Genomic DNA, 288,358 nt, shown 5'->3' on the forward strand with positions numbered 1-288,358 from the left:
TTATAAATTAGCTGGAATTTTTTTTTCCCTGTGATCATTTGATGCTTGCATGTTCACTGACTCAGATGATTCTGTAAAAGCTACACTCAGCTGAACCTTAGCCATGAACGTGATAACTATAAAACTGAACTTAAAAGAAGTCCTTCTCAAGCATTTTATATAGAGGCCCTACTTTAACTATGGCAACATTCAAATTGTTACAGAAATATGAATGTCTACTTCATTTCTTTAAAACTTTATCATTTGTTTTCAATAGCTACTGAATAAAGAGGTTTTTGCAGATACATAGGTGGTATACTAATCCCAGTACCCTGCTGGTACACTAGGAGTGCTTTTGTTCATGAGCTTTTCCTGGCTCTCTAGGACTATGACTTGATTTGAAACTTCACATCTATCCTTCAAAGCACAAGACAAAACAAGAATCTGTGCTTTAGTCGCTCTTGGGAATGGTTTGGGTTTCATTCCCACCCCGGGCTCTCCTCGTGCTGGGCAACACCGATTCAGATGGTCGCCATGTATGTTTCTCTCCAGTGGTCTCAGGTGATAGATCATTCATTCATGAAAAAAAAAAGTAAGAAAAGAAAAATATTTGAGTACCTACTGTGTTCACTGTGTTTGAGGCACTGTGAACAAGACAAGGCCTCTATTAACAGTAGAGTATATCGTCCACTTAGTTGGAACAGACACAAAAATAAAGTTAATGTATCAGGGGGTGAAAATTCCGTGAAGGAAAGTAAATCAGTGTAAGGGGATAAGGAATGCCAGATGGAAGGTGAAGTGACCAGGGGTGACTGTGTTAGGAAGATGCTGTTTGATCATGGACCTGAAGGGAATGAGAGAGTGAGCAAAAGTGAGTATCTGGGGGAGGGGTGTTCCAGGCAGAGGGCAAAGACCTTGACCTCACATTTTCCCTTGGTTATTCAAGAAACATAATGAAGAGGTTAGAGTGGCAGCACAGGTATGGTTATGCGCACCAACAACATGGTTCAAATTTTAGTTACCAAGTTAGAGTAATTGTTGGTAATTGCATAAAGTACAGACTTTGCTCCTACTTCTTCATTCCACAAATCACTACATCAATAACAGTTGCTTCTTATAATCACATCACTTCTTTCAAAGGCTGTCTGCAGTTGGACGCCATAAATATGTGACTTAGTTCACGTCCAGACAACAAGGTGTGTGGTTGTGCTGTTGTGCTGTTGTCTTGTTCCCCGGTGGTAAAACCACACACGTATTACCATAAAAATCTCATGAAATTACAGGAAGACACACAAATACTCAATAGCATTGGAAGTCAAGGGTATTAATCTTCAACACAGATAGGTGGCTTTGGGAAATGGTTGGGCTGGTTCATGTCTAGAAACAAAACAGCTCCAGCAGCCAGAAAGGAATTAGAAATTTCTCTCCCACCTCAGTTATACACCTCAGACGTGGAGACAGTCTCAGACTGGAGAATCTCACAGTCATTCCCAAGTTTGGAGGGAGTGGCCTTTTGGCGCAGCCGCAGTTACAGCCCATTACCTCCCCAGTTGACCAGTGAGGAAATTCCTGTATTTGGTCAACCGTCCTTAATCTAAGCTACAACCACAATCCTGAGATAAATGTTATTAGTCTTTTACATTTGAAGAGTTTAGGAAACAACATAGTAAGGGATGGTACACTTTTATCTTTTCATTTCTTTGTTCATTTTTAAGTCTTTAACCCCTTAAAAGAAAAGTAATAGGAGTATGTTAGGAAGGCAAGAGTGTTAGTGTATTATTTTTCCTCAATATTTTAATGAAAAATGTTATATAAAAAGTTGAAACAACAATATAATAAAGGCCCATATATTCTTAGATTCATCAATTGCTAACATGCCATTCTGTTTATTCTTCCTCTCTCTTGCTCCATAAAATTTTCTGTCCCATTTGAAAGTACACCATGACACTTTTCACCTCTAAATACTTGGAAATGGACATCTAAAAAGATGAACAGTTTCCTACATAATCATAATGCTATTATGAGTCATAAGAAAATTAGCAATAATTTCATAATATCATCTAATATCCAGTCCAGATTTAAATTTTCCCAATTGTATCAAAAACATTTTTTGGAACTTTTGAAACTGTTTTTGGAAACAGAAACCTATCTAGGGTCCCACATTGCTTTCAGTTGTTATTTCTCTTAGACCCTTTTAAGATGGAATCACACTCCATACCCTACCTCCCATACTGGTTTTTTTTGTTGTTGTTTGTTTGCTTGTTTGTTTGTTTGTTTTTCCCCCCATGACGTTTTACATTATGGTGAGCCCAGGCTAGCTGTCTCACAGGATGTACTGCATTCTGAATTTCTCTGATTATTTTCACTTGGTGTCATTTAACTCATCTCTCTATCCCTTTTATTTCCTGTTAAATTGGAAATTATGTCTAGAGGCTTAATTAGATCCAGGGAAAACATTTTTGGCCAGAACACATCATAGGTAATGTTGCATAGTTCATATTGCGTTATATCAGGGGGCACAAAATACCAGGTTGTCCCACTACGAGTGGTTAATTTTAATTAATTGATTAGGTTGGTCACTACCAGATCAGACCAACACTGAAGCTGAAAATATAGTACAAAGAATTCTTATGCCCTTCACTTGGATTCTCCAAATGTGGATATTTTTAAATATTTGCTTTATCGTTTCATCTCTCTTTATATCTGTCTACCTATCTATATGTAGTATTTTTTTTTCCAAGCCATTTGAGCTAAGTTACAGCAATGTTCAATTATTGCTGTATGCTTCAATGGGCATTTCCTAAATTCAAGGGCATTCTTTTATAAAACCACAGTATAATGGCCACAGTTAGAAAATTACCTGATACAGTATTATTATCTAGCCTACAAACCTTGTAATTTTACCAATTGTCCTACTAATATCCATTAAGAGCAAAAGCATGTATTTTTCTGGTCTAGGATCCAGTCTTGAATCATACACTAAACTTGATTGTCATGCCTCTTTAGTCTCCTTTAATTGGAAACAGTTATATAGTATTTCTTTGTAAGCATGGCCTTCACGTTTTTGAAGCGTACTAGTCAGTTGTTTTGTACAATGCCCCTCAATTTGGGTTTCCCTAATATTCTTCATTATGAGATTCAGGTTTTGCATTTTTGGTAGCAATACCACGGAAGCTATTTTTGTACCCTTCTCAAGAAATGCATCATATCAGGAGGCATATAATATCTACTTTTCCAATTACCAGAAGTGTTGTCCTTGATCCCTTCATTAATGAAAGTGGGTTTTGTGAGCCTTCTTCAAGAAAACCCTGTGGCCAGACTACTGGAATGCACTGATTGGCTAAGGACTAGGATACATTCTCTTTCCCAAAAGTGGGTGTTAATTCAGTTCTTTCCAATTCATTATTTTAGATTAATATGCATATTTTGGGAAAGTACTTGAGAGTACTGTATAAATATCCCATTTTTTCTTCAAACTGTCACCTACTAGTATTAGCATATTTCAGTGATTTTTGTATAAACAGTTATTACTTTGGTGGTCGTGCAGTACTGATTTTTTAATTAGCTTTTTCCTTTTCAAGTTTTATTTCATCATGCACTTTATGTAAAAAACTTTTTTGCTGTTACTGTAGTGTGAAAAATGCCTAAAATGTTATTTTTATAAGAGGTAAACCACTAGAATGATGTCACATATGCTTTACTAACTTATTTTAATATAGTTTCCCTATACTGTGAGCTCTGTGAGGGTCAAGATTTTTGTCTTATTTACTGATGGATTCTCAGGGAGTCAAACAAGCAGTAGGTGCTCAATAAATATTTTTAAATTGTATTCTGTAGTTAAGGAAATGGAGACTTAAGGGGATAAAGTACTGTAAAAAATGTCAGAGCCAGGACTCCAGCCAAGCTGGCAACCTGTCATTGACCTCATTACTACAGTAAGTGGTTGATGTTTATTTTGCACACGTTTCCTGAGTTTGAAGAGGCCACTACATTGTGTTTTGTTTATTTATTTATATTTATTTTTATTTGAGAGAGAGAAAGTGTGAGAAAGTGGGGAGACGGGTAGTGAAAGAGAAACTCAGGCAGACTTCCCACTGAGCAGGGAGCCTGTCGCAAGGCTCCATCTCATGACCCTGAGATCATGACCTAAACTGAAATAAAAGATCAGACACTTAACCCACTGAGCCACCCAGGTGGCCCCATTATGTTTTGTTTTAAATGACATTCTGATGCTTACGGACTACATCAGGGATAAAAATTAATGAGACAGAATCAGTGTTGGAACTGTATGACCAACTCTGTTCAATCATGTCGATTAAAAAAAAAGCAAGACTGTCTTACGTAAGCCACTGGTGGATTATCCCCATTGTATTTCATGATGCCGGTAAAAGCAGCTGAGACAGGAGGCTTCTCCATCATGGGAAGCTTTTGTGCCTAATAGCGAGATTTCAGAGCTGGGTGTGCTTTCTGAGCACTAGATGTGGCTTAATGTAGAACAAACTCATGAGTGCAACACATTCCTGATTTCTTTCTCACCAGAGTTAATGCATTGCTGTGAAGTAAGGCAAAAGAGACAAGATCTGAAGAAGCTGTAGAGCATATCCATTGTAGTTACCGGTGGTGTACATGGAGTTGAAATGGTTGAGGCTTAGATAATGTAACCTCAGAGAAAAGTCCTTGCTTATATTTGCTTAAATCTATGTAGAGAAGGGTACAGAACTCCAGTCTGTCTTCTCCATGTGACCAAGTTCTGGGGCAAGACACAGTAGCTGGCTGGAGAATGGATCTCAGGTGCTATAACAGTCTGTCCCTTCTCTTGGACGTCTTGGTTCTTTACCTCCCATTGGTCTTGACAAAAGTGAAAATTAAGTTTGGGACAGAAGAGGAGTCTTTAAATTCAGAATCTTTAGGCCATAATAAAATACTCTGGGAATGGTAATATTCAGAAGCTGGTTAAATTTACACATTTTTATGCCTCCTGCCATGGAGCAATGGTTTGCTAGATTATAACCCATTTTTACTGCTTCCAAAAGAGTGAAAAAAATCATCATAGAAGAATTTTTTTGTGTGCATCAGTTGATTTTTCAGATCACTCTTGCTCTAAATGATAAAACATTTCTGATTTTAATATTCTTGATGGAAATTTTTTTCTAAAATTTGTTATATTAAATCATTCAGGGATATACAGAATTATTTTGGCCAGTAAAATGAGGATAAACATAATTTATCATCTTTTTTTTTTTTTAACACAACCAACTTTTGCTCTCTCAAGCCTTGTTAATTAAGATAGATACTCTGGAAATACATGGGCTTCAAGTCAAACTTGTGGTTAGCCTCCTTACTAGGTATTTGCTTGCTCTGCAAGGAATTTGAGATAGATTTTGAATCTGTGTGGGACACATCAAGCAAAGGATTTATATCAGTTAGGACTTTTTAGTGAATGATAGAAAAATTTCATGAAACTGGCCAAAGCAAAAACGATTTATTTACTTACACAGTAGAGAAGACAAAGGGTAAATGTGGTCTTAGGACTAGATATAGGGACTTAAGGGTATTAAAAATCAGCCTTTCCCCATTTCTTCTCTGTACTTCTCCTTTGTGTTGATTTCATTCCCAGTCTCTCCCTCATAGTGACAAAATGGCTGCCAAGATCTCACAGCTCCTTTCTATATAATTCTGAATCTTGAGAACCTGTTCTACAAATAGTTTGAAGAAAAAGTTCTGGGGCCCATTTTTACTGGCTCGTATTTGGTAACTTTTTTATCCTTGAACCAGTTTCTGTGTCTGGAGTAATGTAACGCACTGATTGGCAAAGGCCTCTGATACCTCCTCTTTCCTGAAAATGGGTACTGATTCAGCTCTTTCCAAATCACAGAGTATAAGAATGGGAGAGGAGCCGATTCTCCCCCATAAAACAAGGTCAACAAAAGAAAGAGGGATAGATGAGGGATGGCCAGTGAACATTAATTAACCTTTTATATCATGTTGAATGCAAATCATAACACAAGTTTACTTGGTGTAAAATTTTACATTTTTTAGAAATATTTTTCCAGATGTTATTTAACCTAACCTTCAGGACAATTTCATAAGGGAAATAGAAGGGATTGTTAGTCCCATTTTATAGGTAAGTGGTTCGTTTGGGAGACGCAAGGGTCCCTTCCTGTCTGTAGCAGCCCGGTTGAGCCATATTAAGATCTTCTCTGACCAAATCCTTTTCTGTCTGCCAAAAAGGCAGTGAGTGCTGTTTAGAGCGAAGTTTCTGCTTTGGTTCTATTTTGGTAACAGGGCATTTGCAATCTTTGGCCTCCTTACTGAGCCTGAACTTCTGGTTTCAGTTTTTGTAACAACCACAATACCTCAAAGAGGAATTTTTACTGGAATACGGGAAAGGGAAGAAATCCTCATTTGTGTTGTTTTATTGTTCCTGCATGGATTAAGAGCAACAAAACTGTCTTTACTAAATTAAGTAAATATGATGAATGCCATAGAGCCATTGAAGGCTGCAGCAGAAGGAATCGTTAACAATCATTTAGCCCTTACATTCCCATTTTGCAGATGTGGAGACTGAGGACTTCAGGGAGGTTCTGGGGACATCACTGGGGACAAAAGTGCCCTAATTCCACAGATGTCATTAGAAGTAGAGCTGGGGGGGGGGGCGCCTGGGTGGCTCAGTGGGTTAAGCCTCTGCCTTCGGCTCGGGTCATGATCTCAGGGTCCCGGGATCGAGCTCTGCATCGGGCTCTCTGCTCAGCGGGGAGCCTGCTTCCCTCTCTCTCTGCCTGCTTGTGACCTCTCTCTGTGTCAAATAAATAAATAAAATCTTAAAAAAAAAAAAAAGTAGAGCTGGGACTAAAATCAGACTTTCTGGACTCCTAGCCATTGTTTCTCTCCTACTTGACACAGTTTTTCTTTTGCTTTTTTTAAAATTAACATATAATGTATTATTTGCTTCAGGGGTACAGGTCTGCAAATCATCAGTCTTACACAATTCTCAGCACTCACCATAACACATACCCTCCCCCATGTCCCATCACCCAGCCACCCTATCCTTCCCTTCTACCCCCAAGCAACCCTCAGTTTGTTTCCCGAGATTAAGAGTCTTTTATGGTTTGTCTCCCTCCCGATCCCATCTTGTTTCATTTTTTTCCCTCCCTACCCCTCATGACCCCCATCCTGCTTCTCAAATTCCTCATATCAGAAAGAGCAAATGATAATTGTTTTTCTCTGATTTGACCCTGTTTTTCTTACCAGGTATATACCATGAGGAAGAATTGCAGTTCACTTATAGAACTAAACTGCTTTATTCCATTTACAATGGTATGCCCCCTAAAAAGAAAAACAAAACAAAATAAAAGAATGTGAAATGTTTTACCTCCTGAATTTTTTCCCCATCCTGCTGTCCTCCAAAGTGTGCCACAGGAACACTCCAGAGACCAAACTTTCCAGTCATTGCTTTCTCACTTTAGGGTAGGATTGTCAAATTAAGCACCTGAAAACATAGAGGGCCCAGTTCAATTTGAACTTCAGATAAACAGTGAATAATTTTTTGTGTAAGCATGTTACCTGCTATATTATAACATGCCTACGCTAAACAGTTATTTGCTGTTTACCTGAAACTCAAATTAAACTGGGTATCCTACCTTCTATCTGGCAAGATACTTTGGGGACTCACCAGATGAACCTGACTTTGTTGGGAGAGGAGAGGAGTTCATCAACGTTGACTGATGAAAGTGTTCAGTCTCAAGGAAAGAGAAGACGGACTGGCTCAGAAAGACTTGCCTCTGGTCTCAAGCTTAAAGCCTTGAGGAAGAAGAGTTCAGACTGCTAGAGGACCGGAAGTGGGGTTAAGGCAGGATCTCCCAAAAAGAAGTGGAAATCACAACCTGCGTCAAGATGAACTGACTCAGGCAGTGAGCACTCATGGTCACTCCCATGTTTGGGAGAGCGCGGAAGGAGGCTGGCGGCTCTCCCTGCTCTGCCATGATGAATGTATTCTAGAGTGCAGCTGGGGGCTACGCAAGGTTGACCAGTACACCCAGCCTCTGCGCACCCACAAGCTCACCTTGTCTTAAAGTCAATGGTGCCACCGTTTATTAATTTATTTCTTTAACACTTTTCTGGTGAAGAAAATCCTTCAAAATTAGAGACTCAGGACAAAGAAGTAAGAGGGTAGGCCACGAATCTGCCATCTAAGGGATCCTGACTGTGTGCCAGATGGCCGTGCCAGCTGTGGGAATGTTAAACGTCTTCTTTCTTTCTTCCTTTTCTCCTTGAGCCTCTCACCTTTCTCTCCCTCTCTCACTTCTTTCCTTTTCCACTCTCCTTTTCCTCCTCCCTCATAGGAATCCATCCAAATGTGCCTTCTCTGGATCCTTGCATTTGTCTGTGTTCCTGCAAAATAGCCACTGTATTTTCTTTTTTTTAAGGAGGGAGGAGGGAGGAAGGGCAGAAGGAGAGGGAAAGAGAGAATCTTTTTATTTTAAATATTTATTTATTTGAGAGAGAGAAGTTGGGGGGGAGGGGCAAAGGAAGAGGGGGAGAGAAACTCCAGCAGAATCCCCTCTGAGCTTGGAGCCCAGCATCTGAAGCCCAAAGCGGGGTGGTCTCATGATGCTGAGATCACAACCTGAGCCAAAACCAAGAGTTAGATACTCAGCTGACTGAGCCACCCAGGCACCCCAAGACAGAGAATCTTAAGAAGGCTCCACACTCTGCATGGAGCCCGAGGCAGGGCTGGATCCCACAACCCTGAGATCTTGACCTGAGCTGAAACCAAGAGCCAGCTGCTTAACCAACTGAGACTCTCAGGTGCCCCTTCATTGTATTTTTGTATAGATGCTTTAAAAATTTACATAAATATCACGGTATTATACATCTCATTCTTTTTTTAATTAGCTCCCTAACATCTATTTTAAGATCTGTTTATATTGCTGTGCCTATATTTTTGAGGCAATTTGTAGGTTACTTTTAACTGCTTGTTTTATGTGTGTGTGTGTGTGTGTGTGTGTGTGTGTGTGTGTGTGTGTGTTTCCTTTATTTACAGTATGTACCTTGAAGGCCAAGGCTGTTTTATTAATATTAGAATCTCCAGGGCCAAGTTTAGAGGCTCGTACTTAAAAAAGTGCTGAAGCAAATTTGGGTTGGGCTTAAAATAAGATATGAATGGTAGCGCTCAATTAAAATTTGCTGAATTGAGATGAATGAAAAGCTAATGAAGAAAGTGGCCACTTGTTACAGATATTAAGGATTCTCTCAGGAAGAATTTCCATGTTGTCAGAATCTTTGACGATCATTAGTTAGCATTTCTAACTTCAGCTTAATACCAATGAGCCGCAGTCATAAGTATGATTACGTTGGGACTTCTGAGTATAGTTGAGAAGGTTTTAACATAGTCTTATTTAAAGTACAGCTTTAAGGAAACCAAAGCATACACCCAGCATGTCAATTCCAACTTAACTCACAACTGGGGCAGGACTAGCCTTTAATGGAAACCGGTTAATAGCATTGCTCAAGTCCTATCAGTTCTCATGAAATGCAGATCCCTATTTTGAAGCAAATGAAATGTGGAAAATTCCACCTGCGTTTTCCTCAAGTAGGGTACCTGAATGTTTGTGCAAGAAAGAGACAATGACCCTGGCAGTAACCACACAGCAATCATGGACCTAATTAAAGAAAAAAAAATTAAGGTGAAAAATACCAACAATATTCGTGGATCTGTGTCTTGTTCCTTTGCAGTCAAATGCTGTTTACTGAGGAAGCCCCAACATCCATTTGGCTGGGGAGCCTGTGGAGGTGTCAACACAGCTGTATGAGCTATGTGTTGTGGAAGGAAAACCAGGACATGACTGCATGTGGGGCAAGGGGCCTTTGGGAAGCAGGGTACTTCCTAGTCGCTCTCCTATTCTCCCCTGCCTGCACCTCAAGAAGAGAGGAAAGACTCACAGGACACTTAGCTTGCGCTCTGGGACTCAGACACTGGCGGGGGGCTGTGGAGGGGGACACACAGCCATTGGTAGGTATGAAGGGACACCAGGGCAAGTTCCTGTGCTTTCAGAAAGAAGCCATTTTCCAAGAAAAGAATTATTATGTATTTCTTCTCAACATTACAGTAGAGTGTAATCACTCAAGTCATGGCCTTTGGAGTCAGACCACCCTGGTTTTGCAGACCTGGTCTGCCATGGAACAGCCAAAGGACCTTGGCCAAGTGGCAGAGCCTCTGTGAGCCTCCGTTTTGTCATCATTCAGTTATCCAAACCACAAGGCTAAACAGGTTTCCTTACAGCAGAACTTCTTAGGGTCTTTAATGTGGTAATGCTCACTGTGAATCCCCCAGAGATTGTTAGAGTTGTGTAGGACTTCCAGAAGCATTCACCACAGAGTATTTTTTTCTCAGAGCATCTCAGAGGACTAACTTTCTGAGCCACACATTTGGCAAATGCTGCTATATGAGGATGTTCTAGATATTTCATTCATGACTAGACAATAATTATTTACTGAAAGATTGAGTACTTACTACAGTTCAGGCACTGTTCTGAGCTCTTTGCACACAGTGTATTTATTGGTATATATCACCTGTATAAGACAGGTACTATTATTATCCTCTTTTGCAAATGAGAACACGGAGGCACGTGGAGGTAATTCACTAGGCCATGGTCATGTAACTCCCTTAACTAATTTGCTATTCAACCTAGATCTCGACTCTTCAGTTTCAATGGCCATATTTTTCATTTCTACAAGTTCTATTTGATTCCTTTCTTTCACTTAACATCTGTTCTCCTTTCAGCGTCCTGTATTTTCATTATAATGTCCATTCCTTCTTCTATCTCTTTAATCATTTATTTTTTTAAATAAATTTTAAATAAATTATTTTTATTTATTGTTTTTTTAAAAGATGTATTTATTTGAGGCAGGGAAGGGGGGAGAATATGGGGGAAGGGGACAAGGGAGAGAATCTCAAGCAGATTCCCCACTGAGCACAGAGCCAGACATGGGGCTTGATCTCACGACCCTGAGAACATGACCTGAATTGAAACCAAGCGTCAGAAGCTTAACCACTGAGCCATCCAGGCACCCCAATCTCTTTAATAATTTAAAGCATTTACTTTGTAGTGCCCAAGTTTGCCTTATAATTTCTGGTTCCTGGAGTGCAAATTATTCCGTTTGCTTCATCTACTAAATATCGCAGGGGCTCATTTCCTTGTTGTAATTTACACATTTCTGCTCGTGAGTTCATCTCCAGGATACATGGTTGTTGCGCTAATTGCTGTTGTTTATCTCTGGGGCTTCAGGGTTGCTGAATTTAGCAAATAAAGATACAGAATACCCAGTTAAATTTGAATTTCAGAAAAAATGACAACTATATTTTTAGTGTGAATATACCCCCACATTGCCACTTAAAAATAGTTGTGACCTGATTTCAACTTTAACTGGATGAACTGCATTTTATCAGACAACTCTGTCTGGGGGATTCCTACATACCATGCTTTGTGAAGTTCGTGTTGCAGAGTGGTTGTTGAGTCCAGTTGAATCCACAGGAATTCCCAAGAGTCAGATCAGTTTTTGCACACTTTCTTGGCTTGAGATTCCCATAAAATGTAGGTTGGGTAAATTTGGTTGCCCGGTGGTCATACTTTTAGGTTGGCCTGGGACAGAGGGATTGTCTGAGACACAGGATGTTTGGTGCTAAAACCAAGAAAGTCCTAGCAAGTGGGGGTAAGTTGGTTATTCTAATACCCACCCATGTGAAACTACCCCTCCTCCCTTTTTTCTTTTTCTATTTTCTGGGCCAATAGTGAGTTCCTTGATCTGTCTAATCTCCATAATTTCTGAACTAGATGTTATTATCTCCATTTTCTAAACTGAGTCTCAGTTTTCTGAGAATCCCAGGCTTCCTGAATCCAAAGCTCATTCTCAGAACCACCAAACTAGGAACAATCATTTTAAATTTTGGAGTAAAAGTCAAAAGGAAGTTAAGTAAAATATTAATGGTGATTGCCTTCAGGGGGTGAGTAGAAGTTCTGCTTTCTTCTTTCATTTTCCACAGTTTCAACATTTTCTTCATTAGCATGTTCTTAGTATCAGAAAATAAGTTCTAAATTTAATAAAGATTTATTTTAATTCCGTTCTTTTTCTTTTTTAGAGAAGTTCCAACTAATGACAGGGTTTTCCTCTTATATTTGTTTGGCTTGAGTTTTAAAAAATATAAACAGTATTTAAAAAGATAACCCGTACATAAAGAATCTTCATAACTTGAAACCTTGAAACTTTTTTTAAAGGTAAGATTTACCTTTTTTTTTAGTGTACAGTTCTACTAGGGTATATAGTATATAATCAAAATTTGGTAAGGTTTGGGGTACTTGGGTGGCTTAGTTGGTTAAGCATCTGACTCTTGGTTTTGGCTCAGGTCATGATATCAGGGTCTTGGGATTGAGCCCTGTGTTGGGCTGCCTGCTCAGTGGGGAGTCTTCCTGAGATTCTCTCTCCCTCTGCCCCTCTTCTGCCTGTGGGCATGCGCGCTCGCTCTCTCTCTCAAAATAAGTGAATGAATTTTTTTTAAAAAGTGTGGTAAGGCTCCATCACTGTACCTAAATTCCCTCATGTCCTTTTGTGGTCAGCTCCTCCTCTGACCTCCAGCCTCTGGTTACCACTGATCTGTTTTGTGTCCCTATAAGTTTTCTCTTTTCCTGAGTGTCATATAAATGGAGTCATAAATAATTCATTGCTTTTTTCCCCCCCAATATTGCCTTATGAGTCTGGTTTCTTTCACTTAGAATAATGCATTTGTGATTCGTCCATATTGTTGCATATATCAGTAACCTTTCTTTCTGAGAAATACTCCATTTATGGATGTGCCATTTATCTAGTCATTGGTTTAAAGACTTTAAAGTTGTTTACAGTTTTTGAATGATTATAAATAAATAGACCATAAACAATCAGGCTCAGGTTTTTGTGTGAACATAGTTTTCATTAGTCTTGGATAAATACCAAGGAGTGGGATTACTGAATCATACAACAATTATGTATTTAACTTTGTAAGGAATTGCCAAATTGTTTTTCAAAGTAACTGTTAAAAATTTGCATTTCCCACCAGCAATGTATGAGGATTCCAACTGTTTGCATTTGTACCAGCACTTCTAGCAGTTGGTATTGTCAGGGTGGGATTTTTCTTTCCTTCCTTCCTCCCCCCTCCCTCCCTCCTGGTCACCCCCCCTTCTTCATTCAGATAGCTGTATAATGGTTATCTCACTATGATTTTAACTTTAATTTTCTTTCTTTCTTTTTTTTTTTTAGATTTATTTATTTGACAGAGAGAGAGATCACAAGTAGGCAGAGAGGCAGGCAGAGAGAGGGGGAAGCAGGCTCCCCACTGAGCAAAGAGCCCCATGCGGGGGCTCAATCCCAGGACCCTGAGATCATGACCTTGAGAAGTACCCTTTCATGGTACTGACCTTGAGCCCTAAGCAGAGGCTTAACTCACTGAGCCACCCAGGGGCCCCAACTTTAATTTTCTTACTGACATTTAATGTCTTCCTATTTTTGCCATTTGTACTTCTTGTTTGACAAAGTATCTTCACATTTTAGCTTATTTTTTAAATATTGGATTGCCTATTTGTTATTGTTAAAGTTTGAAATTTCTTTATTTATTCTGGAAATAAGCCCTTTATCAGCTGTGTGTTTCACAACTATTCTATCTCAGTGTGTGGTTTGTCATTTCATTTTCCTTAAGGATGTCTTTTGAAGAACAGAAATTTTAAATTTCATGGGATTCAATTTATTGATCTTTTCTTTTGTGGATTATGTTTTGTTAATGTATGTAAGATATCTTTGCCTAACAAAGGGTCACAAAGATTTTGTCCTGTGTTTCTTTTAGGACTTTTAGTTTTAGGCTTTACTTTTAGTTCTATGATTCATTTTGAGTTAACTTTTGTGTGTTATGGGTGGTATGTGTTCTGGTTTACTTTTTGCATATGAATGTCTGATTTTTTTCTCTTTCTTTCTTTCTTTCTTTCTTTCTTTCTTTCTTTCCTTCTTTCTTCTTTCTTCTTCTTCTTCTTCTTCTTCTTCTTCTTCTTCTTCTTCTTCTTATTCTTCTTTTTTTTGAGTGAGAGAGAGAGAGAAAGAGGAAGCTAGCTGGGGTAGAGGCGGAGGGAGAGAGAGAATCCCAAGCAGAATCCATATTCAGTGCAGAGCCAGACAGGGGGCTCCATCTCACCACCCTGAGATCATGATCTGAGCCAAAATCAAGTGTCAGATGCTTAACCTACTAAGCCACCCAGGAGCCCCTGAGTGCCCATTTTTTCCCTATATTATTTGTTGAAAAGGTACTTTCATGTTTGCTAAAAATCGAATGTATGAGTCTCCTTTTGAACTCTATTTTGTTCCACTGATCTGTGTGTCTGTTCTTTTGCTATTGCTACACTGTCATCGTTGCTACAACTTTATATCTTTTAAGTCTACAAATCCGATAATGTGTGACCTCCAACACTGTTCTTTTCCAAGTGGTTTTGGTTGTTCTTGTTCCTTTATTTTCTATTGCATTAAATCTATAGATCAATTTGAGTGGACTTATTATCCTAACTATATAGAGTTTTCTAACACATGAGCATAGTATTTCCATTTACTTAGTCTTCTTTGATTTTTTTTGTCTGCATTTTGTTTTAATATATAGATCTTACACATATTTTATCAGATTTATTTCTAATATTTTATTTTTCTGGTGCTACTTTAAGTGATTTTTTTTCCAGTTTCAATTTGTAGTTGTCCATTGCTAGTGTATAAAAACACAACTGATTTTCATGATGTTAACCTTGTATTTTATAATCTTACTAAACTCACTTATTCTAGTAATTTCTCAAAAGTTTCCTTGGGAGTTTTTATATAGAAAGTCATGTCATCTTTGATGAGAGACAGTTTTATTTCTTTTTCTATAATTTGTATTCCTTTTATTTCTTTTTCTTTCTTCATTGCACTGGCTGGGACCTCCAGTACAACAGTGCATAGGAGTGGGAACAGTGAACTATAAGGTGGGTTTTACATAGTTATAGCTATAGCAGTTTAAAGCAATTGAAATTAGAATAGAATTCGTGTGTGTGTGAGGGTGACTAATTGATTTTTGGTTTTCTCAAGACATTTGTAGTTTTATTAGCGAAAGACTTGTGTCCTGAGAATCCTGTCTGCCCCAGGCAAGTGCTTAGTCACCCTAGTGGGTGTGCTGTTTGTGCCACTGCACGTGTGTGGGAGCGTGTGTGGGGTGCCCAGTGTGAAGGTGAAGAGTAGGGGATAAAATGACTAACTCTGTCTCTACACCTACCTTTAAATGATGTGGTCACCTGTATTAATTAATACTTTCTTTTATTTTATGAATATTTATATAAGAAGAGAAGGAAGCTGGGGACAAAAAGAAGAGAAGAATTTATCACTCATTTTGGGCACTAGCAAGTAATTATAATTAAACAGTAATAAATATCATCTCTGAGTTTGTGTACTAAAATGGGCACTGCTTCATTGAGAGTCAGATTAGTACAGACGATTTAAGAAAAAAAAAATCCTCTTTGGCTGCACCTTATATTTCATAAATAAACAGTCTCTGCTTTTCCTATTTGGTTAAACTGTTTTTTTATCTTTATGTTTTCTGAGCAAGTAGTCATAAGAGGAGAATTCACGTTGCCGTGTATGGCTCATGCCAAAGAGAAAAAACAACTAATCCTGTAAACTTTTCCAATTTAGAGTCTTGTACGAATCTGTCATATGTCCCAATGAATAAAATTTATAATTATTTGTCCTAATATATGTTTTGTACCCGTCACATGCCAAAAAAAAAAAAAAAAAAAGTAGTTTTGGCATAATCTTCCATAGTAATCCTTGGGACACTCATGAAAAATATACTCAAAAGTATCGTCTGAGTCATTTAGGTTTTCAATATGATTTGTGGAGTGATGTTAAAATAAATCTGAAATAAAGAAGCCCTTAGTTTTATTGACTACAAATATTATCATAGTAATTCATCTTTTGGGGCTTTCTTTTTTTTTTTTTTTTTTTTTGCCTTTGCATGAATCAGTCAAGGAGAGCAGACACAAACGCAACTGAGCAAGAGTACTTTAATCCACCCTGTTTTACTGAGTCTAAAAACCAGACTCACATCTATTTTCCAGCGTCTGTAACAGAGCCTCAGTCCTCTTGGCCACACCATTAGGCCGGTTATTTCCTGCCTCGTCCTCCAGATGCCAGGGGCCCGCGCTCCACCGTCAACTGTACCGTGTTCTTCCCACCCTCTTTTAATGGTGTGTCCATGCTAGATATGGCAGTCCGGCTGGGATCGTTGTCTTTTTAAGGACACACCTACATCGCACATGTAATCTATAATTATGATTGGTGGGAGTAATGAAATTGAGAGTTGTCCTCTTATGCCTGTTCTTCTGAAATATTCAGCTTTACGCTTTGGCTTCTGGACTATGATTCAGCAGTGGCTACTCTGAGACAGACATTGTTTTTCAAACTATGCCACACTACCTCATAATTTGCAGGGATTTAAAGAACGTTCTCGTCCTTCCTTTACATCCTTTCCTATCTCCTTCCCTTCGCTGCCCTTGCCTGCTCTGACTTTACCTGTCCCTCCTCCCCCCGCCTCTCTCCCTCTCTTCTTCCTAGCCGGTCTCTTCCTTCTTTCTTTCTTCCATTTAATCTAATGCACAGCGAGGAAGCCTAGTAGCCTATCTATCTGCTTTTTAATGCAGAGCTTAAAGAACAATAAACTACACTAATTTCATTTTTAAAGTAGGACTTCCTCCTTCCTCATCAGCTCTTCCTCCTATATTCTCAGTCTCAGTTAATGACCCAGATAGAAACCACAAAGCCGTCTTTGATGTTCTCATCTTATTTCCTCCTCAGTCACCCAGATATTCTGATCATTTGCACTTCATTTCTTCAGTCTGGCCACTCCTCTCTGTCCATGTACCTACACCCTAATTCAGAAGGTATTTTCTCTCCTAGACCAGAGTAGGAACCATTTGATGAATCTCCCTGCATGTTTCTTTGGGTCGCCATACCAAAATCTATGACAAACATGGTGGCTTAAAACAACAGAATTTTTTAATCTCACAGTTCAGGAGCCAGAAGTTTGAAATCAAGGTGTCATCAGGGTCAGTTCTTTCTGGAGGCTCCGAGGGAGAAACCATTCCATGCCTCTGTCCTAGCTTTTGGTGTTGCCAGCAATTATTGGCTTTACTTGTCTTATTGCTCCAATGTCTGCCTCCATCTTCATGTTACCTTGTTCTCTCTGTCCTTTTCTGTCTCAGATAGGAGTTTCTCATTAGGTTAAGAGACCTCCCTAATCCACTATGATCTCATCTCAGTCCTGACCTTAATCACGTCTGCCAAGATCTTATTTCCAAATAAGGTCCCATTCTGAGGTTGCAAGTGGATATTAATTTTTGGCAGATAATGTTCAACCCATTTATACACCTTGATCTCATGTTTCTTCCCTCCATACTTTTATAATTTTTTTTAAACACAGATTTTATCATGCTCTAATCCCTGCTTGAAACTCTTCTCTAACTGCCTACCAGCCAAAGAGTAATCTTTTAACTTGGAAATCAAGGATCTTTATGATCCAGATACAAACTTCCTTTAAAGTTTTGTTACTTTCTACTCCCTTCCATCTTGAAGCATCAGAAACTTTTGTCCCGTGGAGACACTTTCTTTATGTCCCGTGGCTCCTGGTAATCTGTCTGCTTGACTCTCTCCAGAATTCCCCTTCTTGCACAAAATTACCCGAGCCATGTTCCAGGCATAGCTCAAATGCCACCTTCTAGATGAAATCCTCCAAGCTTTCCTTTCTGTTCCACCTCCTTTCCCAGAATTTTGTGCCTCTCCACTATAGTATGTGTCACACTAGACATTGTAAAGAGATTACTAGTTAATTATATGATGAGGTTTTAAAGGAGAAGGTTGTGTCCTTATGCTTCTCTGCAGTTCCACAGAGGAAGATCACAGTTGACATGTAGGAGTTGCTCTACCATAGCCATTGATTGCTTGAGCTGGAGGCCGGTCATCTGGGTCTGAGTTTCTGCCCCACAGCTAGCTGTCTGACTTTGACAAGTTACTTCTTTAAGTTTCAGTTTTCTCATCTATAAAGTGGGTGAAATCATAGTGCACACCTAACTGGATTGTTACGAGGATTTAATGAGTTACTCCATCAAATGTGTGTAGCGCCATCTTCTACATATAAATATTCAATAAATGCTATCTCGTTATAGGAGTTGCTCAGTTTGTTTTCATTAAGGGAGGATAAGGTAAGTGGAAGGATGGATTGGGGGGACACTAAATAAATGAATGAATACACACAGGATGATTTCTCCTTTTCTGGCTATATTTCTGTTAGTAGTTAGTAGTTCTGTTAGCTTTCTCCATTTTTGCCAGGCTTCAAACCTAAGGCATCTCCTCCTTCCCTTCACACGCATATTCATCTATCTGTGCGCGAATGCATCCAAACATGTCTTCATCTATTCATTCCACAAGGATTAGTGACTGACTAAAAGTCCTTGGAAACATCTTCTCCCTCAGTTGGAAATTAAGGGGTCAATTCTTATCTCTCAGCTTTTTGATCTCATAGAAGGGGTACCTTGATCAAAATAGAAGGCATACAAGTGAGATAAGTACAAATAAAATGTGATCATCATCTGGGACAGAAGGTAGATGTAGAGTCTCTTCACATGGGAATATCTAGAAATGGGAGTAGAAAAAGGTAATCTCTGAGATTTATTTCTTCATCTCATAAAGTTCAAAACGGGTGTTCCTGATCAGCAAATGGCTCTCTGATGGCAGAATGTCAGGGACTTAGTCCCTTCCATCTTGTGACTCTACCACCTTCATTGCATGACTCCCAAGGTCGCCATGCTTGTTTGCTTCAAATGGGCAGAGGGGGAAGCGCATAGAGGATTGATGACATGTGAGAGATTTTGATGACTCATATTTGAAAGTGGCATCCATCACTTCTACTTAAATTGCATTTTCTCAAACCCAGTCTCTCATCCAAATCTAACTGTAAGGGAGGCTAGGAATGTTAATATCACTGTGTGCCAGAACAAGGAGGAAATGAGTATGGTGAATAGCTAGCCAGTCTCTGTCTCAATGCATGAAGAATACAGAATGGCCTGTATGTGCCATTCATATTCTATGGGAGAGTATGTACATAATAGTTTAAAGTAGTCAGCCTCTTGCCAACCAGGAACTGTGCTCATTGGGAAAATGCTTCTATAGGAGCACACATGAGGAGCAGAAAACATGAGGTTTTCTCAGAGGCAAGCACCAATGTTAAAGAGCTAATACATTTTGGGTGCTAATTCTAGGCAAGTATATTTTCAGAAAGAGAGAGCAAGTTCCTTTTTTATTTTCATGAAGCTCTTGTACAAATCTTTCTTCTGAGAAACCAGTTCATTCAACTAATGCCTATTAGATACCATTATATTAGCATTTCAAAAACATCTCAAACTCATAGTATCAAAAATGGAACTCATTCTTCTTTCCCTCTGTTTTTCCAACGACAAAAAATTCATTTCATTTTTCAAAATAAAGGTGGGAAAAATCCAGCTATAAAACTCAGCTATAGGTTTTTTTAAAAAACTTTTTTTGAATCTTAATATACACATCTTGTCAGTGCATAGCTCAATGACTTCACAAAATAAACACACCCATGTAACCAGCACTCAGGTCAAAAAGGGGAACCTGAGAAGCATTCTGGAAATTACCCTGGGTTTGACTTCCTATCTCTATTTATCAACTCCTTCCTAGTCCCCCTGTTATTATCCCTACTTTTTTTTTTTTAATTTTTTCAGAAAATAGAGCAAAAGTTAACATTTCTTAACTGGTGCTGTGATGTTATGAATCAAAGACAAAATGAGAAAAGTACAGACTAGTTTACCTTACAAATACCAAGGGAGAAAATCCTTAACAACATAGTATTAAGTCAAATCCAGAAATATTAATCAGATACTTTTAATATACAAGTTTGTTTTGACAATCAAAAAATAATAAGTGTAAATCACAGTCTTACCAGTAAAAAGAAGGAAAATCATATGATTAACTCAATAGGTGCACAAAAATGATTTGACCATATTTGCCAAGCATAGATTATAAAAACTATCAAAACTCAGAATAGGAAGGAGCTCTCTCAAAATAATCGTAAACATCTATGAAAAACATTCAACTAATATCACATTTAATAGTAAAAGACTAAATGCTTTTCCTCAGGAAAATGCAAAAATGATCATTCTCACCATATCTCTTCACTAGCCTGAGGTCCTAGCCAATGCAATAAAGTAAGAAAAAGAAATTAAAAGTGTAAAGATGGGAGACAAAGAAATAAAACCATATTTATTTGCAGGTGATTATAATTATGGGCATAGGAAATCCTAAGGAATCTGCAAAAAAATGCTACAAAGTAAATAATTTTGTGAGATTGTTTGACACAAGGTCAATATGCAGAAGTCTGTTGTTTTTCTGTGTACTAGCAAGAATGATTTGCAACATGAAACAGGAATAATTTAAAAGTAATACTGATTGAAGACTACAAAACACTTCTGAAAGAGACCTAAATATATAGAGAAATAAATGGAGAGATATAACATATGTATATTATATTAATATAATATGTATATGTATATTATGTGTATTATGTATATTATATTAATATAATATACATATAAGTATATGGAGACTATATGGAGATATATATGACATAAGACATATATAATATATTATATAATAAATATATAAATATATTATTATCCCTACTTTTAACAGCTTATATTTTTAACTTTAAAGATTAGATTGACTTGTTTTTATGCTTCATTAAATGGAATTATGTAGGAAGGACTCTTTAGTGTCAGATTTCTTTTGTTTCACATTATGATTGTGAGACTTATCCATATTGCTTTGGGTTATTGCAGGTCTTTAATTGATTTATCCATTATATTTCTGATGGATATTTGGGTAATTTCCTGCTTTTGGCTTTACTATTAATACTGCTATGAACACTCTGATTTTCTCTAGTGCCTTCTGGTGACCACCTGTGTGCTTTTCTTTTAGGGATCTACCTGAGAATAAAATTGCTGGTCATAAAGTATTAGGAAAACTTTCTGATCTCTGGAACCAGCTTCAGATAATTTTATGTATCCGGTTTTGTTCTCTGCATCATCTGACCTCCCAAAATCTAATGTTCCTGCTTGAAACAGGCTAAAGAGGATTTTCCCGCCCACTGTCTTACATTCCTTCTATCCTTCTTAGGATGGGAGAAACTAGTTGTTTCTTAGCCTCCATGGCTTGGAGTGATAGCCCTGATATTTCTGGATGTCTTCTCACTCAGTCAGGAACAAGAATTGGGAAGGAGAAGGTACTGACTAGCTGATGATAGTGAAATCCCAGTGAGGAATGGGGCCTAATAAACTCTTTTAAAGGAATAACCCCTTTTCAAAAGTATCCATCCATTGGTTTCCCATTGTTGTGTCATCTACAGAAGTAAAATCCGTATGTCTTCCCCTCAAATGCCCTCGGAAGGTGTGAATATGTTGTGAAGTAGTCAAAGAGCGAAGTGGCAGGAACCACAGCAGGAGACGGTGCCAGAAAGACTGAAGTGCTGCCCTCTATCCTCTAGCTGCTCTTCCAGGCATCTGGTCACCCGGGCCAGGGATCTGGGAGACAGTCTTCTCTTTGCTTTACTTTCACATCTTATCAGTCATTAAATTTCATCCATTCTGCCACTGTTGTCTCTCAGACCCGTTCTTTCTCATTCATCCTGCCACAGTTCGGTCCCACATCATCTTTCTCCTTCTGTCATCATTGTCTTAACTGCCCTTCTTCCTCCATTCCTCGACTCCTCTCATACGCCTTTCCTCTATCCATCACTTCTTTTTATCAGCCAGGAAGGAATGATTCTAAAATAGAAATCTGATTGAGACATTACTTTTCTCCCCAACAAAAACTCTTCATTGATCCCCATGGCCATAAGTATAAAGCAAAAATCCTTGTTTGGGTATATATGACAAGGTAAGGACAAAGGATGGATACAACTGGATTCCTATTTCTTCAGCCCCCTGTCTTGCCACTTATCTCTCTTCCATAGAACCCTTTGCTCCAATTGCACTGAACATCTTATAATTCTGGGGAATGCCATACTACCTCGCATTTTGCATACATCACTCTCTCAACCCTCCCTCTGTACGCCCTGCTTTCCCATTTATCTCCTTTCTTCTTCAGGCAAAACTTACAATACCAAGTGACTTCCAGCCAGTCTCTGACTCCCTCAAAGTCAGGGTGGAGTCTTCCTCTAGACTCTAATAGATTTTCTACTCTCCTCAATAATAATACATGGCGGTCATCTTTCTACCCCTTTCCGAGTGGTTCTCAAGTTTGGTTCTACTTTGGACTTCACCCCTATGATTATAACTTAAATAATTATCAATAGGGCCCATAAGTACTTTTTTTTAAAAGCCCTAGATAGTTTCAATGTGCATTCAGGGTTGACAAACACTTTCATAAGACTGTAAGTTCCTCTCATCTTAGAATCCTTTTTAATTAACTCTATCTTCTTAAATAGAGTTAGTTAAAAAGTTAGATAGAGTTAGTTAAAAAGTTAGTTAGATAGAGTTAGTTAAAAAGCCTGCTTAGAGTGGGTTCTCCAGGTCCTCAGTCAATATTTATTGAATAAATGAGTATAGATCATGAAAGAGGAAGTTGTTGGGGGGCATATTTAGAGGTTCAGGCAGGGGACAGGTTATTCCAGTCTCTGCTCAAGAGCAAGCATCTGTCCTTGAATACTCATCCCAGCAAAGCCTAGCCAAGCTAAAGATGCTGGAAAGGTGCCAATCCCCTATGAGGAGGATGTTTAATCCTAGGATGTTCCATCTCCTTTTGCACCTTTCAACCTCACTGGTCCATCAATCACAAACTTTCTATGCATGAGTGAATCTGTGGAAAGAGTGGGAGTTTCCTAGCTCTACAGCTTATGGTGTAATACAATAATTAATAGAATAAACAGAGTTTTTTTTTTAAGTGGGAAGGCAGGGGATCGTGGCTGTTAAAATTATTTTTTATGGCTCTCCTCTAATCTTTCAGAGTTGCATTTAATAGAAGACATTCCTGTTATTCAAAGAGAAGCTATTAAAGTGGCTTATATCCCCCACCTTATGTACACTACAAATAAGAGAAAAAATTAAACTGGTCATCTTAGCTGTGCTCATATTGAAAGCTTGAGTTCTAAACTCATATTTGTCTCCATTATGTCTTTAAGACACAGAGTCTAGCAGCTCATTTTTGCGACTTCATACACAGCAAATACTTAAACTCTTTCTGAATTCAGGGAAGAAAGAAAAGAAGAGGCATATATTTTCAGTGGATGCCAGCCTGCAGTCTTTTATTTTCCCTTTCTCTCTCTCTCTCTCTCTGCCTGCATGATGAATGCATCCTATTTTGTAATTTAAAACTTTTATTTTTAATGTTTTCATGATGAGAGTAAAAACCTTCACTAAGTCTGAAAAACAGCTTGAAGTGAAATGCAGACCATCCAATGAAGACAGCCTTGTTTACAGTTCCAGTCTCCCTCTTGGCCTGGTAGCCTTTTGCGGATCCTGAGGCAGATTAGTGGTACTGTACTGAGGCAGATTAGTGGTACTGTATGAAACCAGGAACTTCAACAGGACACAGGTTGTCATTTCACGAAAAAGTGGAATGAGGGTAGAGATTTACACTCTCTTTGACTTGAAGTAGATGTTTCCTGAAATACTACACAAATAAAAATAGGGCAGTGATGTGATGGATGGGTTCCTGAACCTTTCATGTACTGAGCTTGCTTGCTTGCTTGCTTGCTTGCTTGCTTTCTTTCTTTCTTTTTTTAAGATTTTACTTATTTATTTGAGAGAAAGCACGAGAGGAGAAAGGTCAGTGGGAGAAGCAGACTCCCTGCAGATCAGGGAGCCTGATGTGGGACTCGATCCCGGGACTCCAGGATCATGACCTGAGCCAAAGGCAGTCGCTTAACCAGCTAAGCCACCCAGGAATCTGACCATAGGCTTTCATTCCTAACACAACTTGCTGAGAATGGACTCCTGTGCCTGAATATCATGTGTGGTTGCCTCTTGTCTTGGGCCCTCTACTTTATACTCCACATCGCTTCCAGAATATTCCACAGAAAAGATTATTTTCCCGTATTCTTGAGTTTAAATACCTCTGAGACTCACTGACCACCCACAGGATAGCTACTCAACCTCTTCCTCTGGCATTGAAGACTCCCAAATGTCAGGCCCCAGTAGTCCTCTCCTGGAAGTATAAACATGCTTACTTGATTTTGGAGTTGAGTTTGAGGCCTGAGAAGTGAGTGACTTTCTCAGGATCACAGAGATAGCAATGGAGTTGAGATTGAGCTGTCTGACTCCTGACCAAGTTCTCTTTCCAGCACATTGTGTTGTCTTCACATTTAACTTCTGCTACCTCATCTGTAAAATGGGGTTAATGACACATCCCCTGAAATGAGGGGGTTAGCCGGTGAGCCTCTGTAATGACCCACATTAGCTTCACCTCCTGGCTGTTTTGCTCTATGTAGTGTCTTCCTACACTGGGTAGGGCTGGCCTGGGTAAGCCAATAGAATACTGTGGAGATGATAGTATGTCACTTTCAAAGCTAGGAAAACTTTCTCTGAAGGAAGTCAGCTTCCCTGTGTTGCGACCACTCAAGGAGCCTCATGAAGAGGCCACATGGAACTGAGGCCTCCTTCCAATAGCCAGAAAGGAACTTAGACATGGAACTGATAGCCATGCTAGTACACCATCTTGGATGGGGGTCCATCAGCTCCAGGCAAACTTCAAATGGCTTTAGCATGGATGACATCATGACTGCAACTTTCTAAGCTCAAACCACCCAGCTAAGCCACTTCAAAGTACCCGACCCATAGCAACTGTGAGATAATAAATACTTGTTTTAAGCCAATATGTGTTAGGGTAATTGGTTATGCAGCAAAAGATAATTAATATAGAAGTTAGAAGAACAACCTCTTGAGATCCTTTTTAACCATTAGGTGTGCGATTTTAGGAGAAAATGATGATTTGCTTTTCTAACACAGATAGGAGTCTATCTACAGCTAAATAAGAAGGCTGCTCAGTGGCTAATGATTGATTTTCAATTCCAGTGACTATAATTAATTTATCAAATTATCCCCACTTAAATATAGAGGTACTCTTAGGCAAAAAGAGTCTACCCAAATTCCTCCTTTCACTCATACTCCTCCCACTGGTATGGATACCAATGGATTCTGTCCCCTAGAGTACTCTTCTCTGTTCCTTCCCCTTCATCTCACAGCCAGAGCCACAGTTGAGGCTCTTCTTGTGCCCTAACATCCTGCCTGAACTATTCCAATGACTTTCAAAGTTGTTGCCACTCATTCATCTTCTATGCTGCTGCCATGGCATTCCCAAACCTGGATCTGGTGATTTAACTGCCCTGTTAGAGAAAACTCTCTATCATCCTTAGGTCCCTCAGCCAGTAGCATGGTGGCACAAAGTCCACCATGACCTAGCTCTTGACGGCTTCTCCTTTTTCCCTTCTCTGGCTCTAGGCTTTAGTTTCACTATGTTATTACCTACATTACTTTAGTTCCCACATACTTCTTCATCCTTGCTCATGCTGTTTCTTCTATGTGGACTGTCCTTCTCTAATGCCTAAATGCTTTTCTCCCTTTCCTGCCTGAAAGTAGGTATGTAGCCCCTTCTCATCTTTAAGGCTTAGATCCTAGGAAAGTTTTCTTTGGTGAACCACCAGGTGGTTTATGTTCTCTCTTGGGCCTGTAGCTACCTTATGTCCCCTTCTTTTGAAGCACTTAACACTAATACACTAGGTAGGAATGCTTTGTTCACAGATCTACCTCTCCACACCAGACTGGGAATTCCAAGGGGTAGTTACTATGTTTTATTCTTCATCTCAGTGTCCCCATTTTGGGGCTGGTATGGAACAGATGCAAGGTAAATTTCTTTTGAGTGGAAGGATGGATGGAAGAATTAAAAATAGTTTCCTCCAGGGATATATCATATCCTTAGTTGTTTAGTGACATCTGGACTGTTGAATTGTTTTTAGAAGTTGGTCTACCTCTTTTATTCCCTGAAGCCTTTTGGACACATTAAATTTAGCTTTACTCTGTGAAAGCTGCAAAGACCCTAAGTCCTGAAGAATTATTCAGGACAAGACTGGGCAGGTTTTACGTCTTAGTTGGGTTTGGCTCAGGGTCTGGTTTGATGAGGAATCTGGGATGTGCCCTAGATTGGCCAAGTGAGGTGAGGCAGGAGCTAGGGATGGTTCTCAGGGATGCCACATTGGCCAGGAGAATGAGATATGGAAAGAAAAAGGTAAAAATGCAAAGAGAGCCCTGGAGCAGTTAAAGCCTAGAGATATGGAGGTCCAGATCAGTGGATGGTCAGAGTGATATAGGATGAGAATCCAGGTCAAGTGATATCTGGAAATGCAGCTAGACAGGGAGAACTATTTGAAGGGAGCCAATGTGGCCAAATCATCTAACTTCTCCATACCTTGCTTTCTTTATCTATAAAAAAGGAGCAATATGATATTTAGCTAGTAGGATTGTTGTGAGAATTAAGTGCATAAATAGCTCTTAGAAGAAGGCCTGCTACAGAGTGAACATTCATGGTCACATCTTCATGGTCACATTACTGTGTATTAGTATTAATGCAAGGTCCTAAGGATGCCAGTTCCTGGGGGACAAGTCAAGAGGTCTAACAGGTTAAAGTGAGATAGAAGCCTACCCCTCAGGACCCAGTTCAGGCACAAGAGAGAAGACAGAGGCCTGATACTGGACCTGAGGCACAAAGTTAAGATTGGGTCTGGGAAATATGGCAAAAGGGCTGTTCTATTGAAAAAAGCAAAGCAAAACAAAACAAAAGAAGAGAACACAAGAGACCTTTTATTGAAGTCTGCTTCAATCTCCAAATCCCCTTAAATCTCCAAATCCCCTTAAAAAGGTATTGGTAAAAGCATATAAAATTACTATTTGTATGAATCAATGATAGTGAAATATTGCTGATTTCATATAGTTGAACCTCATACATCACACGGTATACCTGAATAGTTTGGAGTATGATTTCTAGAGTCTCCTATTTCCTAGCTGTGTGACTTGAGGCGAGTTATTTACCCTTAATGCCTCAGTTTCCCCATTTGTAAAAATGAGGAAAATAATACATATTACGCCTTCATTGGGTTATTGTGAGGATTAAGGAGAGTCAGAGGAGTACTGTGAAGATTCAATCTGCTTAGAAATGTGAACTGTTGTAAAATAACTTGTTATACAACAAACACAAGGAAACTTTTGGAGTTTACCCCCTGGATTGTTGTAGTGATAATGTGAGTGTACACATATGTCCAAACTCACCAAATTGTAGGCATTAGTTATGTGCAGTTTTTTGTGTGTTTTTATAACAATTACAGCCTAACAAATCTGGAAAAATCAAAAATAACTTGTTTAGAAATGTGCATGGCACATAGTAAGTGTTCAATAATATTATTAGTCTAGATTCCAGAAAACAGTGCCATGTATATGATAGGTAGTCAATAAAAATGCATCAATGAGTGAATGAATAAATCCATGTAGGGAGCTGTGCAGAGAGCCTGGCTCACTTTACACCCTGTTAGCTACTATAATTATGTTTTCCCATTAAATCTCACAATGGTTCTATGAGATAGCTATTGTTGTCTTCGTTTTACTAGGCGAGATAAACTAAGTTATAAAGAGGTGAGGTAACTTTTCACAGGACAATGTGGTAAGAACAGGCAAAACCAGCACTAAAACCATGTTCGTCTGACTCTAACATCACAATGGGCTCAAAGTCAAGGTTTGGAGTGGCCAGAGGGTATTTAATGTTTCCTATTTTTGGCCCTGATTCTGGGGGGTGGGGCCTGAGCCTGGGGATGGAACTGCATGCCCAGTGGTACATACAGGAAGTCAGGCCAAAGCCTTAGACTGCAGTTGGAGTCACCATTTATTGTCTAAGTTTACCTCTGGAAAAGCATTTTTCTTTGAAAATCATTGGAATGAAAATAAAGGGAGGTCATTATGAGACTGTTGCTTCTGGAAGTCCTGAACAGCAGCTGAGGAAGGTTGGAAGGTTCCAGAGTGTACCCTGCCACCAGTCAGCATCTTGGTGGAGGACTGGTGTTGAGGGGGAAGCACATGAGGCCCAAGCCAGTCTCCGACCAGCTCTGACTCCTGGAGACTCAAGATATGAGCTGATGTCGCCGGTGTTCAGGCACAAGGCTCATTTCACCTCCCAGGCTCCCGAGATTGCTCCTAAGGATATGCTTTGTGTTCTGCCCTCTAGCATCCCTTCTCCACACGAGCCACACAGGTACCTCTGCAGTGATCCTCTCACCCCCTTTGCTGAAACTGCAGCGCCGATCCTCTGTACCTGTTTACAAGCCTGAGCCCACTGACAGCTGCTTGGTTCAGTTATAATGAATGTTCTTTTTACTCTGAACTCTGAACCTGGAGCCATGTCTGTAGAAGCTTCTACTCACTGAGTGTGTGCTGTATGCCAGGTATGGAGCATTTAGGAACAAGAGAACTGAGGCTCCGATCAGTTCTTCTCGAACTTTCTGGCACATGTGACTTACCTCGGGATCTTGTTAAAATGCAGATTCTGGTTAAGTGGGTCTGGGATAGAGTCTGGGATTCTGCATTTCTTACCAGCTCCCAGGGGAACCTCATGGACTACACCGTGAGCACTCTCGTTGATCAGAGTTTTTGTGTTTTTGCAAGATCCCCAAATGAGTCACATTTAGAGGTTGTCTGCCCCCTGACACCAAATATGGGGTGTCTTTTCCAGCACCAGTTCTGCAATTCTGCTGACACAATTGGTTGTTCAGCGGTTCAGTTCTGTTAAGGCACTACGTACCTGGAGTTAGCATTGGATCCCACAGGTTAAAGGGCTCGGTCCCCCAAGAGTGTCCTTACTTCTGAAGACAATTGAAAATGAGGTGGGTGCCTACCACCCTCCTTCAGTTTCCGTGGTTTGCTGGAATGAGTCACAGAACCCCAGGAAAGCACTTTACTTATTGTTACTGAATTAGTATAAAGGATACAACTCAGGCACAGTCAAACGGTAGAGATGTGTGGAGTAAGGTGTGTGGGAAGAGGTGCAGACATTCCCTGCCATCCCCCCTCCCTGCACCCCAATGTGCTCCCCAACCCCCTCCCTGCACCCCGATGTGCTCCCCAACCCAAGTTCTCTGAACCTATCTTTCAGTGGGTTTTATAGAAGCTTCATTACGTAGGCCATGATTGATGCAGTCACTGGCCCCTGGTGACTAAACTCAGTCTCCCACCCCCTCTTCCCTCCTGGTAGGTGAGGTTGGGCTGAGAGTTCCAATCTGCTAATCATGGCTTAGTCTTTCCAGGGACCATCCTCCATCCTGAAGATATCTGGGGGCCTCTAGAGAATCACCTCATTAGCATAACCTCAGGTTTCATCTAAAGTACCTTGTTATAGGGGCACCTGGGTGACTCAGTGGGTTAAGTCTCCCGCTTTTGATTTTGGCTGAAGTCATGATCTCAGAGTTGTGAGATCGAGCCCCATGGCAGGCTCCATGCAGGGCATGGAGCCTCCTTAAGATTCTCTCTCTCTCTCCCCCTCTTCCTCTGCCCCCACCCCATGGCTCGTGTGTACTCACTGTCTCTCTTTAAAAAAAAAAAAAAGAAGGGAGCCTGGGTGGCTCAGTGGGTTAAGACCACTGCCTTCAGATTGGGTCATGATCTCAGGGTCCTGGGATCGAGCTCCATTTCGGGGTCTCTGCTCAGCTCTCTGCCTGCTGCGCTGCCTACTTGTGATTGCTGTCTGTCAAATAAATAAATAAAATCTTTTTAAAAAAAGAATAAATAAAAATAAAGTAGCTTGTTATAATAAGAAAAGACACTCCTATCCGTTTTATCCTCAAGAAATTCCTAGTGTTTTAGGGACTCTGTGTCAGGAAGCAGCAACCAAGATGAAATATATAAATTTTCTATTATATGACACATGTAAAGATAAATTTAAGGGTGCTGCATACTCACTAAACTCTCTGCCTGTTTCTGTGCTCTCTAGAAAGTGCTTTCTCATATTTTATCTTCTTTGCTCCTCACCAAGCCCCATGCGATGTGTGTGGGGTAGCATTGGCTCCATGGGCATGTCAGTCACATCCCTAGTGTTCAGATAACTTGCTAGGTTGCCATAGCTGTGGATTTTAAAAAGAGCACCCCAAACAACTGAGGTTCATACGCACCCCATTCATTATAAGGAATGGCATTTCTTTAGAAAGAAAGGAGAGTGGAGAGAAAGTAATGAAGTGTGAAGTTGACTGGGATTGGCTTGGTCAAATCTTATAATGCTGGTCAGCACCCTTCCCTTGCCTGCGCTGGGGCAGGGAGTACAAGAATGGAAACAGAGCCAAGAGGACCTCAGGAGCTCAGAGAAGTCATATCTTAGACTGATGAGCGGAGAGCTGGCAAAGCTTTTCACCAAGGACTCATCCAGAGCTGCGGATTGCTGGTTTCGGTCAAAAGCCAAAAAATGTCCTTACCTTTATCTCACAAATCTCAATTCAGGATATTTATTTTAAGGAAAAACTATACTCACATGTTACTGCGGCCTTTTTTTTTTTTTTTTGAAATAACATAGAATCGGGAACAAATCAAATGTCTAAATTACTAGAGGACTGAGTAAGTTATGGTATTTGATGAACGCTGCAGCCAGAAAAATTGCAGATTTTGTACCAAAAAATGAAATAAAAACATAACAATTTTATATCAACATGGAAAATATTTGCAATTGAGGGTGAAGCAGAACAGCAGATTATAAAAATTTATGTGTTCTGTGATTGCAATTATGTAAACTGAAGATAGGAATGGGGATATAGTAAAAATAAATTTTTTTTGATGAAGTGTTGGGATTAGGGATGATTTTTCTTCTTTAAAATGTCCTTTAGCATTGTCATTGCTTTTGCACGAAAAATATAAATAGTCCTGGGACTCCAAATTCCCTGTATCCCTGAGGACCATAGTGTGTCCCCACAATTTACAGTGAGGGGGACGAAAGCTATAACTTTATTCACCTAATATCTTCTGTGTGAACAAAATCAATTTTCTGGGCTCTTTTTTCCCCTCGAAATGGGTCCTGTGAAAATGACTGGATAAATAGTTGTCAAATTCAAAACTCTATCTGGGTAGCTCTGACTCAAAATGTCGGCCATGTGGCCTCCATGGCCTTCCCTTGGAGAAGTCCTCATGTGGCAGCTCAGAGAAGTAGGCAGTTACAGCCCAGAGGGGGCTAGGCTGGGGACAGAGAAGACAAATCATCTCAGAGAGCCTTGGTCAAGTCTCACTTGACAGATACTTCAGACTTCAGGCCTTGATTAAACTGGGACTTCGGGTGCAATTCTGTGTGTAAAACTGACAATAAATTTGAGCAAGTACTTAGGAATTTAATGACAGAAAAAGAGTGGTGCCAGCGACACCCAGGATGCTGGCTAGTTACCTAATAATCTAAAATATCTTTCATACCAAAGAAATGTTTCAATATCACAATTGAAAGTAAAAATCCAAAAAATGCTTCCATGCCCTAAAATAGGGGCAGTTAGGAAGAAATACACTTTTTTTGTGTTACTCGTTTTAAGTAATCATTAGTTAATAATTAATCATTTGCTGAGGCGATGCTGTTGGAAGGGGTGTCAGCCTCAGTATTTCTCTACTGCCCCATCCTACCCACCCAAGCCGAGAGTATCAGCTGGTATTTTTACTAAAGGTGCCAACACAGACCCAGCAGAATATACTAGCTTTCTAGAGGCTCCCATCACAAGCAGGAGCCTAGCCAATGCCACTGCCATCAAGCAGAGACTTGAGGACTGGATCCTGCCTGCCAGGGGCCTCCCAGTAGATCTCAACGACCTTCTGCCCAATGTTACTTGCCCCTTGCCCCCAACCTACCATGTGACTCCATTCCCAAAGCTCTGCCTTTGATTCCTTCCCTCTGCAGCCTCTCTCATGACTGTTACTAATTGTGGACCAGGCAGTTTGCTGAGCCTATAAGACCTACGAACCACCGTTCAGAAAATGAGATGATGTGTCACACCAAGGAAGGCCTTTGCATTTCCTTTTCCTTTCTTTCTTCCTGCGGCGAGTGACAGTGATTCTCAAAGTATAGAAAAATGAATATGATTAAACTGTAGCTCTCTGCCCATACATTACTGGTGGAAGAAAGTCTCTGGAAAAGAGACCCTAGCGTTTAACTAGAGATGCCTACAACACTCAAAACTCCCTTCGAGATGCTGCGCAAGTTGGGGCATCTGGACATGATTTTTAAAGGATCATTTAACCTCACGGTCAACATCTAGCTCTGGAAAACCTCTAAACAAACAGCTGAGATGAGGTCACAGCAACATGTCTACCAGCGAAGGAACTGGGTCAGCTGGAAATAGCGGTGGATGCGTTGTGACGAGCAGGAGTGGGGTTCTTCCCACACCACTTAGAGGTGTTCCCACAGGGACAGGCACACTGTCTTCACACACACTATCTCTTCATCTTCGTGGTCCTGTCTTTTGCCGGTTTTGATTATCTGGCTGACACCCCCACTTGACTTGAATCCACACAGCTCGACTCTGGTTGGAGAACACTCGGATTCCTGTTTTCTTTCCCAAGGTCACACAGCGAGGAAGCAGCTGTGTTCTCTCTGATTCCAGAACCCGTGGTTTTAAGCTCTGTGCTTTACCACCTTTTCCTTCAACTATAAATGCTGTGGATTTCTGTGGAACTCCTGTCATTTCTGTTCTCTGGGAAATGGTAAACTAGCCCAGGCTCCTTGGGGGATCAGAGTCGTCTGTCGGGGTGATTCATCTCTCTCTCTCTCTCTCTGCTACTAATGAAAATGAAAATACAAGTGGAAAAAATTGGACTGGGGGTCACTAAATGGGACATTAAAACTAACAGCTCTCAAGCAGTTTCTTAGAATTCTCACTTGGAGTTTCCCTTCCTGGAAAACAGTTCCAGGGGTGGAGTCTCAGTTCAAAATCTCTTGGGACTTCTGCCTGCTCCCGACTCATTCTATGCAGGTTCCTCCCAGACAATAGCAGAACTTGATTGAGAAAGTTTGGGTTGGTGCTTAATATTGTTGTCTTTAACATCCTCCAAGACTTGGCTTTGAATCCCTGCTTCCCAGGTATGTTACATCCGGTGACTTACATAACCTCTCTGAAACCTGGTTTCCTTGTCTGTAAAATGAGGGCAACACCCTTCATAGGGAATTGAACTCCAGTGAGACAATACACCATAAGAGTTACAGAGCGCTTGTGTACTTGACTCACCTGATCTAGGCCTGAAAGCCTGTAAGTGATGGACCCAGCATCTGCACCCAAGCCATCTGGCTCCAGAGGCTCCCTTACTTATAACCACCTTGCTACGCTATGTGATGAGGGATCTAATGGCTCAGTGTATGGTCCCGTGGAAGAACATGGGAAAGACCTTTAGCCCAGGTCAGGAGGAAAGGGTTCAGGGAAACTTTCCAAGGCTGATGATATCCAAGCCAGAGGTAGGAGTTAACCAATGAAAGGGAGGTGGGCTGGTGGTGGGGAGGTGGGATGTTGGGCAGCATGGATGGAGTGAAAGATAATGTTTATTTATTTTTTTTTAAAGATTTTATTTATTTATTTGGCAGAGAGAGATCACAAGGAGGCAGAGAGGCAGGCAGAGAGAGAGGAGGAAGCAGGCTCCGTGCTGAGCAGAGAGCCAGATGCGGGTCTCGATCCCAGGACCCTGGGATCATGACCTGAGCTGAAGGCAGGGGCTTTAACCCACTGAGCCACCCAGTCGCCCCAAAAGATGATAATGTTTAAATAGAAGGAACAGTAGGTACAAAGGCCAGATGACAAGAGAGAAGACAGCACATTGGATTGCTAATCAGCGGTGGCCAATCCGCACCATAGAAACACTGTTAAGCAGGGGCCTTCTGTGCCAGGGTCCCTGCATAGAACCATCCTTTCTTGTACAAAGAAGATCCTGGGCTCTCTGGCGCTTGGCCTGGTGGCTGCCTGTGGCTGCCTTATGCTCTGTGATTTCAACGTGATTACAAGCTCCTCGAGGGCAGGACCCAGTTCCTTCTGTTCCTTCCCTCTCCAGAACAAAGCATCTGCCAGGATCTCCAAACATGCTGGGCGAGATCTGCTGCTACAAATTTATCTGTGAATGACTTAGTGAAGTTGCCCCGTTGTTAACAGAAAACATCAATTAGTAGGTTCTTCAAGGATCCAAGGATGTGGAGTGGTGGCCAGAATTTGCTTTTATTCTCGGGGCACTCCACAGCCACATAGCTTGTGTGGATAGGCAGTATCGGCATGGACTCATGGGGCAGGCAACAGATAGGCACTGTTCAGAGTTGGTTGGCAAACTCAGAGGAGAGGTCTTGCTTTTCAGAGGAATGGGCAGGCATTGCTATTCTGGGCCAGGGTCAGTAAGGCCTCCATCACCGTAGCTCTGTCATGAAGCCCATTGTTCGAGCCACCAGGGAAATGGTGATTGTCTTTCTTCATCAGAGCCAGGACCCTTAACATGGCCTGATGGGACTGACCATGTTCGTGTTCATATCCAGAAATGAAACCTTTTGCTTTTTTGCCTTTTTCAAGGAAAAAGGTGTAAGTTAATGATTTTGCTGTGTTTGATAGGTATTAATTTTCTCATTGCAAATTTTAGGATAATAGGACATTTCTTTTCATGACAAAAGATCACAGCAAAACCGGTGGATGGCAGCATTCCTAGAAGGGATAGTGCCAGCCCCACATCAAGATACAGACACCAAGCTGGGGGGCCTTCTGAGGTGACCCCGCTCATTGCTTTCATTATCGGGATTTTGGTTTTGTAGTAAATATGCATGAAGGATGTCATGACTGTATTTTTGTGGATGTTCTTAAAATGCTCTCTTTTGCTCTTGAACAGAGAGTGGCTATAATTTTGTGGTGCTGGTGGTCATCACTTGCATAGCTTAATATTTTTTTTCTTTTTATTTGGAAGAATTTCCAACTTAACCAAAATAGAGCAGAGAACACTCCTACAGCCTATACCCAGGTACATCTATCACTCACATTTTGCCCTATTTGTTTTATCTGTCTATATAAACTTTAAGTTTTTTATGAACAAATTAAGAGTAAGTTGCATGTCTTGTTCATTTATCCTTAAATACTTTGCTGTCCATTTCCTAGGAAGAAAGATATTCTCCTCTATGAGCACAGTGCAGTGATCAACCTCAGTAAGTTGAATAGTGACACAGTATGTTTGTCTAGTGTATGGTCTATATTTGGATTATCAGTGGACACCAGAATGTTCCTTCCAGCATCGTCTCCGTTAGTACAGGTGTATCGGGTAGTACATTTCACTGTCACGTCTCTAGTTTCCTCTCATCAGAAACAGTACCTCATCCTTTGTCTTTTACCACCCTGATATTTTTGGAGAATTTGATGTGTTGGTTCATTTTAAATAAATAATTTTCTCACCTGAGATACATTTCCTATTTCCTCCCTGTTGGATTCCTGGGATTCATCTTCCACTGGCTACACGACTTTTAAAAGAGACTCTGTCACATACAGAGTAATCTAATGGGTCATCTGGTCTCTAACTGAAAGTCTTTGTGAACTGTGTGTCTCCAGTCTGGAGCCTGAGCTCTGCCATTGATTTGTTGTGCCATCCTGGGCTCGTTACCCTTCTGGGCCTTAGTTTCCTCATTTATAAAAGGAAGAGATTGACTTAGATGACCTCTAGTAGCCCTCTGGATTAGACGATTCATGATTTTTTAGGAACCCATGATAGCAAATGCTTGTGTTCAGAGGCAGTTAACGCCCCCCCCTTTTTTTGTTAATGCCCTTTTTTCAAAAAATTTTTTAACTTTAAACAATTTAATTTGATTTTTTTTTCAGTGTTCCAAAATTCATTGTTTATGCACCACACCCAGTGCTCCATGCAATATGTGCCCTCCTTAATACCCACCACCAGGCTCACCCAGCCCCCCACCCCCGCCCCTCCAAAACCCTCAGTTTGTTTCTCAGAGTCCACAGTCTCTCATGGTTTGTCTCCCTCTTGTATTTCCCCCAACTTACTTCTCCTCTGCATCTCCCAGTGTCCTTTGTGTTATTCCTTATGCTCCACAAGTAAGTGAAACCATATGATAATTGAGTCTCTCTGCTTGACTTATTTCACTCAGCATAATCTCTTCCAGTCCCGTCCATGTTGATACAAAAGTTGGGTATTCATCCTTTCTAATGGAGGCGTAAGACTCCATTGTATATATGGACCTTATCTTCTTTATCCATTTGTCTTTTGAAGGGTATCTTGGTTCTTTCCACAGTTTGGTGACTGTGGCCATTGCTGCTATGAACACTGGGGTACAGGTGGCCCTTCTTTTCACTACATCTTGTATCTTTGGGGTTAATACCGGTAGTGCAATTGCGGGGTCATAGGGAAGCTCTTATTTTTAATTTCTTAAGGAATCTCCACACTGTTTTCCAAAGTGGCTGCCCCAACTTGCATTTCCACCAACAGTGTAAGAGGGTTCCCCTTTCTCCAAATCCTCTCCAACACTTGTTGTTTACTGTCTTGTTAATTTTGGCCATTCTAACTGGTGTAAGGTGGTATCTCAATGTGGTTTTGATTTGAATTTCCCTGATGACTAACGATGATGAATATTTTTCCATGTGTCTGTTAGCCATTTGTATGTCTTCTTTGCAGAAGTGTCTGTTCATGTCTTCTGCCCATTTTTTGGCGTGATTATTTGTTTTGTATGTGTTGAGTTTGAGGAATTCTTTATAGATCTTGGATATCAGCCCTTTGTCTGTAGTGTCATTTGTGAATATCTTCTCCCATTCCATGGGTTGCCTTTTGTTTTGTTGACTGTTTCCTTTGCTGTGCAGAAACTTTTTGATCTTGATGAAGTCCCAAATGTTCATTTTTGCTTTTATTTCCTTTGCCTTTGGGGACATGTCTTGAAAGAACTTTCTGTGGCCGTTGTTGAAGAGGTTACTGCCTATGTTCTCCAGGATTTTGATGGATTCCTGCCTCACAGTGAGGTCTTTTATCCATTTCGAGTTTATCTTTGCATATGTTGTAAGAGAATGGCCGAGTTTCATTCTTCTATACATAGCTGCCCAATTTTCCTAGCACCACTTATTGAAGAGACTGTCTTTTTTTCCACTGTATATTTTTTCCTACTTTATCGAAGATTATTTGACCATAGAGTTGAGGGTCCATATCTGGGCTCTCTCCTCTGTTCTACTGGTCTATGTGTCTGTTTTAATGCCCTTTTTAAATGTGAATATAGGGATGCCTGGGTGGCCCAGTTGGTTAAGCGGCTGCCTTTGGATCAGGTCATGATTCCAGTATCCTGGGATCGAGTCCCACATCGGGCTCCTTGCTCTGCAGGGAGTCTGATTCTCCCTCTGCCTCTACCTGCCACTCTACCTCTCTATACTCTCTCTATCTCTCTGACAAATAAATAAATAAAATCTTTAAAAAAAATAAATGTGAAAATAATAAGAGCAGCTCACTTAGTTGCCTAGAATTTTGAGAACTTGGTCTGGATTTGCAAGCAAAGCTGAAACTTAAAACTAGAAAAGTCCATTGTATCTTGATTAGTGAGGGGGAAGATTATGTCTTGGCCTGGGCACAAAATATAGCTTATCTCATGCAGATAAACTGACACATTAACACTGAGGTTCCAAGATGCTCGCATATTTCAAAACATATACCTAGGAACGAAAGCCTTCATTCTGGCTGATAACAAGATTCCTGTAATAACATGCATTTAGGGTATTTTCCAAATACCCAAAGGCACGCATGACTTTAAAGAACACATGTGCATTTCATTGCAGTAACCCACTTTTGTGCTTAATTAAATTCTGTTTGGCAGAAGTGGCAATTTGAATTCGATACACTATTATCGCATCACATTACCAATATGCCGTTCAGGCTCCAGCCCTGGACACCCCTGATATGAAGCACTCTGCAGGAGAAAGAAGGAGTCTGTGAAGCTGCCAAAAGGCAGGCTGCGCATTCCCCAGGGCAGCCCCGAAGATCAAGAAGAGGAACCTGAGAGCTCATAGGAGGCACAGGCTCATGGTGCCTTGGAAGGCTGCTCAAGTATTCCTTGCCCCATTGGGGAGCTCTTTATTCAGTATTAGCAAATGGTGAAAGACCATTCCAGCATTTGTGCTTGGGCACTCAGTTAGCTCTGAGACATTTGTGTTGGAACTTTGTTCAGGCAAGGACACAGAACTGTGTGGCGGTTTAGAAAACATCTTCACGGAAGGCAACCTGGAAAAAGGAAGACAGTGGAGAACAACTTAGGGAGCAGAGACCCCGTGTTCAGAGTCCAGCCTTAATACCTCTTACTAATATGATCTTAGGCAAGTTACGTAGTCTCTTTGAACTCTTGAGTCTTCAAAATGGGCTTTATAGGGTATGCTCTTGTTGTAAAGATTAAAGATATAGATATGCAAGTTGTCAGCCTGGCACGGACTTGGCACTTAAAATGTACTTCTTTCTCCTTTCCCTCTTTATTTAGAAGGAGGTAGGCAGGACAAGTATTGTTAATTCTGTTTTATATGGTGGAAAATGGAGGATCATGGAGTTTTTAAGGTCATTCGACTGCTAAGGTTCTAAGAGGGATTTGAGCTTGTGATTTTCTGCTAGCCCATTAAGGTTTATCTCCCTTGCAGATCTTTCTGTTGGAAGATGATTATACCACTGAGCTGGTTTCAAAAGGCTGGCAGCAATTTGTTTTTTAATAAACTTATTTTAAAAATTAGAATAGCCTTAAATTTATAGAAAAGTTATGAAAATGGCACAGAAAATTTTATGTACTCCTCGTGCAGTTTCCCTGATCATTGATGTCACTGTGGTACACTTGTCACAACTGAGAAACCAGCACTGGTACCTCACTACTTACCATTAATTTCTGTGTTATTATAAATGCCATGTTTATTTTCATAAATCATTTTGCATATGATTTCACTAGGTTTTCCCTAATATCCTTTTTCTGTTCCAGGATCCCATCCAGGATCCCATGTCACATTTCATTGTCGTGTCTCTTCTGCCTCCTCTGGTATGTGATAATTTCTCAGACTTTCATGGTTTTTCATCAGACAGTTTCGAGGAGTACTACAGTTAGGTAGAGTTCCCCTCATTTGTCTGAAGTTTCCCTCATAGTTAGACTGGGGTGATGGGTTTAGGAGAGGAAATGTTTTCTGCTCCCCCAACATTTTTATTGTTCGTGGCTGTCGCCCTCCACTGGGATCAGTCTTGTGATTTTTATCTTACCAAGCACAGAGTGCAACTCTAAGGTAAAAGCTTGTGACCAGTCCTGGACCACTCAAAAGATTCCCTCACATGCTATTTGACTGTATCTTTGGGTTGACTTTCCTTTTGTTTTGCATGCCTTCCGTCACCAGATTGCTCTGGCTGAAAATGTCTGTGATAGTTACCTTTCTTACTGAAATGCCAAAAATTGACTCAGATAAAATTTCTAAATTATTTACAGGGTTTAAAAGTAAGTTCCATTTTTGCATTAGATTCAGACATTCCCTTTTCTGTTCAGCCTTCCTTGAGCCTCCTCTTTGTTTTTTCTCTATATTTTAGACCTTTCACATCTTGTTTATAGTGTCTGCAGGATGTATCACAAGTTAAAACTCTACATATGTGATAGCTACCTGAATAGGTCAGAATTGCTCATTTGGCGTGTCTTGTCACCCAGATGCACCATTAACCCATCTCAGATATTATGTCAGATTTTGATCAATGTGTACATTCAATTTTGTTTCAACTGCAAATATATACTGTTTCAGAAAAGTGGTCCAGAGAAAAATCAAGCAGGATCAAAATGTGACTTTGTGTGGGTTGGAACACACATAGTGCTTTGCCTCATGAGTATATGAGAGAGGGCAATCAGAATGGTAAAAGTTCTCAACGGATCCTGAAGAGTGATCAGGTGAAAGAGGCAATCACCGTAGGTATAGCTGAATTCTGGCAGGTGCCGTCGAAATTTGTCACCAAAAGGTATTCGCGCACATTGTCTACAAGTTAATGTGGGTAGTAGCTGTTCTAAAGAAGAGCAGGTTTCTTTTCTTTTTTCTTTCTTTTTTTTTTCTGAAGGTTTATTTATTTTAGAGAGAGAGAAAGAGAGAGAGAGAAGGAGAGAGAGCTCGAACAGGAGGTGGGGCAGAGGGACAGGGAAAGAAACAGCTGAGCTCGGAGCCCGCCTCCAGGCTTGGATCTCAGAACCCTGAGATGATGGCCTGAGTTGAAATCAAGAGTCAGATGCTTAACTGATAGAGACACCCAGGCGCCCCCTGAAGAGCAGGTTTCTTAAGGATAGACTTTGAAGAACCATCTTTGCCCTCCTTGTGGCAGTTAGCCCAGCGCTTTGAACACAGTAAATGTCCACTTGATGAGTATTTTTTTTTTTTGACTCCTACTCTTTTGCAGGTACTCTGCTAATTACTGGCATGATACATAGATAGAAGACATAGTCTCCTGCTTTGAAGAGCTCACAGTCCACTGGGGTAGAGGAATAAGGAATCAGATAACTAGGTTTCAGTGGGATCAGCATTCTAGTGAAAGAAAGACATGACTAGTTCTTCCTGGAAAGGTCTTGATGCTTCCCAGGGGATAGAACTTCTGCACTGCGTCTTGAAGTCTAAGAGATCTTGAGAAAAGGCACAAGCGTAATCCTTGTGAAGCAAAAGTCTGTCTCCTTGAGAAATGAGTCAGGTATTGTGGAAGGAGAGACAATGTGGTGTCAAATGGAGAACATCCAGCTGGTAGATTGGGGCCAGGTTTCACCACGCTGATCAGTTTGGTACTTCTTTCTGTAACATTCAAGGGTTATCAGCAAGGGGTGGGGAATGATGTGATGTGATTTGCATTTTAGAAAGCACTTTGAGGTGATGTTTTGGAGGCAGCAGGAAGCAGAGAAACTGGTCAAGAGACTCTTGGCAACAGTCTACTTGAGAGATGATGTGGGTGTGAATTCACCATGAACCGGCATCTGTTGCACCTACTTGCTGGGCCGTTTGCTTGGTGAAACACCTAGTTCATGTTACACATCCTAAAGACAAATCATATACTTCTGAATGACAAATATCTCATTTTCTTAGAACCATCTAAGTGAGGGCAGTAAGCAAGTGTTTCCTTGTGACACAAAGTGGGGGAGTGCCCAGAAATGAGGTAGACAGTGTGTGAAGCCAGCCTCTGGAACCCAGAATGTGGCCATCTAGAGCACAGCCGGTGCCCCTCAGAATTACAAGTTCCTATTTGCATTTCCCCTTCCGTTGCTTCCTGATCCCCATTCCTCTTGTTAATTCTGCCATCTGCAACATGCATGGGTGCAAAGAACTAACCTGAGGAATTCTCTAATAACATAGTCATGCTTTTGGTGATCTGTGTTAGCCTTATTTGACAAACCATCAGGGTACAGAGACAAAGAGAGATCTTTATATTACAGGTTTAAATGTTAAACCCTGTCATAAACTGTTCGGTTATACTTCATAGAAAGAAAAATATATCTGAGGAACAATGGACTCACGTTAGAATAAGAAAAAGAGCACGTTCTGTTCTTTGGTAAAATTTCCCCTGCCAAGTAGAGAAGTTCCACAGTTTTCAGGTCCATATGCAAGGCTGGGGCTTAAGGGGCCAAGAGCCACACTCAGGGCCACCCTGGTAGACAAATAAAATTCATGGAGTTGGTGACAGTCGGAAGGTGACATGGTGGGTGATTGAGGAACATGAGTCAAAGAACACTTACAATTAGCTCTCTTTGGGGTTGAACACGGTATGCCTGGACATGTGGCAGTCCTGGACACGTGGCTGTGATAGGAACATTAAGAGGCATCAGAGCAGAACAGGGAGGTCCTCCACTGAGGTGAGGGATCTGAGTTCGGGTTCAGCCTCCCACCCTAACCCCTGTGAGACCCTGACAAAGTCACTTCAGCAATCTGGGTGTCATGTCCTCCACCAGTGAAATGAGGCTATTGGCTTAGATCATCGCTGACCTCCCTTTCGCTCTGACAAGTCTTTTATTCCATGATGACTAATCCATGAAATGTTACCAACAGCTTGTATGTGGTAGTGAGGGCTCAGCATCCTTCTCTGTAAAACAGGGGTAAGATGACCTACCTCACAAAGGTGGTTTGAGGATTACATTTGAAGTGGTATTTTGGGTCAAAATTGTTGGGTCAAAGTCATTAGCACTGAACCTATCAAACAGTAGATTCTCGGTAAGTCCAAGTATCCTTTATCAGGTCTCTCCAATCCACTAAAAATGTTTAATGAGCATTTACTATGTGTAAGGCAGTGTTCTAGAAGCTGGACCCATAGTAGTGAGTAAGACAAATGAGTTCACGGCCTCTAGGGAGCTTTCAATAAACAAACTGATGCACGCACACTAGCACAGCATTTCTCCCCTTGCTTCCTCCCTGGCGCCCTTTTCCTGCCTCCTCTTCAACCCATTTCCCCTCAGCTCCTGTTGCAGATCCTGGCTGACTGGAATCTCATGCCAGGAATGATAGATCAAAGGCCGGAGGACTGGTGTATGAGACTTTGAATATTTTTACTTAATGGCCAGGGTTTAGGAAGGGTTGTGGAGAACTGAGCATGAATGGTGACAAGAGTAGGAACAGAGATGGGGCGCCTGGGTGGCTCAGTGGGTTAAGCTGCTGCCTTTGGCTCAGGTCCTGATCTCAGGGTCCTGGGATCGAGCCCCACATCGGACTCTGCTCAGCAGGGAGCCTGCTTCCTCCTCTCTCTCTCTCTGCCTGCCTCTATGCCTACTTGTGATCTCTCTCTGTCAAATAAATAAATAAAATCTTAAAAAAAAAAAAAAGAGTAGGAACAGAGATAATCAAAGTAGCTGGATACAAGGGCTGTGCTTCAGGACTCCCCAAATCTATAAATATTGATAACACTAAGCTGGTTACTTCATTAGATGAAACACCTGGAAAGTCATACATACAGAAGAGGATACAAAGATGTAATAATAATAATAATGTTAAAAAACCGTAAGAGTCTATAAACAACCAACATTCACTCAACACCATCTGGGGCAGGCTGGGCAAGGCGTTGACCTCCTAGAGGTCAATAATATTTAATTTCCGCCCTTAAGGAGCTTGTGTTTTCCTACGGGAGGCAGACATGAATCTCAATGTACTGTGCTCAGTGCTTATATAGATGCGTAAATACAAGAAGCTGTCCTATGGAGAACAAAATATTTTGACTTCATTGCTTCAACATGGCCATTTTTATCCTACTCAGGTAAAATGAAAAGTTCTCCTGAAGTTAAAGAATTTAAAAAATATTAATTTTATTTTTAAGTAATGAAATGACAACTAAGTGTCATATGTAGAGATAGTCAACATAAAGTAATATTGATAATAGCAAATATGACGTATAACTGCAGCTTATGACAGGGTTTAACATTTAAACCTGTAATATAAAGACGAGTGACGCTGAGCATCTTTTCATGTGTTTGTTGGCCATCTGGATGTCTTCTGTGAAGAAATGTCTGTTTAGGTCTTCTGCCCATTTTTTAATTAGATTATTTGAGGGTGTGTGTGTGTGTGTGTGTGTGTGTGTGTGTGTGTGTGTGTGTTGAGTTATATAGGTTCTTTGTATATTTTGGATATGAACCATCATTTACAAATATCTCTCCCAGGTAGCTCAGTGGGTTAAGCCTCTGCCTTCAGCTCAGGTCATGATCCCAGGGTCCTGGGATTGAGCCCTGCCTCGGGTTCTCTGCTGAGCAGGGAGCCTGCTTCCCCCTCTCTCTCAGCCTGCCTCTCTGCCTACTTGTGATTTCTGTCTGTCAAATAAATAAATAAAATCTTTAAAAATAAAACAAACAAACAAACAAACAAATATCTCTCCCATTCAGTAGGCTGTCTTTTGGTTTTGTTGGTTACTTCCTTTGCTGAACAAAAATTTTTTTATTTGGATGGAATGTTAATAATTTATTTTTGCTTTTGTTTCCCTTGCTGCAGGAGATAATCTAGAAAAATGTTGCCATGACCAGTATCAGAGAAATGACTGCCTGTGCTTTCTTCTAGAATTTTTATAGTTTTAGGTCTCACATTGAGGTCCTTAACCCATCTTATTTATTTTTGTGTGTGGCATAGGAAAGCGGTCCACATTCATTCTTTTGCATGTTGTTATCCAGTCTCCCCCACACCAGTGTAGAAGAGACTATGCGATTCATTTTGTGGACCCCAGAGTAATGAATAGAACACAGCATTCTCTGATTACTTGGTAAGGGCTTTGCTGAGTGAATGAAGAATGAATAAACAAATGAGAATAGAAAGATAATATAGCACTGACTTTCGAAGCATCACTAATCCACCTTTCAACAATAATACCTCCTATCCCTTTGTACCGTAATAATCTGTTCTTATGGTTACCACTCCCCTTAGAGAGTGACTTTCTGAAGGGCAGCAACAATGTTTTCCACACATGTTTATATCCAGGGCTTGTAACTTAGCAGGCATTCAGAGAATGTTTGCTAAATAAATGAACGACAAAATTTTATAATAAGGATCAGGATTCTTGAGGTGTTTTCTTCTTATTTCATCTTTGTCACAACCAAAGCCAGGGGTACATAGTCTGGGGGCTTCTAATCCATGTAGAATCAGAATCTGATTAGGAAATGTACTTTGCAAAGGTAATACCTATACCATTTAGAGGAAAATATAAAATAAGACAATGTCTGCTGAGGGCTTTCCCCAGAGCTGAATTTTACTCTGCTATTTCCCTGAGGACCCCTGGCTCAGCTTTGCTCTGTTCCTAGCACAGCTTTGGCCGCAGCCTTGACAGCAGCTTGGAGACAGATAGGAACATTATTTCATGAAGTAATTCAGACACGATTAAAAAAAAACAAAAACTCATCTTGGCACTAACCCTGCACAAGCTTGAGTTTAACCTGTTATTATGACATTACAGGGAATAATAAGTAAGCTGCACACTGGAAAACTGCAGAAGCTTGGGAAGGAAGATCTCAAATTTGCATACAAGCCACTCAGTAGGAAATAAAAGGATGCCCAAACAATGAAATGTGCTAGTTAGTATAGAGTGCTTTTATCCACATGTAATCACAGAGAAAGCACTTGAAGAATTCCCTCTTTGCTCTAACTTCCAGAAAGGGTAGGTACTTGGAACTTCACAGTGATAAAGTCTGTAGCCTGGGATGAAGGTTTGATATTAGGCCAGAGGTTTGAGTGTCTGGACTTGGTTGATTATTATAAGGCCCCTTTAGAGCTTCCATGTCTAGTTAATGGATCTCAGAAATCCACTTCATTCCCTAGCCCTGGAAGGGTACTGGGGGGATGTGGAGGGTTTGCTGATCTGACCCTGGAAAAACTAGAACTTCAGGAGATGGGAGCTAGAGAATCCAGATTTGTTGTAATACAGATGAGATGCAAATTATCATACTTCTCAGAGCCTGGTCTCTTCATCTGTAAATGGCCAAATGAGGAAAAGCATGTAGAGCCTCTGGAACACTAGGTCAGGTACCCTGAAAAGGCCCTGAGGCTGTAGTTCCAAGCACTGAGGCTCAGAGCGGGCAAGTCACCAACTCCAGGTCTCAAGCACATTCAGTCTGCCTCGTGATCCTAATCCAACATGGTTTTTATGTTTGTTTTTAAATGATTTATTGAGATGAAATTCAGATAACATGGTATTAACCATGTTGACTGAACAAATCAGTGGCTTTTAGTAACATTTACAATGTTGTATAATCACCACCTCTGTCTAGTTTCAAAATGTTTCTATCACTCCAAAGTAAACCCCTGTACCCATTATGCAGAATCTCCTGTTCTCTTCTTTCCCCAGCTCCAGGCAATCGTGAGTCTGCCTGGTCACTATATAGTTAACTCTTCTGCACATTTTATGCAAATATAGTTATTCATGATGTGACATTGTGTATCTGGCTTCTTTTACTCAGTATACTGTCTTAGAGATTTCTTTCCAAAAAAATCCAGCAATCTTGTTTTTTTTTTTTTAATTTTTTATTTCTTTTCAGCATAACAGTATTCATTATTTTTGCACCACACCCAGTGCTCCATGCATTTGTGCCCTCCCTAATACCCACCACCTGGTTCCCCCAACCTCCCACCCCCCAACCCTTCAAAACCCTCAGGTTGTTTTTCAGAGTCCATAGTCTCTCATGGTTCACCTCCCCTTCCAATTTCCCTCAACTCCCTTCTCCTCTCCATCTCCCCTTGTCCTTGTTTTTAAAAAATTTTTTTAAAGGTAAAATTACATAAAATAAAATGTGCAGATTTTAAGTATAGAGCTTAAAAATTTTAACAAATGCAAATACTTGCTTACAAAATCAAAATGTAGAATATTTCTTTCACACCCCCCAAATGTCTTTCTAAAATGAATTTAATTCTGAGAATATTGTTTTTGATGCTTTTGAAAATTTCTACTTGCTTGTTGTCATTATATAGAAATATCATCACTTAGGAGTACCTTGGTGGCTCATCGGTTAAGCATCTGTTGTGGGCTCAGACCATGATCCCAGAGTCCTGGGATGGAGCTGCACATTGGGCTCCCGATGCTCTGCGGGGAGCCTGCTTCTTTCTCTCTCCCTCTGCCTGCCACATCCCCTGCTTGTGCTCTCTCTCTGTGTCAATTAAATGAATAAAATCTTTAAAGAAAGAAAAATAATTAAGTATAATTATTTTTATATATCAATCTGATATCCGGTCACCACGGTAAATTCATTTCTTTGTTCTAGTAGTTGTTTTTTGTTGTTGTTGTTGTTGTTTGATAGCATCCTTAAAATTCTCTAGATAAACAATCATGGTTTCTATAAATAAAATGGGACTTCTTTTTGCAATCCCTAGAACTTTGCCTTCTTTTTCTTGCCTTATTGCTCTGGCTAGGACCTTCAGTGCATGAAACTGGAGGAACGAGCACGGCCAGCTGCCAAAATAAGTATGGGAATGAAGCCCACGGTGTTGCCATGATAGTGGCGTAAGAGAAGCAAAAGGAAGCAGGAAAGGAGAGAGAGGTGGAGGGCTACAGAGTCAGAAATGCCCCCTGATGCCTCTCATCAGCATAGCCAGAAGACAAACCATTGCAGTGAAGGATCCTTCCACCCCTGCTCTTGTCTACCCAGACGAAGGGAGGACCTGGATGACTGGATTCCCGAAAGGTTTTTTGAGCAACTGTTAGGTACTTAGTCTCTGCTTCCCACACATGTTGTTCCTAATTATAAAATCATCATGGACACCATTTAGGAACATTTGCTGCCCAGGAACTGTGATTTATACCCTGTGGTATGTGTTGCAGCTGCATTTCATAAACTGATTTACCAATGTGACAGAATCAAATCTAAACAGAGGCTGGCAATTTTTACTGCGCTGGAGATCATCCAGTTTTTTCACTCCTAGGATTTTATTTTCCTTGGGCTTTAAGACATCCTCAAGAAGCTGGGAGTTTACCTGGCCTTTTCATGTGCATAATTCGTTTTTATTCCTCATGGAGACCCAAGTTAGCAAATCCAATGGCAGTTACTTTTCTAGTTAAGCACCTGAAGCTCAGAAAGACAAATGACTCCCCGCGATCACTCACAGGACAAATAGCCGTGCTGGGACTGGATCCTAACTTCACTCTCCAAACCTAGATGTTTTCGTCAACCCGCCATCTCACAGAGATGAAGCAGAGACCTGGCCACTGCCTCCAGCTTCACCAAACACTAGGAGCTGGGGATTGTATAGGCTCTCAAACAAAATACAGGGGACTGTTATTCTAACGAGGGGTGTGTTGATATCATACAACATAAACTATACTTTTCAATTGATGAGTACAAATGGGTAAGACTTAGTCAGATTTTCACCCCCAACAAAAGAGGAGGGGGATGGTGTTTATGAATTTTGCTGCTTTGGCTGTTTCCAAAGTATGAAAGGAGAGATTAGGGGAAGTATCCAGTCAGAAGAGAGATAAGACTTTAAGTAATGGGTGGTATGAAAAATGACCTTGAGAAAAGGAATGGCTGATTGGGTGACAGGAGTCTGATCAAGTCTTCATATACTGAAGTTCTAAGATCTCTTCTTGGGGATGGAAACTATACCAAATGGTCAGCATATGAAATCATGTGCAGTTTCTTAAATATAACCTGCTTTGCTGACCTTACAACTTTTCTTCATGTTTTCTCTCTTGCTAGATTTCCCTTTCTCCTATGAACCAGTGATAATCACCTACACATCCATCAAGACCCAGGAAAGACAGGTAAGCCCCAGAGAGTTCTCTTAGGCTCCATGAGTCTTCCCTCTGTCTTGTCCGTATTTCTAAGAACCGAAGTATAATCATATCCAAATGTATTTAAGCTATTTGTATGTATCTAACCACTTAACTCTACAGTGCTTGAGGCAGAAGACTGTCTTCTTATTCATTTCTTTACCCCAGGACCTATATAAATGCTAGCACACGGTGTATGGTCAAAGCTCTTTGCAGCAAACAGTGAAAAAACTTGCAACACTGAAAAATTCTTTTACTAAACATACCTTATATAGCTAGGAAAAAACTCATACACATTTGCGTATTGTCTCTAAGTCTACTAATAAGAAATAAATGTCAGCATTTAATGAGATTTCTCTGCTTACAGTCATGCTGTGGAAGAGAACATTGCCACTGCTTGTAGAATTTATTGACATCCAAGATTATGTGGTGCTTTTGGAATGCACACCACGAATGAGAAAAAAAAAATGGCTAGGAAAATGTGAAAATGTGAACATGTTGGTAGAAAAAAATTAATCTCTAAAATTATATTTGAATGTATTTTTATTTAAATTAACAATCATAAATCATATAACTAAGTTACACATTCATCTAGATGACAACTTAGATTCAGATATAAATCTTGACTCTAGCACCTGTTTCCTCTGTGAGCTCCTGAGCATTTTTGAGCCTTTTTTCTGTTAAATGGAGGCAATGTATATTTTTGGAAAATGGAAGCAACTTGTCATTAAAATTTTTTGATGTAAAGAGGTTAATTACCACTAAATCAATCTATAACTTCAACTCATTTTCAATTAAAATTCCAATGGAATTATTTTTAGAATGTGGTGAGATATTTTTAAGTTCATCTAGAAAAGTGTAAGAGATATTAAGAGATAGAGATGAGATTTCAAATTAGGAATAAGAGCAGAGATTATTTACTGCATGGATTGGCACCGTTGGCTAGTCATTTGGAAAGTATGGTAGCTACTCCTATGTGTCAGGCATAGCTCTACATATTTTATACCAATTAACATTTTAAATTTTCACAGGCATTCCATAAGTAGATACTATTATTATCACTATTTTACAGAGGAGGAAATTAGACACAGACAAGCTAAGTAATTCATCCAAGATCATACAAGCAGTCAGTAGAGCTGGCACTGGAACCCAAGCAGTCTAGACTCTGGGTTCATGCTACAAACTATTATGTTTTAGTGTCTCACAGCCTCATGCCTTGCACCAAAATACATTTCAAATGGATTGAAGTTTAAAAAGTATATTTAAACCCAAAATATTAAAAAAAAATCTTTCTATAATTTTAGGATAAGGAAGGCATTTTTAAATGACATTAAAATCAGAAATGAGAAAAAAAGGATAGATTTGACTACATAAACATTAAAAATATTTTAGCAAAACCAACCAAACCAACAATAAAAAATATTAAAAATTAAATCAACCAAACAATAGACAAAAATCCACAGAAAATTAACACCATCAGATAACAAATTGGGACACATGTCAGCAATGCGGTTAAGTATTAATAGATCAACGAATACAGAGAGAGTTCAGTGGAGGACTGACTAACTCCTGGTACGTTCATGTGCTGGGGACAATCACTTTTTTAAAGACAACAGTATAGACTGTCCTTTATTGGTGTGGAAATATGCCTGTACTACGTTAGTTAATGAATAGAAAGTTATACATTTGTACTATGACTCTGTTTTGTGGGGAAAAAAGCATGTGGGTGAATGCATGAGTGTGTTAATGAATGTAGATATAGGAAAGAGCCTGAAGCGGTTAAACCAAAAATATCTCTGCATAATGTGCTTATATGTGATTTTATGTGATTTTCTTCTTCTTCTTCTTCTTCTTTTTTACTTTTATTGATTGTCCGAGTTTCTTACAATATACGTGTATTTCTTCAATTCTGAAGTGGATTAATCTTTGAATTACCTTTTTCCATAAAGTCAGAAGTGGAATATTCCTAGAGCATAATAAATTTACATATTCCTAGATCACAGTAGTTTCTATGATATTTTGTGGAAAGCTTTAGGTTTAGAGAGACTGGCTTACGGTAAAAAGCCAGTGAGACCATATAAGTTACTAATTTCTACATCTAAATTGCAGTGCAGCGTGCTCTGAGAACATGACCTATATAATTTCTGCTTTGGGGAATTTATCTTGGCTTTATTTTTGCAGCTAAATATATGATCTATAGATGCAAATGTTCCATAAGGTCTTGGAATGAAGACATATTCTCTCTTTCTTCCCCTGAAATCACTATGTATATATTCACTTGCTAACCTTATTATTCATATTGTCTATATCCTTGAATAGTGTTTATCTACTTGAACGGCCAAGGCTGGGGTGGTATTTTAGTCTCTGATAGTTGTGTTTCTGACATTTTGCCTGGTATTTCTAATGTACAACCATTTTTATTCTTGGAAATCTCAGTGCTTTTTGTCAGTATGCAGAGATATTCCCTGTCCTACTTAATTCTGTCTCCTGCATATTCTCTTTTGTCTGAAATTTGTATTGTGAGTCCTAATGCCTTTTTGTTGGGACTTGCTAAATCATAAGTATGCTTTTCCCTGTCTTTGCATGTTTAATCTTTTAAAATAATTTAATACTTTGGGTTTAGAGGTGACTCTTCCTGTTAGGTTTGCATTTCTGACCATTTATTGCCCCAGTTGATATGTTTGGTCTCATTTCTATGATCTTCTTTCCATCATGCTTCCACACTTTTTATTTCATCAGAGTTTTATTCTCCAAAGTGGGATACGTAAACCCCATCTGGTGTACAAGATCATTCATTGGAAACTCAGAAGAAAATATTATTTTTTAAATTTAAAAACAAGAAGATATGAAGCTTTACTAATATTTAATACTCATTGATACTGGTATTTTGCCCAGGTCCACATGTAAGGCAGACCGACTCTGTATTCCTAGTGTATGAGGTAGAAGAGAATGATTTCTAGAGGTCAGAGTAAATGATGGTGACACTTTTACATATTTTGCTCACTTTTGTTGACTCACTGGAGTTTAAGCGTACTCAAACAGATTTAAAGGATATTCTTTCACTTTTATCTAAGGTAATTCATAAAATTGATAAGAACTTTAAAATGATTCCTCAAAAAAGGGGGGGGCAGGTTAAAAGTAATGTCCATTATGCAAACACAAACCAAGAGAACAATAATAACAACTCTCTCCCCTCAATCTTCCCTTCCTCCCCACTGCAAAAAAAAAAAAAAAAGACTAGGTAATACTTTCCCTTTTCCTGGCAGGAATTCACCATCGGCCACATTATGAGGTAACAGAGAGCATTTTTAAAACGGATGTTTGGAAATGTTTCCTGGTGTTTCCATTGCTATCTGATACATTGCTGAAATTGATATAAAGGTTACATGTATAAAAAATAATCTCTCATATCAACACACTTTAAAAACTTGAAATAGAATTTTTATCCTGTTCAAAAGTTTTAGAGGATTCTAAACCCATTTGTCAAAGCATAAAAATGTAACACATACTGATACCTTTTCAAGAACAATTGAAAGTGGAAATTTACTACCACTTTTCAACAATAACAATTACATAATTGGTGGAGGGGATATAATTATTCAGTGTAGCCAATGACATACTTCTCTGCTTTGAATTTGTCTAATCTCTGTGAAGGATCTTAATCAGTTATTAGTCACGCAAACCAAGTTTGAAATAAAAATGGACCCAGAATTGCACCTTTAAATTGCTATAGGCAAGATGTGGAACCAAGATTTTCAGAGACATTGGAAGCAGGATTAATCATTCTGCTCTCAATAAAAGTTACTACGTTAAGGAAAGAAAAAAATATATTATTAAGAAATATAATAAAGTTTGTTTTAAATTAGTGTTAGTTTCAGGTTTATTTTACCTTCTCCATGATTTAGATACTGTATTTTCTATAATATTTGTGCATATACATGTACATACTATGGTACATGCATTTGTATATAATTAATTAAGAAATCACTGGAGTGGAGATATTGCTCAAAGTTTCACTGATAAAACTAATAATGCAGTTTTTTATTTGGCCTATATTTTTGCCTTTAGTTTAAAAAATTTGAATATATTTTCTCTCATATTTGATGCTGAGAATTAAGCTGTATTTATTTTCATTACAAAAGAAATTTAACATACTTGTGTGTATTTTCTCCCTCATATCCTAATTTTTATTGGTAATAATTTTTTACTTTGACCAAATTATTATCATTTTCATCATGTAGCTTCTCTTTTAAGGATTAATTTTAATACCTATGTTAGGTTTTAAAACCGTATTTATAATTATTTAAACAACTGTGACTTCATTTGTATCACTGAAGCTTTTCTACTACAACTTCCACATTCTTGAATTTTAAAATTTTGGTTTATATCTTGATTAAATCTTTAAGTAACTTTTATCCATATATGATTTTCTGGAGGCATATATGAATGATATAATGCCATGTCTTATATACCTCAGTATAAGTTTTTTAGCTTAGTATACATAATTCAATTACTTAATTATAGACTTCTTTGTCACAATCTTTTTCCCCCCTTAAAATACTCTAGACATCATTCTATTGTTTCTGGAAGTTTGTAACACAAAGATGTCTGTTTTATCTCTACTGTATTTTTTAATGTTATTTTTTTCCTATATTTTGCCTTCTGTGGCTCTTCTGCTGGTTTCTCCTGGCCTCACTCCCATGGCTATTGTCTTCATCTGCTCAACAGGTTGCTAGAGGGTCTAGGAGAATCTCAGATGGCTTCATGCAGCTTGGGACCTTGGTACTAGCTGATATAGGGTCTTTCTCCATCCTGTCTCTGCTGAGCCTGGCCACATTACGTGGTGATGAAGATGTTCCAGTTACTGAGGACAAGAGCTCAAGGCCTAGAGCCTAGGCTCTAGAACTTCTCCCATGTTACTTCTGCCACTTTCTTTTGGTCTAAACAAGTCACAAGGCCAGCCAGATTCTATCCGCCTCTGAACAGAAAGTGTGATATTGTGATTTATAAGAAATATATCTTTGCTCTTCATCTGTGTTCCAAAGCTCAACCCCCCTGGAATCTCCAAAGTGATGGTCATGAGAAGGTGGTGGCTGGGTGGGGAGGTGGGGAGCAGTGTCTCCTGAATTGCCTCAGAGTAGGGGCTGGTTACCACCATGTGATTAGGAGTGTTGGAACTTTCAGGTCCATCCTCCTGTCCCTGGGAAGGGGAGGGGGGCTGGTGACTGACTTAGTCACTAATGGCCAAAGACTTAATCATACATGCCTATGTAATGAAGTCTCCATAAAAGTCCTAACCTAAGGGGTTTGGACAACTTCAGGTTGCAAAATGCATGGATGTTGGGGACAGTGGTGTGTCAGAGAGAGCATGGAAGCTTCTGTCTTCCCCAGAGCTCGCCCTGTGCATCTCTTACCTGGCTCTTCCTATATTGTATCCTTTTATAGTAAACTGATAACTAGTTCGTAAATTGTTTCTCCTGAGTTCTGTGAGCCATTCTAACACATTGCTGAACCAAAGGAGGGGGTCATGGGAGCTCCCAGTCAGTCCAATGCACAGGTGACAGCCTTCACTTGTGACTGGCATCTGAAGTGGAGGTGGCCTTGTGGGACCTAGCCCTTAACCTGAACTCCAGGTAGCTAGACCGCCCAGTTGTCCACAGAGAATTGGAGAATTGATTGATGTGGGGGAAAAAACCTACACATCCGGCGTCAGAAGTGAAGTAGTGGTGTGAGTACAGGTATGGAAAAACAGAGTTCTCCTCTTGTTGGTAAAGAAAGCAGAGAGAGGAAATAGAGCTTTTTCCTTTCCCAATGAGGCAGGCTGGCTGGGCCCAAGGACCCAACGATGCAGACTGGCTGGGCCCAGAGGACCCAGGTCCCCGCAGGATCAACCAAGAGGGTCCTGGGCTTTGTGCAGGAGAGAAATCGAATGCAAGTGGGAAGGAAGTGAGAGCAGAGTTTACTTTTTTTTTTTTAACTTTTTATTTTTTATAAACATATATTTTTATCCCCAGGGGTACAGGTCTGTGAATCACCAGGTTTACACACTTCACAGCACTCACCAAAGGAGAGCAGAGTTTACTGAAGAAAGACATGGAGTGCCGACTGAGACAGAGTGTCTGGGAGACTCAGAAAGGATAGAGGAGTGAGTCTCGTCTTTGCTTGGGGTCTGGGGTTTTTATTGAGAGTTGTGGTGTGGTGTTCCTGTCTCCTCAGGCACCCAGGAACAAAGACGAGTGTTTAGGTGTCCCCTGTAAAGCCACTCGTGCCCTAGGGCCTTGGGGAGTCAGTGGTCTGGAAAATGTACATGACAGCCCTCATTCGTTAGATGTTACCTATTGTGCTGGAAGACTTCAAGCCAATCATTAACTCTTCCCCTGCAAGGAGAATACACGTGATCTCCACTCTGAGAAGTGCGTCAGGCGGGGATGCGGGTCCCAGCACGAACAGAAGCAGGAAAAGGAACTAAAAAAAGCCATCCTTCAGGGGATCCCTTAACTTTAGTCCCTATCTCACCAAGGCACTGCCAAGTCACACTGTAACAGGGCTTGGATCCTGGGAGGGAAGGAATTTGCAGCCATCGAACAATTTGCACCAACAAACTCCAACATTCTTCTTAGCGACAGAAGTTCATCTTCCCCCTCCCACACCCCTTGACCATTCAGAGTCCCAGTTTTTTTTTCCGTTCTTGAGGAGCTTTCTGCTGAAGTAGACAGGCTTGATAGAGAAGACACGCTGGCTGCTCAAAGGCCTTGGTCTAAGAGAGACAGACTCTTCACTTTTACTCCTATTCCTTCGGTAAGAACTGTTCATAGGGCTCTACCCTAATGTGAAGCGGAAGACATTTCCCAAGAATAGTAATGACAGGGGACCATGAATCTTTGGTGAACAATCAGTCATCTATGCCACATCAAATACTGCTTTTTTTTTTTTTTAAACTTTCACTGCTGCTTCTGTTATCAGACTCACTCAGAAGCCCTCTAGAATCTTTCTGAGACACAAATTAGCATATTGGCGTTCTTATATCTTAGAGGAAATGTTTCCGAAGAAGCATTTCATGTCTTCAAGGTGACTTTCTTATTCATACTTACAGCTTCTTTTCAGGACGGAGGACCGACCCCCGTTTGGTATGGCCTCCCACTTGAAGTGGCCTTCTACTTCTGTCTTGAGCACTTTCTTCTTTTTTTTTTTTTTTTTTTTTTTAAAGATTATTTATTTATTTATTTGAGAGAGAGAGAGAGCATGAGAGGGGAGAAGGTCAGAGGGAGAAGCAGACTCCTCATGGAGCTGAGAGCCCGATGTGGGACTCAATCCCAGGACTCCGGGATCATGACCCGAGCCGAAGGCAGTCGCCCAACCAACTGAGCCACCCAGGCGTCCCTTGAGCACTTTCTTCTTGAGATGGGTCCTGGCTTAAGGAGAAAGCCTCCCAGCAGGACTAACATTTTGATTGTTGGGTTTTTCCCACCCCAAGATCTCTTTTCTCCCCTGCACATTAGTTGGTCCTGTAGGAATTGTCTTGGTCCCTCTGCTTCTTTGCCATTCCTTCTCTGTCACTGGGCAATCATGAACTGAGCCAAAATTGTGCCTTGGGTTCATTACCATTAGCCTGAATGAAACATACATCCCTTAACGTGTTGGACATATGTATGGCATCCTTCCTATTTTCCAAGGCTGATGCTGGTTTTTCCCTAATTTTATATCCATCGGTCATCCCATTGGACTGAGGGTGGAGGGCTGAGTGTTGGACGCCTGCACTTACGTCACCATCAGATGCAGAGGGATTACACAGCCTTACATTGAAATGCTTGTGGAAATTATATGGCCTGTGATATCAGTTTCTTTAAAACACCTTGTAAACTTTTACTTTTGCAGAACTATCATAAATCTGCTTAATTCAACAGTTTACACTAAGTACTCCAGTATTCCACTTAGAAGTGAAGCGTTTTTCTGCTCCATTGAAACTGTGCACTGTTAAGAATACCGCTTGTTGCCGTCCAGTTTCTCCATCTCAGATAATGAAAAATCGTGATAGGCCACTGTGCACCCATGTAGCGGGTAGCTCCCGAAGCTGCTCGGCCATTCTAGAAGAGGAGGCTGCTCGGCTGTTCTAGAAGAGGGGCCAAGCATTGGGGCTCAGGTGTCAGGAGTGGTGCTTCTGACCTCACACAGCTCGTGGGTGTAGAGGAGCAGACGGTAATTGAATTAGGCCCCACTAAGCAGTCTGACACCTGAAACCCATGTGGTTTCAGGTGAGGCCAGCGACAGGGTGTCTAATAACACGGGTAGACTGGCGGTGGTCGTGGGGTTTTCGTAATACAGATTTTGAAATCAGTGTGAAGACACCATCCAGTAAGACTCCCGCTTGTATTTATATGGAAAGCTTTTTTCAAGGAGTATGAACCACATCATGTACAACCACATGTTCAATAAAAACCACCCTTAGTTAAAAAAATAATTACATAAAATCATGATCATCCTGGAAAACCCTAATCCCCAAGCACGGACTAGGGAAAAGATGATGAACATCCTAAAATTAAGCATGAAATATTCATCACATATGTGACATGTAAACATATTTATCCTTATAGGAAACTTATCATAGTTTGTGGGATCATGGGAGGGTTTTCTTTCTCATCTTTCAAGTTTCAAATAATGAATGTGTATTTTATAATTAGAAAAAAATGTGATAATTATTCTTTTGAAAATAGGAAATTATTAAGGATATGTTCTGATGAACAAAATTTTTTCTCTACAAATTATCTTGGTTTATCTATCAAAATAAAAACTAAGATGAATGCTTGAAATTAAGAATGCTTTAAAAATTATTTTGCTGTTTTGTTTTGAGGGGGAGATTATTTTGTTTTGTCCAGCACATTTTGAAACTATAACTCTGCCTTAAAAATTGGGCATTTTCATCATGACTAATGGCTTCTAAATACTACTGCTTTGAAAAAAGAAAAAAAAAAGTGGTTCTTTGTTCTTGAAACTAAAGACAAAGTATCATATGGCTCCGTTTCCTCTAACTTACTTCATTCAGTTTGACTTATTTTGACATCTATTCCATGTCCTGTTTCCGTAATCTGCTTGACATTGATCTCAACATTTCATTAGGAATTCATGGTGGAAAGAAATTACTCTGAACATTTGTACCTTGTTCTTACAGTAAATGAAGTGTCATTTACATTTTATATCTTTTCTTGCTAAACTGTAACCCTTGGAAGACTTTGGTGCTTTTCCATTATTAGCTCAAAAATATTTATTATCATTTTCCCTCTTGATTTATGCTGAGACCTCAATGATGGGGCCATGATTCTCAGGATCATTATATAAAATTGCATAAGTGATCCCTGAACAACAACAACAAAAATTCTTTAAATTTCTTGACAACAAACTGAAGAAGGAGTTGGATTCTTAACATTTCCTTTCGTGAAAGGGCTCTCTTACTAGAATGGCACAGTTTTGTCTACTGTGGTTTGATCTTCTGGGTGTGAAAACATACAAATTTACATTCTAGAAATGACATTTTAGTACAGAAAGAACACCAGCTTTAGAAACAACAGACCTGAGTTCTCATTCAGCACAAAGATAATTACTTGCTGTGCATTCTCAGGCAAGTTATCTCTCTTCTCTGAGCCTCTATTTTCTCATCTTCAAGTGAGATTAAAATGACAGCAGCAACAACAGAAGCTGTCTTTCCATATTGTTCTGAGGATGAGAAATATACCCTGTACCTTAGATGCAGTAAATGCTCTGTAAATGATGGCAACCGTGTGTTCAGGTCTCTGCTTTCTGCTCTGTCCATTTCCGTGTTGGTGGAATGGCTGGCACATACCGAATGAATTACCAACTGTGACTCTGAGTTTTGGAACTGAGGAATGCACAGTTTGGAAAGTAGGAGCTCTTATCTTTAACAGTAGCTTTTGAAAATTTAGTTGAGAGTGCTCAGTCCTCCATTTGTGGAGATGAAGTCTAACAGCAACCCTAAGTGACATCGGAACTACTTGGAAGTACAACCCAAATCAGGAGGCTGGCTAATCATGTTAACTGTGAGATTCATTGTTCTTATTTATTCATTCATTCATTCATTCATTTTATGTTCAATCACCGTACTTACCAAGTATCTGGATACAGAGTAAAAAGGACAGGCAAGGCCCCTTGTTGCAAGCAAATGGTTTTTCAGTGGGGAGAGAGTTAAGGAAAAAAAAAGAGAGAGAGAAGTACACAAATTAAAATAATTGGAGCTTGTTGGAAATGTTGGGGACTCAGTTGGATAGTAACAGAAGACGTATTGAGAAAGAGGGGTCCTACTCCTGGAAGGCCTGGGGCTAGGGCTGACATTTAAGCTTCAATGAGAAGTGGCAACTTTTGCAGAGAATGGGGGCAAGACTGGTCCAGGAAGCCAGAAAAGCCTGCGCAAAGCCCTCAGTCTAGAAACATGGGACATCTGATAAATATCCAGGTTGTTGTCAGGGCCATGGCAAGTCTTTCTTCTCTCATCCCACTTGCTGAATACGAACGGATGTGTGGGACTTGTGATACTTTGAGACCCTTGTTAGCTGTGTATTAAAATATCCTGGAATAGGAGAGTCCGGAAGATTTTATACAGGCAGGCGTAATTTCTAGTAAGATAGGTTTACAGGTCACTAAATAAAAGCTATCCAGCTGTCTTGTTTGTTATCACAAATAATAATAATAATAATAATAATACCTCCATTTCTGTTTGGTGCACTTGTAGTTCACAAAGAGCCGACTAAATATTAGAACGTTGCTATTTCTTGGCTTTGCAAAAACTATTTTGAGTTCTAATATGGGTTTTCCACTATAGGAGCTGAGGATTTACCCCTGTCGGCATTGCTCATCTCCCCATTCTCTCCATTTAATTATGTGACCCTGTATAGATGATTTACAGCTGGGCATTCAGTATCGTATGATTCCTTTTCTCACACAATATTTCATTGCCCTTGGAGTTAATCTTGTTTTTGTCCCTTACTTAGGTTTCTACGCCTTAATCCATTCATCCCTACATTTACTCCCAGTGTGTAAATTTAAAACATATTAGATATTTTATGAATTTCATCTCCTTGAAGAACTTTCTTCTGTATTCTTTTCACCTGCTCCAACCTGGAACAGTGTGCAGGACATGGAGATGTGTGGCCCAGGAGCCCTTTCCAAGGGGAGAACTATTTTGTTCCAGTTGCTGTCAGCCCCTCACCTTCTACTTCACCTGCAGAGAGCTGTCCCTCCCAAGGGCATGGCCTTCCCAAGGTGGCGTGTATCCCATGGTTGATGATGGAGAGGGTAGAAGGGTCACTTCTGCCCACTGGAGGACAACTCAAAAGCACTGTGGTGTTGCAAGATCTCCCTGGGGAGGTGTTACTTTAGCCGAATCACAATGCAATTTTTCCACCTGCTCAATCTTGTCTCTTCCCTCTCTTTTCTTCCCATATTCTGAGAATTACTATTCTCTAAAAAAGACTCTGCATGCCAAGCTCCTCAGCATCTGCTTCTGGAGAACCAACTAAAACATGTTACTCTCTAGGGTTTCTGCATAGGAGTTTTCTTGTGTTGTCCTCTCACTATCATCCTGGAGATTCCCTTTGATACTCTGTTACACCATAGTCTATATTTTCCAGATCTTAAGTCTTCTTCTCTTTGCTTCCCTCCCTTGTTTTGTTGGAGCACATCCACTAGTAGTTTCTCAAGAAGAGATATAGGAGAAAATGATTTTTTTAAACCCGTCAGTTTGAAAATGTCTTTATTCCTATCACATTTAATTAAGAGCTTAGTTGGGCACAGCCTTCTGGGTAGGAAGTAATTTCCCTTGGAATTTGGAAGGCATTGCTCATGCCTTTTTGGTTCCATGATTTGTGTTAGGAACTATGATGCCAGTATAATTTTTAAGCCTTTATATTAAAGCAAGCTGTATTTCTTCTCTGTAAATCTGTAGGATCCTGTTTACTCTCATTGTTTTGAAATTATATCTTTCTCCAAATTAGGAGAAATGTATTACTAGTCGTCCAGTTACTCTTCACCTTCCCACAGTTTCTTGCTTTTAGCTCCTCTGTCTTCTTTATCCTTGTGTATTTATGCTTTAAAGCAAACAAACAGGCGGACAGGCAAACAAACAATAATAATGCATTATAGTGCCTGATGGCACTGAAGTAGACCTTTGGGGACGAGGGAAGAGTTGGTTGAAGATGTGTGTTCAGTCTCACATTTTTAAGCAGAGGTTGGATTTAGTTTTTCTTTCTGTTTTTGTTTTTCAAGGAAAAGTTTGTCTGGTAAAACTGCTATATCTTTTTCCCTTTCCTCTTCCCTTTTTAATGTGTTTCTTTGGGTTCTTTCCCACTAACACTAATTGCATATCTGTACTCTGTGACAATTTGTACCTATAAAGTCATTATTTTGGTGCCTTTGACTCTACCTGTCCATGGCCAGGATAGAGATCGCTCTGCTCTCTTCTGATTCCAGTCCTGCGTAGACGATGCTAAGAGTGAACAAGTGGCTGTTTATACGGAGGAGGACTCATATTTGTGCATTATAGTTAAGTTAGGTCACCTGTGGATTTCCTTAGGCCTCGACCTCAGGAATGTCTCTTTTTAGTAAGTGTAGAGAGCTGCAGGTTTCTTTAAGAATTAGAGTTAGTGTAATAGGTCCTTAAGTATACTATTGAAACTTCTTTAATTGTGGAATTACTTTTTTGCTGGGAGTGACTGACATGGTGCAAACAGCACCCCTTGGCTGAAACTAACGAATAACTAGTCCTGAGACAGGAGAGAGAAAGTGGATCCCAATGAATCAGTTCCCGAGTTCTTTACATCTTTTGGAACTAGATATGATCTAAATATGCAATACATTATGTGCTATTATGTGCTAAATAATGTTAATTCATAGACCATAATTCTTATCAGCATTAATTAGTTGGGAAAGTGAGAAATGAAATTAAAGGCTCTCACCTTCTTGTTCTATGTGTTCTAGTGATAAGAGCCCTAGCAGAACAACTTTTCTTTCTGTTTTTGTTTTTCAAGGAAAAGTTTGTCTGGTAAAACTGCTATATCTTTTTCCCTTTCCTCTTCCCTTTTTAATGTGTTTCTTTGGGTTCTTTCCCACTAACACTAATTGCTGATAGAAAGCTTACTCTGTTAACTATACTTTCTTAACAGCTAAAAGATAAATATCTTTTCTAAGTTTATATTTCCTAAGAAAATGCATTTCCCCATTTATTAAAAGTACTCTTCTATTCTGTTAAATAATAAATTTTGTTGCATAGAAGACTGTATTTTCTGATACTACATATCCTGTATCTGGCATGTCTTTACAGAAAGTGCACATAGGTGATATGGTTATTGACTAATCAGGTATTTCCCATTTGTGCATTATCCCAAGGGTCAAAGGGGAGGTGGGATGATTGTTGTGGAAGGCAGGGAAGGTTTACCTGTGGACTTAGGACAAGATTTGAGAAACTGATGCAAGTCCCCAACCCCATGTTTTAAAAAATTTCAGCCACTGTGCTTAAATAGCTTTATGACTTTGGGTAAGTTACTTTATCTCTCTAAGATATATGACCTTATTTGTAATTTGGAGAAGACATTGATTTCTTCATAAGGTTGTTGTTAATGAATTCATGTACACAAAGCTGTGAGCACACACGTGTTTATATATGGTAGATATTCTCTTTTTTTTTTTTTACATGTAACTTACATTTTATTTTATTTTATTTTTTATTTTATATAAACATATATTTTTATCCCCAGGGGTACAGGTCTGTGAATCACCAGGTTTACACACTTCACAGCAGGTAGATATTCTCTTAATGGTAGTTTTCTTCCCTTGGGTCATCTGAGTTTGACCAAGAACATGGTCATTTTTTATGTGTGATAAAATTTGGAGGCCAAACTATTACTCCTCTTTTGAAGAATTGACAAGATAAGGAGATGTCATCTATATTAACCAAACTGTGAATTCAGATGGGCCTTAAACCCCTCCATACACCTTCGATCCTCAAATTAAGGCCAGTCAATTTAAGGTGGCATGAGTGCCTCAGAATCAAGGAAGATTTCATAGCTGGAGTTAACTGCAGCGAAGAAAGTGGGGGTCTGTAAATAAGAACTGACAGAAAAAGCAAAGATTAATCTTAATGGCATGCATTAACAATATGCAATTTGAGATTGGCAGTGGAGAATTCTCCCTGAGAACTGGCATTCAGCAGTATGGGTCTTGACATGGGAATTCACATGGGCAAGCACATTCATTCAATATACCTTTTCTGTCCTTAAGACATTAGCATACCCAGAGACCCACAAGATCAGGGAAAGTGGCCTATTTATTCACATCAAATCATCATATGTACAGACTGTTTCCATTTAATATAATTGTCATTCAGCAGTAAAGACTCACTTGGTATAACTTAGAAGTGACAAGGAAATTGGACGGAGCTTCACATGGTTGACTCTAGAAAAACGATGAAGCAGTGACTAGAAACCTTGAAATTAAACCCTGATGTCTATGAAGATTTTGGTGGGGGGTGTCCACATAAAAAAGTGATGGCAGAATAGAGCCCACTAAGGTTATTGGGGGCTTTCACTGGACTTGTTTCATAGGATCCTTGTCTTGGGTCAGATTCTAGACTGAAGGATGATGTCACTGTGACCACCAGTTCCTCTTCATGATTGTGGTTGGTGAAGGGCCAAAGGGCAGAGGAACCGTGAAGTGCCTGCTTCAGGGTGTTCCAACTATTGTTGACTTCTGGACTAGTCAGGCAAACATAACTTTTTTTTTTTAAATGCTTCATTTGAGTAGATCCGGTTATAACTGCTCTTATCTCTCCTGATGAGAAAATTATAAAAATTAGTGGAAATTATCTGAAAACCTTAGGGAAAGGGAATATATAAAAATAGTACTATTTTTACATTTCAAAGATACACTTAAGTTATAAACTGATAAAAAGCTTACTCTGTTAACTATACTTTCTTAACAGCTAAAAGATAAATATCTTTTCTAAGTTTATATTTCCTAAGAAAATGCATTTCCCCATTTATTAAAAGTACTCTTCTATTCTGTTAAATAATAGATTTTGTTGCATAGAAGACTGTATTTTCTGATACTACATATCCTGTATCTGGCATGTCTTTACAGAAAGTGCACATAGGTGATATGGTTATTGACTAATCAGGTATTTCCCATTTGTGCATTATCCCAAGGGTCAAAGGGGAGGTGGGATGATTGTTGTGGAAGGCAGGGAAGGTTTACCTGTGGACTTAGGACAAGATTTGAGAAACTGATGCAAGTCCCAAGAGGTAATTGTACATTGAATCATTATTATATATTGCAAGTGTGTACCTGGGGTATTGCAATAGCACAGGAACGTTTTTCACTTTAAAATGCCTTCACATTTGCGAGCTTTTGTAACCACTTTCGTGTTCTGAATTTTCAAACACAATCTGTCTGCTATCTTGCCTGGCACAGACTGTCACGAACAGGAAAGAGGGCTACGGACCATCTCCATGGTCTAGATCCCTCAAGCTCATCGAGGCTCTGTCATGTGGTCAAGATCGTGCAGCTGATTAGAGATGGAGCCTGGTTAAAAAACCAAACTGGTCTGATTTCAAAGCCCAAACTCTTTTTACTGAGAAAAGCAACTGCCACATTGCTTTTCTTTCTTTCTTTCTCTCTTTCTTTCTTTCAAAATATTTTATTTGTTTAAAAATTTGACAGACAGAGATCACAAGTAGGCAGAGAGGCAGGCAGAGAGAGAGGAGGAAGCAGGCTCCCTGCTGAGCAGAGAGCCCGATGCGGGGCTCGATTCCAAGACCCCGAGATCATGACCTGAGCTAAAGGCAGAGGCTTAACCTCCTGAGCCACCTAGGCGCCCCCACCCACGTTCCTTTTCAATGGAGCAGCTTTGCTTTCTCATTCCAGACTTTCAAAGATCCAGTTCCCATGTGGACATGGCAAGTATCTGTGTGCACAGGGACGTCGGACTATGTTTACATATGTTGCTCTGATCCTCAGGAATCAGCCACTTAATACAATGCAAGAGACAGGGTTACATGGCTTCCTGCAGGGAACAGGAAAAGTGAATGGTCCCAAGCTAGCAAGGAGGCTTTGGAACAGCACACGCGTTCTGCCTGGGGAGTCAGGAGCTCTCACTTCTCACAGCAGGCCAACCGTCAACCTTTCCTGTGTCCTGGGGGGAAGTCCCTGCCCTCAGTTCTTTCATTTGTAGAATGAAAAGGAGAAAGGTAGCCCTCCAAACACACGGGGTTTCTGCACTGGCTTCCTGATCCAGATGCGGAAAACGCCAGACTGCGGAACAAAATCGGACTCGAGACTTCATTGTTATCACTGGCTGCATTTCTTGAGCAACTAATTTAACTTAATCTGTTTTAAACGAATCCACTTTCCACTGAAATTATATCGATGAAGAAGTCACAATAAATATTCTTTCACTTACTTTGCCTAGAGGCAATGCTGCTGGAAACCTTATTTTCTGAGTCCTTAACATCGTATTGATTTTATTGTCGAAAAAGAACAATGGGAATATGTACACAGAAAAATCACTGCAACTTTCTTCACAAATCAAAAATATTATGAAATAGCCACAGGAGAAACCATGTTAAGTCAAATGGGCCCCAAGGACAAACCATTAATTTTATATACAACATTCACCGTAGAATTATTTTTTTTTTCCACCATAGAATTCTTAATGAGACTTTAAAGGCGACTTACTGAGGAATGTACTGTATTTTACAGGCAAAACCAGCTCAGAAGTAGCATATTAAACAAATTGAGACACAACAGGCCAGATATCACTAGAGCTCATTGGTACTACCACTGAGGGCGCTGCTAAGGAAGTTTCCGTAGGTTTCTGACTCTCGGGGGATGTGCCAAGATTGAGGAGCCTACCCTGGGACAACCCTCAACTTCCGGGGCCATGGTGATGAAGGGGCAGGGGAGCTTGCTGGAGCCCACTCTATGGCCCCTCCAGCCATGGGGGACTCTTAGGGACCCTGTACAGCTGTCTTCATGTTGAATTGTAGAGAAAAAGGAGTAATGTAGAGATATGGTTTTTTTTTTTAGAAGATATTATTTATCTATTTGACACAGAGAGAGCGAGGGAGAGAGACCAAGAGCAAGCACAAGCAGGGGGAATGGCAAGCAGGAGAGAAGCAGGCTCCCTGCTGAGCAGGAAGCCTTATGGGGGGCTGGATCCCAGGATCCTGGGATCATGACCTGAGCCGAAGACAGATGCTTCACACACTGAGCCACCCAGGCACCCCCATACATATGATTTTTGTCCTAAAATATCTGAGATTAAAAAGGTTGCTCAACACTGACAGAGAGGAACAGAAAATGTTGAATCCAAGCATTTGATAGAGTTAGAAAGAGGTTCTAGAGCCATGAAGTTTTACAACCATAGGAAATGGATAAAGGATGCACGTGTGTGACTTTCTGACTTCCATAGTGGGGGAAAACTCAGGGAGGGGATGGAGGCAGAGCGGGGCCAAGTAGATAGTCAATTTCTTGTCATTATTAGGTCTTGGTAAAGAAGCCAGGAAAATGAAAGCTTCAGTTAGAGAAAGGAGAGATTGAGAGGGAGCCCAAGAGAACGACCACCACCATCAGTCAATCAATCATTCAGTCGGAAGAATGATAACAAAAATAGCAATAATGGCAATGCCTCTTTGGATCTTTTTAGACACACAGCATTGCCCTAAGATGGACAAAAAAAAAAAAAAAAAAAAAAAAAAAAAAGCGTGCAGGAAGATGGTCTTGACTTGCATCCTATTCTCATTATGCCCGCATACCAAGGGGACTTTTCATCTGATAAATCAAATCTAAATTTGATGGAGTTCTTCTGCATTATGCAACTGTTGCCCTACCGCACTCTGCAAGGGGAGACTTGCAAGTCCAGGAGTCCCTGGACTTATGACCGCTGCGTGGAAGTGTGCGGTAGCGAGAACCGGGGCCCTGCGGTTTGATCCCCAGGATGTTCAGGGAGAAAACTGCTCGGGTTCGTCAGGCAGTCTCTCCCTCCTAGTTCGGAAAAAGCCGGTCTCTTCAGAGTCCTTAGGTGTCAGAGGAGAGGTCACTGGTATTATCTGCCTCATCTGTCCTAAAGGGATTTTAGGGGGGTAAAGGGAGACCAAGGGTGAAGGCAGCCCACAGAACGCCTGCTTTTCAGTGCTTAAGCCAAAGAATCAGTTCTGTCGAAATATGACGGAGGCGAGAATTGCTAAACTTGGGCAGCCCATTTCAAGGAAATAGAAAAAGAAGTGAGATTGCATCCCATCTGATAAAACAGATAGATTGAGGCCGACCTGCCGGGAAGAGCAACGGGCCATCCCCCATGACCCATCACATCTTTCCCTGGGCTGCTTCCTCCCTTCTTGGAAGTCTAACGCTCCAGACAGATTGAGTTTTTGTCCACACAATGGAATTTCTTCATATCATGAGCCAGCCTGGCAGCTCCTTCTCCCACATGGAATCCGGGGAGATAGCTCTTGCTCCAGTGGCCATGGCTGTGCCCAACAGCCACGTTGTTGTTGGCCTTTGTCGGTCAGTCTCACCGGGTGCTCAGTGTTGGTGAACCTGCAAACCGCCAAGCCATTGGAACATGGAAGTCACCATCCCTTTTGGAGAATGTGGGCTTGAGACGAAGACTCCCCAGGTTTATTGGTTAACTCCTCCCGACTATGCGGAAGCACAGGGAGTCCACCCCAGCATGGAAACGTACCGAAGAACTTCGGGCCAGTGGGAGTAGTTCATTCCTCCCAGAGCAGCCATCCCTCTCGTCTGTCAGAGGGAGATGTGAGAAACACGGTCGAGCCGGTTGGTGATGGTGAGATGGTTCCCTTTGGAAGATACAGCTTCTCTGTATCTTAAGGCAAAGCTCTGTGAAGGCCTCGTGGTTTTTATGTGGACACTGTTGACCCATTTGGGATGTTTCGGGTCTAAGCTCCCACACAAGTGTATCAGTGTTGAAGTTCCAAACAATGGGAGGGAGCAAAGCTGTTTTGGAAGCCTGAACATCTTTACTGGAAAATGTGCCACCCTTGGTAACTGTGCAGTTGACTGCGTGTTTACTTTTTCTCCAGCTACCATTGGTTCCTCTAGTTTCCATCAGCTTTAAGAAAGCATAATCATGGGGCGCCTGGGTGATTCAGGCGTTGGGTGTCTGCCTTCAGCTCAGGTCATGATCCCAGAGTCCTGGGATCGAGCCCCGCATTGGGCTCCCTGCTCAACAGGAAGCCTGCTTCTCCCTTTTCCACTTCCTCTGCTTGTGTTCCCTGTCTTGCTGTGTTTCTCTCTGGGAAAAAAATAAAATAAAAAAAAATACATATATATATATATATATATATATATATATCTCATAATCATAAAAGCCCCTGGTGTGGGCAGATGAGTGGAAGAAAATGCATGTGGTAAGGACAGCTTGTTTGGGTTTCCAACCAGCCCTCAGAAGAGCTCTTCCATGTCTCCCAGTCCATTGGGCAGGCACAGGTCAAGTGTTTCCCAACCTCAGTCCCTCGTGTGTAAAACGGGGGTGATACAAATAACTTGTGGGAAAGCAGGTGCATGCTGGCCTGTTCTGAGAGTCAAACAGGGGGTGATGTGTTTAACTTCCCAGAGCAACATCTGGTTAATTCCATTCTCTCCTCTATTTTTGAATTAGAACCAATCTGGATACACTGTAGAATCGACCTCGAGATCTACAGTCTTCTAATCCTCTCTTCTCTTGGGGAAAACAAGAAAAGTGTAGACTTTTTTCTCCCATAAAATGGCAGCTCTTTATGATGAGGTCTGACTGATCTCTCCAACCTTATCCCCATGTCACTGTCCCCTCTGACCTACTGCTCTTGCCCTGAACACCACTGTATTAATCGTACCTTCTCCTGGGCCACCCCTGACTGCTGCCCTGTATACCGTGTGAGTCACCGTGTACTCTGATGAGTCATGTCTACGTCCCTCCCAGGCTGTGAACGTCTTAAGGGGAGAGACCACATCTTATCTGTATTTGATAGCTAGTACCCAGTAGGTAACCAATAGACTTTTAGTTAATAAAGCATTAAGCCAGACTCCGGGGCTTTGTAAAGATGGCCTGAATATTTTGGAGGGATCCTTTTGGTTTCTTTGAAGATTTCCCACCAAATAAATACATATGATTTCATTTTAGAAGAAGGATAATTGATTTTTCTCTGTGAGCAAGGAAGACACTTCCTCTTTCTTTCTTTCTTTTTTTTTTTTTTTTTCCTTGTTCTCCCCTTACTGATGTGTGGGGAAGGACATAAAGTACACAGGAAACAGGACACAAAGACATAAACCTGCTTAATCCAATTATATGTTTCAATACCAGACAGTCCCAAGAGAGGAAAGGCTGAAGCACAGGATGGAGACCACTGCAGGGGAGCTAGGCAACTGTGCTCTTCACTTTTTATTTTTCTTGCAAAGAGAAGCCAGGAGAAAGAAGGAAATCTAGCAGTTGCCATAGGAAGTAAGAATCAGTGTTTAGTCTTTAGAATGTTAAACAGTGGATACATAGATGATTTTCTGAAGACAAATGAAAAGAAGCAAAGAAAAAAAAAGACACACATAAACAAAACAAAACAAAACAAAGAAACCGAAATGAGGAATACAAGAACCAGGCCCTTGAGAGGAAAGGCAGCGTAATTACAGCCACTGGAGAAAAGTCGGGTTTGTTGCCTTGTTGCAGATGGTGCACAACTTCTCGTTCTCAGGAGCGGAGGCCTAAAGAAGGCCCCTGGGGCAGAGGAGACAGATCCTGGAGACACCGAGAGTTAATGAACCAAGCACTTGAACTTCACATACTGCACCTTATTTAGCCCTGACTACAACTCTATAAAGCAAGTTTGTTGCTTCCATTTGCAGATAAACTGACATTCAAATATGAACTATTTCCAAGTCAAGGTTTTTTGTTTAGCTGGTTAATGGTACAGGTGAGGTTTGAACCCATGTCTGCCTGAGCCACCTTCAGCATCTCCTGTGCTCCGTGCTCCTTCCACAATGGGATGCCATTCGTAAGACCCCTCTTCCCTTGGTTCCGGGCTCTAGGCTACTTGCAGTGTTGGATTTGAACTCCAGGGCAGGGCCTCACAGTTCCCTTTATTGTGTTATACCTAATGAAATGTCCACTACTTACACTTGTAGTAAAACCTCTCTCGTGCAAACAGCCTGTCCTCTCTTTCCTGCGCTAAACTCTTTTAGTGTTTATCTGGGACCCAGAGTAATAGGATAGTCATCACCTGAGACCTTGCCAGTTACCATGGGAGGGGACAGAGAGTGGCCTGGAAAGTCTCAGACGAGCAATTAACATCCTCCAGCTGGAAGTGACACTACTTACTACTGATTCACAAGAGCCAGACAAGTGGAAGGCTGATCATAGGAGATATCCAGTGAGTGTATCAGTGACTCCTGCCATCTTTGTTGTCTTTAACATATAAGATGTTCTATATCCTTACCATGTTTATGATCTGTCCCCCGTCTAGAGTGCTTGGCAAGTCTCAACACACTTCCTGAAAGAGTGAAGAATATTGTTAATTCTTCCTTCATTGGCTCAGTGGTCTTGGGCAAGTGTTTTATATTCTCTGAGCCTCTACCTTTCCTTTTAGATAAGGAGGAAAGAGGGATAATCTCTTACAGGATCATGGTGGGAATTAATGAGATGAGCAGGTGAAGGGACTCTTTTGAGGCCTCGCTCATGGAAAGCTCTGGATAGATATTGGTTTCTTTTCACCTCCAGAGGCCAAACTAGCCCTCTGACTTTTTTTTTTTTTTTTAAAGATGTTATTTATTTATTTGACACAGAGAGAGAGATCACAAGTAGGCAGGGAGGCAGGCAGAGAGAGATAGGGGGGAAGCAGGCTCCCTGCCAAGCAGAGAGCGGATGCGGGGCTCGATCCCAGGACCCTGAGATCATGACTCAAGCCGTAGGCAGAGGCTTAACCCACTGAGCCACCCATGCACCCCACCCCTCTGACTTAATGCAATTCTCAAGCAAGTCTAAATGGAAAGACTAGAGCGACTGCACAGTTTTAAATACATTCTCTAACTCTTGTGTTCCTTTCCCGGCATGCAGAATCAGACCGATGTTCCTCTTGAAAATGTTTTCCCTGCTATAGTTGGAAAACTCTTAAATGGAGCCTGCTCTGTAACTTAGAGTGGGAGTAGAGCAGAGTACCGCCACTGGCCAAGCCTTTCAAACAGCGTAACAAATGATGTGTGCGCGCGACTGGGGAAAATGCACACATTCTCCCTGGGTCTGGCGAACTCATGTTTGGCCCCCAGGTGCACTTGATCTGTTAACAACATTTAGACAGATTTATCAGCTGTAAACTTTGCACCATGCAAAAAAAAAAAAAAAAAAAAAAATGCAGAAAGATTTGCCGGCAACAGAGCAAATCAAACAAATTAAGTAAAAGGGTTGATTCTCTCTGCCCCTCAGTGGCCTGATTGAGGTACATGGACTCCAGGCGTCAAATTCACAGAAAACTGGGGAGTTCCTGGGGGACAGTGTGGGTATGTGGTGAGAACTTCAGTTAGGGCTGACAAACTCTAGTTTTAAGAGCCTGAGCTGAGTACAAAACGGAAAGTGCGTCCTTAATTAACACCATAAGAAGGGGAAAAAAAGAAAGAAGGCACATACCAAAAATTAAAAAGAAAAGAAAAAAAAAGGCATATAAAACTTCCCAGAACTTTGTGTGGTTCTCTATGTATTTTATGAGATCATCTGCTTGGAAATGTGTTGTTTGAAAAACTAGATGGAATTAGTTTTAAAAAGACCCAGATCAAACTGATTGCAACAAGTCAGACTACCATAATCCTGATATTACGAAACATCTTTCGTGATACGGGGGAACGAGAATGGGATTTGGTTTCAAGAACTGAGTCCACACTCCGCAGCCTCCTGGCTGTGTGACTCTGGGTAAACCACCAACTCTCTAGACCTCAGTTTCTTCATGAGCAACGTGGGGGTGATAAAGCCCAAATCTGGGAACCGTTGTGTGAACTTCGTGAGCTCATGTGTTCGTGAAATTGTGTTACTGATTTTAAAGTGTAATGGTGGCATTCATAATCTTTCTGGAGGATTATAAATAATTCAAAAGAAGTTTTCGTATTTGTCCTTGGAGGGGAGTGAAGACTCATCACTCCTTTCTCTCTTAGCCTGCCTCTATTTTCCAATTAGTGTATGTGTGTGTATATTATGTATATCTCAATGTATAATTGCATATAGTGTATACTCTCTATACACTAGGGTTAGTATGTATTAGTATATAATGAGTAAATATGTATCTCTATACAGAGTATATATAGAGAGATGTATAAACCCTCTATATAATATAGGTTTATATCTGTATCTAGAGAACATCCCTTCTTTAGCATTTCTGCTATCATGTATAAGCCCTTTCTGAGATGGTTGCAATAGCCAGGTTGGTTGTCTTTGTACTCTTTCTAATCTGAAACAATCAAAATTAAATTTTCATTTGGCCATGTCACCTTACTGTAGGAGCCTCTAATCCACCACATAAAGTCCAAAGCCCTTAATTAGTCCACTGGCTCTCAACCAAGAGATTTTGCCTCTCAAGAGTCAGTTGACAATGTCTAGAGACATTGTTGGTCCTCACGGCAGGGCAGGGGATGTATATATACTACTGGGCCCCAGAAGGTAGAGTCCGGGGATGCTGTTAACTATCCTTCAGTGCACAGGGAGGCCCCCACAACAGACAACTATCCTGCTCAATATAGAGGGAGTGGTGAGGTTGAGAAACCCTAATTCAGCCCAGGGGATCTCCCTGAGACCTTTTCTACTTACATCAACCTACGGCTTCCTCGCTGCCCTCATGCTCTGGCCTCTAGCCGAGGTGAATTACTCTCATATCTCCGGCTCATTCCAGCAGTTCCCAAAGTACATGACATCTCTGGGCCCCCGTCTGGGCTGGCCTTCCTGGTTTGAACGTGCATCCCTTGCCTTCTTTGGCTGGTGAACTCAGCCCTCTGCATCTCTCTTTGCCCTTTAAAAAACCTTCCACACACCCTCGGCCCCCCGCTCTGTGTATCCACAGCAACCCTTACTCCCTCTTCCCACTGTAATGAGATGTAATGAGATGGATCTTATGTGCCATGACATCTGTTTGGATCTGCCTCTCTCCCATGCGTCAGTGAGTTTAAGAACAGTGGATGAAGGAAGCACCATTCCTGCTTCATCTTTGTAGTCTCAGAGCTGAGCACTAGGTGGGCACATAATCTTGGTAGATGTATGTTGATTGACCCAGAGAACAAATCCAAATCAGTGACTGTCCTATAGTTGAAGCTACAGAGTTCTTTTGAGGTGTGGTGAGGTGAGCTGCTTGAGCAAAGACTGTGTTCTGGTCAGTCCCGTGGCTACTCTGCTCCCTAGACCATCAAGAAGAGTCCCAGTTCACTAATGGTGATTGAAACTCACTGATTCTACTGTGTACCAAGAGTTCGCAAGGGTTCTCTATTAAGTTCTGATTCTACTCTGTCTTTGCTCTTACACAGCCTCTCATTATTTCCTGTTTACAGATGTGCAAAGTGAGGCTTGCAGTCACACAAGTGATACAGCCCAGGTTGAATCCAAGCATTCAGACCCCAGAGACCACCCTGTCTGGTGCTGTGTCTTATCAGTCCAATATCAGCTCCACTGTCGATCAATGGTCGCCCGGAAATTGTTTCAATGAGCCTGCATTTTTGAGATGAAGAAATAGACCTTATAGGAGATAGTTAGGACACATCCATATAATGCCCAGGCCGGAAATGGGTTAGCAGTCTTCCTATACAACTGTAGCTCAAGGATCCTGTAGTACTCTCTCAACCCAATGTATGTTTGTTCACATTTGCCCATCTACTGGGGCAAAGAAGCCTGCATCTGCTGATCTCCTATGAGAGCAGACCCCAGGAGTCTTAGTATCCACCTTGGGGACCTGCTCAAATAGATCTTTCCTAATTACTTAAGCCCCTAGAAATCTTTACCAGATCAGGGACAGCTTTGATTCCTGTCTGGGTCGAGTTCTACATCCTGGGAGGTCTTTGTGCTGAATCCCATTTGCTAAAGATCTCTAAAAGCTTCCAGGCTGCTTAACTCTTCCCAAACTTTTTGGTTTCAAAATGCATTCCTAATCAATGGGTCTGGGTGCATTCTTTGTGCCTAGAGAATGCTGTGCTCTTCAACTTTGGAGGCCAGTGCAGAGCACAGACCAAAAAATATGTGACACTCCATTTCCAGACTGAGTGGGCTGAGAGCACAATGTGGGTGGAAGGGGTTCCCACGCAATTCTGAGTAGAAGGTTTTGCCTTCCCAGGGTGGTCCAGTGGTCTTGGATTGCAGTCAGCCCCATTTGCTGGGATTCTTGGGGAAATCTCATAGGAAATGTATTGCCGAAATTCTCATTTTTATTTCCTTTCCTTTAAGGGAGATATTTCCCAGGCCCTACAGCCTCCTTTAAATGTATGTAGTTATCACTCATCATTCCTGACTGCTGTCATTCTTTTCATGTATTCATTCCCCAAGTGCTCACAGAGTGACCCTTACATGCCAGGCACCCTGGCAGGTGCCAGAAATACAGGAGTGCAAATGCAGACCCACTCTCAAAGTACTCACAGTCTAGTGGGAAAGATAAAAATGAGACCAACTAATGATAAACAAGCCTAGGATAAAAGCTTACAGATCTGGGGTTACAGACAAGATAGATCCTGAATACCCCCCGGGGATCAGAGATAATTTTCCAAGTAAGAGCTAACCTGACTCAGAAAGAAGAGAAGAGATGAGTCTTGAAGGCCCTGGAGGAAATGGGAGACAAGAATTCCAGGAAAAAGAAAGAGGATATACAAAGTCCCCGGGGCAAGAGGGACTGCAGGACATTGGGACATGCAGGTGGGTCCGTCTGGCTGGAAGGTAAAGTACACAGGTAGGGACTAGTTGTGGCAGGTGGAGAGCAGATTGGAGAGAGAGGAAATTAGAGAGGTTGCTATCACCTGTGTCCTGGGGGAGTTGGCAGGTCATGCTAGGGATTTGGGACCTTACCTTGAGGTCCAACGAAGATTCTAATCAAGAGCATGACGTGGTTGGGTTTGCCTTTTTTGAAGTCCAGTTAGGAGGGGATTCAGCAGACAGGCCCCTGGCCTTTGTTTCTGAGTTTTTCTTGGAACAGATACTTGTTCCTGCCTCTCTCATCCCAGCCAGCTGCAGGGAGCACAGGCAGGCTGATGACAGAAAGTTGAGGCAAAGCCTGGGTGGACCCTGCAGATCCAAGCAGAAGCAAACCGTGGATAGTATCAAGCCCGGGGTGCAGGAGGAGTGCAAGACCCAGGAAAAGAGAGAGGGAGGGAGCCGGGAAAAGTCCTCCTCTCCGAACAAAGATCATAATGCCTGCTTCCCTGGACTGTTTTGAGGGTTGCTTGACCAGAGTTTGCCACAACTTCTGGCACATAACAGAACCTTGTAAATAAATGATAAATCAAGGTAGCCATGACTATTATGAAGACCCCCTCCCTGAAAATCGAGGTGATGCTCTTTCTTAAGCAGCTTTTATAACTTGTGTGAGTGGGGGCGTGGAGTGCTCCTCTCATTCCTCCAAGATATGTTGGGATAAATCCTATGCTCAGGGGAGAGGCTATAGCTCATGAACAGACTATATAATTTGTAACTTTTTTTTTTACAAGCAAAGCTTGTAGCATGCTTATTTCACAAGGTGGTGTTAAGGATTAAGAAGATTGGGGCGCTTGGGTGGCTCAGTGGGTTAAGCCTCTGCCTTCAGCTCAGGTTATGATCCCAGGATCCTGGGATCGAGCCCTGCATCGGGCTCTCTGCTCAGCAGGGAGATTGCTTCCCCCTCTCTCTCTGGCTACCTCTCTGCCTACTTGTGATCTCTCTCTCTCTCTGCCAAATAAATAAATAAAGTCTTTAAAATAAAATAAAACAATAATAAAAAAAGGTCAACCTAACAATGAAATGCCTTTGTAAACTGTGCTGTGCATGTTTCTGTTTATTTTACGATTTTTATTTTTTTAATCAGATTTCTTCTAGAATAGTTGACATACAGTTCTTACATTTCAAGTGGATGCTTTGATGAGTTTTGATAAATGTATACACAAGAATAACCACCACTTCAGTATGATATGAACATTTCCATCACTCCACAAACTTCTCTTGTGGCCCTTTGCATTTGATCCCCCCCACCTCCACCCCGCCATAATCTTTGCCTTAGACAAACACTTATCTCATTTCTATCACTGTTAGCTAATTTTGCATGATCAAGGACTTCATATAATTGTAATTCTATTGGATCTGCTCTTTCATGTTTGGCTTCTTGCACTTAATGTAATGTTTTAGATTCATTCATGTTGTTGCATGTAACTGCAGCTAATTCCTTATTATTGCTGAGTAGTATTCCATTGTTTGACTATGCAACAGTTCAGCTGTCTCCTCACCAGCTGGTGAACATTTGGATTCTTTCCAGTTTGGAGCTATAACGAATAAAGCTAGTTTGAATATTCACACAAAATCTTTTTGTGAATATATATTTTCATTTCTTTTAGGCAAATGCCTATGATTTAAGTCACTTAGCGTATGATTAACTTTAGGGGAAGCCACAAAGTGGTTTTCTAACGTGGTTGCACCATTTTCTCATCCATAACAATATATAAGTTGCCCACCACTCATCCTTCCTTGTCAACACTTGGTGTTATCGGTCTTTTAATTCTAGCCATTCTTGTGTTTGCATGATGATGAATAATGTTTACTACCTTTTTATGTACTTTTGGGCCATTTGAATATCTTCTTTTATCAAGTATCTATTTAAACTTTGGGTGTATTTTTGGTTTATTTTTATTTTTTCTTTTCTTACTGAGTTGGAAGAATCTTTATATTCTAGTCCCTTTTCATATGTCTGTATTGTGAATACTTTCTTCTGGTCAGTGACTTACATTTTCAGTTTCTTAACTGTCTTTTGAAGGGCAGAATGTTCTAGTTTTGATGAAGATAGATTTATCCCCTTTTTTTCCCCTTTGTAGTACATGCTTATTATGTCTTAAGACATTTTTGCCTCCACAAAGATTATAAAGATTTTGTCCTATGTGTTTCTCTAGAATTTTTATAATTTTACTTTTTATGTTTATGTTTGTGATTTGTTTTAAATTAAATTTATGTGTGGCCTGAAACAGGAGCTGAGATTCTTCTGTGATGTTTTGTGTATGTGTGTGTGTTTTGGATGTGAAGGTCCAGTTGTTTCAGAAACCTATGTTGAAAAGATTCTCCTTTCCCATTAAACTATGTCAGTACATTTTTCAAAAATCAGTTGGCCATATATGTATGAGTTTATATCTGGACTCTGTAGTCCTTCTTATTGATTTACAACTCTATTTTTTGCCAATAGAATAATCTCTTGCTTAATGAAGTTTGTGGTAAATGTTTGCATTAAATGGTGTAACTCACCAATCTTTGTCCTTTTTTAATGCTGTTTTTTGCTATTCCTAGCCCTTTGCATTTACATATAAGTTTTAGAATCATTTTGTCTTCTAGAAATTTGGTTGAGATTGCACGAAATCAATGGATTAATTTGTGTAGGAAGGACCTGTTAACAATATTGAGTTTTCTGATCCGTAACATACATTTATTTGGTTTTTAATATGGAGGCCTTATACATCTTTCATTAATTCATTTCTTAGAATTATGTGTTTGTGATGTTATTACAAATGCTATTTTCAGATTTAATTTTCTAATTTTCTTAATTTAATTTCCAGTTTTAAGGTATAGACTAGGAGAACTGGTCTGGTACCAGAGAGTTGGTCATAGTCCAGACCAGAAACAAGATTTGGTTTTTAATAATAACCATGAGAAAGTTGAAGGATCTCCTTATGAGCTCATATATTTCTTCTTTTTAAAATGTTTCTGGGGCTCTATATAAAATAGACGGTTTAGGGGCCTCACATTCCAAAGTATTAAACAGATGGGAAGACTGTGCATGTGTGTGTGTGCGCGCGCGTGTGTGCTTGCATGTGCTGCTGTTACTTGTATTTCACAAATGTTCTAGAGAAATTTACCATATCATGTTAAAAAAAAAATTGGCACTAGTAAACTAAACTCAGTATTTGTGAGCATAGCAGGTATAATACTATGTTTGGTCCCTTCACAGGCCTGGGAAGCATCTCAGGCTTCCCTATGACCAGTTTCGAGGCCCTGCTAAAATATTAGCTGAATGACAAAGCTGAAATTAGAAAGCACATAAAAGGGTAAATATTGACTGGCTCAACAAAGTGGTCATGTTTGCACTCAAGGCACTCTTAGAGGCTTGAGGAACTCCATTTACCAGAAAAATGAAATCAGGCTGAAAATAGCCTATTTGCATAAATTCTTAGGAAGATTACAAGTTATTAATAATGATATATTTTTGTATCCTACTTTCTGCTTTTTAAATAAAGCCTTTTCAGATTCCACATTGAACAGATGTTCCTCTGCGCACATGCTAGTTCTGCTCCTTCTGCCTAGAACACTGGCTCCTTTCCTTCTCTGAACTTGGTGTCATTCCTCAATCATAATCTCAGTTTGTTCCCAATCTCCCCACCTCCACCTCCATACCCAGTGTGACTCCCATGACTAAGTCCCTCCTGCTGACCGAGTCTACACCCTTCCACTGGCCCTTCCACTGGCCCTTTTACCTTCGCTTCCATTGTGCCCGTGCTGCTCAAGGGAGAGTGTGGTTGAAACGTGTAAGGCATAGGAGTGAATCCATAGGATAATTGTCTTTCTCTGACTGACTTATTTTGCTCAGTGTAATCCTCTCCAGTTCCAACCGTGTTGATGTACATGGTAGGTATTCATCCTTTCTGATGACTGAGTAATGTAAGAAACAGTGCAGAGGATCATAGGGGAAGGGAATGGGAAGTCATCAGAGAGGGAGACAAACCATGAATGACTCTTAACTTTAGGAAACAAACTGAGGATTGCTGGAGGGGGTGTAGGTGGGGTGATAGCGTAACTGGGCAACAGGCATTAAGGAAATTATATGATGTGATGAGCACTGGGTGTTATATGCAACTGATGAATTATTGAACTCTCCATCTGAAACTAATGATGTACTATATGTTGGCTAATTGAATTTAACTAAAAACACAAATGAAAATTAAAAAAGAAAGGAAGGAAGAAAGAAAAGAAAAGAAAAGAAAAGGAAGAAAAAAAAAAACTAGTCATTCTCAAACATCTGAAGGAGCATTTGTAGACATTTTCCTTCCTTTCTGTAAGTGTAATCCTGTGAGCATTTAGGGATTTGTTTTCTGTATCTCCTCTTACCACATTTAAGGAAGGAGAATCAACCCTAAGTACACGCCGGCAGAGGTAGCAAGATATGCCTGAGATCACATGGTGATTTCTGAAACAAAAGTAGTTCAGGGGCAGCCCTGGGGTAGGAGTGGAAGGAGTTCAAGGTCCAAGGTCCTGGCTCCCACTCTTGACTTGGCCAACAACCAACTCTGTGAGTAGCCCAAAGCTCGCGGCACGGCAGGTATTCACTGATGAGTGAATGAACTTGAAGATGTCACTTAACCTCTGCTGGCCTCAGTTTCTACATCTTAGCCTAAAGGAGTTGGGAGTGGGTGGTCTCTAACTTCATTTCAGTTTTTATTCAGGAACTTTTATGATCCTCCATCACCAATGTCAATCACTGTAGTGAAGCTTCCTATTTACACTAATTTGGAAAGGAGACTAGAAATGACAGTTATGGAATACCTACTATGTATTAGGTACTTCTATGGCTTTTGGAGGCGCTTAAGTGTAATGAATCATATTGATCCTGTCCTCCTATGCCCGTAGGTTGTTAGACTTTCATTCATCTTTCTAATTTTTCCAGATCGACCTTCAAAGTGAGCACAAGGGTTAAGAACCACTCTGCGGGGTATGACAGAGAGGGAGGGAGCTGCTCTGTGACAGGAGAGGAACACCTCAGACTTTGGTCCAATCGTTATTTACACACAGACACGCATTTCTAAAGTCCTTGAAGCCAATCTAAGTAAACATGCCATTTCCTTGAGGTTGATTGACTGGCTTCTTCATGATCTCATTTATACTTCGTATAAAAAAAAACTTTAGCATGAATCTCTCACAAAATTCAAATAAGTGGGAGGTTTGGATGAATGAACTCTCACTACATATGCCGGGCCTATAAGGTAGAGACTAAGGATATTTGATAGGACAGACATTTTCTTGGGCAAGATCGTCTTTGGAGAGGGGTTGCTCCATGAAACACGACTCTGTCCAACGGCTGCCAGAACGAAATCCAGCGTGCTACGAGGCCACCGTTCTTCCTTTCCGTTGCTTGTGAGGCTGATTACCTTGGCTTGGGCTTCTTCCGCAGGGAGACTGGTCAGATTCGATCATGTCAAGTGACATAAAGCACAAAGCTGCTTGCACCCTTTGGGTGCTGGGTTTTATGATCAAGGTCATGGTCCACAATTGCTTTCTGGATCACCCTGGGTATGAGTTTTCTAGGGCTACCATAACTGAATGCCACAGACAGGATGGTTTAAACAACAGAAATTGATTTTCTCCCAGTTCTGGATGCTGGAGGTCTAAGGTCAAAGTCTGGCAAGTTTGGATTCCCCTGGGGCCCCTCTCCTTGGCTTGTAGGTGGCTGCATTCTCTCTGTTCCCTGTATGGCTCCTCTGTGTGTACGCATGCCTGGTGTCCTTCCCTCTTCCTATAGAGATGCCGTACGTATTGGATTAAGACCCTACCCTTACAGCCTCATTCAGCTTTAATTATCTCTTTGAAGACCCTACCTGGGCACCTGGGGGGCTCAGTTGTTAAGTGGCTGCCTTCAGCTTGGGTCATGATTCCAGGGTCCTGCGATCGAGGCCCACATTGGGCTCCCTGCTTGGCAGGAAGCCTGCATCTCTCTCTCCCACTCCCCCTGCTTGTGTTCCCTCTCTCTCTCTGTGTCCCTCTTTGTCTAATAAATAAATAAAATCTTTTAAAAAAAATTAAAAACTAAAAAAAAAATAAGGACCCTATCTCTAAATATAGTCACATTCTTATGTACTGGGGATTAGGACTTCAACTTATGAATTTGGGGTTGGGGGCACAGTTCAGTCCCTAACACCCTATGAGTATCTGAGCTGATCTAATAACACATCAATTCTCTCATGTCTCCCTCAGCAGAGGAAAGTTTCAGGCAGATCATGTGTGGTTTAGAACCTCTAGGTCACTGAGAATAAGAGAGATTCCTGTCTCCTGTGAGAGGAAACAGAAAAAAAAAAAAAAAGCCATTCCCCTGTCTTTATACCATACCGTGTCATATGGGTGACATCCAGAGACCCTCCTGAAAGAGTGGCTTGGCTTAGGAAAAGAAAGCAGCCTGGTTACCATGTTTAGAGACAGCTCTGGAATTCTGGAGTGTGCACGACAACCTGTAAGACAGAACTAACATGAAGGGAGATGATCCAGGGTCAACAGGGAGGGGTGTTGGTAATAATTCACACCCATCCTGCTGTATTCACAAGCACATGCCTTTGTCACCAGCTGGAATCTCCTTTCATTACTCTGCGGTGCATGTGTGTTTAAGCATAAATCCATTATACATGCACCAGAGAGGTGGTCGGAGTCATCCCAGGTCTGCTACTGTCAGACACAGCCCTGGCAAGGAGACCCGCTGGAGGTTGATGGTCTGTACACAGAAAGCCACAGTGGGGAGGGTGAGAAAAGGTTTATAAAACCCATATCCCCAAAGGTGAAGCTTGAGTAACTTTGTTCAGCTGTGATGCCTACCTTTGATCCGAGGCAGGAGATCTGATGGATCCGGGAGCCTCCCTGCCCTGGGTGGAGCAGAAGCTCTGGTTTCGTGCAAGCTGGTACCAGAGGGGGCTTCAGAGCTAGAGGACCAGAGGCCTATGTGATGCTGATGGCAAGGTTGCTGGATAGGCATATGGCTGGCCTGTGTGACTAATTGTTAATTGCCTAAAATGTTTTAGGCAATTTATTTGGCTTCCTGTAGGTCTCTATTTACTCCTCCATAAAATAGAATAAAAGATCTCAAGGGCCCCTGGTAACTGCAGAATGCCCATTGTTCAGGCAGTAATTCTCATAAAGCACCTGCAAATTGTGGAACAAATGGATTCATCTGCAAGTTGTTCAGGACCCCAGAATCCCATGAACATTACTAGACGGGAGTTTGTGTTTAAAGTACACTGATGTTGAGAAATCCCTCCCCAAATTAATTCTTTGGTTATAGCATCATATTCAAATGGAATGATAGGGAAGTCAAGCATTCCTTTTCTGAAAAAGCTGATTTTTCAATAGGGTAGATTATTGGCACTTAGTTTCTCACTAGAGTACTTACTCATACAATGACATTTGGAAATTGTTTATGTAGTGGACATTCTCTGGGTCTGGAAAGACGAGTAAGTCAGGAGACGACACATAAGTGCATGTAAGCTACTTACTTCCGTACCCTTTGTGCTGGTCCGGAATACATGAAAAGGACAAAACCTCTGTCACCTTTAGGGAAAGATCAGCTCAGCTTCCTTCTTCTTCTTTTTTTTTTTTTTTTTTTTTTTTTTTTTAAAGTAGGCTCTATGCCCAGCATGGAACTCAAACTGGGGCTTGAACTCATGACTGTGAGATCATGACCTGAGCTGAGAAGAGGAGTCGGACTTAACCAGCTGAGCCACCCAGCATCCCGAGCTTCCTTCTTTTTATCATCACTAAAAACTGATTATTTCATTTGGGCACTTAAAACAAAGATCATGAAAACGTTTTTTTTTTTTTTAAATTCTACCTATAACACTAATAAAAACAAGTTAATAGTACAGTTATTGTTCATGAAAATGTCATATGCTTCTGAATTTGTCACTAACAAAATGACAGTATTAAAAATTACTATGCATTAATTGAATCAAGGTGCTTGCTTTTTTATCAACATAAGTGTTCTAAATATTTCCTCTGTCCAACAAATCGGTTTGTCGATGGGTGAGAATGCCTTTTAAAATAAATTTCCCTCAAGGGGGTGCAGGGCTGGCTCAGTCAATAGAGTGTGTGCCTCTAGAGTTGTGAGTTCAAGCCCTACTGTGGAGGTAGAGTTTACAAAAAAAAAAAAAAAAAATTCTCCCAGAGATATCTCTACCATGAGTTTCAAGCCCACATTTTTCAAATAAGTGCTTTTCTATCATGTCAGTGCAGATCAAGCTCACCTCTGCAGTTTCCTCTTGGTTACTGGGTTGGCCACTCAGTCACTCAGGCTCATTTCCCAGACGCCCCTAACACTTCCCTTTCCTTTTGCCAAATTATTTTTTTTTTTAAGATTTATTTATTTATTTTAGAGAGAGAGGGAAATGGAGAGTGCTTGTGAGTTAAGGGAGGGGCAGAAGGAGAGAATCCCCAAGCTGACTGCCCACTGAGCCTGACCTTGGGCTTATTCTCACGGTGCATGAGATGGTGAACCGAGCCAAAACCGAGAGTTGGGTGCTTAACTGACTGAGCCGGCCAGGGGCCCCTCCTTTTTCCAAATCAAACTGGCTCTGCTCAAATGTACCTTCTCTTTGCTGTTTGCACTGTAACTGCCCTGCCCTGGGCTCTCCCTAACATTGTTTAGTTGAATCACCTGTCATTTATAGCTCGAACTTCCTAAAGAATGAGTCTGGTCACTTCACTGTGCTCATCACCTTCAACAACTCTTCAGTCATGTGGAATAAAACCCATAGCCCTCAGTTTGTGAACTAAGGGCCTCTGTGATCTGATTCTCTCTAGATTGCTGATTGTATTCTCCAGGACATTCCCCAGTGACTTGCAAAACATGGTTCCATTGCCCTAGTCACTCTTCTCCACTTGGGACTGTGCCCATGCTGTCTTCTCTACCTAGAATGGTTTTTTTTGTTTTGTTTTGTTTTGTTTTGTTTACTTTGTCTATTGAGAAATTTATGGTTCTTCAACTCCTTCTGAGCATCCAATCTATAAGACAGAGACCACAGTAGTTGAATGTAGGATATTTAACCTGGGGAACTAGTCAGGAACCAGTTGGAAGAGCTGAAAAGGCCAACAGAGGATGGTGAGGCAATTATGATTTGAACACCCAGAGGAAACTACTAGCACTGCTGTGGCCAGGGCTGGAGGGACAGCAGAAGGAGGTGGTAGTCCTGGAGACTCCATCCAGTGGGAGCTGAGGCTTGATGGAGATTCAGCCACAGCCAGAGATGCCACCTATAGCATAGAGAGAGAGAAAAATACCTGGCCTCCTCCCTTCTCCAACATCCTGCCTGAGTCTCCCATTGACTGAATCTAGCTAGTTGGCAAAGGAGCTTGGGAAATGAGTTTTCAGGGATCAACCCTCCCATGATCAAATGCAGAGCACAGAGAAGGGTTAGTAATGGGTCTCAGAGCAAAGAGGCAAATAAATACTAGGCGTCCCCTTCATGAAATCATTCCTTTTCTGTTGGAATTACACTCAATCCTAATCTTTCTGTGCTGCTTGAACCTCTCATGCTCTCTAATATCTTTTTTTAAAGATTTATTTATTTATTTGACAGACAGAAATCTCAAGTAGGCAGAGAGGCAGGCAGAGAGAGAGGAAGGGAAGCAGGCTCCCTGCTGAGCAGAGAGCCTGATGCAGGGCTGGATCCCAGGACCCTGGGATCATGACCTGAGCCGAAAGCAGAAGCTTTAACCCCCTGAGCCACCCAGGTGCCCTGACAGTCTCTAATATTCACCTCCCCTATATGAGATTTACTTCTTTTGCGTGTGCTTATCTGTGTCAACAGATCGGAAATGAGTTGAAGGCAGGGAACTGTTTTGTTAATTTTTGCAACTCCAGAACTCTGTACACTCTGGAATTTGGTAGAAACTCAGGACTATTCCAGACTGAATGAGATAGGACACAACAAGAAGGTTAACAGTAAGAAAGATCTGGGGATAATTGATTAAGGAATATCCCCTGCTCTGAGGAGAGAGAGATGAGATGAAAGAACTCGTAAGAGCAAAAAACAAAACAAAACAAAAAAACAATAAACAAACAAAAACAAAAACAAAACAAACTCGTAAGAGCAGAGTAGAAATGAATAGTAAAGGACAGACAAGCCCTGGAAATCTCATGGCTTGTGAGAATGTTCCAGTGGTCTAGAATATCAGAGTCTCTTTACATTTCAGTTTTTGCCTGAGTGCAATCCCCTTTACATCGCATTTGCACTGGAAGATTCTGTTGCAAGGCTGCAAGATGTCACACGTAATTATGCTCTCCAGCATTCTTTGTGACTTGTCTAAGGGAAGAAGCGCTTATTAACTCTTCCTAATTACCAAAGCGTGGTCTGTAGAGGAGAACTGAAGGCAGAGAAGGAAGCATGGGTCATTTCTATGAGCCTTCATAGGGATGATTCAAATTGGGCTTCTGATGCCTTTTATAAGTTAAGGATAAGCTTCCAAAATCTGTGTTGAGAACATTGGTCTAGCTCTCCCTTCCCTGAGTCAGCATTCCCTCTGCTTTACATAGACGTTTCCTGTTCTGTGGAAATGAAAGAATCAGGGAATAATTGATTCGTGTTTCTAAAAAAAGAATCACTTTTTCTGATTATAAAATGAACACATTCACTACATCATATTTGGGGAACACAGAAAAGTACATAGAAGAACATAGAAAAATTCCACCATCAGTGATCATCACTGTAAAGAACTTGGAATATATACTTCCAGTCTAATTTTCTTTTCTCTTTCAAAATGGCGTCATAGTCTATATGTGATAGGATAAACTGCCTTTTTAAATTTTAAATTATAATATATACATTTTCCAATTTCAATAGATATGAATCAATACTTTTAAAAAAGTCTGCATTGTGTTCTTTAACTTAGTTCTTTAATCCCTGGTTATTGGATACTTTGATTGTCAATGTTTTTGATACGGTATGTGACATGTTGTATTAGTTTCTTGTTGCTGCTGTAACAAATCATCACAAAGGAGAACTCAGGACAACACAAATGTATTTTTCTGATGGCTCCAGAAGCCTTAAGCTCAAAATCAGTTTCACTGGGCTAATGTCAAGGTGTCAGTGGGACTGGTTCCTTTTGGAGGATCTAGAGAAGAATCTGCTTGCCTTTTCCAGTTTCGAGAAACTGTGCGTGTCCCTTGGCTTGTGGCCTCTTCCTCCATCCTCTGCGGGCATCAGTCCATTCACCATCTTCACACCACATCGCCTTCCCTTCATCCTTGACTCCTCTTGCTTTCCTACAATAAGGGCTGTGGTGATTATAGCAGACCCAGTTGGAGGATTCCGAATAATCTCCCCACCTCCAGATCCTTAACGTCATCACATATGCAAAGTCCTCCCCCGACTTTTTAAAATCTAAGATAACATTCACTGGTTCCAGGGATAAGGCATCTTTGGGGGCCCTCTAAACAGCAGTGGAGGAACTTTGCAGACAGCAGCCAGCTCTGTCACTTTACAGTGAGTCCTTTAGAGGGACAACTGAAATTATTGTAACCTCAGAAAGATGTATGAGATCAGATGGAATAGTAGACAGGAAAAACTGAGCACTGGGATGCTGGGGTCGCCCTCGATCTAGTACCGGCTTACTGTCTGTATTGGGGATCATCTGGGCTTTTTTTCTGCCATCACATCATCAGTGCCTTCATCTGTAAGGTGAGGGAATTGGAGATGCCTTTCAAACTGCGTTTTCCATGATTCTTTGAATGAAAGCACTGCAAATTATATAAATTAAAAACAACAAAGGTGTGTTAATAAAAAGATTGATGGAAGCGATGTATGTACACTATCCTCGGGCTAGACATACCCTTTTCATAAAGCATGTAAGCATGTTTTAATAATTATAAGTGTTGGAAGAAAGCATCACTTCAGCCTTAATTCATTAACCATTTATTAAACATGCACTGTGTACGAGATGTTTTATATACATCATCAATAAAAAACCTCATAAATTAAGGATACTCTGCTTACTTTCCAGACAGTTGAAGTAATCTGTTCAAGGCTCCACAGTCAGTAACAGAATGGTCATATCCTTTCGGATCCCAGCACAGGCTCTTTCTCTTAGATCCTGCTTCTTGTGCAACTGGCACAGTGTATAGAATTAATTGCAACAATCACATTAAAACGTTCACTTGATATTTTTAGAATAACTGGTAATATCATTAGGTTTGGGCTTTTTTTTTTTCTTAAAGATTTTATTTATCCATTTGACAGACAGAGATCACAAGCAGGCAGAGAGGAAGGCAGAGAGAGAGGAGGAAGCAGGCTCCCTGCTGAGCAGAGAGCCAGATATGGGGATCCTGGGACCCAGGACCCTGGGACCACGACCCCAGCCGAAAGCAGAGCCTTTAACCCATTGAGCCACTCAAGCGCCCCAAGGTTTGGACATTTTTGATTCAGTGAAGTGGTGAGTTCTCTGTGAACCTGCCCAGCACGGGGGAAGAGCACACTCTTTCTCTCAAAAGCCACTTCTCCTGCGTGAGACTGTGCAGAGGGACTGGGGGAAATTTCTTCATCCTCTTTGGCTCCTTTTACTGGTGCTCGTGGTCAGAGTGTGCACGTGCTGCTGTTACGTGGCCAGCCATTCGCCAAGTTCCCTTGCATTATGGAAACCAGATGGAAGCTGGAGTCGAAGTTCTCAGCCACAGAAGTGAGGCTGGGCTGCTCTCTGGATGGAATCTCCAAGAATTTAGGAGGCATAATCCTCTCTCCTCTCCCTCCCCCTGCCCCACTTCTCCTTCCAAAAACCAAGAGTCAATTTCAGAGATATAGCCTTTCTCTGTGTGTTGCCCAGATACTTTTTTTTTCTAATTTATAATTGCAAGTTTGTTTGTAGCAAAAGCTCTGTTTGGTTGTCATAAATTGTAACCAAGAGGAATAATATCCACAAAATAGTCAGTCCTAGCATATGCTTTGAATAGCCTAGATTGATAATGTGAGGTCTTGCGCAACATCGCTAACCTCTACTGGCATTTTGGGAGAATTAAACAAATGCACGGTACAACAAACAAATAAAAACAAAAACAAAAACAAAACAAAAGCTGGGACAGTAGGGAGGGGAAATTTCAAAAATGTTGGTCACCGGCAAAACTCAGCAAGATTGATTCTGAGCCTTACTTGGGAGTTTCCAGGGAATCAGCCTTTCAAGAGGAGGAGAGGTCTTAAAGCTTACCCAGTTACTTGCGTTAACTGTATTGGAAGGGCCTAGAAAAGCCCAGTTGTCGTTCTGTTGTGAAATATGATTGTCGTAAAAATTCCCACTTGCTAGTTATTAATTTTTATAGTAGCAGAAGGAGTAGAGATAATTATAAAAGTAGAGGAATTGGTGGAATGTAAGATATGAAGGGTTGAGAATTTCACAGTTAAATAGGCACACTCCAGTTACATGCTTTCGGGAAAAGTCCAGTGCTGTGGTAAGAATATAGACTATGAGTCAGAAAGACCCTGCACTCTCTTACTGGCTGTGTGGCCTTGGGTAAAGTTTTTAATAACCTCTCTGAGTTTCCATTTTGACATCAGGAACACAGAATGAGTTTAAAAGGTGAGGTAGCCCAGGGCCAGGAATGCGGTATGTGCTTAGGGAGTGGTAGCTTCTGTGTTTATTCCTCTTTCCCTAAACTCCCCACCTGTGTATGGAGGTCTACCCTTGAGGTAAGCTTGCAGCAGATGACTATAGGGGAATCGATCTGTGGACCTAAATCCTGCTTTCCCCCTGAAGGCCCTGCCTCTTCCAGAAGGTCATGGTCTTCTCTGAAGGAGTCTCAATATGGCGGAAGTTAGATTCAGAAAGGCTTGAGCTCAGTCTCTGAGCTGTCCATCCTGAGCCAAGTCACTTAAAGGAAAGCCAGGCGCACTGTAGATGCTAAATAAATCTTAGCTGAATCAATGAAGGAGAAAATGAATGGCACTTTTCTACCCCCTTTCTACCTGAAATTAATCTATCTTCCTTCCTTCCTTCCTTCTTTCTTTTCTTTTCCTTCCTTCTTCCTTTCCTTTCTTCTTTCTTTCTCTCATTGTTCAAGGCTCCATTTGCATTACTTCCTCTGGAGACTTCCCCCCAAACAGGGACAGACCCGTCTCACAGCACTGGTCCCAGACTGTCCCTGTCCACCTCACTGACACATACATGAGGTTCTCAATGGCAGGGCTGTGACTTTGTGTTCTCTGACTGTAGCATGGCTTCAGGAAATCAATTGTCAAAGAAATAAATTAAATGAAAACGAAATGGGTAATGAAAAAAAAAAAGTAAATGAAAAACAGTTCCTAAAGAGAGCATACCAACATCTCTCCTTCTCCCCTCCCTTCCGGGCTTCCTTCTGGGGTTCCCGTACTCGTGTCCTTTCAGAGAATTAGCTGTGTGTGCTTACTTCCTGCTCACCGTGCAGTCACAGTCACTTACTGCCAATTCTTGTGCTTGTCTTGTCAGGGTGACCCAGAATATTTCCTGAGTAGAAGCAGAAAGCCATTGCCAAGGTGTGTCTCAGAGCTTTGTAGTTTCCAACGCAGATTGACTGATTAGGCCAACATGATTTGGGCTGAGCATATTTAAGACATTGGCCCATGAAGGAATAGTCCCTCCACGGATTCAGAGCGTGATACACTCCAACCCCGATAGTTCTTTCCTCATAATTTCCCAATTTCTTTTCGAGGAAGTAGCTATCTTTTGGTCAACTCAAGAGCCTGTCCCTTCTCTCTTTCTTCCTCCACACATTAGATCGGTTATCAGACACCACTATTTCTAGTTTGTTAACCGATAGGGATTTGCAGTCCTGTACTTAGGAACTATTTGATTGAGGGTGAGTCATTTGTATTCTTTGAGTTTCTTCATGACTAAAATGGGAGAGTGGCCGAGACAGTCTTCTGCCCACAGGTGTTGTCAGAGTAAGACGTGATCAAGGAGGGTAAGGAGCTTGGGCACCTGTAAGACACTGATGCTGCTAGTGGCCACTGCCTCCATGATCTGACCCCCGAGAGGGACCAACCATCCGAATTCGCCCCGGACTACCCTGCTTGAGCACTGCAAGTGCCACATTCTGGGAAAACACTCAGCTCTGTGAAACCCACAACATTATCCCTCTTTCTGCCACCTCTTTCCTGGTTCATTTCCTTCCTACTGTGCTTGTGTGCCTTTCTAAGACCTCTCAGGTCTGTCTCCATCCAACCCCACCCACCCGTCACCATGGGCCTGATTTGTCTGCAGCGCTGTGTAGATGGAGAGAGTGACTTCTGTGCAGTAAAGCCAAGGTTCTGCCCTAAGGGGGAGAAACGGAAGGAGGGGGACAGTACAGGCATGACCAAAGCTGCCACTTGAGCCGGAAGAATGGGGGGTGTTGTCCCCGGCAGCTGGTGGGGAGTCCCAGAGGTGTGCAAGGCTGCGAGGCTGCCAAGTTCCTGTCTGGACTTCTGGCATGTGGCTGGCTGAAGCCCTCTGACCTCACACTCACGCTTTGCTTCACATGATCCCCAACCTTGTGGGACATCATAGGAAATGAAGGCTTTGAGGTCATTCTGGTCTGGATTCCTGGCAGAGAACGTAGTTGGCAGAGCCCATGGAAAGAGAAAACACGCTGCCCCAGCTGGGAAAGTCAGTCTCCCCTCCGCAAAGGACTGTGGTGCCGATGGCTGACGGGCAACCTCCGTAAAGGGACACTCTGCTAAGTGGGTGGGGTAAGTAAGGGGGCCCCAGTGAGTTGCCTGCTGGATGTGATATGGTGCTGCCAGCCCAGGGCAAGGACAGCTTTGCCCCATAAATAGTTGCTACAGGTGCGTGCCTGACATTACCCGTGCCCATGCCCCCAGGCCTGACCTGGCGTAGAGGGCAAAAGCAGAAGGCGGGCTTCTTTCTGCCAGTAGGACCCTGCGGCTGTCCTGGGTGGGAGGCCCAGTGTAGTGGGTGGGGAGCAGATGACTGGGCAGCTGAGAGCCGGTGTTGGGGAGCAGGAGGGAGAACCCAACCGGGCAAGCAGGGAGGCAGTGGGAAGGAGAGCGTCCATTGATCTGGGGGCTCTCAGTTCCCAGAATGTGCATGATTGTCCTATCAGGCTTCACTTAGGAACTCAAATTCAGAGATAAAATTATTAAAAGATGAATTTTTCATGAAAATGATAACAAAATATCATTTACCATGATCATTTCACAAGATGGTGACCACTGGGGACTTTCTAAGCAGCAGACCTTCTGTGACTGCAACCTAAAGCCAGCTGGTTCCAGGTATAGTTCACCTACCCTGGTGCTTAGAGCAAATCACACCTCCTTTCTGCCCTCAGTCTCCTCACCTGTGCAATGGGCTACCCACACCCACCTCTCATGGCTGCCAGGAGAGGTAAACGGGATTTTACTATGCTGTGCAGGGCAGAAGCTCCACATACACTGGTTTCCTTTCTTTTCGCATTTGCGTACAGTTTAATAAGAATTTCTAGCTGCCTTTGGTCACATTAATCTCACTGAAAGGGCATTTCTTCTTGGGACAAAAACAAGGTCTCACGCAGCTTCAGGATCCTCGGAGCCAAGCACAACAGCACCCAATAATGACACAGAAATTGGGTTAATGAACAAGCAACTTCTTTTCATGCTTTTTTAATATAAATCTCTTCCTCTTTTGCATCTTTTCCTTTAAAAAAAAAAGCTTACTTTATTTGTAATTTATTATTTTATCTTATCCTGTTATCCTTGAGTTGTAAAAGGAAGTTTAGAAAGCCCTAGCTGAGGGTACTCTAATCGAGTACAAGTTAAAACAGTGTCTACATTTGAGAATAGAGGAAGCCTTCCAAAATAAGAAAGCAATAGAAAAATTGTAAAGGAAATAACTACTTTATTTGACTCTAAAATATAGGAAACTTGGGGCACCTGGGTGGCTTGGCCTTCGGCTCAGGCCGTGTTCCCAGGGTCCTGGGATCGAGCCTCGCATCGGGCTCTCTGCTCAGTGAGGAGCCTGCTTCCCTTCCTCTCTCTGACTGCCTGTCTGCCTACTTGTGATCTCTATCTGTCCAATAAATAAATAAAATCTTTAAAAATATATATATAGGAAACTTGACTACATAATTTATTTGTTACATGTAATAATATATGAAAAGAAAGAAGACCAGACAGAGGTTTACCAAAACTACCACAGTATTCATCTCTAGAAATGGGAATTGGAGTTTATTTGCCTTTTTAAATAATTACTATATTTTCTAAATTTTGTGTAGCTAACATGCATAATAACTTAATAGTACATCATTTCCATTATTTTGCTAATACAGAAAGCATCCTCTCAGCCCTAGGTTACATGACATTTCTTCCATTTGACAATAACACATTATCTTCCAATCTCTGCTAACTTTATGTATGCCACAACCCTATGAGGTGAATATTCTTATAATCCTCAATTTTCAGGTGAAAATGCTAATGTTAAATGATAGTGAAAACCTGACCAGGGTCACATAGCTAGAGATGACAAACCTGGGATTTCAATTTTTCACAGCCAGGGACCTTACCTACTACGTTCTCTTCCAAACTCCTTTAGTGCCTTGTACCTCCTTTAGTATACTCCCCTCCACCGTTCATTTCTCTGGGTTCTTATCTATCCCTCCTTTTATTTTATTTAATTTTTTAAAATATTTCATTTATTTATTTGACAGACAGAGATCACAAGTAGGCAGAGAGGCAGGCGGTGGGTGGGGGTTGGGGAGCAGGCCCCCTCCTGAGCAAAGAGCCAGATCTGAGGCTGGATGCAGGGCTCTATCCCAGGACCCTGGGATCATAACCCGAGCCGAAGGCAGAGGCTTTAACTCACTGAGCCACCCAGATACGCCTCTACTCCTCCTTTTAGAATGAAAGTGTTGTGTGTTTAGACAGCTGTGCTTGGACTCAGAGGCAGGACTCCATAGGAACCCCATGCTGGTGTAAATGAACGCTTGGAAGTGAACATAGGGTAGACTCCCCCACTATGCCAGGGAAGAGAGTGGCCAACACCAGCCCTGCTCTTCATTGCAGCCTCCTCCTGGGAAGACTTGGATTTTCTACCTGCACGTCTAACTGTGGGTGCCTGCTTCTCAAAGCAAAAACAGTTGTATATTAAAAAAAAAAAAAATTTTTTTTTTAATACCAAAGTAGCAGATACTGAACTAGAGGCCATGTGCCCAAAACTCAATGTTGTTCTCTTCTGTTTTGACCCGGTCTGTTCCAGGATGAATTAACAAGTGCTTTTAATTCTTTTAATTTCCAGAAGTACTGTGACAGATCTTAGGTGTTATTGGACCACAACGCAAGAGACTTTTAAAAAATAAATAATAATTTAGGAGTTTGGGTCGATGGCCTTGAAAAGCCCTTATAGCTTTCGGGAGGTGTTTGTGGAGGCGGAACAAGGGCTTGTCTGAATCTAGAAATTACAGGAGTAAGATTCCAGTACATTCTAACGCAGACAATTCTTTTTGTGGCCTTCTGCCTACTGGGAGTAAGCTGTCCTCATTGGATGCACCACAGTCTTGGCATCTCTGGCCTAAAAACTGAACATAGTACAAAACAGTGTTCCATCAAATATGATTTAGGAATTTTGGTGCATTGCGTTTTTTAGGATAAAATGGTTTCTTTCCTCTCTCCCCTCCTTATTTATTTCTCTTTTAAAAGTTTAGAACTGACACCCAGTGATTCTTTGTAGCCCCCCAAAAAATGTGAGAATTCCAGCCGATTGCATTAAAGATAGCTATAGACTTTTAAAGCCTTATTGCAGAGAGAAGCAACACCGAGTAGGAAAATAATGTTTGTCCCTCTTGAGAGAAAATTCGAGATTGCACGTGTTGAGTTTCAGAATATCTCTCTGCAGTCGCGCGGAATGACAGCCACCTACTGCCTGTGGCATACAGTTGGGCACGCGGCCTCAGCTGATCAGACCTGGGAGGGATGCCTGACCCAGCCAGACTCTCTGCCCTGAAACTGTGACTAAGAGATTCATTTCAGTCTGGGATATCTGTTTGCATTTGGATAATGAAATATTAGGAGCTTGAGTGAAGCAGAGAAAGGCAGTCAGTGGGAAGGGAAGAATAAAGGAGACACAAGGAGTGAGAGCCTGAGAGAGGTTGTGTCCCAGGTCTTCCCAGCCCATCCCAGGGGGCTGCTTGCTTCCAAAAATGTGACTTTGAATTTAACACAATATTTCCCTCTGCCTACAAATTCTCCGTCTTTTTCATGCTGCTTCAGATTGGTTTCCGTCACTTGCAAACCAAAGAACCTTGTGTATATGTCTGTCACCATTTTTACCACTTCGTCTTAAACTGGTCCCTGGGTCACTTTACCCCCTTAAACTGAGACTTTCCAAATTCACAGACCCGTTTCTTCCTGTCCTCCACACTTAGCATATGTCTGGCTCAGAAAGAAGTTCAGGGACTTCTTCAGTGAATGGATGAGGGAATAAAGATGGTACCCTGTCAGCTTCATTCACTGAGGAGAGCTTCATATTACAACAGTATACATAGTATACGTAGGTGCCAGTAATTTTTAGAAGGTAGATTATGTATATAATACTATATATAATGTAATATATTTATATAATTTATATATTATATAACTTATATAATATATAACATATGTGATTTATTATATAGACAACTTTTATCACATATTATGTTATAGTTAATATATTACATATTATATATTATATTTTACATATGCACACACATATATGTATACATTTATATGTGTATGTATGTGTATGTATGTGTATATATATTATATAGCCAACTTTTATTACATATTATGCTATAAATAATATATTACATATTATATATTTTACATATGCACACACACACATATATATGTATACATTTATATGATATATTCCCAGGGATCCTAGGAAACCACTGTGGCAAATAAAAAGAAGAAATCATTTTTCAAATGCAAAGTAGATTTTAGAGAGATAAACTCAGTAAATTGAGATGCATATCTAGAGGGACTGATTCTTAAGAGATCATCAAATAGGGAAATCGGCCTGGGGCTAGCTGAAAGAGGGATGACCTTAGGCCTACACTGAGAAGCCTTATTTCCCAGAACTAGCTCCAAGAGGACCCCTGCGTCCTCAGCATTTGTTGCGTGACATTGTGAAGTCCTCCAACACCCAAGGGGGTGCTCTCCTCACAAGGAGAACTCCTTCTGGCTGTTGGTGTGGTTCCCTTGGGAGATGGAGGGTAGTCAGGAGCTGATTACCATGCCCAGGCACACTCCTGTGAGTCTGCCAAACTTAATAGCTAAAGAGGCCTTGACATGTTTCCATTTCTGATTCTGCCCTTATAAAATGTGTTGCTAATTAAAATAACTGCCAGCTCAGACTCCTGCAAGGAAACCCATCCACGTGCTCAGAGTCAAGTTGTTTTCCATGTTTCTAGCTCTGGTTAAATAAATAAAAACTACAAAACCAGCAACAGAACCCAGCTATCTGGGACAGCTTAAGGGGGGCCTGGCCTGTATGTAAGCAATCAGTCAATGCGTTAATTCAAACCCCCCCTGCTCTAGAGAAGAAAAGGGTTAAGTAGCAGATTATGCTCCTTCTACACAGTGCTATAGGCATGTTTGATTTGGCAAGTAGAAAAAGAAGCACAAAAACACATGTCCTGACAAAGTCAAGAATTATCAAATCCAACTCAGTACACTTAACCAAATTGAATTTGGATTGTGTGTCTTTCTTCTTCCTTTGAGCCACAGTTTGCGCAATCGCTTAAGAATTCATTTCTACTCATTTCACTACTTGCTGTATCTCCTTCATTGGCGTTCCATTATATCTTGCCTAAAGTTTAAACTCCTTTATATGGCTAGAAGACCTTTTGTGAGTCACACCTCACTTACCTCCCTCGCTTCTGGTCTTACTGCTCACTCTTTAGCCACACCAAGCTCCTTGGAGTCCACTGAAAGGGCCACATTCTCTCCTTTCTCTGTGCCCTTGCGTATGCTGTTCCATGAGCCTAGAATGCACCCCCCGCCATCCCCGCCAATCCCTATTCCTCTGGCCAACTCCTAAACAGTTCTGTAACCTAGGTCAGGAGTCAGCTTATTTAGGAAGTCTCTTCTATTATCTCCACACCCCCTCCACCAAACCTGGAGAGTTATTGCCTTTGGGTTTTCCTGGTTCTGTCCTTCTCTACGGCACCTTCCACCTTGTAGTTGACATGAATGAAGGAGGAATGCTCTTCTCCATAGCTATATTTAGAGCCCAAATCTCAGGGCACTCAAGACCCTAATGTTGCAGAATCCTGATTGATAAAAGAGGGTTTGCGAAGCTGAAACTGCATGAAGGACCAAAACCCACTAACCTGTCTTAGAAATGATGTGTGACTAGAACTAGGAAATGATAAATTCACTCTCTCATTCACTCACTCACTGGCCTGCTCATTCATTCTTTCAATTATTTTTTTTATTAAGCACTTACTTTGTGCTAGATCTACCTGGAATGCTGGGTTTATACATGGTTCCTTATAGCTGGAACTTAACAGCTTAGTTAGAGATATAGACAGACATACAATTGCATTAACAGTAATTTAATCACAAACTTGATTAGACCTACCAATTAAAAGCAAGACATTAAGTGAGGACTCTAATAGGGAGATCGAGCCCGATCTGAGAATCCAAGAAAGCACCCTTGAGAAAGTGCTATTCAAGGTGAAAATAGTTAGGAGATCTATGCTATAAAGCAGAGTAGGAGGAAGAGGATTCCAGACGGAAGGAACAGCATATGGAAAGGCTCAGAAGCAGGAGAGCGAGGGACACATTCAAGGAGGAAGGGAAGACAAATTAGAGTTAGAGCTGTGTAACAGAAAGGCACAGAGGAAGAGATGAGCCTGGAGAAGTTGATGGACTGCAGATTATGCAGAGCCTTGTCAAATAAGACAGCAAACTGGGATCTTATCCTAAGTGTAAGCAACTGAGAGTGTTTAAGCCTAATTTTAAATCTGACTCGCAGTCTTTAAATTATTTTGGCAGCACTGTGGAGAATGGATGGGAAAGGGGTAAGAGTGGAAGAGAGTAGACCAGTCGGGAGGCCATTACAGTATTTTCTGGTGAGATGGTGGCTTGCCCCAGTAGAGCTGGGGTAATGATGCGCAAGAGCACATGGAATCACGAGATCCTGGGCAACTAGCATCAGTGGCTCTCGGGACTGGTCAGCTGTCAGGGATGAGGCTGAATGCGTTACCAGCACTGGACACAAATAGCCTCATTCAATGGACAAACGGCTGTGAACTGCCTGTTACGTGCCAGGTAAGCTCACTGAGGATGGTGCCTTACAACGGGTCTCTGACTGCCTTCTCTCCAACTTCGTAACACGAATCTGTTTGTAAGAAAGCATTAAAAAGTTTGCTTTATTTCTCATGCCTAATTGACTGTAATACAAGCTTTTAAAAGAAAGTCTCCCACTAAGCTTTTTTCAGCTCCTATGTTGAGCTGGTCACAACCCATAGCCCTATTCCCACCCACTGCCATTGAAGACAGTTCTCTTTCCATGAGCTTTTCTTATCGTCGAGCTTCTGTGCCCCATCATATACTTCTGATTGGCCTCTTAGGGTATTCTGAGACTCCGCCCACCAGCCCCTCCCCCTCGCTGAGCTGCAGGGGCAGGCAACCCATTGAATTCCACCTCCTCTCTTACTAACTGCATGATGTTGGGCATGTTACCAAACTCCCTAACTTTAGAGTTCTCCTCTCTAAATAGGGTCAATTTAATTGATCTTGGTACCACTAATATCTTCTATGGTAAATCAGGTAAAATGTGCTTCCTACCGTGATCTAATACGAAGGAAAGCAACTCACCCATGACATATTCTTGCCACATACTTTTAACTAGAATATAACTAAACCTGCAGATACAACTTCCGGCTTACTGGAAATACAAAGAATAGACAGCATGAGGAAATAGCACAGTAAGAAAACAAGTCCAGAAGGTGGACATTCCACATAACGACTAGCCTGGCACCTTCAATGGGCTCGGGGAATGGGGAGTGTTTTAGACTTTTAAAAGACTTAAGAGGAGGGACGGTATAACTAAGTGCAATGCATGGTCCTTGATTGGTACTAGCTTGAAGGTAGGACTGGGAAAGTTTGGAAGGCAGTTGGGAAAATTTGCATATGAAAACTGTAGTAGATGACGTTAGGGAGTTACTGTGGTCTTTTTCAGCTGTTAATTTTATTAAGTATTATTATTTGAAGGAAATTGCTCTTACCATTTAGAAATGCACAACAAAGTGTTTAAGGCAGAAATATCCTGATATCTGTGTTTTAGTTGGAAAACCATGTGTGTGTATGCACGTATGCATGTGTATACACATATGAACTAAAATGTGGTGATATGTTTTTGCCATTTAAATCAAAGTGATGGGCCACCTGGGTGGCTCAGTAGGTTAAGCATCGTCTGCCTTTTGCTCAGGTCATGGTCCCAGGGTCCTGAGATTGAGCCCTGCTTCAGGCTCCCTGCTCACTGGGGACCCTGCTTCTCCCTCTGCCCCTCCCCCTGTTCATGCTTTCTTTCTGTCTCTGTTAAATAAATAAATAAAATATTTTAAAAAAATAAAAATAAAATCCAGGTACTATACATAGAGGTGTTTATTATCCTTTTTTCTCTCTACTTTTCTGTATTTAATAATAAAAAGTAAACTAGACAGAAATCTTATGTATATCACAATGCTATGTGGGTGAGGGATAACATGTCGCCAAAGACCTAATTTGTATTAAACATCATTAAATAAATGAGTATTCTCTTTCAAAACCATTTTCTTCCAGTCAGTGCATCAGAACCTCACTGGAATCTGGAATCTCACTGCATTCAGCAGCCATACATCAGCAGAGCTGGTTCAGGAATCTCCGGGACCCCTTAGAGGGTAATAGGGATGTGAGCTGGCAGACCGGCACCATGCTTGGTGGGATAAACTTTGAAAATTTCTGGCCTCTTCACTACCACACACAGAAATACTATAATCCTTTTCCCACTTGAGAATCAGAGCTCAAATAACATAGTCATGTTTGCGAGTGCAGATTTGTTAAAAAATGGAAAAGATCTTTGCCAAGCTGGCCACATGGTCCTTACATACAAGGTGGGATCCCGTCCTCAACATCGTTCTAAAACTCACATCTAGAAGAAGTTTTACTGGACTCCCAGTCACAAGCCTGTTTCTCTGACTTCCTCGCTTTCTCCCAGCTCTGCCCTAGACACAAAAGAGGAGTGACATGTGTCCAACACGTCAGGGAGTGGGGAAAGCAGCGTTTGGGGACACAGTCAAGAGGCATCAGCTTGCCGTGGAACGTGGATGCACAGTACACAGACATGTCCCACTTCGACTTTGCTGCTCTGACAAGTATAGATGTCACCTCCTTTCACCCTCAAAAGTGTCCTGCTTCAATAATACGCTATTCAGTCCTAAACATACAGCCTCTTCCTCTCCTGAGTTCTGTGAACTGGCCCTTGATTCATTCCCAGTCCCTGTCCTGCCACCCCTCCCCCACAACCGTCTCCCCACTGCAGGAATCTAACTGCATTGGGCTACTCGAAGGTGTACCCATGAACTATGCTCTCTCTCCCCACTACAGTTGTGCATTTGCTGACTATTTGCAGAGGATGCTCTCAAATCCTTCTCCATCTTTCCCTCCCAGGCTAATTCCTTCCCTTATCAGAGGCTTCAGTTCAAGGTCATCTGCTCCAGGAAACTTCTTGGACTCCATAGAGAGGAATTGCATCTTTCTCCTCTGTGTTTTCCTCAGGGCCAGAACAAAGGTGCAAATGAGGTGCCTTGGGCACAAAATTTAAGCAAGCATTCATTCTCTGTGGTGGTACAAATGCTGACTCTGCAAATCCCATGACCTTGACAGTGAGCGATTTCTTCAAGGTGGCCTCACCCTGTCCTGGCCCTGCTTTCGACATCTCCTATATCCTGTCATCGTGATCACACTGTAGAATGTATTCATTGCTCTATCTTCCTGGTCGGAATGGGAGTGCCTTTCGCTGAGGGGCGGTGTCTACTCATTCCTATGATCTCAGTCCCTAGCACTGGACCCCGCACAGTGAAAGTGTTTCTTTTCTTTTCTTTTCTTTTAATTTTATTTATTTGACAGAGAGAGATCACAAGTATGCAGAGAGGCAGGCAGAGAGAGAGGAGGAAGCAGAGAGCCCCGCTGAGCAGAGAGCCGGATGCGGGGCTCGATCCCAGAGATCACAACCTGAGCTGAAGGCAGAGGCTTTATTTAACCCATGAGCCACCCGGGTGCCCTTGAAAGTGTTTCTAAATGGTGACTGAAATAGAATGATAGATAAGTCAGATGTTGGAAATGCACATAGAATTAGAGATTATCAAACTATGAGCGACCAAGCAGCATCTGCTAGGGAGCTAGAAGAAGATTCAGAGATGGAAATGCAGGATAGAGTATAAAATTTGTCATTTGAAATATTTGTTGCAACCAGATATTGGCAAGCTGCTTAATAATATTATCTGCCTTCTAGGGAAGCCTGAAGCAAGTTTCCTTGGCACAAGGTCTAAAACATGAGCAAAACTTTGAGTAGGGTACAGTTAGATGGTCCACTAAATCCACGTTTCCTCCGTATTGGGAATCTCCCCTAATCCCCTCCGTCCTTGGCACTATTTACATGATGTGTCCCCAGGGTCAGTTCAGAAGAATGGCATGGGTTGGACTTTAGGAAGCCTCTTTCACAAGCCCATCACTGGGCTACGCCCCCCACAAAGACTGTAGCATTTGATCGCCACAACAATCAGTGAAACAAGAGTTCATGTCCCTGGTCTGTGGGAGGGAAAAGCCAGCCAGAGCTGTTGGGTTAACTTGCCTGAAGCCACACAACAAGAAAATGGATGAAAAAAATACCTCCAATGTTCAGGGCAATTAAAACTTCCTCGTGCTTATTGTAGCCCTATTTCCTACCCCACAGAAAAGTGGTCACCGACTAAAAATATCAATAGATTAATGAAGTGCTTATATTTTTTCATGTAAATGTTTGAGCGCCTACCACGTCCTTTACTGTGGGTGTGAAGTCCTAGCAAGAAGACTTTGTGAGGTTGGAATGAGGGGAAGAGAGGGAAGACAGATACTGAATGATCCACAGGTAGATTTAGAAGAGCAAACACATTCTCCTATAAAATATTCTTCAGGACAGTAGGTACCAAATTCAAAGTGCCATGATTACAAAATGCCAAACGCTGCAAGACCAAAGAACTCCAGACAACAAACTATCCCCTCGGACTTTCCCAAAGACAAACACCAACTGGGTATCATGCATGTAACTACCCACAACGTAGATCTCTGGGTGTGGGTTAAGGCAGAGAAAGAGATGTTGGTGCAGTAAGTTCTAGGAGAAGTGCCTGGCAATTGTTTTTTAGTGTGTGGGTTTTTTTTTTTTTTTTTTTTTTTTTTTGGTTGGGGAAGGAGCACACTTTGAGGGAAAAGGAGCTAAAGTCTCAACTTCATTTTCATAGTGTAAACAGAGCCTGAGCCTTCATCTAGCAGACCCACTGAGGCATGACTTCAAGCCCCCCATCTGGCCTGTTTGATTTATGTGTTTCCTGGACACACTACTGTTGTGTAGGAGCCTGTGAAAACTTCAAAAAGGTCATTAAGGCTGAAACGTTTCTCAGTTCATTTTCAAATTACTCAGTCATCATTTCTGAAAGCCAGTGACAGGAGAGCTCAAGTGATTTCAGTCACGTTTTCCCAACTGAAGCTCCACTTTCTATGACAGAGTTACAAATACTTTTTTAGTTCCATTTTGCATACATTCTAGAGAACTTCTTGGCAGGATCTGTCATATGTGTTTTCATATTTTTTGGATTTCATCTTTGTAGCATGGCCTCATGAAAAAAACATCACATTCCAAGTGTGACTGGGAAGCTTCATTCACCACAGAGTTTGCCAATAACATGTGGGGAGTCTACTGTCCCTCCACAGTTCATCATGTCCAAACAAAATGTGTTCCCTTCAATTCAATCAGTGGATTCATTTCTATAAGATGCAAGTTGATGCTATTTGCTAGATACCCAAAGGCCAATTTAAGAAACTAAACTATGGTGGAATTAAATATCTAATAGTTTTTTAACTCAATATGTATCATTAGAATCTTAGCAGGAAACTAATGGCACACTCAAAAAGGCTTGGCTGAATATAATTTTGTGAAGAGAGTATTTACAAGGCATGGGCACCGTTAAGGGAATCCACAAGGAAAGGTGAAGCACCCAGGAGTTGTCAACATTAGGAAGCTCTTACTGCCCCAGGTAGAAGGGGCAACAGGTAGGACTTGGACTCTGGATCCCTAGAAGGGGGGTGGCCTCACAGGCCCCATGGCTCTAGGAATGCAGCACGGCTCAGTAAAGCAAGACTGGGTGGAAATAGAAGAATGAAGGTCCCTACTGCTCTCTTCTTGGACCCTTCAGTCTCCGGCTAGTGCTGCCCATTTGCCAAACCCAACCAGATGCCACAGGGTAAGGAGATTGGGAATATTCATCCTTGAGGTCAGCCTGCTGGGGGTCCATGACGGGCAGAGAAGAGCAGAGACTTGTCTTGGGATAGCCTCTAACAACCCATTTCAGATTTTACTCTGAGAGATGGGGTGGCATAACTTAATGAACAGAGGTTTTGGTGTAAGAAAGATCTAGACTCAAAATTCCACCCACTAATGGTCATATCTTGGGGTCTTTTCTGGAGAAGACCTGTTGGACAGCTCCAGGAGAGTTCTTACTCCCTCTGTGTTGCAGTTTTTTCACCCAGCAAAATGGAAATAATAGCTACCGACTTCCCCACCTGATAGAGTTATTGTGAATATTCAACAGGTTGCCCAAGGAAAAGAGCTTGAAATAATGTTTGACACATGGAATGTGTTTGGTATTTGTTGGTTTCCTCCAATTAGCCCTGCATTAGTTAGCCCTTATATGGTGAGATACCTGCCCTGTGGAGGTGGGGGAACCAGTCTGACCACTTTGGCTGGGAGTCCCTTGTTGACTCATAGCTGGAATGGTGGGTGGGACTGTGTTGTTCCTAAAAATTTGTTCACTGGGGTCCCCTTGTCAGCAAAGAAGCATCTGTTCCCCCGGTGTCACTTTTTGAAGAAAACTTGTTGGGACAGGTTCAGGAAAACTCCAATTTTCTCTCTCTCCAGGGACACTGGTTCTCAGGGAGCTGGGCCCTGCTCTGCTCTATGAGTCTTTGCCTTTTCTTTAGCAAGTTTCATTCCACATCCAGAGGCTGATGCTCAAAAAGCTTGTCCTTCCCCGCTGGTGTGCATTAGTTGGTGACAAGGCATTGGCTGCTTTTGCAAGATCTCAGTCAACTCTATTCCTGTTGGCAGGGCCATTTCCTTCCTACTTGATGTCATTAAGGAGAGTTTTGTTTGTTTGTTGCTTTTTTAAAAATTCAGTTAGCCAACATATAGTACCTAATTAGTGTTTGGTGTAGTGTTCAAGGTTTTTGTTTGCAGCTGTTTGCTAGTTTGGGAGCAGGTGGGGATATTTGGTTCATTGTGAATTTTCACTGGACCCTTGGAAAGCTTCTTGGTCATTGAAAAATACAAGGCCACAGTAGTGTTTCATTTACTATTATTGGCTCAAACTAGGATTTATGCATTGCGCACGATTCCTAATTCTCATAATCCCCATGGAAGGGAGTGTCTGTCTCCTTTTCAGTCGAGGAAACTGAGACTCAGATAGTGGGATGCCATGTCCAGCTTCTAAGAGGTAGAGCTAGAGACCACGGCTCTGTCCGAATCAAAGCACTGTTTATCTTTCAGAGGGTTACAAAGAATCAATGGCAATTGTTTCATCCAGCTGTGGCCATTTGAAAATAAAAATTGCAAGGCTATGAGTTCCCTCATAATGAGGCATAAGTCTTATTCATCTCTCTCTTCTTGCTGCTGACCACTATCCTTGCCATAAACAGGGTGCCAGATTAATGTTTGTTGAACGAAAAAATGATTGGCTGAATGAATCTTTGATACAAAGATATTTTTGTCTCTGTGTAGCATTTTCTAATGCATATTTATATTTCATTTGACAGTGTTTGCAAATTGCATAATATTCCCCTTCAGTATAACTTGCAGTGTGGAAATGCTTCCATATGCTGGATATTTCCCCTCATTTGACTGAGGGAAAAAAAAGTCTAAGAAAAACATCACGTAGTGGCTAAACATCCATATAAACATGGGTTTTACAACACAGTGTTCATGAATGGTATATTTTGGAAGGGTGATTTTACAAAAAGATTGAAGTAGACGTTCAATTTGGATTGATAAGGATTATAAAATGTTCTTGTGCTGCTAAACATACCTTTATATTAATTCACTATGTTGTAGGAGGTATAGAGCAGGGGAGAGGTGCGTGGGTCCTGGGGCAACTGACTATATTCAAATCCAGGCTCCACTCATTAATCACTGTATGACTTGGGCAGCTTAATAAATCTATCTGTGTCTTAAATCTATCTGTGTCTCCTTTGCAAAATGGGGATAAGGATACAGTTTCCTTCATGAGATGGTTGAGAAGGTTAAATGAGTTAATACAGGGGGTATTTTTAAATCTGTGCCTGATAAATGGCAAGGGCTTAGTAAGTATTATTAATAGCCCCAATGCCATGGAGTATAGTTCAGAAAAGTCCCATCTTTTTCATCTCCATCCCCATTATTCCTGCCCTTTTTTCAGGAGGTCATCAAGTTTTGTCTGACTGACTTTACTCTCCACTTCACTCTTCACATGGTCAGTGAAGTCAATCTTTGAAGACTCACATTAAACCAGGCCCCTTCCCTTCTTCGAGTGATGCCATTATTCCTAATCAACTTCAGGACTAAGTACAACCCCCGAGCCTTACATTCAAGGTCCTTCGTAAATTCACTCCTTTTTCCTATTCTGGCCTCATCTCCCATCACTCCCCCACACACTATACTACAAATGGCAACAAAGGCCCAAAGTGGAAAAGTGACACCGGCTTGTTGGGTGAGTGATACTTGCGTAAGAAGAGTGAGAGGCTAATTTTGCTGATGGCTCATGAAAGGCTTCAAGGAAAAGATATTTTAAGTTGTAGCTTGAAGACTAAGTTGACATTGGCCAAGCAAGGGAGGGCAGAATGTCATTAGGTGGACCACCTGGATTGAGGGAAGGACTTGGGTACTAGAATAGAACAGAAAAACAAGGTATATTCATGGAATGAAAACTTGTCTAACGCTGAGAGGAATGAACTAGGCGATGCTTCAGTGTGGAGTCAAGAGGGAGAGGAGCATGAAAAAGAGTCCTTCAGTCTGGCACGAATGCCTGGATGGAATGGTGCGTTGCTAATGGAGATGAGAAACAGACAGGAGAAGAAGTGTGTGTGTGTGTGTGTGTGTGTGTGTGTGTGTGTGTTTTCAACTGGAAATAATAGATATCTGTTTTGTACACATGTATACAAAAGCCACCTGAGAATATTTAACACTAAGCTCCTGATCTTGTCCCCAGTCCCACCTCCAGGCCTGTTTCCTGGCAAATTTCCCCTTAGCAAACAGCAACTCTGTTATTTAGAGTCCTCCATGGTTCCTCTCTCTTAAATCCTATTTCTGATCCTTTAACAAATGCAATTTGCTTTTTCTTTAAAATGTATCCAACCTTTGATCATTTCTTCCCATCTTCATGGCTACCATTCTTAGCAAAGCCATGGTCGTCTTCTACGGGATTATTGAAGTAGTCCCCTAAATTGCCGCCATTCTTTCCACCTTGACGTCCTTCAGACTGTTCCCAACACAGCTGCCAGAGTGGTCTTCTTAAGAACAACTCAGGTCATGACTCCATTGTTCAAAGCTTCCATATTCTTCCCATCTTGCTCAGAGCAAAATCTCAAAGGATTTACAGTGGCGATTTGCAAGACCCAAGCCTCACAGCCCTTGGTCCTATTTCTGCTTAGACTCCCCCTTCTACTCTAGCCCTCTCTGGCATCTCTCTGCCATACTGGACTTATTAGTGTTCCTCAGACATGTCCGTCATACTTCTGCCTGTGAGAATTTCTGGTGAGTGTTCCCCTGCCTGAATGGCCTTTCCTCAGATGCCCAGCTAATCATCTCCCTCACTCCCTGAGGTCTTCACTCTAATATCATCTGCTCAGTGATGCCTCCTCCAATTGCCTTACTCATACTGGTGGCTCCCTCTTACCTATGATTTCCCAGTGCATTCCCATCTTTTCTACATTTTTTTCTTTAGCCCATAATCTCCATCTATCTTTATTTTACAATTAGATTTTATTATTTGTCTTCCCTCACCCTCTTTCATCCTAATACACATATCATGTGGGCAGTGATTCCTGTTTTGTTGCGCTTTTCTGTTCCCTATACCTGAAGCAGTGCCTGACTACAAGTTGCTCAATGGTTTTTTGCTGAATGAGAGAAAGACTCCAAGTGGGGACATAGCAGTTGCTGCAAGGATCTGGGACTCAGGAGGCAGATGTGGGGTAACGATAGATTTGGGAATCCTTAGCAATGAATCACAGATGTGTGGGAGTAGCTAAGGCAGACCAAGGAAAAGATGTTTTGTGAGATTTGGAAAAAAAACCAACATAAAACTTGGGGAAAATGTAATAATGAAAGATTATGCAGATGAGGTGGCAGAGTTGAGAGCAATGGCTCTGGGGTTATGACTTGAGTTAAAATTTTTGCTCCGCCATTTACCAACTTTATGACCATGGAGAAGTGACTGGATGATTCATGGCCTCCATATTCTCAAGGGTAATTGAAAAAAAGATCTCCATGTCAGAGGGCTGTTAAGAGAATTAACCAGTAAAATGCACAGATCAGTTAGCAGCCTGTAACAAAGAGTATAGATGATGGTGGTGACTGATGCTAGCATCACTATTATCATTAAAATCCAGTAAGGAGGGGCTCCTGGGTGGCTCAGTCGGTTAAGTGTCTGTCTTCAGCTCGGGTCATGGTTCCAGGGTCTTGCATCGAGCCCTGCATTAGACTCCCTGCTCAGTGAGGAGCCTGCTTCTCCCTCTCCCTCTGCCCCTTCCAACCCCTGCTTGTGCTCTCTTTCTCTCTCAAATAAATAAATAAAATCTTTTTTAAAAAATCCAAAAAGGAATCTTGAAAAATAGAAAAAGTAGGGGAGTTATGGAAGAAAAGTGGGGAAAGGTCTTCAAGAAAGAGAAATAACTCTGTAGACGTTGCTCTGTGGTCAGGACTAACTATCCTAAGGAGTATGTAAGGCCTCAGGGGAGAGCAATATGAGAACATAGTTTCAATTGCATCAAAAAGTCATAATCCCATATTTTAAAATGAGCGATTGTTTTGTGGAAAATAACAATAATTGTCCTAGGAAGAAAAAATCAAATAAAAACAAAATAAAACAACACTGGGCCCTCAATTGTATCCAGCTGAGAAATGTAGGAACATGGTGACCCAAAAATTTCCTTCTCTCTGGTCTTTGGGAGATTTACTTGCTCACCAGTCAGAACTAGTTTGCTGGTTTTATGAGGTTAAGCTATTGTGCAATACTATTCAGCTGGCTCTGTGGGTGTTTATTTACAGATGGCTGCCATCTTGATTTATTGTCTGTCAAATTATAATTATTAACGATGGACTTAATTGTCATTTCAACCACCTGGTAATTACCCACTGTGCTTTCATGTGGTGACAAATCTGTCCTTAAGATCAAAATTGGTAGGTTCGTAAGACATTTCACTTCCAAGTTCATCTCCATTCATGGATTGTTCAAAATAAATGATTAGGGAAAATTATTGATTCTTTTTGATGTAATTTGTGGGCCTTCAGGTAAAAGAATTGCCAATTGTTATAAACTTTTTTGAGTAGTAGGGCTGGTATAACAAGAATCCAGTGATGTGAGTTATAATTGAAATTAAAATAACAAGGCATGCTCTTTCAAAGACTGATGTAATAAAAAATTTAACAATGCGCTCAGTATATTCTATGGTGCATCACCTAGAATGATGGTTTATAACCCTCATTATTTGTTTGCCCCATTGTTTACTAAAGCCACTTTGTCCTTATGGCCTTCTGAACTTTTAGGATAGAATTTAGCACAGTGAGGTTACCTTAGTCTTATAAGGCCTCAATCACTTTGATTCAGAGCTATGAATGGGATTGTCTGCTTGGTCACTCTTGAAGGAGACACCTGGTAGAACCAATGGGATTAAAGAGGAGGGCATCTAGACATGTCATAGGAGCTACACTCCTTCTCCCATTTTTGGTGTCTGGAACCTTTATTTGTGTACTTTCCCTTTTTCAGTTTTTCCCAGTGGTTGCATTTTCACAAAGGCACACATAATTTGCTACATTAGTCAGCAGAGGATCAGGTGGAAGCTTTCCCACCAAAGCAGAGACTTGGAATGTCACAGTGGCCTCAACATCTCTTTCCTCTCCGGAAACCCATCAAGCAAGCATTCTGTGTCCAGCTTCCTCTAGCTTTTAGACTAGGGACATAGCAGGAAGAAGGCTATGTTCCTGGCTTCTCAGGATTTCCTTGGGGAGTCACCTCCTAATTGACAGTTGCCATATTACAGTCCTTGTTAGCCACAAGGTCTCACCTTGGCACTTGTTCTGCAGTGAGACTCAGCCAAGGCTGATTTCTGCTAATACACCTTCCAAGTCAGAGAGCTGGGCATCCAATGGATCCAGAGAAAACTTACGGGCAATATCTGCTTTCTTTCACTCAAAAGACTGAATCAGTTTGTTAAGAAAGGAAAATTCAGGGGCTAGCGATTGATGTCTAGGACCTCCCTCTGGTTTGTTACCAGGCTTGGGCATTCCTGATCCCGCCTAAGAAATGCTGACCTGCTGGATAGGATTTCTACTTCCTGAGCAATTATCTGTGGTCAAGTGCCCTGACTTAGTTTCCCATGCTCTCCCTTTTTCCTTTCTACTCTATAAGACCATGGCAAAGACCTCTTCTTCCCTATAAGATCCTTTTTCTTCCCCCCTTACCTATAAGATCTTAACTCTAATGCCTTCCACTTACCCTTTGTATTGATGCCTGAGAGAGTCCTCAGATTCCTTTTGGTGCCTCTTCTTAGAGTCTGAAATTGTTCACCATGACATTCAGTGGTCTTTATCATTTGTCCTTTACCTATACCTCCATTCTAATGTCCCCTCTGTTGGATGACAGTTTAAGGCCTTTGTATTGAAAGGTCCAACTGGCTTCCATGTCCTTTCTTTTTCCAGGTCATTCATCTGAAGCATTCCTAATTATTCTTCAAAACTTATAGTCAGGGATGCCTGGATGGCTCAGTTGGTTAAGCAGCTGCCTTTGGCTCAGGTCATGATCCCAGCGTCCTGGGATCAAGTCCCACATCGGGCTCCTTGCTCAGCGGGGAGCCTGCTTCTCCCTCTGCCTCTGCCTGCCATTCTGTCTGCCTGTGCTTGCTCTCTCCCCCTCTCTCTCTTTGATAAATAAATAAAATCTTTAAACAAAACAAAACAAAACAAAACTTACAGTCAGCAGTCACCTCCTGAGTGGAATCCTCTATGATCACCCCTACTCCCTTCACAATTCTTTCTCTCTTTGCATTATTTTTGTAATTTACAATACTTTCTACTATTGCTATGTCACATCATTTTAATTTTTTCCCCTTACCTGTCCATTTCCCTTCTGGGATCCTCAAAAGCAGGATCTAAGATGGAAATAGGTCTGTCATCATACACCAGGAACTAAGTTATAGTTGAATAGATTTTTGTTCAATGATTCGTACATCTCCCATTCCCTAGCACAGTGCTGAGTATTCAGTAGATACTAAACACATAGTTGCTGATGGATCCTTATTAAACATAACTAAAATCTTGGCTATTATTCTTGGTACCAATGTTAGTATAGTAGATAAGTGTCTTTATGGAAAAATAAGAATTAGCTCCATGGAGAAGAAGCTGACCCTTTATCCAAGACATACAGGACAGCTGCTGATTGGAATAAAAGTTAATCATATCCAAATGGAAAGAAAAGAACTCTTTGGTTTTGGTTAAGGGAAAATATTTTTTACTAAATAATAAGGAAGTGGAATATGAATTTCTGTTTTTATGGCCCGTGTATATTTTCCTTTTGTATGAGAGATTTATGTAGAACTCAAAGGTTGTCCTTTCTTTCCTTCTCTTCCTTCTTTTGCCTTGCCTTACAAAATCTTGGGCAAAGACATGGGGCTGCCAGCTTCTATAGAGAAAAAGTGGAAAGTCTGTTATTGTGTCAGTGCAATTCTCCTGATGACAGATAAGCCCATTTCATCCTCAACCCAAGATGGTAACTGAGGCACACGTTTCTGTGAAATTCTTCTCTTACTTAGCGTCAAGCTCATCATGGGCTTTATTGGCCCATGAATGTCTGCGGAATTTTTTCTTAGTTGCAATTGAACAAGAACTGTATTTTCTAAAATCAAAAAAAGCTCTGTATGAATCTCGAACTGTTCCCATTCTGCTTTGTTCTATTCTGAGATTACGGGGAACTTTTGGAGGCCAAGTAGACACCTAGGTTTTAGAGTGGTTTGAACATTGTATTAATAGAATGCAAGACTCCTCGAGGTCCTGTCATTCTCTAGGAACTATTAATTACTATCATGATGGCATATCCATATATATAATCTTCATATCAGAAAAGTGCTGTCCACTTCACAGTCTCATGAGGGAAGTTACAGTCTATACAGGGAACAGTTCAGTGAGAAGAGTTTCCATGACAGGTGAAGGGACAGAGCCGTGCTGGTCGGCTTTAGATTCTCCCTGGGTCTTCCCAATATTGAACCATGTTTCTGGGCACAGAGCCTCTTTTTTTTTATTCTCCTTGCCACTGTACCAACACAGAAGTTAAAAGAAGAAGAAATGAACAGAATAGCACATTTAAATTTCTCAGTAGGAAACCAACTGTATCTATCCCATTTTCTTTCCTCAAGCACCAGGTCCTAAAGCTTGAGGAAACAGCATTACTGCACCTGACAGCAACACTTTAGTTTTCATTATGGCCAAATGATGGTGGGAAGAAGACTGATCTAGAGTCTATGGACCTTGGGTCCAGTCCTCATCTGGCACCGACTGGTCATATCACCTTGGACAACTCACTTATTTTCTTTAACCTCAGTTTCCCTCTTGATATGATGAGGTGGTTGCTTCTCCCAGGTCTGGATTCTCTGAGAAATTGGAAGCTTCAGGAGAACGGGTGAATCACTCCGTGAACCTCTTTAAGTCCTGTGCACACATACCCAGTGGCGTGTCTGCCAATAAGTCTCCTCTTATCACCACTGCTTACTTTCTGGGAACTTAGGAACTTACTTTCAGGGCTGTGCTTTAGTTTGAACCCATTGAATTAGTAATTCTACTGCCAGGAGTTTGTTGTAAAGAAATAAATTTCTTAAGAAAAAGGAAAAGGTACATGAACAAAAAAATGTCGTTCTCCGCATAATTCCAAATTTGATGTAAGCTCCATGTCCAGCAGTAAGAGAAGGGATCAGGACGGTTGACAGGCTGTTTTCAAAATCCTGAGAACTACATAGATAAATGCTTCTGATAATGCAAAAAGCAAACCGTGTTGGCCCTGTGGATTGCAAATATGTTTACGAGCAAGAGAAGGTGAGAGGAGTGAGTGATTATGGTCCACCCTCAATGGGCTGAGTGCTACGCTAGGCATTTGGTTACATGATCACCTAACTTATTCTTTTGAACCTCTATGAGGATAGGCACTATTATTACCAACTGACAGTTAGGTATCTAGGGCTCAGAGAATGATAGTCATCCCCTCAGCTGCTGCTTTTAGTGGCTTAGGACTCAAGATTCAAGCCCAGGTACACGTGATTTTCAGTATTCATGGTAGCCGTAAAGTGTCTGTGAAGGCTAGATTAGAGACTATGAGCCAGTGCTCCTAGGGAAGATGCAGGGTTAGGTTCCTGTGAGTCTCTTCGTCAGCCAATCAGTACAGAACCTCGTTTTATGTATGTTTCTGTTTAAGGACAGCTTACTTAATACCTATTTTTGGCTCATCAACATTGAACTCATGGTCTACTCATGCCTGGCTCGCGCTTATCTACACATATTCTCTCTGTAAGGCATGTCGCAGCCTTCCGGCATGGGGGATCATTAGCATCTCAACACAATGCTTGGGACCATTTTAAATGGTGCAGACACCAACAGAAAGCACAAAGGTATGAAAAACATTCCACCAAATAGACGCCCAACAAAAGAGAGCTGAAGCAAGAAGGCAGACCATCACTTTGCTCAACCTCTGCCGGGAACAGGTGCCTTGGGCGAATCGGACTTTTCACCACTCCACACCAGTCTGTGAATGACCATGAAATTGTCATAAATATTGATTGTGGGGGGTTACGGGCAAATTCTGGGGAGGATTGACTGTCTATTAACTCGTTCGGCAAGTGTTGACAGTGCCAGACACTATTCCAGGAACTGCAGATTTAGAAGTGAGCCAGACAGAGCCACCCCTGCTCATAGATCTAGGATTTGGGAAAGGGATGAATGCAGATATATCTATCAGTCAGATGGTCGGGCAGACTAAACTTGAGGGTGGGGGTGTGAGGAGGGTTGTATGGAGGGTTTGCCATTCATCATACGGACCTGTCAGAGGGAAGCCTGGGATATAACACTGGAACAAACACTCAAAGGGATCAAGTCCCAAGGATGTGCGTGGGATGAGTGATCTGGAAAGTGGGGGCAAGCAGTATGCAGATGCTGAGCAGGAGGCTGGAGCGGTGATGCGAGAGGAGATCCAAGTGCACTGGCAAGTGATGTTGAACTCCTTAACTTCAAAACCTGGGCCCTTGGAAGGAAGGCAGCTTGGGGATGCAGAGTGCTTCCTGAGTTGTCATAATGTTGGCAAAAGAAAACACCCCTATGCATCTTCTCTTGTGAAAGGCTCAGGTAAGAGCCAAAGAGAAGATCTCTGCAGAGGGATGGGGGCTTTGCCAAGCTCCCCCAGATCTCTGGGGCATCTGAGGCTTGGTGGCTGCGTTTAAGGAAATGACGGGAAGTTAGCTTGGACACAGGCGAGAGTCCCTGGGAGAGAGAATGTGGCCTAGGGCTGCAGTATCAAGGACGGATTGTAGTGCATCTGAGGAGAGCCACAACAAACAAACCATCCCCAGGACAACAGGAGGAGTGGAGGCGAGAGACAAGTCCACACAGTGAGGATTACTGGGTGGAAAAACGCTCCTCCCCCAATGCCGAGCTCAGCTTGCGGTGTCCGTGAGAATGTCGGTGTTGTGGCCCATACTGGAGCCAGCTGCCAAAGTCATCGGGAGTCAGAGGTCCTCAGAGTCAACCCTCACTGGTGACAGATAGGGAAACTGAGGCCCAGAAGGGACAGGCTTTGGCTCCCAATCAAACACTGAGGGAGCAGCCGAGCCAGGACTGGAATTTAGCCTTGTCACCAAACTGTCATTCTAGACAGTTATGACTAGAATTTAGGAGGGGAAGAAATGTGACAGAATTCCCAAGATTGCAGAAAAGCTGTTGACCGTACCAGCTGCTGCGTCTGTGGCCCTGCCAGGAGCAGCCGCCGCTGCTACAAGTCGGTTCAGGGGACTATGTTTCCCACCCCCTCAGCCTGGTCATTCAGCATCTGGCTCTAGGAGTGCCCCGTGGAAATTTCTGTGGCTCTGATGCAAATCGGTCCCCAGAGAAATGGTCTCAGTCAGCAAAGATGATCACTGTATAGATGGAAGAAAGTCAAGGGGAATTAAAATCCTGCTTCATATTCTTTAGATCTGACGGGCGCAGTTCCTTCTTCTGTAGCTTTTAAGTGGAGGCCAGTGGCCTGTAGGGGTCCCTGGCTACAAGATTCTGTCAATCCCCTGTAAACCACCGATTTCCAAAAGAGGTCAAGTGTGATTGACCAGGAACAGCAGTATGCTGGTAGATCAGCCGTCTGGAGGGTGGGGGCGGGAAGCCCTGATGTGTTGTGTTTGCCGATGACTGTGGTGTAAATACTGTCATCACGGCAGATTTCAGGCTCCCAGAGACTTAAAAACCAGCTCGCCAAATTGCTGGAAATCTCTCCGTCAGCTCTCCTGAGACAGCTCTAGCCCTGGTCATCCCACCTCTATGGCTCTCCAAAGGGAGGACCCCGAAGGTGGGGCCAAGGTCCATCCTGCTTGCTTCTGTGAGGTCAGACCTCATCTGAAGGCGTGTCTAGTTTCAGAGCCCGGGTTATAAGGGGAACATTGACAAAGCGAAAATAGTTCAGAGGGTTGAGGAAGGAAGAACTTGATTTAAAGCCGAAACAAAATCATATTGGGGGGAGGACTGCAGATGGGTTGAGAATACAGCAGAAAAACACAGGGTAGCCCAGTCCTTGTTTCCCAGTCTGTGTGGGGCTGTGAATCATTTTTCCTGGGCAGGAAGGGAAGCTGATTTCAGCTCAACATAAAAGCTTTCGGATAAAGCTGCCTAAGGAAAGACCAGGTTGCCAGGCACTGTAGGGAGCATTTTGGTCATGAGACTTGGGAAAAAGGTTGTGGGGGCAACCACTAGGTGGGGCTGTGGCGGTGGGACGCTGGGGCCCCTGCTAACCTCTGGGGTCTAATACTGCTGTGGAGTCGTCCTCTTTTTCTCTCATTTACCCAGTTTAATCTTCTCACCTTTTTCTCTTTCTCCTCTCTTCCCGAGGCTCACTTTCTCACCTGGTTCACCTCCCTTCTGGTGCAATTTCCATCTTCCTGAAAAGATAAGACCAAGCCTCTAAACTTTCTCCCGGCGGCTTGCATCCCAGGAGCAAAACACAAGCCCTCTTTTTCCCATCTTCCTTTGCCTTCTTTCCTCTCTTCCAATATTTTCAGCTCCACGTTCGTGACTGAAGAAGGGCAAATAAACAAATTGAAACTGAAACTGAGTGTTGGCCATGAAGTGAGGACATCTGGGAGGCTTGCTAGGAAATTAACATGCTTGTCGGGTTTCAGGTTACATATTTTGTGTTGCCTGGTAACTAGCCCTACAGTTTCCTTTCATGCTTTATTCTCCCCCATCCCTTGTTTATAGTGTAATTACCACTGTGACATCATAATCCCCCATTGAACAGCTGTCAGGGGGGCCCAACTGCTGAGTAAACAGGGCTTTACAATCTCTCCTCCCACAGGCTGGTTTACTAAATAGATCAATATTTGGTTTGTAGGCACAGGGATTAGGAGGTGGAAGTGTCTTTTGAAAAAGTCCTCTCTCTTCCCGGGGCCTCCAGTGCACCTGAGAATGCTGGAAAGAAAAGCCAGGTTCGTGGACAAAAAAAAAAAAAAAAGAAAAAGAAAAAAGAAAAAAAGAATCATCCAAACCGCTTTTCAACTGCCTGTGATCACCCAAGGAGCAGCTTGTCTTTAAGAAGTGAGACCTATTTGAGAATTAGTAATGTCTTAGGCTCTTTATTTTTAATGCATTGTGAATTCCACTTTCTTCTCTCCCTGCCTCTCTGCTTAGCTCCCCTTTCTCTGTCCCCAATCCTGTTTGATTTAATCTTTCTAAATGGATATTATAGCCCCAGGGACTGAAAGAATGACACATGGATAAACAGGAACTAAGCTCCTGAAGATCTCCCTCTCCCCGCCACCATCCTCCCCACCTCACTCCAGGATTAGCCGCAGCACAAAGAGAACCAACCACCTCTGAGAATTCTTTGTCAAACCCGAGAGGGCTCTGCGAGAGTTTGGGAAAGGACAACTTAGATCTTGCCTCTCCTGCGTCCAGAGAGTGTGGCTGAAACACACATAGGAACAGAGATCTCGGAGCTTGAGTGCTGGGAGCCGTGAGGGTAACCCTGGTGCATACTATAATTTGTTATGTGACCTTGGACAAGTCCCTGGTGGCTGCAGCATTGGAATTGGGGCACAGGGGTCTCCAAGGCCTCTCTCAGGGAGACAAAGTGGGGCCTCAGACCGAGACAGGTGTAGAAGCTGTTCCTGACTGCAAAGCCCCCTATACCACAGGTAACTCCTTGGAGTTGCATTTGCTTAACTGACCAATAAATAAATAAATAAATAAAATGGGGAGAGACTTAGCCCATCATTGTGCAGATTAAATGGGATAGTGTATGGTACCGAAGTAGCTCTGGGCATGAGGCTCAGTGGGTGTCTTTTTTTAAAGCTAATATGTGCAGTTCCTGTGAAAACTAAAACTATGGTAAAGAAAAGCTTGGAGGTGAAAATTAAAAGGGAAAAGAAGTAGAATAGAAACAGCCAACACTCGCGTGACCTGTCCCCAGCATGCTAAGTGCCCTTCCCATTTATGCACATCTCAGGTAGTCTTCCAGTGGTCCCAGAGAAGGAAAAGGCACCACATGTAATGATCTCCTCCAGTGGACCAGTTTTTCTCCTGGCTTTGTGTAAACATCCTCTCTCTTAATCTGCACAGAAGCAGCAGGTTCTTATTTCCCTTATTTCCCAGATAACTGGGGTTCAGAGAAGTGAAATGACCTATCCAAGGTCACTCAGCCGGTGAGCACTGAACCCACACAGGTCTGGCGGGTTCTAAACCTCTTGTGCTTGCCTCCACCACCCCCCATGCCACAGATGTGGCCAGATCACCGTGGAAAGGGAGGCCGCCAAACAATGAGGTGCTAAAAGTTAATGACCTGGGAGAAGGAAAAGAATATTTACACAACATCCAGTGCTTGCTTTAGAGTCGTCAAGCAACACCACAGTGCATTGCTGATTCAATCGTTTCGCAGGGTAATTACGGTCTGCCTCTGAAAAAGCAGAACACCGCAGCTGGCTGCTGTCTCTTGGACTTTGTGTTACTTACTTTCGACAGGTGATTGCAGAAGGCCTCTACGTCTAGCATGTCCCCTGAAGGCTGTATTCACCCAGACTGGAGGGGAAAGGAGGCTGTGGGCTATGTGGGGGAGAGGTCAACCTCAGACAGTCCACAAAAACTCAGTTCCTGATTTTTCTCTGCAGGGTATAGCAGGGGCGTCCTGGCGCTCCTCTGCTCTCTCTGGCTGGTGGCTTCCCCTTAAAAGACTGTACAGTTTCAGTTCAGTTTCGTAGAGATCTGTGTGTAGATCTGTAGAGTGATAACATTCCTCCCTGCTAAGTCTGTCCAAGATAACTAACCTGTTTCCAAGATCTAATTTTGTACGTGGGAATCTTGTCTTGTCCTGATTTCCAGACCCATAGGCAGGCTTGGCACGCGGTGGCCGAAGGAGGTCCCAGGTTTGTCCTGGTGCCCCAAGCATGGCTTCCTCCTTCTCACTGTTAAGCAAAAGCACCCGTTTTGCAACAGGAGGGTACTGTTTTTTGTGGGCAGAGATCAAGTGTCCCTGAGGGGGATGTGGCTTAAGACTTAAGGCCCCTTGCATATATCAAACCCTGTGTTGATTTGCTAATAAATAGGCGTTCCTGGAATGTCCAGTTGGTTAAGTGTCTGCCTTCTGTTCAGGTCATGATCCAGGGGGTCCTGGGACCCAGTCCTGCATCAGACTCCCTGCTCAGCGGGGAGTCTGTTTCTCCCTCTCCCCGTGCCCCTCCCCCAGCTGTGCTCACTCACGCTCTCTCTCAAATAAATAAATAAAACATTTTTTAAAGAAACTTATTTACCAATAAGTAAAATAAATTTTATTGCCAATAAATAAATAAAATGGCTATTTTCAAGAACTTCTTTTTATCAACCTCTGTGCATGATATCCTGGGAGGGAAAAAGCTGTAACCCTCTGGACACCCCCTAAACCAGTAGTAGATCTGATGAGGCGTGCATCAAATCCCCGGGAGGGTCTGTTCGAGCACAGGTGATTGGGCTGCACACCCAGAGTTTCTGCGTTAGTGCTTCTGGAGGAGGAGATCTGCATGTCTAACCAGTTCCCTGGTGATGCTGCTGCTGCTGACTGGGAGATCATGCTTGGGGAACCCCTGGTCTAAACCACCCACTCTAGCCGCTGAAGTCCAGGGAGCTGCTGGTAGCTGATTTTTTTTTTTTTTTTTTTTTTTTTTTTACCATTTTTCACATTCTTTCAGTTGGCCATTGTTCTGATCTTTCCTTCCATCAAAGAATTTGGGGAGCGGGCTTTCTCCTCTTAAGCAAGAACGCAAGTCAGGTTGCCCTCGCCGGCATTGCTCTCCATATCATCTTGTAGCGTACATCGTTTCGGCTTTTAGATAAGTCCCCAGTCTGCCTTCCCTCCCACAGCCCTCATCTGTGGGCACGCTGGTAGTTCTCTGGGCTGGAAGACCTCCCTTGCCCTGGTGAACACTGAACTGCATGTCAAGACGGAACTCATGACGTGGCCCCTGCAGGGTCCTCCCTGAACAGTCTACCCAGTCGCAGCTACACTTTTTCTTTTTCTGGAAAGACCAGAAGAAGGGTTGGGGTGCCCTGCCGCTCGGCTCCAAGCCTTTCTGTTTGCAGCTGCAAAGGCTCATGTTACATCACTTTTTCCTTTATTGAAAAGCGTATTTTTAAGTGGTGGTTGGGGGGGCACTTTTGTTTTACATAATGCATAGTTGATACCAATTAACTTGGCCTTGAAGCATTGCTACCAACAAGAGCCTGTGGCTATCCAAGGGGGAAGCAGTTCATGCTCGTTTGGGCTAAAGCACAATCCACTAAGCTTTCTGTTGTGGGACTGCCTCTCTGTTTTTTTGGCAGTGTATTCCACGAAGACAAATTGATTCAAGAAGTAAAAGCAGTGGAAGGCTGTGCACATCATGGTCTTTCAGAAACAACGAAAAATTGATTAAAGTACTAGAAGTTTCAGTAAAACAGGGACAGCGGAGACAGGCCTGCTATATGAATTATAACCGTTGCCATTGCTTAAACACTTCTTAGGTGTGTGATGAATGTATCATGTGTTCTACTTATCTCGGGGGCCGTTCCCACAAAAACACTGATTTTAGAGAAGAGACTGAAGTTCAGAGAAGTTAAGTAACTACTCCCAGGTCACACAGCTAGTACATGGGATTCAGATCCACCTCATTCTGAAGCTCGTGATATTTTCCAACATTCTAATCACTTGGGTCCTCTGCACCTCTGTTTTCTCATCTCTAAAATGGGTAATGAGATAGCCCTTTATACAACTTGCGGGGATGGTGGGACAATAACTGTTCAGAGCAATAAAAACACCTTCAGTTTATGTAGTACTTCGGTTTTTCTATCCTTTGTCCCATCATGCCCATATTCCAGATGAGGAAGCTGAGGCTCAGAAAAATAAGAGCATTTGCCCAAGGTCACAGCTCGAAGAATGCGAGCCCCGGAAAATGGGTCCCAAAGTCAGTGCTTGGTTTAACTAACATCAGCTCTCTCTTTAATTAGCAAGATCATTGTAATAGACTCAAGGTTCCCCATGAAAAGGAAGGATTCATGGTATAATATTATAGAGGGGCTATTATCACAGTTGCCAAAATTGTTATTAGTTGCCGAAGGACAATTGTCACATGTCTGGTCCACGCTACCCTCAACAGATCACCTTCCCTCTCCTGTTAGTCAAACCCTTCCCTCCTTTATCTCTCGGTCCGTGGGACCACAGCGCTCATAACCGGAATTGCTCATGGGCTCCCATGGCTCTCAGAACACGGTCAGGTGCTTGGTGGCTATTCGGGAGCTCTTTTCTCCTGTGAGTGAATGGGAGGAAGTTGAGGTTTTCAGCAATTTAATTAACATCTTTGATATGTGAATGGCAGCTATGCTCATTAAAGTGGCGTCTCGTGTAAATTGGCATGAGAACAAGCCCTTGGGAAAGCTGGGTTGTAATTAGGAATGTTCTTGACCCTCGGGGTGGGCCAAATGGGTAGGTGAAGGCCATTGAAGGAAGTACAGTACAGTCGCTCAGGAGAGAGGAATAAACTGTTTACTGAATAAGAAAAAAGTACTCAGGGGCACCCGGGTGGCTCAGTCCGTTAAGCCTCTGACTCTTGATTTTAGCTCAGATCAGGACCTCAGGGTCATGAGATCAAGCCTTGTGTGGGGCTCTGTGTTCAGCGGGGAATCTGCTTGAGATTTTCTCTCTCCTTTCTCTGCCTTTCCCCCTACTCTCTCTGTCTCTCTCTCAAATAAATAAGTCTTAAAAAAAAAAAAAAAAAGGAAAGAAAGAAAGAAAGAAGGAAGGAAAGAAGTGCTCAGAGTTACAATAGGTCATAAGTTACACATCAGACAGTGTGGAGAAAATTTCTCCATTGTTGGAAAATCTATTCTCATATAGTTAATCTTAGCCACCACAGTTATCTGTGAGGATCCTTTGGCTTAAAAAGTATGGAATTTAGAGAAAATCTAGGGATAAGAGGACAAAAATCATCACTGGTTCTAAAAAAGAGAACATGAGGAAGAATTAAAGAATTAAAGAAACCTGGTAAAGGGTGATAAGGATTGGCTTAGAAGGAGGTCCTCTGCTTGGTTATACTCTGAAGGAGAAATTCATGACAGGCCTTTCTTAATAGGTTCAGAACTCGAATGGGAGACGAGTGATTACTGGTTCCCTAAGCACCCCCCACCCACCACTACCACCACCAAAAAAGAAACAAACAAACAAACAAACAAAGGGTCCCCCTTTGGAGGCCTGGGTGGCTCAGTTGGTTGGGCAGCTGCCTTCAGCTCAGGTCATGATCCCAGCGTCCTGGGATCGAGTCCTACATCGGGCTCCTTGCTCAGCGGGGAGCCTGCTTCTCCCTCTGCCTCTGCCTGCCATTCTGTCTGCCTGTGCTCGCTCTCTCCCTCTCTCTCTGATAAATAAATAAAATCTTAAAAAAAAACAAAAACAAAAACCCAACCCACTACAAGCAGAATTATTGTTTACTTTTGGAGAAACTTCCCTCATGATTATGAGATACAGGTACACAGAGATCATGCAGGAGAAGAAGAATCTTCTTTGAGACAAAAAATTTGAAGAATTAAATGAATGTTGAAAGGATTTTTAAGTGCTGCACTGAAGGGTGTGTGGGTGGTTCAGTCAGTTGAGCGACTGCCTTTGGCTCAGGTCCTGATCCTGGAGTCCTGGAATCGAGTCCAGCGTGGGCTCCTTGCTCGGCAGGGAGTCTGCTTCTCCCTCTGACCCTCCCCTGTCTCGCGTTCTCCCCCTCTCTCTCATTCTCTTTCTCTCAAATAAGTAAATAAAATATTTAGAAAAAACAAAAAAAATCCTTCTTTTTAAATAAATCAATAAATGCTACACTGAGGATAGACCCTCCCAAGGCCCCTTAAGAGTCTGTTGTTTGACAGATAATTAAACTTAAAGTCCCCTGCAGAAATTTGTGCACGTGCCTTGCTTCCAGGGAGGCTGGGAGGACCAGGCTTTCCTCACAGGATCATAGAAATATCTGTAGTGTCTGTGCACTTCCGGGTTGAAGGGGCCCTCGGTGCTAAAGGAATATGGAGGAACTCTCACTGGCCCAAGAATTGCATCTGTTGTCGCCAACGCCCAAGTGACAAAATTCCCCTATAGTGAAAGCCATCAGAGAGACAGATGGGTAATCAGCTTCTCCGTTCCCATGAGCTCGCTCCTCCCCAGAGCTGTAATCTAACCAGATTGGTTATCACATTCTGAGGATACGCAGCCATTTTGCATCCCACAGAAGGAAAGGAACTGGCATGCCAGGGACTTACCTACATTATATTACTTAATCCTAGGAGCAGGTGGTCTATCCCTGGCTTACAGAAGGGAACACCAAAGCTTAGGATATGTGAGGTGCTCAAGACTAGAGAATCTGTAAGTGGTGACAATGGTTTCTACTCTAAATCTAACTGATTGTAAATTCCATTTTCAAACACTCTGCTTCTGCTTTTCCTTTTCTCTTTACGTGGAAGGTCTTCATTCATTCATCCATTCAGTAAGTATTTGTAGAATGCTTAGATGTGCCTGGGAATTAACTCAGCTCTGGGAAAAGAGATGAACAAGAACATGCTGCTATCTTCTAGAAGCATAACATCTAGGGAGAGACATGTAGGGACAAGAAGAAATAGATGTGTTAAATTTTGTGGGTGAAAAGCAGACAACACTTTGAAATCATCATGACCTGGAGATGGGGGTGGGGGTGGTAATAAGCAAATCCTTGAGAGGGCGTTTGTGAGATTAGATCCATGCAGATGTTTACCGTGGTATCTGACAAATAGAAAATAGTAAACAATTCACGTGCTAGCTTTTTAAAAAATTAATCCAGCAGATATTTATTAAGAGGAGACTTGGGGTGCCTGCGTGACTCAGTGGGTTAAGCCTCTGCCTTCAGCTCAAGTCATGATCCCAGGGTCCTGGGATCGAGTCCCGCATCGGGCTCTCTGCTCAGCAGGGAGCCTGCTTCCTCTTCTCTCTCTCTCTGCCTGCCTACTTGTGATTTCTCTCTGTCAAATGAATAAATAAAATCTTAAAAAAAACCAATACTCCTAATCTCTGGTTGATAGTGGTTTTAGAGCCACTCATAGGTGGGATGTTGATCATCGGAAGCATAGGAAAATTGTCTTTAAAAAGAAAATTTTGAGTGGGGGAAATAGGCCACAAAAATTTCAGACAAGCCAGGGGAAAACTACCAAAGGATCAAGACCAGAAACCATGTTCATCCAGTTTTTAGTTTGGTTCCTTTTCCAGGTGCACTCAGTGAAACCTATGGCATTTTCACAGATATCCTGGCCTTGAGATTGGCTGAGGAAGCCTGGGACTGAGGGAAAAGCCAGAAACCAAAGGCCTCAGGGTCTCTGGTTCAGTTTCTCAAGGGCCTCAGCTCTAGCTGAGCCTCCTCCTCTTGTTTCGGAGCGTTCACGGAGTGTTCACAGCCGGGCTTCCCCGTGTGAACACAGACCATGGAGGTAGCTGTGGGGCCCCTTGCAGAGCCAGAGAGCCTGATTTAGGGCTCCCGCAGATGGGGTGGGCATCGAAGGCTGCCACCCACCATGAGAACTTTGCATTGTTCCCCAGTCCTGGCTCTGCTCCCTAGCAATCCTGGGGCCGCAGACATCAAGAAGATCCTTGACTCCCTGCTGTTCCCGAGGAGACTGAGCCAAGAGGGAGGAGTGGGAGAGGCTGAGGCAGCCACTGGAGACTTATTAAAGCAAACATTCGTAGAGTAGGAATCAGGGGGGATGGAGGGAAACCCCTATCACCTTCCCACTGTACTTCCTCCCCTAAGGAGCTGCTATGTAATGCTCATTTCCCCAAACTCATGCTTGTGCTGACAACTGCCATTCTTCCAACTAGGTTTGCATGGATGTCTCTTCCTGATTCTGGAAGACTTCGAGTTGGTTCTCCTGTTGCTGTGACTGGGGCTCTGGAGGGAGGAAGCCAGAGCTCAGCAAGTGAGAGTGAGGGGTTTGGGGCCTGAGGGTGGGTCCAGTCCTTCACTGGTCTGCATTGCTCACTGTGAACCTGCCCAGGTCCCTCATGTGTCTCAGGTGTGTCAGTCCTTTCCTCCGGTTGGGGTCGTCTCTCTTCTTTGCCCAGGAACATGACTCCTGCTGATTTCGGGACACCTGCGTTCACCTCCAGTCTTCTCCTGTTCTCCCAGGGCTGGGAATTGCTCCCAATTTCATTAATACTCACGTGAAGCAGTGCCACATCCTTCACAACATGACAATTGAGAAAATTGAGGCCAGAAGCAGGAAATGGCTTGTTTTAAGTCCCAGACCTATTGCTCTCCTCCCTTCGATTTTGGAGGAGCGATTGTGTGGAGGAAGGTTACAATCCCAAACCCTCCCATAGTCGCTTTCCCATCAACGCTTTGAGGGACCTGCAACACAGTGGCTTCCTCTTATTTGCTCTTGGAAAAAACACCCAAGCCAGGTGGCTTCCTGGCCCCAACATTGCCTTTCCTCAAGGGACCTCATATTCCCTCATTCTCCCTTCCCAGGGGAAGAAGCCCTTGAGCAACCTCTGTGGAAATGAGCATTTGGAGGTCTAGAAACAGGTGTTGAAATATGCCAACTACAAAGGCAGCTTTGGGAAGTGGATTTTGTTAGATTTACTTAATTCTGGATTTCCATTAGACTTTTTAGGATAATTCTGGCTGTATAATCTTGGTAACTATTTTAAATGTCTTCTGACTCATTTTCTTAAAATTAGACAAATACAGGGACACCTGGATGGCTCAGTTGGTTAAGTGTCTGCCTTGGGCTCAGGTCATGATCCCAGGATCTAGCCCAGCATGGGGCTCTCTGCTCAGCAGGAAGTCTGCTTCTCCCTCTTCCCCAACCCACCCCAGGTTGTGCTCTCTCTTTCACACTCTATCTCAAATAAATAAATAATAAATAAATAAATAAAATTTTTTAAAAAATTAGACAAATACACATCTCTCTCTCTCTCTCACACACACACACACACATACACACACCCCCCTCAGATACCACACATCTCTCATTCCACATGCTAGATGCAATTTTATTTTTCAGTGCGTGACCTTGTAATTGAAAAGTAAATTCTTTTTTTTGGAAGAGACAGTTACAGTTACAGATGGCAGGGAGCAGGAAACTCAAAGAGCAGTCCCTGGTATTAATCAGAGACCATTTGCATGACCACGTGGAAATCCTGCTGAAGTTTCAAAATAATAAAGGGAGAATGCTTATGAAATTGCCAAGAACAATTCTCTGCTTGGAGCCGTCACTATCAAAGAATTGGTTTGTCCCCGCAAGGACTCAGGATGGATCCCCTCTCCCCTGCGTCAACCTCCACCTAGGGTTGATGGAATTTTAGGGCACCTGAGCTACAACTCCATGTGTACAAATTTATTTAAGTTCCTCATTGTACAAATAGGGCAGTTAAGTACTCAAGAAGGAAAATGACCTGACCAGGGTTGCACAGGGAACTAGATATGGAGTCTGACCAGGGCCCCATGGCTCCTGGATCTCAACCTAGATTGTTCCATTAGGGGCTGCTCCGATTGAACCTGAGTTTGGAGGTCGTTTTTCAAAAACATGCTTCCTAAGCCTGATGAATCTAAATAGGGGAAAGCTAGGCAGTGGGAGAAGCAGGTGCAGGCAATGCTAGGGGTGCCTGGAGGCCAGGAGACTCCAGTCTATTATGTTGAGGCCATGGCTGAAGGAACAGGGGACCTTCAGAAGAGCAGGTCTGCCCCTCGGAGGCAGAGCCCATGCTGTTTTTATTTCCGTAAATATTGTATTCTGATGAGGGCCAAAATAAAGAAACTAGTGTTTAATGTGTCCCTATGATACAACTGTTACCCCTGTCTCGTAAATGAGGAAACCGAGGCTCAGAAAAAATTGTGCCTTGCAGAACATCCCTTAGCTGGGCACCAGTGGGGCTACAGGTCAAATAACACAGGCCTCGACTGCTCCCAAGCTTATGTGCCTTCCCTCTGACTCTGATGCATTTGCCAAACCAGGGCAGTGGATGGAAACAATGAAGGTAGATTTCAGGTAGGTTAGCTCAAGAATGTAAAAACCATCCCAGATGTCTGGAAGTCAAGCTGGCTGCGTTGCATGAGGGCAAGTGCCCTGTTCCTGAAAATGTGAAAGAGGGCTGGGTACACCTGTGGTGGGGATGTTACAAAGGATCTAATCAAAGGAGGAGATGCACAACTAGTCGGTCAGGGAGCAAGTATTTTGTCTGCCATCTACAGGGCTTCCTTTTGGACTTGGCATAAGCCAGCTTCCCATATGGTTGGATTATCTGTTACTGTGGGGGTGGTGTGAGGGGTGTGGGTGTGGGTGTGTGTGTGAGTGAATGTGTCTGGGCGTGTTGTGTGTATATGTGGGGGGTGAGTGTGTCTGTGGGTGTGAGTGTGGGTGTGTGTGAGTGCGGTGGGGCGTGTGTGTGGTGTTGGGGGAGTGTATGTGGGTGTGAGTGTGGTGGGGCGTGTGTGTGGTGTTGGGGGAGTGTATGTGGGTGTGTGTGAGTGTGGTGGGGCGTGTGTGTGGTGTTGGGGGAGTGTATGTGGGTGTGTGTGATATGTGCAGTAGAACTTTCTCTGATTTCCCTGCAGGTCTCCATACCTGTGCCCTTGTTCCTCTACAGATCATTCCTGACACAGTGGCTGGGAGGAAATGGTATTTCCCAGTGCTCTTACCTCCCTCTCACTGTCTAGCCAAACTATCTAATTTACTCATTATGCTTGTTTTTTGTCCATGTCCCCATCCTGCTCCCAGAACAGAACCTAAGCTCCACCAAGAAGGAGATTTTTGTTTGTTTCATTTACTGAAGTAACCAAATACTTAGAACTATTGCTTGGCACAGAATCCACTTTCCCTAAGTGTTTCTTGGGTAAGTGAATAGACGGGTGTTCCTGTAATTTTTCACAAGTACATCTGCGGAAAGCATCTCCTTTTTTTTTGTTCCTGAATACTTGACTGATGCCATCTTGCACTGACATCTACTAAGGGTGTCTAAGAGAAACATATTTACAGGTGAGAATTTTGGACCCTGGACTATGGCAGTCCAACAGATTTCAAAAAAGGTAAAAAAAAAAAACCAGAGATTTTTGAGGTTCAATTCTGGGGATTTGAGCTATTTCACATAAAGATGGGGCAGTGTTCTGAGGTATAAAGGGTGCTGGACTGGGAATGAGAATACTTGGATCTAAGCCTACAATTCCCTTTTCACATGTGTACGTCATCCGTCTGTCCATCCGCCCACCCACCTACTTTCTCACCTACCCAGCTACCCGTCCGTCCACCCATCCTCTCATGATCCCTCCAGCCGACCCTCCCTCCACACCCCCGTCCACCCATCCAACAAATATTTTTGTAAGAAATTGCTATGCCTCAGGCATTATTTTAAGAGGTAGGAACACAGCAGTGAATATGACAGTAAGGGCCCAGCTTTCATGGAACTTCTAATCTCACAACTGAGATAGGAAGAGAGTCTGGAAACATTAAAATTACATACTTTGAAGTCATGATAAGTACTCTGAAGAAAATAGAGCAGGGAAAGGAAATATATATTGTTGAGTTGCATGATTTCAAAAGCCCCTTCTTGCTCTGGCATTCGTGAACCCAATACAGTTAATTCCTCTGTCAGAAGAAGCACCCCACAATTAAGCCATCCAAATAACACCAAATAGAATTCAGGAAATATTATGCCTCAAAGCCCTTCAAGTACATTATAAAAAGTGCTATCACTTCACTAGGATATGATAATTATGCTTTGGCATTTTTTATATTAGCTTCGTTGAGTTTAAGCAGTAATCTTATGTAATTGTAGGCATGTAAGATAACTTAACTTTAAGAGCTTCTTGTTTTGACTCAGTAAATATTCACGGAGCACCTCCTACATGGTAGGCTCTGTGCTAGGTGTCCTTTAAGAGATGGAACATCTCCTGGGCCATATAAACAAATAGTGACAAAACGCCAAACCAAAGGTTGTTTTTTTTTTAATTTAATTTTAATTTTTTTTTTTTTTTTTTTTTTTTTTTTTTTAGGACAGTGTTTACACAAAGTCCTGAGAGAGCACTGTGGAGAAAGTGTTTTACCATAAGGGGGTGGTAGGGGAATGTCAGGGAAAGTTGCAAAGAGGACTTGATTTTTAAGATTTGTCTTAGGGAATGGAAAGCCTTGCGTGTCCTCACCATTCAACTCTATTTGAATTAAGTTAAGATGATGCAATGGGAACATTAATCACTCCATGAAGTTTTCTGATATGGGAATAGATTGTCCTGGTTCTCAAAGAACAGCATGGTCATTTCAGCAGCAACAAGCCACAACACGAGAAAGAAACTTCAGCAGGTCTGAAAATGTATGAAAAATGGGTGCAACTTCAGTGGCTTCATACACTTTTTAAATTTTTATTTATTTTTATTTTTCTAGTTTTATTTATTTATTTGAAACAGAGAGAGAATGAGAGAGCGAGAGCTTGAGAGGGGAGAGGCCACAGGAAGAAGCAGACATCCCGCTGAGCAGGGAGCCTGACGTGGGACTCGATCCTGGGAGTCCAGGATCAGACCTGAGCCGAAGGCAGTTGCTTAACCAACTGAGCCACCCAGGTGCCCTCATAAACATTTTTAAAAAGAAGAAATGAAATAGAATCCGCTTCTAGGAAAAGCTGGCAAAGTTCACGAACATTTAACAAATGCCCCAAATGTCTTTCACCTCAGGGAAAATTAAGAGACTTCTGTAAGAGAGGGCCTGCTGGAGTCCTAGCTCTATCTGCTATGGTGACTCCTCCACTGGTCGTTCCAGCAAAAGTGTTGGAGGACATAGAGCAGCCCAGCAGGTCTGTCACTGCTGGAGAGAGGAATGTGGTCAACAAGCCCTGAATGGACACACTTTCCTTCGAACTGAGTGCCCCAGCTCAAACTCAGATTAAATAAGATTGTGCCCCTAGTTTGCACTAGCGTAGAGAGGAGGGTCGAATAGTCCTCCCAATGGCCTGTGAAGTAAGAGCATCTCTTCCTCCATTTATTTGCAGGTAGCTGAGAAAAGGGCAAGTGAATTAACTTGTCCCATTTGTAGAGTAAGAAGGCAGTAGAACTGACATCCTAAATTGAGTCTTCTGAGGATCAAAAGAAGAGTTGGGAATTTTGGAAATTACTAAAAAATGAGAAATTTTAGGCAAGTCAAGTTAGACAAGACAAATTTTTGTGCAACAAGATGGCAGAATAGACAGGCAGGGAACCACTCCTCATAGAGGTAACCTAGAGACTTAGAGCAAGTCATTTTGTAAAAGTGTGACTGAGCTCATGGTAAAGTAAGAAGAACACTTAGAGGAGAGAGATACAAGAAGGTGGGATGCCAGATGTGTCAGTAAGTGCAGGTTGTAGATCTTAGGTCCTTTGTTTTCATAGGTCAGGAAAGCAGACCAGAGAAGATAAAGTCTAGGGCTTGAGCATGGTGAGAAGAGATGATAGAAATTATGGTAAAGAACTGGAAATCCACCCAGATGTGCTAAATGTGTGATATAAGAAAAACCTGCTCCACAGAGGCGAGAGCACCATACTTGACCTTTTTGGCCTTGACTCTAGGTGGAGTGGCTGGGCAGAGAGTTGGAGGAATGAGAGCGTGGGTTTCCCTTGAAAATATCTAAATATTGATATGTGCCTATACTCATATGTCTAGAATTGACTCTACCTCTGTGGCCCAAAAGCCCCAAAGTATTAATTTAATTTAATGTGGCCCCCGGTTAGTAGTATCCAATATATGTCTAATTGGGGTTCTGGAATGAGATCATAGAGACTTCGCCAAATTTGAAGCGATAATGCCCGAGAGTTTTCCAACATTGGTGAAAACAACAACAACAACAAATGCTCAGTGTCAGATTCAATAATTTCAAGCAAGATCAATAAAAAGATACCTGCTCCTGAAATTTCAGAGTACCAAAGATGTAGAAAATATCTTAAAAGCAATTACAAAGAACAGATCATCAACCAAGAATTGACAGATTGGTAGTTGACTTCTCAGCAACTTCTTCCTGCTGTTGATCTATGTCAATGACTTCTGAAAGTGTGGTGACTTCTTTCCTTGTTTGCTGTTCTCTTGGTATGGGGATCCTAAAGTGACTCTGGTAGGTAGCCAGAGCTTAATGTTCAATGGGATTTCCATTGTGTTCCCAAACAGAACTATTTACCCTAGAGGAGCAAGATCTCTAGATCTGTAGAGCCTAAGACTGCAGGGATAGGACGTATAAATCCTCCAACGGCATCTTAGAGGATCATGGTAATTGAGTCTGGTTTAGATTCCATCTATCTCTTGGCTCCTAGATCCATGTCTTCTATATATGGAGGAGATATCACCATATAAAGATCACTGATTTAGGGTGCAAATCCTCCTCCTGGAGGACACTGACTCATCTTAGCAGGATATCTTCTCCAAGATGGCACCCTAGCAGAATCTTCAAGAGTCTATCCTACCATTCTGTCAGGCTGGTGGGTTTTGAGTGGCATGGATTATGAAAAGAATAGGGGATTCTCAAGGTTAAACGCCTACTTGCACCTCCATTTCTTGAAAATGGGACCTTTGATTTGGGACAGTATCCCATGTTGGTGGATCAAATATTCTGTGACTTCTTAGATAATTGTGTTGGCTAAGACTCTGCAGGCAGGAAAGGCAAACCCATTTCTAGAAAATGGATGGACCTCCGTCAGTATGAATCACTACTCTTCCCACAGTGAAAGGAGTGGACTTGTAATCACATACAAAGCAAGGTAGTCAACTTACCTCCAAGTGATTGACAGGTTTTCTTGAAGGGCAGTACCACATTAAGGGCTGTCGTTGGCTTCTGTTTCTAGATATTGGCAACAGTGGTAGCAAGATTTTTTTTTTTTATTTTTTGAATTTTTTTATTAACATATAATGTATTATTAGCCCCAGGGGTACAGGTCTGTAAATTGTCAGGTTTACACACTTCACAGCGCTCACCATATCACATACTTTCCCCAATGTCCATAACCCAACCACCCTCTCCCTAGCCCCCTGCCCCCCTCGGGCAACCCTCAGTTTGTTTTGTGAGATTAAGAGTCTTTCTTGGTTTGTCTCCCTCCTGATCCCATCTTGTTTCATTTATTCCTTTCCTAACCCCCCAAACCCCCACATTGCCTCTCAGCTTCCTCATATGATAATTGTCTTTCTCTGATGGTAGCAAGATCATTCTTGATGAGACCATGCTGTTGGGCTCTGTCAGAGACTCCATCCCTGCCTCTATGGCACTCCTTCCCTTTTCAGCCCTTCCTTTGTGTGAGGGGAAATCTGCTGGGGCTTTTTGCAGCCATCCATTGAGTAATCCATCTTCGGACCTCATTTTGGAGTGTGCCTTTTAGGACCATTTCTGGTGTCAACTGTCTTAGACAGTTTGGTTTCTCAAAAAATAGACTCTGAGATAAGAGTTGATTAGGAAATGCTCTCAGGAGTTACACTTGTAATCACACAGTGAGGCAGGCAGGATTGGGAAAGGGGAGGGCTGCTCCTTAGTGTTGTTGCCAGTGATGCATCAGCCGGTCCTGGGGAAGCTCTGGAGCTAGAATGGCTCTTCAGAGTTATTCCAAACTGAGGCAAGGGGTGGGGCGTTTGTAGCCTTGCATTGCAGTGGACCAGTGAGAGAGGAGGTAACCAAACCAGAAGCAGTTTCCGGAAGCAGAGAGCAATTCCCAGTGAGGGACATAGCAACCTCCCCATCTTCTAGGGAATGACGCTTTGACTCCAAAGAGCACTATGGCACCACAGCAATTCCCTGTGCCTACCCATCCCAACAGATGGGGCGAAGAGGCAACATTCACTCCACAAATGCCATTTTTAAGAACTCACAGGTCAGTTGATTATCTGTTCACTTCAGTTATGCTTCCCAGGACGTGTAGCCACTACACAAGTTCGACTGTCTACTGGTATGTGTATCTGGTCCTTTAAGGAGCAGACACTTTCTGTTGTCCCTCACAGCTCTGTTTGGAATTTAGAATGCATCCCCATACCAGTCAGATTTGTGTTAATGCAGTACTGAAACGAATTTGCAGCAGGAATCTTTAATGCTTAGCAAGCCGCAGGATCCATGTGCCATTTATTTGTAACATTTGTTAGTAGTATATTTAGCACCTCAATTTTGCAAATAGGGAAGTTTTTTTTTAATATGTGTCAGGGTTGGGGGTAACCATGATGTTTAAGAATATAAGAACTGTGGATTTTTTTTTTCTCTTAAGTACAGGAATAGACAAAGCCAAAAGAGATTTACTCTGAAGCTGTTAAAATGTAAGCTACAAGGCTACTCATTTGCTCACATCTCTTTTCATGGTCATATGATTTATAATATTTGCAAATAAAGATTTTCTATTTTTTTGTGATTATTATTCCAAATAAATCCCCTTTTTCTAATGTATTTTGTACTCATAATTCAGTATTATTTTTCTTAAAAAGCGCTCCTCCGAGTGTATAAAAATAACAATGGAATCTACCCCTAGACAAAATGAGCTGAGATTTGCTCCTTGCCTAGTTGTAAGTATTTGAGAGACAGGCAAGTCGGTGCTTATTGGCCTGAGACTGCCTCGGCTGAGTTTTTGAATATTAAAATGTTTCCAGGCTCTGGCTGACTATGCTTATATAATGGCTTATCCTTTGAATCAAAAGTGTGTTACTAACAACTTACATATGAGCAGTATAAATACCTACGTCATTGCAGTTGGAGTCTCTGAATAACGGACGTGTTAGGTATTACAGATGAGGAAACCAAGAATTAGAGCACTTCGATAACTGGCCAGATGTGAGGGGGTGGGAGATAGCCAGCTGTAACTCAAAATTAGCCTCTGACTCTTCCCCCAGGGCTTGCTGCCCTTGATGTATTTTTATTTCAGGGCTTAGTACTAGAACCGAATTATGTAGAATCAGTCTGAGCAAGAAAGGTTCGGATGGCAGAGACGAAGTGGGTGTAGGGAAGAAGATGGAGGGAGATTTAGGAGGTGGAGTTTGTAGAATCTGATGGTGAGTTAGATATGGGGGGTGAATAAAACTTCAAAGATGAAAAAAAAAAAACTTCAAAGATGACTGCAAGTTACTGGCTTGGACAACTAGGTGAAGAGTAGTGTCATCGGTGGAAAAGCAAGCACAGAGGGTGTGGTAGGTAGAATACTGTTCTGCCTCTCCCCCATGATGCCCATGTCCTTATCCGCCAAACCTGTGAATTTCCCCTTACATGGCAAAGGGAACTCTGAAGATGTGATTAAATTAAAGACCTTGAGACAGGGAGATTATCCTGGTTTCTCTAGGTAGGCCCAGTGTAATCACAAGTTTCTTTGTAAGAAGGACACAGGAACATCAGAGTGAGAAAAGGCTATGTGATGACAGGTGTGGAGGTCAGAGAGAGGGAGAGAGAGATACAATGATGATGTACTGTTGGCCTTGAAGTTGGAGGAAGGTGCCATGAACAAGGAATTCAAGCTATATCCAGAAGCTGAAAGGGTAAGGAAACATTTTTTCCTAGGCATGTAGTTGGGCAATGGCTGAAGCCAAGGGAAATGAGATATCAACAGAGTCTTCTCCTTTGATCTCTGGTATCCCCCAACCCTATGGAGTGGGCAGAGAAAGAAAAATTTGGAAAAAGCCAAAGGAATAATTCAAGGGGAAAGGAAAAACATGGAAAAACGGTATTCCCAAAACCCATAATTAAAGTAGTTTCTAGAAAGAACTGGCGGTCAGCAGTGCCAAGCAAAAGCAATTCTGAAATGTGCCCGTGTGCTTGGCAGTCGTTGCATGTGGAGACCCCCTGTGAGTGCAGCACCAGATGCATGGTGGGAATAAGAAAATCACTCATATTGAGGAGTGAATGAGATGTCAGTAAGTAGAGATGAGGAATGTAGACTATTCTTTCATGAATGTTCACTGTGAATTCATGGGGACCATGGTGTCCATAACTCAAAGAGGTTGCAGTTTTCTAGGACAGGCTTGAGCCTGAGCTGCAGGAGGTGACATTTGCAAAGGCAGAGGGCTCAGGGGAATCTGTCAGGAGTCCCAGGGAAGAAGAAAGCTCATTTTTTGCAGCTTTGTCACGTTATGTCATCACCACTTCTGTCCTCAGAGTTGGTCACACTAAAGCAATTCAACTTTTCAGGTTCAACTTTAATTAAAAATTCTCCTATTTGGGGGCACCTGGGTGGCTCAGTGGGTTGAAGCCTCTGCCTTCAGCTCAGGTCATGATCCCAGGGCTCTGGGATCGAGCCCCACATTGGCTCTCTGCTCAGCAGGGAGCCTGCTTCCTCCTCTCTCTCTGCCTGCCTCTCTGCCTACTTGAGATCTCTATCTGTCAAATAAATAAATAAAATCTTTAAAAAAAAAAATTCTCCTATTTGCCTGTGTACCCTGTCTCCATCTGTAAGTCTTTTGGGATAGATTTCCAGTTCTTAGCTGGACATCTCCACTTAGATGTCCCAGGGAAACGCAAGACATTATGGCTCACTATTTACGTATATCATCTCTTTGAATCCCTGTTCTCTGCTTACAGAAAATGGGGATAATATGGAGCCCTGGAGGGTTTTTGTTTTTTTTTTTTTTAATGAGGGTTAAATAACAATAATCATTTTTTAAAAATTCGTTACCCTATAGCATCCAGCAAATAAAAGGGTCCCTTCTATACCTCTGACCATCAGTGTCCTTATCTACCAACGAGGATACGAATGCTCATCTTGTAGTGTTGTTATAAGGATTAAAACAGATCACATATGAGAAGTATCTATCACAAAGACTAGCAAAATGATAGCGATTAGTGATACCTCTTCATTTATTCAGTATTATATAATGAAACCATTTTATTTACCTAAAGGCAAGAAAGTTCCACCTTTGTCTTCTAGAAAGAAGGCCTTCTAAGTACCATGCATCAGGCCTGGCCTGAGTGACATGGGACTGGGCAATCCTCTAACACCTCTCTGTTCTTTCTGTCTTCTCAGCAATCCATTCTAGTTCTTGGCACCCTGGTTTTGGTCATGTTCCCTGCTGTTCTGAGCTTTTTTTCATCTCCATTCTTGCAGCCTGGAAACAGTAATTCACATTCCAAAGGGCAGTTCATCTCTCTCTTCACAGTTTTCCCCTGTTTCCTTCTTAACGCAAAGAACATAATGAGCATGGAACTTGTCTAATTCTCCTCAGAACACTAGACAAGGGTTCAAGGCTGGGATCATTCTCTCTGGATGAGAAAGAGAGAGGAAGAGGGGGAGAGAATGTGTTCATGTTTGCTGACCCGGCTGAGCAGCACAGCGTGCTAGCTTTTTGGTTCCGACGGGCCGCTGTCAGGTCAGGATTTAGTGATCCCAGCCCAGAACAACAGTGATCCTTGGTCTGTGGTTTCTGAACCCCTACGGACTGACTTGAAAATCCTTTTCAAACTTCAAAATGACTGCCCAGAATTGTGTGCTTTCCCATAATTAGGAGGGGAATTTATCAGTTCAGGAGTTCTGAGTTTTCTGTATGATGATGTTGGTAAGAAGAAGGTGAATTTTTAAGTATTAGGGTTTTATTTCCTTGGTAGATGAAATCATTCAAAGCATTATCACACAGGGGGACAAAAGGAGATAATACCCGGGTTTGAGGACCCATTGATGGGGGGTGGGGGTTGGAGGGTGTCACATCACACACCGGGCAGCCACAGGGTCTTGCGTATGGTAGATAATCAATAAATGTTAATTAATTAAATAGATGGGCTGTTTCTCTTGGTTCCCTATCTATCTCTAAGGGACTCAGTTTCTTTCTAAGTGCCCAGACTTCAGTACACTCTTTAGGTAACTGCTCTGGGTAATACCAGAAATGGCATATCCTAATATGCACAGGGGTCACATATGAGACACCATGCAGGATAGGAGTCAACAGGGGGCTTTGATAACATGTTCACAGGTTCTGGGAATTAGGGTGTAGATATCTGAGGGGTGGGGGTGAGGAGGGGAGGGAGTATTTTTCTACCTGGTATACCTGGGTAGCTAATATTTAGGCAGTCCAGACAAGTGCTGGGCTGTGAGCTCATGGAAAGCAAAGACTCAACTCCATTTATATTCACTTTTCTTCCCTGGATGTGGTTGTTGTTTGGTCAGTGTTGATTTTTGAACTAGTGCAAATACAGGATGTCCTAGTAACAACGATCTCAGCCATCAAGTCCAAGGCACTCATTCTACAGATGAGAAGATGGAGGCCCAGAGAGAGGAAAGTTTGTAACTGGGCTCTCCGGCTATCCCCCACTGTACAGTACCTTTGTTTTCTAAGACCACTGGAACTGTAGCAACATTCCTATGCAGTGAGGAAACAGTTGGTCATATTTAGAAAAGGATTGTTTGAAAGTGGCTTGTCCTTGAAGGATCAAAGGAGGACATGGGGCAATAGTGAGGTGCCCTGAATGAATTTGGAAAGAAGAGAAGCTCCCAGAAAGCTGAACTTTAAATAAACACACAGTGCATTAGAGTAGAGCAGGGGTTGGCAAGCGTTTTCTGAGAAGGGGCCAGATAGTAAATATTTTAGACTTTGCAAGCCAGATGGTCTCTGTTGCAACTACTCAACGCTGCCATTGCAGTACAAAAGCAGCCTTCGACAAAACACAAATGAATGGGCATGGCTGGGTCCCAATGATCGTTCACTTATGAACACTGAAATTTGAATTTCATTTAATTTTAACATGTCATGAAATATTGTTCTTCTTTTGGTTTCTTGGACCATTTTAAAAAAGCAAAAACCATTCTTACATCACAGACCGTACAGAACAAACAAACAAAGCAATAATCTGCTGACTCCTAGAATAGAGGGGTGTTTATCAGAAAGAAGTAAAATGTATCTCAGTCCATAAGACCTGGTAGTGATCTAGTTGAAGAGATCCCTGCCATCGAAAAGTGAATGTGCCAGGCTGAAGGGAATCTGGGGAGCCAAAGAAACCATGGAAGAAAAGACAAAGAAGACTCATGAGGCATTTGGGGACAGTGCTCATTCCTAAGTGACTCAGGAAAACGGGGATCATGGCCAGTGGAGATCACATATTGGGACTCAGTTTCTTAAAGGTCATCTTATAATGGGAAAGGATATGTTCAGCTCTGTTAGTTGAAGGTACCTTCTTTGATTAAAAAAAATATATATATACATGCATATGGGGCACCTGGGTGGTGCAGTCGGTTGAGCATCTGACTTTTGATTTTGGCTCAGGTCATGATCTTAGGGTTGTGAGATCGAGCCCTGCATCAGGCTCCCTGCTCAGCAGGGAGTCTGCTTGAGATGGTCTCTCTCCCTCTCTTCAGCCCCTCCTCCGCCTCATGCACTCTCTCTCTCAAATAAATAAATAAATATTTTTAAAAAACATATATATGTGTGTATACATATTGTATGCATACATGCATGTGTATGTGCATGTACATCTGTGTGTGTGTATCACTACGTGGTTGATCATTAACCACCTTCGAACTCTGTGACCTTGGTTAAATTTCTTTACTTTTCTGAGCTTTTCTTCATCTGTAAAATGGGGGAGACAATGGTACCCATTTTATTTTGAGAAGTAAATGAGATAATGCATGTGAAACACCTAGCCTAGAGGAAATGCTTACTATAGAAAGTATTATATAACTCTCACCGGATTTGATATTTATATTATATAAAAATATACAGACCTATATGCACATAGATGATACATGTATCTTATTATATGTCTGTCCACATAGACTGGGGAAATATACCACACTAAAACTTCTTCTATATATGCTGTTTTGAAATTTGCATTTTCCCCCTAGCATGTCATGGCCAGCAGGTAACCGTATGGAACAGGGGTTATGAAGAGCTCGGCTCCTGCCATTTGACTGCTTGGGCTTGAATCCTGGTTCCATTATTGTAAGAACCTGGTTAAGTTATTTGGGTTCTCTAGGTCGTAGCACCATCTCTCATTCAATGATTTTAAGAAGAGTGCCTCCCATGCACAAGGGGCTAGGATGATTAAATGAGAAAATACATGCAAAATCCACCTGATTCCAAAGAACTATTAGTATAAAGCTCTGCATATAGTAAATAACCAAATGTTATTCAAAACAAATGAAAGTCTAGTATATAAGAAAGTATTATCAGGATTTGGAATATTTATTCAGCTTTCTCATAAAATTCTTAGCGTGGCAGCCAGAGAGGACATATGGGGAAAACCTGAGGGGAAGAACTATTAAAATTTCTTCCTGAAGCAAAGACAATAGAGCATCTACAAAAAGAGACTGTTGCTTAACAGGATGAAGCTTTGCATTTTGTGTGCGTGTGTGCAGTATCGTAAATAAAGCAGTTTTCAGAAGTAGCACCTCTTCAATGACATTACTAAGCATAAGCCTGAATCATCTCCAGATATCTGTGATAATTAGGCAGTAGGTATATTTTTTAGAAGTCGACTCAAGACCTATTTTAGCCATAAATGATTCACTTTTAAAAAGATCTCTCTGATAGATAGAACTCTCTTCAAGACAAGGTCTTTAGCTTTCTATGTGATATATGGAATCACCCTCAAAGTATGAGATTTGGTGGGTTGATTTATTGAAGCTTTCATTTGTGCTGGAATTTAATTTGTAATTTAAGCTGTAGGAGTTAATTTCAGAAAATGTGAATTGAAACAAGAAGGAAATGTATCAATGTCACTGAAAGGGTTTGTCAAAAAGTGAAAATTTCAATCACTGATCATTCTTGATGTGTGTGTCTGCAACATCGGGGAGTTATTATGACCAGATTTGGGGTGAAATCATTTAACTAGGTAATGCTGCAGAGATGCTAAATGAGATAACAGCTCCCTTAAATTAGGTGCTCAATTAATGTAACAACTGGTTATACCCATTACTGAGGGTTTGCCATGTCCCAGCAGCCTCCAGTTGCTGTCTTCTGTAATTTAAGTTCGTGCAAGCCAAGGAGGGTAGCAAAGCCATCATTTTATAAACAAGGACTTTGAAACACAAAGTCTCATTCAGAGATCACACAGACTGCAATGGAACTGGATGCTTTCCGCTCCTGACTTCATGAATAATCTTCCTTCGTTCTTATTTTCGGGGAAGATTTTCCCTTCTTTTTCCCCTTTTTCTTCCTACCCTTTTCCTTCTCTCCCCCTCCTCTCTCCCTCCTCCTCTCTCCCTGTCTTCTTCCTTCTTCTCTCAGCAAGTGAACCATGCTCTTATGGGTACAATGCAAGGACTTAGTCTTTTAATATTTGCTGATGTGCGCCTTCTTCTGTTGGAGGTATGTGTTCTTTCTCCGGGAAGATACCAACCCCATAATAAAGCTGATGAGTAAATTAATCTCTACGAAAAGTATTTTTGGATTACTTACTCATTTTCTTCGAAGAGAAATGATGAGAGAGAATTACATGTAAACTTCTTTGAGTGCTGTATTTCTGATGTCCAAGATGGTTTTCAAATTGTAATGCTCATTAGTACCTGCCATATATGATAGTTATTTATTGAACAAGAATGAATTCCTTAATGTCAAAACCAGCTTTAACCCCTTTTATCAGTTCTAACATTAAAGTTGAAATGAAAGAGACTTTCAAAATATGTTGGCTTTATTGATAATTCACTGGGTTCCAATGCCAATGAATACACTATTTTTCACTTTCTCTGTGGGCACGCAGCCTTCTGTGCCTTGCTAAGATGGAAGAGAGCACTGATACCATGAGAGGAAAAAACAAAAACAAAACAAAAAAAAAAACGCCTCTTCCATGAGAAGGAAGGATGAACATTTGGGGGTGGGGATTGTTGAAGAGGAAAAGGCTTATTCACATGAAATACGACAAAATTCCATACACGTTGAAGCAGTACAAAGCACTGTCTTGAAGTTGGGAAGCTGAGATTCTATCAACCCTATTGCTGTCTAGTTAGAGGACTATAGACTGGCGTTCAGTGTGATGGTGTTAGACGTACATCCTACCAACACCTTGATTTCCAATTTCCAGTCTCCGGGATTGTGAGAGAATAAATATTTGTTGTCTTAAGCCACTCAGCTTGGGATACTTTGTTATGGCAGCCCCAGGAAACTAGGATAGTTTGAAGCATTTTACAAGAGAAAGCTCAGATACAGTAACGCTGAAAATCATTCAGACTCAGATATTGTGAAGAAATGAGACACTGCTGTTGGCTAAGAGGAAGAAGCACAAATATGTTATTTCTTTAAGTTGGAATTCTGAACTCTCCTAGAACAATGGGCCCCCTTTCTTAAGCCGATCTCGAAAGAGTCATCCTATAGGTACAGGTACAACATAATTCTTTCTTTTTTATCATTTTCTGTACCACTTAAAGTTTTTGCCACCAGGACAAAAAAAAAAAAAAAAGACTTAACAAAAAGAGGTGAACAGATTTAAAAGGGATGTTCCTTGTTGCTGTGCAGGATTGCAAGAAAGAGGGATGACACAGTTTGTAGCCCAGACGGTTTTTAAATGAAAAAACATAAATCACGAAGCATCTGCCATTGTTTTCAAACTTAAGATGAAATCTGCAGCGAAATTTCAAGACATGCAAACAGCTCGGTTAAAATAAAATCTCTTCTTTGACTAAGGTCAGAGGCTATTAGCCAGCCCTTTGGGTTTCCTTTCTCCTCTAGGGAAGCTTTCAACTTCCAGCGCTCCTCAGCGTGTGAAAACCAGAGGACCAAAGTTCCAATGTGATTTCTCGTCAACTGTTTGTGGTTTGGCACTGGGAGCCCTTGCAGTTGGGCCTGTGGTCCGTGGAGTCCTCCATGGTCTGGATTCCTCCTGCTCCAGCCCGTTCCCTCATCCCACTTCTGCCAGTGTCACTCGCCGGTTTGGGCATGCGTGTTGGATGGGACAGAGGCCAGCCGAAAGGTCCTGTGGTCCTCCCCTATACCTTCTTACTTGACAAAGAAAAGAAGCAGACTGTATCCTGGGCCTAGGCAGTCTGAGTTTCCAGTCAAGGGAAAGTTATCCTTAACATTTCAGTTCCTCAGATCTATTTGATAAGAGAAATTAATGCTTCTTTACTAAGTCTTATAGCTGAATAAATGATGGGCAGACCAGACTTTCTCTTAAAGGCAAAACCTTTCTTTTTCTTCTTAAGCCTAGTGAATTCAGTCCACGCGGGGCAGGAGCACCAGCCCAGTCACCAGTAGGACTCCCACACATTAAAAGTGAATCAGGGGGGCACCTGGGTGGCTCAGCCGGTTAAGCATCTGCCTTGGACTCAGGTCTTCATCCCAGGGTCCTGGGATCAAATCCCACATCGGGCTCCCAGCTCAGCAGAGATCCTGCTTCTCCTTCTCCCTCTGCCTGCTGCTCCCCCTGTTTGTGTTCTTCTCTCTTTCTCTCTCTCTAAAAAATAAATAAATAAAATCTTAAAAAAAAAAAAAAAAAAGAGAGAGTGGATCAAGACACTCTTTCCTCTCCTAGCCTGTATCCAGTCTCAGACTTTCCAGCCGGAAGCTCCAGCAATCCAATTAACAACTGCTTGGTATTATGCCAGTTGGTAACAGTTATCTATCCTCGCTTTAAATTTTATCAATATTTAAAGCTACTTGTCTCCCTTTTCAATGTGCTTATTCTAGTGATTTTTTTTTCCTTCTGTGCATGGTACATAAGGCCCTTCATGAGCAAGCAACCAATAATTTTGGGTTTTTTTTTTTTTTTCTCTGTTTTTGCTCACAACTTGCATTTTGGATTTTCCCTTTCAGGACTTTTAGGACTGTGTACAGAAAAACCAGATTTGGTAGGACCTGACTTAAACACCAGCATGCTAAATTTTGCTCAGTTCTTTGAACCAATGATTATCGAGGCACACAGCAGCTGATTCTCTGTATAGAAAGAAGATAGCGTTCCTGACTCCACAAGCTTTATATTTTAAACTAAGGAAAGGTATTTTAGGGAACCATCTCTCCTGCTCTCAGGAAGGCCATTTGGGCTTCAGAATGCTTTCACAAACATTTTTGGAAAGAGCGGCAGTCTCGGACACAGACCCTGTATGTAGATCTCTTCCAAGCAGCCGAGCTCGTTGGCTGTGTCTGTGATCAAGACCAACTGCTCCGAAGCTTTGAAGAAAGGCATGAGCCTGCGTATGCTGTGTACAGTGAAGGAATGCCGCTGAAATCCAACTTAATCCATTAACTCATAAAGCAGATCCAGTGTTTGTTTAGTGCTTGGCAATACATTTTCTCCAATTTCAAAATTCATTGGAAATCCCACCCACATCTGAACATATTTTTTCCTTCTAAAATTCTTCAAAGGAATCTCTGCAGAAGAGGAACACCAGACAGCTTGTGTAATAAGCTGAAATTCCTATTGACATCTGACAACTCAGGACACTGGAAAGAACATGGTTTTTGATGTCAGAAAGGCCTTCCAGTCCCTTCTATGGGAGCCTTGGCAAGTGAGGTGACATCTCTGGGCCCCGTTTCTTCATCTCTTGAGTGAGGATAATGGTATCTACCTACCAAGACCATTATAAGGATTAAAGGGATAATGCCTATTAAAGTCTTGGCACATACTAGGCACTTCATAAAAATTGGCTATTGTTACCATTCTTATGATCAGTCGTAATTCTGTTAAGGGATCTAAGCTAAGCTTACGCTTATCACTCATTTATTCTGTCAATGAGTGTTTATTGCTTGGCATCTGTTGTCCACAGGAACCTGTGTTGGATGCTCTAGGGTGTGGGTAGGAGTGAGATAAACACATGAATTTTGCCTTCAGTGGTCTTATATTCTAGTTGGAAAAGGATAGTATATAAATAATCAGAAGAGGAAGTGCCCAAGAGAGGCGGACTGAGTAATACAAGGCTTAGATGGAGAGAAGAGTCCAGTTTTATTAGGAATGGAAGTGGAAGATGAAATACAGAAAGGTTTCCTAGAGAAACCACAACTCTGTTTTTCCTCCCTGCTAGGTAACTGGGTCCTTGCAGTTCAATTAGCTCAGACCAAAACTACCCCCTCCCTTACTCTGAAATCTCTGACGTTCTTTGCCACGATTTCCAGTGGCTGTTAGTGGCCGCTACTTCTAGTGGTCCCTCATTTTGGCTCAGCATATCTGAAAGAGACATTACAGATCAACTCCTTCATCCCCTGAAGGAGCCCATGAATAAAAAAGAAGTCTATTTTAAAAGGCAACTCTTTGCTTTTCTTCAAGGTACGAAGCAACTGTATACCTATCTCTTACGAGCCCTTAGACATCTTTATTTTGGTTTCACCTTGTAATCCCTGGGGGGGGGCAATGAAGTTCCAGGTTTTCCACACAATTAATTATTTGATCTTTGTTCAGTTTCATGACAATTATTTTGCTCTCCTTAAACAGTTTTTATGTCATCATTTGTTTTTTAAAGAGTACACTGAAGTTGTTTTTATAATACTTGGCTAAATTTGAGATTATTGGAGGAGTGGCTTTACAGAATTCAAGATTTGTCCTTCCATGTTATAGGCAATGAATACAATGTAACTAGAATTATTCCCCTATTTTTGCTTAGAAACTCCCTGCCAAATGTAGAACCCAGCTCAAAGAATGACTTTCTTGATGGATATTTAAAAGGCATATAGGAGGCGCCTAGGTAGCTCAGTCAGTTAAAGCCTCTGACTCTTGATTTCAGTTCAGGTCATGATCTCAGGGTCCTGGGATCCAGCCCTTCCTGAACTCCTGCTCAGCAGGAAGACTACTTGTCTCTCTCTCCCTCTGCCTCTCCTTCTACTTATGAGCACACCAGGCTCTCTCACTCCCTCTCTCAAATAAATAAATAAATCTTGAAAAAATAATAAAAGGCCTTTAGTAGGGATTCCTGGGTGGCTCAGTTGGTTAAGCATCCAACTCATGACTTTAGCTCAGGTCTTGATTTTGGGTTTGTGAGTTCAAGTCCCCCACTGGGCTCCACATTGTCATGGAGCCTACTTAAAAAAAGACATTGAATAACTTTTATCCATTGTTCCTTGTTAAAAATCTAAGGGGAACAGAATTAAGATGCTGTTTCCTTCATATGATAAACATGCATATACATACTTATTCACACACACGAACATAAATTCAAACACAATGCCATTTCCTTTAAATGAGACACAAGCCAAACACGTCTGTTATCACCACTGGTACGTTATGCTGTTTTAGAAAAATAAGCCATGCAAGTAGTTAAGAAAATAAAGCAAGAGAAATTCAGAAAAAAGATTTCTTATTTCATAAGAACCCAAGAAACCAACTAGATATAAAAATAAGAACCAATAATGTGGCTGATTAAAAAACGAACTTAACAAAACTCATTTGTAACAAGAAGAAGCAGATAAGAAATACAATGGTGAACATTCTGGTACAAAATACAGCTTAAGACATATAAAGATATTCAGGAATAAATGGAAAAACTAAAGATTCAGAGCTTACATGAAAAACTATAAAAATCCATCAAATATCATAAAAAGGGGAGAATAAATGAAAAGTTACCCTTGGTTCTTGTGTGAATACTCTAGTAATGACATTTTTCAATGAGCAAACATATATTTAACAGACTCTTGATAAAAATAATTTTTTATTAAATTATTTTTAAGGTTTTAAGGTTCATCTAAAATAAACATAAGCATAATACAAATTTTCTGAAAAGAAATAGCACTGGTGGGGAGCACACACACATGCACACACGTACACATAAAACGATATAGATAGTGAGTGAGTGAGAGAGAGGGTAAGCGAGCATTTGGCAGGTTATACACCAAAATGTTCATAATTTTAATCTCCAAGTAGAATGGTTATGAATAGTATTCATTTCTTTTTTTGGTCCTGCTTTTACTGTCTGGATATTTAAAAATCAGCAGTCAAGTTTTGGGGGTCTTTGACTCTTGCAGTAACTGCTGTCACCCAGCCCCCTTTCCTGTGAGCCCTGAGAAGGTATCTCTGCTACCGCAGGACAACAGCCGTCTTCCTTCCGGCTCTCATCGGTAGACGGCCACGAACTCTGGCCTTCTCTGCTGACTGTGAGGCCACAAGGGCTTGCACTCCCACTTCAAGGACTGGAATCCTCTTTGAGAATGCTGATTTCTGAGTTACACCTGGAATTCCCAAAGTTGCCCTTGGCAATGGGGACGCATTCCCTGGAGTCTTCTAGGCGATTCCTTTCCTTTGTGAGCACCCAGCAAGGCCACACTTTTCAGGCTCCCTCACAGTCAGATTTGGCCATAGCGGCTGATCTCGAACCAGAGGGTGTGAATGGAAGGGAGGGGTGTCACTTTCAGACCTGATTCATTGAACATCTCATGGGTGATCATCTCTCTGCTCTTCCCTTCCTCTGGCTAGATGCTAATGCCCGAGAGGATGGTGAAAACTCTGCCAAAGGTGAAAGAGCCTAGATCTTCAAATGACTTGTGACCAAGGTCATTCTTCCAGACCAGACTGCCAACCTTGGACTATTTCTGAGTAAGTACGTGCGCGCGTGGGCACACGCCCACGCAGACACCCAAAACATAACCAAAAGCAAGCAAACAACAGGAAACACATCTATGCTTGAGCCATTATACTTTTTTGAGTCTGTTTGTTATTGCAGATAATGGACCCTCACTGATCCCCAAACCCCATCATTTTCTGTGTGGGGCTAGGCCAGTGCTTTCTCCAGCTCTACTTTTCATTTTATACTCTGGTCAGCCCAGCTGACATTCACGTATCAGAGTCCGTCATGGGAAGGGCTCCTTCAGCTGGTGTCCCAGCCTCTCGACATAGGGCTTGGACATGTGTTCAAGGGGCCCATCAGGAACATTCTGAGATACCTTCACCCCTTGTTCTTGTGCAATTCCTTTAGATACATATATTCTGAACCTTCTCTCTCTTGGCTAATCCATTCATGACATCTGACTCCTAGAGAAAACGCCTCATGCCCTTTTGTCCTTACCGATTGGCTGTACTGGGATAGCTTGAAGCTGAACTAGGATTCCTGTCACACCTGCAGGAAACTGTCCCATTTCATAAGATGTTTGTAAGTTGCCAAATCCGAAAGAGGGGAATCCCGAGCCTCATGTCCCATGGCATCAACAAGGAACTGCAGTGTAGCATCAGAGGGACCTGGGTTCGAGTGTTTATCTAGCTCATGAGCTCTGTGGACCTCTCTGATTCTCAATTTCCTCAGCAGCGAAATAGAAAAGAAAGTAATTTCTAAATGATCAGTGCATTCTAAAATATAATGAGGTGATCTTTGTAAATCACTTGGTACTGATGTCCTGAAAACTAGCAGATAAAGATGGAGAATAAGGACAGGATAGAAAAAGTTAGGAAAAGAATTTGCTGGGTTGAACTTCTACGGGACTGAAAGAGAGGGATCAAAGGAGAGAAATTTGAATACTCAAAGGGTAAACACTGACCCTGACCAAATTAAACTGCAGTCAATGGCATTTTATTATTACCTGTGACTCACAGTTATTAAACACAGCTTTAAACTTAGCAAGGGTGTTCGTATCAACTTGGCCTGCCGTATCAGATGCTCATTCTCTCTCCTCCTCCAAATTTCCATTGTTCGCCTTTGCCGTATTTTATGTGACTATAGATACTTTCAGCGGGTTATTATGCTCCATTGAGATATTAGCACCTTCTAGAGTACTTTATGATTTCATCTCCTGAGTATGTATTCCCATGGAAACAGCATATAGTATAACACAACTGAGAAGGGGCCCCGTATGCCTTTCCTGTGTATATCTTCGAGAACGACATTAACTAGGGGAATGAGGCTGGGAGTATGGGGTTTATTGTGGATTTTCACAGCGATTCCCTTTGCATCTCCTGAAGAGTTCTGTTTTTAATAAACTTTACTAGAAATGTAATATTACCAAAAAGTATAATCAAGTACATTGTATATGTATGAATCATAATAAGTGAGGATTAGATAATGTTTTTGCTTACATAAATAGGCTGTTTCACAGTTGATATTTATTTTTTAGTGGAAAAATTTGTTTGGGTGAAGCAAAGGACTCTGGGTGAGAGGCTTTAAGAATGGGATTGACTTATATTCAAGTAAAAGTTATGAATACACATGAAGTTGACCACAGCATTCCGTCTATCAGCCTACAGTTAACTTTAGCCTGCGCTGCGCTCAAGCATGGGCTCTGGGGATAGCAGTGTATCTTCATGTCTTGTATCTCCAAGCTGTCCTTAAATTTAGGGACTTGGGTACTTCCTGTTGCTTCGTCTTGGTTTTCTCTTTCGTAAAGCACAGCTGCGGAAAAGTGGTGAGCCTAGCACTTCAGACACACAAAGACAGATAATTTTGAATGCCCCCCCCCCAAGCAATGAAATGATCTTCAGTAATAACCATGAAACGCATGAATAATAATAGTGGCAAGAAAAGAAATATAGTAAAATTTTTCTATGAACATATATGTGTATATATGAGATATATAAAATCACGACAATAAAATACATTACGAAAAAGGGGAAAACATTAAAGGATTAATATTTTTACATTAATTTACATTAATTTTTTTTAAAGGAAAAAAAACTGGGGCTCTTGGGTGGCTCAGTTGGTTTAGCATCTTCCTTCAGCTCAGGTGGTAATCCCGGGGTCCTGGGATGGAGCCCCCCATTAGGCTTCCTGCTCGATGGGGAGTCCGCTTCTCCCTTTCCCTCTGCTGCTCTTCCCACTCATACTTTCTTTCTTTCTCACCCTCTTTCTCTCTGTCAAATAAATAAAGTCTTTAAAAAAAAAAAAAGGGAGGGCGCCTGGGTGGCTCAGTGGGTTAAGCCGCTGCCTTCGGCTCAGGTCATGATCTCAGGGTCCTGGGATCGAGTCCCACATCGGGCTCTCTGCTCAGCAGGGAGCCTGCTTCCCTCTCTCTCTCTCTATGCCTGCCTCTCTGACTACTTGTGATTTCTCTCTGTCAAATAAATAAATAAAATCTTTAAAAAAAAAAAAAAAAAAAAAAAAAAAAAAAAAAGGGAAAACGCTATCATCTACATTTACATAACAATATAGTTTCTGTTTTTGTACCTTGTGCAGATATGTCAATGACTTTGTCAAATTTGGTTTTCGTTGTCTATTTATGTTCAATAGATGATATAGCCAGACTTACCAACCTATGTCCTCTCATTGTTGATCAAGAATTCTTTGTTTTTATTAATTTTAATTTCAAGTTGTCTTTCATAAGAACCAGTAGATATACAAATAGTTAAGAAAATACTGTACATAGAGTAAGCTTGGCAGATGCATAAAAACCCTATTTCACAATACATTCCAGAAATTGTTACGCAGATTATGTGTTTTTGGAATCAATACTACCAGTTTTAAAATCTCTATGAAACTAAAAAAGAAAATCCCACTGAAATAACTTCACCAGAAAGTTTATCAAACACGTCTTATGTTTTATAAAATCTGCAAAAATCAGAGCTAATGGCTCCATGATAATTAATATTGACATTATTCAATCAATTGCAGCAGAACAAGTATCCGGTTCCTTGAGGAAATGATTGAGGCAGTCAGACATCCTTTTGTCCTTTTGATTTCTCCTAGCACTGTAAAACCAACATCTTTTATTGTTTCCTCTGCATTCTTCTTTGAACTTTGACTCTTTTTCTTGTGCAAAATATAAATTTCCTTACCTCTTGCTTTGTAGTTAACGACCTTTTCCTCAGTTGCTTTGTGCTGAGCTTCAAGGACAAATTTTAAAACTTGGTGTTTTATGGTACATTGATTCTAGCTGTTTGTAAGTAGTGTTTTGGATGTCTAATTAACCTCATCTAAAAATTCACACCCAGAAAATTTCACACTCAGAACAATATTGCATTTATGAGCTAAAATTTGCACTTAGTAGCCAATAACATAACATCTTGTACTTTCACTCGGTTTGAAGTTTTAAATGCAAAATAATTCTCCAGCTGGTCACCCAGAATGCCAGATTTGTGATAACTTCCATTTTATTCCTTTGACTATTTTAATCACTATGTTGTTGATATTCATTCGGAATCACCCATTTAAACACAAGGATAGGTAATACCACAAGTGCCAAGGATGTGAATTGGAATGGTTCTAAATTTTGCTTTTAAGATTTTATTTATTTATTTATTTGAGAGAGAGACCGAGAGACAGAGAGAGACAGAGATAGCAACAGAGATCGTGAACAGGAAGGAGAGGGAGAAGCAGACTTCTCACGGAGCAGGGAGAAAAAAGTGGGACTTGATCCTAGGATTCTCGGATCCTGACCTGAGCTAAAGGCAGATGATTAACTGATGGAGCCATCCAGGTGCCCTGGAATAGTTCCAGAATGTCACAAACACAATCTTAGCCTGAATGCCTATAGCCTGGTCTCTGCCTGTTGGGTGCTGCCAACATAGCTGGGAATTTTCGGAATGAACTTCTGTGTGGCATATGTTTATTAAAGGAGAAGCAACAAAAAAAGTGCTAATTTAAAGCTTACATATAGATCATTAAGACTTAATAGTCACAACAATTGTTTAGAGTTTAGACTAACAAAAGATTTTTCTCAAGGACTGTTTTGTCACAGATGTTGTTTAGACTCTCTGGCTCATGGTGATAATAAGGAACCGACCCACTTTCCATCCATTTGTGGTATTGTTTCAAAACTCCTCACAGACAATGCACCCCTTACTGCCCGCACCTGGGGTGGACAGCTCATACCATCGGGTCCCCAGTGCCCCACTAGTCTGGGACATCCACTAGGATAAGGGGCAGCTTGTGTTAAGTTCTCAACAAATGCTCAATTTTTGAGTTAATCATGCCCATCCCAAACTTTACTCTGCAATTTGTTTGTCTACGTAGTTATATATGTGTTCATGCTTCACACATTTAATGAATAGCCACACAATGGCAGACCCTGACCGGGCCTTGGGAATATAAGACAGAAAGTCTAGTAACAGTCTCTGCTTTTGAGGACTGTAGTAGTCCATTAATGAACAAATGAGCGTTCAAAGTTTTAGCCATCCCCGGAAATTTTTTTCTTTATGTAGCTTTAAAATAAGGGCAGTTACAAGTAACAATATTAAATGCTCAATCTTCAAGGCCATTTGCTTTTGGATTAGCATGCTCTGTAGAGGTGTGAGGACCCAGATGTGGTGGCCATCAAGGACTCTTGTTCCTTTGGTTCTTTGTCTCTACCGTCCTCGGTTTGTACGCAGTGGCTCCTCTTGTGGTCACAGCATGGGTTCTGCAGTGCTGAGCATCGTGAAGTCCCCTGTGACTGCTCTGTATGTCTCATTGGCCAGAACTGGGTCGTCTCCTCAGCTCTGAGTAAATCACTGGTGAAAGGACCTGGGATTGTCGTGATTGCTTCACACGAGTTATGACCGATTGCCTGGACCTGTGCACTTGGCTACGTGAATCAAACTGGAGTTTTGTTCACCAAGAAGAAGTAGGGTCTGACCGCTGAATTAGGTAGTCAACAGTCTATATGTACCTGAGCCAGGTGAACTGTGGGGGCACACTTTATCCAATTTGCCTCAGTTACTTCTTCTTCTTCTTCTTCTTTTTTTAATTTATTTGACAGAGATCACAAGTAGGCAGAGAGGCAGGCAGAAAGAGAGGAAGGAAAGCAGGCTCCCTGCTGAGCAGAGAGCCCGATGCAGGGCTCGATCCCAGGACCCTGGGATCATGAACTGAGCTGAAAGCAGAGGCTTTAACCCACCGAGCCACCCACGCGCCCTGCCTCGGTTGCTTCTTTGAAAATAGTAGTTATACCTGACCCAACTTAGCCTGTACAGATGCTTAACTGCAAGACTCAAATTCTGCGTAAGAGAAGTTCTAAATTCTATCTGTTCTTTATGACTTGAGAGAAGATTCCCTTCAATCCCTAGTCTCCTTTAATTTGGAGGCATTTAGGATTAGATGAACTTCCAAGTTCCTTCTTGTTCAGACACTGCGTGAAATAGTTCACTGGTGCCTGGATTGTATCACTGATAGCAGCCTCTGCTTTCCTGTGACCTTGTCACTATTCAGACCAAATTCTCTTATGGCCCTGCTGCATGTCTCTATCAAGAGAGGCATCCAAGCCATTTGTCTCAGCCATTTAATGACTAATTGTGAACCTCCTGCTCCATGGGTATGCCAGTTAGAGAAGCAATATTGCTTGCCTCTGGATTATTTCAATCTAGCTACTGTCAAAATAGCATAAACATGTGACAAATCTTCCCAACTATGTGAAGAATCAGGGCACTGGATGCAATTTAGATAGCATAAGTCACTGCAGAAGTTCAAGTACTTCCCCTAAGGCACTCCAGTCATATATATGCAATCTAGTCACATAGAACCCTTTGAGGAATGGACAAGACAAAGATCCCCCGTGGATCTCTGCCTGTTTTCTCAAGAATAAAGTTTGCTACAGATCACATTCAAAGGACATGTCAAGATACATCCTCTTAGATGTCTAAGGATACTTCAAGGTACTTGAGAGATGAGTTTCCCTCAGGAGATATGAATGATTCTTTGCATTGATTTGTTCTCCAAAAACAATATAGCAGGAAAAAAAATAGAACCAAACATTCCTGGATTAAATGCTTTCTTTCATGATTTATTATCTGTGTAATCATGGGCAAGGTATTAAATCCTCTCCAGTCCTCTCTTCTGCCATCTTTGAGACAGGTATGTTAAGGATGGTAGAGCAGATCCCCAAAATTAAGGGTGGACATCAAGAGACAAGGCAATGTAGTTGGGAGGACTAAGCCTGCCCCTAATTGTGCAGTCTTAGTGATGTCCCTTTCCCTTTTGGGGTTTAAGATGCCCATATGTGCAGTGAGGGGTTGCACCCAGCTCAGGTAACCTGTAAGTCAATATAGCAGTTGTCATATGAATGATCATAAGAAGAGGCCACATCTCAAAAAAAAGATCCAGAAAGGGCCTGAGGCCAAGCTGTACTGAGCCGGGTTTAGAGACTCTTTAGGAGATATCAAGATCAATGACAACTCCAGGAGAACTCCTGGACAGTGTTAAGGGCTATCAAGAACATAGATCATCTCCTTCTGATTGTCATCTTCTGATGTTTCCTTTACTCATCACAAAATAGGTCCTGGGTCAGCCAGGGCTCTCACTATAGTGTAACTATATGGAAGCAACTCAGGGAGTCATCTTGCTTATCTTCACCATTCTATTAGCCACTTTTTCATGGTGAAAGTAGGAAGACCAGGGGATTTAGAATGATAGGGGATGGTTTCTAGCTACTGCTCCAAAATAGTGAGGTTGAGTTCTGCTTAGTTCCCTTCAACCTGCTTCAACATTCAGCCAGTAGAGTGAAGAAGGAAGTCCCCCAAGTGGCAGTCTCTTCTCTACTCACTCATGCCTTATTGTTGACTTCTTCCTTCACTACCTACTCAGCTGTCTTCTCCGATTTCCCAGAACCTACCAAAGAATCTAGCTTCAAGGGGGATTCAAACCAACAGGAACAGAATTTAGGGTCCCCATCAACTTTGGCATTTCCAAATCACTTTTCCTATGACACATCTGGACAAGTGTTTGCTTCTTTATTGACCTGGTGAGTTCTGTTCTGCCTACATCAAGTCTTTTTATACCTTCCTCATTAGTTTCTACCCTGTCTTCCCTACTTTTATGCATACCTTTATCACAGCTCATCCTAATGATCTGCTCACTATTCTCTACTTCAGTAGACTTTGAGCTCTTTGGTCCTAAGATCTGAGTCTGACCATCCTTGCAGCACAGTGTCTGGTACAGGACATGGAAGAGGGAGAAGGTACCAGGCTCAGTAACTGGTAAACAAATGTGTAGTCTGCGTGTCTGACCCTGTTTGTTGACTGATGGATAACCAGTCTCCTTGACAGCTGAAGAATTCTGCACCTCCCAGAGGCTTCAGTTTTGGAACACTGATCTAGTTTGTGAAGAAGCAGCACTTTCTCCATTAAGTAGAAATCCCCATCTGGACCACATTCCGTTGCCTCAAATGTCGATAAATAATTCAGGAAGTGATAAGTTGGCTATTTGGACATGAGCTCAAAGTGAAGAATCTAAAAGCAAATAGAAGATGAGATAAGCTGCTACATCACACACACACACACACACACACACACACACCATATTCATCCACACTCAAACTACACTGAAGCACCAAAAGAAGTCTCTCCAGATGAGACAGGAGGCTGACTATTAGGCAAGGGAAGACCAAGCAAATTTTATGGGGTGGAGGAAAGTAACATCCCTTTTCATCCTTAAGGTTGTAGAGAATTCAGGTAATTCAGCTTTGAAGCTGCACAAGAGGCTGGACTTGAGATTAATGAATAAATTAAATCCCCAAATAATACTCACTAAATACCCATTTTACATTTACTTCTGTAAACTTCAAAATGAGAAAGGGTTTCTGGTATTGGAAGAGACAGCTAGTTATAGTGTGTACAACTGCTGTGGTGAGGAGAATTGCATGGCCTGATGAGTGGGACACCTGCCACAGCCTGGGGAGAAGGACAAGGAAGGGTGACGACATGGGCAGAATTTTGAGGAATGCATAAAAGATGGCCAGATGAAGCAGTGGAGTAAGGTAGGGAGTGTTCCATGGAGGAAGACAGTCTTGAACCAAGGCATGGGTAAAGTCTAGAAAATTGGGAGAATGGTAAATCATCCCACATGGCAGAGATAGAAAGGCAGAAAGAATATATGGTAGGTGAGGAGACCAACCATGGCAGAAGATAAGGAGGGAAGGTTAATTGAGAGCCAAGTCATTAAATACCCTCAGAGTCATGATGAGAAATTTTCAGTCCTTCCAGGAGGCACCAGGAAGCCTTGGGGAGATTCTCTGGGTCCATCATTTATCTGGAGGGTGGAGACAGAGACATAGTCATCAATGCTTCTGCTCTTCCAGTGCAGCTCAGAGAAGGAAAGGGACAGATGGACCTTCAGCTTTCTAAGGCCAGGATTATAACTTCTTAAGAAATGTAATCAAAGTCATGTTAATAGGAAGACCATCCAAGGCTCATGTCAAATAGACAAGGTAGTTTACAGAAGGAATTCAATCCTCACAGTTACATATTGTGTTTAACATCAAGGAATTCAGAGAAGAAGAGCCACAGACTGAAATGAAAGCATCCCTCACACCCAACCACCATCTTCTATCCATCTGTTGACCCAGTGGGAACTGAATGGCCAAAGAATTACAGAGTTCGAAAGATATAAAAAGGAACCATAGGGGTTGGGGCAAATTCGTCACATTCTAAGAATAGGGGGCTGGAAAGAAGCAGCAGCTAGAGAAGGTCATGAAGGAAGAATGGAAGTCAGAAAGAAAGTGAGAAATAGAGAATCTCTGTTGGCATTCTGCCAGGGCCCACTCAGCAGGGACTTGTTCCTTTGTGGTATTGGTGGTGAATTTAAATAATTCGAAAGCACAGCCCTTAGCCTTGATTAGATTGCTTTAACAGATAACTGGTCAAACTTCTCTCAGGTATACTGTGTTCCATGTTAAGATGTGGCACACATCATTTAGAACGGTGAAGGGAACTCATTAGTTTCTGGTAGTCACAGACCCAAGCCCCATATAGAGTGCAAACAGGTAAGGCCATTATTCGGAGCCTAGAAAGAGAGCTAGAAGGCTCATTCTATTAATTTGCCCCTCTTTTGGTCATATTTAGATATTTCTTGTGGGTCAAAAGGGATGAGATTAGAGGTGGGAATCTGCCATAGGGATTCCTTTATCGGGAGCATTCTATGTGCTGGGGCTGAACTAGATGCTTTATATACATGATCGCATTTAATTCCTACAGTAGCCTGTGTTATCAATACGATTTATCTTTATCCTCACTGTAGAGATGAGGTAAAGAGACTTAAAAATGTTAAGAGTCGACATGATAACTTAGATATCCTAAAGATCCTTATGCTACAAAATCCATGAAACTTCCGGGTAGACGATTGACAAAGGAACAGAGGAGGAGGAAGGAGAATATTCCTTTAAATTGGCGAATTAGTGTTTCGAAACTGCAGGCCTTTTCCCATGGATGTATAGGAAAATCAATTTAGTGGGTTGTGACTACCATTTTCAAAATGAAGTAGATTGGAGTGGAATAGAATAGGAAAGAAAGTGTCTGAGTGGACTGTAGATGGTAAGGGGAATTATCGTTGCATGAATTACAAGTTTTTGTGTGTCATGGTTTGCAGTGTGGATGTACGTCTTTATTTGAGTCCCTCCCAGAATTTGAAACCCACTGCTGAGGTGCACTGCTGAACTTAGTAGAAAATTAGGGAGATCTTTAGAAGCAAACCAGAGCAGCATCCCCCACTCTATCTAGTGATGTAACATGGATCTGCTATGTAGAGAATTGGCTGAAAGTCTATGATCTTTTTAAATTAAACATTTAAATCTACTTATAATTCTCAGCATGGTTGCAAAATGTTGAAGAGAAGGCAGAAAGTGCCTATAAGCTAGACTTTCTGTAGGAGGTAAATGGTTATTAGTGGGTATTGGAACATTTCTTTTAATCCAAATATTCTTTGAAGAGTTCCTTTTATGATTAAAATGCACCCTGAATACACATACATTTAGGGCGTTGGGATAAAATAACTGGTGGGTTATACAGGAAAATTTCATTTCAAAGACAGTTTTATAAAAATGTATCATCAGAATGATTCTTGCAAGCTGGTGAATAGAAAGCTTCAAGCATCATTTTTTCCTCTTGAGACAACTCCCGGAAAGCAGCATTTTCTCATCTCTAGTTCCACAGAAGGTACAGTTCTCATTTCTGTGATTCCATCAAAAATCTCGAAAGGACACACTGAGGGAATATGCTCAGTCGTTGGCAGGCAGGCTTAGAATCGCAGAGAGGAAATCGATTACCATTTCAGGACTTCCATGCAGTTGCTGTCCAAACCACAGTGAGCAAGATAAACCATAAGTTAAACTGACCTCCTGCTGATAAGCCTGGGACACCATCAGAATCTATTTCCAAATATCACGGAGGGGACCATGTGGAATCCTCTGCCTTCTGGAGCATCAGATTGAATGGGGAGCCTGTTTTTTATTATGGCTGGGAATTAAAAAAAAAAAATGTTTAACTATTCCATGACTTTAATGGAACACAGATTTGGTTTGTCTTGGAAATGACTGTTCGGCATTATAATTACCATTTGCTTGCAGCGTCAGTGAAGGCACACGGTGGAGTTGGCTTCCAAACCACGGAGGCAAAGAAGAGAGAGGACAAGCACTAAGATACATGTGTGCGTACACACGTACAACATCCATATATACATCATCCATTGGTTCATTTGCAATTCATGACACTTTGGAACAGGGAAGATTTTTTTTTTTTTTTCAAAAGGCAACATCCGTTCCCTGACAAACTCATAAATCATTTTATTTTCCTGCTATAAAGCAAAAATCACTTTTAAAACCAGTGCGATCTTTTGAGTCTCTGCTCATTTGGCAAATGGGTCTCATGCTGAAATAAACCTGCTGTCAAGTTTGACAAGAAGTCTGCATTCCCTAACGTGGGTACTTTGCACGTTCAGTCAGAGGCACGCCATTTTGGATGGTGCCTTCTTTGAGCTGCTCTCGCCAGAGTGCTGCCCTGGGCATCCCGGCTCATCCCTGGGGACCCTGCCAGTGTAGCCTTCCACTGCCAGTGTAGACCCTTCCACCATTTTTGAGGGCTTTAAATTTTCACCCAAGGCTTAGTGGGACAGAAGAAATGAAGCAGATTAGAGCTAATTAGAGTCTACAAAGCACCGTGTTGTTAATTCTAGAGTTTCGATTGTTTCCTCTTAGAAACTAATCCTAGACTGAGTATGTGCTGGAGGAGGCTTGGGGTTCGTTGGCTGTAAATTATTTGGCACCCAGTGTCCCACTGGGCAGACCTTTGTTTTTTGTTTTGTTTTGTTTTGTGCTTTTAAAGATTTTATTTATGTATTTGACAGAGAGATCACAAGTAGGCAAAGAGGCAGGCAGAGAGAGTGGGGGGAAGCAGGCTCCCTGCTGAGCAGAGAGTCCGATGCGGGGCTTGATCCCAGGACCCTGAGATATGACCTAAGCTGAAGGCAGAGGCTTAACCCACTGGGCCACCCAGGCGCCCTGGGCAGACCTTTGTCCTAGCTGCTCTCTCTCCCTGAAGTGTGCATTCTCCTAATCTTTGCACGGCCAACTCCTTCTCATCCTCTAAGCCTCCCTTCATTTAATTCTGATAATCATTCATTGAGTTCAGTGTTATTAATGCCTCTTAAAAGATAAAGAAACTGGGGCTCAAAGAGTCTAGGTAGTTTGTCTACCGGCTAGTAACTAGCAGAGACAGGTTTCCAACCCCAGGGTTCTAGAGCCCGTATTCTTGAATCTCACATATGCTGCTTAGTCCTCTGCTCTAAAAAGGATCTCAGACTAGTCTGGAGACATTCATTCTTGCTAACTAGTTCCAGAATGGAGGCACTCATGCGATCTTGTAGGAGCCTGGGGGTTCATTGAAGGTTTCCTTAAAAAAAAAGCAAACTTGAGTTGGAACAGCTGAAAGAGTACTAAGAGTACTGAAGGGTAAAATATATTCTGTGTAAAGGAACGTCAGGCAAAACGGCCCATCATTGTGAAACAGCAAGAATCAAAGAGGAAGCTACTTTAAGGAAATGAGTATTGCTTGAGCGTTACTATGATTAAGAGAAGGGTAGAAGCTGAGGCTGGAGTATCTAGTAGGAATATGTATAAGGTCTAAGATGCCAAGTTACATCGCCTCCAACCTTGGAAGGATTGTAAAGCGATTGTAGGCAGCAAGGGGACATGGTCAGACTTGCTTTTAGGAATATCACTATAGCTATCATGTGGTTAATGGATTGGAGCAGGATGAGTGTAGGGCATGGAAGACCTTTTAGGACCATATGCAGTAGGGCAGGTAAAAGGTGCTGTGAGCCTGAAGCAGGCCAGTGAGTGTAGATAGGGAGAGGACAGGTCTGATTCATGAAGATTTAGAAGATAAGATCAGTGAGCTTTGGACTGGGGAGATGGGAAGGCTGAAAGGTGAGTTTAGGTATTCTCCCGGGTTCCTGGCTCATGGTTTCTGGGCAGATGGACAGTACTGTTCTTAGAAAGAGGGAACCAAGTTCAGTGAAGAAAAGGCTAAGCTTCCTTGGTTTAGTGCATGACGGGACATGGTGGCATGGGTGTCCAACTTGTCCTTGCACCGCAAGTGGAGAGTTGACAGATGTGGTTGGTGATTGGAAATACGTAGCGTAGGAGAGATGGTGAAAGCCAGGCTTCAAGGAGAGTGTGTGAGAAGAGAAGAACAGAGTCCTGAGACCCATGGGGCACAACAGTGGTTCCGGGGCTGCTAGAGCAGGAGGAGGTTGCAAGAGAAACTTGAACTCTGCAAAAGGCAGGGCCCAGGAGACTCAGTCACCTACCCACCTGTAGCTCCTGAGTCTTCTAGGAAGTGGGATCAACCTCCCTCTGGGGATGAAAAACACTAGTCAGAAAGACCTGAGAAAATGACCATAAACCCACCATCTGTCTGAGGGTGCCGAGGCTCGGCGGTCCAACTATGGAGGACATTAATGAATTCTGAAAAGTGAAAGTTGTTCCTAAAGAGGTAGACATTTTGCATATGTTTTTCTTAGCAAAATCCAGAGAATTGGGACTTAATTTAAAGGACATGAACATTGTGAATGCAGTAACCGTTGTTTATTATTATTATTGTTATTAATTAACCCGGCTCTGTTTCTATGGCAGGAAACGTCACAAAGTTCTGGCCCTTAATTGTGACAGTATGCCTAGTGTTAAGTAGAAAATAGAATAGGGAGAAAAAAATGTATTTTTATTTTCACCATTAACCATTCAAAGGTTTGGTTTCTGTAGTTATTTTCTAATTAGACTTCATTTGTGGCTAGCCATTCCCATTCAAATTGAGACTTAACAAACTTTCACTCCGTGCCTGCTATGCGCTTGGAGCTATGCACTTTGATATTTCCTTTAAATGTCCCTAAAACTTCACCCAAGGGCCAAGAGTGAGGGCAGAGTGGTTTTGTCCATTTTACAGATAACAAAACTGAGGCTCTCAGAGATGAAGTGATTTGAGTTTACTCCAGCAATCAGAGGCGGCCAAGGATTTGAGCACGCGTGTGCACACACACACACATACACACACACACACGTGTTAAATTCTAAGTCCAGGGTGGGTTTTTTTTTTCCACTTTTAATATAACTGCTGTTTCTAATTCTAAAATGTGGTTCACATCTTGCTGATTTTTCTAACTGAACAAATCTTTTCTCTTCTCTCCTTAACTCCTGAACATCCCCATCCCATTGAACAAATGCATTGACAAACAGGGGGATCCGTCAAATTGTGACCTTTATAAAATAACCATTCCTAGATCATCCCTGCAACTTCTTTGGGTCTGCTTATTTGGTGGTTTTGATTTGGTCTATGGGAAATCAATGATTAGTGTATAAAATGCAATGCCAATGATTATTCTCATCGACTTCCTTGAGGCTGGTGGGCTGTGGTGATTTATATAAGTTTATAGGGCTGTTTGGTGTCAGATGAGCTATATGACCTTCTACATCTTTAAACACATCCAGATTGTCTTTGAGGTTGAAAAATAATGTGGCTGGGCCCAAGCATGCTCCAGAAGAGCATCCTGTGTGATTGTGGAAAAGGAATCGTGGCTAACATGGTCCGATGAGGACTTAGTTCCTGAGCAAGCGCTCACACTTAGCGCGACAAAATATACATAACGGCCATCACTGCCGTTCGCTTTTCCATCTTCTTTCATTTCATTTTCATAGGAAACTGAGTAGATCCTGAATCTGTGTATGGGAGGCAAACTCTTGTATTTTTCAACCAGATTTGCTAGGATATAATAAGAGAAGACAGTGGGGAGAGAGAGAACACAAAAGTGAAATTGTTGCATATATCCGGTACACTAACAAAGTCGATAAAGCAGAATTTTTGATGAACGCACTGATTTTTAGAAAGTCAGATGGTGACTGTCTAGGCAGGGTGAAGAAGCCACCGGGTTCTTGCAGTTCTTCCATTAATTGGGCAAATGTTTGAGGCCCTACTCTAAGTGAGGCCCTTTGCTAGACACTGGGCCATGAGAAGAAACAGGATTGACATGGTTTCTCCTGTTACTCTTGAAGGTATCAAGTGGATCATTATGGGTGTCTGCTGCATGCCGTGTCTGTTTTCTGTGGAGACATCAGTAGTGGGTCCCCATGTCAGCAGCGGGCCAGATGCCCGATGACCAATCCCTCAGAAGAATCCTTGTATAGGAAATCAAGCACATAATTTACATGGAGCCTTTCTCTATTTTAGGGCATGACTGTTGGCTATAGCTCCTCTACAAGATCTGATAAATACAGAAGGGAAAAGAGACAGAGATGGAGAACCAAATTGTGGATGTTTAGACTTATCTGATGCTTTTAAGAAATAGAGAGGGTCTGCGAAGTGATGAGGATTTCTGAAAAGACCTTGATCCAAAAATTGTACTCACCTGCACATGGGTCCCTAAAATGCCATCATTATTAGTAAAAATCCTGCTAACAAGGAAAATATTGTAAAACTGGCTAGTGTCAAGTGAACGTCCATCACGTGCCAGGCCCTGTCCCGGTGATTCTGCGAACACCATCTCCTTTAATCTACAGAACATTCCTAGAAGGCAGACATCGTTATCTCTGTACCCCTGGGAAACAAGATCCGTGATGTGAATTGGCTGGGCTCAGGTCACGTGACCCCTGTGTGCTGCCCATGCTTGTGCTCTTAGCTGGCCTGCAGTCTGCACCGTAACCATGGCTCAGGCTCCCACTGTCACATATTGTGTGACATTCTTAAGACGTTCTCCCCTGATAACCTCGCACTGTTTTCTCCACTTTTATATTTCAGCTGGCAGAGAAGCCAAAGATGTTATGTACATTATCTCATTTAAACTGTTTACCACACTGTGGTATGGCATCATCCCTATTTTATTCATGGAGATAATAAGTTTCAGAGAGTTTTAGTAATTTTCCCAAGGTCCACATGGCTTTTAAGGAATCAGCTCAGACGAGGGAGCCTATGCTTTGAAGTTGGAGAGTTGACTTCAGACCTCATCTCCGTATCATACCTCTGTATTAATTATCCATTGTTGCATGACAAATTACCCCATAACTTAGCACCTTCAAATAACACACACTTACTCACTCACAGTTTCTGTGGCTCAGGAATCCTGCCAGGGCTTAGCTGGATCTCCTGGCTCAGGGTATCCCATAAGACTACAGTCCAGGTGTCAGCCACGGCCATAGTCATTACATGGTTGAGCTGAGGTCCATCACCAAGCTCACTCAGAAAATGCTGGCAGGATTTAGTTCCTTACGGGATGTTGGCCGCTGTCTACCCTCTGTTCCTGGCCACAAAGTTTTCTCTATAGGATGGTTCACAACATGGCGGCCGGCTCCATCAAAGTGAGCAAGCCAAAGAGGGAGCACGACCAAGATGGAGGTCAGTCTTTTCTAGCGTAATCTTGAGAGAGACAACCCATCTCATTTGCTGTGTTCTGTTCGCTATGAGCAGGTCACTCGGTCCAGCCCACCTCGTACAAGGATGGCAAGCTGCCCACGACACCACCTGTCTGAGTCTCTTTCAGTCTTCACTGACCCATGTTTGAAGGAAGAATAATATCCACTTTGCTCTGTTGGAGTGGGAATTAAGCGAAATAGGCTATATGAGGCCCCTGGCCCATAATGTTGTTCAGTGAATTATAACCACAGTTATTATTGCTTTGTTGATATTGTAAGTAGGAGAGCCAGAATTCAAACCCAGGTGTGTGCAATTCCTACCCATACCACCTCCCATCACCTCCTCCACAGCATTGCTTGGTCTGAGGTAATCTGAGAGGAGCCCTCATTTTCCAAGATAGTTTTGATTAAAATAGTCCAAGAAGAGCCATTTATCCTAGTGTCATGTGCAAAGGGAGAGGCAAGGTGATTTTTTTTTTTTTTTTGGCCTTAACAACTATAAAATATGAGGAAGCCTTTGTAGGAGAGGTTTTCTTTGTTCAAGTCTTTAGCTAGTCTCATAAGACATTTTAATGTTAATAGGGCTCCCACAGGGATAATATAATTGATACAATACTCTTCCAAAGCTGTTCTAAACATTGCCGTCACCCCAGTGTAGTAATATATCTTCCCAATGTCAGAAAATGCAGAGTGGTTACTGAACTCTGATTTGCTTGACTCTGGGACGGTTGCTTTGAAGACAGAGCTTATTGGGGAGGCTGACTTTGGAGCCATGGGAGCAAGTCTGATGAATGTGTTGGAAGTGCTGCAGTGGCCTTTCAGATGCCTGGACGTCACTGGGGGAAATAAAAATGCTAAGGAGAATTAATGTGATAAGCAAGTCTGTCAGTGAGCCATCTCAGAATCATGGACTTTGGATTTTAGCAAAACCGCATAGTGCGGTGGAAAGACCGTGGGCTTTGGAGTCAGCTAGACAGAGCTGGGTTTGAGTCCAAGTTCTGCCTCTTTCTAGCTGGGTGGGACCTTGAGCAAATAATTTAACTTCTTACGACTCCCAGCTACTTGTTCTGCAAAGCTGGGTAATAATATCTACATCACAAGGTTGCATGGGTGTCAAGGAGCACACCAAAGGTGCTTAATAAATTTTAGACCGTGTCATCCTTTTAAATCTTGCTTTTAATCCAGCAGTGGTAAATATTTAACAGCAGACTTTCCAGAGGGTGGGAGGGGAAGTCCTGATTTGTAGCATTTGCCTATGTCTGTGGTGTAAAAACTTCTGCCACATGGGTTTCTAGCTACCCGTCCGGTCACTGCACATGGATTTGGGAAGGGAATACGTGTAATCCACTCTCGGGAGTGTTGTTTTCCTTCTGTCTCTGTCCAGCTTTCTTTCTTTCATGCGGATTTATGCCTTCTGCCAGAGCAATGACCATTTTTGCAAAGTTAGCTCTCCTCAAACCCTCTCCCCCCTCTGCCCACCCCATTCCTGCACTTAAAAAGTACCAGGCACACAAGGAAGCTTCCCTTCGCTGTTTGTTCACCTGGTCCCCCGTATCAGAGGCTGGAGGGTAAGTTGACGTCAACATTTATTTCCAGTCGATGGATAAAGTAGTCAGGGGGGAGGAGGAAGACCCTGAAGCCATCAGCCGTCTCGTGTGCGCCTGTTCTCCGTGTTTGCTTGCATCATTTTTCCAAGGGTCTCCTTTCTGCGTCGAGTTTCGCATTTGATCTTAATTCTGGACCGGGTCCGAAGTGTGGCTAGAGCCAGGTACCAGAGCCTGGGGAAGAGAGGAAAAGTCTGTTCCTTTGCTAACTTTCTGGCAAGGCGGCTGTGTCAAAACTATAATAATTACCGTAAAAGTGTCTGAATGCAGGGCTTCCTGTTTACCCTGCGTCGTCTTCTTGCCTTTTTCCATTTGGAAATTTTGGGGGGCCGTCATGGATCCCCTCTGCTTATTTGCTTTCTCAGACATGGGACAGACAAGTTAGTTCTCATCAACTTCCTCTCAGTTTTTGGTCCCATTTAGCAGAGGTCCCTCTAATAGAGGGAGCGTTCCCTAGGACGCACAAGCGCAGCCTTTTCCAAATTAAAAAAAAAAAAAAAAAAAGATCTTGTGATAATTTCAGTAAGGATGTAGGAAAAGAGAAGTTACATCCTTTTCTCGGGTCACAGTCTTATATCGATATCTTTGGCTAATATTTGTATTTTTAAGGGGGTGCTGGGTGCTACAAGGAAATAAAGACAAAATAGTGTGCCTTTCCACCTACCAGTGAAAAACATCTGGGGGAAGTCAGGAAGGACTTTAGAGCTTTTCAGATTCTCTCTATCCCTAAGTTTAGAACCAACAAGAAGTAGAGGAACCCCTTTAAATATCAGCCCTGTCATAGCTGAATTGTTTTATTCTAGTGGATTCTGGGGGAAAAAAAGAGGAGTCAGCATGATTATTATAATTACCTTAAGAACTTTTATAGTTGTCCCACACTATTCCAGTGGAAAACAAGCCTTGTCCCCTTCTTGTATTACAAACAGTGCAACACAGGGGACAAGAAGGCCTCACATATATGCTTGGAATTGGCGTGCAGTATAACCCATCCTCCGAGCCTCCTTTTAGACCTATGGAAACATCTCCCTGTAATAAAGAGGATTTAGGGAGAGTTTGTAGAGCCAAAAATTCCACATGCACAAGGCCCTTTGGGTGAAAGAGTGCTAAATTGAATATTTTCCACATAAATTACTATGACTGCCCCACTGTGCTTTGAGAAAAACCAACTCTGCTCTTGGACACAGCGATCAGACAGATCAGCTGGAAGGAAGCCAGCTCCTTCTGAGATGTCCTGGTAGAAACTTTGAGTGACAGAGACATTCCATAGTAAGTGACAGCAAATTGAGCCAATTAAGTTTTCTTTGGGGAGAAAAAAGGTCTAAGTGCTGAGTTCATTAGAGAAGGGGTAGTCACTTCAGCTCGGGCTAGCTGCCCCAAGTAAACTGAGAAAACCTTTCAGTTTCTAAAGGCCCCATTGTCTACCCCAAATTCAGAAGTATGAGGCCCAGGGGTCTCATGACTACAGCTTGTGACTCAGTTTCCAGTGTGTCTTTTCTTTGCACTATCATCGAATGGAACATGATTATTGGGTCCAATGTGTTAGTGGCTAAAGAAATTTTTTTTAAAAAAATCAAGTTTCGCATGCCTTTCCAATAGGAGAAGGTTGGTCCTGAAAAGATTGTTCCAGTGCTTTATTCTTTCTGGAAAGGAAGGCTGACCAAGGGTCTCCCTTCGCCCACATCGTCCCTCAAAGAACTCTATGCTCTCTTGTAATGGGAGAAAAATTAGGATCTCATAGTAAAAAAAAAAAAAAACCCTAGGCATCTGTCCCCTTTGACTTGTTTTATGGGATTATCCTTCATAGTATCTTGAGAGCTGCCCCTAGTTCAGATGAAGACAGTTTAGAAAGTTGGATGGGTTTTTTGTTGACAGTATTAACTTGGCGCTAGATGCCTTATTACACATCCAAGCATTGGAAGATCATTTTATGACTAACATTTGGGTTAAATCTGTAAACATTGTTTATCTTTGACATTATTTCCCTTGAAAAAAGGCAATAGCAGCAACATTTTTCCTCCTGTCATTTTGGGCTCCACAAGGGGAAGGCGGGTTGTTGGAACGGGGGTGAGAAAGGCAATGATGACAAGATGCTGAGATGCTATCTCTCCTTCTATCTCCTAGTTGCGATGGTGGGGGGTTTGTTGACATGGCACAGAAGGTCTTGCCTCAGGGAGTCCCACGAGTGAAAACTGATGGATGTTCACCACCAAATCCCTTTCTTTAAGGGATGTTATCATGTCACATTTCTGAAAATACAGAATGCACCCTGGATAATATTTTCACATATGCTGATAAACACAGCTGCCAAGAAAAGCATGCTTAAAAAAAAAAAAACCCAAGAGATGTTGAGGGTTGTGCATAGAATTTTTATTTTCATGGTCTTTCTTGATTCTCTCAGTGATGTTATAAGCTTTACGTATTCCCCTCCCTGCTTATGTCCACTCTAACCTTGCCCAGAAAGGGAAGAGCAGAAATAATCAGAGCTTGATTCTTAAATTCCTAATAATAATGCACGGTGATGGAGATAATAGACTGGCCCCATTCTGAGTGAAAAAGTACACACACACAGCCAGACCCAACCAAAATGAAACACAATTTTTAAAATGTGAAACCAAATCATCTATGGTACATCCATAATAAAACTTCATACTATTTTAAGTTTTATTTTCTAGACTTCAGTTTATGTATTTTATATCAATGCAGTCATTTTAAATTCCACCCTCCAAGTTTCATTTAGGAAACTGAGCCAATTTGGCAAAGTTAGGATTATCATTTTTTATGTCTCCAGAGTAATCAATGGAAAAGGTATTCTATATTTCAACTAGTTATTTCTCCATTTTTGCACAACCATGTTGTTTTCAATTTAACCAACCCTAGACTTGCAGTTATTGTCTTTATTTCTTAGTCTTTATTTTTCTTTTGATTGAATCACTCTTTAGGAAAGAAAATTAAGAATTTCAGATATTGGTTGTTAACATTTTTACCACTTTTGCCAAATTATTTTCCAAAAGTTTTGCCAAGGGTACCATGGGTATTATTCCTTGTATTCTGAATTTCAAATAACAGGGCAGCTTTATGTAGGCATTAGAGCTTTATTTATTTATTTATTTATTTAAAGATTTTATTTATTTATTTGACAGAGATCACAAGTAGGCAGAGAGGCAGGCAGAGAGAGAGGAAGGGAAGCAGGCTCCCCGCTGAGCAGAGAGCCTGACGTGGGGCTCGATCCCAGGACCCTGGGATCATGACCTGAGCCGAAGGCAGAGGCTTTAACCCACTGAGTCACTCAGGCGCCCAGAGCTTTACTTCTTTTAATTAAAAAAAATTTATTGAAGTCTAGTTGACATGTAGTGTTACATTACAGTCAAGTGTACAACATGGCAATTTGATAGCTCTTTACATTAAGGCTTTAGGGCTTCTGTAAAATGTTTTCAGACAAAGTGAATACATGTGGAATTTCAGGTGGTCAGGTGATGGAAAAAGGAAGTAAGTGGGGGCGCCTGGGTGGCTCAGTGGGGTAAGCCTCTGCCTTTAGCTCAGGTCATAGTCTCAGGGCTCTGGGATCGAGCCCCACGTCGGGTTCTCTGCTCAGCAGGGAGCCTGCTTCCTCCTCTCTCTCTGCCTGCCTCTCTGCCTACTTGTGATCTCTCTCTCTCTCTCTGTCAAATAAATAAGTAAAATCTTAAAAAAAAAAAAAAAAAGAAAGAAAGACGTGTCCCCAGTTATTCTGATACAATATCAATGAGCGACGTTTGAAAAACATTCAATAGCCAATTGCTTTTCTCTTTGCATTATCTCCTATGAGTAAATCACATATCCTCTCTGTATCAGAGTACAGATTTATATCTTAGTTTTCTTGCCTCGGGCTTCAATTTATTTTTCTATGCCCTTATTCTTCCCTTAACCCCAGTTTCTTCCTTTATTTACTTTTGTATCCATCTTTCTCTGATTATTGCTATGAGATTATCTTTTGAACTAGATGACAATGATTTGAAAAGACAATTTTTAAATTATTGTAGGGAAATACCCTGATGTAGCGCGTGTTCACTGAGTCATCAAATGAATAAGTGAATACACTGTTGAGAAGGATCTTGAATGTTAAAAGCATTCTTTTTCTATTCACTTTTTTTTTTTTTTTTTCAAATAAAGCTAGGCAGTATAAATCCTGATGTGCTGATTTAGGTTCTTGCTAATGTAAATTATTATTGTCGTAATACTGCTTTATACTTTAAAAAGTGACTTCACCTCCATTACCTTATTTGATAGTCACAAGAATCCTAGGAGTTGGAAAAGATGGGCATCATTTTCTCTATTTTATAGAAAAGTGAACAGAAACCCAGAAAGGCTCAGGCCTTACTACAGATTATGCCCATCCCAAGGGGCTTTACCTGTGTTAAATTGTGGCACGTGTTGCTCTTCTGATTTTACCAAAAAGAAATGGAACTTCATGGGAACTGAGTAGCTTGCCTCACTTTTCCCAAACATTTTCTACCTGTCAAGGTTTTTAAACCTCCTTTAAAACAAGGAGAGCGCCCAGGCTGGTTGGATCCCCAGGCACGTGCTACACTTTCTCCATCACTTACCCACGGATCACTCCGGCTACCATGGAGCGAGCTGTAATTACTCTTCTTTTACAAATGAGGGAACTGAGGCTCAGAAGTGGTTATAACTTGCCAAAGCCCATGTGCCTCACTAATATAGCAGCCAGAATGTAGATGAAAGTCTTAGTCAAATCGGTCCATCCGTCTGTGCTCTGCTTACTGCTTGCGTGGCAATACGGAATATAGGCACCTGAAGTTACCTTTGAGGTCATCTGGCATAACCACGATTACAAACAAAAAAGCTGGTGTACTGAGTGCATATTTGGGTGTCAAACACCATGCTCAACCCATGCCCACACACAGTTCTGGGAACAGCCCTGTGAGGAAGGTACTATGATTAACTACCCCTTCCCTTTAATAGATGATAAAACTGAGGCCCAGAAATGTTAAATAACTTGCCCATGGCCACAGAGTTAGTAAAGGCAGAGCAGTTCTTGTACCCTGTGTATGAATCACCCTACACAGCTCATAGAGCATTCTATGAGGCCCTGTACCTCCAGGGACAAAGGGCCTCCTTATGATGAGGTGTTCTATCTTGTTGGAAAATTCATCTGACATGTGCCTCCCTGAGAGCCAATTCATGGGTCTAGAAGTGTGCCTGGCACATAATTAGCACAACATAATGTTTGTTAAATCAGTGCATAGATTTCTTTTACAATCTTGCTATGAGATCTGTTTGGTGTTCTCTGCAAGGACCTTTCTGAGACTGGGGTGCTGAGATCCTGTTTCTCTCACTTACCTCTTTTTCGGAATGCATGTCTTCATCTCACTTTTCCCAAACATTTTCTACCTGTCAAGGTTTTTAATACCTACCTTTATTCTTCTGGAACCTTGAATATAGAAAAAATACTAGAAGGCCAACATTATCTTCTATTATGAGACAGAAAACCATCCTAATTCTAAAAAATATATGTTCTCAGCTAAGTAATGAATATGGGTACACCTGCCATCTCATGACCTCCCATTCCCAGTTTGAACCCCTGAAATAAGGGGCTAAGAGCATCCTCACAGTAAAGGAAATCTACTCTCTTCTTGGTAAAATAGGCATGAGTCATTATGACGTCTTTTCTTTTTGTGATAAATCCCCAAACTAAACTTGAGTCATCGGTCCATTAGAACATCTTAGTATATTGCCCCCCATTAAAGTAAAATGCCTTTTATTAGTAAAGCACTATCCTATTTGTTGTATTATATTAAAACCTTTTTCCATATCTATCAAAGTTGAGGATATAAATCATCATTTCTCCAGCAATCTCTGCCCTAAGTGGATGCCATAAAGAAATATGTGCACATATGTACTAGGAAATTCCAACACAGATATTTATATTAGTATTCATCCAAACTGGCCAAAAATTGGAAACAATGTAAATATTCATGAACCAGTAAATGGATCAGAATGTCACAGAGTAGTTACATAACAGGACATTATATAGCAATAAAAAAGAAAGAAACTGCAGATACATACAAAGCCATGGGTAAGTCTGAAACACATGATGTAGGATAAAAGAAGCTGTATGCAAACGAATACACACAAGTCCATATATATGAAGCTTTAACCCAAAGAGTGTATTGTTTCAGAAAACAGATAGAAAAGGGTACTTGGGTGGCTCAGTGGCTTAAGCCTCTGCCTTCAGCTCAGGTCATGGTCTCAGGGTCCTGGGGTAGAGCCCCATATCAGGCTTTCTGCTCAGCAGGGAGCCTGCTTCCCCCTCTCTCTCTGCCTGCCTCTCTGCCTACTTGTGATCTCTCTCTTTCTGTCAAATAAGTAAAACAAAATCTTAAAAAAGAAAAGAAAAGAAAACAGGTAGAAAAATGGTTAAACAGTAAAGATAAAATTATTGCTCCAAGAGTCAGGAAGGTGGGGGCCATGGCAGATGGGAGGGAAGGGCATCAAGATTAGGAAGGGCATCTTCTCAGCTGCTGGTGACCATCTCCGCACATGCAGGGGGGTAAATGGGTACTCAACAACATTTTGTAAACTCTGTGTTTAGAGGATTTAAGCTCCTTTCTGTACATACGTCATGTTTTGCAGTAAAAAATATCTTGGAGGAATAGTGGTTAGGAGAAAGAATAAATTGCCACATGCTTAGTCCAGCAAATACACCTCTTGGTGCCCAAATACACTCAAAACACCGCAGCGTATGTCCTTGCCGTCAAGAAATTATACTTCCAGCCCCTCATCTGTTTCACTTATGGTTTCCGTTAGAGGACAACAGAACGCGTGAAGAGGAGAATGAGCATTGTTTGCCTTTGTTCGGTTGCCTTTTAGACTTTCCTCCCCTGTCTGCGAGTGAGCCACATCGAATAAACAATGGGTTGATGCAGAAATACGTGTCTAATTAAGCTCTTGCTTCTCTGATGCATTTCAGGTCCCTAACATTTACCACGTTAGAAATAATGAAATAGATCGGCCACGTCCTGCTCTCCTCTCTGGCGAGACCTCGCTTTGTGAGGTGGTAAACAAACTGCCAGGCTGCGGATTTTATTAGAAGCTGTAAGTGGTGGCAGGAATGAGAAGGAGTGCCAAAGGGATCCAAACTCACGCCTGTCAGGCTCGCTCTGCTCTGCGAGGAAGCCAAGCGCCTCATTTCCACCGCGTTATTTAAGCCGAGAAGCGGAATCGGGATGCTCTGGCGGGCTGTGCGCAGTCCTCAGCAGCCTTCCCGCCAAACCCTCCGAGACATCTAGCTTCTCCCTTCAACAATTCCCCAGGCGGGCATTTGGTATGCACTCTATATGCTCCTTCAGTGACCCACGCATACATCACAAAACATTTTTGCTTTATGTGGATGGCAGCATTGCCTAAGTATTTGTCCTTATTTTTCTAAGATGCATGGAAACTGGAACAGGCTGAAAATGAAGCAAACCAGGCCCGTCTGATTCATCCAGGCTACTCACTCACGTCCTCCCGTTCACTCTGATCTGGGGCTCATTTTGGGTCCTTCCCATGGTGACCAAGAGCAGAGCCCAACACCTCAGTAGCTGCTAGGTCATACATGTCCACGAGGTCGTTAGAGCGAGGCAGAGCGTATCTCCGCTCTTTCGAGTGATTAACGGACTGCCATGACACATCTGTCTTCCAGACTACCTGATGTGCTCTTTTGAATTCGACGACGACTTTAGTAGAGCAGAGCAGATAAATCTGTGCCTGATTAAATGTATTCAGGACCATACTTACTGAGCATCCAGTGTATACTAGGCCCTAGGCTATGTGCTGGAGCTCAGAGGGAAATTATATTTCAGCATTGACATGGAACCGAATGCATCTCAATCAAGTGAGAGAAACTCAGTGTCAGCGGGTTTAGATGGGCGCTGCAGAAGAAACCGCTAATAATTAATACTGAGAAGGGCAGGGGCAGAGAGAGCTTCTCAAGAGTCTGATATTTACATGAAGGAAGGAAGATTCATTATGGCCCCGACAAAGCCACTTGGAAAAAGTAAAACTAAATTATCTCTGGGAAAAGTGAGGGACCTAATTATGAAATGCCCCAAAGAACACTCCTACTTAAAAAATAAAGAGCAAGAGGTACTTAGGAACTCAATTCCATTATCCATTCAAGGCAATAAAAACAAAAGAAAAACAAACACCGGTTTAAAAAAAAAAAAAACCCTCCAAGATTCTTCAAAATGGAAGAACTGCGTAGTTAATATTACGCCATGACTTACTCGACTTTGTATTCTCCATACCCAGTACATCTCAGTAAATGCACACTGATAGAATAAATTAATGAATGATTTATTATGCAACCTGAAAGGCCATACATACACATATGTAGAATGTGCACAGAAGCAGGAGGCATGTGTCCAGTATGTGAAAACAGACCTACCTGCAGACAGGGCTGGCTCTCGTTGGCGCAGCTGGTGGAGGCATGGTACTAATGAACAGCTTGGTTTCAGCCCTGAAAGCAAGTGTAACCTGGAAAGTCAGACCGCCCCAGACACCTGCAGAAGGGTTTCTTTTACCATAGCTTTCAAGGGAGATTGGGTGAGAGAAAAGAGACACCTACATGGCTCCTGGTTCCCTTCTTCCCTAAGGTCTGCTGTGCTAAGAACAGTGTCAGGCACACTGGGAACATCAGATATTGGCAAAGATGGAGGAAAGGGAACCCTTATGTACTGTTGGTGGGAATGCAGGCGGGTGCAGCCCCTGGGCAGCAGTAAGGAGGTTCCTCAGGAAATTAAAAATAGGATGATCCAGGAGGCCTGGGTGACTCCGTTGGTTAAGTGGCAGGCTCTTGATTTTGGCTCAGGTCATGATCTCAGGGTCCTGGGATCTAGCCAGGTGTGGGTTCCGTGCTCAGAGGGGAGTCTGCTTGAGAACTCTTTCTCTCCCTCTCGCTCTGCCCCTTCCCCTGCTCATGGGCTCACCCTCTCTGTCTCTCAAATAAATAAATAAATCTTTAAAAAAAAAATAGAAGTATCCTACAATCCATTAATTGCACTACTGGATATTTACCTAAGGAAAGCAAAACACTGATTTGAAAGGATACATGCACCCCTATGTTTACTGCAGCTTTATCTATAGTAGTCAAACTGTGGAAGCAGCCAAGCAACCACTGATAAATGAGACAAAGAAGAAGTGGGGTGTGTGTGTGTGTGTGTGTGTGTGTGTGTGTGTATGGAGTATTACTCAGCCATAAAAAAGGAAGTCTTTAAAAAAAAAAAAGGAAGTCTTCCCATTTACAAGAACACGAAGTATCTGGAGAGTATAATGCTAAGCAAAGTAAGTCAGAGAAAGACAAATACCGTATGATCTCATTCATATATGGAATTTAAGAAACAAAATAAATGAGCAAAGGATAAAAAGAGACAAATAAAACACAGACCTTTAACTATGAAGAACAAGCAGATGGTTACTGGAAGGGAGCTGAGTGGAGGAGGGGTGAACTAGAGGAAAGAGATTAAGAGGACACTCACCATGATGAGCACTAAGCAATGTGTAGAATTGCTAAATCACTATATAGTACACATGAGCTAATATAGTACTGTATATTAAGTACACTGGAATTAAAAAACAGTGATTTTTTTTTTTAATTGAAAAGAAACAGTGTGAGGACACCTAACAGAGAAATAGTCAAAGAGTAAGTTGAAGCCAGAAATTCCATTGCTGAGCCGTCCTTTTATTGTGCACTCCTCTTTCTTTGGCCACCCCACTCAGCCTTCACTGTTTCTCCAGCAGAAGCTGGCTAAATGCATTCTGAACAGGAGCTCCAGGAGTTTTTCCTACCCCGCTGCATTTGAGTAGGATGCGTTCATTCCCTCTTTGGCCGCCATCTGGTCGTGGATCTTGAGACAGTCGGAGTGCTGAGTCCAAGGAGGGATCTAAGCACAAGGAACTATAGGAACAAAGAGGAGGCACCAACCCAGCCTGTGGTAGATAATAAAGGTGAAAGGGAGAATATAGGTCTTCTAGATGGGAAATCATCTGGAGTGGACCTTAAACAACGAATAGGTGTTATCCAGCCTAAGAAATAGAGAGTAGAACTGGAAGCAGAAAGAACAGGATGTCCCTAACACAGAGGAAAGGCCAAGCGAGGGTGATGGGCATCTACAAGTGCTTTGGTTTTTAGAGGATTGAAGGACACATGGGCAGAGAGGGCCAGACGTGAAGCAATGGAGCTCAGCTGGGCCAGAACTTGACATGCCTCATATGGATGCTAATGAGTTAATACTTTATTCTTAAGGGCTGGGAGTATAGGACAGAGCACTCACTGCATTGCAGAGAAGGGACTGGAGGAAAGAAGAACTCTTTGGGACACTCTCATTATAATCAAAGGGTGAGGAGGGGAAGACTCGAGGACTTCTACATCCCTTGTCCCAGATTGCCTTGTTTTCAATTTAATTCTATAAATACATGATCTTTCAGGCAGAAGTCATGTCTTTTTTTTTTTTTCTCCTCCCAGCTCGAAGTTAATTTATTGGGCTCAAATTCTCTGCGTCCCATTCCAGTGGCAGGTGGCTTCTACTCTAGCGTGGTGTTTCTTCTCCTAGTTTTATGGTTGCCTTTGACCTATTTTGGATATAAAGACCTCCAGCAGAAGGCAAGGAAGTGATAATATTTAAATCATATTATTCTTTCTTGTACTCTGAAAATTAAGACAAAATAAATGATGGCAATGATCTTTTAATGCATTATTAAAATTCAACTATACTCTCACCACTTAGTAGCTATATACCTCTAGGAGATTTCTGAGAAAAACAGAGACCTTTGTGGACGTACCCTTCGGGGAATGTTTTCCACATTCGGAGGTCCTTCTTTAGCTAGGAACATCTTCATTTTCTGTTTTATTTGCTGGGAATGTTCTATCTTTATGTATCATTATCAAAAGAGTTGGGAATAATTGTTTATCAATCATGATACAGCATATTCTACGACAGCTGGGGGTAACATGAAAATGACTTCGGAATGGTCATGTCTTAACTGTTTTCATTTGAACAAATGTTACTAAACCCTGTCCACTGGATTAGGAACTATCCTCAGCCCTGGGGATACCGCTGTGAACAAGCTAAGCCAGATCCTTATCCTCACAGAGATATTTATTCAGAGGGGTTGGGGAGGGGAGGCAAACAATCGAAGATAGACAAAGAAATAAGCTGAATTCAGTGAGAGGGAGGTGTTGTGAAGAAAATAAAACAGTTATGTAGCAGAAGGAGTGAATGGAAGGAAGGAAAACTCTCTCAGAGAAAATGGTTCTGGTGGAGACCTGAATGACAAGAAGGTGTCAGCCATGCAAAGACCTGGGGAAAGAACATTCTAGAGAGAAGGAACAGTGACTGCAAAATTGCTCGGGTGAGAACTTAATAGGCTTGGGTGATCGAGGTGGGGAGAACTGCATAGTGTGGTTGACACATAGAGCTTTTGGGGACAGTGGTGTGTCAGGAGTGGACAGTGACAGGGTCACGGGGGGCTTTGTCACCCACGGTAAGGAGTTTGCAATTTATTCTAAGTAATGTGGGATGTCACTGGAAGGTATTAAACAAGTGAGTATTATCATGTAGTTTAAAAGATTTTTATTTATTTATTTGACAGAGATCACAAGTAGGCAGAGAGGCAGGCAGAGAGAGAGGAAGGGAAGCAGCCTTCCCGCTGAGCAGAGAGCCCGATGCAGGGCTAGATCCCAGGACCCTGAGATCATGACCTGAGCCGAAGGCAGAGGCTTTAACCTACTGAGCCACCCAGGCGCCCTATCCTGTAGTTCAAATCTTACAAAGTTTGCTCAGTCGTTGTGCAGAAAATGGATTGAAAGATGGTGAGTGGAATTAGGAGAGTTGAAGTCCACTGAAGGGGACCACATGAGTGGTCACTGGCCAGAGCTGGAATGGCAAGATGGAGAGAAAGTAAGAGGTTGTGCCCTGTTTTGGAGTTGCCTGTAACGTGTGTGTGTGTGTGTGTGTGTGTGTGTGTGTGTGTGTGTGTGTGAGAGAGAGACAGAGACAGAGACAGAGACAGAGAGAGAAAGAGAGAGAATGGCTAATGGGAGAAATCAAGGAGATTGTGGCCACCTCAAGACTTGGCATGTAAGCAGCCCTGAATAAATGCTTGATGCATTGAAAACATGTTTCTCCTTATTTAAAAATTATCATCCCTCTGAATAATGATTTAATAACTCTACAGCCTGTGCATCATGTGAGCTTAATGAAAGTGCTCTGAGAGGTTTTTCAATGAAACTGCATTTAGAAGTAAATATTTACTTGAGTACAACTCATTTGTGAAATTAAGTCATTTTTATGAGGCATACTCAATTATTTCTGTAACTAGTGAGCAGCATAATATCTATGGAATTATACAATGTGAAGCCTTTCTAACTAATTATCTTACTTGAGAAACATAAACACAGATTTTTTTTTTTTTTTTACAAAGTGCATTACAGACAAAACAAGTTTCTTACTACCTCAAAAACATCTTTCAAGTATCTGTGTAGTGCCTCACTGGGTACAATTACAGATCTTGGAAAAACAGGAAGCCATGAGTTCTTCTGTATCCTTTCCAAGTTACAAATCATAATTCAGGGTCCTGCAAATAAAATTCCATCCTGCACGCCTATCATGTCTGTGTGTGGCACTTTCCAAAACCCCTAGGGACTTCACAGGAATGAGAACCGGTCTCTGCCCTAGGGGAATTCTTAGGTAAGTGGAGAGAGAGACACTAGCAAACCAACCACCAGTAGTAACTGGTTTTGATAAGCACAAAAGGCAGCTACCAGCTCCGGGGAGTTTACCCAGAAGGGCAGCCAACTCATGGAGGAGTGGGTAAGGGGTAGGCAGGAAGTCCAAGGAAGGCTTCCTTGGGGGTGGGACACGTGACTCAAATCCTGTAGGATGAGAAGGAGCTATGCAGACGACGAGAGGGGAAAGGCAGAGAAGTCTGGGCAAGGTTTGGGAGGTAAGACAGAGGTCAGTGGAGGACTCGTGATGGAGGTGAGGAGAGTCACAGCTGCAGGTAAGACGGGAACCCCCGGGTCCCAGAGAGTCTTGCCCTCCATGTTGAGGAATTTCTTCTGAGGGCCATGGGGAGCCCCTGAAGGTAATAAGCAGCATGAAAAGGGAGCAAATTGACCTGTCACAAAGGTGAATCTGTTATCGGTGTGGACGGGAGGCTGAAGGCTAGCATCTGAGGCAGAGAGAGAGGGTAGGAGGCTTCTGGGCGCCCAGACAGGCACACTGAGGCTCCAGGGTTGGGAAGGGAGAGCTAGGGAATAGGATGAACGTTGGAAATGTAAAAAGAAGCAGAAGAAGGAAACAAGGCTGGAATAAGTTGAGGCTGAACCTGGATTACTTTATATTTAACATAAAAGCAAGCAAGGAGATCACAGATTTTTTTTTTCTCATTTAACTCCTTTATTTCATACATGAGTTCTAAGACCTGTGAATGTCATTTTATATTTATTCATTTGTTTGATGGTAGTTTGTGTTTTTAAATATATTTTTTAAAAATGGTATTTGTATTGCCTCCTGAGCATTTTGCTTTATCCAGGCACTGAGTGAGAATCGTGACACCCGAGGGTCTTCAGCATAAGGCGGAGAGGCATGGTGAGGCAGCTTGGTACCAGAAGCATCTAGGAGTCAGACTCATGGCTGAGGTAGATGAGCCCCTTCCCCCTCACTGGGCTGCCTCTTATCTGTAAACTGGCGTGGTAAAAATTATTTTGAGACCCTTCGAATTGTAAAATGGTATTTATTTATTTGAGTTGTTCATTTGAACTTATTTTTATATGTTTTAACTTACTTTAGTCCTCAGACACTCCCATGAGGTAGATGGTCTATTATTAGTCCTCTTTTGCAGATGAGAAAATTAAGGCACAAAGGGTTTCAGTAACTTGCCTGTGATCACACTGCCAATAAGTGGAAAATGGGAGATTCGAACCGGACAGTCTGGCTCCAGGGTCTTTATTCTTAACCACTGGATTCTACAGCTGCCTTCCTTCCCTTGCTTTAATTTTCCACTCAGCCCTAGATGGGTATTTAAGTTGTTTTTGTTTTTCTCAAATGCAAACACTGCTTCAGTAAACGTGCTTCTGTGGAACTCCTTGTTTTCACGCGCAAGTATCTTCCACAGACAATTGTTAAATTATTAAATAAGGAGGCCCTCAGACGGAGGTGGTTTTAAAGCCTTGGTAGCCTACGTAAAGCAAACCACAGCCTAAGCCTGTAAATGACTCGAGTGGGAGAAATCAAAAGCTAAGGAATAACCAATCACCATCAGCCGGCCACGCTTTCCCAAATACGGCAAACCCTAAAGCTCCAGCCAATCTAATGATCCTCTGGCTTTGCCTCTGTGTCTTCTCTATAGAAGTCTTCTCCCCAGCGCCTGTCTGTGGAGTGCTCCGAATCGCTTTAGGTTTGGTTTTGCCTGATTCAAACAGATTTTCACTCAAAGGCTTTTTTTTTTTTTTTTTTTTTTAGCGTGACTCCGTTTGTCTTTTAACACTATGGATGGCATCGCTGAGTCCTAGGGTACCCATCCACTCTCTAGGCCACTGCATGCTGGTTTCTGCCCCTATCACTTAACCAAAACTCTTCCTTTATAAGTCGCTGGGAGCCCCCATGCTGTCATATCCAGTGGGAGGTGTCAGCCTTCAGTCCAGGCTGCCAGCCAGCAGCTTCTGTGACCGCTCTGATCAGCCTTGGTCTGCCTGGACAGCTGTACTGCCCCCCCCCCCCCGCCCCTTCTTACTCTCCCCATCGGCATCTCTCAATCTTTCTACCCCTCGACTTCTGGAGATCCTCAGGACTCAGGATCCTCTGCCCTCTTCTCATTCTTCTTAGACTCCCTAAACAATCTCATTCATGTACCTGGTCTTATTTATTTATTTGTTTGTTTGTTTGTTTGACAGACAGAGATCACAAGTAGGCAGAGAGGCAGGCAGAGAGAAGGGGAAGCAGGCTCCCTGCTGAGCAGAGAGCCCGATGCGGGGCTCGATCCCAGGACCCTGAGATCATGACCTCAGCCGAAGGCAGAGGCTTTACCCCACTGAGCCACCCAGGCACCCCACCTTTTTTTAAAGATTTGATTTATTTACTCAACACAGAGAGAGAGAAGCAGGCTCCCCAGTGAGCAGGGAACCAGATGTGAGACTCCATCTCAGGGCTCTGGGATCACACCCTGACCTGAAGACAGAGGCTTAACCAACAGGTACTTCTGTACTTGTGTCTTTAGATCACTGACCCACTGACAACTCTGAAATTTCTTCTCCTGCCCAGACCTCCTCGGAGCTCTAGAATTCTACATTAAACTGCCTCTGCGCCAGCTCCCCTTGGATATCTCATGAGTATCTCCTACTTAATAGATTCAAAACCATGCTAGCCCTGCTTCTCTTCCAGGGCTCTTGACCTCAGTAGATGGTACCTCCATTCATCCAGATGATGATCTGAGAAATTCCAGTCTTGGAAATCATGTCTCTGAGAGCCCTACAGATATGTTGCCCACTGATTCTACCTCCCCTGTATATCTGATTCCTTCTGCTCTTCTCCATCTCCATTGCCCCTACCCCAGTCCCAGCCTCCACATATCCTACCTGACCTATTGAAAATCTGCGTAGTCATCTCCCTACTTTTGATCTCCAGACAGCATCCTAGTGATCACCTAAGAATTCAGCTTTGATGTTTTCCTGCTTCCGGCTTAAAAATGTTCTATGCCCTCCCATTGGGAGGAAATTGACACACCTCATCCTCTTCCAAAAAGTTCATCCTGTTCTAAAAGGCCCCATGGTTCTCATCCTTGGTTGTACACTAGAATCACCTGGGGAGCTATTTAAAAATTCTTTTGTCCTGCGCCCACTTCAGAGCAGCTATTATGATCTCTCTTGTGGTATGTGGGTACTGGTGCTTTCTCAAACCTCCCCAGGGATTTTTAGAAGAATGGGTTAAGGACCACCGAGACACCCTCATTTAATTCTGCAACACATTCCTCTCTCATTGAAAAAACATATTCGATGGAAGGAAGGAAGGAAGGAAGTAGAAGAAGGAAAAAGAAGAGAGAGAGGGAGAGAAAGAATTAGAGAGAAAGAAAGAGAAGGAGGAAGGAAGGAAGGAAGAGAAAGGAAGAAAGAACACATTCTGATCACAATCCTTGCAGTTTTATGCCTCGGGGCTTTCAAATATGTTCTTCCCACTGCCTGGAATGTCTCATTCTGGGTCTGGCTAAATTCCAGTCATACTTCAAATGTCAGCTCAGACCTTCTTTCTGCAGAAAGGCCTTCTCCCGCATTCTTCCCCTTTCAGTATCTGTCCTCTCTTTTACTCTTCAGGAGACTTAGGTATTTGACTTCATCGTCTCATTTACCGTACTGTGTAATTACGCACGTAGCTGCATGACGGTTTAGGTGATGTCTTTTTCCCCAGTAGAGGGTTGGCTCCCTGACGGCAGGGACCAGGCTCGTTCGACTGAAGTCACTCTCCCAGCACATCCCAGGAGGCCTACCTCACAGCAGGTGCTCTCTGTATCCCAGGGTCCCAGAGAACAACAGCTAGCCTAATAGCTGTGAGCTGTGCCATTTGCTGGCCTGTTGATAATGGAAAAGTCATGGATCATGGATTACAATCACTATCTTGCCCACTTTAGAATCATCTGAGATTCAGGTAGGATGATAGGTCAGAACTACCAGGTGTCCCATGGCATTATGTAATATTAGTAAAATTGCCAAAATTTTCTAATAATTATCAGCTCAACCCATCTGTGAATAGAGTCTCCTCTTTTTCATTTCAGGAAAATGGTTCAGGGAGCTGGAATCATTGGCTTCAGTCCCCAGACGTGCCAGCCTACAAGCAGAGAATAGCCAGATGCTAGGAAAGCCAACCTCTGCTCCTCTCTGCCCCTTTCCCTTCTTCCCTCCTTTCCTCTCCCTCCTCTCATGGCTCCTCATTGTCTCAACCCCCACCCCTGTCTTCAAACATAACTGCTTTCTAACCCCAGTAATCCTTATTTGACCTCAGTCTCAAAACTTTGATGCACTAAGGGACCATTCCCTACCGACTACTGCCACAGCAAATTCTTTCATAATGCCCGGGGTGCTGCCGAGAGCCCAAGCAACTCCCCAAAATGACGATAGAAACCAGGGACCCAGGGGCCCCTTCATAGCTGCGAATCATTCACTTATCCTCTTGTCAAACTGGAATGGCAGGGAGTGATAAAATAGCAGAGGACTCGAGTCACATACAGGATTTTCTTTGAGGTCCTGACATGTTTTTGATGGGGAGGGCGAGGAAATACAAAACCAAGATCCATTCAGTAGATGGGCATTGATGGGCATTCGCCTGGGTTAAGAGCAAGCATTTAGACCAGCACTCATCAAGTTGTAGCCTCATTTTCTCGTCTCATTTGAGCAACAGCTCTGTGAACCCCACTTGATAAAGAAAATAGCTCAGAAGTGTTCTGTAAATGTGTCCAGGTAACATAGCTGGGAAGTAGTATTGATGTGACTAGAAATTCTTAAGTCAAATCTTGGATTTTTTTTTTTTTCCATTGTTGCAAGTTGCCAGACACTAAGAAAGGTGACATAGGATATAAAAAGTTCAGCTCTTGGGGCTCCTGGTTGGCTCAGTGGGTTAAAACCTCTGCCTTCGGCTCAGGTCATGATCCCAGGGTCCAGGGATTGAGTCCCACATTGGGCTCTCTGCTCAGTGGGGAGCCTGGTTCCCCTTCTTTCTCTCTGCCTGCCTCTCTGATTACCTGTGATCTCTGTCTGTCAAATAAATAAATAAAATCTTAAAAAAAAAAAAAAGTTCAGCTGTCATTGAGCTGAGTTCTTATGCCTCAGATGCCTCCCCTACCACTCCCCTCTCCCCCAACTGACTGCTGCTTCTTGGAAGAGCTCTGCCCTTCTCTGGAAGTTCTTCATCTAGGCCAAGTTTCTCTGTCCTTCCTCTGCGCTGCATTTGTTAGTCATCCCACATCCCTTCTCTCTCTGGAGGGTTTTCGTGTGAGTTTGGACCTTGCAGCTGGTTGGAACCTACAGATTCTGATTGTGCATCACCCAGACCTCTCCCTTGTCTTCTTCCTGCCCTGGCTCCTTCAGGCCACTTCTCTGAATTTCACACAATCTGCTGGAACTCAGCCAAGGAGTGGATACTGCTCACTCTCGACCTGCCCCTCCCCAAAGCCCTGATGGCTCGGGGATCCATCCCAGCCAGAGTTACCAGGTAAAATACAGGAGATGTAATTAAACATGAATTACATATACGTCATGAATAATTTTTTTTTGTAAAATCATGTCCCAAATATTGCTTGTGTATTAGATATGCAAAGATATATTTGTTGTTTATTTGAAATCTAAATAAACTGGGTACCCTGTTTTGGTTTTTGCCAAGTCTGGCAACCCTAATCTCAGTTCTTCCCTTTCCTAGGGGCCCAGGCAGTAGGAAGAAGCAGCGAGGAGAGTTTGTGTGGGCTGGGGCACAGGAGGCTCCCATCCTAGCTCTTCTGCGTACTCGTGGTGAGGCCTTGGTGGAATCTTTGTCCTTCTCAGTGACTCAGTTTCCCCATATGCACAATGGGGGGGTGGTTAAATCAGGAGGTCACTGAGGATATCACTGGCTCTCATCCCTCGGCATAGGAAAGTGGTTCTATATTTTCTATGCTCCTACTACCTTGTTCAGATGGTAAGAGGGATGGTTATTTAATTACCAAGCATGCTCCCACTAGAGCCTTCTGATTTCAAAGATTGTTTTTTATTCACAGGCAGAATGGTATTGTGTGTGTGGGGGGGTGGACAACAAAACAAGGCTTTGACATCCTGAGCTGAAGACTTGGCAACACCATTTGTAAGTTACTTAGCCTGTGTAAGCCTCGGTTTCTGCATTTTACTACAATTGGAGGATAGATAGAAGCTCCTAGAACCCTCTCTAGCACAGAACAAGCATTTAATAAGCAGGAGCTATTATCATTGATTCTGGATTTCCAGAGCCTGGCAAGGGTTATGATAAAGAGTGTGTGTGTGTGTGTGTGTGTGTGTTTAAAATTTTATTTATTTATTCATAGAGAGATCACAAGTAGGCAGAAAGGCAGGCAGAGAGAGAGGGGGAAGCAGACTTCCTGCTGAGCAGAGAGCCTGATGCAGGGTTTGATCCCAGGACCCTGAGATCATGACCTGAGCTGAAGGCAGAGGCTTAATCCACTGAGCCACCCAGATGCCCCTGTATGTGTGTGTGTATTTAATTGGAGAGCTACACTTCAAAGATTAGCTGGCCTTACCACTAAGGGAAGGGAAGCCTGGAACCTTCCTCCTTGTAGAGAGGTTTTCAGTAGACCTGAATCTACTTAACTTCATGAGAGAGTGGTTACCTTAGAGCCTAGCTCTTAGACTCCTAGGGCAAGTTCACAGTCAGCTTGCATGGATGGGTATAGCCTGGAGCTCTCTTTTAGGCTTGGCAAATCAGCTCAGGCTAATGGATCTTCCAGCAGACTTCTTGCAACTGTCAGAGCCTGGCTTTCATGTACAAACTCCAGGCTCAGGCTGTCTGGCCAGCTCCCAGGCAGCTGGAAGCCTCTGGTGCATTCTTGGCCACGACACATAATATGTAGATGAGGAAGTGGGAAGCATAATTTATTCGGGCAAACTGGGGGCTGATGAATGAGTATGTTGACCCAACTTTCTCATCAGAGTGCCAACTGGAGAAGATAGATTGAGTCCTGAATCTGGGGGAGTTGAGAGTGAGAGTCCAGGAAGTCCAGGAAGGGTGGAGGAAGTTGAGAAAGATGGGGAAAACTGGCATCCCAGAGGGCAAGTGCCCAGGTATGCAAGGGTGTTTGTGCTACCTGAAGGGAGGCAGAGGGGCAGCTTGATGGGAGGAGGTTCTGGGGGGGAACTGTTGTCTTTTGGTGGAATTAGTTTACCCAGAATAGAGTTCAGGCTCCTAGGAGGCACCATGTCACTATCAACGACAGTATTCATAGCTAACATTTATTGAGCACTTACTGTATGCCAGGGATTGTACTAAGAGCTTGACATGGATTGTGGAATCTAATCATGAAGAAACCTTTCTGTGGTATTTACTAACAGCAGGGCTCAGATTTAGCTGGTATGGCTGGGTGTTAAAACATTGCAGTAGTTCAAAGCCAGTTAGTAAACAGCTGCTGACCTGATCTCCCTGAGTGGCTCTCCACCCTTTTGGCTGCCTCTGCCCCTCCAGTGAGGCAAGAAAGAAGGGGACCATTCTGAGAGATCTAAGTCCTCAACCTTGGAATCTGTGACTGTTACCTCACATGGCAAAAGAGCCTTCACAGATGTGATTACATGGAGGATTTTGTGATGTGGAGATCATTCTGGTGGGCCCTGAGTGCAACTGGAAGTGTCCCTGTCAGTGGGAGGCAAAAGGGGATTTGACACGGAAGCCAGAAGACAATGTAATGGTGTAAGCTGAGGGAGATTTGAAGATGCCATGCCCACTGGTTTTGAAGATGGATGGGCCACAACCCATGGATTGCAACTTCCAAAGCTGAAAAGGAACAGAAAATGGGTTCTTCCTTAGAGATCTGAACAGGGGACAGCCTTTGGTGTTGGCCCTGTGAGACTGACTTAGACTTCAGGCCTCTAGAACTATAAGCAAATACAGTTATGTTCTTGAAACACTGACTTTGTGATAATCTGTTAGAGCGGCCCCAGGAAACTAGTACAGTTGTCCTGGGAACAGTGCAGTGAAGGGGGTTAAACCTTGAGAGGGGAGGTCATGGGCTCCAGATTGATGTTCACTTTTGAATTTGGGCTGCCTTCCCTCAGAGCCTGTGTTCATAGCCACTAAGCTGTCTTCTAACAGCAGAAATGACCATTAAACCCGTCTCAACATAAGGCGGATCACAGAAACATAGAGACTTACGTGACCTTGCCTGAGGTCAGAGTCTTGCCTAAAAGACAGAACTGGGATTCAGAACACAGGGCCATCCCGTTCTGATTATTTCTAGATCAAAAGTCCTCCTGCTCTGGAGCCCGGGCTAAACAAGGCTATAAGGTAGAGATCTGTACATATCTAGGATTCAACCCAGGTCACTAGTTGGCCCAGCAAGGGACAGAAGCCTCCCTCCGGTACTGGAGGCAAGACTGCAGGTCTCGGCCCAGTGGGGTGGCTTTAGGATGTAGGTGGAGAAGCGGCCTGGACCTGCCGGTTGGGCTGCTACAGGGAGCTTCGAGGACCAGGGTGGGGAAAGGAAGTGGGCCTGGGTCAGACAAGCAGCATGCTGGTCTTGAAGGGCCTGCTTTCTGGATTCAGCACGATCCAGAGAAAGCAGTAAGGGGGCGCTCACTGGTGGGCAGGCAGGCGGAGGCACACACCACAGAGGGACCCGCGGGGCATCTGTCAGCCAGGGCTTTCCTGACCAGCTGCGGTGAGTTTGTGCCAATGCCTCCGTGCAACCCTGGATTCGGTGAGAGAGGCTTCCTCGGGCCAGGTCACCATGCAGAATTTGGGGTCAGGCCAAAGAATATGTACAGAAACTCCACAGTCTGTGAGAGGCTATGTAATCATGAAGTAGTCTCTTGGGCTCAACTTAATGTTTTCTTCTCCCTGGACAGCCCATTTCTCTTGGCCACCCTCTCCAAGTTAGAAGATGCCTTTCCTCCACACATCTATAAGGGAGTATAAGACTACTTATAGCAGAAGAGGGAGACTGGTTCCTGGGAGGGCAGAGAAAGGAAGAGCCCCCTTTAGTTGGGGCATCAGGGAACTTTCTCCAAGGATATTAGACTGAGTCTTGGAAAATGAATAGAACCTATGGGGAGGGGGGTTGGATTGTGCCTTCCAATAAGAGCCATGAACCGTAGGTACCTATGAATGTGGCTGTATTTGGAAATCGGGTCCTTGAAGTTGTAATCGAGATAACATGAGGTCTTTAGGGTGAGACCTCTAATCCAGTATGACTGGCATCCTTCCCCGAAAAGAAGGCTGCCCTGTGAAAGCACAGAGACACACGGGTCTGAAGGGAAGCTGCCATGTGACAAAAGAGGCAGAGAATCAGTGACGGAGCTGCAAAGCCGAAGGACCCCTAGGTTCGCCAGCCCCCACCGGAAGCTAGGAGGTGGCAAGGGAGGATTTACCTCACAGAGGAAGCACGGCCGTGCTGACACCTTGATTTCAAACTGCTGGATTCCAGAGCTGTGAGAGGGTAAATTCCCAGTTACCCAGTTTGCCGCCCTTTGTTCTGGCAGCCCTAGGCAACGAATGCGGGCCCAGAGGGTTTAGGCCTTGAGATACCTCATCCTTCTTCATGTCTTCTGCAGACCTTGTTCCCAGACGCTCAGAGTCAGCCTGAAGTGTAGCTGTGGGGAGACCCCTGTGAGCAAAGGCCCAGTGGCTGAAAGGTTTGGATCATGTCTGAGGGGAAAAATAAATTTGGCTGCAGAGCAGCCAGCCATGGTGAACGAGGCTCGATAGGCAGGCCAGGGCCAGCTTGTGACAGGTCTCGTTCCCCAGCCAAATACAATATTTTCAGCTCTGGACTTCCTCTTTCTCAGAGGGGTGAAGTGTGTGAGTCTCACGTAAATTACCACAGAGACAAAATATCGGAGAGAACCTTCCCCTTCTCCACACCTTAGACAGATATGCTGTAGGTTTTATTTAGAAAATGCCTGCCTCTCTGTTCTGAGAAGTTGACAACCTCCCTAATTTTCACCTACAGTTGGAACAAGTTGAAAGACAGATATAAGAGTCAGCATGATAGAGATCAAGAGATGACTTTCAAACATGGTGATACCTTGTTGTAGTGCGTGGCCCTGTGTCAGAGCCAAATATGCCTGACTTTGGAGTAGTTAAACCGTCGGACTGTCAGAGTCTGCAGGGCAGGCCCACTAAGCCATAATCACTGCCTCGTAACCACTGTTGGCAGGGGAGCAGGGGAGAACCCCAGGCTCAGGATTGTTGATGAAGACACCCATAGGCAGCCATGCAGCAAGAGCTGTCCCCACCATCTAAGGGACTCACTATATACCTCTAAAGAAAAAGTCAGGCCAAGGCAGGAGGCCGAAGTACTCCAGGAAATTCAGAGGTGTGGGGAAAAAGCTTTCTGCCCCTGTTGAAACCTAAATATCATGCCTGCACGTGGCTATATGACACCTTCCTGGGCTGGGGGGTGTAGGGGGTGGGGGAGCTCCAGGGGTAGATGTGGGGAAGGAGAGCCAAACACCCTTCAAATCCACATCAGAACAGCGAAGGTCTGTGGAACACCGAGGGGAAGCCGGACGGGAGGGAAGACGGGTCTCTGAGTCAGAAGACATGGGATGTTGTTGGCTTTGCCGTGAACTTGGTGACCTTCTTGCAAGTTCCTTCTACTTTTAGGTGTCAGTTTGTCAGTTGGACCAGAACAAAGGGCAATGTGCCTGTGTGTTTATATATTTATTTATATGTATTGTAGGCGCGTACCTACATCCGTATGTGTATGTGTTATCTTTATATATGGTCCCTCTAAGCCCAGAGCTAAGGTCAGGATCCTGGGACTAGAGACCTGACTGCAATAACTCTGGAAGAAAATGTATACAGTTCCTTCAGTGACATGGATAGAACAAATGGCCATTCCTTTGGCTGGAATGATTCACCGATATTCCTTTTCCCCCACTCCTTCAACCGCCTCCTTGAACGTGCTGAGACTCCTAGATCTGTGTCTCCAGGCCGTCTAAGGCTCCTTTATCCTGTTGCTTAGACCACAACTCCACCGAGATGTTCCATAGGAGCCTCAAACTCAACATGTTGAAAGCCAAAGTCAGTATCTCTTTTCCCTGCCTGCAAATCTCTTTCCTTCCTCAGTGGATCATGCCTCTACCCGGTCACGCATGGGAGAAAACAGAGTCATCTGAACACCCTTTCTTTCTCCCCCACCAAACATGGAGTCTTGACAATTCTATTCCCTCAGTATCTCCTGCTCTGCCCTCTTCTTTCTGTCTTCACTCTACTGGTTCCTGGCAGGCTCCCAACTGGTCTCCTTGCCTCTGATCTCACTGTCTCTTCCCTCTTCCTCTACAAAACGGGTCAGCAAATTTTTTTTTCTGTAAAAGGATAGGTGGTGAATATTTTTGGCTTTGCCGTTGCAGTGCAAAGCAGCCACAGACAGTACACAAGTGAATGAACATGGCTGTGTTCCAACACAAAATTATTTACAATAACAGTGGAGGGCCAGATTTGTCCCACAGGCCAGAGTTGGCTGGCCCCTGCTCTACATCGGGGTCAATGAGATCTCTCTCAAAGGCAAGTAGAATCATGTGCTGTCTTGCTTAAAGACCTTCAGTGCCTCCCCATCACTCTAAGCTCTGCTCCAAGCCCAGTGGGTTTGGCCTTTTGCTACCTGTTACATTGGAGATCACACGTGACCTCTGCATTGTTTGTAGCTCTGTCTTGTTTGCAGTTCCTAGAACACATGGTTCTGTCTGTCAATTCCATACCTTTGCCCGCCTGTCCCCTCAGCCTAGAAGTCTGTTTATCCTCCTAACCACCAAGCTTCTGGGGATGCTGCTTATCTTTGGACTCAACCCATATGCTGTCTTTCCTTGACTTCATCCCTTCATTTGTGCATTCACTTAGCATAATTTTAAGCCACTTGCTGAGCAGTATTTATGTGCCGGGAAGGGCCTATACCAAACATGGTGAAATGGGGGTGAAATTGGGGGTGTCTAGGGACTGCTTGGCATGGGCCTCATCAGGATGGGTTAGGGTTTGAGGCATCTTCTGAAAATGACATGACCCATTTATTGTGGCATTTAAAATCTGTGCCCCATTGTGGGAACACAATTTTCAAGGCACACCTATTATTAAATTTTAAAATGTACTTGAATTATTCTATGGCTAAGAAAATAACATTGCTTTCTGTTATTAAAACGTTCATTTATTACATGCAGGCATTTAAAAAGCAGCATAATTTTTGTAATTTCTTTCTGGCATTTCTTCATTTTGAATTATATTAGATATTTAAAAATCAATGAATAGGGCCCACTCCCTGGAGTTCTAAGAGGCTACGGGACAGCAGTTATCACAAGGGGGCAGCTAGGAGAGAGGTGTCTCTGGTTACTTTTCCTGAACCCCTAACAGTCTCCCTACCAAAGCCATGCCAAGTATACTTGTGATCCCTGAAACAAACAATACAAGGTTTGTTTAAAAATGGAGCTGCAGACCGACTCCCATTCTGTGTAGGTTGCTGTCCGCAAACAACTTCTGGGTAGAAATTCTCGAGGTGCCACTGTGCAAAGCTAGCAACATTCTAGAAGGTGACCGAGATAGACATGGCGTCCCTGATCCCAGAGCATACATCACCATGGAAATTACAAGCAAATATACAAGATGGCGTGAGCTACTAACGGAGATAATTACATAGGGGGTATGGCACAGAGGGACTGATGGAGGTAAGAGAGAAAGCTTGGGCAGAGCCATAAGGCATTTCCACTTTAGATGGAGTGCCCACAAAAGAATCCTGAGTTGTGTGATCTCCGGCTGGGTTCTCACTGCACTTGGCTAGCTTGTAATTAACCTATCACTCTCCATGCATTCATTTCTTTCCTCCTCTGGCTCTCGCCGTCGCCTGTGAGCCCGTCATCAGCAGAAACCTCACTGAGAGGCCCCCTCTCTTGTTCCTGGGCCCCAAGAGCTGCTTCCCTAGAATTTGCTGAATGAGTACGTCGAGTTGCACCCTCCAAATGCTGCCTGCGTTTCTGCCGCCAACCACAGGAAGTAATTTAGGGAGACCAAGGCAGCGTCGGGTAAACCTTGAAGTTCAGCTCAGTGGCAAGCCCACTTCAAAGGCAGATGACAGAAGAGAGATGGTAATGCATGTGCCTGAAATTTACCTCAGAAATTAAGAGCCAATATCTTCCAGACGAGTGCCTCTGGGTGTCCCCAGTTATCGAGATGTCTGAAAACCAGCCCAGATGTTGGAGACACACAAAACGTGACAGAGTTGAGCTGGTTGGGGTGGGACCTTTGGATAAAAATAGCCACTCTGTGGCCTGATCCTATAGCAAAGGCGAAGCCCTCTCAGTTCTGATGGGGGAGAGCATCGGTTTTTAAATCTTGCTTTTTCAGACAGTTTTTAAAAATGTATCCTTTATTTCCCAGTCGTGGGACAAATGCTTGCTTACTGCAGAACACCTGGAAAGTACAGAGAGTGGCAAAGCCCCTCCTCGGACGCTTTGGCACATTTCCTGTCAGTCTCTGCTTGACACCACTTGTAGGCTGACAGCAGTTAGGAATAAGTAGAATAAGGGGAAATACCATTTTTTTTTCTCTCTTTTTATACAAAACATACATAACACAAAAGTTACCATTTGAACTATTTTTAAGCATATAATTAATTTAGTGTCATTAAGTACATTTGTAATGTTGTTCGACCATCGCCATTATCGATTTCCATCCCAAACTGAAACTCTGTACCCATTAGACAGTAACTACCCATTCCCCTTCCAGCCAGTTCCTGAGAACCTCCATTTGACTTTCTATCTCTAGGAATTTGCCTACTCTGGGTGTCCCATGGAAATGGAATCATACAGTATTGGTCCTTTCGTGCCTGGCTCATTTCACTTAGCCTAATGTTTTCAGAGTTTATCCATTTTGTACCTTATGTCAGAATGTTCTTCCTTTTTAAAGGTGTTAAATTGGGGCGCCTGGGTGGCTCAGTGGGTTAAAGCCTATGCCTTCGGCTCAGGTCATGATCTCAGCATCTTGGGATTGAGCCCCGCATCAAGCTCTCTACTCAGCGGGGAGCCTGCTTCCCCCTCTCTCTCTGCCTGCCTCTCTGCCTACTTGTGATCTCTGTCTGTCCAATAAATAAATAAAATCTTTAAAAAAAAAAAGTAAAAGTGTTAAGTTAATTAAACGAGGAAGCCTTAGGACTGAGGCGGCCTCTAATACCTTAGCAGCCTGTAAGTGCCTCTAGGTTAAGAAATCAAAACTGAAGGTAGCAATCACAAGGAGCCAACTAGTCTTCCTCAAATAAGACAAACCCTTAAGTTATGGCCATTCAAATGATTCCCTTGCTATTCTTCCTCACTTCCTCTATAAATCTTTGCCCTAGCTCAGGCTGGGGGAGCACTCCTAACTCTTTCCTATTTGGTACTGCCTGATTCACATAGATTTTTGTTCAAACTCTCCAAAGTTTTTAATATGCCTCAGTTTATCTTTGACCAAGAGTGAGTACCATTCCGTTGTATGTATCTGCCACATTTTGCTTATTGATTCATCCATCAATGGACATTAGGGCTTTTTCCACCTTTGGAGTATTGTGAATAATGTTGCTTTCTATATGAGTGTGCAAGTACCTGTTTAAGATCCTGTTTTCGGTTCTTTGAGGGTATATATCTAGGAGTAGAATTGCTGATCATATGAAAATTCTGTTCACCTGTTTAAGAAACTGTCAAAGCATTTTCCATACTGCCTCACCATTTCATACTCCAGCCAGCAATACACAAAGTTTCCAAATTCTCTTTACCCTAATCAGCACTTTATTTTTCATTTTTTTCATTATAGCATTCCTAGTGGATGTGAATCGGTATCTCATTGTGGTTTTGATTTGCATTTTTCTAATGTTCATCTCTTGAGAGGAGGAAACTAAGCCAGAGCAAAACTAAATAACTTCTCCAGATCACACTGCTGCTAAGGAGTAGACCCCGGCTTCAAATCCAATTTCCTCTGACCCTAGCATCCATACTCTTAATTGCCTCACTGGTTTGCCTCCCTTCAGATCAGAAGAGCTTGAAGTGGCCAGTGGTATAGGTCAGGAATGTTCAGCCAGTAGCTGTCCTTTAAGTGGTAGATTACTCAGTTATCCAGACCCTCCCTCAAAGCTCTCATTTAACAGACACTAAACGATGGTCCTTTTGAAGATCTCTCAAACTTTGGAACAGTTCTTTCAAACTTGAGGCAAAGAATCCATCTCATTTCTTTAGTTTCCAATCCATTACCTACTGATATTTTTGGGAAGCCCATGAAAAACGAATTACTAGGAAAATTAAACAAGAAAAAGATATCCATAATCATCCCTAAATACCTTGTAATTGGATTTACTGCAAAAAAAATGACTGTGTACATAGCTATAAATATTTACTTACTGTAGCTTTCTGTGTTTATCTCATCATGGATCAGGGAGAGCACACAGACAGCACAGTCTGTAAGTTATGTATTGAGGAAGAAGCTCAGTCCTCAGGGAGAGGAGGCACCTTGAATTTAGAAGGACAGATGTGAGCTAGGTATTGTTAATATGGAATTCCTGGATCTCCATTGTTTTGATCTCTTTTCTTGAGGACCAGAACCCAGAGCACATGGCAAATTCCAGGGACATTAGAAGTTAGCTTCAAGGATTGGTATATAAGATTAAAATAGACCCTTGAGTCAGGCAAATCTGGGGTTAAATTCTAGCAGCTGTGGGTCCCAGCTGGGTGACCTTGAGCAAGTCAGTTTTCCTCTCTGAATCTTATTATCATCACTCGAAAAATGCGGCAAGAAAGTTCTATCTCACAAGGATGGTGTTCAGATGAAATATCACTAAGTATGTAAATCACTTAGCACAGTGCCTCGGCTGTCATAGCTACTCAAGCAATAGATGGTAGTCCCTTCCCTTTTTTCTTGGCAGAGCTCTGACAGCTCTCAGAAGCTGCCAGCAGAGTACCAGACCACAGCAGTCTAAAAATGCATCCTCTCTTAATTACCATTTGGTTTGGAGGGAGACTGACTCATCTTTAGCCTCAGCAGCAGCAGGTTCTGGTCAGGAAGGAGGCGATGCTGGGTCACTGGACATGCCTTGGAACTCTGCCTCTTCCCAGCATGCTCTGGGATGCTGCCACATTGGGGCCATTCAGACTCAGGAAAGCAAAAATGCTGTTAGCATGCCATTTTATTTGAAAAAGCTGGACTTTGGAAGAGCCAAACAAGGGGATTCAAACAAAGCAAATTCAGTGTTTTCCATTACCCTGGCTTTACTTCAAAAGGACCACATACTCTACCAAAGACTCTAGCAGCATCTTTGAAAATCTGTGAATCCTGATATCCTAGGACCCTGGCAAATAAGTCATGTTCTCCACCCCCCCCCCCCAACTTTTCCTTTTGGCAGGAAAGTCTTTTTTTTTTTTTTTTTTTTTTTTTTTTTTTCTTTTTCAAAACATAAAGCATGGTAGATATTTAGTTTGGGGATCTGGTTTTAAATTCTAAATCCATGATGCCAGCTATGTGATCTTGGAAGAATCGTGTATAAAATAGATTTATAAAGCTCATGAAAAGGCTGCAATTTCTGTTTTTGAAAGGAAGGGGTAGGATGGTGAATGTGAGACTGTCCCACAATCCTTTTCCCTTCTCCATTTCCTCTCCCTAAGTGGTAAAGGGCAACTGGGAATTAGGTACAACCAAATGTTTCGGGACCCACAGCTCAAGGAACAGACCATCAGGGGTGTTCTACTTCCCATCTAGAATACCAGGGTTACTGCTGGGCCAGTGGAGTATAAACTTGTAGTGTTTGGAGGGCATACATCAAAGCTTATTTTGACAGTGTGCACACCTTAGAGTTTGCAGTGAGAGTGCAGCTGCTGAGTTTTGTGTAGCTAAACAAGGAGATAATTTGTTCATCATTTTTAAAAGGAATCCTGAACATATACCAGTAACAAGGAGACTGTAATTTTCTGGAATCTTTCGCTAAAAAATTTATAGCTCAGTACAGGCCTGAAAAAGAGGGATGAGAAGTGATGGGGACCACACGGCCCTAAGAATGCAGCTGACTTCATGCTTATTACGTGGAGGGTATGTTTTCCCTACTTCTTGCGTGGAAAGTTGGACTGGCCTTTCCATATGCCTTCAGGAGAGGCCATGTGTCAGCCTGGATCCTAGAAGAAAGGCATCCAAGCAGGATGCATTTAGTAGTACCAGCATTATACCAGTCCCCTGTGGAGCTCAGCAAAATGCCTTTACCCTCGTGCCTTCCTCATCAGCAATTCGTATCTCACACATTTCAGTGATTTCCCTACATTCTCTGCTGTACTATTCATGTCCTGATGCCCAAAGAGCCTTTGGTTTCCTGGTAAAAACCCTGATAACCTGGCCCACTGCCTTAGGCTGCCTTGTGTAACATCCTTCCTACTTGGACCTCGACTTTATGATCCTCTCCACTTCAGAGTCTTCCTTATAACCAGCTCTCAACCTCAGATTACCCATGTCCAGCATACCCTGTTCAGACTGAATACATATTGAATTGGTGGGACTGGAGTAGAGCACCTCTCTTGGAATTCAATCAGTGGGTATATTTGGAAGCCTGAGTGTGGTTGTGTGAGGATATATATGGAAAGAACAGTCCCTTCTGTTTTTAAATTAACCATAGGACTAACCATAGACGTGTCTTGAGTTCTCTATTTGTGTCGTTGACTGATCTTTAGCTTTTTAAGGAAATGGGCTCCTGAAAACATACTCTCTTAAAATAATAAGGAGAGAGCTTCCTCTCCATTTTCTGTGCTAAAGAAGGAGCACAGGCATGGGTAATCCAGAAGGTCATATAACCCCTCTAGTCCTTGATATTTATATTTTGAATTTATTATGATAATAGCATAACTGGTAGAACATGTACCTCTGGAAAAATGCAAAATAGTCTATGTGGGATGAAGGACTTTCATAACCATTGTTAAGAATCTGTAGGCAAATTTACTCCCGTAATTCATGCAACATTTTTTTATCACCTTGGAACCTGGAGAAACAGAACAAAGAACTGACATGAACATACTTCTGTAGAAGAGTAAGCTTTTACCCCAGATACAGCTGTCCCATCAGGGTGGCCCCAGCAGAGAGCACCATAGGACCTCCATCACACTCTAGCCTTTCTGCCAGGACAGCCCCAGTGCAGAGTGCCTAGGGCACTTGCTCGAGCTCTGGCAGGCCTGCCAAGGTCAACCTTATGAGCATGCCCTGGGACCCCCCAGGCCTACATCCACCCCAAAGCTGCCGGACACATGCATTCTACACAGGGGATGCTCCTATATCAGGCCACTCCTTCAAGATTGGCAGAGGTAGTTGTTCCACCTAATTCATAGAAACAAACACAAGGGGCGCCAGGGTGGCTCAGTCATTAAGCATCTGCCTCGGGCTCAGGTCAGGGTACTAGGAATGGATCCCTGCATCAGGCTCCCTGCTCAGCAGAAGCCTGCTTCTCCCTCTCCCACTCCCCCTGCTTGTATTCCCTCTCTTGCTGTCTCTCTCTCTGTCAAATAAATAAATAAAATCTTTAAAAAAAAAAAAAAAAAACAAGAAACAAACACAACTAATCCAACAGAATGAAGACAGAGGAATATGTTTCAAATAAAAGAACAACACAAAACTTCACAAGAAAAGAATCCTAATGAAATGGAGATAAGCAATTTACATGATAAAGAGTTCAAAGTAATGGTCATAAAGATGCTCACTGAAATCAAGAGAAGAATGGATGAACACAATGAGGACTTCAACAAAGAGTTATAAACCAAAAAGAACACAGAGCTGAAGAATACAATGACTGAAATGAAGAATATGCTAAAGCGAATCAACAGCAGACAGAGGATACAGAAGAACAGATGAGTAATCTGGAAGACAGAAAGAGTAAAATTGCCCAATTAGAAGAGCAAAAAGAAAAAAGAATTTTTTAAAAATGAGGGTGGTATAAGAGATCTCCAGGACAACATCAAATGTACTAACATTCACAATATAGGGGTCTCAGAGGGAGAAGAGAGAGAGAAAGGGGCAAAAAATGTATTTGAATAAATAATGGCTGAAAACTTTCCTAACCAGGGGAGAGAAACAGACATTCAGGTCCAGGAAGCCTAGAGAGTTCCAAACAAGATGAACCCAAATAGATCCACACCAAGACATATAATTAAAATGGCAAAGGTTAAAGATAAAGAGAAAATCTTAAAGCCATCAAGAGAGAAACAAAGAACCACAAGTAAAGGAAACCTCATAAGACTGTCGACTGATTTTTCAGCAGAAACTTTGTAGGCTGGAAAGGAGTGACAGGATATATTTAAAGTATCAAAAGGGAAAAACATAGTCAGGGGTACTCTACACAGAAAGGTTATTGTTCAGAATTAAAGGAGAGATAAAGAGTTTCCCAGATAGGGAGAAAATAAAGGACTTCATCATTATTAAACTAGCCCTACCAGAAATATTAAAGGGACAGAAGTAGAAAAGGCCATGCCTGGAAATAAGAAAATACATGAAAAAGAAACTGCCACTGATAAAGGCAAATATATAGTAAAGACAGTGTATTGGCCACTTAAAAGACAGTAAGCCATAAGAGACTCTTAATCTCACAAAACAAACTGAGGGTTGCTGGGGACAGGGGGAGTATGAGAGGGTAGTTGGGTTATGGACACTGGGGAGGATATGTGGTATGTTAAGTGCTGTGATATGTTTAAGGCTTATAATTCACAGACCTGTACCCCTGGGACAAATAATACATTATATGTTAATAAAAATAATAAATAATTTTTTAAAAAAAGATAGTATGCAGGTTATGGGGTACCTGGCTGGCTCAGTCAGTAGAGCCTGCAACTCTTGATCTCAGAGTTGTGAGTTTGAGTCCTATGTTGGGTATGGAGATGACTTTAAAAAATCTTAAAAAGAAAAAAAATAAGATGGAGATCAAAAGACAAAAATAAAATCAACTGTAGCTGCAATAAGTCATTAAGGGATTCACAAAATAAAAAGATATAAAAATGATATAAAAACATAAAACATGGTAAGAGGGAGTAAAAATGTAGTCCTTTTAGAATGTGTTTGAACTTAAATGACTATCAGCCAAAAAAAGACTGCTATATATGTAGGTTGATATATATGAACCTCATGGTAACCACAAACAGAAAACCTACAATAGATACACAAAAAATAGAGAGAGGAACCCAAACATAACACTAAAGAAAACCATCAAACCACAAGAGAAGAGACCAGGAGAAGAAGAAAGGAATAGGGAAGAACTAAAGAAACAACCAGAAAACAATGAACAAAATGGCAATATTTACATACTTATCAATAATTACTTTTTTTAAAAGATTTTATTTATTTATTTGGCAGACAGAGATCACAAGTAGGCAGAGAGGCAGGCAGAGAGAGAGAGGGAGAAGCAGGCTCACCGCCGAGTAGGGAGCCCGATGTGGGGCTCTATCCCAGGACCCCAGGATCATGACCTGAGCTGAAGGCAGAGGCTTTAACCCACTGAGCCACCCAGGTGCCCCAATATTTACTTTAAAAAAATTTTTTTTTAATTTTTATTTTTCTGGAGAGAGAGAAAGAGGAGAGCCCAAGCAGGGGGAGGGACAGAGGCTGAGGGAGAGAGAGAATCTTAAGCAGGCTCTATGCCCAGATCCATCTCACAACTCTGAAATCATGACCTGAACCGAAATCAAGAATCAGTTGCTTAGCCGACTGAGCCACCCAGGCACCCCTACCAATAATTACTGTAAGTCTAAGTAGACTATATGCTCCAGTCAAAAGATACAGGATGGCCGAATGGATAATGAAACAAGGCCCATTAAAGGGACAGAGACTCACTTCGGATCTAAAGACACACACAGACTAAAAGTGCCCATAAGAGACTCACTTCGGATCTAAAGACACACACAGACTGAAAGTGAAGGGATGGAAAAAAATTCCATGCAAATAGAAATGAAAAGAAAAACTGGTCTATTAGACAAAATAAACTTTAAAACAAAGAATGTAACAAATGACAAAGAAAAACATTACATGGTGACAAAAGGGTCAACCGATAAAGAGGGTATAGCATTTGTAAATATCTATGCACCCAATATAGAAGCACCTAAATATATAAAGCAAATTATTGACAGGCATAATGGGGAAATTGATAGTAATACTACAATAGTAGAGGAATTTAATATCCCACTTAGACACCAATGGATAGATCATCCAGACAGAAAATCAATAAGAGAACACTGGCCTTCAATGACACAATAGCCCAGATGGACTTAATAGATATATACAGAACATTTCATCCAAAAACCGCAGAATACACATTCTTTTCAAGTGCACATGGAACATTCTTGAGAACAGATCACATGTTAGCCTGCAAAACAAGTCTCAATAAATCCAAGAAGACTGAAAAGTGAGCTTGATGCTCAGAGGGCTTCACAGTGCAGAGGGGAGAGAATAGATTTGGACTTCACCTTTCTACATGCAGCAGGACAAAAGGTAAAAAGGTTCATTTTTAAAGAATTGCATCTGTTTATATATTTTGGCAGAGGTCATCATCTCTGGAGGAATCCTGTTTTGTTACAAAAATATTTGGATGAGGCCCCCGGTTATTCAAATATAAAACCTTGGACCTAGAATGGAGGGGAGATGTTAAGAGACAAGGGGAAAATCAGTTTCTCTGCATGTAAAATCATCTCTCTTTAGGAAGAGAGATTGAGTGTTAACTGTGTTTTTTTAGCTTCTGGAGGTAGAGAGTCTAGAAAGCCTTTCTGGAGGTAGAGAATCTAGAAAAAGCTTTCTAGATTCTCTACCTCCAGAGGCTATAGAGTCTGGGGCTCTAAAGGACAGAGTGAAGAGGAGACTCAGAGAAAGGACCCAGGTGTCATAAGGGTGGACCTGGCAGCATGGTGGCAGGTGGGTGCTGGGAGAGGCAGGGGAGGAACAGAAGCATGGCTGAGGCTGAGACACGGCTCCACACCAGTGCTAGGCAATTCCCCACCACATCTCCATCTTTACCTCAATTTAGATTATGCTGGAAAAGGAAGGGGGGGAGGAAGGAGAGTAAAACCTCAGAGTGACCAAGTTTTTAATCTTGAATTGGCCAAATTTAGATAAAGGCGCTAAGCTACTAAGCTTGCTGGGATTTTAGTTAAATTTCATTCAAATAAAGTGACAAATTTGTACCTCTTTGACAGGAAATTACTACGAAATTTACACTCATTCATTGCATCTGCTGAGTTTCCATCTAAACTTCATGATTTCTGTGATCCTTTTTTCCCTTGGCCGTCGATAACATGTTAGAATGGCTTTCTGCCCCTGTACCTCCTGGTTCTTCCTTGTCAGGATCCCTTTCAAATGTCTGTCTACTGTTCTCTTGTTTATCCGCTCCATGAGGTCAGAAACTCTAGGGAGCATTTTCACAGTTGTATCCTCATTTCTTAGCAGAGTGCTTAGTATGTAGTGAGTGCTAAATAGTTTTTTGTTGAATGAATGCCCAAAGAAGGAGGAGGGAGTGGCCAGGAGAGGAGGAAGATCAGAATGGTTGCAAACGGAGGGACAGTCAATAGGTCCTGATTGGGTCATTACAACTGGGTGCCCAGGAAGACAGCTGCGTGGCTGTAGACTATGAACACAAGAATGTTCAGGGTGGGATGGAGAGGGCACAAAGGAAATCCTACAACTTCATGTCAAGAATTCAGTGAACTGGCAACTTGCTGCTTCCCTCTCATTGATTACTGGCCTGGTGAAAGGTGGTGGAGAGGGGAGGAGAGAGAGCACACTGGTGTTGGTTCAAGATGTTCAAAGTCTTGGGGCGCCTGGGTGGCTCAGTGGGTTAAGGCCTCTGGCTTCGGCTTGAGTCATGATCTCAGGGTCCTGGGATTGAGCCCCACATCAGGCTCACCGCTCAGCGGCGAGCCTGCTTCCTCCTCTCTCCCTCTCTGCCTGCCTCTCTGCCTACTTGTGATCTCTGTCTGTCAAATAAATAAATCTTTAAAAAAAAAAAAAAAGATGTTCAAAGTCTTTTAAACTCTCACTGGAGCACAGGTGTGCTGCCAACTGTGATTCTGTGCACTATGCTATTCTCCTGAGCAGTTGTGATTGTGTTCTTATCTTTAGAGCACTCCTTCCGAATGTTCTACCAGCATGTGAAGCCAGAAGTTCAGGGGGAACCTAAAACCCTCTGCCACAAATCCTAAAACACCACCTGGATTATGTTATTCCCTATTCCAACACCTTCAACGGCTTCTTCTTGCCTTTAAGATTTATTTTAAAAGTTTATTTATTTATTTATTTATTTGAGAGAGAGAGAGAGAGAGAGAATGAGCAGGGGGAGGGGCAGAAGGAGAGAGAGAGAAGCAGACTCCCTTCTGAGCAGGGAACCCTGCTTGGGGCTCAATCCCAGGACCCGGACATCATGACCTTAGCTGAAGGCAGATGCTTAACAGACTGAACCCCGTAGGTGCCCCTCAGATTTATTTTAAAGAGATGGAGCTTGCTAAAATCTTCCTCACACAGTGGTTCTGAGGGATATCTGATGCCCTTCTAGCAGAATAAAGTTGGGAAGGTTGAGATTCCCCCTTCCTTGCAGATTCCGTTAGGGAGGAGGAATGAACATGAGAACAGAAGTATTGAAAACAAAATCCTTAAGACACGATTTACTGGGCAGAGACTTGAGGAGGCTATGTGGCAGCGAAAGTGAGTGGAGAAAGCTGCCACTTGTCTTGACAGCAGACTCCCTCCTCCTCCTTTCTCTTCCTGTTCAGCACCTGTGGCTGGAGCCTCTCTGTTGCGGTCTATCCTATTATGAGTTAATAAATACGAAAATCCTTAAGAGCAAGTGGCTGTCTCAGAGTTAGCATTGAATAAACGTTCTCTACTGTTTCACTTACTCTGTTCTGTGTGTTTCTGGCCGCTCATGTTTCTGCTACCTCTCATCGAGTTTTGAGTCAGCACGCCAGATACAAGGGTAAATGGGGGATGGGGGTGGGATCCAGGAGGTGTGGTCATGGAGGGAAGGGAGTGTCCAATAGCTGAAGGAAGGTTCGCACATGAAGCTCTGCTGAAAATGGCTCACTTCTGCTGCAAGGCTTGCTTTAAACATTTGCTGGACATAAATGCATGGTAGTTTTTGACTAGGCTTTGAAGTGTGAGTGGGAATTATCTGCCCGTCGGAGAAAGAGATGTTCAACGTAATGGTTTTTCTGTTGCAAAACTAAAGAAGCTGTAGAGAAGTAATCCTATGACTGTCATAATAAAAGAATGTGAACCAAGTTGGGGGGCGGGGAACACAAGTGTGAGCGAGAGCATGGGAGAATTTTCCTTCCAGATTTCTGAATAAGCTTTCCTCATGCCATAGGGCTTAGAAAAATCCCCATGGAAGTCAGATGTGTGTGTAGTGACACCAAGCGGGTGGTCTTCTCGCCCAGAGCCCACCCACTGGCATAAGAAGAGGAATGAGCATGGCTCCAGGGACCACGAATAGATTGTGCTGAGTCATCCCTGTTTGCTCAGAAGAGACTCGCCTAAAAATAATGTTGGTCAGGATGCCTCCCTGCCAAGTTGCCTACAAGATAAGTCCAGACCATTCAGATTAGCAAGGTGTGCCCCTGCTGGTTTCTTTCGTGTCAACCCCCGCGTACCTCATCCACCCCCATGTGTGCATAATCCTGTGTCACAGTGATCCTTGTAGGCCTGCAAACCCACCATCTTTTTCCCTATCTCCATGTCTATGTGCATATTATTTCCCTTATCTGGATTTCTTGTCTCTTCTTATGTTTTTCAAGCTCCTGTTTGACCTTCAAAACCAAGGTCCAATGGTTTTTCCTTTCAGTACTTGGCATATAATTCTGCAGTCCTTGGCATATAATCCTGTGACAGCAGTACAAGAACATGTACTTATATGTCCTGTTTTAAGTAGGTCTTTCAAGAGTATTCTTTAATTTAGGAAATAATTATTGAGAACCTACTATGTACAGGGCACTCAGAACAGGGACTGTACATTTCTCATCAATATTATTTATTGCAGTCTCAGTATTTCCAGAGGCTGGCACAAACAAGTGTTCCAGATATATAGGGGAAAAAAATGAATGAGTGAATGAATGAATGAATGAATGAATCACTTCTCCTAGGTTCTTCAAGCTCCCAGTAGACCTGGTTTGATATGATATGAAAATTCAAGTATTCTGAACGCCTACGGAAGATGCTGGCACTCTTCTCTGAGGACCATAGGAGCCCTGGCTGCCTGTAATTTCATATAGGCTGAAGAGTTCTATGCAGGGCTCTGGATAACTCTCTCTGGTGGTCTTTTCTATTCTGAACTTATGTGTCCCTATGGTTGTGGAGGTTGAAATAAAGCATTGACATCATGGCACCATCTTTCTAGCAGGCCATGAACGAACAGTTGGGCTGTATACACCCCACCAGGGGGAATGCTAACCACCTTACTGCATATTTCTATCCCATTGTCAACCTTGAACCAAGGCTGGAGCAATTTGGGGTTTTTCTAAAAATACTCTGCACTGATTTCAAAGATAACTGTCAAAATGGTGTTTGAAGAATACATAGGCAGTCATATAATCACATTCTCTCTCTCTCTCTTTGGAGAAATATAATAAGCTCCCAATTTGATTTGATGATGAATTGTTTGGTCCATGCATTTCCAGGCTCTTGCCTATACTATACATACATTTCTATTAAGGGTGACTATAGAGTATAGAAAATGGACTGATTTTTTTTAACCTGCAAATCTGACTATAGATATCAAAATTATAGCCAACCCCCTTCAGATGATCTCCTCCTGGAGCACAGTGTACTAGAAAGAACCAGAAGTACTGGGCATCAATTTTCAGCTTTACTATTTGCTAAAGGGTGACATTGGGCAAATCACCCATCTCATTCTTTATAAAAATGGAGATAATGCTTATTTTGAGGAGATGTTTTAAGCTTCATTTATTTATTTATTATGTTCAATTAGCCAGCATAGAGTACATCATAAGTTTTTGAGGTATTATTCAATGATTCATTAGTTGCATATAACACCCAGTACTCATCACAACATGTGCCCTCCTTAAAACCCTTAATACCCTTTTGTAACCCTCAGTTTGGTTTCTGGAGTCCAGAGTCTCTCATGGTTTGTCTCCCTCTCTTGATTTCTTCCCATGAGTTTTTCCTCCCTTCTCCTGTGGTCCTCCACTCTATTACTTATGTTCCACATGTGAGTGAAACCCTATGATAATTGTCCTTCTCTGCTTGACTTACTTCACTCAGCATAATCCCCTCCAGTTCCATCCATGTCAATGCAAATGGTGGGTATTCAACCTTTCTGATGGCTGAGTAAGATTCCATTGTATATATGAACCACATCTTCTTCATCCATTCGTCTGTTGAAGGGCATCTCAGCTCCTTCTACAGTTTGGCTATTGTGGACATTGCTGCTGTGAACAATGGGGTGCATGTGCCCTTTCTTTTTACTACATCTGTGTCTTTGGGTTAAAAACCTAGTAGTGCAATCACTGGGCTATAGGGTAGCTTTATTTTTAACATCTTGAGGAATCTCCATACTTTATTTTTAACATCTTAAGGAATCTCCCTACTGTTTTCTAGAGTGGCTGTACCGGCTTACATTCCCACCAACAGTGTTAAGAGGGTTACCCTTCCTCTACAACCTTGCCAACACTTGTTTCCTGTCTTGTTAGTTTTAGCCATTCTAACTGGTGTAAGGTGGTATCCCATTGTGGTTTTGATTTGTATTTCCTGATGGCTGGTGATGATGAACAATTTTTCATGTGTCTGTTAGCCATTTGTATGTCTTTTTTGGAGAAGTGTCTGTTCATATCTCCCACCCATTTCTTGACTGTATTATTTGTTTTTTGGGTGTTGAGTTTGATAAGTTCTTTATAGATCTTAGATATGAGACCTTTATCCAAAATGTCATTTGCAAATATTTTCTCCCATTCCATGGATTGCCTCTTAGTTTTGTTGACTATTTCCTTTGCTGTGCAAAAGATTTTTTTCTTGATGAAGTCCCAAACATTCATTTTTGCTTTTGTTTCCCTTGCTTTTAGAGACCTATCTTGAAAGAAATTGCTATGGCTGGTGTCAAAGAGGCTACTGTCTGTGTTCTTCTCTGGGATTTTGGTGGATTCTTGTCTCACATTGAGGTCTTTCATCCATTTTGAGTTTTTCTTTGTGTGTGGTATAAGAGAATGGTCTAGTTTCATTCTTCTGCATGTGGTTGTTGAGTTTTCTCAGCACCATTTGTTGAAGAGACTGCCTTTTTTTTTTTCCATTGGATGTTCTTTCCTCCTTTGCTGAAGAATAGTTGACCATAGTGTTGAAGATCCATCTCTGGGGTCTCTATTCTGTTCCATTGATCTATGTGCCTGTCTTGATGACTATGACTTTGTAATATAGCTTGAAGTTAGGCATTGTGATGCCCCCCACTTTGGTTTTCTTTTTCAACAGTCCCCTGACAATTTGGGGTCTTTTCTAGTTCCATACAGATTTTAGGATTGTTTGTTCCAGCTCTATGAAAAATGTCAGTGGTATTTTGATAGGGATTACAATGAAAGTATAAATTGCTCTGCTTTAAATGAGACAATGTAGATAGAGATACTGGCACATAGAAGATAATTAATATATATGAATTTCCTATGTTTCTTTGGAAACCATGTGTTCTTTGTACTGATGTTGTCTTTGGGGCCTGTCATTGAAAATGACTAAGAGTTGTATGTGAGGTGACAATGTTGCAGCTACCATTTATTGATGATCCTGGCACTTCTATCAGTCCCTGGGGTTTGCTAGAAACCACTGGTAATTCATTCTCTGCTCTCATGGTGTTCTTAGAGCCTACATCTTTAAGGAGGGGAAGGCATTTGTCTGACTATAGGCCTCCTTCCCGTTGGTCCATGGAGAGATGGAAAGAGAATGAGACAATCTAAAAATTTTAAGATATTTGAGAGAATCAGCTCCACCAGTTGAGATTAATGGCTGTGGCTTACCAACCAGGTAATTTGCCCCACCTCCAATAGGTGGAGTGAAATGTAGGGCAAGGACCAAGAGGGGATGTGGTTCACATCCAAAAGATAATAGGACCTGTGACACCCAAGCACTGATACAAGCCAGGCTGTAGCTGTCCTTAGAGTTCTCGGCCTTCCTCCCAGTCCCAACCCCACCGCCCCAGCCAAGATCCTGTTACTATAATATTCACAGCCAACCCACACCCTTGCAGCAAAAGGCAGTGAGCACTCTGAAGCTGCTCATTCTGTTCTGGTGTTATTTCTGGCTTTTTCTTGTACCTGGTTTCCTCCTGTCTGCCTGGCTTGTGCTGGTGCTTTGGTTTGGCTCTTAATGGGGCTTTTGAATCATTCTTCAGGTTTATACTTCTGCAGATAGGACATTCCTAATGCACCCTTTTTCCTAGCCAAGAATTCTACCCCCTTTCCCCCACCACCCCCCTCCCCACACCCACCAGTAAAGAAGAGATCTGTGACTGGTGAAGCTGGCTGAATTCCCATGGAGACTGGAATAATGATAGAGACCTTCAGAGTCACCTGGCCTCGTGCAGTGCCTGCCTAGAGACCTGGGTCAGAAGGAAAGAGAAACCCCTTCCCAAACTACGAAGGCAGTGCTATGTTCTATCCTCTTCCAGGGAGCTTCTGTGAAGACTTCCCTTCTGTGAAGAAGTATTTGTCTTCTATCTCTGAAATGGAAAAGAAAAGGTCACAAGTCCCTGGGGTGACTAAAAGCTGAGCAAAGTATTTTCTTCAGTTATTCAGAATTGTTATTTTCCAGGAACAGGAGTCAGCAATTAGAAAGACAAAATTGGTGATTATACAGTGATTTAAAAACAAACCCCTGCATTTTATATTACTGAAGTGTCAACCTATGCTGATATCCCTTCTGTCTTCTTTGACCTCTATTCTAAGCAGTTAGCAAGTTTCAATTAATTTTAGACTTCATAGAATGTTGCAGTGTAGAAAATAACCTTTTGCTAAAGACTTAACTGAAAGCATTATGCTTAGGGTCCTGGAGAGAAGAGATGGCAAATATGAACAGAGTGGGAAGGGCATCTCCGAGATGAAGAAAGGCTGTGAGTACAAAGATTAGCTCGGGCTCATGCCCTACCCTGTTTTGTTTTCTAGGAAGTTGATCAAACCTGAGCATGGTTGGGTTCTTGGTGTACATAGAACACAGGATTCTGGGCACTGGAGTGAAAAAGAGTTCCACACATATGACATGGAAGCAGCTGGACGTCAAAGGGCTGCTTCAGGCTTAGTGAGGATGTTCATGAGGACCATGACGGACTGGGAATTAGAGAGCTGTCCTCTTTTGGGGTGACCAAAGAAGGCTCTTAGGTTTTGACGTGGTCTTGGGGTAAGAAAGGGACTACCCCTCATAACCAAGACTGACTTCCTGCTGCCCTGGTGGAAGGACTGTTCAGAGTCATATTCAGTTTGATTTAGAGAGAAAACAGAAGTGTGGTATTTCTTGTATACATGGAGATGCAAATTGAGATCACACTTCCACACACAGAATAAGTTGAGTCTTTAACATGAGGTACTTGCAGTAGGGCCCTCAATAGGAGTGTTGAAAATTATAGTTTTATCCTTAAACATACAAAAGTTTGGTTTTTATCTTGTTTTAGCTGAAATGCCCTTTTTTTCAGAAGAATGCTTATGTTATGTATAAGTATAAAATTTAGGTGAATCTGGAAGTGTCCTGATTGGAGATAGTGGGACCCAGAGCCCTTCTCCTTGGCCTATTCCTCACACTGAAAGGCTCGTAAGTGACTCTGTCAAGTCCCAGGGCTCGGAGGGTCAGCTTGGGGCCAGGCTACAGGCCGCAGACATGCTGAGGGATAGCCCTAGCATCCACATCAGTGGCTGGAACAGACGAGCCCTAAACAAATGTCAGATAAACAGTGTAATATGTGTCCTTTCAGAGAAGTCATCTTGCAATACAAACGATGCAAGGAGATAGAATAAAATTTTGGCCATTACAGAGAAAGAGAACAAATTATGCTTCATCTTTATTTTCTCTCTCTTCATTTAGAATGACTTCTGTGAAGTTCTACCCACAGATAGGGTCTAATACATGGAAACTGCTTGCCTCTTACTATACCTCTTCCAACTTCACTGGAATGCTGTGTGTACATGCACACACACAATGTGTCTGAAACCAGCTGAAAGCTAGAGAAGTCAGACGATGGAGATGACAATAACTCTTTTCACTAGTATTGCTGGATCAGAGAATGTGGTTTGAGCAAGCTTCTCCTCCTTGTTCTCAAATCTCAACTTTGGAGTGAGTTGCCTTAGTTCAACAGACAGACTTACTTAACCAGCCAGCTTAGCCTCAAGGAACACGACCACTGCACACCTGGTAGGCCTCAAAGTAAGAACAAAGACTTGGGTCTCCTGAGATACCTTTGGGCTCTGAATCAGATATACTTCCATTTGGAAGCACAAGTAAAGCCCAACTCATACACACACAGATACAGACAGCAGAAAGCAGAGACTAAAGCTGAGACTGCCCAGAGAGGTCTTTCCTACTCCCTGGGGTTGCCGGTCGGGGTGGGAGATTTAGAAATAAGAGTAAAGGTACTACTTCCTAACATTTATAAATGAATAGTAGGTCCCAGTTTATAGAACAGAGTAGAAATTTAGATAGTGTCCCTAAGAGTCATTTTTCACTATGTTAAAACCAGTTGCATTCATGAAAGACTTGGATCATCATGTCAATCAGGCATTTTGAACTGTGGTTTTTAAGTTTATTGACAAGCCTAAGTTCACTTCTGGCAGGGTGACCATACTCAGTGGATACCACACCATGGCTGAATTCTGCAAAAATGAAACAAAACTAATGCAAATGTTTAGAGAACTGCGTTTACAAATGTATAACAGCATTGTACATTAAATACCCTAAGAGAATTTAACTCTAGCCTTAGTATACACAATTAAATCTGAATATACACCAAACATGATACTCACAGTAGAAATTAGGGACCATAAACAGATGGGCAGAGACAAAACACAGTAGCGCAAGTGAAGAGACATGGAGCCAAGCAGCCCGTTAGGTCTATAAAAAGCACAAACACAATTAAAGATCAACACTAAAATTAATTATCCTACTCAACACCCATCCCTATGTCCCAGGAAAGGTCCTTGTCACCAACAATTTTCAAGATGAGAGGCCAATGGAGATTAAAATCTGAGTCCTGGCTGGAGATGATATATAAAGAATCCGGGTTGGACAGGATCCACCGAGAATGAGGACACAAGTGTTAGAGTAGTTCAGGGGGAAAATGGTGTGCTAACCAGATTTCTTGGTTGCAAACAATAGCATCCAAATCTCTCAGAATAAAAGAGAATATTTTGTAAATCATGGGAGCTTGAAGAGATAGTGTTGGCAAACAGATAAGATTCAAAGAGGGTCTGCAGGTCGAGCAGGAATGGCCATCTGACCAGGACCATACACCACTGCTGTTAGAAGGTACAAAACAGCTCATCACCGCCACTGTTGGACCCTGACCTTGGGCAGCATGGTGACTGCAGAATACACCATCAGTTCCAACTTGGCTTCTTTTTGGCATTTCTCAGTTCTGATTCTCATTTCCTAGTAGGAATGCATCTTTGCCACCATGTGGGATGTGCCTGTGCCCTGGCTGCCAAGGGGAGGGGGAAATTTCCCTTCATTTACCATCAAGGAAACAGGCAGTGGGATTCACCTCTCCCATCCCCCGGTGGAAGGCAAAGTTGAATAGTGGGCAGCCTAAATGTATTCACAAATAAAATAATGGATGCATCAAGGATGTCTCTTCAGATATAACATTCAAATGCCAAAATTAAATGGACAGCTGGAAGTGTTAAGTGTCACAAAACCCACAAAAACATTTCTTCGTCATGGAGTGGTATTTATTTAGTTGTATGATCATTTAAAAAGTAAAAATCAAGTTATATGTCTTCTTGCTGATAAGTTACAAACTGCCTAGTCCATTCCTCTTCCTCTTAGTATTTCTTACCTCCTTCTCCACCTGTTCGCCCTCACAGCTGCCAACACAGGTATGTTATATGAGGAGCTAGGCACTGCCAAACGGGAGTCACTAGGGGTACAAAAAAGAAAAATCAAAATGAAGCAATGATGCAGTGTCCCATTTTTTAATCATACGGGTTGGCTCACATACTAACAGGTAGATTGCCCCAGTATTCTTGCTAAACGAAATACCTAAGATAATAATAATAGATAGCACTTACTGAGCATTAACTACGTGTCACATGCTTTGCATATGTTATCTTGTTTGATCATCATGGCAACGTGGTTGAAACAATCCCCATTTTACAAAAGAAGAAACTAAGGCTTGGAGAACGTGACTGACTTTGGGGAAGGTTGTAAAACCAAGCAACAGGCAGAACGGAGATCTTAACTCTCCATCTGTGCAACCTAGAAAGTCCTTCTACAGGCGCCACACCTCCTCTGAGTATTAGCACATTTGAATAGACCTGAGTCAATGTTACTCTGATGGGTGTTGGCTTCCTGCACAAGCACATTCCTTCAAAGATAAAAGCATCGCTCTCACAGGTTTCTTGGCAGAGAGAATGGGAGTCTCGGCTCCAAAATGAAACTGAGGATTTGTTTCAGGAAGTGGGGATTGACAGAAAAGGGAAAGAGAGGGTCTTGAATTGCAAGAGGCAAGCACAGGCTGAACAAGGCCGCCTGGAAAAGCAGTGCCCTGGGAGGGTGTCTTGGCCAGTGAAATCGCTTTTGGCCAGAGTTGTCTTCTTCGTACCAGATGGAAAGTAATGGTCAGCCCAGGATAATGCGACACAATTTGCTTTTATTTGACGGTTCCTTCTGCTTGTGTGATGTTTCCCAGGCTGCTTTTTATACAAGCATTGGCTTTATAAGTGAAAGGGAAAGACGTTGTTATACATTTTGTTTAAATCATGTCCATTGTGCCTTGGCTATGGATTTTTGAAAAGTGGTCAAACTGCTTTTGCAATTAAACTGCTATTTATTTGCAAATAAATTCATGAAAGTCAACATGCATTCTCTTCCAAAAACACCAAACGCATAGAAAAACCATAGGTCTATACTGCTTTCCATATAGTACTGTAATTTTTTTTCCTCCCTAGAGAAAGAAAAAAGTATAAGTTCTGACTAAGGTGGAAAAAAAGAACAAATTGAATATAAGAGTAGAATGGTGTGGGACACCTGGGAGGCTCAGTGGGCTAAGCAGCTGCCTTTGGTTCAGGTCATGATCTCTGGGTCCTGGGATCTAGCCCTGAGTCGGGCTTCCTGCTTAGTGGGGAGCCTGCTTCTCTCTCCTCCTCTCTCTTTCCCCACCCCTGCTTCCTGCCCCTCCCCCTGGCTCGTGTTCTCTCTCTCAAATATATAAATAAAATCTTTTAAAAAAGATTTTGAAAAAAAGAAGAGTAGAATGGTGTGACCCTTCTTGGATGTTTTCTAACCTAACCTGTTTTCTGTTAGAAAATCTAACAGATTTCACTGTGGAAGTATTCAATCATATACCATGTCAACAATCAACAAATGAAAAAAAATCACTAATTATTTCACCACTTTAGTGAATCAAGCACACTATGGTTCCTCTTTCATATAGAGTCATGGTATATCTGGCTTTCTTCCCCTAACCCTGTGTCGTAGACACTTCCTGTCAATGTGTCTTATTTTAAAGGATGATTTTATTTGCTGCATCGAATTCAGCTGCAGGGATATAATACGGTTTATTTTACCAGTTTCTTCTTTGCGGGCTTTAAAGTTGTTCCTAGTTTTTCACTATTATGGAAGTCACTGCAATAAATTTAGTTTTGTATTTAGTTTCTTCCGCCCCTACCCTTTTAGGGAACTAGTTCCTTAAAATAAATTTCCTGGAGTTGAGTCACGTGGTCTAATGAAATGAACTATTTTGCTGTTCTTGGTAGATACTGTAAAATTGCTTTCCAGAAAAGTTTTTATCAATTTACACTACCACCAGCAGTGTTTTCATAAGCCATTTTCCACTACAAACTTAGCACTGTAGGTCGTCTTACGTCTTTTAAACTGAAGTTCTTATGGGAAGGTTTCTCTTGGTTGAAGTGTGGCGAAAAACTTGCCACTCAGCGATTGTATGAACTCTCGGAGACGGACTATGAAATCATAGCAATAAACATAAACATCGGAGATGTCAGAAGCCTTTTGAGTTTGATCCGTCCCTCTGTGGCAGGTGTTGGATTGGTACCCACATGCCTGTGCTTTGGGGACACAAATGAGTGGAATATATTTGTTAAATGTGTCAGCTAGAGATCCCCTAGGACTCAGCCACAAAATGTCGACAAAGCTGGAATACAAAGGCCTGGCTCTTGGCCGGCCATCCCCTGCAAGGCTTGGGAGCCCATGAAAGGCAGGGCATCTCTTGGGTATGCCACGGAGCCTTTCTGGGTTCCAGAACTTTGCTTGGACACCTGGAATTCAAATTTCCACCCCTGCTGAACCGGAATAAACAAATGTACCCCAGGGCCGCCTTCTACAATTTCATTCTCTGAATGTGTCGCTTGTAATATTGAAATGTATTCTGCGAGAATGCCATTGGACATGCAAGCTGCCAGGCCATTGGAAGTCACCTGGTCCAATCCCCTGATTCAAAGAGGAGGAAACTGAAGCCCAGCGAATGGAAAGTTCTAAAGCCTGGTTTCTTCATTCCCAGCATGGCGGTGGCACCCACGGCCTCCACACATTACTTCTCTGTGATGAAATGTTTTCTTTGTAAAAGCTAGTTCAGGACTGTCTGGCTAAATTTAACTATCAGTGGGATCTTCCTTGTTACTGATGATCGTTCCTGGTTATCAGGTAATAATTGCAAAACCGGCTCTAAGAAGTTGTAGGCATTAATCTCGGGATTTTTTGTATAGTTAAATTACAATGATAATTACCACGTATTTAGTCCTCATCGTATGTCAGACAGTTCCAGGTAATTTTCACGAGTGAACTCATTTACCCCAACACTTTTCTCAAATATATTTTTCAACATCCTCCTTTTACAGAGGGGTAAACTGAGAGTGGTTTTTAAAAATAGTGTATTAAACAGCATAACCTAAATTACACCACATTAAATTAACAAACAACTCCAGATCTCACTAACTTACAGCACTAAAGCTTTATTTCCCCCTCATGTTGTGTGTATTGTCACTTAATGTTAGTTCTTTTTGACTGGGGGCCTGGGGAGGGAACCACAGGGAAAGAGTAGCCCTTATCTGCAACCGAGCTGCGACCTGGCAGACGGAATATCGTGAAGGTACAACACGGCCTGTCTCTTAAAGCTACAGATTGAGAAGGGACACAGGCCACTTCCTTGCAACTTCATTGACCAAAGCAAATGACATGGCCAAGCCTGACACAGACGAGGCAGGTAATAAGACCCCAGCAGGGAAGGCACAGTAAATATATTGAACAAATGTAGGCTGCCACTGACAGTAACGTACTCAAGTTCCCACGTCAAGGAAATTCTGGAGGCAGGATTTGAACAAAGCTAACAGTCTATTTATTTGTTTTGCTCTCGCTCAACCATCAGATGCTAGGAAGCGTCCCTGGAACCCAGGTTGGGGTTTACGATGTATTGTACAATCTCTTCTTTTGCCTCCATGAAAAGATGCTGTTGTGAGCATTGCTCCTACTTTTCCAGCCAACACAACATTTCACAATACATGCTGAATACTTCGTCCTTTGGGGCACGAGCACATTATTATTTTACATATTATTTCTTTCTGAGTGAAAGAGATCTATCTGTACAGTCATGTCATGCTTTTTTACATAAGGACTTCTTTAATGACCTCATAGATGCTCAGGGCAGTAGGTCCTCAGGGCCACAAGGCCAGCTCCCTGCCAAGGGTGGCATCCTTGTTATGAAATCCTACTAGGAAGCCATGCAGCCTCTCCTGCGCAACTCTTACCTCCCACCTCCCACCCAAGGAAGACCAGACCATTTATGGACAGCCCTGTCTGTGGAAGGGTCAACCTTGAGTTGAATCTCCCTTCCAGAGCTTTTCTACTTGGGGCTGTAGGTTAAGATAAATGTAATCATATATGTGTAATCCCATATTTAAGTATGTATGTATATATGTATGTATATATATGAAATATATAAACATATATATCTTTTATATATATTCTATTTATATACTATTTATACTTACGTGTTTATAGATATTTGTATGTATTATGTTATATATTACATATAATACTATATATAAAACTCTCTATGTCTATCTATCTATCCCAGATTTTTATTTTAATGCAGGGATTATGGTCCCCCAGTTCTTCTGCAACTTCAAATGACCCAATTTCCTCTTAATATGATATGACTTTGCATCTCAAGACATCCCAGTTACCATTTTTAAAGGTACTCTAGTCGATCTAGTCTATTCCATTTTTTTATTAAAATGGAATTTGCATATTATTCACCCCTCTCCTTATATTTATATTACTGGAGTTATAACTCCCCAAATGGGAATGTATTTTAGATTTAACATAACAGTATGATCTTTTCTATGGTAAACTAAATTTATCTAGCAATTTCCATCAATATAAACCAAGCCTGATACTTAGAATCCTCAGAAGTGCTGGGCGGTGAGATAAGAATATTCCTAAATCCTTTAATACATGCTTCAGAAATTATTACAGGGTAAGGAATACCTCATTCTGTCAATAAGTAAGACAGTTTTGCCTTCATACTTATTTACTTTAAACAACTAGCTTATATTCAAATATAGAATATATATACAATTGATTCTTGAACAACACTGGTTTGAACTGCATAAGTCAAATTGTACATGGATTTTTTTTTGATAAATACAATATAGTATACTGCAAATATATTTTCCTTATGATTTTCTTAGTAATATTTTCTTTTTTCTAGCTTACTTTACTGTAAGTGTATACAATGTGTAATGAATATAACTTATAAAATATTGGCTAATCAATTATTTGTTATCAGTAAGACTTCCTGTCAACAGTAGGCTATTAGTAGTTAAGTTTATTTGGGGGGGGAGTCAAAAGTTGTATGCAAATTTTTGATGGCTTAGGGGTGGCGTTCATTGCCCCTAATCCCCAATATTGTGCAAGGGTCGACTATAATTTATTTCTCTTCAATAAATGAAAAATTCTCTTTTTAAATGAGCTTTTAAACTGGGGAAACTGTTTGTTATGTAGATAAAATCAAGCCACTTTCAGAGACTGGGATATTTTAAACTCTTTAAAATTATATTCCTTTTATTTATGGAAGCTCTGTGTGGGAGAAGGACCATGTTTTTCTCATTCTTCACTCACCCCTAAGTGGTTGTTGTTGAGTTAAAAAGTAAAAACAATGGAGAAATAGGTCAGTGGGCATATATAGTGCTTTGTTTTTGCCCACAACAGTTGGGCATGCTCAAAAAGCACAGATTACCATAACTGATCCAAAGGCATTAGTGATAGAGTGGAAGGAAAGAGATTTGATGTTTTTTTTTTTTTTTTTTTTTGAAGGTACAGACCAGCAAGATTTAGTGAATGATGGGAAGGTGTAGAAGATTAGGAGGAAAGAGGAGTCTGGAATAACTTGGGAATTTCCAGTTTGAGCGACTATGAGTGAGTGGCTCATGGACTATTCCAAAACGGTCTACTCCTTGTTCTTTTTTAATAAAGTTTTATTGAAATTCAGCCATACACATTCCTTTACACATTATCTATGGCTACTTTCACACTACAATGATAGAGTCAGGGAGTTGTGGCAAAGACTTACAGCCTACAAAAAGTTGACTCTCTGGCACTTTACAGAAAAATGTTGGCTGAATCTTGCTCTACAGAAAATAGATTTTTGTTGATGTTGGCGAAGGATATTGGGGCCAATAGCTTCCATCTATTAATGTGCTGAGTTTGTGGTGATTGTAGAACATTCCAGCGAAGATGTTCAACAGGAAGTTGTAGATACAAGCCTGGAACTCGGGCATGAAATTATGACTGAACGTATAGATTTAGAAGTTTGTGGTCAAGTTGTGGCTTCGCCGGCCATGTTTAAGCAACATGGTGACTAAGCATCTAAAATGAAGATACTGTTGGTGATATACTCTGTGAGTTCTAGCTTAGGAAGTGAGTCACGGTGTTTGACTTAATCTTGCATAAGCATAAGAAGACAGGGGTCTGTAGAGTGCATTAGCTTCACCTTCTAGAATGTGGGGCAGGGGTCCCACTGAGTATAAGGCCCAGAGTCCTCCAGCCACCATCACCCATTTGCTTCAGAGTGACCAATGTTGCTGCAAGTCCTCACAGTAGGCCCTGGCTGAAATGAGAAGCACACCTTTCAGCTTTACTATGCAGTTTCGCCAGTGCAACCAGAGAACTTCTCATATTGGTTGATTAAGGGGAGGAAGAACTAAATGTTGGTTATAGTTCTAAAATGATGCCAGTCCTGGAGTGGGGAAGTTCTGCTGTAGCCATCAGGGTTAAACCTAACAAGGCAACTCATGTACTTTCCAGGCTGTTTTCCAGCTGGTAAGTGAGTATTTCTGTACTGCACGTGGTACAAAGAGCTCAGCCCAGTGCAAGGACAGTTTGTTCCAACAGAGTTTCTAGGCCAGTTCCAACATGCCTTTGAATCCTCTTACTTCCAGAGTGATTCACTTCCATTTCCTCTTTTGCCAAGTCGGGAAATAGCAACTCCTCTTTCTCATCCTTGGTAAATGTGGTAAGGGCAAGTATTTTGAATGAGATGGGGAGTGCGCAACCATAGGGCTAGGGAGCTCCCACAGGGAAGACCTGCAGTCTCGACAGTGGAGACGGACAAAGAGTAGATGCCCAGGATGTTAAGTAAGTAGGTCCTCAAGGGGTGATTTACTCCAAATGTAGTCGTATGGGTGTTCTGATGTAGTTACCTGTACAACAGACACCAACTGTCTTAAGCAAGGTTATTGGCCACTGTGTCAAGATTCCCCCCCCCCTTACCTTTCTCATTAGCCACTGGAGAGAATATACTTAATGCATGAATTAGATTTCTTTGTGTGCGTGTGTGGATTTACCTTATTAGATAAGAAACCCTGCTAATATACCCCTGAACCTACTCCAATATACGTTCTCAGTTGTATTGCTGGAAATGTAGTTTCAGAGCATAAGTGTTTGAATTTTTCCAGTTTCATCAGAAGCCATTATGCTAAATACTGCAGAGTACATTGAAAAATCAGTGGAACCAAAGGGAGAGGGGGGAAATGCACTTAAAACAATGATCAGATTTTTCCCTCGGATCACGTTTTTTTACCTCAAAAGGAACTTGATGGATTTTATATTTAACACTGAATTTCCACACTCCCTTTTCAGTTTCTTGTGTAGGCTAGTGTGTGCCCATATATATATATGCATGTTGGTGTGTCAGAATGTGTGTGCATGTATGTGTGTGTGTACTCTCGCCTAGCTGGAGTAAACTTGGCCATGTGTGTGTGTGTGTGTGTGTGTGTGAGCGAGTGTGGGTGTATTTTCCTTGTGAGTGCACTGGTCTGACGGAAGGAGCTCTTAGATCCCACAAGAGCCACATGTCTATCAGGAGGGATCTCTGTTACGTTTTCCAGCACATGCATTTGCAGAATTAAAGAGTGGAGGCACCAGGATAACCACAGAACCCTCTGTGAACTATTCTGGGTCTTCCCCAAGACCTTTAATTTACTATTGTATTTAAAGGCGACGCATGGCCTTGCAGAGTTGTATCCGCAGATGCTCATCTGCTCGGAGACCTTGAGAAACAGACCATCACCTAGCGGGGATCGGCTCAAAGGTTGAATGGGTATCTACAGAGCCTTAGTTGAATAATGCATTTTGCTTGAGAGTTTTTGTTTGTCTGTTTGTTTTCCTCCTGGCTCGCTCTTGGCCAAGACTCAAAATAAACTTTGCTGCTTTTCTGCCTGCTGTGCTTAATTTTCTGTGGTCCCTAAAATGCTGGATTTGTAGCCTTTTTCGTTTGGCTGCGGTTTGGCATCTCCTTTCCAATTCAACATTCAAGTTTCCTCTGTGTGCAGGACTCAGAAATGTTTCACTTGAGAGTTTAAGTTTCATGATTTTAATTATTCACATCGTCTAAACTTGGCTTTGAAATCAACCATATCAGGCATGACAATTCACCCAAGAGCTGAAATGGAATAAAGAAAGCAGAGATGAGGAGGCATCTGGTGCCAAACCACCCCAGCGAGGTGCCCGTATGTTTACGAAGGGGGCTGGGGAGGAGGAGAAGACTCGGGGAAAGAAGAGAACTAACTTTTATGAAGTACCTACAGTGAGACAAACACTGGGTTTGGGGTGTTTTTGTGCCCTTTGCCATCCCAAGAATCCTCCTGGAGGTACGGATGTCATCCCAAATTCTTTTTCAGCTCCTGCTGGCCTTTCTCCACGTTTGTGCTATAGGGTGGATGCTATCATTGCAAGGGGAGGTGAACAAAAAAGGTTACTCTAAATCTCTGGCTTCACCTAGAAGATTCTCTCTCTCTCTCTTTGTCCCTCTCTGTTATCGAGACGTTCTCGTCTCTCTTGGTGTTTTCTGCATCCCATTAACAAATGCCACCCTGGTTTTATGAACTGAAGCTAAAAACTGCCAACTCATTTTTTTTGGCTGCCAGTGTTGTATTGTTCAATTGTTTCCTGTCCACTGTGTGTGGGTTCTTTCTATAATGAAGCCCCAGTCCTGTTGCAAGGATTCTACAGGGCCAGGTACAGAAAGTTCCCATAAACACGCTGACCTGAAACTGTGACACTGAGGGATGAAGAAGTTCCTCCAGTCCCTTGACCGCCAAGACCTTTTGATTTTTGGAACCCTCCTTTAATAAAGCCTGACGCCACGGAGGCACTGAGAATGGGATGGTTTGCATGGGAGGGTGGAAGCAAGTAAGAATTATTTGTCTAATTATAATGGAGTAAAGATATTAGAAGGAGGAGACAATAAAAAATAAAACTCAAGCATCACCTGACCAACCCAAAGAACTCTACTAATATTTTAGCATCTTTCCTTTCCTTTCCTCCCTTCCGCTTTTCTTTCCGTATGTTTTGAAAAACATACCCATGTCTTGGGCACAGTAAGCCTTGAGAAACGATCACCAAACAAAATTATTTCATGTCTTTCACTATCTTCTTAAAATTAATTAGAAGACATTGTTCTTCCTTGCTCCAAACGGAAGCCCTGGGCAGCCTCTTGACTCTTCTGATCATGACTAAGTAGTAAGAGAACAGATGGTCTCTTTTTCAGCACAGTCGCAATTCAGAAATCGCGATTCCCAATCCCTTACAGTAATCAAAACTTTGGTTTGAAATGGTCTTCTGCACTTTCCCAGCTAGGCTGGCTGCCCGCCCAAACCTGAAGAAGGCCAAAAGGGTGTGGTTGGTTTCCACTTTCAGATTTTGCCCCACACCCCCACTTTGGTCCATTTCTGCCATCTCCAGGTTTGGAGTCAGCAGAGACGCTAGAAGTTTCTTACATGACTGGCACTGTCCAAGACAGGCTTCCCACTCCCTTGACCAGGCAAATGTCTAGTCAGTGGCCTGTAACGTGTTCTTCAAGACACTCTTGCCTCCACACCGTGCCTCCCAAGCGCTTTCCTATGCAGTTCTCCTAATATTGGGGATACATTCTTCTTGTATAGCTCATGTTCACTCCTTTTTCAGCCCCTACTTAATACAACATTACTTCAGCTTTCCTGCAGTGGGGACCCTCCACCTTCCAAGAGTCCTGTGAGATAGGACTTCTGAGGAAAAAAAAATACATATATTGATCTCTCCCTCAGTTCCTGGCACAGAACTTCTAAAACCCTTGTAATTTCCTAAGTGATAAGAGCCCTTGGAGCATCTCTTATTCTAATAATTGGTCTTTGAGTCAGTCCATCCTGACATATCCTGAAATGGTTGTAAATTCCTAAGTGATGAGGGAACTAGTAGCATCTTTTGTTAAATGAGGTGACTCTGTGTAAGCTCCCAGATGGCTCCTGGATGGCGGCTGGTTGCTAGAAAGACCGAACCATGATTAGAAGTTTGGAATTTTCAGCTTAGCCCTCATCCTCCAGAGAGGGGAGAAGGGCTGGAAATGAAATTAGTAATTGATCGGGTCTATGTGAGGAATCTTCCATAAAGTCCTAATCATGTGGGGTTCAGAGACCTTTCAGGTCAGGGAACACAAACTCCACAAGTGGGGGAGTAATGTACCCCAAATCCATGGGGACAGAAGCTTGCTCATCTTGCGTTCAAGACCCTTCCAGACCTCACCCCAATTGTTCCTCTGTGTCTTTTATCATATCCTTTAATAAACTGGTAAATGTAAGTAAGCATTTCTCTGAGTTCTATGAGCCGCTCTAGCAAATTATTCAAACCTGGGGAGGAGTCTTGGGAAGCCCTGATTGATAATGAAGTGGTCAGAAGCACAGGGGGGGCAAGCTGGACTTGAGACTGGCATCTGAGGTAGGGGAAGGGGCAGTCTAATAGGATTGAGCCTTTAGACTATGGGATCTGACACTGTCTCCAAGTAGATGGTGTCAGAAATGAGTTAAATTGTAGGACACTCAGCTGGCCTCACAGAATTTCTTAATGTGGGCAAAATACACACAGCCGGTGTGAGAAGTGTTGGGAGCATGGCAATGTTGTGAGAGCACAGGAAATCCACAGAAGGAGGAAGGCTTAGGTTTTCCTCCTCAGGACAAAGGCCCATGCTGGCTCTCTCTCACTCCCCCTTGATGTCTGCTCCAGTGGAAACACACATCCTTGGCCTCTGTAGGAGCTCCTGCCATCCACACCAACCATCTCTTCACTGCCTCCACCAGGAGGGCTAGCCGAGCTGGTTCTCGTCATTGAGACGTTCCATTCTATGACTCCCAAATGTAGAAGGATCCGTCAAGTTTCCATGTAGTCCTGTTGAGTTTCTTCTCAGCTGGTTTGAGATGAGTTTCAAATGCTCTCTCCTACTCCCAAAACTTATACACACACTTGAATGCTTTGTGGACACGTATGGTGGGTACTCAGACCATAGTGACAGTTCTCTTCAAAAATTTTTCCCTGATTCCTCTTTCCTTACTTCTATCATGGGATCTTCCCATACTCAGAGGGTGGATGAGAGATTAAAGAGTCATGTAACCGGGGTGCCTGGGTAGCTCAGTGGGTTAAAGCCTCTGCCTTCAGCTCAGGTCATGGTCCCAGGGTCCTGGGATCCAGCTCCGCATCGGGCTCTCTGCTCAGTGAGGAACCTGCTTCCCTTCCTTTCTCTCTGCCTGCTTCTCTGCCTACTTGTGATCTCTGTCTGTCAAATAAGTAAATAAAATCTAAAAAAAAAAAAGTGATATAAAACTTTATATCCATTTCCTTCAGAAATTTACATCTTACACCTCACTTTGAAATTTTGTGTTCAATCTTGGTGGTAGTTGAAACTTATGACTTAATATTTATGCCAAGTTTTTTAATCTCTCTTTTCAAACAGTATTAGTCCTGATAATGACCCCTAGGTCATCTTTGATTTTGGAAACTATGATTTTAAGGGTGTTTAAGGGCTATAATTAGTTTCCTATTGCTGCTATTACAAGTGACCACAAACTTCATGGTTTGAAACACACAGATTTACTGTCTTGTAGTTCTGGAGGTCAGAAGTCCTAAATCAGTCCCAGTGAGTTGAAATCAAAGCATTGGCAGAGCTATGCTTCCCCTGAAAGCTTTAGGGGACAGTCTGTTTCTTTGCCTTTTACAGCTGCCTGCATTCTTTGGCTTGTGGCCCTGCATGGCTCCAACTTCTGTTTCCATCGTAATACTGCTTCTTCTCCCTCTGCTTCCATCCGCACATTGCCTGCTCTAACTCTGACCCTCTTGCCTCAAGACCCCTTGTGATTACATTGTACCCACCCTCATAATCCAGAAAAATCTCTCCATCTCCAGATCCTCAATTTAATCATTTCCACAAACTCGCATTTGTGGTATAAAGTACCATATTCACCAGTTCTGAGCCTTAGGACCTGATTGGGCTTTTTTTTGGGTGGGGGGACTAGCAAGAGCATTATGAAGCCTAATACCCCATTTCTTGGATGTTTCAGTTTAATTTTTCTTTCAATTCTTGATTTCAAATATTATAAACAGTGGTGTAATGAATTTCCTTACAAATGAAAACACTTTTATGAGTTTCTCTGATGGTCTCTCAGTATAAATTCCTAGAAGTGGAGTTATTGGGTAAGAACATGTTGAGGACTTTGGATTTATCTTGCCAAATTCCCTTTCAGAAAGGTTTCAAAATATTTTGACTCCCCAAGCTATAAGGAGTCTATCCTTACTAGCACTGAGTGTTCTTCACATAATTTCTCATTTGGGGGTCAATTTAACAGCTAAGGGTATTCCCTACATATTTTTTATTATTAGCAGGCTGTATATTTATCACACATTTATTGGTCAGATGTATTTCTTCCTCTTAGAAATAGGTGTTCAGTGCCTTTGGCCACTTTTATGCAGAGGCAGGTTGAGAATTGAGATTTTTACAGACAAATATGTCTGGTTCTGACTTTTCCCCCCAATTTAGCTGTGTGACCTTGTGCGCATAATGTAACCACCTTTTGTCTCAAGACTCTCACTTTGTACACGTGAGTAAAAACCCCAGCTCTACAGTGTGAGGATCGGATTTTGGAAGCAGGGCACCTAGATGAATGTTTGTACTTGGCGACCATGGACATTGTGTTGCTGCTATTATGATTAGGCTAATGGGTATTAGAGAAAAAGGATTTGTCAAATGTATTTTTATATATTCTTTAAAAATACTAAACCCTTTGGGGTGCCTGGGCGGCTCAGTCATTTAAGTATCTGACTCTCGGTTTCAACTCAGGTCATGATCTCATGGGTCATGAGATGGAGCCCTGGGTTGAGCTCTACGCTCAGGGGTCTGCCTCTCTCCCTCTCCTTCTGCCCCTCCTTCTGTGTGTTCATGCTCTCTCTCTCTCTCTCTCTCTCTCGGTCTTTAAAATAAATACATAATTCTTTTAAAAAATGTTAAACCCTTGGTAAAAGGCACAGCATAGGGAATGTAGTCAGTGTAGTAGTGTTGCATGGTGACAGATGGTAGCTACACTTGTGAGCACAGGGCATGGTACAGACTTGTCGAATCACTACATTGTAAGCCTAAAACTAATGTAACACTGTGTGTCAACTATACTTCCATCTTTTATAAAAGGCGTAAAAGAGATAAAACCCTTATCGTTCATAATTGTTGAAATTGCTCTTCCATTTTTTATTTCTCATCTACTTTTGTATTTGAAATGTGTAAAGATGTCTAATATCTTGTGATCAATATGTTATCATTTGTGATTTCTTTCATTTATTTTATATTTAGAAGTTATGACCCATTTTTCAAGATAATTTAAATATTTACTGTAATTTTCATTTTTTAACAATGACTTTCCTTGTTTTCACGTAGATCTATAAAACAAATGGAATTTGAATTGTTCGATCTGTGAGGTGAGGATTAGTTAAAAGTTTATTTCCCCCCATATTTTAGCCACACTCACCAGTATCATTTGATGAATTTTGTACTTTCCCTTCATTGAATTTTGCTGCTTTCATTGTTATCATATATTAACTTATCACATAGTATATTAAAATTGCTCTAGGGGTGCCTGGGTGGCTTGATGGGTTAGGGGTATGCCTTCAACTCAGGCCACAATCCCAGGGTCCTGGGATCAAGACCCACATCTGGCTCCCGGCTCAGCAGAGTGTCTGCTTCTCCCTTCCTCCCTGCTGTTCCCTGTGCTTGTGCTGTCTCTTTCTGTCAGATAAATAAATAAAATCTAAAAAGAAAAACAAAACTGTTCTAGAACTTTCTGTCATATTCTACTGATACAGCTGTCTAGTCTTTGGACAACAAGATTCTGTTTTAATGACAGTCATATTTATAATGTTTTAGTAGGCAAACTTCCTCTCATTTCTCTTGTTTCAAGCTTGGTCTTAGCAATTTCACTCATCTCTTCATCCTTTTTTGCATAACTTTGCAACCATTTTCTTAATGTAAGAACCCCACTATTGTCATGATTAGCTTGCTTATTAGTTTTGGAACATCTGGCATCTTCATTCATTTCTCTCATCTGGGGACTTGAAATCTCTCTTGATTTTGTAAAATTTCTTTTGAGTCCCTATGAAATTTTGAGGTTTTATTTCCACAGAGTGCACAATTTTAGTAAAACTCTCCAGGAGTATATTTTAATGTAAGTATAATCAATCTTTTTTTCCATTATGTTTTTTAAATGGATCTTGCTGCTATAAGAAAAAGTTACTGATTTTATTCTTGATCTTATATGGCTAAGTTACTGGGCTCTATTATAGCGCTGATAGTCTTTTCAGCTTTTTTTCCCCTTTAGTTTTACATTATATAATCAGTTCTAAAAAATTAACAATCTTACATCCTTTCACTGGGATTTTTGCTTCATTTTTCTGATTCTTGCTTTCTTGTATTGGTAAGATGTCCAGAAAGATAAGTATTAATGTCACCAGTGGCTCCCAGTATCTTTTTCTTTATATTGATTGTAATGCTTCCGGTATTTCACCAAAAAGTAGGGCAAAGTAGGTTTTCTCCTCATGGATGTACTCAGAGATGGCTCTAATTACCTCTTCTGAATATCTTCATTAGAATTATTACGGGAAGATGCGTGCCCATAACTCAGAAACACAACAGACACCTCTGATGCCAGTTGAATGGCATTTTAGTACAATGAAGAGAACACGTACTTTGGAGTCAGAGACACTCATGTTTGAATTCTTATTTCAGCCCTTACTGGGTAAACAATTTGCATAAACACCTGAAGTTTTCATGTCCTTCTTTCAAAAGTACAGGCACTGATACTCCTTTATAAGACTGTATTACAAATTCAATCAGGCATGGGAAAAATACCTAGGACAGTGCCTGGTAGATCGTAGACACTGGTCGTGAAAGATATGCAATCCCTTCTAGTTTCCTTCTGCAACGTGTGGATTGAAAAACATGCGGAATGAATTTTAATTAAAAAAAAATGCTAGACCTTGTGTTTCATCTTTATGGCCTTCAGTTTCTTCCTCTGTTGATATGCAGACTAAAGGGTTAGTACAGCCTCTCCTAATTGGGAGCATTCTGGAAATTCAAAGACTCACCACAGCTGCACGAGCCCCCATTTCTCAGATTCTGTTGCAAAGGGGTCGTCCAGGCAGCCCTGGCCCCAGGTGGTTGGCCCCAGAGGGAGCCTCGGCCAGCAGCAGCACTTGCCCGCTCAACCCCCGCTCCCACCCCGCCCGCCCCAGGGAGCTGCATGGCGTGTTGTCGTAGTTGTACTGTACTGTTCTACTGCTCAGATTCATAGTTAACATTTTTCTTCCAGGCACATTTAAAACATTTGGCTCAAGTCCTCCCTGAGCTGTTTTATAAGGGCAGTAACCGAGGCCAGGGTGTGCTCTTCTCAGCAGGCAAAGCATGCAGCAGAGGCTGCCAAAGAGTTTCCTGCTCGGGGGCCACCCATCCTTGGCCGCGGGATACATGGCTGGAGCTCACGGCAACTTGCACAGACCGAAGCGCTGGGACTTTCTGTTCTCTGGGCTCATGGTTTGGATTCCATCCTTTTAGCCGTGCCGCATTGATCAGGAGAGGCTGTTGTGTTTGCACTTGTTTGGGACTCGTTCAGAACACATGTCACAGCAGCAGTTCAAGGGCACACGCTAAGGCTTGGAGCCGGGAAAAAATGTTCTTGAAAGACTAGCGAGCTGCTCTTCCCTCCTGTTCGTGCAGATGCAGAGTTCCCACGAATCAGAGGGAGGGAGGCAGGCATCCCCTTCATCCCCTCTCCGCGAATTCACTTCTGGAATGGCCAGATGACACAGCCGCCAAATGGAGGGTTCTGGCATTGTTCCGCCACCCTCTTTGAAGTCCACCTTGGCATAAGCTGATGTCTTTTCGTGTATTAGGTATTGCCAAGGACTATGACGGGGAGAATGCACAGTAGATCCCCGAAGATGTTTTTTCAGGATTTCCTTTGATTGGAAGGGGTTGGCTGTGCCTTCTGCCGCTGGCTCTGTCACAGAGCAGAGGGCTCAGTGGGTCTCCCAAGGGACTGCTGCCATGCTGGCCCAAAGGAGCTTCTGGCGGTGGAAATGCCCAGCCACTCGGGAGAACTCCCTGAGAGCCGGAGTGGACGGGGCATCGTTGCTGCCTCCCTCACCGGGAGGGAGGCTTCACGCACCAGGAGCGAGGCTGTGTGATGTTAGGAGTAGAAAGAACAAAGGCTCAGGCCCTAGAGATGCAGGTGGGAGTGTCCGCCCTCCCGCTGCCTCACGGCCGGATCCTGACCTCCATCTTCTCAACTGCAAAATGGCCCTGGAATGACTCATCCCCAAAAGTGTGGCGGAGAATCGCTGAGAACACGCAGGGTGTTCAGCTTCTTTCTTCCAAATTTCAAACCTCGTCTGGAAATTTTAAAGCAGTCTGGATGACGGCTAAATACTCTGTCCTTCCTTATCTTCTTCATGTACTCATCATTCCTTCAGTCTGCATTTAACAATAAAAAAAAAAAAACCCAAAACATCTTAGTGACTTTAATATTTTAGGCAACCAAACAGGTGCTAGGAATAAAGAAATACACGTTCAAAACACAGCCCAATCCCTTGTGTGTCTCAAGGATTGAAAAAAAATTGAATGACAAAATGCGCAGGTTTTTATGGTAGTGGGTGGAAGGTTCAGGAAGTAAGGCAAACAGGCAGGTACGATACTAACCCCAGTATATGAAGTAACAAAAGTTCCTCAAGAAGAAGGGGGCATTTATCCAAGGGGTGACATCAGTGTATAGAAGAGAGCATAGAATGTTCCCGAAACTTAGAGAGAAGGACCCTTTGAAAGGTGACCAGACCGACTTGCCCTTGGGTCCGTAGGCTGTTGTAGGAAGAGTGGACAGTGTCAAGTCTTGTCAAAGCATGTGGCTTGTGACAGTCTGTCACTGAACTCAACACGGTTTTACTCAACACAGCCGCAGCTGTCAGGAGCCAAGATCAGCCCAGCCAGTCACGGATTAGGACTGGAACATGGAAAGAGAGACTTCTGCCTCCTTATCCTACTCCTCTTCTCCTCAGCTCTTTCTGTTATTGTTTCCACCTAACCTTTCAGCTGAGAAAGAGGTTCCAGGCTGAAGACTTTGTTAACTGCTGCAACATACTATGTATATATATTATACCATATATACACACACACACATATATATAGTAGTACTATATATATAGTACTATATATACACATATATAGTCCATATATTATGTACTATATGTACATAATATGTTGCATAAACATATTTACAAATATATGCATATATACATAATATGCATATGTATATTATAACTATATAGGAAGAAATTTCTTAGAAAATGAGTTTCACTGCTGAAGACAGGGAGTACATCACAATTTCCAGAAATTTCCTCATCTTCTATGCCTTCTCTCACATTCTCTGAAGATGCCTGTTCTCCCAAGAGACCATGGGCTTCCGGAGAGCAGGAACTTTGGGTCGTCATCATGTCTCCCCGAATGCTTCGTGAAATAGCGGGCAGGCAGTTGCTATTCACGTACTACTCAGTACTGCCTCCTGAATGATCGTTTTGCTGCATGAACCTGAACATACTCTTTGCACAGTGCTACTCAGTATTCTTCAGTGAAAGGTTATTAAGGGTCAAACAGGGAGGGTGGGGAGAGGAAAGAATATCAAACACAACCTGAGAGAAGTAAGAAGAAACATCCCTTTTCCTTCTGATGCCATGTGGAGTTTAATCCCGGAGGAATATACCAGACAGGCAGAGTGTGGAAGGAGTGTGCCAGGAAGAGGAATGATGAGTGACGGGCAACACATCCAAGGAGATAACAGACTTGTGCCTCTCTTGCTTCTGCTCTCCTGCTCCTAGAACTTGCATATTTCAATCACAGATCTCCCAAAAAATATTCTGAAAGGATAAAGGGGTTTGGATATTAGTCCTTCCTCATCGTAAATAATCCTTTTTTTTTCATTTTTTATTTATTTTTTATACACATATAATATATTTTTATCCCCAGGGGTACAGGTGTGTGAATTGCCAGGTTTACATAGCACATACCCTCCCCAATGTCCATAATCCCACCTCCCTTTTCCCAACCCCCCTCCCCCCAGCAACCCTCAGTTTGTTTTGTGAGATTAAGAGTCACTTATGGTTTGTCTCCCTCCCAATCCCATCTTGTTTCATTCATTCTTCTCCTACCCACTTAACCCCCCATGTTGCATCTCCACTTCCTCATATCAGGGAGATCATATGATAGTTGTCTTTCTCTGATCGACTTATTTCACTAAGCATGACCCTTTTTAAAGTACTCTACTGAGGCCAGAACAGTACTAGAATATCTACTTTAATAACATCCTTTACTAGGAAACGCTCTCAGACCAGAATGACCAAACCAGATAGATCCATGAAATTATCAAGACCACGTTTTATGGTTGGGGAAACAAACTCAAACTGAGGAAATGAGGTGACCAAATTCTCACAGAGGTTAATGTCTGGGACCTGGGCCCAGACTCTCAGACTCCACGCCCAGGGCCTTTTGTACTAAAAGCATGTGTGAAAAGGGGTGCTTTGTCTCATTCAAAGCTGAGATGTGTTGAGGCTAATTTAATCTTTAATTAGGGAGGGAAAATAACATGCATTAACCTCCTGCTACATGCCAACCATGGTACCATACATTTTACACATATCCTTGCTGATCATCACGGTGTTGTAGTGGACACAATTCACCCAGCTTACAAACGAGGTACCTGAGACTTGTGGACACTGAGGCCCTCTACCTTCAGGATCACTTAGGATCAATTCATTCCATGCCTTCACCTTGAGTCAGTGTCACTTATTTGTTCCTCTAGTGGTAAGGTAGGGGATAACGGGACAATCTTCATCTCACTAACATTCCTTCATGGTATCTCCTGAAGTAACCTCTGTCTCTCCGCGGCGTACAAATTGTGCACGGGGTCAGTCATTGCCATGGGCATTTAGTCCTCTGGCTGATAGAGTCCTAAAATTATCTTGGGAGAAATATGACTCAATCTCTTCTTGGGTACATATATACCTTAATATGTAATTTCTCCAGATTTAAATATATTTAAATAAGTATAGTAAATATTATATATTCATATATTATTTATATTACATGTTTTATATAATATAATATATTAGATATATATTACATGAATAATAAGAATATAAATATTACATATTTATATTACATAAATAATATATTAAATAAGTATAAGTAAGTATATTATCCATGTGTATTAATCTTAATTATTTGAAATAAAGTTAAATGATCTGAATTGAATTTTTTAGAAAGACTATTCCTTTATAACTTAACAATACATGGAATTTTACCATTACTTCACTGATCCCCCCAATGAGAAAATTATTTATGAATTTACATCACGTGTGTGTGTGTGCATACAGGTGTACTGTCTGGTCAATATCATCCAACAAATTAAACTCTTAGTCTTGTATACCACGGGAAGGGATTTTAGAAATTAATTTTTGCACGATTATTATTTTTCATTGATGGATTTGTTCACACGAGTGCCCTATCTTATAAATTGTAAAACTAGGCAGACCTGGATGAATATTGAGGAAATGTGATAGCCTGATCATTCCCAGTATCTGTGGGTATGAGATGCTGGAAAGTGAGAGGGTAAACATGTACAGGGCCATGTTTATGAAGAAAAGTAGCAAGTCAAATAAAAGGAAAAAACTGTTCTGTGCTAGGTGGCCAAGGTGAGGTCAATATCAATATTGGCATTGGCACTGCCAAGTTCATGTTTTGCATGACGATAATTCAATCATGATATGTTGGTGACAGAAGGCTTATCAAACATAGAATGTTTTATTACAGGTTGGTTTGTTTGACCAAAGTGACACCCATATTCTTTCACAAAGCTACTGCAAAATTCACATCCGGCCTTGCAAAATGTTATGTTGACAGCAAAGACTGTGAGGTACAAATTTATCGAACATTTCACATGCTTATTATTTATCATTTAAAAAAAAAGTGTCTCTTTTCTCAGGAAACAGGGGTGTTTATTTTTATCCCCGAGAAGCAAAGAATGTAACACAAATTTTATATATAACCTGGATCTTCAAATATACACTTATTGAATCTGACAGTATTTTTATACGCTAAGAAAAGTACAGATGTTGTCTTATTTTATTAATTGGAAAAACTAAGATATAATAAATCTGAAGCAATGATCAACCTTTTCTATTCCTTTAGGCAACTGGAATAGGCAACAGCCAGGTAAAAGCCATCCAACATTAAACTTGGAGTTCTGAGAGACCAGCTCTGTGGTACATTTTATATGTAAATTTATCCTTTCAAGATTTATTTGATTTACTTAGTCATTTACTTTCTACCAAATTTACAATAGGCGTTTACTCCCTTTTGTAGCCTTTGGAAAAGGGGGGGGAAATGAATAATTTTAACAAAATTTTATTCATAGTCAATTTCCACAGGCAAGGACCAAATTGAACTGAATCTTTTGTTAACCAAGGTATTTAAAAAAAAAAAAAAAAAGAAAGAAAAGGAAACAGAATGTAGCCTTACTGTCATGATCAGAATAAGAGGAAGTATATGAGTTTCATAGGTAGAGACATTTTCCCAAGCAGTAAACTAAAAGAGAAATTCATCTACTGTTTTCTCTGTGTGTACACACACACACACACACACACACACACACACGACACTTACATAACAGTCACTGTTGTCAACAGAACCATCAAAACCATGTGTGATAGAAACGAGAAGAGCAATGAAGTTTCTTCATGCATTATTCACAGAGCTTTCAAGGGTAGTGACTGGCTATAGGGAAATGAAGGTCATTTGTAGTTCATTCCCAGACCTTATTAATGGTGAAATCTCCAGATTAAAAGAGATCCAACTTCCGGAGTGAATTCCCCTTCCATGAAGATGGACTCCTTGTGGGCAAGTTTCTAAGCATTTCTCGGTATGACTGATAAAGTGCAAAGCATACTTCCAACAATATTCACCACTCCTCATCCACCAGCATCCTGGTTTGCTGAATTCTTCATCATGTAGAAGGTCTTTTAGCAGAGCCATAGCTGCTTCCTTGGAGAGTCCACTCATTTGTTGAAATTGTAAATCTGGGCCATACTAGTCAATTCCATGTCTTCCTCCAAACCGTACTGTCATAAGAGCCAGTTCCAGAATTTCCATGTAGGAGGAGTTAAGGGGTGGCATTCTGGGTGCTTCAGGGATTGAAGGACTGGTTTTAAAGCTACCTCTCTGTATCAAGCATGCCGTTCTGATGTCCTCGTGGCATTTATTTGTGTTGACATAGAGGAAGAGTGCTTATCGAGATTATGGAACCGATCTTCAGCCATTCCCAGCCCCGGCCATTCTGTGATGCAATCACTGTTTATCAAGAGGGTTTGGAAACACACAGGTCATGCCCTCTGTTCTATAGGCCCATTGGTCTGTGAGCAACCAAATCAGGATAACTCTGTTCCCAGCTCCCCATCACTCAGTCACCTGGAGGTAGCTCAAGGATTCAAGCGTCCCAAGTTTCAAACCAGCTTGTAAAGATTGAGATAAACCATGAGAGACTGTGGACTCTGAGAAACAAACTGAGGGTTTGGGAGGGGAATGGGGTGGGGGGGTTGGGTGAGCCTGGTGGTGGGTATGAAGGAGGGCACGTGTTACATGGAGCACTGGGTGTTCATAAACAATGAATCTTTGAACACTGGAAAAAAATTAAATTAAAAAAAATAAAGATTGATTAGGCAAAAGGAAGGGGTAGGCTGGCAAATAAGGTCCTCATGGCTCACTAGTGATCCTCAGAGACATCTTTCACAGTGGGCCACCATCATAAAAGCCACCTTTGAGTATAGAGTGGTCTTTTCCTGCTGTTGCGGTTGGAAGGAAGAGCTAGTTTGATCTTTGGTGTGATGGCTCTGGCGTGTTGACGGAGTCTTAAGCCGGTTCTTCATTACAAGACCCATCAAATAAGCTGTTGTAGTCTCTGAAATGGAAGGCAGGATTTCAGTTAGCTTCCCTCTGCTCTCCAAATACCTTTCCTGATAGAAATACTGAATCCATGATCATAATACGGGTAGTAGCAATGACAATAGCAATCATTCACATTTGTCTTGCTGGGCGGTGTTTGAGGGACCCTGACCTTGTTCTGCACCACATCCCTGCAGAGGTGGGTGTTCAAAGCTCTGTTTTACAGCAGATGAAACTGTGGCTCAAACACATGATATGATTTGCCTTCAATTGTATACTGTATACTGTATACTGGGAAAGCTGAAACTCCCCCACTTAAAAGGGGGTCCTTCACGGTGGGTAAAGTTCAAAGGTAGTCTTCGGTCACAGTGCTTGAGAGGACTGTCTCTGGGAAGGAGTTAAGAGATTTAAGTTTGGGGCCAGAAAGGGGAGGGAAGGCGGGCAGAGAGAGGTTGCTGTTCTGGGCAGTGATCCCACCATCTGTCATGGCTCACTCTTGACTTTCTCCTTCTTTCTTTTACTGCCGGCTCTTCTCCCCTCTTCTTCAATGAAAACAGATAAGGTTAGAAACTCTTGTGATCCTGCTTTGTGGAGGTCTGGGCCAGCTTTTCCCAGCTCTGCTCCAGGCTTTGGGAAAAGTTTTTTGCATTTGTACCAGCCAGATTTCTCTTCTCAGACTGGCTTTTCCTCTGCATAAGGGTAGTAAGATGCAGGGAACTGAGGTTTAGGCAGTGCTGTGCTGATGAAAGTTTAACCACAAAAGGGAAAAAGAGAAGAGAAAAAGAAAAGGAAGAGAAGCTCTTATTTGTAGCATTTGCCATTTTGGATGGTGTAAACACTCCCACCATGGCCCGTTTTAAACAACCAACTTGACATCAGCTGGCTCACAGAATCCCTGAGAGCTGCCAGCTCTCACCTGAAGCTTGTCCTGAACAATAACGCTGGTTAGAAAAATGGTCAGAAGAGAACAGGCAACGAAGCTTTGTCTCTAGAGGGGCAAGAGGTGTTCTCCACACCACTAAGCCTAGCTCATCAAGGAACTATGCAGATATGTAAGATGCGTAGGACAAATGCAGTTACAAAGACAGCATGGGGATTGGGCTTTATCCTTGGTACATTTTTTTTTTTCCCTTAGAAACTTAGAAACAAGGGGATATATGGATGATAGATCAAAAGAGGATGTGAGAAGCCTCTAGTATTCCTCTACTCTCTCTCTCAACAAACACACGTGTGTGTATGTATGCACCGATAGGAATAGAAACCCCTCCCCCCCCCACTGTATTAACAATCATGGTAAGTTCCCATCTAAGTAGCGTACATGTTAAAAGATCTGGCTTTATAATGAAATAGACATAAATTTGATTCCCAGCCCTTTCACTTAGAATGCTTAAATTCTGAAGTGTCAGTTTCCTTATTTGTAAATTAGGAATGCTATACCTGATAGGCTTGGTGGAAGGATTAAATAGGAAACTTGTGGTTGAAAACTTGTTAACAATCAATAAATAATGTTGCAGTTTTTATTTTCCCTGTGCACACCTTGGTGATTTCTCAATGCTATCAACACCTTTCCTCCCCGTCCTCTGTGGACACTTGGGAAATAAGCTGCAAAGTACATGATGGCAGAGTGACATTTATTTGGTTCCTGTTTGAACTGAGTGATAGGGGTGTTGATAATCCTGTGCATTTTCTATTTAAATAATTTTCCCACATGTTCAAATAATATACTTGTCACCCCTTACAGGCCTGGGAACAGATCTTATCTGCTTTGCCACAAAATGGTACCTGCCTGAGTAAACAGGCATACAGAAAGGAGAGGTAAAGCTTTTGCTCAGCATTTGTAACCTAATTCCCAAGGCAAACAGACAATATGGCCGCCAGGCTTCGCCTTCTAGAGCAATTTTAATCACAAAAGCAATGATTTGTAAGTCTCTAAGATGCAAATAAAACATTGTTAAATTGTCCCTAAGGTTATCTTAAATCCTTAAAGAAAGAGCAAGAGTGCGGGTGAGGACAGTATTTAGAAATTAAAATGGTCCCTGAGAACCAAAGGTGGAGGTTAATGTCTTACCTTTTTCCAGAACTTGATACATTCATGAAAAGAACTGAGGGTTTTGGAGGGGCAGAGGGGTGGGAGGTTGGGTGAACCTGGTGGTGGGTATTGTGGAGGCCACGTATGTCATGGAGCACTGGGTATGGTGCATAAACAATGAACTCTGGAACACTGAAAAGAAATTTAAAAAGTAAATAAAATTTAAAAAGGAAAGGTAATTGGCGTTTTCATCAATGCGCTTCACACACATAACTTGAGGAATCAAATAATTCTACTTGCAGTTACATGGAGTCGTTCTTTTAGCTAATCGCTATCATTTCTTTGCCTTCATATCCTCTGAATAACATGCTTATGATGATACTTATTAATTTCTATTATAGTTTAGAGGTTATGAATTAATTTCTCATTTTGGGAATGAGGATTTAGCCCTCTTACACCTTCTGTTCCATTTAATCCAGGCACATTCAGATCTCCTGTCTAGCCCAAGATAACACCTTGTAATTGTGGTTTGATCCATTTTCAGTATTTATGTTACATGACTACACAAATGCCATTCCCCGTTGATCCGTGTTGTGTATTTCTTTTCCTGCATAATCTTTTGGTTTCCTATAGATTTTTCTTTTTGCTTGGTTTCTCACATAGGCGTCACTAATTTATCCTCAAAAACCTTTCTAGGTTATGACATGTATCTCGTAAGACATTCAGATATAATCGGTAATACTGATTTCATCTTGAAAACAATCCCTCTGAATCCTCTGAACTTCTCATGTACATACATTGCCCTCCTAAATGACTGATACCTTAGGCTTTCTTTCACCCTTCTCTTGGGCACTTCTCTTTGCCTGTCTCTTGTGCTGGATCCACTGTTTACTGATTCTGCTTCTTACTAGTTCCTCTCTCTCTCTCTGTGCTGTCCATTCTTTTTTTTTTTTTTTAAGATTTTATTTATTTATTTGACAGAGAGATCACAAGTGGGCAGAGAGGCAGGCAGAGAGAGAGAGAGAAGGAAGCAGGCTCCCCACTGAGCAGAGAGCCGGACTCGGCGCTCGATTCCAGAACCCTGGGATCATGACCTGAGCAGAAGGCAGAGGCTTTAACCCACTGAGCCACCCAGGTGCCCCTGTGCTGTCCATTCTTAAAGGGCTTCCTCAATGAGGATATATCATTAGTCACTTTTTGAGGCCTTTTGAGTTTGGAAATATCTTGATTATCTCACTTACTGATAGTTTGGCCAGCTAGAACATTCTCAGTCAAGAACCATTTTTGAACACATCGCTCAGTTTTCTTCTAGCTTTTAGATATGTATGGAAAAGTCTGTTATCTTTCTGATTCTTCATTCTTTGTATGAAAATATTTCTTTCTCTTCCTGGAACTTTATACTCTTTGTTTTCAGTGATCTAAAATTTTGTGATGATGTGTTTAGCTGTGGGTTTATTTTTAAGCCACTGTACTGGACGCACGCAACCTGAAAATTTTATCCTTCAATTCTGCAATGTTTTTGTTGAATAATTTCTGTAATGATACTTAATCTTCTGTTTTGTATCTTCTCTTTTTTATGAGTCTCATTTTTTCAGATGTACCTTCTGGAATGATTTATTTATTTTCCTCTTCTATTTTCCATCTCTTTTCTTTACATTTCTTTCTGGATGATTTTCTCAGATTATCTTGAAACACTCTCACTTAATATTTTTGTTTATGCTCTCATTTAAAATTTTTTTCTGTGTGTTTTGTGTTCTCATTTCTTATATACTGTTCTTGTTCCACAATGTAAATTCTTTCATCTCTTGGCGAATTTTAGTGATAGTTTTCTAAAACTTTCATGTCCTTCTTTAGGCCATATTTTTTGTTTGCTTATTTATTTTGGTCTCTGTATTTCATATTAAGTGCTTTCTCTAAATGTCTTATAGTTAAGTGTGGGACACTCAGAAGCTCTGTGTACATGGAGGGATGTTCAGACGGCTTCAGTATAGAACTATCTGGTTGGGCTGTTTCATACCCCAGTGTTATTATTTCTAGGTTTCTTTAGATCGGATTTCCTAGAAAAGTCCCCTCCTGCAGCCGTTGTGGGGGGTATAAGTCTAGATTCCCACATCATGAGGCTGTGTGAGGGGAAAGTCTGAATAACATGTGATATGTACTTTTATTGAATAACTTCTTTCCAGTATGGCACCTACTTTTCAACTCTGTTCAATGTTCTTCAATATTGACATGTGCCGTTGTACCCTCTTAAAAGAAAAAAAGCCTCCAATATTCTTGCCAGGAGGTGATAGTAGCAGTTACTTAGCTGCATGGTAAAAGACATGGGGGAGAGGGGATTCAATAATTTTTAGATATACTTTCAACCAGCTCTCTTATTCAGACCCCCTTTATAGAGGTACCCGATGATGCCAAGCCTGAGGATTTTGCAGCTTTCTCTATTGCTGGCTTATAATTCAGCATTACTGAGTCTGTTAATTCAGTTTCCATCTGCTTTCTGTCTTCCAAAAAACTGGTTTTGTTTTCTTTTGTATTCTTTATCCTTCTGAGTTTTCTTCTTTATATTTTAGTCCCTAAACTATTGTTCCAAAGGAGTATTGAGACAGGGGTAGAGGGAAATGCATGTGTATAATTAATAATCTTTACTAGAAGACCAAGTATGCTTTTCAAAGTAATTTTTTTTCCAGGCATATTCAGTGAATTTCTTACTATCTTATTTTAATCATCTCTGTCTACTCTATCTTTGCCTTAAAGTCTAATTAGATATGGTAAATGAAAGAGCTACTAGGAGTCAGGTGCTCTACTGAGTGTTGTGGATACACAAATACCACAGTAAAATTTCCCTTGAGGAATTTTGGTGATAATAATCAGAAAGTCATAAAGTTACTTTGAAGCAGACATTCTACTGAACTTGAATATGTCTTCCCATTTCTTGCCAATTTTCGTATGTCCCTTTAGGTTAATCTAAAGTTTCCAAAATGTTTATAATTTTTTGTCTTCCAGTGTCAACAACATGAAGATAAGCCCCTTTGCTCTTACATTTTATATATTCTTGTATTTTACCTCCAATATTTATCAGCCTCTCTCCCCTGTTGTGTGTGTCTTTACTTCATCCTCACCATTCTCTACACTTAATGCACCTTCTTGCTACTTTTTTCCACGTGACACACACCTATCGTGTGTATACAACTTACATACATCATTTAAGAAAAGTCTATTCTTTTCATCTTTACATCTGTTATCCATTTGTCACAGGGATTTTGAAAAGAGATAGTCCTTACTTGATGGAAGTACTTGCTTTAGTAGAGAGAAGGATACATAACCCAAAATTTCAAGATAGGCCAGCATGTGCACTAATAAATGCAATTAGAAATTAATTACTCATTCTTCTGATGAAGGAAAATTTCATGGAGATGACAGCAGCTGAACTGTTTTGAAGGATGATTAGGAGTTGACCACATGCTTTCTACAATATATAATAATTTGGTTGTAAGTTACTTCTTCACAATGTCCTAAGCATATTAGTGCAGGGCCAGTACTGAGAGCAGTGCCCGGCATACAGTAGAATCTCAGTGAATGCTACCTGATGCAAAGACATAGAAGGAGCATAAATTTGAGTTACATCTATATTGCTCTCACGATAACCTGCCTTTCCTACAACAATTTCAGTTAACTAGCTGTAGCTATTTACTGCTTTATTATTTTCTAAAAAAGCAACATATATTTTAAAACCATATTTACTTTCTAAAATTACTTGGCACATGTTTGCTAACCTGATTGGAAGATACTGTCATTTGGTAGAAACTTGTAAGACATTCAACGATTTCTCCTCCTCCAAAGTAATTCAGTTATAGTTATCACACAGAACAGTTTAGCTCTTTAACCCAACACTCAGAGTTGACCTTAGGGAGGAGGCTTCAAAACAACTCTGGAAGTCCCCATTCTCTGGGTTTGTTTTGGGTAACTCAGGAAGAGCCTGAGTCGGAAACCTCAGCTAACATGAGACAGATAAGCAGAAAAAGCCTGCTGAAGTTACTCATTTTTCTAAAATTGTTAGAATTGTTGATCTGGAATGAAGCTCATTTATATCCATATTTGTACCCCATATTTATGAAGACAACAGAAGGATCAATTGAAGATTACTGTATTTTCAGGGGGGGACTCAGAACTGATGTATGCTACTTTCTTATTAATTTAAATATAAATGTCTAGAACAAGTCATCCTTATCCATCAGTGGGGTTTTGGTGCCAACTCCCAATTCCTCCTAGGAATTTTTGAAGTACTCCTAGGAATTTTTGAAGTACCTAGGTCTATTCAAGCTTTGACAGGATTTTTCTGTTTTGTACCACCTAAATAATATCCCAGAGCTGGCATTCTTGCTTTGGCAAAATGAGTAGAGCACCTGTGCTGGTGTCAGTATCGTCCTTTAGAGACGGGCTGAATCTGGCCTCTCTCTGAGCTCACCCTTGTCTTCACACTTCTTTGGTAATCCTTTTCCTCAACATTTAGAAAGGAACCCATGATATTAATAATGTTTAGGAGAAGGTATAGGAGTAAAAAGAGGAGAAAACCCAAAGTCATGTTTCCAATTCTTATGCTTTTACCGTGTTTGTTTTCATTTCCCCATGGCTGGTGTTTTCCTGTGTGGTTGGGTCCATGCTTTATGGAAGATCTGCTTCATTGGCTGCCACTGAAGTTCAGGGCTAGGGATCAGAGACTGACTTCTCCCCTCGTGCAGTGTCTGAGTTACCAATAACTGGAAAGGGGTGCTTCGATGAAATAGTAACGCTCCACTCCTGATTTTATTTTCTTTTCTTTATTTTTAAGATTTTATTTATCTGACAGAGAGAGAGAGAGATCACAAGTAGACAGAGAGGCAGGCAGAGAGAGAGAGAGAGGGAAGCAGGCTCCCCGCTGAGCAGAGAGCCCGATGAGGGCCTTGATCCCAGGACTCCGAGACCATGACCTGAGCTGAAGGCAGAGGCTTAACCCACTGAGCCACCCAGGTGCCCATCCACTCCTGCTTTTCACCCAAGATGCACCTAGCCAAACCGAGAATGCATATGGCACAGCAATGGACAGTATGTCGAGATGAATGGGCCCCCAAGTGCTATAGAGTGTCTTTGCCATAGTGTCAAGGGTTTGTCTTCAGAGGGAGAGGGCCCTGTGCTACCATGCCTTCTGCCTCTGTTGGTCTTGGAGCTCAGGCCTAGAATGATTTAAGAGAGCGGAAGAGAAGGAAAAGAAAGAGTGTTTTGATAGAGATGTGTCCAACCTGTAAGTACAGACTTATTCTTCCTTCTATAATTTTAAAACAATTTTGGAAAGAACTTGTTTTTATCCAAAATATTAAGAACCTCAAAGACATAAGGGCAATGGAAGAGATTACTTACAGAGCAGTTTCTGCAGCCCGTTCCTGTGCTGGCACATCCACACTTTGCCTCCTAAAATCCTTACAGTACCCTGAAAGGCAGAGCCCTGGGTCACAGATGGGGAAAGAGAGGCACCAGAAGTTCAGTTCCCTGACAAGGTCACGGAATTAGAAAGTGGCGGGACTGTGATTCATCCCTCCCACCCACCCCCCATCCAGAGAAGATCAGATTTCCCTAATAAACACTCTTACAGCTGTGCAGAATTCCACTTATCCCACTGGCCCTGTTAGGTGCCATTTCATTGTCTTGAATTGAGTTTGACTAATCTCTGCCTTCCCTAGTGGAAGAACAGTTCCCTGAGGGTCCAGACTCTGAACTGACTGTTGTATCCCCAGCACAGATCACAGGGTGTGACACAAAGTTAAGATCAATAAGCATTTGTTCAGTATATGGATGAATGAATGAATGAGGGAATGAATGAATGCCAGGTCTCTCTCTAATTTCCGAGTCACATCTGAGTGGACTCCAAATTCTGCAAGACTGCCCATCTTAAGTTCCTTGGAACCTCTGTTGAAGCTGACCAGGGGTACAGTGTTGCTCCAATATTAAAGAACACCAAAGCTCAAACAATTTACCTTTCCTCCTCACTTCAGCTAAGAAACTAGAACGTTCCCCTCATTGAAGTTATAGGAAATAGAATTTATGACAAAAATGGAGGGCTTAAAACCATAAAATCTAGGTAAGGGTGAAGGCAACCCTTGAATATTTTCCCCTAAGTGTTAAAGTGTAACTGTGAAAGGAACTTCCAGATTTGTCATTTACAGTTTTAATAGTCTTGACCTTGTGGTATAGAGCAGAAGGAGGGGAACTAAAGACGGTACTGGTTGGAGAATATCAAGCCCCAGCCTAGGAGAGCTGCTGATTTGTGGGAAGAGTTATTCAGAAATATCCTACTTCAATAAAAGCAGTGGTATGTCTGGGGCACGCTTCTAAATGAACCTTATGCTCCAGTGGAAGGCAAAGGAGACTTCAGCCTCCGTGTTCTCATGGAAACCCTTCAGCAGATGGCGAACAGCACTCTGGGGTGAGGTGCGGTCGCAGCTGTGAAGATACCATTTTCCATCTCATTGTGGTTTTAAGTGCTAAGGTCCCTCCTTGCAAAGCAGGCAGAGTGCCAGAGAAATGCCCAGATAGGAAATGACCACAGGGCTTGGCTGGCTGCACGACGCGGCTCTCAGAGCCTTCCAGAACCTTCTGTCCCAGAGATTTCCCTCCCCCGTTTCTTGTTCTCTCCCTCTGCACCAAAACCATGTCAACGTGTGGAAAGCGGGTCTAGTTTACATTCCCTTTGGTACCATCCCTGTCTTCTGCTGCTGTTATCTGATGGGAACTTCTCTTTTAAATGCTATTGAACATGTGCTTTAGCCAGATTCTACGCTAAGTACTTTGTCTGGATGATTATTGACCTTCGTGATCACTTGGGGGGAGGGGGGGAGTGGTCTCACTTCTCACTGTATTATCTCCATTTCATACAAGAGGAAACTGAGGCTTACAGAAGTGATCTTATGTGAGTTAGAAACTAAAGTCATCCCCAAGGACTGTGACACAGGGCCCCGCATTTTAACACCACATACTATGTTCTGTCTCAGGGACTACTCCTCACCCAGACAATTTCGACATCCTTCTGGCTGGCCTTCTTGACTCCGGTCCAGTTCCAAATATTCTATCCTCCGTAGCAACCTCTGGATGAGCTTTTATAGAACTTGACTTAGGGCTCTTGAAATGTATGCAAACATAAGAGTAGTTATAAACTCCTTACATTTGTAGCTCGTTTCAAACCACCAAACTGAAACTAGAGAAATAGTACAATTCAAACTAACAACTTAGATGTAGGGAGATACAAGGAATGTGTTGAAAATGAATTATAAAGTTGACTTTTCCCAGCAAATTTCACTCACCATTGGGTTATTTTGATGTTGATCTTGAAAAATCAGAGTGGTTGCTTTCATCTCAGATGTGAGGGCCGTCTCCCTTACCTGGACTCTGACTCCGTCTTCAACCCCATGCCCTAGCCGCTGCCCACTTCTTGGCACTGGGTACTCTGATAACAACCCCTGTGGGGAGTTCCCACAGCACACCTTTGGGTGTACACTGTTTCTGATGTCTTTGGTGCTCATCCACGATGTACACATGAGGCGCTGCTGAAAAACTCTGCTCAAGGGACACCTCCTCTGGGAAGCCCTCCCTGGTATTCTTAGAAACTCTCACCCCTTAAACTAATTGCATCCTTTGTACACATTTCTAGAATTGTACTCATCTTCTATTGTGATTGGTTTGGGGCATCTGTCCTTTGAATGAACTGTGTACTTCGAGAGGGCAGATGTGAGAAGCATGATCATTTTTATCCCACTCTTACAGATTCAGGGAGGTAAAGCAATTTACCCCAAGGTGCACAGCTGGGTCTCCAGGTGTGGTAAAGGGTCCAGCAGCATGGTTAGTGTCTAAAGACCCAGCCTAACTCTTGGCTCTTCTGACACTGGGGTTTCAGATTGTGCTTTATTTTTTTCACCCACTGTTTTCTTTGGTGACTTAGCACTTGGAGTTTCAAAAGGCCCAGGTCCTTGCCACATTGCTGATTACTCTCTCCCTGGGCCTCAGTTTTCTCATCTGTCACTGGGAGTGTTGGGCCAGTTGGCATCAAGCCTCCTTTGATTCAGTCCAGGGTGGACGTGTGGCTCATAATGCCTGGGTGACCTTGTCACGTCAACAAGCCCAGCTTTGCCAACAGGGCAGAGCCAGGCTCCGGAAAAGGCGAAGAGAAGAATGGCTCCTTCACACGGGCACTGGTGTGGGGCCAGCGTTATCGCTGGAGGAAATTGACTCAAGGAGATAGCATGGCCCTATCAGAGAAAGCCAAGCTCTGGGTGGGCAGCCCCTGCAATCCCAGCTCCCCTTGCCAAGGGTGCCACAGGCTGAGCTGACACACAGCAGGGGCAGTGCCAGGCCTGGACAGGCCAGTGTGGGTAAGCACGGACCCCAATCAGGCCCTGGTGATTCCGAGAGCCCAGATGGGTGTGGGCCCACACCACAACAGCCAGTGACCCAGGGCCCCCAGCTCTGCCACTGCTTCAGTTACCCTGCTGGAGGAGGGAAGTATTCCCCCCAAGAAGAACTCTTCTCTACCTCCAGTGTCTGGGTCTCGGTCCTGTGCAGCCCTTACCTGGACCCCACTTCTTGTGCCCCAGATGCTGTTCATTGCTGAGCCGGGGACACCCAATATGTACTCCATTCTGCCTTCCATTTCCCAGAATCAGGGAGCACTGGACAAAAGGCCTGGAAGCATCTTTAACCCCAGGTCTTAACATCAGGTGTTATGTCAAGTTTCCCCAAGTCTTCCTGTGACCTTTACTGAGCCAGTTTCACCTTAAGCTTCAGACTTTAGCTCAAGAGTCACCTCCTCCAGGAAGCCTTCCCCAACTTCCCATGGTCTGGCTTGGTCACCAAGCCTGGTGCTTCCTTCTGCCTTGACATTATCACTGCTTATCTCCTGGATTCTGAGAACCCTGAACAAAGAAATTATCCTTTTCTCCTTTCGCTCATCCACGCAACAATTACGCAAATATTCTGTGTGCTGATTCTCCTGAGAGAGGCAAACTATTGAAGAAAACAAACCCCAGAAGTGGTTTCCAGTGTTACAGTACGTATGGTCCAGTGCCTGAAATGCACGATCTGATACGTGAGAAACTAGAACTGGACAAGTGTAGGGACGACAACTTCACGACCACTCCGCACACTGAATGGCAAGAAAACGTGATGCCACCAGGGAGGGCAGAGGAAGCCACCAAGAGGGATGCTGGCATTGCTGAGAAGGAGCTGCAGGTACCAGAAAGGAGTTAAGGAGGGTCAAGGAGGGTCACCCAGGTCTGGCTGTTTCTTTTCCTGAGAGTTACACAATAAATATTTATAAATACGGAGGCTGCACTTTCTGCAAAGTTGGCTCAGAGGCCCTGATCTAGTCCCCGCCTTGGTCCATTAGCCCCACAACCGTTTCAGCAAATATTTTTATGTCTCTGTCACTCGGGAAGTGTCGCTGTCTGGTCCATACGCCTTCCCCTCAAGACCCACAGTCTTTGATCCAACCCTGGCCCGGAGCCTGTGGCCAGACCATCTGCTGCAGACTTCCACTCGTCCTCTCCCTGCGGGGTCTCCAAAAGTCACCCCGCCTTGTTCTCTGTCTCCCGCAAACCCACATGGACTTCTGCCTCTTCTGGTCTTTTCGTGCCCGTGCAGACAGTGGCCTGAGCCGGCGAACCTTCTCCGCCATCACCAGCTCAGCTACTGCAATGTTAAGCTTGCCTCTTGGGCTCAGCTGAGCCTGCTTTCCTATTTCTCTCAATGCCTCCTGGTCTCCAGGGAACAGGATCAGTTCTGGAACCCCGACACCCTTGATCCATGTGGCAGACCGATCATGCCCAGCGCACTCCTGAGACACTACCCAAACTTATCTTAATGCTGGGTTCATCACAGCCAAAAACACATTTGGTTAATCAACGCCCCCTCCTTTTCTTTTCCCCTAAGCTGGAGCCACTCTGATCAAGATTGAAAATGTGCCCCCATTGTAAGTGGCTACTGTTTCCAATTACATATGCTTCTCCCAGCCACCATGCAATCTGTTCGCTTCATGCTGGTTTGCAAGAGCTGTTCACACCAAACCATTGACAGCCACTATCTAAACTGAAACCATCTGCTTAGCCATTTGCCGTGCACGGCTAGGTCTTGCAGGCTTACCCAGTTGAGGCCCTGTGGAGCAGTCCATAAAGCAAGCATGAATTAATGCAGCCTGTTTTTATTAAATGTCTTGCCACTGATGGGAAGAGGGACAAGCCCGTCTGGCAAGGATAATGGCCAATCTTCAGAGAATCTGAAGTCTTGGATACACTCCAATAGCGCCCTGCATCTCAAGACCATCGAGTGTTTCAGGAGTGTGGTCGTGCTTAGAAACACTTTGTCTATAAAAGCTTTTTAAAGATTTTATGGTTTCTCCTCTTTCTTGTGAAAAAGTTTATTGGTGAGCTCTTTAGCCAGATCTTAAACTCCTTCTGTTACCCTTGTTAGTGTTTAGATGGAAACTCAGAGACAAGCAAATAACCGTGTCTAGGAGCTTTAGTGGGGCACCGATATCCTCGATGGCCGTTACTGACTCTGGAATATTGGGGCAGATAGGTTTTCTCTTACTCATCTGAAAGTCCTACACAAGAGTCTATCTGCTGATTCAGTGATCTGGAATAATTTCCATCTGTTGGTCCAAAAACCTTGGCCAAAAAAGTGAGCCTCCAAGGGAGAGGGTATCTTGACTCACTCATGCCAGCCACACGTTTGTGGCCAGAAGTTTTCTAGCATTGGAGAGGAACATCAGCAGTCAAACCCAAGGCCACTGCCCATGATTTAGAAAGCTCAACAAAGTTCACCTACTCTGATTCCATCTCTGGTGTTTTGACTACCCAGGTAGGAGAATGATCTGTAAAGAGATTGGGCTCCTGAACAAATGTAAGCATCCATCCCACATGAAAATATATTTCACACTGTAAAATAGTACAGTGGCATCATATAGTGGCACTCAAGGTTTCTATTATGCAATTGTTGAAAAAAGTTTATTTTTATTTTTTTTTTCAGTGTTCCAAGATTCATTGTTCATGCACCACAGCCAGTGCCCCATGCAATACGTGCCCTCCTTAATACCCACCACCAGGCTCATCCAACCCCTCACCCCTGTCCCTTCCCCTAATATTTTTAATGAAAGAAGTGAATTCAAGAAGAATTATTCAAGCCAAGACTGATATGCCCCTTCCGCTCTGCAGGGATATTCAGAATTTCTAACATCTGTCAATCACTCCCAGTGGACTCTGGCTGAAAGCAAGAAGGTCTGCCGTTCCGGCGGGTTCAGGCTGAATGCTGGTACAGCCTCTAGTATATTCTACATTTTATTGATTCAAAATTAGAGTGGAAGTCTGTAAACTAGGGTCATAGCCCTTACCTTCCTCAATTTGCTCTTTAAGATCTTTTATTGCAACTTTGCAAATATTATTACCAGCATCATTGGTATGAGAATTGCTTTTGTATTTGCGGTTAGACTCCGGTCACGGGTCTGTGATCCAGCAATCATCTCCTGAGCTTCTCCTGAGAGCCAGCAACCCCTCTGGACCCCAGGAATCTAAAGATGAGAGCTAATGTGGTCCCTCCCCGAAAAGCTCACACTTCAAGGGCAAGAATCTGTTCTTACTGTTCTTCAGTGTTCCTCACTTGACGTCCTAAATAAGGTATTTCTTTAAAAATGCAACCCTAGGGGGAAAAGGAAAAGAAAAATCCCCAAAAAGCAGAACTACAACGATCCTCAAAACAAACTTTAATGTTCTTTAAGCAACCTTTACACTTTTTGCTGTTCAGATGAAAAGACTGTAGAATTTTCTGTTTCTGGATTCCCCCACTCTCTTTTGGGAGACCCAAAGCCCCATGGGATGCTTCGCCATGTCCAAATGAATTATGTTACCCCTTAAAGTTCCCTAACTTTCCTTTTCCCTCATGCCTTTGGTTACCAGGTGATCTCACTCTGCCCCCACATTTACCTGGATGCCCAGGGTCCTTGGTGTCTTGGCGCCACTGGTGCCCAGTCCTTGCTTCCCCGTCACAGGCACCAGCCCTGCAGTAGTCCTCATGCTTCCTTTCTTTCGTACAAGCCGTCAAGGATCAAGATGGGTGGCATTCCCTTTGGTAGAAGCCTCACCAGGTGCCGGGCTCTGTGCAGACACATTCCCACATGCACAATTTGATCCCCCCACAGCCACCCGATAGTATCATCCCTGTTTTGCAGAAAAGAGAAAGAGGCTCAATGAGATTAATTGCAGCCCTTAGAGCAGAAGGAATTTTTTTAACCCTTTAAAGCCAGTGGCTACTCTAATGTATTAGGAATAGTTACGCTGTGGACAGACCCACTACCAGCAAACCTCAGATAGATGCAGACAATGGAAGAAAGAAATCCTGGAAGAAAACACCTATAATAACAGGGGCTTGGCAAGAAATTCCTTTTTATGGTATTAATGTGGACCTTCAAGGGCTTATGCCTTTGAAAATGGCAATAACAAGCAGGAAGGCCTTGGTCTGGGCTCCTCTGACTTGGCCCATTTTTCCTCTCTGCCCCATCTGGGAAGACTGAAAACTTGGGGGATACCTTAACAAAGGTTGTGTAAGAGGCTTCCTGAAGCAGGCATGATTTAAGCGTTCCTTGTTACCTGGTTGTATCACAAACCAAAGCGAAAGTAGACTTGGCCAAATCTGAATTTTCATTTCTGGCAGTCTTCAGATCTGGAATTTATCTTTTTAGGCTGGCTCAGTTCACATACTTTTGTCCTTGGTTTCATTATTCTCTGGAAGGAGGGACACACGTGAAGGCCTGCAGAATCTAATTCAACCAGCGCTAATGGTGGGCCAAGCACTGGGTTAAGTGTATTTTATATTTGGCATTTTTCCTAACACTCCCCTATGGTAGGAAGTAGTCTTATCCCAATTTGAGGGCATTTAGGTTTGCTACCTTTTATTTATTTATTTATTTATTTGGGAGGGGGAGGTGGGTTCTGTTTTGTTTTTGCCATTATAGGTAAAGCTGAAATAATCATTTTTGCCCACATTGCAGATAATGACCTTAGGGCCACTTCTCAGCAATCAAACCAGTTACTCGGTCAATTCTTTGAAGCAGTTTTAAAGCCCCTGATGTGGATGGCAAAAGGGCTTTCTAGAAGGTTGGCATACTTGTACCATGACACATGAGGGCCTGTGCCTGCTGGTGTCTCAAAGTCTTGCCCATATAGTTGACACTGCAGCAAGGACAGTATCAGAAGCTCAGCTTTCCAATGAACCTAAAAACAAGCAGAAAGACTGTGGCCTGAGACTAGAAACCAGCTCCCTGGGCGCCGGGCAACACCGGCTCAGTGCTTGCCTCTCTCTGGGTTTCAGGTTTCTCAAGTGTGAAATGTCGGGGCAGAACAGATGATTGTGTAGATTTTTTCAGCTCTAGTTTTCTCTGGCACTTTGGGAGAATATAGAACCTCTTCAGGCAATAGGTGTCTCGGAACATAAATCAGATACACTTATACCTCCTGTCTCCAGGGGTCTATAAAAAGCAGATGGAGGGCGCCTGGGTGGCTCAGTGGGTTAAGCCGCTGCCTTCGGCTCAGGTCATGATCTCAGGGTCCTGGGATCGAGTCCCGCATCGGGCTCTCTGCTCAGCAGGGAGCCTGCTTCCCTCTCTCTCTCTCTGCCTGCCTCTCCGTCTACTTGTGATTTCTCTCTGTCAAATAAATAAATAAAATCTTTAAAAAAAAAAAAAAAAAGCAGATGGAGGGGCGCCTGGGTGGCTCAGTTGGTTAAGCAACTGCCTTCGGCTCAGGTCATGATCCTGGAGTCCCGGGATCAAGTCCCGCATCGGGCTCCCAGCTCCATGGGGAGTCTGCTTCTCCCTCTGACCTTCTCCACTCTCATGGTCTCGCTCACTGTCTCTCTCTCTCTCTCTCTCTCTCAAATATTGTTCTCAAATAAATAAATAAAATCTCTAAAAAAAAAAAAGCAGATGGCAAGTTGTGTCTTGGAGGTCAGCTTGGGTGTTAATCCTCTCTTTACCATTTACTGTACGGGAGGTCATGCAAAATCATGTCTCCTTTCTCAGCTCTGGTGTCCTCATCTGTGGAAGGTAGATAATGATGTCATGGGATTTTTTAAAAGGTCAAATGAGGTAACATATATAAAACATGGCACAAAGTAGGAGCTCAATAAACAGTAGTTCTCTTTATAGATGAAAATGTAATGTTTCCCTTTCTCTCACCGTTTTTTTTTAGTATTATGTACATATACATCTATATATGCATATATCTATAGTTTATTGAGATATAATTGAAATACCAAAAAAAAATGCACACATTCTATGTATACAGCTTGATGAGTTTGAACATAGATATGCCCAGGACATCAACACCACAGTCTAGGTACTAAATATATCCATCCATCATCTCACCAAATTTCCCTGTGTTCTTTCTGTATGTGCGTGTGTAGCAAGAGAATTTAACAAGATCTATCCTTTTAACATATTTTAAAGTGCACCATACCATCCTGTTAACTCTAGGTATTGTACTGTACAGCAGATCCTTGTCCCATTCTTTAGGAAAGAATAATGAATTCTTTTTGTTTAGTTGTATATTCTGCATATAAGTGAGACCACTCAATATTTGTCTTTTTATGTCTGGCTTATCAAAGGCAATTCTAAGTAACCATTCAAATGTTCTGAATACCCAGAGGCCTCAGGATTCTGGTTTCTCATCCTAGGCATCTGTAGTTTCCAGCATTTTCCAGCTTAGCCTCCCAGCCCTGTGCACCATCCCTCCAAGCCCAAGTGTTTTCAGATTTAAAGTGGATTTGAGAGTTCATCCTGACCCTCCGTATAACCAGAGGCACCACTTCATGGATACAAATCTGTCCCTGACATCACAGGTTGGCCTCAGCGGCTTTGATGTTCCAACTTTACTAATGTCTCTGTCAGTTCAGGGAGCTCTTTGAGCTAAACACTGATTGATTAACTGATGAATTCGTTCTGCAGGTTTGCGTCTGTTCCCCACACATTTACCACTGTGGACTTCCCTGGGTGATAGGGTTACGAAGATGAAGAAGAGTTAGTCCCTGCCCTTTGGAGTTCCCAGACTAGTGGCTGAGATGCTGAAGTAAACAAATCATTATACTAGAGTGTGGGGCGTGCTGTAACAGAAGCAGGTGAGGTGAGCTTCGGGAACACCGGGGAGGGAGAGCCTCATTATGTCGGGAAGAGAGGTGGAGACAGGCTTCCCAGGGGTTGCGGCATTTAATTTAGATGCTGAAATCTGAGTAGAAATGTGTTAAGTAGGTGTTGAGGAAAAGGATACTTCTATAGAAGGAACAGCTAGGCTTAAAATAGTCTAACTTATCTGGGAGGGGGATCAGACAGGAACTGGGGTGGGAAATGGCACAGGTAATGTTGACTGGGGCAAGATCACCAACGCCTTTCCATGGCAAGCGAGGAAGCTTGCACACCAGCCTGCACATTTACAAAGTGTCCTGGCAGCCACTAGACACATGTATCTCTTTAAATGTGAATGAGTGTGCTGTACATAAACAGTGACTCTTGGAACACGGCATCAAAAACAGACAGAGACACAGGGAGAGAGGGAACACAAGCAGGGGCAAGTGGGAGAGGGAGAAGCAGGCTTCCCACCAAGCAGGGGACCCAATGCGGGGCCCGATTCCAGGACCTTGGGATCATGACCTGAGCCAAAGGCAGATGCTTAATGACTGAACCACCCAGGCGCCCCTGTATTTTTTTTTTTTTTAATTTGAACATAGTGAACCTGCAGTGTTACATTAGTTCAGGTGTACAAGGTAGTGATTCAACAAGTTTATACATTATGGTCCATTCAACACAGTGGAGCTGCCATCTGTCCCATTCCGTCACTGTTATAGTATCCTTGACTCTATTCCTTCTGCTCTTTTATTTCCGCGACTTATTCATTCCATAACTAGAAACCTGTTATCTCCCCCTCCCCTTCATCCATTTTGTCCAACCCCCCATCCCCCTCCTCTCGGGCAACCATCAGTTTGTTCTCTGTATCCATAGGTTTGATTCTGCTTTTTGTTTATTCTTTCTTTCTTTCTTTCTTTTTTGATTCCACTTATGAGTGAAATCATGTGGCAGTTGTCTTTTTCAGTCTAACTTACTTCACTTAGCATAAGGACCATCCATGTTGTCTCAAATGGCACGATCTCATCTTTTTTATGACTGTGTAATATTCCATCCTACTAATTATATTTCCATGTTTAATACATTCATGTGGCTGGTGGCTGCCAGTTGGACAGCACAGATATAAACATTTCCATTATCACAAGTTGAGTGGATAGTGCTGTTATATACAATAGGGCAGAGTGAGTGGTGGATTTCAAGGGGATGGTCATGAGTAGATTTGTCTGTAGTATAGAATAGATTTGACGTGGGTAATGCAGAGGCAGGGAAAATTGTGAGGAGGTTATTATGATATTCTAGAAAAAGGTGATGAGGATCAGAATTGGAACATGGACTGTCACTCTGCAGGAGGGAACCAAGTCATACTTATAGTTCATGGAGTAGCAAAAGACCAAAGATCATGGTCATCAGTGCATTTTGTCAGTTGGGATCTGATGGGAGTTGGGGGAGAAATCAATCTCACCTCCAGTTATGAGTACTGTTTGGCTTTAACCCTCAATCCTGAAGCTTCTCTCTGGGCTCTGAGGGTGTGGGCAAACCCCCAAGTGCATGTGAGCTCTCTGCAGTTTCCCTGCCCCCACTTGCCTCTGTTTTGTTGTGTCATTAGGTCTTAATCAGATGTGTATCTCTTTTGGTCCCTTCCCCATGCATGGCAACCTGAGTATGGAACAGGAGGATTATATGGCCCGCCCACACATCTGTTTTGCTCCCGATGTCTGGGTTCTATGGTTATAACACGGTTATAGATACCGCAGAAAGGCGGTGGCAGATTGGACGATAAGATGTGGTTCCTGGTCTCCTCCCTGCCAGATAGGATCTCTGCTAACCAGAAACAAATTACTTCCATTCACAGGAGACGGGAGGATGAGCCCTACTCTGCAGGGGGTGTTGCTAAGTACACTGTGGTGAGGAATGTTGACTGTTTCTTGAGAATGCAGAGATGCTCTCCACGATAGTCCCAGGGCTATGGGAAGTTTGTTCACGGCCCAGAATTTAGGGCTTCAGGATGGACTCTTCCCAGCCATGTCACCCCAGCATGGCTCCTTCGGTTATAAACAGTTCTTGCCATGACCACATCTGTCAATCCTTTCCCTTTCCGATGAGAAATGTTGAAGAGCAATTAGGAAAATTGCAGTTCCTAGAGTAAAGAAGTCCTCTGAGAGCGAAAGGCTCATTTTCCGTTCCTCTGTGTTCTTCAGGGTCCACCTCCAGCACTAACCGCTATGGGAAACCTTCAGATGCCTAATTTTGCTCAAGCCGGTTCTTCATACAAACCTGTTTGGCACCCACCAACGATAGCTGGACGATTATGCTCCTGCCTGCTTCCCTCCATAATGAGCATTTCTGACCAGGATTCGGCCCCAGTCCAGGTTTTCACCTAGAGGACCTGCCCAGAATTCCATTCTGTAAAGGTTCACAAATTGTACGAATTATGATTCATAGTCTCCAGTGTATCTGGGGTAAAGCAGATCTTACAAGGTGTCGGAGAGACTTCAAATAAGAATCTAAGGAAGAAAGGATCCATTTATTTTAGGCGTTTTTGTTTCTTCATTTCTTTAGGTTTGCATTCACTCACGCTTTCCTTCCATCACCGCACAAGCATTTACGGAGTCCCTACCAATGGCCAAGCAATGCTGACGACAGAGAGATTAGCAAAATGAAGAGTTTAGAAACTGGTGGGGCAGTCAGGATTTTCAGTAAATAATGACAGTCCCTCGTGGGAACCACCCTGCTGGAAGGCTGTGCCAAGTACAGGTCAAGAACATCAGGGAGAGGGCGCCTGGGTGGCTCAGTGGGTTAAAGCCTCTGCCTTGGCTCAGGTCATGATCCCAGGGTACTGGGATTGAGCCCCACATCGGGCTTTCTGCTCAACAGGGAGCCTGCTTCCCTCTCTCTCTGCCTAACTCTCTGCCTACTTGTGATCTCTGTCAAATAAATAAATAAAATCTTAATTTTAAAAAACAGTAGAATATTAAAAAAAAAAAAAAAAAACATCAAGGAGAACACTTGCTCTGTTATCCAAGGAGCAGACTCTGGAGTTCTTACCTGGGCTCCATAATTACTAGCTGGTGGGCCCTGGGTAATTTGTCTCTCGGAGCCTCAATGTCCTCATCCCTAAAAATGACAGAGGTTTATTTTGGGGGAGGGGTGCTCAGGGTGGCATGTGGTAATATTTACAAAAGTATTGGGGCTGTGGCTGGACCCGAGTACATGCTCAATGGATGGTATTTTTCAGGCTTTCGTATTCATCAGCCTGAATGATCGGGATGACTCGCCTTGGTCAGAGGTGAATGTGACTGTGTTGAAGGGACTCAGACACAGCAGGTGCACAGATGTCTCTGATCACGTGTTTTCAATGATGCAGCCTTTGACTGAGGCCCTTATAATGCACAGTCTCCTAGATCTGGCTTCCAGAAGATCAAACAAGATGAGTCTGTCTTTCCCTTTCCTGTAAGACAATAATACTTGAGTCACGAGAGAACTATAACCAGTTGGGTCTGGAATTGGTGTTATTTTTCACAAGGTTTCACTGTAGACATGTTCACTGAGACACACAGTTCTGAAGGGGCCATAGAAATGTATGGAAGAATAGCATGTTGACACTCTGCGTGGAAGACACGTGTCTCCCTAAGTCATGGTTATGATGACTGGTGTCGTCCTGAAGCCGATAGGGAGTTAGTATCATCCTGACTGAAGACGGTGGTCACCGATATTTATTTTTTTATTTATTTTTAAAGATTTTTATTTATTTATTCGACAGACAGAGATCACCAGCAGGCAGAGAGGCAAGTAAGAGAGAGGAAGGGAAGCAGGCTCCCGGATGAGCAGAGAGCCTGATGCGGGGCTCGATCCCAGGATCCTGGGATCATGACCTGAGCCGAAGGCAGAGGTTTTAACCCACTGAGCCACCCAGGTGCCCCACTGATGTTTAGAGCATTGGTCAAAACAGGGAAGAGATGCTGCTGGCACCATGAACCTGTATTTTCAGAGAGACAGACAATAAAGTGCAGAGATACTAACCAGTTAAGCTATACCGTTATCTTCTCTGCTGTGGAGTGAAGAAAGGTCTGTTTGTTTATATGCTCACTGACTGCTCCTTCACTGAGAACGGAAGCCCAGGAGAGGCCAGTCAAGTGTTGATACACGTCTCAAAGAGGCAGGGCCCGCCCACTGGTGGCAGCGGACAGGGAAAACTCCTCACTGGCCTCCTGCCTGTGGCCCTTTTCTTGCTCCTTGTTGATTGAGAATGAACATCCAGGACAATCAATAATGTCTCTGTTGACAAAGTCCGATTTCTAAACCATTGACCTAGAGCAATCGATCTTTCTCAAACACACTTAGGGTTGCTAGTCCTCCGACTAGCTATTCAGATAGAAGGAGGGGGCACCTGAGTGGCTCAGTCGTTTGAGTGTCAGACTCTTGATTTTAGCTCAGATCACGATCTCAGGGTCCTGGGACTGAGTCCCACGTCAGGCTCCATGCTCTGTGGGGAGCCTGCTGGAGCTTCTCCCCCTACCCCGCTCGGCACCTCCCCCTATTAGTGCGCTCTCTGTCTGTCTTTCTTTCTCTCAGATAAATAAATAAATCTAAAGGGAAGAGGAAGGGAAACCATACTTAACGGATCCCTCTCTTCAAAATATCTTTATATTTCATTCAAGAAATCAAAAGTTCCCAAAAAGTGATACGTTGGGGAAGGCAGTGGTGGGTTCTCTTATTAGCCCACATTCTCTTGAACTGAAGACACAAAATCTAACTCAAAAGAGGTTAAGTGAAAGGGTGTCTTGGCCTATATAATCTTGAGGAAGAGATGGCTTAGGAATGACTTCAAAGTGTGAAATAGATTTTATTTTCCTATTTCTCCCTAGTGTCTTCTGTAGCGCGTTGAGCTGAACTGGGTTCATAGAGCAGGATATTCTTGAAACTGAATTAATCTGTCCTTGTAGAACAACCCCTTTATGTTTCCGTCAGCTCCTGGGATGTTTTCAGTCACACGTCTCTAAACAATGAGGCCGACCGATCTGACTGTGCTTGAGTCTCTCAGACTCTTTTGAGCCAATGTTCCCACCCCTGTGCCTGAGCACTAGCTTTGTCAGAAAAACCCATTCCCTTCCAAGGTAGTTAAATTTATTTCCTGACGTACTTGTTAGAGCCCCTTTATTCCTTCAGCCCAATCAGTCTCTTTTCTCCCATAAGCTTTTCTTCTCTAGGACTCTCATGTATCATTCAGATCATTCCGACTAGGCCTTTCAATACGCAGTTCGTTGTGATTCAGTTTGATTTGATTCAACCAAAATTTGCTGAGCACCTCCTGAGTATGGAGCTCAGCTGGCTTCTGGGGACACAGAAGAGAGTACAGTAGAGTCAAGGCTCTCAAGATTTTGCGCCATAGATCATGGCGAGGATGTGATTGTTTAAGATCTCATGTGCTCTGGAATAAGACAAAAATGCATATGAAGTCTAAGGAAGGAAGTGGTCACGTGTTCTTCTACGTGCTGGAAACACAGGAATAAATAAAACATCACTGTTCTCTAAGACTAGAAGGGAACATAAAATTATTATTCATCATAATAAAATTATTATTATAATAGTTATATAATTATATTCATAATGAGAATATATTATATAAGCTACAATAACAGCAGAATAAAATTTTATTATTGATGATTGAGAATGTATTATCTATTATTCATACTGACATTTTTATTATGTAAGTATGTAAGTGTAATATTTTTATCTCTATATTAATATATCCATATAAAACTATATATGTATATGTAAATATATAAAATGCAAGGGAGGAAGGGGTCAGTTCCATCATGATGAAAGGGATGGGGGGCTTCACAGAGTCCCACAAGGTCTGTCATTTCTCCTTTCAGACATTCTGCCACCTTAACCCTGCCACCACCTCAACCCTGCCACCACCTCAAATTCCTCACGACATTCCGTGCCTTGCTTCTCATAGCTAAATTCTGCTCTTCGCTTAGTTAGGAGAAAGGAAAAAGACCAAGCCCTATGATGAACTGGTAGCCTATGTCATGATATTATCCGTGTGGCAAGTATAAATGTATGCATTTCCCCTGAGTTACTTCTCTGGGAGCTAGAAGAAGTGCAGCCCAGTCCCCCACCCCTCCCCGCCGCCTCTCTTAGGGGAGCAGGGCTGTCTGAGGCTGCCCCTGCACGAGCCAGAGGGGTGGGTCTTCTGTGTCTGGGCCATCTGGCCTGGATGTTACATTCCCCGGGAGATGAGTATCATAGGACTGGGCAGGGTTGAGAAAGACCATCGGGGACAACATTCTCTTGTTTTCTTTTAATTACCTCAGAGGCAAAAGATCTGCAACTCTCTTCAAAACATTTTCTAGTCTCTCAACATGAGGAGCAGGCAGTCCTTCCGAAATGGGGCAGGTGGCATGGGGGTGGAAGCAGTTTCTTGTAATGGCTCTCCCTTGATTTACAGTGTATTTGCCCTTCTTGATTTCCCCCCACCAGCCACTGAGATGACCAGGAATGCCAGATGCTTTCCCAAATACCCGCCCCCAGGGGAACAGTGCCATCCCCAGTTGAGAACCATTGGATATCCCCAATGCGCTTTTAGCAGAGTCTCAATGATTGATTCATTCATGTAAACCTTACAAAAACAAATCACCTGAATCCTACTGTGCACCTTTAATTGCCACGTGTATAAAGCCTACAGACAGGAATCAGACACCTCCTGAGATCCCATTCCAAGTACAAAGAAAAGACGAGAACTGGTGTTACAATGTTTGTCCATTCATCTGAAAATATGTTTAGCCTATTCAGCCTGCATGAAGTCTGTGACTCAGACACTGTCTCATGCATACAAGGCAAAACAGAGTGCAAGTATCCTGTGAGTACAGAGAGAAAGGGCATCCTCCCCAGTGGGGATCTGGGAGTAACATTCCAGATGATATTTGGAAGGATCGGGGGAACTAGGGACTGGGAAGACCTAGAATGAAACACCCCAGGTGGAGAAAGCCACACATGGAAGTGAGATGAAGGTGACCCACTTTGACTATAGCGACAGGAGAATATGGGAGTGTGCGATGCTGACCACCTTCTATGTTGCATACTGCCCCAGGGCCTTGGTGTCATTTTTTCCATGTTTTCAGGATGCAATTCCTAACTTCACCCCCCACCCCCACCACTTAACCATTCCCCTGATCTCCCTTCACCAAATCATCCCCTACCGTTTTCCCAGATTTCGGCTTAATGATCCTTTTCTCAGAAAGCCAGGCCCCTCTGATTTCTGTGGGTCAATTCCACGCATTATTGGTTTCATTGCACCAGTATCTGCTCCTTTACATTCATCTGGGTAGCTTTTGGGGGTGATGCCTTTTTGATTAGGTGTAACTGCTCCCATAAATTGTAAGCTCAAGAAAACAAGAATCTGTGCCTGGCTTTGCATCGTCGCCACTCCCGCATCCAGCATGTCGCTGTGCCAGGGACTTTGTGGCTGTCACTTGCTAAATAGAAGCATGAACGAGTGGGCTGGCTTATGCTATGGTAACTCATGTATCATGCCGTGGGATTTACCTGATCTCTACCTACAGTGACAGATGAATGACAAGAAATACTCAGTACGCTAGCATTTTAGCTCCAAACTATATTTAGCCTAGAAAGGTCTGGTCAAAAAAAAAAAAAGTGCATATATATATATATATATATATTTCTAAATATATATATATATATATTTCTAAATATATATATATATATATATATATTTCTATATATATATGGCTAGAAATTGAAAATGGAGGTTTGGGGGGAATTTTGTTTTTCTTCCACGCTGAGATTTATTGCATGCATGAGACCTTACACACAGACTTGGCTCCCAAAGGATGCTATCACTGACTCATCCAGGAGAGATTTAAAAATGTGATTTCTAATCCAGTCATCTGTGGAGCTGTCAGGTGCTTCCTATGAATTTTGTGGTAATTAAGATTCTTCCATGAGATACTAGTCATTAGTAGCTTTTCTCATAATCCTGTCGGTTCTTCTGAAAATAGAAAGTCTCTTAGGCCATCATTCAGCCACCCTGATTTATTAAAATCTAATGACCTGAGGCCACAATTAGGATTCCATACTGATGAAATGGTTTCTGGTAACTCCTTTTCTCTGGAGACCAGAGAATGAATTTACAGTTATTAAGACCAGGTCTTGGTCATACATATTTCCAAAGTTGAAAGCAAAATGCAGTATCAGCCAAAAAATGAGCAGCCCGTAATCTCCGTATGCAGGGTCCACCTCTCTGTACAGTCCCCTGAAGGTCCTGGGCCAGAGGAAGAAGTGAAAAATTTAGGAAGCCAGGGTCCAGTTCTCACTCAGGCTGATGAGCAAACTCTTATTATTGACCATCCTGTTCTGCAAGGAGCAGAAGAGGCTGGACTGGAGCTGTGGCCTTCAACAAGAACAGAAGATTCTGGTCAGAAGGAGGGTCCATTACTCAGTGACTCCCCCCCTGTCTGCAAAGCAGCAGGAAGAGGGCCCAGGGAAATGCCCAGTGCAGAGCAGATAAGCAGACCAGTGAAGCACAGCCTCTCTTCATGCCACAGAGGCCCAGGGGAGCATCTTCTGTAACTCTCCTGACCATCTGCTGCCCCCAGTCACCTCATATCTGTTGCCTCACAGCAGTATCCTCCTGGATATCTGGTCTTCTTCCTGATGAGAGCCCACAGACTTGGCTGTATACATTCTCCAATATTCACGAGGATCAAATATCCTGCACATTCTTCACTGCACCCTGTTGCCTCCCCCATCCCCCATATGCACACTCCAGGCAAAGAATCCTCCTTACTATCTTTGATTTCTTAAGACATTCCTCGGGGCACCTGGGTGGCTCAGTTGGCTAAGCATCTGCTTTCTTCTTAGTTCATGATCCCGGAGTCCCAGGATCAAGCCCCATTTGGGGCTCCCTGATCAGCACGGAGTCTGCTTCTCCCTCTGCCTGCCACTCCCCCTGCTTGTGCTCTCTCTCTCTCAAATAAGTAAATAAAATCTTAAAAAAAAAAAAAAAAGACATTCCTCAGCCAAAACAGATGGATGTTCAAAGGTTGAGAGACATCTGCGATGCCATAACAGATTGAAGGATTGGCCCTTCCGAGCCCGTGCTATAGAATGTTCCCTCCCAACCAACCTTGTGATACTCAGAGTGATCCTTCTGAAATACAGCTCCTCCTTTGTCCCCCACCCCTTCCCTTTTAACAACTTTAGAAGTCGCCACAATGTACGCAGAACAAAACCTAAACTCTTGAAGCCAACCTTCACTCACCTTCGTCCTTCCTTCCCAGTGTCCCCTTCTGCCAATTCTCTCTGACCCATCTTCCATCCTGTACCCCCCCACACATCAGTTGTCTTCACGGTCCCTGTGATAGCAAGCTTTTCTACACCTCTCTGTGCTTTACCAGTGCTGTTCTACCCAGCCTGGGTAGACTTCTACTCATCCATCTCCACCCGACGTATTTTCTTCTGCCTTCCTCTCCTCCTCACCCTCTGCACTCCGATGTCAGAATTCCTTTTCTGTGTTCTCTTAGCTTCCGATTCCACCTCTCTTTAGTTTCTAAACTTATGCTTGTGACAAGGAGACCCTGGAGTATCCGATACAAGTAGGGGATCTGAAAGCCAAAATTAAGTTATCGGGATAGGCAGAGGAAACACACCAAAATGTGTGGTCACACTGACCTCTGAACATGGATGAAACAGAGTGTGAAGGACAGAACCCAGACTCAAAGTCCTATTTAAGGTAAGGGTAAGAGGTTCAAGCCAAGGAGGCCACAGAGACAGGCAGAAACTTCAGATACCCTGGAACCAGATGGGACTCTAGGTGGGAAGGAAACGATTCTATTTGTGGGGGTTGGTCAAGGTCAGCTTTCACTGAACTGAATTTTGATGAATGTGTCCTTGTTGGTCCTCGAAGGAAAGCAGGGTATCCTCAAGCCCTTGTCATCCTTGTCCAGCAGGCAGGGAGATAAATGATCACACCAGAGAGTGAGGGAATAACAACCTCCTTCATTTTCTGTAGAAATGTTATCACTGCAATTTGCAATTTTGATAGTCTTTTGCAATTTGTCAGGAAATTGTATGGAAATAATGATAACATTATCTAGGGCTTTTCTTCAAGCTGATTCATACTCATGCATACTTAAGCTCACAGATTCAGAGAAATTTATAAACTCTGATTTCAAAATCATAATGAGGAACCTCATTCTATTATAATGACAGCATCTACTATTTATACAGAGATTTAGTTTGTGAGGAGAATATAAGAAAGCTGGCACTTCCAATGTATTTGGTAAGTGTTCCCTTTGCATTATCTTAGTTAATCTTCATATAAAATCTCAAGCGAAGTCCCACTATTACCCATATTTTAGAGATCATGAAACTGAGGTGTATAGAGAAAATACATAACTCACCCAAGATCGTCTGGCACAAGCATTTGAAATGAAGCAAGTTGACACTGAGAGCCCAAGCTGTTGTTTGTCTTGGTTTAATCCCCTCACCCACCTCTGAATACGAGTAGATAAATTTTGTTAAGAGAATTCTTGGCGAGAACTGTATAACGCTAAGACAGGACAAAGGCTTTCATCCAAGGGGACCACGTAGCCAGGCAGACATCAGATACCCTAGGGCTAGACGAAAGAAGGGACTTTTCACTCAAGACGAGTGACAGGACTTCAGTAGGACCACTTGGAGAACCTTGAAGTGTGTAACCTGTGATAGGCTGATGCAGAAATCAGTGTCCCTTCTGTCTGGGAAATCTAGGGAGAAGAGCAACAAAGAACTTTCAGACCAAAGTCAGGAGAGCATCTTTGCTTTGACATCCGTTTGCTTTCCCTGGTTGTTGGAGCAAGGGATCTGTGGGTATTTTCCATGGATTGTTGTGATCCACATAGGAGAGAAAATTCTGTGAGTGTATATAGGTGTGGTGGGGGGAGAGCAGTGCCATGGCATCTTTCCATCTATTCCTTGGTGTCAGTCCCCTGAAGGTCCTGGGCCAGAGGTGGTTGGGAGACTGGGATCACGAGAATCCTAGGAGTGTGGGAAGAACTGAAAGGGACCAGCTAGAAGAGTGCTATGTACACTCCTGTCTAGAAACAGCAAAAGAGAGGGGCCCCAAAAGGACCCTCCAGAAGGACTATGAAAATTTAGACATTTACCTGGTCCAGAGAGCCCAGAGACAGCTTAGAATGAAATCTGTAAGTAACAACTTACCTGTCCATTTAACCTCTTCTTCGTCTTCCTCCTCAACCTGAGATCTTGGTAGAAACCTAAGAGAAACCAGTAAGGGGACCGAAGGATGGCAAGGGTGTCAGTGGGGGACAGTTGGAGAAGCATCAGGCAGAGAAGTGAAGAAGCCCATGTGTCCTTCATTCCACTGCAGGCTTCAGACCCAAACAGCTCAAAAGTGAACAGTGAGGACCTGCTGGGCCTTTCATGCCTGGGCAGAGGACGATCGTTCCACCAGCACGTCTTAAAACTAGGGTAGAGAACAAAAATAAAGGAACAGAAATTCTGCAGCAGCCTCAGGAGTTCTGTGACACAAAGCCTCATCTTTGAAGCACTTCTGGTATAAATTCTCACATAAAGAGAAAATAAATTCAGGAGGAAAATTCAAGAGATATGGAATGGAAGAGTAATCAAGTTACCCAATAAAGTTGTCGTTGAAAAAGAAAGAAAGAATTTAGAATGACAGTTTTAGGCAATTACAACTGAGATGAGGATGAGAATAGGGGGCAGAGACTAAATGAACATAAGAATATGCCGGACAATCTCATTCATTGAAGATATAAATACTAATTCACTGAAGATACTAACAGTGTAATAAAGCACTGATAGTAACTTCGTATGAACTGGAAAACAGAAAAGAAAAAAAGAAACCAAGTTGTTTTTCTGTGGGATAAATCAAACTTTGTAGACTGATTCATGAGTTTTAGTTACGTACTACTCTAAAAGCAATTTTCATAATAGAAAGCATAATAAAAGGTCAAGAGAGTACAAGCATAAAAGTATAATAGGCATAAGTGGTTAAACTCACCAAGTAGGAGAGTCTCGGTTTAGATTAAAAAAAAATACAAATTGTGTTGTCAATATAAAAAGACACAAGAAAGTTTCAGAACCTCACGATGGAAAAAGATATAAACCAAATGAAATCTGAAAAAGCAGTCTTAAAAACTAATGGATTCTGGGCGCCTGGGTGGCTCAGTGGGTTAAGCCGCTGCCTTCGGCTCAGGTCATGATCTCAGGGTCCTGGGATCGAGTCCCGCATCGGGCTCTCTGCTCGGCAGGGAGCCTGCTTCCCTCTCTCTCTCTCTCTCTCTGTCTGCCTCTCCATCTACTTGTGATTTCTCTCTGTCAAATAAATAAATAAAATCTTTAAAAAAAAAAAAAAAAAAAAAAAAACTAATGGATTCTTTTTGAGATGATGACAAAGTTCTGAAGATGGATGGTGGTGACGGTTGTTCATCATTATGAATGGGCTTAATGCACTGAATTGTACACTTGAAAACAGTTAACATGATAAGTTTCATGTCATGGAATATTTTAGCATAATAAAAATCAAATAAAAATTTTAAGACTGCAGGAAACAGCTTCTCAAAAGAAAATAGAGGAATGTCATATTGTAGAAAACAGAGCAAGAGGAAATAGTCATCATAAGCACATATGCCCCTAACAATATAGCCTCCAAATATTTACCACGGCAACTTAGAAAACTGTAGTGAAAAATAGATAAATCAGCAAGTATGGTTATAGACTTTTTAACACATCTTCTCAAAACACAACAGATTGCATAGCCAAAAGGACACAGATAATAAATGATCTGAATGATACGAATCGAATAGTGTGGTTAACATATGTATCTTGCAATTAAGACAGGTTTTGGGGGTTGTGGAAGCCTGTTTCACTATCAGATGATCGATGTAATTTATCCCAATAGCAGACCAAAGGAAAATTTGATATGATTACCTAATGGATGAAGAATTACAATTATGTCTTGAAAAATCATTCAGTGAAGTTCAGTGTCTACTTATGATAACAAAACAGGAGAAAAAAAAAAACCAAAACCCAACTCTTAGCAAACCAGGGACTGGGTGTTTGTACCAGAAATCTACTGCAAAGGTCACACTCAGCAGAGAAACTTTGGATACATTGTTTCAAAGATGAGCTATAGATCTTTATTCTTTGTTGTTACTGTTTCGGACAGAAAAGAACTTCAGAAGTGGGGCCTTCTTGGCCGTGGTCTGCTGATTTTCAGAAAGTATTTTTTTCCCCTTCATGTTTTTTTTTTTCTACTTCCTTATTTCTCAAACTGCTATTATTCAAATACTGGCAAGTCCATTTTCAATTTCCATATCCCTTAGCTTATCGTTTATGGTTCTCAATCACCCCTTGGTGACTTATTTTATTTATTATTATTTTTTCCAAATTTTTATTTAAAGTTGACTTAGTCAATATATAGTGTAATACTGGCTTCAAGAATAGAATTTAGTGGGCGCCTGGGTGGCTCAGTGGGTTAAGCCGCTGCCTTCCGCTCAGGTCATGATCTCAGGGTCCTGGGATCGAGTCCTACATCGGGCTCTCTGCTCAGCAGGGAGCCTGCTTTCCTCTCTCTCTCTCTCTGACTGCCTCTCTGCCTACTTGTGATCTCTCTTTGTCAAATAAATAAATAAAATCTTTAAAAAATTTTAAAAAAAAGAATAGAATTTAGTGACATTGGGGAGGCTATGTGATATGGTGAGTGTTGTGAAATGTGTAAACCTGACAATTCACAGACCTGTACCCCTGGGGCAAATAATACATTATATGTTAATACAAATAATTAATTTTTAAAAAGAATAGAGTTTAGTGATTATTCACTTACATATAACCCCTAGTGCTCATCATAATAAGAGCCCTCCTTAATGCCTGTCCCCCATCTAGCCCATCCCCCCCCCACCTCCCTCCATCAACCCTCAGTTTGCTTTCTGTCATTGAAAGTATCTTATGGTTTGCTTCCCCCCTCTCCATCTCATTTTTCCTCCTTACCACATGCTCATCTGTTTCGTTTCCTGAATTCTACATATGAGTGAAATCTTATGGTATTTGAATTTCTATGACTGGCTTATTTTGCTTAGCATAATACACTCTAGCTCCATCCATGTTGCTGCAAATGGCAAGATTTCATTCTTTTTGATGCTGAGTAATATTCCATTGTATATATTCAATGACTTATTTTAGAAAGAATCTAATCCTTGCACCTTCAAAATCATTCTTCTCCTGTATTTGTTCTGAGATTTTCCCCCAGTATGATTTGTCCTGTATCTCATTTCCTTTATTTTAACTATTTACTTTGTATTCCTAAAATTACTACTTGGAATTTTGTAACTTATTCGTATTTTGTGTCATCCGTATTCTCTCTTCTTTTAGGATATTTTAACACATATTTTAAATTCTTGTCCTTTCTGCAGTTCTGCTTAAGGTACAATGAATCTTGTCTTTCTTTCATTACTGTTTATATCCATCTAGTTATTTTGGCCGTGAGTTCATGTTGCCCTAGAAAAGCACTACCCAGTCTGACATGGTGGTTTGAGGGGACGGTTGAAACCTACATCCAAATGGGCGTCCCTCCTGGTGAGTTTAAGAAGAGAGTGGTTGATCTCTAGAGTAGGTTGCCGCTATCTGCTCAAAGCACCTCCTTCGATTAAGGACTCCTCTTTGAAAAAAGGAGCAGTGGGAGGAGACCAATTCTTTAAGTTGTTGTACATAGGCCCTGCAGAAAGAGGAGATAGGGGACGAGTGATGCCCAAAGACAGCTGCTTAACAGGGGTCTATTTCAACCTCCCTCTCCCCCTCCCCCCACCAATACTGCTCCTCCATGTCTTCTCTGTGGCTCTGGCATGTTCCTTTAAGAAGTGGCAGGCTTCTTCCAGCTGCTGTGGGTGAGTTGTGACCCTCAGATGATACTCTAACTGGTGAGAGGAGGGAAAGCCTCAGAGCATCTAACTCAGGGTGCTTTGCATAATAATCCTTGATAAATGGAGTACAGAGACTCAGGAATGAGTTGCAACCAAGAGGCCAGCTTCTTTTGTGTAAATGGCTAGAAAGTTAATTAATAGCTAAGATCTCATTACTCTGTGGTTATCATTGGTTGTTAGACTTTGGTCGAGTCATTTGTGTCTCTGAATCACAGTCTCCTCTTCTGTCGGATAGGGCCAAGAACAGCCCCTCCCAGGCCACCACATGGGTTTACAGGTGAGGCTTCAGTGAACCTGGGCAGGAAGGTGTTCGGGAAGCAGCCAGCACAGCACAGGCAGGACTTCCAGTCTTTTGGCCCCGTCTGCTCCCATATCTTCCTGCCCTTCCTTCTCTCATGCATCACTTGGCAGGCTGAATGGTGAGTCCACCCCTATAGCACCACCAAAGCTGTCATCATGACCTATGAATGCAGCAAGTCCAAGTCCCTGGAATAGGAGCCACACCCACAGGTCTGTATCTTATCCTTACCTGCTGTCAGGACTCCGAGGCTCTGTCTGGGTTGTTTGCTGGCTGGCGGCCCATGCTGCTTACACACACAGCCCTCACTGACCACACCATGTCTCAGCAGGCCCTTGACAAAAAGCATTTGCCTATTATTAATTACGGGGAATCTGCAGGCCCAGAGATTTTATCCACGTGCCCTCTTCTTCCGGGGTTTGTGTGTGTGATAGATAGTGAGGGAAGAAGTGGGGAGAAGGTTCAAGCAAAATGCACCAGCCACCAGCTGTGGTCCTGTAGGTTGAAAACACCCCCGCTGAGGCGATCACATCAGGACTTCAGGGATCTCTGTGCTAACCTGGCTGTGCTCTGGGAGATGCTGGGCCACTTAACAACTGACAGACACATGCAAGAGACCCCTAAGGAAATTTCTGTGTGCTTCTATAGAAGTTACTCTAAAGGGTAAAAATAACAATGTTGTCCCTTCTTCTCCTCCTCCTACCCTCCTCCTCCGTCCCCTTCTCCTTCATCATCATCGTCGTCATTGTCGTCCGCAGTATGAGTTACTTGCTCCTAGAAAATAGACTTTGTGTTCAGAAGTCCTGAGTTTGAATCCTGACTTTATTACTGAGTAGCTGTGTGTCTTTAGAAAAACCATGTCCTTACTTGGAAAGTGTGACAACCATAATGAACATGCCAGAGAGTTATTGAGATAAATGAAATATATGATGGCATAAAGTGAAAACTGCATGATAAAGGTAAATAAGTATTAGAAACTATAAGGAGCTTTGCAGATAGATGTTGGCTGTCACCAATATCACGGGCTTAGTCCTCAGCAGGATGTGAGCTTTAGTAACTAGGTTTGTTTGGTGCTCATTGTTCTGGGGTGACTGCCAAACTCTGGGTTGTTGACTGTATGCTTCAGGTTCCAGAACTTATATATCTTTTTTTGAATACACAAAATAGAACTAATACCCTTTTTTTAAAAAAAAGATTTTATTTATTTATTTGACAGAATGAGAGAGAGAGAGATCACAAGCAGGCAGAGAGGCAGGCAGGGCGGGAGGGAGAACAGGCTCCCTGTTGAGCAGAGAGCCTGATGTGGGACTCGATCCCAGGACCCTGAGATCATAACCTGAGCTGAAGGCAGAGGCTTAACCCACTGAGCCACCCAGGTGCCCCAGAACTAATGCTTTCTGAGAGACAATTACATACCAGTCACATGAAACCCTCCACTATGACTGTACATAGGAAATGTTGTACTCAGCCTCCAAGATGGCCCCCAGGGATCCTGTCTCCTACTATTCCCATCCGTTCATTGCCCCTCCCACACTGTGCCAGCATTGGTCTGTGAAACCAACAGAATATGAAGGAAGTGAAGGTATGCTGCTTCCAGGTTAGATTATAAAAGACCCTGTTGTGGTTTCCATTTCGGTGGTCTCTCTTTCTCCCTCTCAGAGCTTGGGCTTTGGGAGGAGCTAGCCGCCGTGCTATGAGAGGCTCACATAGAGGAAGTGACGCGCCTTCCAACAACCCTGTAAGTGAACTTGGAAGTGAATCTCCCAGCCCCAGTCAAGCCTTTAGATGACTACAACCCCAGGAGATGACCTGATTATCACCTGGTAAGAGACCTTGAACCAGAACCACTTAGCAGAGTCAGTCCTAGAGTCCTGAACCTCAGAAACTCGGTGAGATAACACATATTGGTTGTCCTTAGCTACTAAGTTTTGAAATAATGTGTTATGCAACAGTAGATAACAAGTATAGAAGGAAACTACAAATTTGAGAAGCTACATCCCTGACCCCACCCCAGCCCCTGGTGCCCAAGGTCACACAGTTGACAATAATGGATTCGAACTTGGTCTTTTTGACTTCAAAACTAGCATGATCTCACACTAAATATACCACCTTCCCATGATGGAAATGAACTATTTTCTTGAAGAGGAAAAGATAAACATAAAAATTAGACTTTTCGGGATGCCTGAGTGACTCAATTGGTTAAGCGACTGCCTTCAGATTGGGTCGTGATCACAGGTTCCTGGGATCAAGTTCTGCATTGGGCTCCCTGCTCAGTAGGGATCCTGCTTTCCCTCTCCCTCTGCATGCTGTTCTCTCTCTCTCTCTTTCTCTCTGTGTCAAATAAATAAATAAATAAACTTTTCAAAAAAGACCCACTTTTTTTCATATATGATTTGTAGGATTACTCTGATGGCTCAAAGAACTATTTCAAGTAATGAGTACCATAAACTGTGTACAAAACAGACTTAGTTGGGAGGAAGGGAAGAATCAGTTCACAAATGACTTCCAATCTACTGAGTGCCAGGTTCCATGGCTAAAACTAGTTCCTGTTCCCATTGTGCTTGCCATCTTCTGTGGAAGGTAGTTCAATAAGAGATTATAACTAGGGGTGCCTGTGTGGCTCTGTCCGGCAAGCATCTGCCTTCGACTCAGGTCATGATCCCAGGGTCCTGGGATTGAGTCCCAAATTGGGCTCTCTGCTCAGTGAGGAGTCTGCTTCTCCCTCTCTCTCTGCCCTGGCTCTTGTGCTTGTTCTCTCTCTTTAGTGCTCTCTCTCTCTCATAAATAAGTAAATAAGTAAATAAATAAAATACTTGAAAAAGAGAGAGAGATTACAACTAACAAGGCAGTCTAAAATAAAAATTGAGGACTCTGGAATCTGGCTGAATTTGGTACAGATATACTGCGTACCAGGCACACGATTTCAGGCAAATGACCGATTGCTTCCTAGGCAAAGGACTGCGCTAAACCCTTCAAATTCATCTTCTCTTTCAGTGCTAAGCTCTTTACATGCATCATCCCATTTAATCCTCAGAACAATCCTTTGAGTAAGTAGAGTTACCCCAATTTTATGGATTAGCACCTAACTCATTAGGTTGCGAAAAGAATTAAAATGTATAATCCACATAAGAGCTTGACCCAGCGTCCAGCTCATGGTAAGTGGTGACTAAATGATTGTGACTTAGTCTGGGTTCCTCCAAAACCAGGCCCTGAGACAAGATTACAAGTGCAAGTAGTTTATTTGGGAAAGGATGCAAGAAGCTATGAGACAGTAGTGGAGTGAAGTGACAGTGAAAATGGAAGCTAATAAAGTTCATAAATGAGCAGGTTCCTCTCTGTATGATATGGTGCTCGTTCACACCAGGGAGTGAGACACAGTATAGGGCACACCTCAGGATTTTCCTAACAGAGCTCTAAGAATTGATCTACCAACTCTTATGCCCCATTGACTGACGTCAGCCTTGCAGAGCTTCCAGCAGCCCTGGTCATGGGTCAAAAATGTTCTGTGACCAAAGAATATTTTCAAATAGAGGCAAAAGGAGCTCTGGAATAAGAGAAGTGTCTGCAAATGACTCAGAGGTAGGTCAAGATAGCTGTTATAAGTAGCTATTATTACTATTAATAATGAATTAATATTACATTAATGATTAATGATTAATACTGTGATAAGGATATGGTATCACTTGTCTTGGAACACATTTGGACAATAAAGTTAGGACAGATTATCAGAAATGTAGGGGCTGATGAGAGATGAATAAAGGTTTTTTGGGGAAAAAAAGGATGAGTAATCCAGGCAGAGAGAAATCTGTGTGAGAGGTACAACAAAGGGTCAAATAAAGGAAGGCTTATTTTTTTTTTTTTAAAGAAAAAAGGAAGGAAGGAGGGAGGGAGGAAGGAATCTGGTTGTCTGAATTTTGAATTGAAAGGAAAGAGTATTGAGAGGTAAGTCTGAAAGGGTCAGACTATGTCAAGTCTTTGGACATACTAAGGAGTTTGGGCTTTTTCCTGAGAGCAATGGGAAATCCTTAAAGGATTTTCACAAGATTCATGTTTGAGATTTCACTCAGTTCCCTGTAAGGAAAGTGAATTTGGGAAAAGAAAGATAGTTGAAAGCAAAGAGGCACATTAGAGAAGCAGCTACTCTAGTTTAGACAAGAGTTGACATGGACAGGGCAAGAGTAGAGAGAATGAAGCCTTAATAATGAACATGCACATCTCACATAGTTCTTGTGGGTCAGGAATTCAGGAACAACTTATCCGAAGGTTCTGGCTCAGGGTTTCTCATGAGGCTTTCACAGAAAGTTGACAAGGACTGCTGTCATCTGAAGGTTTGACTGGGGCCGGATGTTTGTCTTCCAACATGGCTCCTTCACAGGGCTCTTGGCAGGAGGTCTCAGTTTCCTGCCATGTGGACCTCTCCATGGGCTGTTGATGTGGTTATGATATGGCGTCTGGCTTTCCTCCAGAGTGAGTGATCCGAGAGAGGGAGAGAGAATAGGATACAAGATACTATATATTTTATAGCCTAGCCCCAAAAGTCACAGTCCATCATTTCTGAACTATCCTATTGGTTATGCATGTAGTCCTATCCAGTGCAGGGGGAGGCTAGACTATACAAGAATGTAAATACCAGAAGGCTGGGATCCTTGAAGGCTATCTTGGAGGCTAGCAATGGCAGTCTGGCCACAGCTCCCAATAGTTCACATTTTTCACACATGAAAAACATATTCACCCCTCTCTAAGGCTCCCCCAAATCTCCTTCTATGACAACATCAGATTGAAGTCCGAATCTAATCATCCAAATCTGGTTTAGGTGCAGATAAAAATTTGGGGTTTGTTTCCTTAAAAGATAGCTCCATGAGTATAGGTCCCCTTGATCTGAACCCCTTTGAACAAAAGAGACAAATTATCTGCCCCCACCCCACGCAATGGTGGGACAGGCATAGGGTAACTGCTATACACATTCTGTTCAAAAAAGTCACCAGAGCAATTTTGAAATCTAGCCAGTTAAGTGTTTGAATTTCCTTTATTAGTACTCAGTCTTACTCCTGCCAAGGAATGGTTCTTGACTCTCCGTGGCTCTTGGATCTGCCCTGCTGCCTCTCATACACTGCATGTAACCGAAACAAAAAATGAATGCATGTCACTGGATTTTAAAGGTTGGTTGCTTTTTGGTGCAATGTAACCTAGCCCTACCTGACTCGTAAAGTTAACAGATAGGGGAAAGGAATTTAAAGGGAAGACAGAGAAGCCTGCAATGGAAACTAAGTAGTCAGGAAGACAGAAGGAAAACTAACAAACCAGGATTAAGGAAGAGAGTCTTCCAAGACACAGAGAGTAATCAGTAGTGAAAAATGCCTTTGAGAGGTCACACTGTGGTAGCAATTATGTTTTTAGGTTTAGGGGAAAGATGGTTCAGGGAAACTATGGGGAGGAGTCACTTCAGTAGAATGGAAGGGCCAGAAGCAGATTATAATGGATGGAGGCATAGCTAGGAGGTAGAGAATTATAGGTGGAAAGTATTGGCTGAGAAGAAGAGGGGTAACTGGAGGGGAGCATGGGTATTGGGAGGTTTCGTGAAAGGGCAGAGAAGCAGCATTTTTAGACATACAGAAAGGAAGAAGTGAAAAAGGAAGAAACCAGAGACAAGAAGAGGTACCTAAGAAAGATAGCGGGGGATGGGATTCAATGTCAGAGAGAAGGAGGAGTGCTTCTGCCATAGCAACAGCAGAGGAGGAAGGGGCGGGCATTTCTCCCGGAAGTGTCTGCTGTAGAACAGGAAGGCTGGCTGAGACTGGGTATGCTCAGGTTATAGCAGCAGGTCCTCATGGCAGGCGGATGGGCTGGCCTGGAGGCTAACGGGAGAAAACTGAGGGAGGAGAATGGGAGAGTAGGGAACGTGGGGGTTGGGGGGGTGCTCGCACTCAAAGGGCCTGGAATGATGCATTTGGGCCATATCTTGTGTATAATGGATATTTGTCCAGGGATTTCAAGCAGCATGTTGGGACTTCCCTTTCAGACTGGATTGGTGACCCATTACCCCGAGAGCTGAGGGAAGAGGATGGCGGGGACAGTCTAGTTAGTCTTGGTAGGCTGTGGGTTGTCAGTGCCACTGACCTACATAGACACTACAAGGGGAGAAACGAGACTTGACCTTTTTTTGGCAACCCTGGAAGATACTCAGATTTGCTGCGGAGCTGGAAGAACCGGGCTCCATATCGCTGATGGGAAGTGGACCCAGCAGTTCAGGGCTTCAGAGCCAAGGGCCTATCAGAGCCACCACCACCCCCCCAACGCTCCCACCTCCCCAGGGCAAATTTAACACTGAGCAAAATGTTGATGCTGAAAATGTCCTTCTACATCAGTGGGGTTTGAGATGAGCTTAAAGGGGAGCTTTTTCTGCATCTAGCTGGTATCCATCAGAACCAAAAGAGAAAAGAAATCCAGGCAAATTTGTCGGTTTATACAGAGAGATCACTGAATATCAGAATCGGAAGTCATCTTATAGACTGTTCTAGCCCCGATGTCAGTGGAAAAGTGGGTCCAGGTATATGACCTTGGTCCATCACTTGCTACCTGAGCCACAAATTCCTCAGGTAAAGTGGTGAAGGGAATAAGCCCATTTTGACAGGTTGCTGTCAAGATGAATGATTCTTTTGGTTTCATTACGTATGTGGTGTTTACAATGCTGCAGACACTTTTCTGATCATTTCGCAAATGTTAATAACTCAATCCTTGTAAGCCATCGTGGAGGGTAGGAGGGCCCCAAGGAGGGAAGGAATATGGCCCAAGCCACCCAAGTTTTCAAAGGTGGAGAGCCAGGATGAGCACCCAGGGCCGCTGACTCACAGACGGGTCTCCTCCATGTTTTCAACGGAATAAACACAGGCATGTTCTAGCTGCAGCTCCATGCGCCCATACACGGCTTTTTTCCAGGATGTGGCTGGTGCATGAGGAAATACTAAGAATACAATGACATCGTATTAAGGTTTCAGGAGCATCTTCTCCCTGGGCCCTCAGCCTGGTGTGGTGCTGCTGTTGTTTGCCCCACCCAAGGGGGAGCGAGATACCCCGGAGTCAGGTTGGCTCTGCGGCCGCTGGATTAGGAGCATTGGCTGAGGTTGTGGGACACCATGTTCTGGGAGAACCACTGCCTGGAGTGTATTCTTTCTGACTTTGTTTATCTTCGAAGGATCCACATTGCCTGTCTCTGCATTGGCTCCCATTCCCTCTCTTCATTCATTCATTCATTCATTCATTCATTCATTTCAGAGAAGGTTCCCAGCTTCAGGGAATCTGGGCAGAATTTGAAGCAATTAGTATTCTCCTCTTTGGGAGCTTAGAGCTCCTCCACCCCTCTGTAAAACAGCCATGAACATGCAATGTGCTTGACGCCTCCAAAGATAAGCCCTTCACTCCCTTAGGTGTTGGTCAAATCCCAATCCAGAAATTCCTGAAGAAGGTCTTCATCACTCTTGAGTCCAAAGATATCTTCCCGTGCTTTCTATCTATTAGGCCTAGTCCCAAGTTACTAAAAGAATGGTTCTATAGGATCCCTAACTAGTATCCTGGACAATAGAGTCCGAGCTATTACCTTCTTCCAGAAATCTCTCCTGCTGTTCCCTTGTTTAAAATGGAAATAGCTGTCTTTCCTTTCACCATCAAAGTCCTTTTCTCCCCCCCCCCAAACTTCAAATAAAGTACTTTCATGATTTCAAAGCTTTCCATATTCTAAATGACCTAATTGTTTTATCGAAAGAGAAAGGAATGGAGCCACCCAAACCCTTTCACATGCAGATATTTGGGGAACACCTGGTACCTGGGAAGTATTAAACCAGGTCCTGGTCACAGGAGGAAATGATTTGGATAATCACGTCTGGTGCTGGACACCATCATTCTGCTATTGTACGTGGACCCAGGAACCAGCCTGTGTCTCAGATCAAAGGAGCAGTGCGGGCCGCAGGAGAGCCGGTGGGGAATCACTCGAAGGGCGGCGGCCAGAGAGTGACAGGGAATGGGCAGGAAAGCGGGCTTCCCAAGAACGACTGGCTCCGTAATTTGCAGGGCCTGGTGCTAAAGAAAAATGTGAGCCGCTTGTTAAAATTATTAAGAATTTAAAGACGGTGCCAGCAGAGCGTTATGCCGTGCGCGGGCCCTGGGCAACTCTGGGAGCCACACCAGACCCCTGGCCTGTATGGCCGGGGTCCCTTCTGTTCTGCTCAGGGAACCCCAAGCGCTGCAGGCAGATGGTGCCGAGAAAGACATTTCTTCATGCCTCCTATGGAAAGCTAATGGGACCGGGTCTCCTGGCTCTCTCTTTAGCGCATTTCTTATCCCATTTATAGTATTTCCTCGTTTAAAGGCAAGAAGGCATTTACTGACACAGATGAGATGGAACACACGTTCCTTTTCCCAAGTGTCTAAAAGGAGGGGGTATACATGGTCGGGGGAGAATGATGTTCATCATCCAGTTCCGGGCCAGGCCACCCCCTAGCCCTGAGCCACGTTGTCCTCTTCCCTAGAGTGGGAATAAGAGAGTGGGGTCATCTTCACCATCACAGGCAGCATTAGATAAAAAGAACGCCTGTACAGGGTTTAGCACACCTGGTAGTTTATGGGGAAGAAACTACGGGAGAGGAGTTTGAGGAGGTTGAGGAAGGCATGGAGGGGATGCAGAAAGGGAACAGAACCCTCTTCTCTCCTTCTTCCCTTCTCCCTGGGAAGCCTCATCATCTGGGTTCCAGCTCCAGGGTCATTTCCACAGGGGAAGTTGCTGTCTTCTGAAACTGCTTTTTCCTTCCTCTGGGCTTTTCTCTGTCAGGGACCTCAGGATGGGCAGTGGTGGGCATCTGCTTTCTTTCCTGCTGCTCGATCAAGTGCTCCTGATGGAGACCCTCCATGCCATACCCACCTCCATGTCTCCAGGGACTGGCCCCATTCTGGACCAGGGGAAGTGCTTTCTTCCCACCTAAGGAAAGAAAGAATGAAGGAGAGGGGAGAAAGAGAGGAAAGGAAATTGAGCGATTGCAGAGAGGGAAGATCTGCTACGCGCTGAGTCTCTTGACAGTTGGTTCCCTGTGGCCTTGCCTCTTCCAGTGAGGCCAGCACCTTCCATCACTCAGGCTCTTCTAGCATCCTCCCTGTCTCTCCACAAGTCTTAACCTGTAGCCTCAACCAACCACAGGGTCTTCCTCAGAGAGGTGTAAAAGGAATAAGATAGAAGGATGGGTGAACAAGGTTGGGAGAGGTAGTGAAAGGGGGGACCATGGAGATGCCGCCCGCTTCCTGCCCCTTGCCTCCCCACCAGCCACCAGACCCCAACCCTGGGCCCAACAGATTGGGAGGCTCAGGGCATCCTTGGACAAGGCAGTAGCATGAGAGAGAGAGAGAGAGAGAGAGAGAGAGAAACAGCGTGAGGAGAGAAAGCTGAAGGAGCAGAGGGGGACATGGGCTCTCAAGGGTTTAGACAAATGACCTGTGGTTGATGGCGGAAGAGTGAAGACTGGAGAGCAACTCCCCCTGGACTTTTAGGAAGCCGTGGAGACGGCTGGGGGCAAGGCTGGAGCTGGGGGCTGGAACACCTACGGAAGTCCTTGCAGTGGAAGATCAGACCTGGCTTTCTGGAATATGCAAACTTAGTTTCTCCATAGGCACCTGAAACTGCCCACCCAGCCTGTATAAGCTTATACACTTATGACCCTGTGGCTCCAAACTTGACCCTCCTCATCTCCACTGCACCCTTTCTACTGCTTCCCCAGACTTGCACCTGCTCCTGGAGCGCTCATCTCAATTGAGGGACCACATCTAAGTCATCTGAGCCAGAAAGATCAGGCTTATCCTTCACTTTGGCCTGCTCACCCTCCCGTGGACAATTCCCTCTTTTTGGTTCTATCTGCCCATTCCCCAGGCACTGCTCTATTCAGGCTGCCATCATCTTGATAGCAGCTTCGCTCCCTCTGTCCTTCCCTTGGCCTCTCTTCCTCAGTCTCCCGGGCCACAGCGAGTGACTTACTTACAGACTGTCCTGACCATGTTTCTTCTCAACTAAATCTGGCCACGCCTCCTTCGGCGTTTACAGCAATAACTCTTTGGTCTGACTGTGAAGGCACCGTGTGATCTGTCCCCAGCCTACCTCTCGGGTTCTCGTCCCTTTCAGCTCTCTCCACAGAGCTCAAGCATCAGCCATAGGTCAAATATCTGAGCCTTTTACACCTCCATGTCTTAGTCCAAGCAGCATCCTCTGCTGGGAATGCAGTCCCATTCCACACCTCCCCGATCATTTCCTTCTTATCCCATTTGAAAAGCCTGGCGAAAATGTCCCATCCTCACCCACCCACTCCTGTGGGGAGTCAGCCCACAGCCTGCTCCCCAGGACTGGTCTGGAGCCCTAACCACTTTACATGCTAATTAGTGGTCCGTGCCCATAATACCCCCTCCCTGGAGGCTGCATGCCCCCGAGAGTGAAGACTGTCTTGTTCATTTCAGACATCAGTGGATGGTTGTTGATCTGAACTGCTTTGCAATATGTCTGGCACCTGCTGTTGGCCATAGCTGGGGTGCAGTTGTCTAATTAAAATGCGCTAGAGACACTCTGTCTCTCCCTCCCTCAAATCTGCTCTGAAAGATCCTCCGGGGGCAGAGAAAATATTAGCATGGACAAGTCCATTACTGTAAGTGGCACATCAGAGACTTGTAATTAGGAGATAAGCATCTGGAGCACATGCATTTCAGCAGTTTGAGTCTACACCGAGAGCCGCCGACAGTAACAGAGAATGGGTTTCAGGTCACGGGGCTGTTTGTCAATGCAGTTATGGGATAGCTGCCTGCCCGTCTGAGGGAGCATGGACAAGCGGACAGGAAGCGTGTGCGTCTCTTTCTCCTGGCAGGAGCCTCAGGGATGCCAGTTCCAGAAACTTAGAGCTGCTGACTCAAGAGGAGGTCAAGATGGCCCACTCAGTAAAGGGCCGTTTAACTGTGTAGGACACGGGGAAAATAATTGCAGCGGCTCCTCATGGGGTGCCAGGCAAACCCCACTTTGTCAGGGGTTCCTTTTTCCCTTGGGTTCCTGTTCCGTCTAGTCATAAACCCCACCGGACTCAGGCAACACTTTACCAAGCTCTCCTGCCACACCTGGTCCCATTATAGGCGATGTGGGAAGCAATGTGGTCAGAGTTACCCAGGAAATGAGGAGTGAGTGGCAAGGCTAGGGTCCATAGCTGGTCCTGTCTGTGTATTGATAGCCTCTTCTGTTGAATTGGTCCGTGGGGGTGGGGGGGAGAGTGATCACCTCCTGAAAGTTCATTCCACCCTGAATCTCAGAATGTACCTTTTTCTCCCCTCTTTTGTATAAGGTTCATTACAGGTGCAATTAAGATAAGGATCTCAAAATGAGATTATGCTGGATTAAGGTGGGCCTTAAATCCAATGACAGGTGTCCTTATCAGAGACAGAAAAGGAAAAGACACGCTGTTAAGGTGGAGGCAGAGACGGGAGGGGTGACTGGGCAGGCCAAGAGCACGGAGCGCTGCCAGCAGGCCCCAGAAAGGAGGACGGGCACACAGCGCCTTCTCTCTCTCTCTGTGCCTCCGGAAAGAACCAGACCCTGACAACATCTTGATTTCAGATTCCCAGCCTCCTGAGCTGTGCAAGAATATACATCCATTGTTTTAGGACACCTAGGTTGTGATGATTTTGCACAGCAGCCCCACAGAACTGGCACGCTCTCTCAGTCACCATTGCTGTCAGCTGTACATGGCAGACAAAACCCCCTGAGCCCTGCAAACTACAAAGAATTACTTTTCCTTCCATTTCAGTCTTGCCAGGAAATAAAATCCCCTCAGGGCCCTTTCTAGATCACTATCAAGGAGGAAAGTGTTTAACAGAGAAGATGGGGAAAATACGTGTGGATGGTCCACTGTGTGCCGCCAGTGAGAAAATACTGTATCATCGTACTTAATCACTGAATTATCTAGTGTGACCGGTAGCATTTCAACCCTATGTTATAAATGAATTGAGCAAGACTCCAAAGTAGATGAGCTGGGATTAGAGCTGTGTTGACCAATAGCAAACACTGTGTTCTGCAGGACTGAGCTTTTTTCCTTTGGACACTTCTCCAAGGTGTGCAAATCAAGGGTGCATGGAAGCCTGAACCCTGAATTCTCAGAGGTCCTCAGTCCTCCTCATGCTGTACCTCGCTCCTTTCCCGAACTCTCTTCTCCTATAGCGTTTGCCTGGGTGTCTGCAAATCTCCTCTCCCCAGCATGAGGGCAGTGGAGACCCCTACAAGAGCCTGAGGGGTCCAATAACCTGGCGTCATTCAGCCCAGAGACAGGCTTTGACTTAGGACTTCACGCTTCAGCCGCATGCAAATAAATAAGCGTGCCAGGCTTTCTGCAAAGCGAAGGCTCCACCTCAGCCTCTCCTGTCCTTGATTTCCCCTTGTATGAAATGGGGATGAAATAACAGTCCTTAATTTGGACGGGGCTCAAATTTTGCTTCTGCCACTGACCTCCGAAGTCACTTTCCATCTCTGAGTCTCCCACATCCTGCAGGGGGTCCGCACTGTTCACAGACAGAGCAGATGAAAGCCACACGCAGGGAGCCATGCAGAGGTTAGTGGCCATTCTCAACAAATCAAATTGTGTGTATTTGATTTGCACAATTTCTTCAGCTGCCACAACATTTTTGACAGCTCAGCCTAGCCCTTAAAAGTGTGGCTCTGGAGCCAGACCTCCTGGGTTGAATTCCAGCCCTGCTGTTTACCAGCAGTGTGGTCTCGGGCAAGGAACCTCGTCTCCGCGTTCCTTAGTTTCCTCATCCATAAAGCTGTAAAATGCTAGGACCGATCTTTCCTGGCTTACGATGGGGTTACGTCCCGACAGACCCATTGTGAGTTGAAAAGAGTGTAAGTCAAACTGCACTGAATACGTCTAATGTCCGAAACATCAGAGCTTATCCTAGCCTACTTTAAATGTGCTGAAAGCGCGGTAGCTACAGGTGGGCAGTCATCTCGCACCCAGCCTGTTCTGTAATCAGGTGTGGACCGTCTCATGTAATGTGTTGAATACTGTCTGGAAAGCGATAAATGGAATGGCCGTGTGGTGCAGAATGGTTGTGAGCTTACCCGGCTTTTGCTGGGAGCCGTGGCTGCCGCCGCCCAGCCTCACAGCAGACAAGCACACCACATATCATTAGCCTGGGGGAAACGAAAAATTCACTCTATGGCTTCTACTGAACGTGCATCCTTTTTGCACCATTGTTTCGTCCAAAAACCGTAACTCAAACCATCGTAAGTCAGGAACCCTCTGTACCTACCTCACAGGGCTACCAGGAGGAGTGAGTGAGTTGTGCGAGAAGTGCTTATCACAGGACCTGGTACTAGGGACCCCTTTGTGAAGATTGGCTTTTGAGCATTTCACATTTCTCAAAAATATTTTTTGGGATTCCTGTTACTTGGCAGTTACAGGAAATGACCCAGGCTTGACATTGCTGTTCTTCTGTGGATGTCACTTAACATGTAGACTGGCACTATAATTGTGATTCCATAAATTGTAGGTTGGAAATCATAACCCAATGAGGTTGTCTTCATGAAAGTTCGATGGAAACTGGACAGGTAGCTTGGTATAGCAAAGTCTTTACCTTGAGCCAAAATGCTGACACAACAGGCTGTGTGCTCTTGGACAATTCTCTTCTCTTTGTGAGACTCTGCTTGCTTATTTGTAAAAGGTGCACCTAGGGTGTGTGTGTGTGTGTGTGTGTGTGTGTGTGTGTGCGTGTGCGTGCGCATGTGTGCATGAATTGGTGGGTGACAGGAGGGGGTGGGGAGATACTGAGGTTGGACCACTCAGTAGATGATGCCTGATGCCAGCATACCTTGAATATGTATCAGGGACATCCGCACAGACTGTCCAGTTCAAACCAACAGTAAGATAGGGACGAAGCAGCAGGCTCTAGAATCAGGCCAGGCAAGGAAGGGGACAGATCTGTTCAGTCTGCAGAGTCAAGCAAGCTCCTGACACACCCAGGGCTTCTCAGGGTCCCTTGTGGAGGACAGCAAGAGAACAGGGAGTGGAGACACTATCCGAGCCATGCTCTTATCAGGAGCAAAGCGGGGGTCAGGGAAACTCAGGAAGGGTGCCAGCGTCAGAAGCTCAGAACATACCAGGGCTGCTGCTGACACAGCCCTACAAACCTAACACTTTTTTGTAGGTCTAGGCTCTCTCAACCTTTCAAGCAATCATCACTGTAGCCTCAAACCCCAAGAGCGCCAGTCTAGGCAGGGTCCTTGGAGCCTGGTCCAAAGAAGAGTCACAACCACACAGCCAAACTTGAAATGTTAGAGATGAAGAATGGGGGTCATTTCATCTCCTGGTTTCTGTGTCCTCGTCTCTTGAACCAGGAGGATGGACCAGTCAGTCGCTAAATATCTTCCAGCGTGGGGACTGACTCTATGATTTTTGTTTTTCATGCTAAGAGTCCCAGCTCACACAAAATAGAACATTTTCCTATAGTTTTCTTAATAATTCAAATGGGAAATTCAGCTCTTAGTAGGTGACCCTGACCTGAAATAATGGACATTCACTTGGCTGCTTTGTTCATAAGAAAACAGGAAAACACCGTTTTACCTGAGGAACACATGTTCTGGAATCCAAGGGCTAAGGCTTGAGAAGTCTCCTGACTTTGTACAAGATTCTATCTGTCCCCAACCCTTTCACACCCCTGTGTCTCCCACCCGTGAAACACTCAAAAGCCAGTGTGGACATCAGTCTCCAGAGCATTTCTGAACACTGTGCTCCCAACACTGGCACGATTTAGGGCTTCCCCAGCTTTTCTGATACCTGCTACAAGTCCTCCTTGTCCCAAGGACCCAGTTGGACAGGCATTCCAGGATGCCAGTCTGAACTTTTCAAGCTTGGCTCAACCCCTGCCCTCCCCAGCATCCCCCCTCCCCAATTCCAGCAGCCCAGAACATTCTACATTAGAGCCACTCATCCAAGGAACCCCTCTGGTGTCTCCCCTTCCCGCCTCCATACCCCCCTCTCCGGGAACGGCTTTAGGAGTAAGCTCATGTTGGTTGGGCAGGGCACTACATTGCCTAGCAAGTGTAGAAAGGGAGGAGTTTGTAAATGGAGACGAGCCACCTAAGCTTTCTGGGTCCGAGTATGCTGGTGCTGAACAGTACAGCAAGGAGCCGAAGCGGCTGGGTTTTCCTGTTGGCCCATTCTGAACCCGGGAGGAAGCGGTCCCCTGCACCCCTGCAGCCCTCGCCTCGGGAAAAGGCAGCTTTCCAGAATGTGCCAGCTCTTTGCCTCGAACGGGTCACGATGCGGTTCCTCTTAATACAATGGGGAATTCAAAACATACAGTGCGGCCTAAAATATCAATCCAGCCCAGACTCCGAGTGTCGTTGAATGTTGGAGAGGAAAGAGGGAAGTGGTGGGCGGGGGTGTAATTTGTGTGTGTGTGTGTGGGGGGGGTGCGGGGAATGACAGATGTGGGTGATCCACTTCGGATTTATCTGCCCATCTGGACTTTCAAAAGAAAAGAAAGTGGTGTGGTAACAATTTCATAGCAAAGGCCACAGGCTGGTTCATCTTTGGGGATTTTTTTTTTTTTTGAGCTAACTTCTGGAAACGTCGATTTGGCCTATTGATTTCATATTAATTGGCCCTGACTGGCTGGAGCCCCGCCAGAGAAATCCCGGCACGTTGCATGCCGCAGTCCACGAGCCGCCCTTCTCTGGGGCTCCCCAGGGCACAGCGTGGCTGGGTGGCTTCTGCTACGGCACGTGGGCGCTTTCCTAGGAAGCACTTTTGGCCAGACTCGGGGATTCTGACATGGAAGGAGAGTTGACGGGGAGGGAGAGAAAGGAACCCTCGATGTGCATTATTAGCTATCCTGGAAACTGAGCCCACTTCATGCTTGGGGAGCGGGGACCAGGTCGCTGAGCTCCAGAGAGGGAGAGGGGGGATCAGCAGGGGGAAGGGGGTGGGTAGAGAGATAAAGAGGACAGAGGCAGAGAGGGATCCAGAAAGAACGTGAAAAGGAGAAAGAGAGGGAAATGAAACACCAAGAGATACAGAGATAGTGAGAGATGGAGACACTTAGAGACAGAAGGAGACAAAGTCAGAGACACACACAGAGAGAGAGAGTCCGAAATAAAAAGAAGCTGAGGGAGACACAGGGAGAGACACAGAGGACAGCGGAACAAGAGGGATGTGGAGATGGTGACGCATATGCACAGGGTCGGAGACCAAGGGTGAGGGATGAGGGTCTCATCCCGCCAAGAGAGGAAGCATGGAAGCACGGGGAGGCAGCCAGAGTGCACAGGTGAGGGGGTGAGAGTAAAGGGAACTCGGGCCAGGTCAGCTCAGCCCCAGAGAACCCCAGGGGCCTGAGAGTCACATCCCCCCAGAACCCCCCTGGGGGGCCAGCTGGCTCTGTGAGGCAGTCCCCTAGGACCTCCACCTGCAGCCCCCCAGGAAGGCACGCCAGGCGTCGGCACAGTTCACGTCCCGGGGCCTGCAGAACCGGTTACCGTGTTGTGGGACGGACCAGTGACTGAGTCGTGAAGAACTGAAACAGCCCAGGAGAACAAAGTAGGGAGGAAGAAACTCACAGTAATATTTTGGAATCCTCATTTCCTACGTGCAGTTGCTAAGCAGCTTCCTGCTGTGCGCACTTCTTGTGGTCTCGAGAAGTACAAGGGCTATGAGCAAAGCAGGTGTCAGGGAGGTCTGCTGTGTGGTCTCTGAGTGCTCGGGGCGGGGGGGGGGGCATTCTTCCCCGGGGTCCAGGGGAAATGCAGCTCTCCTGGAAAACAACATAAAGAGGCATTGACTTCTGAGCCTTCAGAGCCCAATTCCCTTCAAACCACCCACCGCAGTGGGGGAAGAATGGTGGCCCATGATTATCTCAGGGACCTGCAGTCACCTAAGTCAGGAAACTGGGTCACGTGAGCTTCTCCCCCTTCTGCTGGAGCCCTGATTGTTTGGGGACAAGACAACACACCTCAAGAGTCTCTGTGCCCCCAGCCTGGGCTCTTTTTCTCAGACACAACTCGAACCGTGTCACCTGAGGGCAAGAGTATATCCTACCCAGTTCCCGGCACAGAGGAGGTGCTCAGTTTATAGTTAATAAATAAGTGAAAAGAGCAGCGTGATGACATCATAGATTAGTTTCAGGATCTGTAGGTCTGCCCCAGTTCCATTGTATCAGAGCTGAATGAGCTTAGAAGCAAATTGGGGTGAGAGATACAAGTTCCCAGTTTGTGCTCATTCAATCTCAGAAAAAGTCTTGGTCCTTTATAACCCACAGGTTTACACTGTTTTCAGGGTTTTGGTCAACTCCCCATACCACTGCCTTTGCTTTGTTGTAGCTCAGTGGGGAGGTGCCATTGCTCAGACGTGCCTGGAGATGCCAGGGGTCTATGCCCAGAGCCCCCCGCCTCAGCAGATAAGATTTTCATTTATTTGGGACTCTACCAATTAGACTAGAACAACAGACCAACTGGCCAACTTGAGAAAAAAACAAACTAAAAAAGAATTTATTGGAAAAGTACAAGTGAGTTCACAGGAAGGAGAGTCAGTCCACAAATAAGCCAGGATCCATGGCAGCCCGGTGGACCAAGGTTTCAAGAACCTGTGGGTGGGCACTTCCCATCTCAGCCCCCGGGACAAGCGAGTGCCCATCGATCCCCTGCTGTGGAATGGCATTCAGAATTTCTGCAAGAGTCTGAGTGATGGAAATGGGTCAGGGGTCTCCTGACCCATCTCTCCTTTTGGCCAAGAGACGAGAGAAGATGTGGCTTAAAAATTCCACCAAGACTGGTTCTCAGTCCCACAAATACAGCACGACAAGAAGGGACGGAAGTTTCCTAATGAGCAATTTGAGTGACATTGAAAAAAGGAAGGGAAGGGACCCTGAGGAGACAGCTGCACCTGCTCTAGGACTTGTGGGGCTCGCCTGTCCTCCAGGAGAGTCATTCATGTGCAGCAGCAACTGCGCCAGGATCACTGGGGCCCCAAGGTGGAAGGACAAAGAGGAATACATGATAGGGGCTGGCTTTTCCTTTGCTTTGCTTGTCTGGAAACCCCCATGCTGTGTAGACCATCACACTTCCCTGCATCAAACTTACATGAGAATATGGGAGGGTGTTTCCAAAAAAATAAGTCCCAGCCATTCAACCCAGTGAGCTTACCCTTTGGCAACAGTGACAATGTTTCCAGAGCTGAGATGGATCCAGGGGGAGCAGGATTGGGTCCCTTAATGTCTCAGTCGCTGCTCCCTGTTGCCCACCACCTTATCCCTAACTCTTTCTCAGGATCGCATCTGCCGTGAATGGCACGGGGAGTCCATTGTGCTCCCCACTTACAATATTCCAAAGGCTTAGTAGAAAAAAACAAAACTTTCTGCGTAGAAACCCATACAACTCCCAATTATAAGCATCAAGTTTGAAACTTGGCCGATCTTCAGGCAGAACACCTGGGCCCTTCTGGCTGCTGCCCGTGGCTCAAGGAATGTGCCTCTACTTTAGTACATCCCACACAATAATTAAAAGGACAATTTGCTTCTACATAAAGAATCACAGAATGCAGCCCCAAACCACATAAAAGCTGTTTCTGCTCGCACTGCAGTTTGGCTCTCCCTGGCCACAGTCTGTCCTAGGAATAGTGGCTGCTTTGTCTAGCGACTTCAGGAGCCACCAAAGTGGTAGGAAAATCCCCGGGTCCTCTCCCTCACCTTGCCCCACTGTTCCCATGCATCCGCGCAGAACCATAGGTTTCCCATGCGCAGACTGGAAATAAGAGTATGAACTCTGCCTTTCTCAGGGTTTGTGGGACAGATCAAAATGAAGAACTGTGTGTGAAATCATTTCACACAATGCAAAGGCTTTATACAAATCAACAATCGATTGCTTTGACCTCTGTGAACGTAACACTAGAATTTCTCCAGAAGTACACACAAAGAGCAGATGGGGCAGAATTCAAAAGCACCTTGGGAGGAGGAGAAAAGAGAACAGTTTAGAAAGCACCAGTGAAATTGTGAGTTCCACCCTTGAATGCAACCTCAAGTCAAGGGTGTGTTGGCAAATATTGAACAACCAGCTCTCTGGAAGGAAAGAAAAGGTCTCAGAGCGGTGACCAGTTTTTGTGGGGTCAGTAATGCCTACCACAGCCAATGTCAAGATATCACCATGACATCAACTGCCTAGCAAAATTCCTGGGAATCTGGCAAATGTCTGTCTCTCTATCTGTCCCCATCTCTCTCTACCCCCACTCTGAGCTGACTCCAGCACACCACTGTCTTAAGTCAATGCCAAGGTTGTCGTCCATCCCAGCAGCTTACCTAGCCCTGTTCATCTGCTGGATTTCCAGCAGAGCCCCCAGATTGACTAAACAGAAAGGGATACCCCTGGAGATACCCCAGAAAGGGATATCTCCGTGTTGTGGGTGTGAGGGATTTTGCAGGAACAAGCCCCTTTTCCACGGTGATGTTGATGCCTGAGGGCCTTCGCCAGTGAAGGGTGCCTGGATCTCCAGGGACCAAGGCTGATAAGAACAAGGCTCCCAGGCTTGGGAAGCTCAGACTGACCCACTCGACCCCCCTGGACTAGGAAACGGGAGGGTCCCTTCGCGTTTCCATGTTTCCTTTGCTCATTCCTTCACCTTTGTCTTTGTTAAACACCTCGTGCACCTACCCTTCCAGGGCGCTGTGGCTCAGAGGGTCAGTACGTGATGCTGCCTTCCCTCGTTGGGGGAACAGTGATAATGCAATGAGAACAGCGCTCTGCTGGGGAGGAACACGACGTTATAGAGGAGGTTCACCCAGGCTGGGGAGATGAGAGAAGACATTCCAGTCTGGGCGTGGAAGTGGACAGAAGCACGCACTGCTGATAACGAGCCTTTGCAGAGCGGTGTGGAGCTGATGGACTCCAGCTCTTGTTGGAGGCACACAGCAGCCTGGGGGGAAGGGTCAGCGAGGACTCGCACTTTCTTCCTCCTGTCCTGGTCCCCACAGGTGGGACAGCAACCTCAAGCGGGAGAAGAGAGACAGGAGCACCTTGCATTGTGGAGGCTTTACCGACTGATGCTTAACTGTTTACTGACTGATGCTTAACTGTTGAGGGTTTGATTGGAACCTTTGTATCAGTTCTTACTCCTTCAGACGATTAAGAAATGTGCTTCTGGTCAGTTCCTAATTGGCATGTGGCAGCTTCGAGGTCTCTGGAGGCTGCCTCCGTGGTGTAGGAGCCCATTTAGAAATAGCCACCAACTGGGCGTTCCTTCACAGTTTCTACAGACAATAAAAGATTTTCTAAGCCTGCTGGTATAGTTTTCGCCAAGGGGTGAAATTTGGAGGCATTGCAGTGTTCCAGCCTTCAGAGGCTTTTGGAACTGAAAATAAGAGGTGAGTTTTGTTGTGCTCAGTCTTGACCTCCCTCTTGATGTTTGAGAAATGACACGGTGACGTCACTGACACCCGAGGAACGTGTGGGCAGCCGACCTGCACCTGCCCAGGGAGCCCCAGACTCCCCCCCGCCCCCCGTAGCTGATCTTTCTCCCTGGTTCTTCTGCACTAGCTGTCTCTGTTATTGGCCACCATGGGGTCAGATGCTCGGGCGGTCTGTCTTCCGTAGTGGCATCCACCTGGCAAATCTCTCCTCGAGGATCACATCAGGGGCAGCCAGAGTCTTGTTGATTCCTACATCCCCCAGACCCGGCTTTCTAGGTGGGCTGTGGCATCGGGACAGAGGAAAGCTGAGCGTCTCTCAGACCTGAGTGGTGCTTCTGAAGGATCTGCTGACTGTCAGCAAACAACGAATCAGGCAACTGTTCAGAACTCCCCAAAGGGATGGATTTTCTATCTCTGTCTCTCTATCTTTGGGCTTAGACATGACCCAGAGAAGCAGCCCAAATCCTCCAGTAGTTAGAACTAGAAAAAGAAGTCCTTTCCAGGGTCCCAGGAATTCCTGCAAAGAAGTCTGTGGTTTCAGGCATGAAAAACTGGGGCTTAGGGAAGGAGTCCCCATCTGCCCTCCCACCCCGAACACATATATCCCAGAAAAGCCACTGGGCAGCTCCAAATGGGAGGAGATTTTAGCCCCAGATTCCAGCCAGGACAGGAATTATTCCACAGGAGAAATTCTTACTGTCGTGCAAACAAAGAGCGGCCGTGTCTCTCTGTTTTCTGGAACTTCTGTCAACAAATAGATCTAGAACAGCTTGGGTGATGACTGCGGATTTGGGGGGAAAGTCAAAATGGACCGTCTTGCTTCACTTGCCTTCTGGTTGTGTCAGTCTAGACTTGGGCGCTGTTCATTTTTCAAGAACCATAATGACACACATCCCCTGAGCTACGGTTCCCATTCCAACTGCATTATTTGGGAGTAAAAGTCCGCCAACAGGCCTGTCTGTAAATGAAACGCACAGCCCAGGGCCCGAAGCAGGTAGAGTATCTTTGTCTGATTTTGTGCTTGATTTGTTGAGAGGAGACACCTCGAAGTCCAATGCCTAGCCTGGGTTTTCTTTGGTGAAATGGGGAATGTGATAATGATGTTTTTCCTGTTATCTGGACAGCATCTGGGGGAAGATCAAAGGAAGTTAAGACTCTGAACGCGTCTCTAAACTGTAAAGTGCTGTCCAAGTAAGGGGCACCAAGCCTGGGAATCACTCAGGACCACTGTGGCATTTGTGAGACCATGGAAAAGAAGGGGTGCTTTTGCCTTTCCTTCTCCAAAATGGGCATTGAGATGAGTAGTGTCTAAATGAGAATCTCAAAATGAGGTGAGTAGTGTCCAGGGACAGTGACATTGCAAAGGACAAACTCCTGAGTGCATCTGTAATATTGGGGTTTAAAATAAATACATATTTGGTCTCCATTCCCTTTCCTGGCTTGGAACTCTTAAAAGCCTTGCAATTTCCTAACTGTTGAAAGCGAGAGTGGTGCCTTTTATTATGTTAATGAAGCGACTTTTAGATCGCCCCTGCCCTGTAAGGATGGGAACTGATTACCAGAGGAACCCACTATGGGATTAGAGAGTTGGAACTTTCACTCCCACCCTCCCTGGACCTCTGTGGAGTGAGGGGCTGGAGACTGGGTCCGATTACCTGTGGCCAGTGATTTAATCAAGTATGCCTATGCAATGAGCATGCCTATGCAAAACTCCAGCGGTGGGGGTTCGGAGAGCCTCCTGGTTGGTGGGCACAGGAAGGTGTTGAGAAGGTCATGCTCTAAGAGGACATGGCAGCCTTGTGCCCCTTCCCACACACCTTGTCCTACCCATCTCTTCATCTGGCTGCTCCTGAGCTGTTTCCTTCTGTAACAAAGTGGTCATCTTTCTCTGAGTTCTTCCAGCGCTCTAGCTAATTAATCGAATGCAAGGAGGGGGTTCTTGCGACCTCTGATCCATAGCCAGTCAGTAGGAAGGACAGGTGCCAATCTGGATTTGCGACTGGTGTTTGAGTGGCGAGGAGCACTCTTGTAGGACCGAGCCCTTCGCCTGTGGGGTCTGGTGCTATTTCCAGGTAAACAGTGTGAGAACTGAGTTGACTTACAAGACTCCCCACTGGTGTTGGAGAATCGCTTAGCACGGAGAGTGACCGCCACGCTGGAACTGGGAGGAGGAGGAGAACATCTCAAGCAGATTCTGCGTCTAGGGTACGTGGCGGAATACCAGCGGCTTGATGCCCACGGGAGCCTGGAATAGGGGAGAGCTTGCCAACTCATCCTTGTAGCAGAGATATTCAAACAGTGCTCTCTGGCAAGCTCTTGGAGAGATGGTATTTAGTAAAAGGTTCTGGCAAATGCCAGGGAGCGTCCCTGGGCACAGGCTGGAGACGGAGGACTGAAGCTCAGAAAGGCTGAACAACTTCCACAAAGTGCTGAAGGACAGAGAGCAGTGTGACCCGGCTCTCTGACTCCAGAAGCACGACTTTTCTTTGTGAAGGTGAAAGAGCGCTCCCGGGCTTGGAGAGGCGGTTTCGGTGTTCCTATAGAGCTCCGGGTTCATCGGCAGCTCCAGAAGTGGGCTTCTAGAAGGATTCATTTATTCATTCATGTATCCGCTTGCTCGCTGAGGAGAGCACTGAGCAGACCGGTGTGAGGAGCACGGAGAAGACCGTTGCCCTGTGGGAATTCGTCTGCGCCTGTGGTGTGGTGGGCGTCCGAATGGGACCTCTTATGGGGTCCAGGGGAAGACAAAATGATACTGCTTCTTTCAAAATGATCTAACCCTGTTGCAGTATATATCTGCAAACATTTTGGTCTTTAAGAATCAAGTGCACAGCCCGCCCCCCTCCCCACAGGCACAGGCCAACGGACTGAGGGACAGGAAGAGTGGACAAAGCAGGAGTTCCTGATTCTTGTCAAAATGCCGGAAGGACAGAGGTGCCGGGCGTTGTGAAATAAGGACAGCAAATTTCACTGGAAATAAGTGCAGGAGATTTGCCCATCCTTGAGAAACCTCTCTCTGGCCCGCTTTCCTTTTCCTCCACTCCCTTCTTTCCCTGTGGCCTTTTCCAGTTTCTGCTCTGCTCCCATGTTGCTGAATCTCCACAATAAACCGTAAGTGGGCCAAGAGAGTGCGAACACATAATAGGGAAGTGAAGTCCTGTTTCTGGCCCCCACATTCCCCCAGCCCTGGCTCTGATGCTCTCCTGCCATCTACACTCTAGCGGGCCTCGGTCCTGCCCTTCAGGGTGTGGTGTTCGGGGCAGCGGTGGCGCTATCTTGCTCCTAAGCTTTCTCATTGGCATTGATGAGTTATTAGATGTGTAGAGGACCTGGTTTCTGAGATCATGATAGTCACTCTCTTGTAGGATGGTTTCAAGTTTTAGAGTTAATACATGTAAAACGCTGAGCTGTGAATGGGTGCACACTGGGTGCCCACCCAACGTGACTGTAATTACGGGGTTGCTGCCTTTTATTACCATGGGTGCTCTCACCCAGCGCCCACTTCTCTCCAGCCCTTCTCCCATCTGGAATACAATTTGCATTCCAGCCATGTGGACCCACTTGCAGTTACTGGAAGTTACCAGGAACTCCAGACTCTCCTATGCCTCGGGGCCTTTGCTCAGGCTTCCATTGTGGTAAACCTTTCCCATGTTGCAAGTTTGCTATTGTTGCAACAAATTACCACAAGCTTAGAGGGTGGAAAACACACACACACACACACACACACACACACACACACACACACATTTATTACCTTACTGTTTTGGAGGTCAGAAGTCCAGCACAGGGCTGCATGACTCCATGAGGACTCTAGGGTCTGATCCCTTTCCTCACCTTTCCAAAGCCATCAGCATCCCTTGGCTCACGGCCCCTTCCTATATCTTCAAAGACAGCAACTGTAACTTTGGATCCTCCCACCATATCCCTCTGACCATACCTCTGTCTCCACATCTCCCTTGGACCATAGTAAGGAAAGGAAGATTCTCCATTTTTAAGGACTCCTGTGACAAGACAGGGCAAAATCCAGACCAATCTCCCCACCTGAGGTCCTTAATCTTAGTCACATGCACAACGTCCCTTTTCTTCTCTGTGAGGCTAGGGATCAGGACATAGACATCATCTGGTGATGAGGAGAACATTGTTCTGCCTCCTACACCTAGGAAATTCTTGCATTTTCAAGACTCATCTCAGACATCACTTCTCTAGCATTTTCCAGTTCCTTCGCCAGAACAAGGGGTTTGTTTGTGCTCCCAGTACTTTGAAAATACACTGCTTTTGTATGCTTTACCACAATATTTTGCAGTAATTGGCTTAGATAATTGCTGATCCCACAAAGTTTTAAGTGACTGGGTTTTGTTCACATTTTCTCTGTTCCCAGGGCCTGATATGAGGCTCGGTTATGCTTGTTAAATAAATGAAACCAACATCTTAAGACCCAGTGCTTCTCTGCCAATGGAACAGTACCTGAAACTTGAGGCCCAAGATCTGGTTTAATGTTTAATGATAGTAACTAATAACTTTCCTGTATCTGATGTTTCACAGTCATCTCTGTCGACTTCATCTTTATTACAATCCTACAGTGAAGGCAAATCAGTTGCCACCTAACAATGGAGAAGAATGAAACTCAAAGAGGTTAAATACCTTGTCCAAAGTCATTCATACAACTCCTTGTTGGAAAAGTGGAGAATTTTCAAATCTAAATCATAAACCACATCAATTTTTTTCAAAAAAAAATATTTTCAGCCAGAAAAGCAGTATTATGATGATGAGGGATCCATCCTGGGAGACACTTTCAAATTGGAACCTCTTAACAGCTGAAGGGTCATTGATTTGGAGCAATGGGATGGTGGGATAGGAAAAAAACATTAACCGAAAGGGGTACTCAGTCAGTTAAGCGTCCAGAATCTGCTGGAGATTCTCTCTCTCTGTCTCCCTCTGCTTGTCCCCCTTCTACTTGTGCTCTCTAAGTAAATAAATAAATAAATAAAATCTTTATTTAAAAAAATTAACTGAAAGGTACAAACTTACAATATTACTAAATGGGTCTATTTCAGAGAGCTCTATGCATAAAAATATTTATTTCACAATGCTATATAAACAAATTACAGAATAACTTAGAGTTCTAGCACGGGCAAACCAGACATAAGTTCTACTCTAATAGAAATCGTAAGAGAATAGAGAAATGCACTTGCGTGTTCCCAGCACAAGTTAGCGTGACATGCCACGGAGAGTCCCCAGGTGGGTCTGTGGGGACCAAGATGAGTATACACGTTAGCTACAGGCACTAGAGTTCATGCTATAAAGAGTCCTCCCTGCACCAGCTTAACGGATGGATAAGAATCGAAAACAAGTACATTGACTCTTATGTAATTGTTTGGAAATAGTTCCTTCGGCCGTTCGAAAAGCTTCTTCTCCCAACCAGGTAAAAGATCAACCTAATCATTATGCTCGCTATCATTTATTTGCTTATTAATATTTTTTTCTCATAGATAAAGCAAAAGAGAATCTTTAGCCACTCTCTGTCATCTGAAATTCCAAATCAGTGGCCCTCAAATGAAGGAGGCGTCACAAACACTGCCTTCATGGTCTGACAGCTATCCTTCCCGAACAGGTAGAAGTCCAGCCATCACCTAAGTGAGCTTAACGTAAAATTGTCACTGGGTCTGGAGAAGAATATTCTGAAAGCTTCTGTTGCAGTGTATCTGGAGGATGTTTATTGAAAGGCTATAAACATTTTCAACTTATCAAATCGATTGCCATTGGTGAGTGAAGATGTGCTCTTACGTAAGAAAGGAGTGAAACATTAGCCCGTTTCTCAGACCATGCTGAGCATGACGGTGATCATCTCATAATAGAGTAGAGCAAGGGAACCAATCACACGTACAGAGAAAGCCCCCTGACTCCCTCTCTCTTGGCATCACACACAGGGCTCAGACTAGTCCCCTGAGCTCATTCACTTCCATGGATCTTTGCCTTTTGCCTTCCTTATCCTTCTCCATACCCTTGAAGATCCTTCTCAAATGTCACTTCCCTCGTGAAGCTTTTTTGGTGTCCTCAGCAAAACAAATTGTATTCCCTCTCGTGTTCTCATAGTCCTGAGTTCATTTCAATCCATCGGTAACTCCTCTTCCCCACTAGACCGAGTTTCTCAAAGGCCGAATGCCCTTTTCATTTTTTGTAGCCACTGATGGTAGCAATAGAAGGTGCTTAATAAATATTCACTCAAATAAGTTGTATTACAGTTTAACATCATCATTCAAAAGGCCTGCCCAGAACCCCACTTCCCTTTAATAACTGTGTGTATAAATACAAGTACGCACATAAATCTCCCACTGTGTCATGGAATTTCAGAAACTGGAAAGCCATAATTAATGAGACACAGATATACAATGTATGAAACGTGCAGGATGGGCAACCTTGGAGTCAAGGAGGAACCACACCCTTCTCCACATTATTGAGACAAAGCTACTCCTCATGGACACATTTGGGTCATAGCTGTAATTTTTACCAGTGTGCTTTCTACTTTATGATTCAGTTATCTTTGTTATAAAAGAGTTTGCAATTACACAGTGACTCCTGCCTCACTAAATCAGAATTGGGCTTGATGCCAGGAGTTCATTTTTTGGTTACTTTTTTGAAACTCAAACCATTTTCCCAAAGAAACTTTCTGAACGTGTAGCTTTCTGAACTTTCCCATGAAAATCTGTTTAACTCCTTTATCCTCACCAGTGCTTTTATGAATACAAGTTCAGTGTCACCGAGTAGCTGATGGAAATGTACTTGGGAATGTAGAAATAGTAGCAAGATGGAGAAAGAAGCAGGGATGGAGTGGGCTTATTCCTTGACACAATTCAAGTGTCAATTCCTCTAGGAAGTATTTCCTCATACCCCCCAAGGTAGGTTATGGACCTCATTGATTGACTCCTTCAGCTTCTTGGGCTTGTTTTTTGTTTGTTTGTGTTGTTGTTGTTGTTGTGTTGTTTTGTTTTGTTTTTTCATAAGCCTAGGATCATTAGGCACTATATCCCCAGGGACAAGAACAGAACCTAACATCTCTCAGGTTTTGAATGAGTGAATGACCAATTCTGGGCACTAGTAACTTGTAAATCCTCTTTAATTGGTTAAGTTCTTTCGTAAGATGCTATAGAAACCAACTGAGGCCAATGTAAGTCAAACATGGAATTTACTGGAATGAGAGAATTGCTCAGATATACAATCGGACATGCTCTTAAAACACTCCAGGCAACAGGCTAGATAACTAAA

The 288,358-nt window shown here is 42.8% G+C and overlaps 1 long non-coding RNA gene across 2 annotated transcripts; it reads left to right on the plus strand.

Annotated features, from left to right (window-relative positions):
* The first annotated feature begins 11,821 nt into the window (after window positions 1-11,821).
* On the plus strand, window positions 11,822-179,678 carry LOC116570203. 2 transcript variants are annotated; one of them, XR_004277319.1, is made up of 5 exons: window positions 11,822-11,983; window positions 39,076-39,132; window positions 48,241-48,305; window positions 143,747-143,866; window positions 179,551-179,678. It is a non-coding gene; the product is annotated as an uncharacterized LOC116570203 (long non-coding RNA). The 2 variants fall into 2 exon arrangements; XR_004277320.1 differs by lacking the exon at window positions 11,822-11,983 and adding an exon at window positions 12,079-12,254.
* Window positions 179,679-288,358: the final 108,680 nt, after the last annotated feature.

The sequence above is a fragment of the Mustela erminea genome, chromosome 12 (genome assembly GCF_009829155.1).
Source record: "Mustela erminea isolate mMusErm1 chromosome 12, mMusErm1.Pri, whole genome shotgun sequence".
NCBI classification, from domain to species: Eukaryota; Metazoa; Chordata; class Mammalia; order Carnivora; family Mustelidae; genus Mustela; species Mustela erminea.